This window comes from Oryctolagus cuniculus, chromosome 17 (genome assembly GCF_964237555.1).
Source record: "Oryctolagus cuniculus chromosome 17, mOryCun1.1, whole genome shotgun sequence".
NCBI classification, from domain to species: domain Eukaryota; kingdom Metazoa; phylum Chordata; class Mammalia; order Lagomorpha; family Leporidae; genus Oryctolagus; species Oryctolagus cuniculus.
In genome coordinates this window covers 37,157,135-37,437,218 of record NC_091448.1, presented here as the reverse complement: position 1 = coordinate 37,437,218, position 280,084 = coordinate 37,157,135, and the positions used below count along the sequence as shown (strand labels likewise).

Here is a 280,084-nt window from a genome sequence, read left to right as displayed (position 1 = left end):
ACACTTCACTGCCCAGCAGAGGAGTTAGTATCCCCACTTCACAGAGGAGAAAGCCGAGTGTCAGGTTCGACACACCAGAGTCCTGCTCTGTGGCGGGAACCGACTCAGGCCACGGGGAATCGGAGACGCAGCTCCCGCCCCCGCGGTGCCTGCATCTCGAGGGAGACACAGGCGGTGACCAAGCGGATGAGAAAAGGGGCATCCTTCCAGAGAGCACAGGTCATGATGAGGGCTGGGAGGAAGTGCAGGGGCCGATCAGAGAGCGCTGGGGGTCTACTGCAGAGAATAAAGCCTTCGGGGGTACCCAGGGCCCCTCAGCTAGAAACTGAGTCATTTCATCTCTGGATCCACAGCCCCAGGCAGAGGAGGAGGGTGGGACAGAGAGAGGGAAGCTGTCCACCTGCGCCTATCCCGCTATGATGACGGAAATCCAGACAGAAGAGTTGCAGGAAAAGCAACTTTTTTTTTTTTTTTTTTTTTTTGACAGGCAGAGTGGACAGCGAGAGAGAGAGACAGAGAGAAAGGTCTTCCTTTTTCCATTGGTTCACCCTCCAATGGCCGCTGCGGCCGGCACACCGCACTGATCCAAAGCCAGGAGCCAGGTGCTTCTCCTGGTCTCCCATGCGGGTGCAGGGCCCAAGCACTTGGGCCATCCTCCACTGCACTCCCGGGCCACAGCAGAGAGCTGGCCTGGAAGAAGGGCAACAAGGACAGAATCCGGCGCCCCGACTGGGACTAGAACCTGGTGTGCCGGCGCCACAGGCGGAGGATTAGCCTAGTGAGCCATGGCGCCAGCCAAAAAGCAACATTTATAAGACCCCTGGACTCCAGAGAAAAAAAACTCCTGAGAAAACAGGAATCTGATCTCACCCAGCTTGGTGGGAAAAGCGGAGCAGGGCATCCCGGAGCTGTGGGTGAGTGAAGGCCACAGGCTCGCACAAGTGGCGCTTGGTGAGCGGTTAGGAGCCAGGTGGTCCGGGTTTGGCCTCAGCTCAGCTATCGTAGGGCACAGAGCTTCAGAAGGGCCCTTCAACTCTTTGTCAGTTTCCCCACCTATAAAATGGGGATGATGGCACCCAACCCGATGGCTGTGGGGAGGACCATGTGAATCAACACCCGTGCTGCACTCCTGACATCCAGCGAGCCGTGGAAGGGCATCAGCACTGAGCACCGGCTCGGGTGGGAGGCGGGGGTCCACGCAACTCTGGGGATGCAGCAGGGACAGGCAGGAGAGAGGTGGAGGGAAGCGACAGCGAGCGTGCAGTTACAAGGTTCCCCTTCAACTTCCCCAAAGCTTAATAGATTTCTAAATGGGCTTATTATCACCACCTATGCATTCTCTTAAAGGACCTAATTATAAAACACCAAACTAGCTAATTAGGTTTCCTGAGCTCGCCGTGACACAGGTGCAAACAGGCTCTCTGGATGGTGCCCCTGGCAGAGCCCGCACAGCCAGCGCCCATTGGTGGGGGGCGGGGCCTGCCTGTAGCCACTTAATGAGGCCTGTGGCCGTGGGCCCCTGCTGCCGCTGCCCAGCTGCGAGGTCTCACTCACCGTGTCCTCTCTCGCCAGGGGACGTGGGAGCGGGAGACCCGCAGAACAAGCAGCCCAGGTTCCTGAGGGCTCCTCTGGGCTTGGGGCTGTGGATGCTGCAAGTGGATGCTTGCAGCCTCCCGCTCCGGAGGGGCTGCCTCTGGGCACGGTGGCCCAGGAGTCAGGTTGCTGGCCCTGCCCCAACCATCTCTGCAGGTCAAATGCCCAGGGCCGGGGGCTATCGACCTGCTGAGAACACGCACGTGTCTCACACAGCACCGGACGCAGGATGCGCTTGTCCACAGTGAGCAGCAGAGACGGAAGGCTGTGCTCCCCACCCCCAGCCCCCACACAGAGGATGTGGCGGGTGGGTAAGGGACAAGGGCTGGGATGGGGGCCACCTGCAACCTGCTCTTTCCTACTTGATTTCCCCAAGCCGGTAGCATCAGCAGCACCTGGGTGCTTGTTAGAAATGCTAATGACTGGGCAGCACCCAAGGATGGGGTCTTGCCAACCCAGTTTAAAGAAGCCTTCCAGATGGTTCCACCAAAAGCTCCAGGTTAAGGAGCCTTGCTCTCCCCTGGCCAGGAGGAGGCCGTTAATCACTGCAGCTGCCCCTGGCGGTGCGGCTGGCTGAGGGTGGGGTGCAGAAGGGCCTGTTTCTTAAATTAAACTAGACGATGGCCATTAAGGGGGCAGCCCCTGCACATGATGAATTCTCCTTGGGCTCAAAGGGGCAGGCAGGACTTGGACAGCAAATGGTGATCCCCGCGTGCCCGCCCTCCTTCCTCCACCACCCTGGCTGTCTCCAGGTCCCCACCCCCCTTATGGGCCCCACCGCAGTCTGTCTCTTTGCAGCCACCAGTGCCCTGAGCTCCACACCACCATCCCCTTCCCCAAGCATCGTTCCAGCTCTGTCCTTGACCCCCGCTCCTCTGCAGCCACCCCAGGCCTCCATGCCAAACTCAGTGCAGAGCCCTGAAGAGCCCTCGCCGTGTTGGGGTCTGCAGCAGCGACGCCACAGCGGCACCTGGGAACCTCCTGCATGGAAGCCAAGCTGGGATGCAAACCCGATCTCTCTTCCCAGCACACCCCCTCCCCCGGGGCAGCCCAATCTGGCTCCCCTTCACAGCCCATCCCCAAGGCGGGGACTCTTATTTTCCACGGTCATTGGCCACTGCGCCCCATGCTCCATGGCTGTTGCCTCCTATCCAGCCGTGTGTCTCTGCTGGGCAGATTCCACGGGATTTTCTCAGGCACTGTTGTAACAGCACCAGCTGCACAGAAATCAGACAGCAGGAGAAACTGCTCCTGTGACACAGCCAGATAACTGCCCAGACGAGGTCGCCAGCTCTGTGTCAGCTGCTTTGGGAAACTGAGGCCCCAGCCGCTGTGTCACTTCCAGGCCCTCTTGGCTATAGTGTCATCAGAAATAACTTTTCTGAGCCGGCGCCGCGGCTCACTAGGCTAATCCTCCGCCTAGAGGCGCCGGCACACCAGGTTCTAGTCCCGGTCAGGGCGCCGGATTCTGTCCCGGTTGCCCCTCTTCCAGGCCAGCTCTCTGCTGTGGCCCGGGAGTGCAGTGGAGGATGGCCCAAGTGCTTGGGCCCTGCACCCCATGGGAGACCAGGAGAAGCACCTGGCTCCTGCCATCGGATCAGCGCGGTGCGCCGGCCGCAGCGTGCCGGCCGCGGCGGCCATTGGAGGGTGAACCAACGGCAAAGGAAGACCTTTCTCTCTGTCTCTCTCTCTCTCTCACTGTCCACTCTGCCTGTCAAAAAAAAAAAAAAAAAAAAAAAAAAAAAAGAAAGAAATAACTTTTCAAGGCGTAAGTCCAGGAAGAAACCATGCGTCCTCTTGTTAAGCAACATGAATTAGAAAGCCGCCATTTTTCCCTCTTTGCTTCGGCTGCTAGAGAGCTCAGAGCTCAAGTTTGCATTGAATTGTAGACATTGATGGATCTGATTTTTTTTTTTAAATGAGCGGATAGTTTGGTTTTTGTCTTCTGTCCTGTTCACAATTGCAGACACGCGCAGGAGACCAGAAGGGCCGAGGGGCAGGTCAAGAGTTGACGTCAGGAAAGGGCATGTTTCCATCCCCCCCCCCCCCCCGGTCTCGGCACAGACACTGGTGGTGCGATGGAAGGGGATGAGCGAGGAGGCTGCCCCGCTGGCCAGAACCCCGCCCCGGGGCTGCTGGGGGCTGAGACTCAAGCTAACCACAGTGGAAGAGAGAAGAGGGCCAGGGGTGGGGCTGGGGCCCCGCTGGCCTCCTCATCCTCCACTCCCACCCCCGCCCCTCAGCGCCTCGCTCAAGGGTCTCCAGGGCTCCTGCTTTAGACTTAGGTCTCAGAAGGTGGAAAATGAAGTAAGCGAAGATTCAGACGTTTGGAAATATAAACCAGGCCATCGCCGAGGGCCGAGGCCCCACGGGACACTCCCTGTGTAGCTCACACAGCAGAGACTTCCAGGCCAGCCCACGTGCTGTGTGGCTCAGAGACAAATCGCTGACCTCTCTGGGCCCTGGCTTCCTTCCTCAAATAAAAACCAAAAGTGGGGGCAGCAAGGGTCGCCACATCGGTGCTGTCAGATCCAGTCCTGCAGAGCCCCGGGGTTCCCGGGAGCCCCTCAAAGAGCTGCTCAGGCCAGGAAGCCGGGCAGGGTCCCGACGCCCCTGCTTTGCCTGAGCCCTGCTACTTCTGCCAGCTCAATATGTGACATCCGTGGACAGGACTTTCTTTTATACCTAAGCCGCAGGTGCCATGGCCTTGAGAGGTCTGGAAGCACACACCCAGGCCTTGCCAGCTCTCACCGACTGAAGCAAACCAGAGTGCTAGGGCAGTGGAGTGTGCCGGGCGGGCCCAGCTGAGGCCGCTCTGCACTCTGCACCTCGTTCCACACCTCTCAGACATGGGTGAGCCTGCCTGTCTCTAGGGTCAATGAGGAGAGACACTACACCTGCAAACACCCAGATGGCCCCTGTCATCCCGCAGGGCCCACACGCGCGCCCACAGGACCCATTCTCACCAATCCACACTGGCCGGCCCCCTCCTTCCACCGATAGATCCTGAGTCCGGGGGCTGGGCCAAGGCGAACGCAGCTCAACAAAGCCTTCGGTGGCTAAAGAAGCAGAGGCGAAACGGGAAAGGACCGCGCGTTCTGGAAGCTCGGATGGCCCGGGGAGACCCACTGATGACAGGGAGGGAACATGGCAATGCCAGAAAACAGGGGGAGCCGAGGGGACAGACCTGGGTTCAAGACAAACCTTGCACAAATCGCTCTACCTCTCTGAACCGCCTCTCCTCTCTCACAATAGGAACGTGAAGCTCCCAGAAGCTGTGTGTCCGCCCCCGGCACAGAGGCGCGGGCACGGTGTCACGGTTGTTACCCCGGCCAGAGGCTTCCTCGCCTCTGCAGGGTGGGGGCCTGGCCAGTGCTGGTGGCCCTGGGCTTTGGGGTTAACCAGAGGATCCTTTAACATACAAAGAAACTCCAAACCGCTTCAGCTCAGCCGAGGCACACAGGACCCAGCGCCCGGCGAACGCTGGCCCCAAATCCTGGGCTCCATTATTGCGTCTGGAAATCCGTTAAAATTTCACACAATTTCCTGCACAGCAGTGTGCTTCCTAATGCTGGGAGCCAAGCCGGCCCAGTAATTGGGACTGGAGTGGGGTAGAGTCCAAAGCAATTAATCCAGCCTCCTTCCTTGTTTGCGCCAGGATAAGCCTGACGGGGTGGAGAGTAATTGGAAAGGAGCGGCCTCCATCCCCAACTCCAAATTAATATTTTCCTGCCCTGATTTAATTCCGCCCGGGAACAGTGACACAGAGACACGCCGTGTCACGCGCTAAGTAATCCGCCACAAGGCACGGGAGGAGGAGGAGGACAGGACTGCTTTTCTCTGCAGTCGGGGAGCTGGGGAGGGGGCGGAGGGTGGCTCACAAGGCAGACCCTCAGAACGGGAGAGCCTTCCAAGGACGTCTGTAGTCTAGCCCCGCGCCCAGTGCAGGAACACGCCACTAGGAGGGGGAAAGCAGACAGGAGTTCAAATCCTGGCTCTGCCACTCGGGAAGTGTATGACAACCTCCCCCTCGCCCCGCACTGAGTCATTCCACCGCACTGAGCCTCAGCTTCCTCATCTGTAAAATGGACATGCTGACACCCTCGGGAGAGACTGCTGGAAGGGCAGCAGGGGAGCGGGACAGCGGCCTCTCCTCTGAGATCCTAGGTCGTACAGCCAGGAGCCGAGCGCAGCGCTAAATGTCTAAAGGTAAATCAAATACGGCCCTGGTCGTGGCCAGCTTGCACTTTAGCCCCACACAACCCAAGGTTGGAGGTACCTGCAGGTGTTTCACGTGAGCTGGCTCCCGCCTCCGCCGCTGGCAGCTGTGTGGCCTCCCCTCCAGCTTCCGCTTGCCCCCAGAACCTCACCCCTGCCTCTGGCGCAGCACTAGAGCCAGCTGGGGAAAGAGGTCTGGGCGCTGCACATTTCTGCGGAAGCTCCCAGCAGTGCCCTGGGCCCTCCTCAGTAGGCTCCGACATCCTTTAGTGGGGAGGAGGGGGCCCCACTTGATCCTTTCTCAGCCCCGGGGTTCGTGCCTTGACCGAGGCAGGACTGAGCAAACCACCCACCTTCACGCCCTCACTGCCCATCCCTGCCAGATAAGCCATTTCCACTGAGGCCTGGCTCTTGGCCTCTGAGGGGCAGCAAACAGAGACAGGGATCCCGCATGCCCTGAAGCCTGAGCGGCTTTCTGGGGGACCCCTGTAACAAAAGGCACAGCAAGGGACAGAGGGGGCAGACACCACCGCCTCGGCACTCGGCACTCGGGCACTCGCACCTGCAGGACTTCGAGGCCCTGCCATAGGAGCCTGGGGGGAGGGGCAGAGGTGCCCCAGAAGGGGTTGGGTGCACTTTCCCCTGAGCACATCGGGACTCCACCCACCCACTTCAAGGGCCACCAGGCAGTAGGAACCCCACAGGCTCACAGAGGGCCAGGAGCCCCCGGGGAAGGGGTGAACAGGAAGTCCAGGATGGGGAGGAGGAAGATGCCTCCACTGGCTCCAAACGCCCAGGCAGCAAACCCAGGGGCCAGAGCAGGGAGTTCCGGGGAAACCTGGCGTTCAGCAAAACTGCAGGGAAGCGCTATGCAAATGTCGGCCTGGGGAGGAGGGGGAGGAATGGGAGTAAAGCAGACATTAAATCAAACCAGTAGGAGAATAATAGCTAAACTCCTTCTTACTTGTAGCACTCAATTCTGCAGTCGATACGGTCAGGAATGAACGGATGGCCCGCTAAGAGCCACATCTACATACAGCGTGGGCTGCACCCCAAACTCCATGAGGGGCACCAGCCGCACCCTGCATCTTCCACCCACAGGGGCAAAGGGGCAGGGGGAGCAGGGACCAAATCTAGACCCTCCGCCAGACCAGGGCATGGCCGGAGGAGCCCTCCTGGGGGCTGAAACGAGGGCCAAGACACCACCCCTGGAACATGCCCCAGAGTCTGGACAAGGAGCACAGCTTGATGGAGTCCTTGGGCGCGATTCTGCGGTTGGCCATCGTGCAAAGATCGGGGAGAAGCAGGGGGAACGTGGCCTGGGGGAGCACGGGGCAGGCAGTCTGTGTCCCACCAAGCCCTATGCTGCTGTGTAAGGGAAGCGGAATGAAAAACCTCCACCACCTGGGATCGGGGAGGGAGGGAAACCAGGGAGGCGCGGGGTCCCCGTGGGGTGTGATGTTCCCCGCCCGTCTCCCAGGAAAACTATGAAGTCCAAATGCTCCCCCACGCTCGGGGAACCGCACAGCCGTGCACAACGCAAGGCTCAGGGTGCGCGCAGGGGTGGAGCAGAGAGGAAGGGGACCCAGAGTGCAGCCACATTGCTTGCGGGATCCTCACAGGCCACCGCCAGTGCCTCCATCCCACAGCCGATCAGCGACCCAGTGAGCACGCTGCGGGGCAGCTGCAGACCTGACCTGTTCCCACCCTTGGCCAAACACCAGCGGGGCGCACACGGGGCGCACACAGCAGACGTGTCAGTTCAGAGCAGGGCCTAAACTCTGCGAGCCAGGCAGGCTCCAGGGCCAGAGGGCAAAGGTGCATCTTGCCCGAGCTGGGCCAGTACCTCACACTTCCTCACACGTCCTCAGACCTCAGCTCAGAGAGGTTAGGAGAAGGCTCTGGGACACACAGCTGGGAGGGAGAGATGTGAACCCATGCCTGTAACTTTATTATTTTTTTAGGTTATTTTCATCTACTTGATAGGCAGAGTGTGGAGGGGGGGAATCTTTCATCTTTCATCATCAAATGTTCAGGCCGGCGCCGCGGCTCACTAGGCTAATCCTCCGCCTAGCGGCGCCGGCACACCGGGTTCTAGTCCCGGTTGGGGCGCCGGATTCTGTCCCGGTTGCCCCTCTTCCAGCCCAGCTCTCTGCTGTGGCCAGGGAGGGCAGTGGAGGATGGCCCAGGTGCTTGGGCCCTGCACCCCATGGGAGACCAGGATAAGTACCTGGCTCCTGGCTCCTGCCATCGGATCAGCGCGGTGCGCCGGCCGCGGCGGCCATTGGAGGGTGAACCAACGGCTAAAGGAAGACCTTTCTCTCTGTCTCTCTCTCTCACTGTCCACTCTGCCTGTCAAAAAAAAAAAATGTTCATAATGGTCAAAGCTGGGCCAGGCCAAAGCTAGGAGCCAGCAACTCCATCCAGGTCTCCCACGCGGATGCAGGGGCCCAAGCACTTGGACCATCTTCTGCTGCTTTCCCAGGCCCATTAGCAAAGAGCTGGATGGGAAGCAGAGCACTCGAACCAGTGCTCAGATACAAGATGTGGGTGTCCTGCGCAGCAGCCTAACCCATGGGGCCACGACACCCGCCCCCTCCCCTGTCTGTAGCTTTAGAGACCAGCTCTGCTCAGACTCCCTGGGGGACACTCCTCAGGTGTCCCACTTACCTAGAAATGGGGACGGGGATGCTGGTGGTGGACGTGCAGCGGCTCTTTCCCTCAGTCTACACTGAGCAGCCTCAGTCTACACTGTTGCCTCCAAGCTCCTCCCCAACGTGTGACAGACCCTCCCCTTTAGCCTTGGGCTGCACCCCAAGCCTACCCAGTGTCCCACCGCTAACCTCAGGGACTCCAGGACATCTCCCTCGGAGCCCGCATCTCTCTCCTGCTATCACCCCCCGGGCTCTTTGGGAGCACAGCCTACGCCCTGGCCAGAGGGCCCCGTACATGGGGTTCTCCCTCTGCCTCCTGCTGTAGTGATTGGTGCATGACAGGACATCTGACCTAAGCAGAACCAGTGAAATTCAGTCCTGGGAATTTGCCTACCACTGCTGGGAAGGAATATTTCCTTTCTCCAGGTTATTAAACCACACGGATGTGAGCCTATCACTATTGGCAGCCTTCTTGTCACCATGAGGCGAGGTCCTGCCGAAAAGAGCTGAGAGACGAAGACAGACGTCTGGTACTTCCAAATCCCACTGTAGCCGAAGACGCCCCTGGCTTCCTCACTAATCAGTATTCCTGCCCTCTGCTCAGCCAATTTGCCTTTGGGTTTCTATCAGCAGTGTTCCCCAAGCTGAACCAAGCTGGGATGACAGAGGCGTGGGCATCTCGTGGGAATTGTTCTGATTCCCTTGAAGGGATCACAGATGAATTGAGTCACATTTTATCTTTACAGCAGAAGACACCGAGTGCCAGGTAAATGAAGTCACTGACCCAGGACCACACAGCCAGTACGGACAGAACCGAGACTCCCATGCAACCCCTGAGACCCTTACTCCTGGGGGAGGCATTTGGCCTAGCAGCTACGATGCCGATTAAGATGCCCGCGCCCTACACTGGAGTGCCTGGGCTTGGCACCTGGCTCTGGCTCCCGAGTCCAGCTTCCTGCTAACGAGGGTCCTGGGAGACAGCGGTGATGGCTCAGTAACCGGGTCCCTGCCGCCCACGTGGGGCTGGAGTGCGCAGTTCCCAGCTTTGTCCTGAGCCCAGCCCCAGCCATTGTGGGCATTTGGGGAGTGAACCAATAATGAGAATGATTTTCTCTCTCTCTCTCTCTCTCCTTCTCTCTTTCCCTCTCCCTCTCTCTCTACACCCCTTCCCGTCTCTGCTTCCCAAATAAATAAAATTTTTAAAACTTTTTATTGATTTATTTGAAACGCAGAGTGGCAGAGAGACAGGGGGAGGCAGAGGGGGAGAGAGAGAGACAAGGAGAGCGATATATACATATATATATATATATATCATATATATATGAGAGTGCGCTCTTCTGTCATTCCCTGAATGGCCTCCACAGCCAAGTCAGGGTGACCAGATGGCGCCCACTGGCAAATGGACTGGGAGAAGGGGTGACAGACGCACGTTTGTCCAAGCACAGACGTCAGGAGCCCCACATCCCCACCATCCTGCCTGCCCCTTCCCCATCATGAGAGTTACATAGCTCAGAGCAGGGCTGCTGTTTTCCGCCTGGACCCTGGAAGGAAGCCACGCGGAGCAGAGTCCCAGACGACCCGCAGCAGATAGGCACCCAGAGCAACTCAGCGGCTGCAGACCGCCGAGATCTGGAGACTGCTGTTTCTGACCGTGCACCAGCTCAAGCCGACAAACAACAAGGCAGCGTTCGCAGCGCCAAGGCCGCCTCTGATAGCCCAACGGGATAAGCAGCTCAGATGCGTTTCTTCCGGGCACAGGAGTCACACGGGGAACACAGAGAAATGCAGGTGCCAGGGCTGGCACTGTGGTTAAGAGGCCGCCTGCATCCTGGAGCAGAGTGCCAGTTCTAGTCCCAGCTGCTCCACTTCCAATCCAGCTCCGCGCTAATGCGCCTGGGAAAGCAGTGGATGATGGCCCAAGGGCTTGGACCCCGCCACCCATGCAGGAGGCATGGATGGAGTTCCTGACTCCTGGTTTCAGCCTGGCCCAGCCCTGGCCTTTGAGGCTATTTGCATAGTGAACCAGCAAATGGAACACTTCTCCCCTTCTGTCACTCTGTCATTCAAATAAATAAAATGAGTCTTAACAATAAAATGCAGATTCGCAGATCTTTGTTCCCTGAGATTTGGGAACAGATCAGTCAAGGAGGCACCCACAACCCTGTATTAACACTCTCAGGATACCGTGTGGGCTGTCAACAAACCACACTCTGAAAAAGCCAGACCTAATGAGTCCCATCTTTTTATTGTCCAGAACAATGCCCAGAGAGGCACAGCAACTCACCAGAGGTCACACAGCAAGGCGCTAACCACAAATCGCCTCTTTTCCCTGAGGCAGTGTCCTTGGCCAGAAAAAACTCACAGACTGAAAACGAAGTTGCGGAGAGAAACCAGCGAGGAAGGCCAAGGAATCCAGGCTGAGCCAGGAGCCGGGGTTCAAGCTGAACAGGGGGCTACCTCGTGGGGGCAGATGAACAGGGGGCTTCCTGGGGTCTTTCCTGGAAAGGAGCTGGTGAGGGGAAGGGAGTGAGATTACAGAGCAGGGGGCAAGAGGAGAGAGCGAGAGAGAAGGGGGGCAAGCTGTACAGCCGCGGCGAGCCCCGGCACCCCAGCAGGTCTGCAGGAGCCGCCCCAGCCCTCTTCGATTTTGATGTACAGTTTGAAACAAATCAATAGCAGTATAATAATACTCAGCACGCTGTGTAATTTTTATATCATTAGTTTTCATTTTCCGCTCCCCATGCATCAAAAAACTTACAACGGGCTCGTAAAGTTTATTTAGTATTCCATGAATTCCTAATCAGTTTCATTTCATAATGATTCAGGAGCCGCCCGCTGCCTAGGCCCCCGTGTCAAAAAATCGATAAAACCAACACAGTTTTCCTGATGGCGGCTGCAAAAGGATCTATTGTCGGAGAATTATGATTTATGCCCTGGCCTGAACCGCGAGCAGCAGCCTCCGCCCGGTGGCTCAGGGCTGAGGTCTCGGCCAATAATGATTTATGCACCTTCAGATGGCCCCGCCCTGGCACCCCCTCCCTAGGCCCCAGCTGGCCCCTGACACTGGGGGAGGGGAGGGGGAAGGAGAAGGCATGGGGAGAGGCCCGCGCGTCCTCAGAGCAGGCCTGCACGGGCTCAGCATCTGCCTCTATGTCCCCTCACCGCCTGGGGAGCCCCACCTGACCCCAAGGAGCTGCAGAGGAGGCAGGACTGGCAGGTGTGGGCAGGTGGAGCAGGGCACACTGGCCCCCCGCTGTCGCTCTCGCAGCAGTCCAGCGTTCTGGTGCCCTCACTGGGGAGCCCCTGGCTGCCGCCTCCTGTCCCCTGCAGCTGCTTCCATCCGTCCTTGACCTGCCCCAGAGGCTCCAGGGAGAGCCGTCCCACAGTCAGGCCAAGGTGTCCCAAAGGCCTCAGCTGGACCCCAGGGGCACAGACAGCAGCAGCTGGGGATCCGGAGGCTGGGAGACGGTTTTTGAGACTCCTGAGGTGGAACGGGGCCGGGCTGGAACCTCACTGCCCCCTCCCATCCCCACAAGGGTTTCAGGACCCTCCGCCCCCATGGAGGCCCCAGCCCCTTGTGCCCCTGCTTGGTGATTAACGGGCCTAGGAGACATGTTAATGGGATGGGCATCAAGTCCCACAATTGGTTTAATTAACAGCAACTAACCTGGCTGGGATAGAGAGATCCCAGGGTGACTTCTCAGGGGAGAAGGGGCCAAGTGGGGCCACAGCAGGTGCACGCCCCACCCCCATTGGCAGATTTCCCGGTTCCCCGGCTAGACACATCAGGGATGGCTGGGGGGGTTCCCTGGGGTGAGCTGAGCGGGGCAGAGATTTGGGGTCCACACCCCCACAGAGACTTCTAGCACCGTAGCCCCCGACTCTAGTGAGAATAATGGGCTTGTTCCCCATACCTATATCCTGTCCATCATTCACTCGCCAAACACCCTGGGACACCACCCAGCCACTGGCTTTACACGTGGTCAGAGAGGAAGAGCAGGGGCCTGCTCTCCACCACGCAGCTAGTGAGGGACAAAGCTGGGCCCCACCAGGGCTGAGGGCACGGGCACCTGCCCACCCCGCCCTCTGCACCCCCGCAGCCCCCTCCCCTGCCCTGGGTTGCTCTGTCCCTCTGCTTCCACCCCTCCCCACAGCTGCACAGCAGCACGGAAGAGCCCAGACTTTGAAGCCAGACCGGGATTCAAGTCCTGGTTTCTTTCTGAGCCATCCCAGACAATTGAATCAATTTTCCCAAACCTGGTTTTCCTCAGATGTAAAACGAGTAACTGGGGCCAGTGTTGTGGTACACGGGGTTAAGCTGCCACTGCGATGCCATCGAGTCCCAGCTGCTCCACTTCTGCTCCAGCTCCCTGCTAATGGCCTGGGAAGGCATCAGAGGATGGCCTAAGTGCTTGGGCCCTTGCATCTATGTGGGAAACCTGGATGAAGTCCTGGATGCAGCCTGGCCTTTGCAGCCATTTGGGGAGTGAAGCAACAGATGGAAAATCTATGTATCTACCTCTCTCTCTCTCTCTCTCCCTTTCTCTGTGTAACTCTGCCTTCTCAATAAATAAGTCTTTAAAACAAACAAGCTGGAGTCATCGTTCCTGCCCAACAGACAAGTTTGAGTCAAAAGAGCCGGGAGATCTTGCCCTGCTCGCCCGCAGCCTACGAACCACACTGGTCTCCTGGGAGTCACCTGCATGGCCCTGGCTCTGCTCCCTCCCTTCCCAGGGCCATCAGGCACAGGCACCACCCAGGCTCGGTCCACCATTGGTGATGGCACCAGGATGGAGGGGGCTGAACCCTGCCCTCCCCACGTGAACCTGAGCCGAAGCCCCACCTGCACCTCAGCTTCCCCGGACAAAGGTTTCATGTTCCAGGGACCAGCAGCTTCTCCCAGGCCAGGGTCAGAGGGTGGGAAGGGCTGGGTGAGGAGGGAGGACCCCTGTGCTGGGATGGGAGGCGGGGAGGGGCCCAGGCCTGGAGCAGCCCCAGAGGAACGGAGAAGCCGGGCCTCTCCTCTCCTTCCCTCTGCTGCCGCCCCACCCCCCACCCCCGAGCACAGTGACCAGAAGCCCCACTCCCCTCTCCGCACCATTCCCAGATCCCTGCAAACACACAGGGGCTCCCCGACCTCATGCACAACATTGGGGTTCCAGCTGTCTTTCCTCCACTCCCTCTTTCTGCCAGAGACCAGAGCCAGCCAGGCTCACTGGGCCGTGTCAGAGACTTTGTCTCAGCTGCCCCTTGACCGAACGGAAAGGGACTAACTCAAGCTCTCTGAGCCTCAGCTGCTCCACCTGTGAAATGGGCTCAGTTGGTGTTTACTTGTCAAAGTGAGGGCCAGGGCTGATCACCACGCACTGGGGACTCCTTAATTCAACGGTCCTCCGACTACATCACAGAAACTTCAGTCCCAGGACCCTGGGCCGAAGCAAGGACCCCCCAGCAGCAATGCTACAACTGACAGAGCTTTCCACCGACAAGCCCCGGGGACCACATCTAGGGGACACCGAACGGCACAAAGCAAAGGGGAAAACAGGGACGGACCCGGAGCCTCCGTGTCGCATGGAACCGAGGGCGTCACAGGGCAGGAAGGAGCACGCTCTGGTGCCACTGGGGCCTGGTTTTGGAGAGGAAGCTGGCCACCCGCGGGGGGCCGGGAACCCCGGCTGCTCCTGTGTAACAGCCCCGAGCTCATAGGAGTGCCCTGTGGACTCAACAGGAATCGACAGAAAAGGGACCTTGGTGGCAGGAACGGGGATCTGCGGCTCCCACAGCGGCCAGGTGACTTCTGTATGACCTTCAGCAAGTGACTCAGCAGCTCGAAGCCACAGCACCGCCACCCGCACGGGGAAAGCCGTCGCGTCTCTCCCTCCCTCCAGGTGCACACGGCCCTGTGCCACTTAGCACAGCCCAGCAGGTGCTCCCTGTCACTCTGCACTGCCGGCATGGTGCCTGGCCTATGCAAAGGGGGTTCGATAACTGGGGAGCAGGCAGGCACCGTGGAGCCACATCGCACGTCAGAGCACCTGGGATGGACTCCACCCCTGCCTGGGAGACAGGCGATGGTGGCCCAAAGACCTGGGCCCCTGCTACCCACAGCGGAGACCCAGGTGGAGTTTCAGGCCACTGAGGGCGTGTTGTGAGTGAACCAGCCGATGGAACAAATCTCTGTCTTTGAAATCAATCAATGCTTTTTAAAAAAGAAATACTGCTTCCAATTTATTATGCAGGAACAGGGACCCTAATGGGGGGAGCGCCTGTCGCGCCTGCACCATCTGTAGCACGCTCCTAGCTGCTGACAGTCTCCTTGGCCCGGACAAGCTCAGGGACTAGGGCCCCACCTGGCAATGAGAGAAACAGAGGTCTTGTGAGGTTTGCTGGGTTTCTCCCCAAGGTCTCCCAGGAAGACGCAGGGCTAAGACAAGCACTCAGAGCCGCCCAGGCAGGACTCCGGCTAAGGCGTGTGGGTTCCTCCCGCCTTCTGGGACAGTTCATGGGTGTGGTCACCAGCAGCCAGGTGAGTCTACCTGCCTGGGGCTCACACCTCCTGGGAAACAGGTCTTTCTGCTCATCCTTTTAAATAAGGACACTGAGGCATGGGGTGGGGGTCCTGTGGCTTGTGCAGAGCCCCTCAACTCACAAGTGCCAGGGCTGGAATATAAGCTCTGATGTCTGGAGTCTGTGAACTTGACCAGCAGCTGCACTGGCAGAATCCAGGATGGATCTGTCCATCCAAACACCGGCTGCTGAGTCCCTACGAAGGTCAACCTGACAACTCCCCTGCCTCCCTGAAGCGTCAATTCCCATCCTTCCCAGGCTGGGATGGTCTGCAGTAGGGCAGGGCCAGAGCTCCCTAGCAGCCCTGAGCGTCCTGGGGGGAGCCCTGGGCACTCAGGATCCACACTCTCCCCGCAAGTCTCCCTGAGTCCTTCAGCTGCCAGCACCCTTGAGCGCCTCTGCCATCACTGCCACCCAACCCCTCTCGCCTGGTGACGGCTTCCAGACTGAGCTACAATCGGGAGGCCCCCTCGGAGGCAGGCAGGGCCCAGCACCTGGACGTCCCCCAGCCCAAGCCCCACAGGAAAGCCCAGGCTTTATAAGCACTGGCCCTGGGCTCCGGCCCCAGCTCTGCACCCCTTAGCTGTGTGACACTGAGCGAGGGCGTCCCTTAACTTTCCTGAGCCTCAGTCTGCTCCTACCCAAAATGGGACCAAGCACCTTTATTATGCCCCGTGCTCCTGGGGCACACGATGGGCTCACAGAGCCCTTTCCTCCTCCTCCTCTTCCTCCCAGGGACTGAAGACATTTCATCCCACCTGCCAAGAAAGCCCAATCACATCGACCTCCTCCTCCATTCAGCCCTCCATGATTGCTTCCTGCTGGGGATGGTAAAGGTATGTGACAACCCCTTCCCTCCTTCTCGCCTTCCCAGGAGGGTGAAGTTGGTTCTGACGGAGCAGGGAGGAGCGAGGCGGCTCAGTCACGGGTGGGGCTGTGTCTGGGGTCAGAGGGTCCAGCCCCCAAGGCTACCCAGTGGCCTGCCTGGAGCTGTGGAGGGGAGATGCACTGTGCCACACCCAGGAGGTGGTATATCCTTTGTGCCTCTATTTTCCAGATGGGAAAACCAAGGCCCAGCAAAAGCAAGCGGCTCAAAGACCCAGAGCGGGGAGGAGTCAAGACTCACCTGGAACACCAGCTACCGCACGTAAGAGAAACCTAACTCAGGGTGGGGAGGCTGCTCCCCATGCTGCCAGCCCCACACCGCTGCTGTGCAGGCGGCCACGACTACCGGCCTCAAACCCCACGCCCCGGGCAGCCGTGACTAAAGCCGTCCCCTGGGCCGCACCTTCTCGCACAGGGGCCACCCGTTTGATGGTTTTCTCGTCTGCTCAGCTGCAGGTGAGATCACCAGCAGCCATTACAACAAGATTGCCAGTGCTGCCGAAATGGCCAAAAGCAGCCCAGGAGGCAGGCGGCTCAGATACCGCACAACAGGGAAGAGCAAAGCTCTGAGAGAGCCCACGTGGGCCCGGCCACCGGCCACCTGGCCTCTGGGCCACCCAGCCTTTCTCTGTGCCCCCGACCCCTTTGAGCCAGGCCCGGACGCATGCACTAACTCACTCAGAAAAAGGACACATATCAGGGGATGCTCGTGACTTACGCACCCTGGCCAGTGTAGTGACACGATGTCCCCCAACACACACGCACGTGGCACAGACACACGCCCAGTGCACGTGCACACGACAGTCACACACTCACCCCACCCTTAGGGCTGTGGTTCTCCACCCCACACGCCCACCAGAGTCACCCTGGAAGCTTTTTTTTTGGGGGGGGGCACAGAAAAGAGCTCCCACCCACTGGTTCACTCCTCGAATGCCTGCGACATCCGGGGCGGCACCTGCTGAAGCTGGAAGGCAGGAACTCCATCATGTGGGCAGCAGGGGCCCAAGGACTGGAGCCATCACGGCCGCCTCCCGGAGTCTGCACTGGCGGCGAGCCAGAGGATCAGGCCAGGTACTGCGATGTGGGATGCAGGTGTCGCGAGCATCGGCTTACCCGCTGCACCAAAGTCTGCCTCTGTATTCGTTATCTGTTGCAACATAAGTAACTCCCCCTCACAATACAGCACCGTCAACGCGAAACTTATCCTCTCACCTGGCTGCTGAGGACAGACATGGGTGCAGCTTGGCCAGGGGTATGACCCAGAGCTCTCAGGGGCTGTGGCTCAAGGGCCAGCCAGGGCTGCAGGATCCATAGGGAGTCGAGTCCCTCGCACAAGGCTACGGGCAGACAGCTCTGTTTCTTGCCACCCAGGCCTCGCCCCAGGGCTGCCTGAGTGTCCTCATGACACTGCAGCTGGCTTCCCTCTGAGCAAGCATGATCCCCAAAAGCTCAAGCGGGGAGCCCCAGCGCCTCACCTGCCCTAACCCCCGAAATCATGCACAGTTGCTTCTGCTCGTTAGAGGGGGCCCACACTCCAGGGGAAGGAACACACTCTGTCTTCAGAAGAGAGCATTATCAGAGACTCCGTGAGTGGGCAGGCACTTGGTCTAGCAGTTGGTGTGGGTTAAGGGGCCGGTGCTGTGGTGCAGTAGGTCAAGCTGCTGTCTGCAATGCTAACATCCCATGTGGGCACTGGTTCAAGTTCCGGCTCCTCCACTTCCAATCCAGCTCCCTGCTAATGCTCCTGAGAAAGCGGCAGAGGATGGCCCAAGTGCTTGGGCCCCTACACCCACATGGAAGACCTGGAGGAAGCTCCTGGCTTCAGGCTGGCCAAGCTCCAGCCATGGCAGCCATTTAGAGGAGAGCGAACCAGCACCCTGGGAGGCAGCAGTAATGGCTCGAGTAGTAGGGCCCCTGCCATCCACAGAGGAGACTTGAATTGAGTTCCTGGTTCCGGGCTTCAGCCTGGCCTAGTCCCAGCCATGTGGGTATTTGGGGATTAAATCAGCAGATGGGAGCTCTGCCTATTTGCTTCTTTAAGTAACTTTTTCAAGGAGAATTTGTGGGTATGTTAAGCCACCACAGGATGTGAAACGAGGCCAGATGGGGATCTCTAAATCCTCTCCACCAGCTCCCATGTCACCGCAGCCCAGGCCCCGGGTACCTGTCTTCTGTGCTGCCCTGGCCCTTCCGGCTCGGCTCCCCTAGACGCTCCAGACCTGGCCCCGCCCAGCCTCCCCTGTACCAGCTGCTGCCGTGCATGGTTTCCGGCGGGCACCTGTGTGAGCACACACGCACGCCCCAATCTTTCCCCGCACGCCTCCCGTCTCCCTCCCTCTCTTCCCCACTCTCCCTCTCCTGTCTCTTCCCCTCCCAGCCCTCTCAGATCTCTCCCTCCCTCTTGGGTCCGGAGGCCGGACGGCTCATGGTGGATATTTTCTCATCCTCCCAGGCAGGCAGAGGGTCGGTGCAGAGGGGTGGCGTCTGGCGTCGGGAGACAGGGCCGGGCCTCGGCCATCTCCGGTCCCCTCTGCCACGGGCCTGAGCTGCTGGCTTCCTCCCACACCTTCACTCTGCGTCCCCTTTGCTTTCTCTCGGGGAGGAGCAGACAGAGCCCAGGAGGCCGCAGCCCCTCACGAGGGGAGCAGCGCTGGCCCTGGCCCGGTGATGAGGAGGAAAGAGAATTCTTCTCAGGATTAATGAGACCACCAAGAACAAAAGAGACGACCAGCAGAGGCCGGAGAGGCGGGGCCACGCGCCAGCAATAACAGACTGAGGAAAAATGGAGCCAAGATCCCTGTGGTAAAAACTATTAGAGGAGGCGAATTATAAAACTATTAACCAGAATGTAACTCCCAATTAAAAGATGATTTAACACTGGAACCTGATGGATGAATTTTGATTAAATGGAGAACTATTAGGAGCCCAGGGATGAGGCTGCTCCTGCCAGTTCTAAAAGTTAAAAGGCAGTTTGATATAAAAATTTATAAATTAAGGTTAATTACTTTAAATAACATGGCTGGAAGCTAGGAAAAGAAATTTGTCAGACTCTCCAGAGTTTGGGGCAAGACGGAGACAGACACCTGGGCTGGCGCTGGGCACCTGGAGGTCAAGGCAGGACACCCAAGGCCAGCAGGGGAACGGGGTTGTCCAGGCTCCTGCCAGACGCCACCAAGAAGTGAGGGCGAGCGGGGCACCTTGTGAGGACGCACCTGGCACTGCCCCACCCACTCTGCAGGGCGTTCCCACCCCTGACCCATGCCCACTGGGCACTCAGCCGAGGGACCGGCAGGTGCAGCCAGGCGTCTGGAGGCCCCGCAGAAATTCTCAGAACGTTTGGCCAGCGCTTGGGAGCCCAGGCACGCCAGCCACGGTCCCGGGTTCCAGCTCCAGCTCTGACACGGACCAAGCCCATTTGACAGCCACCTCCCCTCACAGCAAAGCCCTGGGTGCAGCAGGGCCCTGCCAGTGGCCCAGAGTCTCACATCCTGGCCTGGCCAGCCTCCATTGGTCCTGACAGCTTCCCAGGCACAGGCGACACTGTGGGCAGCCTGACTCTCTTCCCCAGGCCTCTGAAGTCACCCATGCTGTGGAGAAACTGAGGCAACCGACAGGTGCCGTCACAAGCCCCGGGCCTCACAAGTCAGGCCCGTGCACCGCCTCTCACCGCCTCCAGGCACTGTTGGAACGGCTTTTGCATTCACTCTCACTGTGCATGCCGCTCACTAGGATGATATCGGGAACCGCAGGAGAGAAAGGAGGGGTGAGGGGAAGCAAGGACAGAAGGGGGCGAGATTGGAAGGAGGGAGGCAAAGAGAAGGCGTGTTGGTTTGTGCTTTGTTTCTGAGAAGTCTCTGTGGGGTTGACAACAGAGGAGTGCTTGCGCCTGGGGTGAGCGGCCGGGGAAGTCTGTGCCAGGTGGGCGCTGAACACACAGGTGTTAGCCCCCGTGTGTACGCCAGTGTGCTCTGGTCTTCATGTAAGAAATTGGTCATAATAAAGAATTCTCAAATACAGCAGGTGAATTTTATGGGATAAAATTTACACCTCGGCCGGCGCCGCGGCTCACTAGGCTAATCCTCTGCCTTGCGGCGCCAGCACACCGGGTTCTAGTCCTGGTCGGGGCGCTGGATTCTGTCCCGGTTGCCCCTCTTCCAGGCCAGCTCTCTGCTATGGCCAGGGAGGGCAGTGGAGGATGGCCCAAGTCCTTGGGCCCTGCACCCCATGGGAGACCAGGAGAAGTACCTGGCTCCTACCATCGGATCAGCGTGGTGCGCCGGCTGCAGCGTGCCGGCCGTAGCGGCCATTGGAGGGTGAACCAACGGCAAAGGAAGACCTTTCTCTCTGTCTCTCTCTCTCACTGTCCACTCTGCCTGTCAAAAAAATTTTTTTACACCTCAATAAAGTTTTTTGAGTTGTTTGTTTGTTTAGGAAATTAGAATGAAGGTCTGGCACTGAGGTGCAGTGCCTTGAGTCACTTGTGATACCAGTTCCCGTATCGGAGCCATGGTTCGAGTCCCGGCTCCTCCATTTCCTGTCCAGCTCCCCATTAATGCATCTGGGAAGGCAGCAGAAGACGGCCCAAGTGCTTTGGCCCCTGCTACCCATGTGGGAGACCCGGATGGAGTTTCTGGCTCTTGGCTTTGGCCAGGCTCAGCCTGAGCTATTTCAGGCACTTGGGCAGTGAACCAGCAGATGGAAGATCTCTCTCCCTCTCCCTCTTCCTGCTCCCTCTCCTTCTCTTTCACTCTGCCTTTCAAATAAGTAGTCTTTTAAAAAAATCTTTCCAAAAAATGAGTATGGAACACCACACACAGTACATGACACACCCAATGTCACAAGGCTGCCCGAGCAGCTGGGTGGGGGCCCTGGGATGAGGTCCCTGGGGTTCTGTTGGTGGGGGCAGGCACTGTAGGAGACATGGGCACTGCCCAGCCCCATCCCTATCACTGCCCCTCACCAAGCCACTCTCACCTTCCTTGGCAGAGTGGGGAGATGTGGGTCAGCCAAAGGGCACAGCCCCAGCACAGGCTTGGAGTTGACGGCAGAGCTCAGGGGTGAGACACGGGGAGCCCTATAGGCTCCAACCACCCTGAGCTCCAGGCAGGAACTAGACAGCCCAGGCATTTGGCACACAGCAGCCCAGACACTGGGCTTCCCTTGCATCCCATGTTCCGGCCCCAGCTCCACTGCCAGCCTGTGATGGCTGAGACAGTTGGATCCCTGATTGATGGCTCAAGATTGAGGTCCAGGCTCCTGCCTTTGACCTTGTTCAACTCTGGTTGTTGTAGGCATCTGGAGAAAGAACCAGCAGATGGAAGATCTCTCTGCCTATCTCTTTGGCTTTCAAATAATTTTTGTTTTTACTTTTAAGAATAAGATTTGGGGCTGTGGTGCAGCAGGTTAAAGCCCTGGCCTGAAGTGCCAGCAGCCCACAGGGGTACCGGTTCTAGTCCAGCTGCTCCTCTTCTGATCCAGCTCTCTGCTATGGCCTGGGAAAGCAGTAGAAGATGGCCCAAGTCCTTGGGCCCCTGCACCCACATGGGAGACCTGGAAAAAGCTCCTGGCTCATGACTTCGGATTGGCTCAGCTCTGGCCATTGCAGCCATTTGGAGAGTGAACCAGTGGATGGAAGACCCTCTCTCTGTCTCTGCCTCTCTCTGTAACTCTTTCAAATAAATAAAAATAAATCTTTTAAAAAAAGGATTCAGGGCACTTAGATTGGGGGAAAATGGGAAAAACAATTTCCTTGGGACACCCATGTTCCGTATCAAAGTGCGGTTTGAGTCCCAGCTCCTCCACTTCCAATCCAGCTTCCTACTAACACATCCTGGGAGGCAGCTGGTGATGGTCCAGGTAGCTGGGTCCCCCCACCCATGTGCGAGAGCCGCATTGAGTTCTGGACTCTTGGTTCTGCACAGGCCCAGCCCTGGCTGTCGCATGCACTTTGGGAGTAAAACAGCGAGTGGAAAATCAATCAATATCTCTTCCTCCCCTCTCTCTGCCTTTCAAGTAAATAAGAATAAATAAATGCATTTAAAAATAGGTAGGGAAGGCCGGCGCTGTGGCATAGCAGGTAAAGCCACTGCCTCCAGTGTTGGCATCCCATATGGGCGCCGGTTCAAGTCCTGGCTACTCTACTTCCGATCTAGCTCTGCTATGGCCTGGGAGTGGAGGATGGCCCAAGTGCTTGGGCCCCTGCACCTGTGTGGGAGACCTGGAAGAAGCTCCTGGCTCCTGGCTTCGGATTAGCACATCTCCAGCCATTTCAGCCACCTGGGGAGTGACCCAATGGATGGCAGAGCTCTCTTTCTCTCTCTTTCTCCCTGTGCGTAACTCTGATTTTCAAATAAATAAAATAAAAATGGGTAGGGAAGCAATATTGCAGTGGAGACAAAGCTTCTCTCGATCTCCATGGTGATGATCCCCGCCGTCTTTGCTGTTGTTGCCGTCAAGAAAACAGGAGGAAGCAGAGCGTTTCCCAAAGTGGGTTCCAGGGGACGCTTCCCCTCCAGAGCGTCCTGGGCACTCCTTGCAGGGGAGCCTTGGGGAATGCGAACGCTGCTCCTAGGTGGGAACACGCAGCCCACGCCAGGACCACAGAGGCCCTGCTCCACTGCGGGGAACTCGGCCGTCCCTAGACGTGCTGCGTCCCCAGTCCTTTTCAGTCTCCATGTAATGCTTAATAACACCCCGGAACAAGCACACACCAGCAGGCAGCAATGGCCAGGACTGGAATTCAAACTCCTGTTCATGGGAAGGAGAGGCCTCACCGGGGCCTGGGGCCTGCGCAGCAACTGAGGGCCTCCCGCCGGGGAGTCATCTCAGAAGGACTCGGGGTCACTCCCTGGGCCATCTCCATGTCAGACTGTGTGGCAACTTAAAAACTGCCCTCTATAGAAGTGTTGACGTTCAGGTCCCACCTGCAGATGCCTTGGCAGGGCCAAACCCAGTGACTGTGCGGGCCTCACACGGCTGCTCCACTTCCCAACCAGCTCTGCTATGGCCTGGGAAAGCAGAGGAAGATGGCCAAGTCCTTGTGCGTGGAGTTGCTCTGAGGCAGAGATGAATCCACGCCAAGGGCTTAGCACAGGGCCGGGCACACAGTGAGCCCTCGGTACGTGGGAGTGGCTGTTTTCATTACTGGTACCGTTTGCTCCCCACCCCGGCCAGGGTGCTCACAGGCATCACCCACCCTGACAGGTCTGCCCGGGCCAAGGGCACTGAAGGGTTCCTGACCCACCCTCACCCCCAGTCCCATCTGAACACTGGACTTGACTGCCATCCTCAGGGGTTGCCCTGACAACTGATGGCTGCAGAGAATGAGGGACGGCTAAGAGACTCCCTCACAGTCACGTGGGCCCGGAGCCCAAGCCCAGGCTGCTCCTCCTATGCGTGGCTGAGCTGTGCCCACCCTCTCTCAGCTGCAAGGTCATCCTGGTACCTCAAGGTCACATGTGCCACCGGCTGAAGCTCACGGACACAGTGAGCTGTGGCCTTGAGTGCACCCTGGTCGCGAGGCCTCACACTGGGCAGGTCCTGGCCAGCACCAGGCCTCACAGAAGGGCTTGCCCGGGCAGCCCAACCAAACCATCGCCAGGACTCTGATGGCTCCAGAGGCCTCGGCTCGGCCACCCCAGCCTCCACGGACACAGGTGAGTGGGCAGACTCGTGTTCTAGCCCAGTGAGGCTTCTACAGCTCCCACACGTGAGGCTCAGTGCCCACGGCGGCCCCATTCTAACATACAACTCTAGGGTTGTAACTCAAGGGTTAAAGGCTAAGCCAGGGCCACATACACCCCTTTCTCTCCCCTTCTCTCCCCCAAGTGACTGCCTAGGCTGTGTTAATTCTGGCATGGACACTCCCAAGACAAAGCCCCCACTCCTTCTCCTCCTGTCTCCCACAAGCACGCCCTTGGTGCCTCAGTCTCCCCAACAGCCTCCCCGAAGCTGGCCGGCTCTCGCCTGGCTCTCCCCGCCCCTCCCCCTGCCTCTCGCCCTCCGCTATGCTTTGCCACAGTCCTTGCTGAAATTAACCTGAGATTTGGGGTTTCTTTCAATTTTCCTCCTTGTCCACTACCCCTGCCAGAGTAAACCCAACACAGAAGCTTGCCTGGAGGTGGAGGAGGGCTAAAGGCTGGGACCCTGGGATCTAAGGGGCTGGTGGGCGCTGTACTAGGTGGCTGCAGTCCTCGGGTGTATCAACCCACATTTTTTCGCCACCCAGAATCCGCCCCGGAGGAGCTGACAGTCGAGCTGCGGAAATAACCTAAGACAAGGACACCCGGGGTCTGAGCTGCATGTGACAGGCGCACTTCCGGGAGCGGCCAGCGAGAGTGGTCTGGAGCCGGAAACCTGGAGCTGGCGAGGATGAAGGGCAGAACAGCACACCGGAGACAGAGCTCAATGGGTCTGCAAAGGTGCAGCTAAGGAGACAGAGCAGTCTGGCACAGCGGTTAAGGCGGCGCTGGGGACACCCGCACCCCACATCGGAGTGCCCGGCGTCCAGTACCGGCTCTGCTCCCACTGCCAGCTTCCTGTGCACACACACCTGGGGATGCAGCAGTGACAGCTCAAGGACCTGGGTCTCTGCCCGCCCCCCCGCCCCAGTATGGGAGGCCTGGATGGAGTTCCCAGCTCCTGGCTTTGGCCTGGCCCAGCCCCAGCTGTTGCAGTATTTGGAGAGTGAACCAGGAGATGGAAGATGTTTCTGTCTGTCTCTGTCTCTCCTTCTGTGTCTCTCTTTTAAATAAATAAAACTTTTAAAAGGACACCAAGAACTGCCTAGTGTGGAGTAGGAAGATGTGAGACAGGCAAGGGCAGAGAGGCTGCCGGGAGTCAGAGCAGGCGGGGGTCAGAGCAGGCGGGGGGGGTCAGAGCAGGCATGAGGGTCAGAGCAGGCGGGGGTCAGAGCAGGTGTGGGTCAAAGCAGGCGGGGTCAGAGCAGGTGGGGTCAGAGCAGGCGGGGTCAGAGCGGGGGGGGGGGGGAGGGGTCAGAGCAGGTGGGGGGTCAGAGCAGGCGGGGGGGGGGTCAGAGCAGGCGGGGGGGGGAGTCAGAGCAGGCATGAGGGTCAGAGCAGGTGGGGGTCAGAGCAGGCAGGGGTCAGAGCACGTGGGGGTCAGAGCAGGCGGGGGGGAGTCAGAGCAGGCGGGGGTCAGAGCAGGCGGGGGGGGAGTCAGAGCAGGCGGGGGGTCAGAGCAGGCGGGGGGGAGTCAGAGCAGGCGGGGGTCAGAGCAGGCGGGGGGGAGTCAGAGCAGGCGGGGGGTCAGAGCAGGCGGGGGGGGGAGTCAGAGCAGGCGGGGGGTCAGAGCAGGCGGGGGGGGGTCAGAGCAGGCGGGGGGGAGTCAGAGCAGGCGGGGGGGGAGTCAGAGCAGGCGGGGGGTCAGAGCAGGCGGGGGGGGGAGTCAGAGCAGGCGGGGGGTCAGAGCAGGCGGTGGGGGGTGTCAGAGCAGGCAGGAGGGTCAGAGCACGCAGGGTCAGAGCAGACGGGGGTCAGAGCACACGGGGTCAGAGCAGGCGGGGTCAGAGCAGGCAGGGGTCAGAGCATGTCAGGGTCAAAGCAGGCTTGCGAGCAGGCGAGGGACCTGTGCTTCTACCGGGCTTTGAGGAGGCAGGAGGGTTTTGGAGCAGGAGTAACACGGTCAGATCTGCTACTGGAGCGTGTCTGGTGGCCAGGAAGACAGGAGGAGGAGAGACTGGAGGTGCAGGTGAGAAAGACCCCACAGCAGCCCCAGGCCAGGCCCAGGCACGGGTGCTGAAGGTCAGCGGAGGGCAGGACCCCTAGGGCTGCCAGTGCCGAGCAGGACCGGGACAAAGGAGCGAGAGGGAAGGAGTTGGTTCTAGGCTGGGGGGGAGGGGTCCAGTCCATGGCAGCTGCAGGCGGGACTCTGAATTCCACAGACCTAGAGCCGGGTAACTTCTAAGTGAGTAAGTCTATACAGCCTGTGAGTGACGTCATAAATATCCCAATGGCCTTGGCAGAAAAGGCTCCACACCCATTGCAGGCATCAGCCAGACCTCGCACTGTCCCTGCCCACCCTGCCGTGCTGACCACAGCCAGCCTGTCCCAGCCTTGACCGGCGAAGTCTCTCCCTGCGTGTCTCTCCCCACGCTACCCCTCCCTTGGGGGCCTTGCACATGTCTGTGGCTTCCCCCCTCACCAGACCCTCACACTCCTTCTTTGCTTGGAAAGCACCTGACAGTTTTCCCAAAGCCACAGGCCCTGGGCAGTTGGAGCTGGCCCAGTCCCACCCTGGAATCCATAGGGGAAGCAGAGCCATTGAACCCACGCGTGAAGTCCACTCACAAGAGCTCAGGGTTCCATGGGCTTCAGAGTCACTCTGCCTGTGTCTGGGTCCTGCCCCTGTCCCTTGCTGCTTGTGTGGCCTCGGACAAGTCAATTAACCTCCGAGGCCCTCAGTTTCCCCGTCTGTAAAATGGGGAAAGGACTGAAGGGGTTCATCATCTAGAAAGCATTTAGCACAGTGCCAGGCACTCAGCAAGCACTCCCTAGACACTGACTGCAGAGGTACGAGGCAGAGCCCTGACTTCACAGAGCCTACAAGATTTGCAAAGAAATAAATGCACTGATTAAAGAAAAGGCTAAAGAAATAAGACACCAACCGACCCTCAGAGACCCCCGATCTGGGAAGGGGGTGGCACATAAGTGCTCAGTCGCTGTCTCTCACAAACCTGGTTTAGCCCACCCAGCCCCCAGGGAGCAGCTGCCAGCCTGCTGCAGGAGAGTGGAGATTTGCATACTGAGGTCTCTCCTCTGCTGCTGCCCTGGAACCTGGAGAACTCCTGTCTTCAACCATCACCTCCTCTTCCGAGCAGACTTCCTTGATCTCCACCAGACCCAGGGAGTCTCTGTCCTCAATAATCCCTGAGTGCTCTGTTCTCAGCTCCCTCAGAGCACTCCACACTCAGCACTGAGGGAGACAGCGCGCATGTGTCTGTCTCCAGCCCTGCTACCCAACAAACCTGCCCCGGTGAAGGGGGACATGGGGTCAGGCTCTGCACTGAGGGTCTGGGCACATAGCAGGTGCTCAAGGGAGGGATGGATGGGCCCTGGAGGAGAGCGCCAGGCTGGAGCCACTGCTCGTGTCGGGAAGATGGACACTGGAGTGGGCTGATGGCAGCCTACCGGGAACAGAAAGATCAACGGAGCTTCCAGGGAAGGGCCCTGCCTGCTGGTCCCATACAGTGCCAGGGGCCCTGCAGGACTGTCTCCAAAGAACCAGCAGCAGCGCCCTTCTCCCCAGGCCAGGCCGTCACCCCTGCCCAGGCAGCGTGCCCCAGACCACCACCACAAATGTGGCCCAACACTGTTACCCAACAGCATGGACAACCGAAGTGCAGGCACGCAGCCACACACTCACAGAGCTGTCCTACAGCCCCGCAGCAGCTGCCCGGGGCCTCTCTGCCCAGCCTTCGCACAGTGCACCCTGGCCCGAGCCAACAGCAAAGCAAGCACCTGAAACACGCTTGGACTGAGAGAGGTCCAAGTTCTCGGAGGATGCAGAGCTGCCCACTCCCGAAAGCCCAAAGGGCAGCTTTGGAAGGGTTGGGTCACGCCATGATCCTGGACATCTGTCCTCTTTAAGCCTCAGCTTCCTCGTCTAGAAAATGGGTACGATCCCCACTAGGCAAAAGGCTACAGGAGTAACAAAATATGAACGTGCATTTGGAGGAGCTTCGCCGAGCATAAAAGAGACGTGGACCCCTGGAACCGTTTTACCACTGCTGTTACTGGGGCAGAGACTCAACCCGTAGAGCCCCAGCCAGGGCTGTGACCGCCCAAGGGGTCCCCAGCATCTGCTCGGAGCTGCACCTTCAGATGCCAAGTCCAACTGAGGCAGGGAGCACCTGGGGCGAGGACTCGAGACAGGCACGGATGTGTGTGTGCATCTACCTGTGTGTACATGTGGGTCCGTGTGCACATCGGCACAGTGTCTGTGGGTGTGTGGGTGTGTGCATCTGTGTCTGTCCCAGGGTAGGGATTTGGGGGGAGAGGAGAGGAGAAAAGCAGAATTGAGAAGAAAAGCACGGGAGAGGAGGACCGAGGTATTCGGTTACATGATCTAAATTCTAATCAAACATCATTTAAAGCGTGTTTTATTTCAGCCTCGGGAGAGCCGGTCCCTCCTGGCTGCTCACCATGGCAACGGGCCGCTCATTTCAGAAGTGTCATGCCACATTATCGTCCTGCCGCCTCACACGCTCCCGCCGCCTGACAACTTCGCTCTGCCCCTTGCGACAACCATCCCCGCTCTGCCGGTTTATTTTTGGTGTCAGCCAGCCCCCTTCCCTGCCCCCTCCCCGTCATCAGCGGATTGAAAGACACCCTCGGCCCTCCAGCCGGCGCGCGCCACAGCCTGCGTGGTGATAAGAGATCATTTCAGAAGATATTTGCTTACATGTGTATGAACAATTTGCTGCATTAAGACAATTCCGCCTGATGCGTGAGGTTGGAGGGGGGTGGCCAGTGCTCAAGCTGACAACACCCCAGGAAAGAGGAGGGGGGCACCCCTCACTTCTTGCCGGCTGCCTTCCCCCGCAGCATCAGGGGACAACAAGCCGCCACTCACTGCTGTGTGACCTTGGGCAAGTCACTCTCCTTCTCTGGGACTCCCTCTCCTCATCTGTCAAAAGACAGGGCTGGACCAGGTGGGAGCCGTGTGCCCGCCGCGGGTGGTCCTGGGTGAATCAGTGATTCAGAAAACGCTGGAGGAGGCAGCAGAGGGCAGGAGACTCAGAGAGGAGACTGCCCGGTCTTGTCACCATGCTGAAGGCAAGGGAAGGAAAAGAGGTGAGTGGGAACAGCCCGCCTCTCTGGTCGCTGCGACTGTCCCAGCTCAGGAGCTGTGGCCACTGTGGGGCGGTGAGTTCAGCAGCTGCTTGAGACGCCCACAATCCACATTGGAAACGTCTATGGCTTCACCCCTAGCCAGACCCTGTCTTTGAGGGTCACTTGGAGTCCCAGTTGCTCCATTTCCATTCCAGCTTCTTGCTAACGCACATAGCGAAGGTAATGGATGATGGTTCAAGTGCTTGGGCCCCTGCTACCCACCCACATGGGAGATTTGGATAGAGTTCCTGGCTCCTGGCTTCTGCCTGGCCCAGCCCCTGGTTGTCACAGCATTTAGGGAACAAGCCAGTGAATGGAAGTTCTTTCTATCTATCTCTATCTCCCTCTTCCCCTATCCTTCTGCCTTTTAAACAAATCTTTTTTTTAGAAACAAGGGAGTTGGGGTCAGTGCTGTGGCATGGCGGGTGAAGCCACCACCAGCAGTGCCAGCATCCCATATGGGCGCTGGTTCAAGTTCCGACAGCTGCTCCACTTCCAATTCAGCTCTCTGCTATGGCCTGGGAAAGCAGCAGAAGATGGCCCAAGTCCTTGGGCCCTTGCACCTGCGTGGGAGACCTGGAGGAAGCTCCTGGCTTCGGATCGGCACAGCTCCAGCCATTGTGGCCAACTGGGGAGTGAACCAGTGGATGGAAGACCTCTCTCTCTCTCTCTCTTTCTCTGCTTGTTTCTCTGTGTAAATCTTTCAGATAAATAAATAAATATTTTAAAAAAAAACTAGTTGAAACAGAGGAAGGACTTTAAACATGTCCATTCAATTATTTGTTTAAAAGGGGGGGGTAGGCCCTGAAGCCCCCCGCTCTGGTAGAGGCTGGGAAGATCCTGGATGTAGGATCCGACCCTGCTCTGGGAGGGGATCGTTCCTGGGAGACCCTCCCTCGCTGTCTGCCTTCTCCATCAAAGACATGAGCGTCTCTGCAGCTCTGCAGCCGCCCACTCCCCTTGGCCATGTTCCCAGGAACACAGGTTCTCCACATGTGTCTCTCTCAGGTCAAGGGCACAAAGGCAGAAGGGATGGAGGTGTGGGCTGAGACCCCAGGTGGGAACACAGGGCCCCTGGCTCTCAGAAGAGATAATGTGTGGGAGGGCCTGGCGGCCCCAGCCTGAAGCTTCCACCCACTATAAGCCAAGAACAACTGTGAGCCCCCAGCTGCAGAAGGCCCTGAGCTGAGATGAACAGTGTCTGCTCCCCTTCCCCGCCCCGTGCCAGAAAGCAGGCCCAGGGGAGTCTCAGCTAAGGGCTGCCTGTGCCTCTGTTTATCCACCTGTCAAATGGGAGCTAACAGTAGTCCCTACAGCACGTGGTGGCAGCCAGGAGTAAGAGAAGGCTTAGCGCTGCTTTAAGCGCACAGTAAGCACTCAACAAACATCACCTGTTAGAAACCATCAAGGTAATTGGGGTCTCTGAGGTTATGGAGCCTTACTCCCCCAGCACCCGAGCCTGCTGTGCACCTCGGTCGGCTCTCGTCCGGCTCCCTCCCAGGCAGAACGGACCCCCTAAGGTGTCCGCACCTGCCTTTCACTCCCGCGGGACCCCTCCAGGAGGGCTTCAAATGGTGCTGTGTCCCCCAGGCCCCATGCTGGAGCTCTCCCTCCACCACCCTGGGCGCCCAGGCCCCTCTTCTGTCCACTCTGCCCCGTTTGCTAGGGCTGGGAGAGCCCAAGAAGTCCCTAAGACCATCGGGCCAGGCAAGAACTCTCCAGGACCTGGAGCCCAGGCAGGCTCCCTGGGAGAAGCGTCCCACAGGGGACTGCGCCACGGCGCTCCCAGCAGACACAGGCGGTGCAGTGGGGGGGGCACTGGGCAAGACTCTTCAGTGGCACTGAAACCTGCACTCAGCCCCAGCTCCATCACTGCGCAGCGACCGGGAGGCCTGGGAGCCTCGCCTCAGTGTTGTTTCCTGTAAAATGGAGATAGCAACATGCTTCACGGGGCTGCGGCCGACTGAAGATCTGCCTGGCAAGCAGCAGGGACCAATATGAAGCAGCTGCTGTGAGCGCCGGCTGGTGCAGCCGGGAGCTCTGCCTCGTGCCCCGCACAGGGGCTCCTCGTGCAGTGGCAGGGGCTGGAGGCTTCCCTGCCAGACCCTGTGCCCTGGGCCTGTGCCTTTCACCTGCTCCCTACCCTGCTCGCCCTACAGCCCTGCAGCAGGCCAGCTGATGCCCAACTCCCACCACCGCTGCGCCCTGCAGGCTCTGTTCCTCCCTGTTTTCAGCAAAACGGCACACCCACATTTCCTGTCCTTACAAGCACCCCACCCCACGTCTCCCCCAGATCCCAAAGCTCTTGGGTGTAAAACAGCAGAAGGTTCAGGGACCTGGGCACCCAGCCTCTGTCACCCCTTCCAAGCCACGTGGCCTCTGGTGGGCCGGGAACCTCTGCCTTGGTTTCTACCCCTGGCACGTGGAGGTGCCAGGAGGTGACTGAGGGCCTCGCCCACTGGCTCCAGCCAGCAGAACACCGCCCAGGACCCGCGGAGGGACGCTGTCGCAAGGGGGCAATGGGGAGTGGCACACGCAGCTGGGCGCCCCTCATGTAGAGAGCCGGCAACTCCGGGAGGGCGCGGCCAACGCCCCCCGCCAGCCCCCGGGGACTTCGGGGAGGCCAGGCGGGCGCCTCGGGCTCACCTCCTGCCGCTGAAATGTGGCCATTTACCTTCACGCTCCAGTGCCAGCACCTACATCACTGTCGCCGCGCCCGAGCTCAAGGTTGCGCCTCGAGCTGCCGCCAACAAAGCGCCACCACTGGGGACCGGGGACCGTGAGCTCCGCAGCCAACCCCGCCCCCGCGGCGCCCCTCCGCAGTCCACGACCACCACCACCACCACCACCCCGTCTTCCCTCCATTCTCTTCCTCATTTGAATCCAGGACTTTCCCAGGGAGCAGGTGAGCGCCGGCCCTCCCCAGGGGACTCCCCCCGCGGAATTTCGTGAGGACAACACGGGGAGGGAAGGCGCCTTCACATCCGGCTTCAAATATGGGTGCGTCCCTTCCCCCCCGCCCCGCCCCCTCCGCGGGCCTGGCTATAGTTAGGGACACTCTGCAGCCCAGTGACCTTCTAGTCACTGCCTCCTGGGAGCACGTGTGTTGGGAGGCAGGGAGAGCTGGGGGCAGGCACAGGGCCCAACAGCTAAGAGGGCTGGGACCATCCCCCATCCGGGCGCTGGCTTCCAGTCCCAGCTCCACTCCCGACTGCAGCTCCCTGCTAATGCACACCCCAGAGGCAGCTCGCCATGGCTTGGGTCCCTGCCACCCTCTTGGGAGACCTGGATTGACTTCTGGACTTCAGGGCATTTGGGGGGGCGGGCAGGGTGGGCGACTAAGCTCAAGCCCTCTGTCTGCCCTGTCCCCGCCTCTCAAATAGAAACACACCAGTGCTGAGAGCAGAAGCTGAGCCCCCAGGCCCTGCGTGGGCCTGCCCTCCCCAGCCCACTCCTTTCTTTCACCTCCTTTCCCCTCCCCCATCTTCTCCTCCCTCCAGGATTCCCACTTTTCCACGCAGAGAAGGAAACACAGGAAGGGCCCGAGGCACCGGTCCCGCAGGCCACTGTGGGGAGGGGGTCTTCAGAAAAGGGTAGCAGGACAAGGACGCAGGCCCCAAGAGCCGGAACCTCGGTGAGGAGCAGGCCTCCATCCCCGGCCGGGCCTGCTGCAAGCGAGACAGCAGCCCGGGAAGTAGGGGGCGTCACGCCTGGCCCCGGTATCTGGGCAGGCGGGGCCCCGTGTGTCCTCACGCTCCCAGCACCTGGCAGGGTGCATTCGCTCCGCATCACCTTGGCGGTTTGCACCTTAGTTCTGTGTCCTGTGGTTGTCAGCGTCTCCTCCACCTGACTGTCTCTCCCAGGACAGAAACTATGTTTGCTGCATCCAACAAGGGACCTCCCCCCACCCCGAGGACAAAGGCTGTGCTGCCCCCATCAGATTGGGTGGTCCCCAGAACAGGGACAACATCCTCTACTTTCTTTTTTTAATTTTTTGACAGAGTTAGACAGTGAGAGAGAGACAGAGAGAAAGGTCTTCCTTCCGTTAGTGTACTCCCCAAATGGCCACTACGGCCAGCACGCTGTGCGGATCCAAAGCCAAGAGCCAGGAGCTTCCTCCTAGTCTCCCCTGCAGGTGCAGGGCCCAAGGACTTGGGCCATCCTCCACTGCCTTCCCGGGCAGCTGGACTGGAAGAGAAGTGACTTGGACAAAATCCAGGGTGCCGGCGCCACAGGCGGAGGATTAGCCTAGTGAGCCGCGGCGCCAGCCAACACCCCCCCACTTTCAAGAGCTGCCCCTGTACAGAACATCTGTGCCCTCTCCAGACGGGGGCCCCACATCAGAGAGTCTTGTATGTCCCCCATCAGACTGGCAATGCCCCCGGAGTAAAGGCCAGGTCTCTCCCCTCCAGACCAGGAACCCGCCTTCCACCTTGCTGACCACACGTGACCTATGTTCAAAGCCGCAGGTCCCTGGGAAGCAGTGTTTCTTGAAAGAGCCCCTTAGGTTGGCCGGCGCTGCAGCTCACTAGGCTAATCCTCCACCTTGTGGCACCGGCACACCGGGTTCTAGTCCCGCTCGGGGTGCCGGATTCTGTCTCGGTTGCCCCTCTTCCAGGCCAGCTCTCTGCTGTGGCCATGGAGTGCAGTGGAGGATGGCCCAGGTGCTTGGGCCCTGCACCCCATGGGAGACCAGGAGAAGTACCTGGCTCCTGCCATCGGATCAGGGCGGTGCGCCGGCAGTGGCGGCCATTGGAGGGTGAACCAAAGGCAAAGGAAGACCTTTCTCTCTGTCTCTCTCTCACTGTCCACTCTACCTGTCAAAAGAAAAGAAAAGAAAGAAAGAGCCCCTTAGGGCCGCTGCCCTCAGTGCTGGCATCCCATATGGGCGCCGGTTCGAGTTTTGGCTGTTCCACTTCTGATCCAGCCCTGTGCTGTGGCCTGGGAAAGCAGTAGAAGATGGCCCAAGTCCTTGGGTCCCTGCACCCACGTGGGAGACCTGGAAGAAGCTCCTGGCTTTGGATCAGCTCAGCTCTGGATGTTGTGGTCATTTGGGGAGTGAACCAGCAGATGGAAGACCTCTCGCTCTCGCTCTCTCTCGCGTTCTCGCTCTACTTCTGTAACTCCTCTTTCAAAATAAATAAAATAATTCTTAAAAAAAAAAAAGGCCTCAGGTCCTGCAGGCCCCTGGGAAGCAGTGTTTCTTGAAAGAGCCTCACCCAGGGCCTGGCACGCAGTAGCTGTTCAGTAAACGCTCATCTGATTCCCTTGCCTTCATTAGACTGAGAAGTGGCTTCCAGGCTGGCTCTTCTGGCTTGGGCCAGGGAGACAGAGGGGAACCCGAGTCGGGAAGGAGCACCCACGAAACAACTCCCACTGCCACTCACTCCCACTCAGCAGCTTCGTTAGGGAAAGGGGCGGTGGCAAGGAGTTAAGTGTATTAAGCAATTTACAATTAATATAGAAGTCATTCCAGAGATAGCTACTAGAAAGAGTACAACAGGGCAATTAACCCACTAATACACTAGGCTATTACATCGCTATGTCTCTTATTTTAGCCTGAGGTGATTTGAAACGCATTGGATTAGAGGATATTACAGGAGATAGCATGAAAAATAGCTTAATGTAATGAGCCATCCCGTGATGTCTGCTATTAAAGATGATTTGCAGTTGAAAACTACAACATACAGTAGTTCAGCTATCCGAGGGCCCCGGGGGTGGGGGCTGGGGTGGCACTGTTAACCCTTCCCTCCTTCCCGCCGCCCCGCCCCCACGAGGCCCTGCTCTGCCTTCATGCCAAGATTATCGAGTGCATCTTATTAGGCGACAATGGTTTCGTTGGGAGATTGGAGATTGGGGCCTGAGGTTGATAAAGAACCAATAATCTGCTAATAACCTTTAAAAAATAGATTCCCCCAGGGAGCTGTACTAATGGGCTGAGGCCGGGGAGGGAACCTGATTGGCAACTGGGCGGCTGATGTGGAACAGGGTGTGGGATGAGGGCGCGGGGAGGCTTCCCTGGACTCGGGCCTGTGTGCCGCACCCCTGCTCCCCCAAGGGAGAAGCCAGGAAGATGTGCCGGGTCCTGGACTGCGAGGGAGGGGGTGGGCCTCGGCGTGGACAGGAGTAAGTAGAGCCCACAGAAGCTCTGCCTGACGCACCAGAGCTGAGCAAGGGCCTTTCCCAAGTGCGAGTCCTCTGGATCTCACAGGCAGCCAGAGAGGCAGGTGGAGCCCACCGCACGCCAGCGACCCACCTGAGGTTGTTTAGTAAGACCGAATCAGAGAGCAAGTCTCTCACTTCCAAGCCTGTGGCAACCATGAGGCAGCTCCAGCTGACAGTGTCTGCCTTAGAAATCACAAAATCCACGCTGGCAAAGCCACCGCCTACAAAGGCAGCATCCCACTTGGGCACTGGTTCAAGTCCCAGCTGCTCCTCTTCGGATCCAGCTCCCTGCAGATGCACCAGGGAAAGCAGCAGAGGGTGGCCCAAGTGTTTGGCCACTGCACCCACGTGGGAGACCCAGGTGAAGCCCCTGGGTCCTGGCTTCTGTCTGGCCCAGCCCTGGCCATTGCATATATTTGGGGAGCAAACCAGTAGGATAGAAGACCTCTCACTGCCTCTGCCTCTAACTCTCCTTCTCTGTAAAGCCACCTTTCAAACAAATAAATCAATCTATTTAAATAAATAAATTTTTTAAAAGAAACAAATCCATGCCCATGGGCCGGCACTATGGCATAGATGGGCTAAGCCTCCACCTGCAGTGCCAGCATCCCACTTGCTCCACTTCCGATCCAGCGCTCTGCCATGACCTAGGAAAGCAGTGGAAGATGGCCCAAGTTGCTTGGGCCCCTGCACCCTTGTGGTAGGACCCAGAGGAAGCTCCTGGCTCCTGGCTTAGGATCAGCCCAACTCTGGCTGTTTTGGCCATTTGGGGAGTGAACCAGAGGATGGAAGACCTTTCTGTCTCTCCCTGTAACTCTGCCTCTCAAATACATACATACATTCATACCCAGAAACCTACATCCAGCCCAAGGTCCAGTAGTTGCTCTCGCATCTCACAGCTGGGTCTGCAATCTCACGTTCATTTCTCTGTGTGTGTGGTGAAGTCAGGTTTGCTGCATTTTTTTCCCAGTTGGACTATGCATGTGTGCATCCACGTGTTCAGGTACCTGTGTGGGGGATGGAGTGCATACATGTGTGGTGGCTGCCACACAGAATAGCCCAATGCAGGGGCACACACACAAGGGCTAAGAAAGGCGCAAGCACGCAGAGGCACACTGGCACTGGAGGCCCCATGGGGACAATGGGCCTGGCAGCAGTGAGCATCCGTGGCAGGCCCTGGCGAGTGTGCATGTTATGTCACGGGTACATACTGGTGTGTGTGTCAGAGCACATGCGTGTTTTTTTTTTTTTAAGATTTATTTGAAGGTCAGAGTTACAGAGAGAGGAAATACAAAGAGAGAAAGAGTGAGATCTTATTCTGCTGGTTTCCTCCCCAAAAGGCCACAGTGGCCAAGGCTGGGTCAGGCCGAAGCCAGGAGTTTCATGTGGGTCTCCCATGCAGATAGCAAGGGCCCAGACACTTGGGCCATCTTCGGATGCTTTTCCCAGGCCATTAGCAGGGAGCTGGATTGGAAGTGGAGCAGCTGGGACTCAAAACAGTACCCATATAGGACACAAACCCACTACCTGCTATGCCGCAGCGCAAGCCCCACTGCGGGTCGTGTTGGGTAGGTGTCAGGCTGTGAATGCTCATGGCCTTGGGCATCAGTGGGCATGTGTTTGTGGCCGTGCCATTGTTGTGGCTGGATATGAATGTGTCACGTCACCACGTCACCGTGTGTGTGTGTCTGGGTGTGCCTGTTGTGCACGGGTGTCGGTGTGCCTGCCTGGGCTCGTCACCATGCCCATGGGCCGCTGTGTGTCTGCACCACCCCTGGTGCTGCCGCCTCTGACAGCTGCAGGGCCAGCCAGGAACAGCCCCGCGCCCCCCTCGCTGCTGTCTTTTATCATCATTTGCCGTGAAGGGAGCCCAGGAGGACGCGATAAATAAGGGCCACTTACAATACGAGACGGCCACTCTGGCTGCGGGGAATATTTCCTCTGGGCAGCAGCTGGCGCCGCCTCTGTCCTTGTGCAAAGGGCTCCCAGGGGCCGCCAGCCCCCGCCCGGCTCCCCCGGCCCCTCCCCCAGCCCTGCCCTCCCAGCTCCACTCTGGGAGGCCCAAGGGGGGAAAGAGGAGGGCTTGTGCCCCAGGTCTGCCTTTTTCGGTGCCCTGTGGAAGATGGTGTCAAAGAGGTGACTGGCGGTCTGGGACCTCAGCCCTGTGGGGTTCTGTTCCTAACTCCCTGTGCCTTCTAAGCTCAGGTCAGGGACTGCCTGGGGAGCCCTGGGGAGCTGAGACACACAGACACACACCCTGGTCACACAGTTGGGAGCAGCACCAGAGACACAAAACACCCACCCCACGGGGCGAAGATTATGCACACACACACGAAGAAAAACTTGAGTATAACACTTGTAACAGTGATGGGTGGGAGGAGAAAAGAGAAAGGAATTGAAGAGGGAGCAGGGAACAGAGGGGAGATAGATAGAAGATGTGGACATGAAGGACACTCAGGATATAGGTAGCTTCTAAGTGGGAGATAGGAAAGGGCTGGAGGACAGTCCTGTATGGATGTGCAGGCTGTTCACTGCACAAGAGGGCAGTGGGAGCTAAAGGCCAGCCTCTGCTCCCCTGGCTGAGCCAGGCTCTGGACTGAGGCTGTGCCCACCGGGAGGAGGGGCGGCTTTTGTTGTTCATAGAAAACCCCATCAGGCAGCCACAGCCCTCACCCACAGGGCAGGGTCCTCTTCCAGTTCTCAGAGGCACCTTATGATCCAGCCGGGTCACGATGCCTCCATAAGACATTACTTCCTGAGAAGCCAAGAAAGCAAAGAGGAAAGGAAGCAGAAAGTGGTACAGAGGTGGAGGAGGATGGGAACGAGGAAGAGAGAGGGGAGGACAGGAGGAGTCCGGGGCCAGAGGTGTGGGCATAGCTGCCACTTGTGACCCACTTCCAGTCCAGCTCCCTGCAAACGCGCCTGGGAAGACAACGGAAGATAGCCCAAGTACATGGGCCCCTGCCACCCACCTGGGAGACCCCAGTGGAGCTGTGGGCTCCTGGCTTCCGCCTGGCCCTGGCCCAGCCGTTGCAGCCATCTGGGGAGTAGATAAAAGATCTCTCTCCCTCTCCTGTGTCACTTTGCCTTTTAAATAAATCAACAAATATTTTAAAAGTAAGGAGTGTAAGGAGGAAAGAAGCCAGGACTGCTGCGGGCCCGCCAGCAGGGGGCGCTGGGATGAACAAGCGTGCCTGTGCGTGTCCCCCCACCCCCACCCCGCCCCCCCAGGGCCCGGCCAGTTTCCCTTCAGGCCCACCCCAAGTGGCCAGGGCCCCTGCCAAGACTCATTTCCTGCTCCCAGTACTAGTGACGTGGCCCCAGGGGAGAGGGGGGTGGGACAGCTTCTTCCGGAATCTACCTTCTCTCTTCCCACACCTCTTCCAGGCTCCTCAGCCAGCAGCCACACGAAGCTGCACAACACTGTTCCCACGAGTCGGCAGCACACACGAGGCCTCGTCCCAGCCATCAGGCTGTCCTGGGCAGGAGGGGCGTAGGGCAGGGGGCCCCCTTTCTGTGGAGGGCTCCCAGCCCCCCAAGATGCTGGCCCTAAGGATGCCCACCGCCCGACACCATCACCATCCCCATTCCACAGAGGCTCAGAGAGGGTGAATGACCCATCCAGGGCTACAAGCCCGAGCAGGGCAGAGCCAGGAACAACACCTTACACCCCGAACCCTGCCACCCAGTGCCGGCACTGCCTGCCCAAGCTTGGCACAGAGAGGTGACAGAAGCCAAGGGTGAGGTGCTAGGGCCACCTGCAGACAAGGGGAAGGAGTCCTCAGGTCGAGCAGCTCGGTCCCTGTCCTCCCAGGAGCGCCAGCCCCATTGTCCCCACAAGTGCCCTCAAGCCGGCGGAGCCAGGGCCTCATCTGGCCCTCGCACAACAGGACGATGGTGGGGGGAGGAGCATGCGGGGAAGGCGCCACACAGCCCTCAGAAGGAAACTTAATAGTCTGGGGGCTCCCTTGGGCCCTTCTCATTAAAAAAAAAAAATCTCTATTTAAATGCAAATGCGTGTGGAGCTGCAATGGGTTGACAGAAGTAGAGGAGCATCCAAAAGCTGATGGCGGAGACCCCGCCTCCCCTAGTAACCTGGGATCCCGCGTCCTGAAGTTGGCTCCTTCCTCCAGGACCACGCCCTGGCCGTGCGCTGGAAGCCCCCGGACGCTTGACCACTCACACCGCGCTCCCTCTCTGCGCACCCCCTCCCGCTCCCTGCAGCCACGCTGCTGTCCCCCTGCGGCGGGGAGGGCCTGACTGCATACCCCACAGCCCTGGCTCCACGAAGAAATGAAGTTGGAAGAGGACGGACGGACAAGCAGGCCCTAGGCAGCGCGCGCCTAGCTGTGCGTTTCCCTCCCAGCAGCCGCGCAAGCGCGGGCACTGAGGCTCAAATCAGACAACAGGAAGCAAACCCGGCCTCCAAACCCAGTCCTTGAAAGAAGTCAGGCCCCAGCGAGGAAATCTGGGCGAGCACACTGCAGAAAGCTCACGGAAAACAGAGTGCAGTGCTTGGTTTATTTTGGCACAAAAATATTTTGAAATCCATGCATAGTGTTTTCCTAACACGCATTTTTCCATCAATGTTTTGAAGACCTCCCCCCTTGTGTGCGTGGATTTCAAAGTGGTTTTGCACCAAACTTATCTTTTAATTCCATTTTCCACGTACCCTCCTCCTGTCACTGCAGACTTCCCCGCCCGCCCCTGCCCTCCCCAGGTCAGCAGGTCAGTGTCATTGTGCAAAAAGCAAGTGGGAGGATCGCAGCTGAGACCCACCCTGCCCGGCCCCACACCCTGTCCTGCTCCCCCAGCCTCAACAAGCCCCTGGCCCTGCACTCCCCGGCCCACCCCCACCTCTCCAATCCCATTACCTCCAGGGATAATTATGTGGTGATTCGCTGGCCCTGGAGAGCTCTTCAGGGGCATTAACTGGGGATGAGGGAGAGAGGAGGGTTGCCCTGGTTACCACCCTGCTCCGTCCACACCACTGAGGGTGTCAATTTAGGGGCAGGAAGGATGAGATGGAGGTAAATCCAGCTAGGACCCGGATACCAACACCTGCCTCCAGACTTTGTCTTATGCTTTTGTTTCTCCCTTTGCCGGAGACACAGAGTCAAGAACCTCACCCCATGGGAGGCACACAGCTCATCTCGGTCCCCGGTAGTGGGCCCGGCATCATGGCATAGCAGGTAAAGGCACTCGTATCCCAGCTACTCCACTCTCGATCCAGCTCCCTACTAATGGCCTGGGCAAAGCAGCAGAAGATGCCCCAAGTGCTTGGGCACCAGTACCCATGTGGGAGACCTGAAAGAAGCTCCTGGCTCCTGGCTTTGCCCTTGCCCAAGCCTGGCTGTTGTGGCTGGGAAGAAACAACTGGTCAACCTATGTGGAGCTCTACAGGGAAAGGATGTGCAGGACTGAGACTGGGGAGACACCCAGGAGACTGCTTAAGCTTCCCAGCCAAACCCCAGTTCCAGGCTTCCTGGGCATAGTCATGGCCGTTGTTAAGAGGGAAGGGCCGAAGGGGCTCACCCACCACTCACGGGCCGCACTGTGCCCTGCTCCAGAGAGCACGGGGCCCTGGGCATTGTGCGGAAGACTGCCGGGGACCAAGGTCAGAGGACGCATGGGGACCTTGCGTGCCACAAGGCGAGGCAGAGGCTGGAGGTCAGGGACGTGCCTCCCTCTGAGAAGGCCCGAGGCAGGGAGGGGCCAGCAAGTCAGAGGCAGGGCCAGCAGACCCCCTCCACTGGAGAGCTGGGACCCCGAGCCCTGGAAGCAACGGAGCTGTGTCCGGTCACAGATTCACAGCAGGGGGAGAAGGCTGGGCCCCGCCACAGGCTGCCTTCAATTTGAGGGACCCTGAAACAGAGGTCTTGGTTCAGGCCCCACTGGCCAGGTGTTCCACCGACGCGAGGCACGGAAGTCACAGGGCCTGCTCTGAGCACAGACAAGGGTGGTTGGAAAGGGGGGACAGGGGGCAGCAGGGAAACACGGGCTGCCCCGGTTTGACTTCAGTACTGATTATATCCTCAGACTGCCAAACTATGGGGTAAAAGTGACATCACGATGTGCACGGTAGGCCCGTGTCAGGAGGTGTCTGAACGTGGCAGCTTGTCAGCCTGCAAGTTCGGGGTGTTTGTGGGTGCAGGCATGGATGGGCAGGGCCTGGGTGGCACCTATAGGCGCAGGCGTGCCGAAGGGCAGGGCTCAGGCTGCTGAGCAGCAGGGGCACCAGTGGTCAGGCCTGAAGGGGGTCCCTGAGTCCAGACAATCTCCCAGGCCTGGGCCAGACCCCCACCCTCAGCTCAGACAAGTCCCGCCCTCTGCCAAGACCAGCTTCCTTCCAGAGAATCCAGGGAGCTGAAGCAGATGTGGGGATGGAAACCATGACCTAGGAGAGGCGGTGAAAAGCCAGAGGAGAGCATTTCCAGACAGCACAGCACAGCCCCGCCACAATGTCTGGTCACGCCCATTTTCTTGTCCCGTACTTATATGAGCTGTGGCTTTTCAAACGTGGTAGGGAAAGGGTGGGGCTGAGATGTTTCAGTAAATGTGCTCCCTGGTCACCTGGGGAAAACATGGCTAGGGGAGGCTGGGGACAGGTCAGGCTTCCTGCCTGCAAGCCCTCCAAAAAACACAACCACAGTGGAGGCAGCTTGGAGAAGCAATAGGCAAGAGAACTGGATGGGGAGACCACAGGCCAAGTGCATTACCTGCTTGGTAGACAGCAGAGATCCAGGCCTTCCTGGAGTGATCCACCTCACCCGTGGCATCTGGCCGTGGCATACACCCACTGCCCTCCGCCTGCCGTATGTATATACACACAGATGCACAGTCACACAGATTCACACAGCATGGAATGGCCACACAGGTCACGTGACACCTGGAAGTTAGACCCAACTTTTTTTTTTTTTAAGATTTTTTATTTATTTATTTGACAGGTAGAGTTAGAGAATGAGAGAGAGAAAGAGAGGTCTTCCTTCCGTTGGTTCACCCTCTAAATGGCCGCTACAGCTGGTGCGCTGCGCCAATCCGAAGCCAGGAGCCAGGTGCTTCTCCTGGTCTCCCATGCGGGTGCAGGGCCCAAGCACTTGGGCCATCCTCCACTGCCTTCCGGGGCCACACAGAGAGCTGGTCTGGAAGAGGAGCAGCCGGGACTAGAACCTGGCGCCCATATGGGATGCCAGTGCTGCAGGCGGAGGATTAGCCAAATAAGCCACGGCGCCAGGCCCAACCTCAACCTTCTAAGCAGCCCTGGGCAAAGAAGGCTCCTCCACTTAACCACCAGTTGCCTAGCCTGGGGCAGGTCCTCAGTTTCCCCAGCGGGTCAGCTTCAAAGACATTCAGGTCTTAGCTTTCAACTCCTCTTCCTCAAGTCACTCTCCCCGGTCCCTGCCTGCTCCTCTCCTGTCATTCCTGGTCTCCAGCATGCTCTTAAGTCCCCGGGGCAGACCCTGCAAGGCCTATGAGTGCTCCCAAGGATGAACCAGGCAGTGGGTGGGCAAAAGCTGGCAGGAAGCCGACCCCGAAAGGGGTCCTCCACTGGGGGCGGGGGTGCGCCATCCTCTCCTCCGCTCTCAGGCTCTCAGGCCCGTGGCCACCAAGCTTTCCCGCAGGGCCAGCTTTCCTCCATTAGGTCCCCCTCTGCAGGTCTCTGGCTGGGGGTGGGGAGTGGGGGACCACAAGGGCCACCGCAGGCACCACAGTGCCCATTCCTAGCCCAAAGCACCCAATGCTGCCCAGACAGGGTGGTGGTCCCCGGCACCCGGCCAGCTGCAGCCCAGCAAACCTCCGTAGGTGAGTGCTAACGCAGCGAGTCCTATCAGGACACGAGGAAACAGGGCGTAATTTTTACGGAAAACAATGTGGGTGATGTATGCCGGCAACCGGCACACAATAAAACTGTAGTGGAACGCAGGAAAAAAATGCACCCAGTCAATACAATAAAATCAGCACAAATACACTCGTGTAAAGCAAATAAATCTCCCAATCCAAATATTTCATGGCATGCACACAAAGAGGAGGTGGAGAAGTGTGTGTCTGCACCGTTCAAGTTTTCTCCCAGAAATCTCTAGGGGAAATAAACAAAACGGCTAACACACGAACCCTCCCACCCAACAAATAAATAAATAAATTTGAAGGACGTGGGGGCTGCTTTGCATCCCTGGCCTCCGATTTCATCTGGCAAGGCGACTGGGGGCTGGAGGCCCCCAAATTACCATTCATCTGGCCTTGTTGTGGAAATTTTCAAGGGATTTGCAGTAATTATATGACAAAATGCTTGCAAATCTCACTCATTGCTGAACAGAAACAGGCGGGTCAGGGATTGAACACTTTCAGCTGGGTAATTTGTAAATGTCAATCAGGCAACAGGGCAGAGAGAAGTGTTGGGGGGGAGGGAAGCCAGAAAAGGACTCTGTGGCAACCTCAGAACCCAGGGGCAGAGCTGGCCAGGCCCCGGGGAAGGAGGGGGAAGAGGAGGAAGAGAAGGGGAAGGGAGAGGGGAGAGGGGAGAGGGGAAGGAAGGCACAGCCTCAGACAGACACAGAGAACGGGGTGCGGTAAGAGGGGAGGGGCAGGGATGGGGAGACATGGGGAGGGAGGGTTGCAGATGGAGAACTGAGGAGAGTGAATCAGGAAAAACAGTTAAATAAAACCAGGGGAGATTAAATTAACTGATACATACATTCCAAGAGGTAGGTCGTGGAACAGCCATAAATACCATCTCCCTATCTCCCCTGCTCAAGACAGCGGGGAAAGCAAAATAAAATTAAAAGATATAACAATAAAAATTACAAATGCATCTTGAGGGTCCTGCACTCCAGGTCTGTAGCAGGGGCTCCAGGCCCAGGAAGCTGGAGCAGGGCCCAGGGGCTGGCAGGCCAGGGGACCGAGGCTGGGCCTTAAGGCAGAGGCTATGGAGTTGGCAGGGTTAGCCCAGGAAGAGGGAAGCAGCAGACCCCGAGATGGGTGGGGTGCACCAAAGCAGGGACTAGAGCCGGGAAGCCAGGGACGCAGGTTGGCCACAGCCTCCTGGCCTCACAGACCCGGAAGGCGCTCTGTTGGTCAGCTTTTGGTTGCTGTAACAAGACACATGGCTTATCTCAGCTCACCATTTGGGAGGTTCATAGTCTAAGACTGGGTGGCCCAGTCGGCTCAGCTGCCTGGTGGGGCTTAGGACAGCAGTGGCAGGGCATGTGCGGGGGAGGGAGCCCACAGTGAGCCAGGAAGCAGAGAGAAGGGCCTGACTCAGCTCTTACAAGCACCACCTTCCAAGAACACACCCCCAGCGACCTAAGGACCTCCCACGGGCCCACCTCCTGGACACAACTGATTAAGTCTCCACCTTCTTAGCACCAGTAACAGGAGACTTTGGGGGTTACCATCTGGGTGAGTTTGGAGCCAGATCCTGTTCAGATCCTAGCAGGCTCCGAATTACACTTTTGTCACAGTCTCCAAATGAGGGTTGCTGACCACCACAGGGACACCCCAAGGGGCTCAAAGGTGTTTCGCCTACAGGTTTCAAAGGCAGCCTTCCTTACTTCCTAGAGTTGGCCACCTCTCAGAGGAGCAGCAACAGTCAGTGAGCACCTACTGTGTGCCAGGCACCACAGCAACAGCTGGGAGCAAAACACCTGCTTTCATGAAGCCTCTTAATATTCGTCATTTTGGTTTTTTTCTTGATTTTATTTTATTTGGAAGGCAGAGCTACAGAGAGAGAGAGAGGCAAAGACAGAGGTCTTCCATCTGCTGGTTCACTCCCCAGATGACCACATTGGCCAGGGATGGGCCAGGCTGAAACCAGGAACCAGGAACTCCATCTGGGTTTCCCACGTGGGTGGCAGGGGCCCAAGTACTTGAACATCACCCACTGCTTTCCTAGGTGCATTAGCAGGGAGCTGGACTGGAAGTGTAGCAGCCAGGGGGCTGGCATGTGGCACAGTGGGTTAAGCCACCATTTGGGCACTGGTTTGATTCTCGGCTGTTCCACTTCCAATACAGCTCCTGGTTAATGTGTCTGGGAACAGTGGAAGGTGACCCAAAAGTTTGGCTCCCTGCATCCACATGGAAGACTCGGATGGAGTTCCAGGCTCCGAGCTTCTTCAGCCTGGTCCATCCCTGGCTGTTGTAGCCATTTAGGGTGTGAACTAGCAGATCTAAGAGATCTCTCTTTCTCTCCCTTTCTCCTCTCCCTCTCTCCCTCCCTCCCTTTCTGCAACTCTTTCAAATAAAATAAATCTTTATGAATAAAAAATGAAGTAGAACAGCTGGGACTTGAACCAGTGCTCATATGGGATGCCGGTGACACAGGTGGCAGCTTAATCCTCTGAGCCCCAACACCGGCCTGACATCATTTTTAATCCCTGAAGTGACTGTGAGCAGTCAATTTGAGGTGTTGCCTTTTGTGAATTAAAAGTGTTACTGGCCGGCGCCGCGGCTCACTAGGCTAATCCTCCGCCTAGCGGCACCGGCACACCAGGTTCTAGTCCCAGCTGGGGCGCCGGATTCTGTCCCGGTTGCCCCTCTTCCAGGACAGCTCTCTGCTGTGGCCAGGGAGTGCAGTGGAGGATGGCCCAGGTGCTTGGGCCCTGCACCCCATGGGAGACCAGGAGAAGTACCTGGCTCCTGCCATCGGATCAGTGCAGTGCGCCGGCCGCAACGTGCTGGCCGCGGCGGCCATTGGAGGGTGAACCAACGGCAAAGGAAGACCTTTCTCTCTGTCTCTCTCTCTCACTGTCCACTCTGCCTGTCAAAAAAAAAAAAAGTGTTACTTTGGGTGGGCATTTGACGTGGCAGTTAAGTTACATGCGACCCATATCAGAGTACCTGAGGTTCAAGTCCCGCCTCTGCTTCTGATCCAGCTTCCTGCTAATGCACACCCTGGGAGGCAGCAGATGGTGGCTCAAGGACTGGAGCCCATGCCACCCACATGGGAGACCCAGATGGAGTTCCCAGCTCCTGGCTTTAGCCTGGCCCAGCCCCAGATGTTGCAGGCCTTTGGAGAGTGAGCCAGTGGATGGAAAATCTGTCTCCATTTGTCTCTTTATCTTTCTGCCTTCCAAAGAAAATAATAATCATTAAAAATTTAACAAGAAAAAAAGTGTTAACTTGTGGAAGTGGAATGTACATCAGATAACACTTTCCTAGTGCTGTTTGGCATTTCTTTATTTTTAAATGTATTGGAGACTAAGAAATAGAAGAGCTGCACAGGCCCCTGGGAGGCTCTGAGCAGGACGGGGACCAGCATGGGATCCAAGCCATCAGCCTAGAGCAGCTGCCTCCAGAGGTGCAAGCACAGGGAAGGACGGGCACCGGCACCCACCACCCAGCCAGCCCAGCCACCCCTCCCCTCACCACGGTCACAGCTCTGGAATTCCAAACCCCTGCTCTGATTGGTTTGTCCTCCGTACAACTCCTTCTTCCTACCCACCTCCTCCCAGCAAAAATGAATTCCTGGACAAAGAAATCATTAGGACAGTTTGCAAATCACCCATCCGGATTTGAGTGCAAGGGTACAGTCAAGGCCACGTCCAGAAGCTCAGAGTCCCTCCACCCCAGCACTGTCGCTTACTGGGCACCCGGTGTCCCCCCCCCCCCCCCCCCCGCCTCTATTGCCTCCTTTGTAAAATGGAGCCAAGTACGAGGCGCTCCCCTAGCAGGGCTCTTGTGAAGATCAGAGCACGAAACACACGTGCCTGTAAATATCCACCTTCTGGCTCAAGACCGTGAAGCTGTTGCTGGCGGTCAGCAGAGAGCAGTAGAAAGAGCACTGGGCTGCAGGTACCGAGAAGGGGGTCTGCCTGCCCCTGGCTGTTTAACCGCATTTTGCCGAGCCTCAGTTTCCCCATCTGTAAAGTGGGGAGGGTAGCCTGGGTCATCTGGAAGAGTCTCTGGTTCTAGGAATGTGTGCTGGAGGTCAGGCATCAGACCTGCTTCACCACCAAAGGGCACCTGCTTCTGCCTGGGACACCGCCAGGACTTCCCAGCCCGGGAAGAGATCACCAGCAGAGACTCAGCAGCAGCAACAGCCGTCACTGGAAGACAAAACGTCCCAGGAGGAGCCACGGGCTGGGGTGGCGGGTGGCACCCCACCTGCTACCTGCCATCCTGGCATCCGGGCCTGCTCCCCTCATTAGCTCCACCCTCAGCTGAATTTAATGAATCTGAGAAAAATTATGAAGTCCCATAAAGCCACAAGTATCATAAAAAGTATAATAAAATTGAGAAAAGCTATTAAGTTATAAATACAACCAATGCACGCAACATCACTCAGTCGGGGAGGAAGTCGCTATAAAATCAAGTCATTCCACAAGTGACTAAACCTCTTAATTCACAAGGCGCACGCATGCTCCCCGACGGCTCCCGACCCCGTCGTCCTCCCGCCCACCCCACCCCCCAGCAGCCTGGACAGCAGGCCCTCCCCACGGCGCAGAACGATGGCTGGGGGCACCCAGAGGGGTCAGAGATGCCCCAGATGCAGAGACGACACCAAGTGCCAGGTGGAGCAGCGAGCGCCGCGGGGCCCAGGAAAGGAAAATGAGAAGCAGCAGCAGCCGGGGGTTTGCCGTGTGGACTCCGAGACATCGATGCGGGCCGCGAAGCTGGCACAGTCGGCTTGGAAGCCCGCGCCTCCCAGAGGCGCCGGAGCCCGGCGCCCCGTGGGCGTCTCCCGCGCCCGCCGCCCCAGTCTGGTGAATATTCATCCGCACCATGGGCGCGCCCCGCGGCCCTCTCGGTGACCGACCGTGCGTCCGACAAAAACAAAAAACAAAAAAAAACCGCGAGCGGGAATGCGGGGCACACGGCTGGGCGCGCTGCCCAGGCGGCCCCGAGAGGCGATGGAGAGAGGGGACCGGACCAGGAGAAAAGGAAGAGGAGCAATCACCAGACGGGGCCGGGGCCAGGGCCGGGGTCGAGGCCGCCCGGCTGCGGAGCGCGTGGAGGGGGGCGCGCCGGTACCCTCGGTGTCGCGCGGAGGGGGCGTGGTGCCCAGCGGGCGGGATGCGGCTGGCTGCCGCGGGGAGAGAGCTCGCGAAGCTAGCGCTCCAGGAGGAGAGCCAGGGCGCCTGCAAACACCGGGGAGTGGACTGTGCAGGCCCCATCCCAGGCTGGGAAACGGTCTGCGCGGCTCTGCCCTGCACGACCTGGCTGCTCCAAAAGCCCTGGCATTTTCACGGACTCGCAGGAATGCCCTTGGCCTGCCACTCCGCAGGCCTGGCCCCGCTCTGGTTGGGGACACAGCGGTGTTGGGGTGGCGTGGAAGGGAGCGAATGGGCCCAGGGACACAGGTGGCGATTGGAGAGTGTCGGTGTGTGTGTGTGGGGGGGGTAGAATTAGAAGAGCAGCAAGGCAGGGAGCCGCAGTAAGGGCGGAAATGTGCTGACCACGCAGTGCTGCATGAGTTACCACACCCTCTTTACCGGAGGAGAAAACCGAGGCACCCAGAGGTTAAGGAACTGCCTCCAAGTAAGCTCCAGCAAGGAGGTGAGGACCAGGTGTGTGAGGGCCTGCAGGCCTGCTGAGCTTATCCAGGGAGCCGTTAATCAGTGGATTCCCACGAGAGCCTGGGGCCCAGGCGAAGCTCTCACAGGTGTTTGCAATGAGTGACAGGTGGCAGGCAGAGGCTCGCTCTGCAGGAAGCACCAGGACGCTGTCCTCCCCTGCCGGGCCTGTGCCCACCCTAACCTGTGCCCAGCACACACGGTGAGTGCTACATGAACCTTTGCTAAGGGACCGGTGGGGGAGACTTGATGGGAGGAAACGTGGGGAACAGGGAGTGATTGTCAAGGTTGTTATTTTCAGATTAAAATGCAGGTTCTCTGATGTGAATGCTAAGGCTTGTAAGGCATTTTCCTAGCAGCACTGCCCATAATGGCCAAAGAGTGGGAACAACCCAATGCCCATCAGGTGTGAACAGGGAAACAAAGGGTGGCATATCCCCACTCCTGCTGGTTTCGGTTTTGGTTTCATTGCTCCCCTAAATGGGCAAATCTCTAGAGACAGAGAGTAGATTAGTGATTGACTAGGGCTGGGGCAAGACAAGGGAATTTGGAGACCACGGCTGAGAAGTGCAGGGTTCTTTCTTTTTTTTTAAGAATTATTTTATTTATTTGAAAGGCAGTGACATGAGAGAAAATGGAGAGGCAGAGGGAGAGAGCTTCCATTTGCTGGTCCCTCCTCAAATGCCCACAATAGCTGGAGCCGCACCAAGCCCAAAGCCAGGAGCCCAGAACTCCATCTGGGTCTCCCATGTAAGTGGCAGGAACCCAACTACTTGAGCCATCACCTGCCACCTCCCAGGGTGTGCATCAGCAGGAAGCTGGATCAGAAGCAGAAGCAGGAGCAGGACTCAACAGCAGGCGCTCTGGTGTGTGATGCTGGCATCCCAAGCATTGGCTTAACCCACTGCACTGCCTGTTTTGGGGCTATTGAAAGTGTTCTGAAATTGATTGTGATGGGGGTGGGTGCTTGGCTGAATGTTGCTGCTTCCTGGAACACCTGTGTCCCATATGGGAACGAATGGGTTCCAGCCCTAGCCCCGTGCCTGATTCCTGCTTCCTCTTGATGTGGCCCCTCAGAGGCAGCAGGTGATGGCTCAAGCCTGGGTCCCTGCCACCCATGTGGGAGACCCAGGTGGAGTTCCTGGTGTCCAGGTTTTCAGGCTCAGTCCTGAATGCTGGGAGCATTTGGGGAGAGAACCAGCAGATGAAAGATCGCTCTCTCAAATAATTTTTAAAAACCATATTGTGGTGATGGTTGCACAGCTCAGCAAATTTACTAAAAGCCACTGAATTGTACTTTCAAATGGTTACATTGGATCCAGCATTGTGGCATTCGTTTTAGACAGGTACATATGGGTGCCGGTTAGACTCCTGGCTGCTCCACTTCTGATCCAGCTCCCTGCTCGTGTGCCTGTGAAAGCAGTGGAAGATGGCCCAAGAGCTTGGGGTCCTGCACCCACAGTGGAGATGGGATGAAGCTGCAGGCTCCTGGCTTCTGCCTGTCCCAGCCCCAGCCACTGCAACCATTTGGGGAGTGGACCAGCAGATGGAAGATTCTCTTCCTTTCAAATAGACCAATCTTTTAAAAAGTGATACATTGTATTGTATGTGAATTACATCTCAATAAACCTGTTCACAAAATGAAACAAAACTTTGTGCTAAGTGAAAGAAGCCAGATCTTCCCAGAAGACAGCTCTCTTAGGGCTGGGGCAGGGGAGAGACCGACGGCAGACCCCAGCGATCTTACTAGGGTTACACGGCTGTTCCACAACTGAGTGCTGATGTTTGGACAGCTCCACCCCTATGCTAAAAATCATTGAATGATAAGGTTTGCAGAGGCAGAATTGTATATAGGTAAACTAGACCTCAACAAACTTGTCTAAACACACACACACACACACACACACACACACACACACACAGATTGGTGGGTCCTACTCCCAGAGGTTCTGATTCAGTCAATCAGAGGTGGTTGGAGAACTTGAATTTCTACCAAGACCCGGGATACTGCAGATGCTGCTGGCCCTGGGACCACAATCCCAGCACCGCAGTCCATAGAGGTGAAAGGTCAAAGCAAGGGGAGAGGGGAGGGGCCTGTTTGGGAAGAAAAACAAGCTTCAGGGATCAGCTCTGCACTCCCCCGCACCCGCCATCCTCTCCTCCGGAGAGGCTGGGAGCCAGCAGGGAGCTGCGGGAGCAGTGGCACGCGCGCCCACAGCAGCGAGTTCATCTCGGCGCAGCCTCTCCACCCGCAACCGCAATTGGCTGCCACTTACCTCTGTCTTGTTCCGCTTAAATACGGTGGGAAACCGGAGCCATTAGGGTCAGGAGAAAATTACAAACACCCAGCGTCGCCGTGGGTGGGCGAAAATGATATTAGAGATGGGGGCGGGGCAGCGGCAGAAAAATAAACAGAGGCAGAAAGGAGGGGGCTGGGGAAAAGGGGAGAGTGCCGTGTGCCAACAGAGCATGAAGTAAAATAAAATTAAATAAAGATCTGTTGGCTGGCTGGGGACTCTTCAGCCCGGGAAGAGGGGTGGAGTCTGGGGGAGGGGCGAGCTCCGGACCGGTGGGGTGGGAATCCGATTTCTATGTTCGGGCCTGATGCGTTTGACCCAGTCCCGTTTCCTCAGTCCCCCGGGAGCAGGGCCAGGAAGAGGCCAGAACCACAAGTCCCCAGCATCCCCACTCTGGGGAGGGAGCTCAGCTGGGGGGGGGGGTTGCCCCAGGGCAGCCCCCTCCTCTCCGCCCGCACCCCCCCCCCCCCAGCCCTGGGCAGAATTAATTGGAGGCAGGAGGAGTTTATTACCTCCCCTCCTGCTCCACACTAAATCTTGTGGCAATGCTTCTAAAAGTCAATAAAACGAGAAGGAAGATGCGATAAAATTAAGGTGGAAAGTGCCATGGGGAGAGGAAATGGGAATCTTCTTTTTAATTTAGCTTTAATTTTAATTTTTTTGTCACCTCTCCAAGCAGCCGGCGTGCTGCGGCAGGGGAGGGGTGGGGGAAGGGTTGGCCTGGCTTGGAGAGCCTGGAGGAAGCTGCAGCCTGGGCCAGCTCCGGGGGAGCAGGCGTGGGTGCAGGGGAGTGCCGGCACAGGCCTCCCCACCCAGCAGGGGGCGCTCCCTTCTTCTCTCTCCTCAGTGCCCGGGGGTGTGTCAGGAGTGGGCGCGGCAGTGAAAACGATGCTGAGAGCTAATGATTACGGAGCACTCGCTGTGTTCCAAGAATGGCTCCAAGCACTCCGCTTTTCCTCTTCATCGAGTGCCTCCCATCCACTCCATCCAGGCATCAGGAGAGGCCCATTTTACAGATGAGGACATTGAGGCCAGGGAGGGAAAGCACATCACCCGTGGTCACAGAGCTGGTGGGGGGTAGGGCTGCTATTCACGAAACAGATGGTGGATAACTCCACTTATTCACCAAATAGGTAAATAAACAAATGGATGGAAATTCATAAAAGGGGTGGGCATTGTGTCATGGGGTAGGGGAGGGGGATTAAGCCACTGCTTGGGATGCCCTAATCCCGTATCAGAGTGCCTGGGATCCAGTTACACCTCTACTCCCAATCCAGCTTCCTGGGAGGCAGCAGATGATGGCTCAAGTACCTGAGTCCCTGCCACCCATGTAGGAGACCCAGATGGAGTCCCTGGCTCCTGGCTTAGGACTGATCCAGTCCTGACTGTTGCAGGCATTTGGGGAATGAACAGTGGATGGTAGGTACTTTATTTTTAGATTTTTATTAATTTGAAAGGCAAAGTTACAGAGAGAGGAGGAGAAACAGAATCTTCCATCCACTGGGTCACTCCCCAAATGCCCGTAGCTGCTAGGGCTGGGCCAGCTTCTTCTGGGTCTCCCGTGTGGGTGGCAGGGGCCCAAGCACTTGGGCCATCTTCTGCTGCTTGCCCAGGCACATTAGCAGGGAGCTGGATTGGAAGTGGAGCAACCAGGACTCAAACCAGTGCCCATATGGGATGCTGGCATGGCCCACGAAGGTTTAACCTGCTACGCCACAATGCCGGCCCCCAGGTCTCTCTCTCCTTTACTGTCACTCTGCCTTTCAAATAAATAAACTTTTAAAAAATTGTGTAAGAGACAAAGTGACAAGTGTGCAAGTGCCAGGCCTCCTCATAGCCCCACCCCCCATGGATGCATGAAGGCTGGGGGTGCTGAGCAGCTGGCCTCAGCCCAAGGCAGTCTGGGGCTCCCGGGAAAGCCCTTGGGGCCAGGCTGGCATCCCCTGTCCTGTGATTTCTGTCCCAATTTCTAGAAGGATAAAAGAATATTCAACCCCTCATCGCTCTCCAGAGCAGCCACCCTGGGACCCAGGGTCTGTGGCTCCAGTTGTCACCCAGGAGGCTGTCCAGAAGCACAGGGCTGTTAGGACAAGGTCAGAGCCGGAAGCTCTGAGGACAGTAGAGAAGCGAGGCCCAGCAGGAGGACAACGTCCCGGGTCACACAGGCGGTCACGGGGGAGCCGGCCTCCGGGCCCCTCCCACTTGATAGAAGTCCACCAGCCAGGGTTTTGCAGCTTCCTGAGTGGGTGTGTGTCTCGGGGCCGGGTGACAGCCCTCCGAGAGGGGACCGAGCCCCAGCTGCTGTTTCTTCTGCAACCCACGGGGGCAGTGAGGCCCAGGAAGGCTCGGAGATGCCCCCAGGCCCAGGGACTGACTCTGGCACGGGCCCTGATTGTGCCCCGTGAGCGATTCCGGCTGCTGTCTGCCCTCAACCAACTGTGAGAAAAACAGCTGCTCTGTGTCTTTTAAAGTATTTACGCCACTTTATTTGACAGGATTTTTTTTAAAAAAAGATGTTTTATTTAGTTGAAAGGCAGAGTCAGAGAGGGAGGGAGGGAGGGAGAGACAGAGGGAGAGACAAAGAAAAAGAAATATTGCATCCACTTGTTTACTTCCCAAATGGCCGCCTGGCCAGGGCTGTATCAGGTCAAAGCCAGGAGGCAGGAGCTTCTTCCAGGTCTCCCACATGGATGAAGGGGTCCGAGCACTTGGGCCATCTTCCACTGCTTTCCCAGGTGCATTAATAGGGAGCTGGATCAGAAGTGGAACAGCTGGGACTCGAACTAGCACCCATATGGGATGCTGTTGTCACAGGTGGTGGCTTGACCCACTATGCCACAATGCTGTCCCTTATATGTTTTTTAAGAAGATACTTTCCTTCTCAAAGACCATTTAATAAATGCCATGGAAAAGTGTACATGAGGGCGGGTGCTGTGGCTCATTGGGTTGCTCCTCTTCCAGGCCAGCTCTCTGCTATGGCCCGGGAAGGCAGTGGAGGATGGCCCAAGTGCTAGGGCCCTGTACCCCATGGGAGACCAGGAGAAGCACCTGGCTCCTGGCTTCGGATCGGCATAGTGCCGGCAGTGGTGGCCATTTGGGGGATGAACCAACGGAAGGAAGACCTTTCTGTCTCTCTCTCTCACTGTCTAACTCTGTCAAAAAAAAAAAAAAAGAAAGAAAGAAAAAGAAAAAGTGTATATGAAGTACCTGTAACTTTAAAAGACAAATTGCCTCATCTGGGAATTTTCTATGGAAAAAGAAAAAAAAAAAAAAACCAAGGTACTAAATACCATTCTGAGTACAATCCTAACTACATTTTACATTCTGTTTTAAATATAGCTGATGGTGATATTTCGGCAAGCATGAAGAAAAGACTAGAATGATACACACTAAAAGGTTGACAGGGCCTTTGTTTTCTTCCTGGTGTATTTCTGTACTTTCCAGACTGTCTGAGGTGAACAAGTTCTTTTTCTAATTGTATCAAAGGAAATCATCAGTGAATTTGAACACTCTGCTTCATTCGGTCTTGTTTTTGAAAGCCCTGAGCCCCCTCTCGCTGGCTGGCCAGGCAGTCACAGCGGCTGAGAACAGTCTGCGTGTGAGCGTGTGTGCGCACACATGGTGTGCTGGGGTCCCAGCTCCCCCACCCTCTCCCAAGGACTGCTGTTCATCATAACCAGGACAATTAACCATCCCCTTATTATTCACACGTCATGGTTACTAATCACCCTTATTAATATCCAGGCTTTGCAAAACCAGGAGGCAGCTTGGCTCCGATGCTTGGAACTCCACGGGAATCCATTCCTGACCCCAGGCACAGCCCTGCCTCCTCTGCACCTCCACGTCCCCGTGGACCAGGAAGGAGAACCCCGTCCCTCCACACTGACTGGTGCCTGCGGCTTTCCTCCTGCACCAGCTCCTGGGAGTCTCACACCCCTAGAGCTGCCACCTGAACCTGAACCTGAACCTGAACCTGAACCTGAACCTCGGGCCTCCCTCCCACTGGACAGATCGAGAGTCTCCTGTCATGGGTCCCTTTCCTCCAATCACTTGGCGTAGAAAACGCGTGCCTTCCACGGAGCAGATACGTTTGTTGCAGCTCAACACTGAGCTCATGGTCACGCTGTTCAATCGCATTTGAACTCCAAATCTGGCTGCTTGTTTCGGAAATGCATTAGCAGGTCTGTGTTAAGCCAGCTGATGCCAGTACTGGCCTTTAGGCTGAGGTGAGATTCCCTGGCTGAGGTTTGATGCAGATTTACGCTGTGGTCACTTCAGGCCTGGTCTCAGCGGTGGCGGCCCTGACTCCTGCTGAGAAGAGCTGTCCGGGGAGCAGTCCAGACTCTGTCACGTGGGCACAGGCAAAATTTATAGTGGGTCCCTGTGCCAGCGCCCCCCGCCCAGGGGTCCTGTAACCTCTTATGGCTGGGGGTGAGTCCAAACCAGCCACAAGAGGCAGCTGCCATCCACCCATACAGTGGCCACACTCTGGGTCAAGATCGCAGGTACTGACCCCACGACGTAGGGGCAGAACCGCGGCTCCATGCCTGAACCTGCGCAGGGAACACACCAGGGGTGAGTGATGATGGAAGTCATTTGTACAAAACACACACGTTTATGACAGCAAGAAATGAGCCACCTCCACCTACCCAACGACGAGGGAGTGACCCAGCAAAACCACCATCCATCAGGCCTAGGGAACACTGCGGGGCCACTCACACGATGGGACAGGGGCCCTGCCACCCTGGAATGCCGTGTGTGTAGGGTGGAAGGCCAGGGCCCCCTGAGACACAGAGCCCAGGGGAAAAGACCAGGTTCAAAAGCCAGCTCAGCTGATGAGCCTCAGTTGTCCCATTTGCTATTCATTCATTCATTCATTCGAGCAGCAGAGATAGAGGTCACCCATCTGCTGGTTTACTCCCCAAATGCCTGCAGCAGCCAGCGCTGGGCCAGCCTGAGGCCAGGAGCCCAGAGCTCCATCTGGCCCAGGGCACACATTAGTAGGAATGCTTACAGTGGGAGTGAAGCCAGCACTCAAACCCAGACTCCGATATGGGCTGCAGGCATCCCAAGCAGCCTCTTAACCACTGCACCAAACACCCACCCCTGGCTGTCTCACTTGTTTGTTTTAAGATTTGTTTGTGGGGCTGGCACTGTGGCATAGCGGGTAAAACCGCCACCTGCAGTGCCGGCATCCCATATGGGCACCGGTTCAAGTCCCGGCTGCTCCACTTCTGATCCAGCTCTCTGCTATGGCCTGGGAAAGCAGTAGAAGATGGCCCGAGTCCTTGGGCCCCTGCACCCATGTGGGAGAACCAGAAGAAACTCCTGGCTCCTGGCTTCAGATTGGCGCAGCTCCGGCCATTGTGGCCAATTGGGGAGTGAATCAGTGGATGGAAGACCTCTCTCTGTCTCTCTGCCTCTCTTTCTCTCTATGTGTAACTCTTTCAAATAAAGATTAAAAAAAAAAAAAAAAGATGTTTGTTTATTTTGAAAGGCAGAGCGATAGAGAGAAACAAAGATGTTCCATCCACTGGTTCATTTCCCAAATAGCCGCAATGTCCAGGGCAGGTCCAGGCCAAAACCAGGAGCCCAGAACTCCATCTTGGTCTTTCAGGTGCCTGGCCGTGGCCATTTTCCATTGCTTTCCCAGGCACATTAGCAGGAAGCTGAATAGGAAGTGGAGCAGCTGGGACTGAAATTGGTGCCCTAGTGTGAGAGGCCCGCATCACAGGCAGTGGCTTAACCTGCTGTGCCACCGCGCCAGCCCCGTTGTCCCACTTGTACCAGGGGACCAGTACCCTGTGTCCAGTGTTGTGGGGGCTGAGCCAGGCCATAGCTGTGCAAGGTGGTGCACGGCACTCTGGACCTTTCCAGGGCTTGGTGACAGAAAAGCCCCTGCCAGCAGTGAAGACCAGGAAGAACTGACCGAACGTGAGTATCTGGAGAGGGCAGTTCTCTGGAGCAGGTCCTCACCGAGAAAAGGAAAGGGAGTGTCTGGAAGGAAGGAGGGGGCCTGGGGCTCCGAAGGTTCCCCGGGGAGCAGGGAAAGTTGGAGAGGGGGACACGGGCCTCCACAGCCCCCCAGGGGGCCAGCTGCTCAGTGCCCCGCACAGGAACGCCCAAGCTCAGGGGTGGCCACGTGGCCTGGTGATCAAGAGGCCACTCAAAATGCCTGGGGCCCATCCTGGAGAGCTGGGTTCAGATCTCTGATTCCAGAGGGTCTGTCTCCACTTCTGACTCCAGCCTCCTGCTGTGCACCCTGGGAGGCAACAGTGAAGGCTCAAGTACTTGGGTCCCTGCCACTTGGGAGACCCGGATGGAATCCCTGGCTCCCGGCTTTGACCTGGCCTAGTCCTAGCCCACTGTGGGTGTTTTGGAAATGAACCAGCAGACAGAAAATCTTTCTTCTCCCACCCTCACCTCAAATAAATGACAATATATTCAAAACAGTAATAAAGTGCCTGTTTTTAGAAAAAGAAAGGGAAGGAAGGAGGGAGGGAAAGAGGGAGGAGGGGGGAGAGAGAGAGAGAGCACGCGAGCGAGCCAGAGAGACCAAGGCGAGGCAGAGCAAACAGCACCTGCATGCTGTGTGGCACCCGGTAGGGCCCAAGGAGTCTCTGGGATTTGCCTCATCCAGGCGGAGACCACAAAAGAGACAGAGGGAGAGTGGCCAGGGCAGGGAGGGAGTCAGGTCCAAATAGTCTCCTTCTCCCCCATTCTGTTCTCCCCTCCCACAGCTGTGGGCCAGGGCAGCTCCTCCTCCCTCTCCGTATCCCCTGCTTCCTCCCCACTCCCTGCTCTCCCCTCCTCCTCCTCCTCCACTGTGCCCTTTCTCCTCTTTGTCCGCTTCCTCTCCCCCTCCCCACTCCCTCCTCATCCCTGCTGCCCAGGCACCACCTCCTGGTGCCATTCAAAGGAGGATGAGGGCGGGAGCCCAATGTCACGGCCACCACTTGGCCTGCGTGTATCTGGCAGGCCCTCGTCCCCCAGGGTGTCAAGGACGAAACGTGGCCCCAGACACCTGCACTGGACACCACCCCCCTTTCTACGGGGACAGTGCGGGGACCCCGTCTCCCTCCCATCTTCCTCCAGCAGCCCCTTTTCTTCTTTCTTCAAGGGGGGGAATGGGGTTGAGAAGCCCCCTAAGAAGCTGGGAGGGGAGGGGAGGAGGAAGGGAAGGAATCTGGGAGGGACCATACGAGGGAGCAGAACAAATCCAGAAATTCAACCTCCTCCTCTCATCCCACTTCTGCTCGCACAGTCCAGGAACTGGGACGGCTGCCTTTCGACTGGATCCACCCTCCACTTTAGGAAAGCAGCCTCCTTGCAGCTCCGGGGCTATGTCCCAGGCTGCCCGCCTCAGGGCTTTTGCTCATGCCGTTCCTGCCCCAGGCGGCCCTTTCCCTCCCCCACTCGTGCGTCTCAGGCCCCCGGAAAAACCTCGATCAACGCCACTCCCTGCTTCCCGAGGATCTCCTGGGTTCACCCACCCAGAAAAGCTCCTCATCTTCTCTGCTATCCCGGGAAGAAAATATACTCTGGGATTCGTCAAACCTCGTGCCCTGACTGGATGGCATCTTGCCCATCTCCCAGGATGCCTTTCACCTAATCCATCAATCCGTGACCCGAGGGAGTGGGCCTGCGGCCTGGCGGTGAAGGCGCCTGGGTGCCACACCGGAGGGCCTGGGTGTGTCTTGGAGCTGACTCCAGCTTCCTGCCAACGCAGGCCCTGGGAGGCAGCAGGGATGGCTCAGGTCACTGGGCTCCTGCCACGCATGCAGGAGGCCGGGGCTCAGTTCCCAGCGCCCAGGTTTGGCCTCAGCCCAGCCAGGGCCACATCGGGCACTTGGAAAGTGAACCAGCTCTGTCTGTCTGCGCTCTCTCTGCGTCTCTCTCCCTCTCAAATCAACACATATATAATTTTAAAAGGAAACTAATGAGGTTTAAAGAACAGGTGGGATGGAGATATGGGACGCCCCCAAACTGCCCAAACCCCTGTTCACTGACCTTGTAGACTAGGTAGGCTTGGAGCTGCAGGTTGAGGGAGACACTGGCAAGCTTGACCCCCCAAGGGCTGCTCCTGTCCCCTGTGCCCTGCCCGGGACACCCCCCCCCCCCCGCTAGTGGAGGATCTGAACCCACACTGCCACCTACTGCTCCTTCCTGGAGAGAAGACCGTGGAACAGGTGCCCACCTCTGCCACTCACCCCGGCCCTCCCAAGGACCTGGATGGAGCTCCTGGCTGCAGGCTGGCCCATGCATTCGGGGAAACAGCAGAAACATACATATCTTTCTCTCTCTCTCTCTCTCTCTCTCTCCCCCTCCCTCCCTCCCTCCCTCCCTCCCTCTCTCCCTCCCTCTCTGTAACTCTTTCACATAAATAAATATTTTAAGAAAATGGATACCACACCCCATGTCCACTGTAGGTGTACAGGCCTATTCTCAACAGCCAATAAAGGCAAACAACCTGTGTGTCTGTCACTGGACAAACAGAAAAGGAAACAGCGGTGGACACACAGACAATGGGATCCACTGCGCTTGTAAAGGGGAATTCTGCCACCTGCCACATTCTGGGTGAACCTGGAGGACACAATGCTGTGTGCAATAAGCCAGACACAGGAAGACGCGCATCGCACGAGCTCACGTAAACGTGGACTCTAAAGGGGAAAGAGACAAAGAAACAGAAATAGAGACTAGAGCAGCGGGGACGAGGGTGAAGGAGGAGACGGAGCAGCAGACAAGTAGAGTGGCAAAGGCTGGAAGTCCGGGGCCGGGGTGTGGCACAGCAGGTTTGTCACATGAGGCGAACACCCACATCCCATATCGGAGCGCCTGGCTCCTCTCCTGGCTCCTCCCCTCCTGGTCCTGCCTTCTGCCACACATGTCCTGGGAGGCAGCAGCAAGTGACAGCCCCGGTATTTGGGTCCCTGCTACCCACGTGGGAGACCCAGATGGAGTTCTGGGCTCCTGGCTTCAGCATGACTCAACTCTGCCTGTTGCAGGCATTTGGGGAGTGAACCTATGGGTGGAAGATAGGTCTCTTCCCCTCCCTTTCAAATTAAAAAAAAAAAAAAGGCAAATAAAACATATTAATAAAAGTCTATAAATCAAATGCACAATATCTAGTGAATCTGGGATTTCCACCAAGTTAGTAGGTTTCAGCAGCTCTTGCAAAAAAAAAAAAAAAAAAAAAAAAACAGGGCACAGTAACTGTGTGACATTCACTCGCCTCGCTAGAGTGACCATCACGCCGTCTACACATCCCGGGACCTCGGCTGGGTGCCTTACACATATGCACCGTCTACGCACCCATCCCCTCAGCTGTGCCTTGCACATCTGCAATGCAATCATTTTTAGAGCAAACAAAACCCCTGGGACAGAGCCCAGCCCTATTACTGTTCTTCTGTAGCTTGGTAGAAGGAATTAGGCCTGGCCGGGGCGGATCTGGTGCAGGGCAGTGCATGGGGAAGATGATACAGATGGGGGCGTGAGACCCCTGGCCCCTGTGGTGGGCAACCCTGCCCAGCCCCCAGCTCGGAGGCGGAGGTGGGGGAAGGGTCTGTCCGATCTCGGCCTCCAAGGAAGATTTATTTCCTGACTTCCCGAAGGCCTTCTCTTTGGAGAGAAGCAGTTCTCAGCAGGAACCTGGCCTTCTCCACACCTCCACCAGAGCCACAGTGCCTGCCATGAAGTGCCAGGGGCCCGCACAGCCGCCTGGTGGCTCCCCTGGGCTCAGGGGGGCCGTGAGGGATGGCGCACAGACACAGGGCTCTTTCACGCCAGCACAGGCACAGCACTTGGGCACAGCCGTCTCTCCCCAGGCACTCCACATGGGTGTGACCTCCACGACAGGGCCCAGTGGAGGGGGCCGGGGCAGGTGTGAAGGAGCCACTGTCAGCCCGGGAGCCCTAGACTGCAGGAAGGGGCGCGGATCTGCGCAGGACAGCACAGCGGCACCCACACAGCGCACAGCTCCTTAGACGCCAGGTGTGGGTGCAGCTTCCCAGCAGTCCCAGGAGGGAGCCGTGGCTACGACGCCTGGTTTACAGATGGCAAAGCAGGGAGCTGGCGATGCCAGGAGACTCTCGGAATCAAGCGGCAGCTGCAGACTCCAAGGAAGCTCCTGCCTCCCAGGCCTCACTGTCGCCTCTCCTGACCCCCGCACCCCTCAAGCCAGCCCTGGGAACCTCAGCTCCCCCCCAGGGGGCTGGGAACACAATTCCCCCCTACTCCCCGTGCTCCAGGATCTGGCCTCAGTCTCCCTACCTGTACCAGACAGGAGGGAAGGCGGCAACAGACAGATGGAAAAAAAGCCCTGGAGCAAGGGTGCCCCTCGACCTCCCCCTCCCCCAGGGGTGCTGGGGACCCCCAGCCCAGGAGCAAGCCCTAGGGTGCATGGGCTCTGGGGCTCGGCTCTCAGCTCTGGGCACTCATGACCAACATTACTGAGTGTCTGCTGGGCCCGCAGGCAGGCTGGCCAGAAGGGCAGGGGGCCTCCCGGCTGGTGCCAGCATTCTAGGGTCCTTGCTCCTCTGAGAGCAGAGCAGGCACTCCCTGCCTCACAGAGAAGGAATCAGCGTCTGAGGGACCCCTAGGTCCTGGGGCTAAGACACAGCTAAAAATAAGGCCAAAAGCCTGAGGCCAGGGCTGCGGGCTGCGGGCTGCGGGCTTGTGCCCGGCCAGCATCCCCACGGCCTTCTGCAGGCCTAGCTGGAGGCGTCACAATCCCCCAAGGTCTCATCTGTGTAGGGCTCTCTCGGGAGGGTCCAGCCTTCCCTCGGCATCACTACTCCCCTCCCCTCTGGCGCCCCTCCCCCTTCCCTGCCCTCACCCCCACTGCCACAGGGGCCCCGGGAAGGACTAGGAGTCGGGGGTGAGTGGGAGGAGCGAGGCTGAGCTGCCCACATCCCAGCTCCCCCATGTAGCCCCGGGGGTCAGATCCCAGGAGCCACTCCCGCCCTGCCCTCTGGCCGCGGGGCTGCCGGGCGCTCAGGGGGCTTGGCCGGTGTCCGAGCGCCACCTAGTGTGCCTTCTGGGCAGCGCAGCCTCTGCCGCCACGCCGTCCGAGGGCAGCTCCTTGCAGCGCTGTGGAACGTCACTGGGGCTGGCCCTGCCAAGACGACTCCCAGGGGGGACTCGAAATTCAATGAATCCATAGCGAGCTGATTTTTAAGTCGATAATTTCGTATGGCCCGGGAATGATGCTATAAATACCCAAATGGCCCTTGGCATAAAGAAGATTCCCCAGCCGGGCCTGGGAGAGGCAGGAGCTGGAGAGGAGGGGTCTGCAGCCTGGGCCTCACCTCTAGGAAGAACTCTCAGTCACACTAACACGTGACATCTCATCACAGAGACCCCAGAATCCAGCGAGGGGAAGCCGGGCCCTCACTCGGAAAGCTCGGCTGGGTCACAGCATGAGAGCGCCCAGGGCCCCGGCTCAGCCACCATCAACAAGAGCTTCGACTCCCAGCAGGGGCTGGGGCACCCCTAGACCCGGCAGAGGCCCCATGCCAGGTCTGAAGCCTGCACCTTGCTCTTGCTCAGCCGGGCTCATGGCTCACTGGCTCGCTGTCTCCTTCCCTCCTGTCACACACACACACACAGGCACACCCATAGTCCCAGCAGGGAGGTCAGGCCAACCTTGGTTTGACTCCTGGCTCCACCCAGCTGTGTGGCCCCGGGCAATCCTCCTGAAGTGTGCGACCTGACTTGACCGTTTTGCCCAGGTTTGTGTGAAGTGTGCAATGCACAGTGAGCCCTCAACAAACAGAGCGTAGGATAAGAGCTGGGGAGGCCCAGCTGGCCGAGGTGCAAACACGCATCCAAGGAAGAAGGGTGAGTGATGTTATTGGCTGCAGAGCAAGAGGCGAGGGCTGACCGGGGCAGGGGTGGGCACCGGCGCAGCAGTGAAGACGGCCACACCCCACGGGGGAGCCCCTGGGTTTGAGTTGCAGCTCCTCTACTAATGCTCACCCTGGGAGGCAGCAGGTGGTGGCCCAAGGATTGGGGTCCCCGCCACTGGCTTCAGATCAGCCCAGCTCCAGCCATTGCACCCCTTTAGGGAGTGAACCAGTGGATGGAAGACCTCTCTCCCTCTCTCTCTGCCTCCCTGTAACTCTGCCTTTCAAATAAATAAATCTTAAAAAAAAAAAAAAAAAGGCAGCAGCAGCCATGGTCAGTCAACAACTTACTACAGAGTGAGGGGTCCCGCGGACCAGGGGTGACTGGGGGGACTTGGGGGTGAGAACGAACAGCCTCGCTAGTAACACAATTATTTTATTTGCGGAAGGTAATCATCCTAAGTGAGGTCACAGGCCCAGCCCTGCAGGTGGCGGGTCCGTGTTGCCATGGCGACGGCGCCATGGCTCCCAGCAGTTGCAAAGGTTGGAGGCGCTGGGGAAGGAGACCCTAGACCTCTATCTGGGGTTGGGGGAGAGCTGCAGGTGTTTGGATTCCACCTCCAAGCCCCCATAGGGCAGACCAAGAGTGCCAGGTTGGCAGGGGGTCCATCCCTGGGGAGGGCTCTGGTAACCCAAGGAGAAATGGAGGAGTGTGGCTTGTGCGGAAATAGAAAGCTGGGGCTCAGAAGGGCACGTGGGGCATCGGGGTGGGACACAGGGACTGTGACAACGGCAGGGGCAGAGCAGACCACGACCTGGGATGCCCAGGAAAATTGGTGCGGAGGAGAAGACACCAGCCCAGAGGTCATGGAGGTCAGGGTTCAGGTCCCAGCCCCCCCCCCCCGCCCCCGCCCCTTCGCCCTCAGCAAACCTGTGAGCGCGGATCCTCCCATGCCCTCCGCCTCTGTGACCTGCCAGTCTCTGAGACTCAGCCGCGGTCAAAGTGTGCTCCCTGCTCTGCAAACGCGGGATGCCGCAGCTGCTCGGGGGACTGGCAGGCTCGGCGCCCCGCACACTGTCCCCCACACCTCCTGGGTGTCGGCTCTGCAGATCAGGGAACGAAACACGCCCTCTCCCACACATTCTGCAACCACGAAGTCCCGCAGTAAGGACACCAGGCCGGGGGACAGCGTGGCACAGGCGGCCGCAGAGGGAAGCCGCTGGAGGCTGGCTGCCAGCTCTGGGGTCCTTTCGCCGGCGCCCGCAGTGTCGGGCGCCCTCTGGCGGAGGAGGTTGGCACAGACGCAAGGGCCCAAGAGGGACATCAGGGGGCTGGAACTTTGGAAGGAGGCGACACAGACCACAGACGGGAGCTGGGCCTCCCGAAAGGTGATGTGTGGATGGGAGTGGAAGGGAAGCCACTGTGGGTCCCAATGGAAGCCTGCAGACTGTGGGGGCTAGGAGAGTTTGTGGGGCACCAGGTACAGGAGACTGCACACAGCTCTGCTCATGAGGCCAAGACGTCAGTACTTTATCCTGGAGGCAACACGGAGGCAACCATCGAAGGTCTCTGAGCAGAGACAGGACACGACCACATTCCCACCTTAAGCATACTGTTCGCTGTCAGGGAGACAGGTGGAGGCACTGCCTGTCAGCACGCCGTCGCTCATTAATGACAGCAACACCTCCAGCCTCGCCATGGACTTACCACAGCACATCATGCCTCAAGCTGCTGGGTCTCCCTGAGTGCGGATGGGGGTGGGGCAGTGGAAACCCTGAGCTCTGGCTCCTCCCACAGGCTCCTCTGTCAGAGTCCTGGCATTCCAAGAAGGTAGGCAAGGGGCAGGCGCTGGGCCCCCGGTTAAGCTGCAGTTTGGGACGCCTGCGTCTGTATCAGAGCACCTAGGTTCGAATCCTGGCTTGGCTCCTGATGCCAGCTTCCTGCTAATGTGCACCATGGGAGGCAGCAGGTGAGGGCCCAACAGGTTGGGTCCTTGCCACCATGTGGGAGCTCAGATGGAATTCTGGGCTGCTGGTTTCAGCCTGGTCCAGCCCTGGCTGTGCGGGGAGTGAACCCGCAGATGGGAGCTCTCTGCCTGTCTCTTAATCTGTGTCTCTGCCTTCCAAATCAATAAAATAAACCTTTTTTTTAAATTTGACAGGCAGAGTTAGACAGTGAGGGAGAGAGAGACAGAGAGAAAGGTCTTCCTTCCGTTGGTTCACCCCCCAAATGGCCGCTATGCCTGCCGTGCTGCGCCAATCCAAAGCCAGGAGCCAGGTGCCCCCTCCTGGTCTCCCATGCAGGTGCAGGGCCCAAGCACTTGGGCCAGCCTCCACTGCCTTCCCGGGCCACAGCAGAGAGCTGGACTGGAAGAGGAGCAACCGGGACTAGAACCCGGCACCCATATGGATGCCAGTGCCACAGGCGGAGGATTAACCAAGTCACCCACAGCATTAGCCCCAATAAACCATTTAAAAAAAAAAATTGGCCAGCACCGCGGCTCACTAGGCTAATCCTCCACCTTGCGGCACCGGCACACCGGGTTCTAGTCCCGGTCGGGGTGCCGGATTCTGTCCTGGTTGCTCCTCTTCCAGGCCAGCTCTCTCGTGGCCAGGGAGTGCAGTGGAGGATGGCCCAAGTGCTTGTGCCCTGCACCCCATGGGAGACCAGGAGAAGTACCTGGCTCCTGCCATCAGATCAGCGCGGTGCGCCGGCTGCAGCACGCTGGCCGCAATGGCCATTGGAGGGTGAACCAACGGCAAAGGAAGACCTTTCTCTCTGTCTCTCTCTCTCACTGTCCACTCTGCCTGTCAAAAAATAATAAAAAATATATATATAAGAAAGGAAAAGGAGAGCTGGTGTGGTGAGGAAGCCCTCGCCCTGCGGCCGGCCCGGCCCCCTGCTCTTGACCTAAAGGGAGATAGTCACACAGAGGTGGTGATGTCCCCGACACAGGAGCAAACAAGACCACTCCCAATCGGGAGCAGCTCTGCATACTGAGAGAAACCACCCCCCTCCCCCCAGGAGGAGGCTGCGAGGCCTGGAAGCCAAGGGCGGCACCTGAGGGCCCGTGCTCTCTGCCCGCCGCAGCCCTGCCCCATCCTCAGCAGCCCCTCTGCTGTCTCCTCCGAGGGAGATCTGAGCCCTGATTGGCAGCCCCGAGATGAGGCTGGCAGAAGACCCCACCATGTGCCCCCAAGGACCCCCGCAGGAGAAGTGCTGAGGAAGAGGGGCCTGGCGGAAGGAGGCCCCTCCCAGGCTGGGCGCCAGGGAAGGGACAGGATGGCAGAGACAGACAGAGGGGGTGGACGCTGGCCACACTACAGCTGGGTCAGGGTTCCAGCCATGGAATTGTGGCTTGGCCACAGTCACCAGCAATGAAGATCGCAGAGGCCTGGCTGGAGAGGCCTGGCTGGAGAGGCCTGGGCTGGCCAAGCGGGAAGGGGAGGCAGGGTCAAGACTAAGCTACTTCCTAGCAAAGGAACCAAGGTGACCCACGGAGGCACAGCGAGACCCCCAAACCTCAGCTTCCATCCTGTCTCCCCCAGTCCCAGCAAGCCTCAAGTGAGACACCAAGTAGAACTTACCAACCAGTGAGAACCCAGGATGCCTGAGCAGGGATGGCACCACGTGTCCACACGGTCCCCAGCTGAAGAGGGGGGCTCTTGACATAGGGGTGTGGCGCCCCCAGGCTCCCCTGTAGCCCAGGCTATACAGAGAGACCAGCTGGATGGGTCACATTCTCATCCCCGAGTGCTCTCCAGAGGGGTGGGAAGGAGGCGGGCGCCAACCCAGTCCCATCTGCCCCACATAACTTATTAGCATCCAGGCAAGATTAATCAAGCCCAGAAACCTCGAGCAGACCCCTAATTAGTTGCTGCTGATAACTGTATTTGTCATGCTCTCCAATTATTCCACTGTAAATTTCAGAGTTTAATTGCACCTTGTTCTTCATTGAAGTGTCACTGTTTGCACACGCTCCCCTAATTCTTTAGCAAATTTGACAAAATTCAGCATTAAATATAGATTATCTTTAGATTTCCATAATTAACACAACCAAACTGTCTCAGGCCTAAATATTTCTCCCAGCACCATAAATCTGGCCTGTCCCTGGAACCCGGAGAGCCGCTTCCAGGTCCCCAGCAGGAAGAACACGCGTGCCTATGCGTGAACTCACATGATAACCCTGTGCAAGGCTGTGGCAGGGGGCCACAGGGAGGCCTCAGCCAGGGCACACCTCTGGGGATGCACCTCACCCCTCAGGTCTGCACCAAGATGGCCTCCAGGGCGGGCGTGGTGGCGCCACGCATGAAGCCGCTGCTTAGAACACGTGCATCCCATACTGGGCTGCCACTTCCAGTCCCAGCTGCTCTGCTTCCGATCCAGCTCCCTGCTGAAGTGCCTCGAAAGGCAGCGGAACACAGGGCGAGTACTGGGGCCACTGTCACCAAGGTCCTGGCTTCTGCCTGGCCCAGCCCTGGCCATTGTAGACATCTGGGGAATGAACCAGTGGATGGGGGATCTCTCTCCTCCCCTCTCTGTAGATGAAAATATAATTTTAAAAACATACAATACAGGCCGGCACCACGGCTCACTTGGCTAATCCTCCGCCTGTGGCGCTGGTACTCCAGGTTCTAGTCCTGGTTGGGGCGCCAGTTCTGTCCCGGCTGCTCCTCTTCTAGGCCAGCTCTCTGCTGTGGCCCGGGAAAGCAGTGGAGGATGGCCCAAGTGCTTGGGCTCTGCACTTGCATGGGAGACCAGGAGGAAGCACCTGGCTCCTGGCTTCGGATCGGCACAGCACACCAGCCGTAGCGGCCATTTGGGGGGTGAACCAACGGAAGGAAGACCTTTCTCTCCGTCTCTCTCTCTAACTCTGCCTGTCCAAAAAAAAAAAAAAAAAAAATACACTTCCCAGGTAGGGGTGTGTTCAGCATTGGATGGGGCATCTCAGCTCTGTCCCCTGGCTTAGAAACCACTCCCACACCCAGCTGACCTCGACGCCAGCAGCTGGGCCCAGGGACGTCATTAGCCCCTAGCCAGACCCCAGGCTGCCCACCTCATGAAGACCAAAGGGCCTCTGTTTGTGATTTTGTCCCCTGTTAAAGCTAACCTCAACATTTAAACATCACCCCAGAAACATGACCCGGGCAGACACAAATGTCCCCCATTCCAGGCCCACCTTTGGGGCCCCCGCACTGATCCAGCTCACTGCCAATGCCACTGGGAAGCGAAAGATGGCCCAAGTGTGGGAGACCTGGCTCCTGGCTTTAGCCTGACCCAGCCCTGGTCATTGCAGCCATTTGGGGAGTAAACCAGAAAATGGAAGACCTCTCTCTCTCTCTCTCTTTTTCACTCTTCTCTCTCTGTTACTCTGCCTTTCAAATAAATGTCATAAAAATTAAGTCGAATAAAGAATTCATATCCTCCCATGAGGTTTATAATCTTCTACCAACACCCCAAATTCCAAATCTAATGCCCCCATTAACATCAGCAGGGGGTCTCATTTCCAAGATGCCACAGAGATGGGGTGGAGGGGAGGGGCCAGAGAAACCTGCACCCCCTTCAGAGAGCAGCAGCCCTGCACCCCCAGGGGCCTGTCCCATATCAAGCCCCATCTCCAGGCTCACTGGCTCCCAGGCACGGAATTCAACATCAAGGCCAGCTGCCTTGTGTGTGTGGAGACACACACACAGCCCAAAGACTCCACGGGCAGACACAGGCACACAGCCCTCTGCCCCAGCCCTGCAGGAAGACGGGCCAGCCACACAGGTCTCTCCCCAGACCTGCGGCCCAACTGCTCTCCGTACCACCTGCTACCCCAGCCCCGCTCTGCTTCCCGGCTGAGGCTAGGGGGATAGTGCAGGGGCTGAAGGTGGGAGCGAGCAGAGATACCAGGAGCCCCAAAGTGTCCTCGCAGCAAATTTGGAAGAAAATCAATAGCCTTTAATGAATGAAATTTCATTTTTTTTTCCTCCATGGTGGGCTGGGCCGGCAGTTACGTGGGGAATCTCTGGGTGCAACACAGAAGGAAATGAGCCAGGGCCCTGGGGACGCAGCTGGGAAACTGGGAGTGAGGAAACCCCCAGCTCCGCCGCTGCAGGAACGCAGACAGGACTGACAGCCAGAAAAGGCGTCCAGCTGCCCTCCAGCCGTGCCCACCACGCCCAGAGCGGGACCCTGCGCTGGCTTGGCTGTCTCCCATGGCCCAACTAGCTCTGGACCCAGGAGTCTGCATTCCCCGCTCTCAGAAGGAGATAAGGGTTGGCAGGGGACAGGAGCAGTAGGAAGCAGGCACCCGGTGCCCGGCGCCCAATGCGGGCCATTGTGTTCCCAGGGTGGTGAGGCACGATTTTCAGGAGGTTCATTTGCAGTTTCCCGAGCACCTGCCAGGCTCTTCGCCTGATACTGCCATTCTGCAGAAAGCCTGGAAAGAGAGGCAATGGCTCCTTGATCAGTTGAAAACATTTAGGATCTGAGAAGTCAAAGAAACTGCCAGCATTGCGGCGTAGCAGGTAAAGCTGTGGCCTGTGATGCTGGTATCCAAAGCAGGTGCCAGTTCGAGTCCTGGCTACTCCACTTTTGATTCAGTTCCCTGCTAACGGCCTAGGAAAAGCAGCAGAGACCGGTCCAAGTGCTTGGGTCCCTGCTACTCACACGGGAGACCTGGGAGAAGCTCCCAGCTCCTGGCTTTGGTCTGGCCCAGCCCTGGCTGTTGTAGCCATCTGGGGAATGAATCTGCAGACAGAAGATCTCTCTCTGTAATTCTGAGAAGGAAGGGAGGGAGGGACTGTCCAAAGCCACACAGCCAAGTGGCTGAGGCAGAGCCTGAACCAAGGCATGCCAGGCTGCGAAGTCCATGCTTCCTTTGTTCCGCCCACAGCAGCACCTGGCCAGCGGTGAAGGAGCCACGCCTTCACCTGTCTTCCCCTCTCCCAGCCCAGGTCTCCAAGACCCAGGGGCTGGCTGCACCAGGACTTGGGTTCAGGCTCCAGGATGATTGGAAACATAGGGAAACACCTGCAGAGCCAGACCCCAAAGCACAAGACTTGCCCCAGCACCAATGGGGCGGCACCTTGCAGCTGCACTCCTGTCCACCCCACCCCACTGGCTGGACCTCTGAGCTCCCTCCTCTTTTACAGAGTAACAGCGGGGATCAGAAACCATCAACCCAACCTTAACATCCTCTGCAGGCAACCCCTGTGCAGCAGCCTATCTAAGCAGCCAACTGAGTGCTTGCATTCCTGCCGTGACAGGGAGCTCACTACCTCTCAGGGGCCCTGTTCCACCTCTGAGGTCCTGTTAAAATGAGCTATCTGCTATCTGCCTGGGTCTCCCACTGGTCGCATTCCTGCTTCTGGTCACTTCTCTGTTCCAGGATTTGAATCACATAATCATCGCCGCAACTCCCACCACCTGGGGGCTTCCATGCTCCTGGCTAAATGTCTCTGCACCTGTTGCAACAGCCCTCCACCCCGCTCCCTCCCACCCACACGTGTGCAGAAGTATGGACAGCACAGAGGAGTGGGTAATCACAATGCTTTTGCATGGATTTGCCAATGATTTCCTGGACACGACACACAGAAAACAAAGGCAAAAGTAAATAAATGGTGTTACATCAACATTTAAAACGTCTGTGCATTAAGGGGTACAATTAACAATGAAAGGGCAACCTATGGAAAGGGAGAAAGCACTAGCAAGTATCTACTAAGGGGTTAATAACCAGGATACATGAGGAGGGCCTTGTGGCGCCTACAGGCTAAGCAGCGGCTTTGGACACCCGCATCTCCCATGAGAGTGCCAGGTTCAAGTTCCGGCTGCTCCGCTTCTGATCCAGCTTCCTGCTGGTGCTCGGCCTGGGAGGCAGCAGGTGAGGGCTCAAGTACCTGGGTCCCTGCCACCCACGTGGGAGACAGGGATGGAGTTCCAGGAGGCCTGGCCCAACCCTGGCTGTTGTGGCCAACTGGGGTGGTGGGGGGAACCTGTGGGTGAAAGATCTCTCTGTCTCTCCCTCTCCCTAGCGCTGCCTTTCAAATAAATAAATACTTTTTAAAAAGCATGTAGAGAAATCAGAACGCTGTGCACCGTTGGTGGGAAGAAACACAGTATGGCAGTTCTTCAAAAAACTAGAAACAACTACCACGTGACGCGGTAATTCCCCTTCTGGGTGTAGCGCTAAAAGACCTGGAAGCAGGACCTTGAGATGGTCTGCACGGACCTACATTCACGACAGCATTAGTCACGGCGACAGCCCTCACGTCCACGGACGTCTGTGCCGTCAGACACAGCCGCGGAACGCGACTCGGCCTGGAAAGGGAGGGGGTGCACGCGGATGAGCCCTTCGAGCAGCGAGCTCAGCGACACAAGCCAGTCACAGAAGGACAAGTCCTGTGGGTGCCAGTGCACCAGGCTCGTGATGCTGCGCGATCCAGAGACACAGAACAGCGCAGGCTGCGGGAGAGCGCTGCGCAGCGGCTCAGCGTGGGGAAGGCGACGCCTCCCAGCAGCCGTGTGAATCCGCGTGGCACGACTGCCCTGGGCACTTACAAATGGTTGGCATGGTGACATCAAGAAAAGGAGCGATTGGCGGGGGGCGGCCGTTCAGCACAGCAGCTGGGACGGCGGCTTCTCATGGCAGAGTGTCCAGCCCGAGGCCTGCCTCTTCCGCTCCCAGCCCAGCTTCTGCGGTGTGCACCCTCAGAGCCTGCAGGGGCCGTGGTTCAAGTACATGGGTGCTTGCTGCCCAGGTGGGAGACCCAGATTGAGCTCTGGGCTCCTGGCTTTGGCCTGGCCCAGACCCATCTGTTGTGGGCATTTGAGGAGTGAACCAATGGATGGAAAATCTCTCTGCCATTCAAATAAAATGAAAATAAAACAAATGTTTTTTAAAGCAATGATTTTGGCCGTGGGTTTAGGCCTTAGGTCTGCCATTTCCTAGCCTCATGCTCTGGGGTGTCTTGAGCCTCGGACCCCCCCCCCCCCCGGCCTTGCTCTCCGTAGGGTGAGGGCAGAGCCCAGCCCACAGGGCTGCTGTGAGCATGACCTCATTGACAAAGCAAGTGAAGCGCGTGGGACGCGAGCACCAGGCGTGGTTGGTGAAATCCAGGCATGGCTGGAGCAGCAGAACTGTGTATGCAGGCTGCCCAGGTTGGAGCCCGGGGCGGGGCCCCTGCCAGATCTCCCACCCAGGCCCAGCCATGCCCAGCCTGTACCCTGGTCACCTCTGCCCATTGCCCCCGTCCTCCCTGCTCCTCCATGCACTTGAGCCCCACCAGGCTCCCGGCTGAGCTAGGGCAGGCCAGGCGCACCCCACCAGAGCATGCCCCACTGGGGACGCGTTCAGAGGGCCATTCCCTCCCTCTCTCCAGGTCTCTGCCTGGAGGTCAGCTTCAGGCAGGGCCTGGCCTAAGCCTCCTGTTGAGAATCACACCCGCCCTAGCCCTGGTGCCTGATGTCCCCTCTCCTGCTCTATTTCTGGGTAATGCGCTGGGTTTTTGGTTTTTACTGACTTGCTCACCGCTGTGCCCCCGGCTGGCACACAGTAGGTGCTCAATAAATACCTAGTAAGTGGCAACCTTCCGTCCTGGACCCCCACTGCCCTCTGCCCTCCTGGGGTCTGCAGGTTTCAGGATTCCCAGAGAGCTGGGGGCCTCACATCCCCTGCGGCCCCAGGCTCCCCAGCTGCTGCTCGGCACGGACTCTGTCCGTCAATACCTGCCTCCGGCAGCCACACTTGGTCGCCCACCCCAATCGATAACCAGCGGCTGCCATCGATCTGCCCCTGGGGTATCGGGAGCCCCAGGGGACGCAGGGAGCAGGGCAGGCAGAGTGCACAGACACAGCCCCAGGAAGGAGCCTCCAAGTGACCCAGCACACAGGACAGTCAGAAGCTGGAGGGCACAGAGGCAGGCAGAGGGAGGTCCCTGGAAGGGAAGAGGCACGCAAGGAAAGGCTGCTGCAGGCCTACTGTGCGCCCAGGGCTGCTTCTCTCCAGTCCCAGCACAACTGCGGGAGAAAGCGATCGGTTCCTGGCTCCATCCTACAGGAAGGAGGCTGAGCGGCCAGGCCAGAGCCTTTATTCTGATGAGCGGAGTCAGGATCTGAACCCGAGCCCAGGGTCTCTGGGAGACAAGGCTCTCTAGCACCCTGAGTTGTCCCTGCTGGTCACCTAGCCTGACCACCACCCACAGCCCCAGGGGAGCTGAGGGGAGGAGCCCCCCAGGCCCTCCCGTGATGCCACACTTAGAGCTTGTCAGGAGCTGGGGTGGGCAGCACTGCAGGGGGGTGGCTGGAGGCAGGCAGGGGAGTGCCGGGGAGGGGAAGGAGGTGGTGAGCAGACCCTGCCTGGCCTCCCAGCTGGTGCAGGGCTTCAGATTCCCTCCTGGTAGAGTGCAGCTCTCTGCCCTCCTGGCCTCCCTCCCAAACCTTCCTGACCACTGGGGCACAGCCTCAGGCAAGCTCCTCAACCCTTCCAAGCCTGCTTCATGTCTGTAAGCAAAGGGTAGTAACAGCGCCTACTCCCAAGAACCGTCAGGAGTAAATGAGATGAGGCGTGGAAAACTGACAGCACATGGTGAGTGCATAATGCTAACAATACTAGGGGCTGGCATTGTAGTGCAGCAGGTAAAGCTGCCGCCTGTGGTGCCGGCTCCCATATGGGCGCCAGTTCGAGTCCTGACGCTCCACTTCTGATGCAGCTCCCTGTTAATAGCCTGGGAAAGCAGCAGCAGATGCCCCAAGTCCTTGGGCTCCGGCACCCACGTGGGAGACCTGGAAGAAGCTCCTGGCTCCTGGCTCCTGGCTTTGGATGGGTCCAGCTCTGGCCATTTGGGGAGTGAACCAGCAGATGGAAGACCTCTCTCTCTCTCTCTCTCTCTCTCTCTCTGCCTTTCTGTAACTCTGCCTTTCAAATAAATAAATAAATCTTTTTAAAAAATACTAACAATACTAACAGTAATAATAAACGTTAGTACTGTTGCCACCACCATCATCACACATCTTCCTGCTCCTAACACACAGCTCCCAGGCCCCCCTACCCAAGGGGAGACTGCTGAGGGCTCTGATTTAAACAAGACCCAGCCCCCTGCACAGCGCCTGCCCCACACTGGGGTCCTCGGCCGTGAGAGGGGCCATCATACAAGGGCCGGATGCAGACGGTCCCAGCAAAGTATGGGGGTGGAGGGGTCCACACGGCCTCCTCTCAGCCCTCAGGGAGTCCCCAAGAATCCGGAGCAGCTGCAGCTTCAGGATGGTTGGTGATCTGTCTCTTCCCGTGCCATCGGAACGCAGAAGGTCACGGACGGCTGGAAGCACGCGGAGGCACATAGTCTTCAACCTCAGGTCTTGGTTGCTCGTCCACACATCACGCTGAGACAAGAACATGTGCCTGGCGCCGTGCAGAGTGAGCAACGCTGCCTCCTGCCTTGATGGTCTGGGGAGCAGGGCATTTGCAGAGGCTTGTGGGGGCTGATGGAGGGAGCGGAGGGACCCGTAAGGCCGCTTGCCCCACGATTTCCCCCTTCTAAGGGAAACTGATCAGCACACTCACAGCGTCCTTTGCAGAGTGCAGATAAACCACAAGCCTCAGCAAAAACCGCGGGGCCTGAGGGGCCAGGAGAGAGCCCAGCCCCTCCCGGCCACTGGTGGCAGCTGGTGGAGGGTGGCCTCTGAAATGGAATCTTGTGCCGGAGGGCAGGGGCCAAGGACAGGCATTTCCATAAACCCTCCTCTGAGCGTGGCCGAGAGGAGGCTCGTTTAGCAGCGGCCCTTGGAGAGCTCAGGAATAAATCTCCCGCTCCTGAGTCCCTGTGTGCGGAGACGCTGCCGCAGTGAAGTGGGGGCACGGCACGCCTGGCCTACTCCCCCCCCGCAGAGGCACCGGCTAAGGGGGGCCAGGCCTGGAGCCCTGGACCCAGCTGTATTCACAGGCTTGTGTAGGGTTCCTAGGGAAGGGGAGGTGGAGGGATGGACACCCACCAGGGCAGAGGTTGGTGGGGGAGGCTGAGGGGTGCAGGCCCCTGACCAGGGCATACAGCCCCTCCCGGTGCCTCTGGAGTGGAGGCCTGGAAGCCAGGGGCCCTGGGCTGGGTGGGAGGCAGAACTTTCTGGAGCCCCTCCCCCAGCAGGATGAGCTGGAGACCACCAGGGAGGTGTTAATGAAACAGGGAAGCTGCGAATAGACCCAGGAGTGATTCCAATCTGACACCTCCACCCCAGCCCCACCAGTAATGAGCTGGGACCTGCCCTTCTCCCTAGAGAGCGGGTGGGGGTGGGGAGGCAGTCCGTGGGCATCTTTGTAGCTTTGAAGCCTCCCTTCATTCTGTTATTTTCTTGGCAATAAAAAGCTCACAGTTATTGAGCACCTACTGTGCCCAGCATTGTGTTGGCTCTTTTGCATACATCCCATCATTAATCCTCCCCTACAGATCTTAAGCTAAAGCCTAAGTCCTATTTGTGTCTCCATCTTACGGATGGGGAAACTGAGGCTCAATCGAGTTACACAGCTTGCCCAAAGCAGAGCCCACACTCGGACCCAGGAGTGACTCAGAAGTTCTTCGTGCACTGAGGCTGGCAGGGGCGTGGTGAGTGTGGCCAGCACGCCCAGTGACCACTGAGTGTCCCCTGAAGTTCTAGAGGACAGAAGGAGGAGCCAGCCGGACCCTAGCCTACCCTCTAGCCCCCTTGGCTCCCTGTCTGTTCACTGGGTCTTCCTTCCACGTGTGCACGATAATTGGGCCAGGGAGCTCAGAAGAGGAAGGCAGGCACCTCCAGCTCTGCCCACTGCCACAGGGAGGGAAAGGAGTGGGAGGGGTTGCCAGGAAGCCCTCTGCCTCCCTCCTCTGGGAGGGAGAGGGGCTGAGCAGCCCGTGGAGCCCCGTGTTTGTAAACATCGTTAATCAGGGATTAGCAGATGGGCATGCTAATTGCACCTGTGGAAGTGAGAGACCTCAAGGTTGATTACATTTACAAACTGTGGGGATCCCTGGCGCCTGGCTCTGCAGGAGTGGAGGGGGCTAGTTTAGAGCCCCAGCCTGGGGGTGGGGAAGCTGACAATTTAACTTCCTGCCAAAAAAAAAGAATTCCAGTCCTATAGGGAGAAAGTGCAGGTGCTGGCCTCCGCTCCACTGCTGTGGGAACAGAGGCCCCTCTGCAATCGTCAGTTCAGTCCACTGTGTGCTGCAGGTGAGAGGGGCCAGGTGCATAGCAGGGCCCAGCCCAGTGCTCTGAACACTAGGTGCGCCCCAGGTGCTGCTGGGAAAAGCCACCACGCTCCTCCCGGAACTGAGGGCTTTCTGCAGGGCAGGTGATCTCTCCATCTGTACCACAGCCTCTGGAGTGGATACTATTCTTATGCCCGTGGAGGAAACTCGGGCTGGAAATTCAAGGGGTGTGTCCACATGTATCCTGCTGGAACCAAGCAAGCACTGTTAACAGCCAGGGTCTGCTCTCAGCTATGCTGTTCCCCTCTCTGGCTCTATCCCAGCCCCGCCCTGCAGGGGAGAGGGATGGACCCCCACCCAGCCCCTGCATACCCTCAGCTCCAGCCACTCCCATGTGTCCTTAACCTACCCTTGCTGGGCCAGAACTGCACTAGCACTGAGACCACAGAGGGAATCCAATCTCACCCTCCTGTTGTCTTCCTGTCCTGGGACTGCCTGTGTGTGCCCTTAATCTACAGCCTCAGTCCCCTTTGGTCTAACTGAGCCCGCTGCGCAGGGAGGGAGCAGGGAGGGCCCCATGCCCAGCTCTCCCCCAGCCCAGGGAGGGGGCCTTCTGAGCCACCAACCCACTGGGCACAGAAAGCCACTGAATGTCATGCCCAAAGCAGCTCAGATAGGTTCCAGGCACCACACAGGGGTTCACGGGCAGGAGAGGGGTCCTGAACCCCCAGTATCTGCTCTCCCAACTTTCAGTTCCAGGCTGGGCTGGACTGTAGAGAGCAGAGCTTAGTTCTGGAACCACCCCACCCCCACCCCTGCTCAGAGGTGGCCCTGGGACACCTGCCTTAGTTCCCATCCAGTGCATCAGGGCTCTCCAGAGAAACAAGGCGTGTGAGAAGAGATCTATTACGAGCACCTGGCCCACACAATGATAGAGGTGGGCATGTTAGGTAGGAAGTCAGTTATGAGCTTACGTGTGTGTGACATAAGGCCTAAAGAGAAGACATCTATGTCCAGCATATGCATCTGCTGACAATGTTTCAGGGGCAGCCCGGTATTCACATTCTGCCCTACCCCCTTCTACTTGATAACCTGCCAGGTGGGGGTCCCCGCCCCTTCTGCCTGACAAATCTTCCACAGTCTCCCAGATGCAGCCCAGTATCTGCATTTCAAACACCCTGCTCGGGATCCCCATTCTCCAGGGGGTCCTGCTCACCCTTCCTCTGAACCCAGGATGGCGCCAGCTGGGTTTCCTCCTGTCTGATACCTTCAAGGGAAAACTCAGATAGGAACTTCTTAATATTTACAGCCATAAAATCCTTTGTTTCAGGAGGAGATGTGTGAAGACAAAGACCCATCTCCTTAAACCCCCCCCCCCCCCCCCCCCGCCTCAACCGGACTGCGCGCTCAGCCCTCTGCCTCTCTGCTGAGCCGCCCGCCTGGTCTGGCCAGGTGTACTCTCTCCACTCAACCATGTAACCTCGCTCCTTCCCCCACCCCCCGAGTCCAAGCGATTGCACTCTTTCCCAGGTCCTGTCTGGAGAGGTGCCCATCCATCCTTACGGATGTCCCTTCCCTAATAAACCTTGCTATTTTACCTCCCACTACTCTCTGTATCACACCTGAATTCTTTCTTGCGCGAAGACAAGAACTCTGCATTTTCTCCGGTAACAGGCACATCCCAAGACATGAGCATGGGGTGGGCGGGCCAGCTGCAGAGCAGGTGGGCCTGTGGTTCTGTTCCAGCCCGAGGGCCAGGGTGCAGACGGCGCCCTTCTCCTCTGAAGGCAGAAGGCTCAAGACCCAGGAGGAGTCCACAATGCACTTGACCTGAAGGCAGGAAGAACTCCTTCCTGGGAGAGGGTCAGCCTTTGGCTCCATGCAGGCCCTCCCCTGGCTGCATCAGAACCACTCACTGTTTACTCAAGTCTACAATTTTCTAAATTTGAGAGGCAGAGAGACATACAGACAGCTCCCATTCACTGGTTCACTCCCCAGATGCCCACAATGGCCAGGGATGGGCCAGTCTGCAGCTGAGATCTGGGAACACCATCTGCGTCTCCCACGTGGATGGCAGGGACCCTACTTCTTGAGCCGTCACCGCTGTTTCCCAGGGTCTACACTAGCAGGAAGCTGGAGCCAGGTATCAAACTCAGGTTGTGGGTATTTCAACTAGCATCTTGACTGCTAAGCCAACACCTACCCCAGTCTACCAGTTCAAATCTTCATCTCATTCAGAAACACCCTCGAAGAATCTTACCCAGAGGGGCCGTCACGTAGGTGGACCTGTGGAGATTGTGGAAGATTTGTCAGGCAGAAGGGGCAGGGACCCCCACCTGGCAGGTTATCAGGTAGAAGGGGGCAGGGCAGAATGTGAATACCGGGCTGCCCCTGAAACATTGTCAGCAGATGCATACGCTGCTGCCTGCAGTGCCCCCATCACACACGGGCACCGGTTCGAGTCCTGGATGCTCCACTTCCAATCCAACTCCCTGCTAATGTGCCTGGGAAAGCAGCAGAAGATGGTCCAAGTGCTTGGGCTCTGCACCCACATGGGACACCCAGAAGAGGCTCCTGGCTCTTGGCTCCGGATTGGCCCAGCTCCAGCCATTGTGGTCATTTGGAGAGTGAACCAGCAGATGGAAGACTTTTCTCTCTGCCTCTCTGTGACTCTGCTTTCAAATAAATAAAATAATAAATCTAAAGAAAACAAAGACAGAAACTTACCCAGAATAATATTTGATCCAACATCCACACACACTATGGCCTAGTCAAGTTGCTACCTGAAATTCCCAATCAGAGCAAGGTTTGCATTCTCATGTGCTAGTCCTGGGCTGCACAGTTCTTTACAGAACACTGCCGGGGCTCGCTCTCTGTCCCCAACTCTGCCTTTCAAATAAATAAATCTTTTTAAAAATTGAATAAAAAGAACCTTCTCATATTCTCTCATTTTTAAAAAATATTTTATTTATTTATTTGAGAGGTAGAGTTATAGACAGTGAGAGGGAGAGAGAGAAAGGTCTTGCTTCCATTGGTTCACTCCCCAAATGGCCACAACAGCCAGAGCTGCGCCGATCCGAAGCCAGGAGCTAGGAGCTTCTTCCTGATCTTCCACACGGATGCAGGAGCCCAAGCACTTGGGCCATCTTCTACTGCTTTCCCAGGCCATAGCAGAGAGCTGGATGGGAAGTGGAGCAGCTGGGACTAGAACCAGTGTCCATATGGGATGCTGGTGCCACAGGCAGAGGATTAACCTACTGCCAGCCCCGTATTTTCTCATTTTTATAACTCCCTTTTTGAAAAAGGAGTGAATGGAGCCAGCATTATAATGGCACTCTCCCCATTTCACAGACGTGGAGACCGAGAAGCCATCGTGAAAGCCACACAAAGACCCTCGGGGCTGGAAGGGAGCTCATCCTGGCATGCACTCAGGAGCAGGTGGCACGGACAGTAACAGTTGAACCCGGCCGCAGTGGTCAGCTGGGGCACTGACCGCTGCGGCAGGGGCATCGGAGAAACGATGACCACAGTGCCTCCGGGCACTGCACCATTAAGTGACCCCCTCCCCCAGCCACGGCTCCTCAGGTGCCGCCCAACTGAAAAAACCCGAGCAGAGGCCAGAGCCAGGCCAGAGCCAGGGCAGAGCCAGGGACGCGTATCCCACGGGGACACACGCTAGGGATCAGTGGATTTGATGGGAGCTTTTGTCTTTCTTCAAAGTGCAAACTTGGACTGTAAAGAGACATCTGAAGCCCTTTTTAAACAGATGTTGCTGTCAGCTGGCATCACCACTAGAATTCCAAAAGAAATGCATTCCAGACAGATCCCAGGGGGGCTGGTGTGTGTGTATTACTTATTGAGCACCTGCTGTATGCACGGCACTGAGTATCTAGGGAGGGGACTGAGGCTTGAGGGCAGGGAGCTTACCCAAGGTCACACAGCAATCAGGATTACAACTGAGGGCTTGCTGTCCCCTAAACCCACACGCAGTTCTCAGCCAGGAGTGGTTTTGTCCCGTGGGGCACACGTGGCAAGGCATGGGGACATTTCTAGGGGAGGGTGCTATTGGCATCTGGTGGATAAAAGCCAGCCGTACCGCAAAATGTCCTACAACACACAGCACGGTGCTTTCCCATAAAGAATTACCAGCACCAAGTGCCCAGGGTGCAGAGGGTGAGGAACGCTGCCCTGGCGGTTGTCTTGGCCACACACCCGACGCGGGCCAGGCGTCTGGCACAGCGGTTACAGCGCCTCCCGAGAGCCCACATCCTGTGGCAGAGGGCCTGGTGCGAGTCCTGCCTCCATTTCTGACCCAGCTTCCTGAGGCAGCAGGTGGCTCAGTACTTGGGTCTCTGCCACCCACGTGGGAGACCCAGATTGGGTTTCGGGACTCCTGGCTTCGGCCTGGTCTTTCTCTTTCTCTCTTTGTTTCTTTGATAGGCAGAGTGGACAGAGAGAAAGGTCTTCCTTTGCCGTTGGTTCACCCTCCAATGGCGGCTGCGGCCGGCGCACCGCGCTGATCCGAAGCCAGGAGCCAGGTGCTTCTCCTGGTCTCCCATGGGGTGCAGGGCCCAAGCACTTGGGCCATCCTCCACTGCACTCCCTGGCCACAGCAGAGAGCTGGCCTGGAAGAGGGACAACCAGGACAGAATCTGGCGCCCCGACCGGGACTAGAACCCGGTGTGCCGGCGCCGCAGGCGGAGGATTAGCCTATTGAGCCGCGGCGCCGGTTCTCGCTGCCTTTCAACTAAAGCGAAAGGAAAAAAAATTTTTGTGATGCCCAGGTGTCACCCAGACCTATCACTTCACACTCTCTGGGGTTGGTGCTGGCCCGCCCGGCAGCCCTGCTGACCCGGGAGGGGGACCACCCTGTCTGGGTACAAGACAGCCAGCAATCCAGTCCTCAGGGCCTCCAAGGGCAGGGCTCTGGCTGTGGGCTGGCTCCTTCCACTAGGACGGAATGGCCCACACGTTCGCCTCTTACACGCCCCACCCCCACCTGAGGCCGCCTTGGCCTGAGGTTTCGGGAAGACTGCGGGCCACAGAGCGAGGCTGCCACCTAATGGGCGAACCGGACAGACGCTCCCATTTGCAGAGCTGCCCACTGGATACCAGGCCATGTTTTATTGGCTCCTCACAACAGCCCTGTGAGGTAGGTGCAGCCAAGGCCCCCCGGTAGGCCCACGCATTCGCCACTTGGCGGGGAATCCGACCCCTGCACTGGGCCGCCCGCTCCCCTGACGTCCAGGCAGGGAGGACACTCACCCCACCCCGTCCTGGGCAGAGCTGGAAATGAGCGAAATGCCACCCGCAACTGCAAGTCCAACAGCGAAGCAGGAGTCTGAACTTCCTCTCGAGGCGCCCTGCCCCGGAGACGATGGGTCAACATCCAGGCGTGGGACAGGCCGAGACTCGGCCCCTGGAGGCCGCGGGTGTACGTGCCGACTCGGACACACGCACGTCTCGGACCGTCCATGTCAGCCGCCATCTTGGTTTCCTGAGCCGGGGGCCGCCCCGGGGCCGGGGCTGAGAGGTCCTGTGGGGTCTTGGAGAAGCCGCCCTCCGTCCCCGTCTGCGGGGAGGGCCTTCCTCTGGCTGCAGATGGCGTGGAGAAGAATCCCTGCAGGCCAAGGGGAAGAGAGGGCGGGAGAGGAGGGAGCACGCAGCACCCCCTCCCCTCATTCAGCCTTGAAACAATGCATTCTCCGGGACAGGAGAGGAGCTGCACCTGTGTGGTGGGCGGGGCGCGCAGCGGGAAGGGAGGCAGGCTCACCTGCAGCCACGGAGACATTCAACGACTCCAGTCCGGGGGGTAGCTGGCGTCCGGGCAGGATGGTGAGGAGGCGGCGGCAGGAGGCCTGCACCTCCTGGGACAGACCAGAGCCCTCGTTCCCTGCAGGGCACAGGGCAGAGGGTGAGGGTGCCCCGGCTGGCTACCCAGATGTTGAGCACAGAAAGGTGGGGACATCCACCTACCCAGCACAAGCAGAGTCGGCCGGTCCCACAGGAAGTCCAGGCAACTGGTGACGGGGACCTCGGACGACTGGGCAGTCTCAGGCCCTGGGGGGCCCACGGCGCCGGCCACGAGCCAGCCCTGCCGTGCTCTGGCCTGCAGGGGGCAAGGAGGCACGTTCCAGCTCACCAAATCTTCCCCCGAGCCAGGGCCGGGGGCAGCCCGGCCTTCCCTTCACTCCTGGCCCATCCGTTGAGGTCAGCCAAGACCCCAAGATCCGGGTCAGGCCGGGCTCTGCTCTGGGCCCTGGAGATAAGCCAGTGAACTAAGCAAAACTCCAGCCCACGGAAGAGTGGCTGGGGGAGACCTCAATGAAGGGACACTTGGATGCAGATGTGACGGCAACACATCCCGGGGGAGAACATTCCAGATACCAGAGGCACGAGAGACATTCCAGAGGCCAGCAGGCACCAAGGCCCGTCCGAGGCAGAGTCAGGGCACCAGTGGCAGGGGCAAAGCAATGGGGTGGGCGATGCAGAAGCTTTGAAAGGCTCCAAGCAGGTCCAGCTTTGTTCAGTAAGTCTCTCTCTGCTGGCCGTGCCGGGAGCCCACAGCAGGAGGCCGCCAGTGAGGAGGTGCCAGGGGCTTGGGCCAGACCGGTAGCAGTATGGATGGTGGGAATAAGGGCCTAAGCTCCAGGTAAAGCTGAAAGGGCATGGGTGTGAGAGCAGGGAGGGCCGCGGACAAAGCCAAGGTCTGGCCCAAACGACTGCAGGGAGGGAGCCACCACTGACTGAGGCAGCTGGGGCCCAGGAAGAACCAGTGCTCAGGAAACGTCAAGTCTGAAACGCCCATGAGACGGCAAAGGGCGAGCTGGGGGGTGGGGCAGGCCACTGGATGAGCGACCCAGGCTGGGAGGTGCACGTGGGCGGTAGCGGAAGACAGGCGACGTTTCGTGTCTTCAGACGAGTGGACACTCCCAGAAATGAGTCTGTCCAGACGTCGAAGGGCTGAGACCTGGGGCCCGCTGATGTTTGGCGGTCAAGGGGTTCAGGAGGAACCACCGAAGGCAACTCCAAGGGAGTGCAGAGCAAGGCAGGCGGAAGCCCAGGTGACCAGCGTTTCAAGGAGGGAGGCACGGTCATCTGTGCAGACACTGTGGACAGCGCGAGTCAGAGAGGACCGAGAAGGCACACTTGGCTGTAGCAACAAGGGGGGCACTGGGGACCTGGACAAGGCTTGGGCTCAGTATGTGATGGGGGGGCACGTATGCCTGCCGGCCACTGAGAGAGAGGGCGGCTGCGACAGGGGCGGACCCTGACAGCAGCGGGGCCAGCACCGGCCCCTCCGGCCCCTCCGAGCAGGTCTTCCCCAGCAGCGGGAGGGCGGACCGAGTCCTGGCCCGGATGCTGGCAGGAAGAGGTCGGGGTGCCGTCTGGGGCTCACAGGAGGGCTCTGCCAAGTGTCTCCCGTCTTTTCAGGGGCTACTTGTTCAGGGGCTGGAAGTGAGGCCAGCGAACACCGCTTCCGACCAGGCTTGGCCAGAGCTCCTCCAAAGGAGGCTCCTATAAGAAGGTAAAGCCAGGAGACGCCTCCAGACACACTCGCGGTTCTGCATTAAGCAGCCTCGAGCTACACGTGGTGATGAGGCACCTGCAACGTGGCTAGTCCAAACTGACATGTGCTGCATGTTGAATTTGATACATATAACTACAAAGTACTCTAATAATATTTACAATGATTATACGTTAAAATTATAATCTAATACTGGATGGATATTAATTTTAATGCTGGATAATTCTGGAAGAAACACATTATAAGATTATTTTCACCTTTTTTTATTTTTCAACATAGTTACCAGAAAATCTTAAATTACGTATGCGGTTAGTTATTGAACACCCTTGTGCCACACACACACACACACACACACACACACACACACGCCAAGCTCGCCAGAGGGGCTGCCAAGTGTGGAGCAATACTGCCCCCTGGTGCCCAGCCAGAGAAGTACAGCTAAAGACAGGTGCACGGACACCCCCCCTCCACACACACACACCACGGCCAAGAGTTTCTTTAGATGTGGTCCCTTCCTGGGTATCAAAGGCTAAAGCTCCCTTTGTTCACAGATCCTTTCGGGTAGTGCCCCTACTCCAGGGGCCCAGCCTTCCTGTCCACTTGCTGCCCACGGCTGAATAACAAGCACTTGCTAAGATCTGCTAGGTAGGGGATGAGACGCCGCAGTAGGCTTACAGAGGAGGCAGAGCTGTAAGCCTAGGGAAGCAGTGCAGGAGGCAATAACGCGCCAAGCCCCCACCTTCAGACAGGGCTCGCTCTGTGCCTGAAATACTCCGGGACGCTTCCCTTCCGAAAGGGGACTACGAGGCCTTAGCAAGCAAAGCCAACAGGTCCCCTGCTCTGTCCCTTCCCCCGTTATCTGCTGGCAGAACGCCCTGGAAGAGGCTCGGCTGGCCTCACTTCCACACCTTCCCCTCTCGCCATTACCTGTAGAAAACCGGCCAGGTCATCCGTAGAGAACACGTCCATCACCTCCATTGCCCCTGCGCTGGCCTTGCTGACTACCGGGGTGAGCGGGCAGCTGCAAGGTGCCCCAATCCCCGCATTAGGCTGGGCAGTCTCGGGCCGGCGCCCTTCCCGTCCCGGGCGCTTCCCACTGCACACGGGGAGTAAGGGACATCGTGCCTGCTTCTCCGGCTGGTGATGACCTTATCCACTCCAAGGAAGTGAGCGGAGCGCAGCACGGCCCCAAGATTCCGGGGATCCTGGAGCCCGTCGAGAACGAGCCACAGCTGCTGGGGGTCGGCACCTGGGCCCGCCCCCATGGTCTCAGTCCAGGGCTGGGGCTGCAGAGGGCTCACCTCCATGCAGACGCCCTGGTGGACCTGCTGGCGGCACAGGGCGTCCAGCTTTTGCCGTCTGGGCCGCAGAACCGGGATGCCCCGCGCCTCGGCTGCCCGGAGCAGCTCCGCGCGCTCCCCCTGCAGCCCGGCCCTCCCGGCCTGGAGCAGAAGCCGCGCCACGCGGCGGCGGGCGGCCCGCAGGGCCAGGAGACACGGGGACAGGCCAAACAGCAGCTCTAGCCGCGGAGCCGGCGCCAGGTCATCCAGCCGCAGGCGGCCGAGCTCCTCCCCACCCGGCCGCACCCCACGCCGCGCCTCCTGGGAGACAGCGCGGGTCACGAGGCGACCAGAGCAGCCCCGGGTCGCGCCCCGGACGGCCGGGAGCAATCCCATGGCCCCGCTGCGGTTACCCGCTCCCTGGGGCTCACTCTTGGGCACTGGGAAGCAGGGGAGGCGACGGCTGCCCCAGCCGGAACCCAGCTCCGAGACTACCCAGAGCCGCTCCGCAGAGCCACAAGCCCGGCTCCATGCCTCCCGAGCTTCCGCGTTCGGGCGGCCCCGCCCCCGGCCTGGCGGCGTCTCGCGCATGCCCGGCCCCCAGGGCGTCCCCACAGCGCCCTCTGCGGGGCTGGCTGAGCGGCGCTCCAAGGTGTGGCTCACTCTGCTGTGACCTTCGAGGTCCCAGGAGGTTTGGGGCGAGGGGGCCGGGGGCTGCATTTACCACACACCAGCAAGAGACACCTCAAGAGGATGAGATGATCGTCCCGTTCGACGGAGCCAGTCTCGGCGCCTCCCTCCCCGCTTCAGGGGCTGGTGGCTTCCCCCAGGCTTTTTGTCACACCTCCTGTTCCTTGGCCACTGATTGTCTTCCAGCGTGGCAGCTCTGGGCCTGTGACTGCCTGCTGACAAGCTAGCTGGTGCCCTTGGCCTACCCCCAGGGATCCAGACAGGAGCCACCCTTTCCAGCCCGCCCCGTACTGCACCTACTCCTGTGTCTGCACAGTGCTGGTGCTCTTCTGCCTCCAGCCTTGCACACCCGGCTGCCTTCTCTGTGTCTTTGGCAAATTCCTGCCCATTGTGAAGATGCAGCAGGAACACCCTCCCCCCCAATCTTGAGCCCACCTGAGACCATCCACACTCAGGGGGAAGGCAGGACCTTCCTTAACCACAGAGCCGCAGAACGGAGACACACTTCTGAAGCCGAGGCTGGTTGGTGTGATTTTTCTTTAATGATCACAGTGAGATCCTCTGGGAGCTGGGCCTGACACTGCTGCCACAGGCAGAGGTGGTGATGACCCCAGCAGCAGCCCAGATGCCAACACTGGAGGGAGAGCGGGGGCAGGGAGAGGAGGAAGCCTGGGGCCCAGGATAACCACTCAGATAGAAAGTGAGGGCCTCCCTCCACCACCAGCACCCTGAGGGCCAGGGGCTGGCGGACAAGAAGACAGGAGCAGTCCCGCTTTGGGCCACAGCCCCGTTCCCAGATCAAAGGGAAGAGACTGAGGACAGCAAAGGCGAAGGAGCCAAGGTGAGGGGCGAGGGGCGAGAACAAGCCCAACAAGCCCGACAAGCCCGACAGAGAAATGACCTGGGCACCACCTCCCCGCCCCAGCCCATCACCTTTGCTATGGAAACAATTTGACAAAGTGATACAAAAACCTCCAACAAATGTTCTAGCCCTTGGGGGAGTGGGGGCAGGAACGGGACCCAGGGTGCAGCAATCAGAATCTGAAATCCAGAGGCAGGAGCCAAGCCTCGCGGGGTGGGGAGGGAGGAGCTCCCTGCGGGCTCTAGGACATCTGCTCCGTGGGTCTCATCTGGATGTCTCCGATCTGTGGAAGGCACAGGCGGGGGGCAGCCCAGACACTCTCCCCGCGCCCGTCCGACCTCCCGGCTCCCCTCCTCCGGGGACGCCTGGGCTCCTCCAAGGTGCGGACACCCGAAGACACTCACCTGGACATGCGGAGGGGTGCTGAGGACGTAGATGACAGCCTCGGCCACATCCTCGGCTTTGAGACACTGAGAGCACCGGGGGGGGGGGGGGGAGGGGGGTTGAGACAAGGACAGAGTGGACCCCACCCCACCACCCCCGCCCCGTTCCCCTCCACCACCAGGGTTCCTCCCGACACTCGCTCCCGCTCCGGCCCTCAGGGAAGGGTGACAAGCTGGCTAGGAGGATTCCCTCTGCCTTCACTTAGGGACCGAGCAGGGCCCCACCTTGATTTGCTCATAGGTGGCAGCTGCTTTCTCAGGGTCCTTGTCGTAGAGTCTGAAGGCGAACTGTGTCTCCACCAAGCCTGGAGAGATACACTGGGCCAGCAGAGAGGGCTGCTCAGGACGGAGCTTGGCCGGGCCACAGGGAGAGTGGGGGAAAGCAGGAGACCACAGGCTGGCCCAGTGCCCCGCCACTGCCGCCAACAGTGACCGTGATGTGCGCTAGCTGTGCCCATCCTATGTGGCAAGTCAATGTTTTACAGAATCGTGTCCCCACTAAATAGAGCAGTTCCATTTGACAAATGAGAAGACGAAGGCTCGGAGAGGTTCGGGACTTGCCCAAGGTCATGCGGTCTTCAAGGGGCCTGGTGTCCGGCCGCTGTGCACCTGATGTTCCGGTCCCCTGCTTCTGCTAGGCTCCTCCCACCATGTTCCCCTCAAGCCAGCCCCCCACCCGCTGGCTCCTGAGTGAGTGACATGAGGACACTCGAGGAGCGCAGAGCCCAGGAGCTCCGCACTTGTCTGCTTCCAGGGGCTGGAAGCGGTGCACCCTGGGCATGGGGTGGGGCGGGCGTCTCTGCCCACCCATCCCCACCAGGGCTAGGCCACACCCTCACCGTGGCACGGATGTGGGTCTGGGCCTCCCGCAGCTCTTGCCTCAGTCCTTCTGTCAGCGCGGTGACGGCGTACTTGGTGGCACTATAGAAGTGCCCCGTGGACTGGGGTACCACTCGGTGGCCAGACATGCTGGGTAGAAGGAGGGGAGGGGAAAGCCAAGTGAAGCCCCAGGGAGACCGCAGTGCCCCTGCTGTCCCCCTGCAGCCAAGTCCATCAGCCAGACGCCGACAGGGAAGCCATCTAGAGGGCACCTCTGGTGCCAGCTCCAGCCCACTGCTCTAGCTCATTATTCATGCAGCTCCCGACAACCTCCTCCTCCCGGAAGTCATCCTGTACTGACCACAGAATGCAGGAAGCCAGAATCCCTCAGCCTCATCTGGGTGCTCACTGATGTGGCTCAGGCACAGGCCCTGTCCGCCCTCCCTCTGAGCCCCCGATGGCAGAGGCAACACAGCCTTTCTCCAGGCCACGGCCAGAGCTCAGCCAGGGCCTGCAGAGCGGAGCTGCTCCGCCCCGGGACAACCAGCAGGCCACACTCAGAGGGAAGGCCGAGCTGCCTCCCCCAGCGAGCCAGGGGATAGCGCATGACCACGTCGTGCCTTCCCTCGCCGTGACATTTCCACGTGGGTGTTGGCTCCCAGGCGAGCAGCAGCGGTGACCCAGGCTGGCGAGCGCTCACCTGTTGATGTTAATGATGTGGCCGTCGTCCACGCCGCGCTCCTTCATGGACTGGTAGGCTTCCCGGGTGCAGATGCTGAGGGCCAGCACATTGACCTACAGGCCAGGGAGGGCAGAGGGGCGTCTCCAGCCCAGGGCCACAGCAGCAGGGAGAGGTGGTGGGGCCGTCCCAGAGACTGATGACAGCCCCGCCCCCGCCCCCGGCAGCAGCAGCTCCTCTCCTGGCTGATGCCCCAGGCTTCCTGGACCCAGGACACTCCGGGCTGGCTCCTGTGCCTCAGGGAGTCAACTCAGTCCCTTCCCCAAACCCCTACTCTTCGCTTCTGAGGGACAGCGGCCTGGCCCCGCTCCTTCCTCAAAAGCCAAAAGCTTGCCTACGGTGGCCGAGAAGTCTCCCTGTGCAGGCGCAGACCCCGGCCCTTTCCATCGCTTCCGCTCCCACCCCACCCTCCTCGTGACTATAAGCCGGGGAGAGCAGGCCCAGCGCTCTGTGAGCCCGCGTTCCGCCCATGTCACGAGGCACAGACTCTTCAGGAGGTGGGGTGACGAGCTGCTCTCACCCCTGCTGGCAGAGGTGACCCGGTCCCGCCCGGGCTGGAATGGAGGCCTGCACAAGTGCCTGCTGGATGCTGCCTGGCCGGCCCCACCCTCTGGCCTCACCCACGAGGACAGGCAGAGATAAAGCTGTCAGCGGGGCCTTGGGTCTCTCCTCCCGGGAAGACAGGGGGCTGGCTGGGGAGTAGAGGCGCCCCTTTATCAGGTGTCAGAGCGGCGTGTGAGGAACAGGTCACCCTCAGTGTCAACGGAAGAGACGGGCACTGGGACAGGGGAGGTGTTCAGCCCAGTTACTTATCCTCTTAGCAGTGTGGGCTCGCAGGGCAGCAAACTCATTTCTGGGGGCAGTGGGAGGATAAATGAATGCCTTGGGACCATATCGGGGAGTCTCCGGGGTCTAGAGGCTGGGGCTGGGGTGGGGCTTCTAAGAGGATCCTAAGAGCCTCAGGTAGTATTCATGCTGGCACACACGGCCAGAGGCGACCCAGGTTACAGATGCTCCTGCTACAAGTAAGGACTAGGACTGCCATTCCCCAGAGGTCCTCCCAGAAGAGGGCTGCACTTCCAGGCCCCAGCATCTATCAGGTGAAGAGGATTCTAGGAGAAAAGAGGCCTGGCCAGGCCGGCGCTGCGGCTCACTAGGCTAATCCTCCGCCTGCAGTGCCGGCACACCGGGTTCTAGTCCCGGTCGGGGCGCCGGATTCTGTCCCGGTTGCCCCTCTTCCAGGCCAGCTCTCTGCTGTGGCCAGGGAGTGCAGTGGAGGATGGCCCAAGTGCTTGGGTCCCTGCACCCGCATGAGAGACCAGGAGGAGCACCTGGCTCCTGGATTCGGATCAGCGCAGTGCGCCGGCCACAGTGGCCATTGGGGAGTGAACCAACGGAAAAAGGAAGACCGTTCTCTCTGTCTCTTTCACTATCCACTCTGCCTGTCAAAAAAAAAAAAAAAAAAGAGGCCTGGTGTCAAGTTCTCAGAACACTTTCTGCCCTAGTATCACTGACCACAGGCAGCTAAAAACCTGCATCCTAGAGGCTGTGCCTGCCTGGACACGAATTCTAAGCATTTTAATACCTTTCCAACATGCACTAAAGAGTTTCCTTCATTTAAAAATACAGGCCTTCTGGAAATATCATTGTAGTGAATGGGAGAGGTGCGGTGTCATAAAAATACAATGGTCCACTCCTCTCAAAGCAATGTTACGATCTGCCTGGCCGCACTGCCGTGGAGCGGCTGTCCTAGCCTCACGCGGGGACTGTGTGCTCGCCCACACCCTACGGACCTTCTGCCATCAGGGACCTGCCTGACCTCACGGCACACTGGAGTTTGTGATCCCAGATATAGATGACATAGGTGTGTTCATCCCAAATAAGTTACGATGACGGCTAAGCTGCCCGAAGCCACAGATGCCGGTGCTGCTCTGTTTCTGGTCTTCCCATAAAGCTTGTTCTCAAATACCCACAACGCTGGCACGTGGGGATACTCAAGAAACAGCACTCTCTCCCGCATGGAGCCTTCTCCACACACAAGGAAACTGGCCTAGACTGTAAGAACTACTCCCAGGAGGGGAGCAGCTGAAGAAAGAGGCCATTCGGGGCAAGCGGCAGGAGCAGCCAGGACGGCCCGGGGTCCTCCTCCCCACCCCGGGCCCGGGCCTGGAGCCCTTACATTGAACATGTCCTTCCAGCCGCTGGTGCTGCCGTCCAGCAGCGTGTCCGGCCGGGCGAAGCCGGCGTTGTTGATGCAGATGTCCACCCCGCCGTGCTGAGAGCGGATCGCCGAGAACATGGACAGGATGTCCTCCTCATTGGACAGGTCACATCGGAAGGGGACCAGCGTCCCGGGATAGCCTGCACTTTTGCATTCAGCGGCCAGCTCCTGTGAAACCCAACAGGGGTCTAACTGGGTGAGCTGCTCTCTCCCACACCTCCCCGCCCTCCCCCACTCCTAGCAGCTGCCTTGCAGCCACACAGCACTTGTCCTGTTTGGTCAAAGTCCAGGCCAGGAGAGCTGGCCCAGAGTACAGGAGGGGAAAGGTGAGCGCTCGCGGCGACCCGGCGGAGGGACGCGAGGCCTCAGTTCTCAGAAGCAGCCTGGCCTTGCTATAGGCACACAGCCCTCTGCTGCCTCTCCCACGGCACAAGCACCTCCTCTGCCCACGGGGAAGGAGGCACCTGCCACCTGATCTCATGCTTCCCCGACCTGTGCCAGGTCAGCCAATCCTTCCCAGAAGGGCTCACCTCTGAACCGCTGCCCTCCCTCCCAGGCTACACCCAGTGTCCCCTCCCGCCGGCTGGCCGCCAGCCTCCGGACTCCCTGCCCCTGCCCTGACCTTTCTCCCTTTAAGCCCTGGCACACCACCCTCTACCCCAAGGTCTTCTGGAGATGCAGAACAAGTGGCAGGTGCCATGGAGCTGCCCGTGCGCATGTCCAGGGCCTGGGGTGCATGGAGGAGCCTGAGAGCAGAAGCCCTGACAGATGGCCATGGGGGGAGCTGGCATTCAGCAGCGGGAAGAAAACAGGCTGGCTGGCCTAGGAGTCCAGTGACTGGGCACTCGGGCCCACGAAGGGGAGGGGTACAGTGTGGGAGCGGGTAGTGCCTGGTGCCCTAGAGGGAGGCCAGCTTGGCCAGCCGCCCCAGGCACAGCCCCTTCCAGCTCCCAAACCAAGCTAGGAGGAGAGGTGACCTAGGAGCGCTCTCTCTGCTTTAACTCCATCCATCCATAAGCTCAGAGACCCCGCTTCACCTCATTGTAACTCCTCACAACCACCTCTGGGGCCAAGAACACCATCTGCCCTCTCTCTGCCTTCTTACTGTCCCCTGTGCCACCTGACCCATCGCCCCCCGCCTCACGGGCCCTACGTCAGAGACATTCTCCCTCCAGCCGTGGAGTCATGGGGCGGAGTGATCAGGGCTCCCAGCCAGCTGGGGGTCGGGAGGTAGGAAGAGAAGGCAAGAGTGGCTTCACAACTGGGGAACCCCGCGATCCTATCCCAGGTCTGATCCTCTAGGCTCCAAGGCTGGGGCTGAGAGCTGAGCTCCTAGAATACGAGACGGGAGCGGCAGAGTGGGGCACTGGTGGAGCCAGGTGACCTTGGGATTATCTGGGAGGTTATAAAGCGTACCTTTGGCCAGCAGCATGGGAGGGGACAGTCCTCCTTCCTGCCCCCACGCAAGGCGTCCTCACCCTTTTCCTGCCTGGGGACTTTGAGCTGTGGCAGAGACACAGCCCTGCAGCTAAGCACTGGCCTGAACCCTCAGGGCAAACCCAAACTTAGGACAGAGATTTCTCTCCTCTCTTTCCTCTTTGCTCCAAAAGAGCCCATTTCATGTCATTTTTCTCTGAGCTCTTGTTGCTTATCATCCTAGGGGCCCCCAACCCCATGTGAAGGAAAAAAACCAAGAGTCCCGGGTCCACCGCTTTGTTCCCTCAGGCTTACATGTTCAATGTCCTATTTCGCCTACCCAGTGCCACCTGGGAAAGTGAATTTGAGGGGCTGGCTCTGTGGCATAGCGGGTAAAGCCCCAGCCTGCAGTGCTGGCATCCCATATGGGCACTGGTTCATATCCCAGCTGCTCCACTTCTGATCCGACTCTCTGTTGTGGCCTGGGAAAGCAGCAGAAGATGGCCCAAATCCTTGGGCCCCTGCACCTTCGTGGGAGACCAGGAGGAAGCCTCTGGCTCCTGGCTTTGGATCAGCTCAGCTCTGGCCTTTGCGGCCATTTGGGGAGTGCGCCAGCGGATGAAGACCTCCCTCTTTCTCTCTGCCTCTGCCTCTCTATAACTCTGCTTTTAAATAAAATAAATATTTTTTTTAAAGTGAAATGTCATAAAATGAAGTCACTTTAAGTAAATGAATTTGAGAAAGGTCTGCCAATGAATATTCCACATATCCCTTAGGCCCACTGGTTAGCCCTCTGACACGGGAATTTGGAGAGGGGACCTGAGAAAAGCTCCAGCCCCACTCCAACCTGGGTCCAAACTCAAAACTCAAAACCTCAGCTCCTGCTCATCTGGTGTTGGGGGAGCTCCTGGGACGAGCAATCCAGTGACCACAGCCACTGAGGACGGAGAGCTTTCTTCCCTGCTCCCCTGCTGCCTAGCAAGGCCGTGGTCTCCTCAGGCCAATATCCCGGGCAGAAGCACGGGGGTGGGGGTGGGGGTGCGCCAGGGGTCAGGGGTCAGGAATCAGGTACCCAGCAGTAGGGGCAGACTGCGAACGCAGAAGGCTTGCCCTATGGAATCCAAGAGGCCTTTTCCCTGCTAGACATCCTTCCCTCCTTGCCATGAGCCCGTCGCAGCTGGCCCTGGGGTGGCAAGCGAGTGAAGGCAGGGTCACAGCCTGGCTCCGGCCACCCACCCCCTCCCCCACCACCCATGGCCGGACCCCGCGGAAACGTCTACGGGGCGTCCCGGCTCCCAGGCCGGGTCTTACCTCGATGTTGCCCACGGTGCGGGCACAACCCACCACCTTCAAGCCCTGTTGGACAAGGGCCCGGGCCACTGCCGCGCCGATGCCCACCGAGGCTCCGGTCACCAGTGCCAGCCGGTCACGCCACCTCTCCATGCCGGCCCTGGCCATGGTCCCGAGCCGCCCGCCCACCTCGTTCGGCGAGCCGAGCACTTGGACCGCGGAGCTCCGCCCAGGGTCACCGAGGCTCGGCCGCTCCCTGGTCGCCGCCAACCTGCTCGCTTCCGAGCCGCGATCCGCTCCGCCTTCATGCTGGCCGGCCTCCGGCCGCAGCTCCGCCCTCCCGCCCTCGGCGCTCGGCCACATCCCGCCCGAGGCCGGCGCCCCGCCCCTTCCGGCCCGGGGGAAACCGGTCCCGGCAGTTTGCGGTCCAGCTTTCCTGTGAGCACTTCCTCTTGCGGCCCTAGCGGGGGCTGGCTGCACCCCTAGGCACGCACACACTCGGGCTTCCTACGCCGTCTCTTCTGTTCCTGACTCCTAAGGTCGGGATGAGGAATTAACTAAGGAGAATTAAGGTGACTCCAGCTGGTGCCCAGGAAAGACTGAATGCCATGGTTGCTGGGTGACCTTGCAAAGGACTCTTACCCTACCCGATCCTTTTGCCTGAGTGGCCGACAAGAACCGAATAGTTAAAAACGGAAACGTGTGTATTGGGGAATTCTGTCCCTAAAATGGCTCAGCTGTCTCAGGATATGCAGAACTAACATTTACTGCTTACTCTGTATGGCACTTTTAAGCACCTTAACCACATGAACTAATCTGCACAGCCACCCTATGAGACGGAAACAGTACCTTCATTTGAAAGATAGGATACTAGACAGAAGGATGAAACACGGACCCAGGACGGTCCAGTCTCAGGCCAAGGATGTGCTCCTAAGAGTCTTCATTCCTCCCTCCCTTCTTGGGTTTTACTCAAGTACAGCTCACTTTGCTCTCACTTGAGATAGTTTATCACAGTACTGAAAACTTACTAACAGGAGGGTTCTTCAAAAAATTCATGGCAGGGGCTGGCACTGTGGCGCAGCGGGTTAATGCCTTGCATGGAAGTGCCAACATCCCATATGGGCACTGGTTCAAATCCTGGCTGCTCCACTTCGGATCCAGCTCTCTGCTATGGCCTGGGAAAGCTGTAGAAGATGGCCCAAGTCCTTGGGCCTCTGAATTCACATGGGAGACCAGGAAGAAGCTCCTGGCTCCTGACCGGCGCAGCTCTGGCCATTGCGGCCATTTGAGGAGTGAACTACTTGGGGATGGAAGACCTCTCTCTCTCTCTGCCTTTCAAATAGATAAATAGAGTTACAGAGAAAGGGTAGGGTGTAGAGATAGAATCTTCTATTTGCTGGTTCACTCCCCAAATGGCCACAATGGCAGAAGTTGGGCTAAGATGAAGCCAGGAACCCGGAGTTCCATCAGTTTCCCGTGAGGATGGCAGGGACTCAAGTACTTGAGCCATCACCTGCTGCCTCCCAAGCATGAGCAGGAAGCTGGATCATAAGTGGAGTAGGCTGGCACCATGGCTCACTTGGCTAATCCTCTGCCTGTGGCACTGGCACCCTAGGTTCTAGTCCCGGTAGCTCCTCTTCCAAGCCAGCTCTCTGCTGTGGCCCCGGGAAGGCAGTGGAAGCTATGGCCTGGGAGAGCAATAGATGGCCCAAGTTCTTGGAATTTGGAAGAAGCTGCTGGCTTCAGATCAGCCCAGCTTCGATTGTTGTGGCCATTTAGGGAGCGAACCAGTGGATGGAAGCCCTTTCTGTCTCTGTCTGTAACTCTCTCAAGTAAACAAATAAATCTTAAAGTAGATGCGACTGGTGTCGTGGTATAGTGGGTAAAGCTGCCGCCTGCATCCTATATGGGCTGCTCCACTTCCAATCCAGCTCCCTCCTAATGTACCTGGGAAAGCAGTGGAGGATGGTCCTACACCTACGTGGACTCCAGCCATTGCAGCCACTTGGGTAGTGAACCAGCAGATGGAAGATTCTCTCTCTGCCTTTCAAATAAATCTTAAAAAAAAGGGAGGGGGCTGGCGCTGTGGCTCAGCAGGTTCAAGCCCTGGCCTGAAGCACCGGCATCCCATATGGGCTCCGGTTCTAGTCTTGCTGCTCCTCTTCCAATCCAGCTCTCTGCTATGGCTGCCACGTGAGACCCAGAGGAAGCTCCTGGCTCCTGGTTTTGGATCAGCACAGCTCCGGCCGTTGCGGCCTTCTGGTGAGTGAACCAGCAGATGGAAGACCTCTCTGTTTCTACTTCTCTAACACTTTCAAATACATAAATCTAAAAAAAAAAAAAAAAAAAAATCAACCTATCTGCGAAGTCATTGTCCCATATGGGTGCCAGTTTGAGTTCCAACTGCTCCACTTCTAACCTAGCAGCTCCCTGTTAATACACAGGAAGATAGTCCAAGTACTTGGGCTGCGTGCACCCACGTTGGAGACCAGAATGAAGCTCCTGGCTCATGGCTTTGGTCCAACCCAGCCCTGGCCATTTCAGCTACTTAGGGAGTCAACCTGTAGATTAAATATGTCACTCTGTTGCTCCCTCTATGACTTTTCAAGTAAGACATTTTTAAAAAAATTGAAATCTGATTAAATGGTAGAAAGCTCTTGAAATTCACTTTGTCCCCACTGCACTGAGGCTTCCCTGTCCCACCACCTGTCACCAAACATAAAACTCTAAGCACATGTTTACTGACTTAACCTTGTAAATGGTAGCAAGCCTCTCCTAGTGGAATCTCCCTCCTTCTGTACCCACAAAGAGCTTGTGACAGCAGTAAACCACCAGGCCATAAGGACTTGACTGCTGGAAACAGGGTAAGGCTGAACCTGTGCTTACACAGACCGCAGTGTGGTTAATTCTCAGTGCAACTTACTGACTGCAGTCTAAATACACTGGGTAACTACCTATCAGACAACCCTTGGTTCAAATTCTGTTGTTTTCATTCCTCTAGGACAATGTGAACCTCTAAATTTAATAGGTGCTTTGCGGTACATGATTAGGCTCACTTGGCTAATCCTCCACCTGCAGCACCAACACCCCGGGTTCTAGTCCCGGTTGGGGCGCCGGATTCTGTCCCAGTTGCTCCTCTTCCAGGCCAGCTCTCTGCTGTGGCCCGGGAAGGCAGTGGAGGATGGCCCAAGTGCTTGGGCCCTGCACCCGCATGGGAGACCAGGAGGAAGCACCTGGCTCCTGGCTTTGGATCGGCGCAGTGCGCCAGCTGCAGCATGCCAGCTGTAGCGGCCATTTGGGGAGTGAACCAACGGAAAGAAGACCCTTCTCTCGGTCTGTCTCTCTCCCACTGTCTTAACTCTGCCTGTCCAAAAAAAAAAAAAAAAGAGAGAGAGAGAGAGAAAAGCAATTAAAGTTCCATTACAAAGATTATGCTAGCATGTATTTAAAGATACCCCAACAAATTTATTCTTTCAAAAGAACAGAAACCACTTCTCTTGGTTGTTGATTCTAATCAAGGGGGAACTTTGTCTTCAACAATCTTCATCTCTATGTTCATTTGTTCTTTACCTTAACATCAACTTCAGTCAAGTAAGTACCAAGTCCACAAAAGGCAAATACTAAAGTATTGCCACATATTAAACATGTACACCAACTTCTACTATGAGTATTAATAAATATTCTTTATTTTAAATTTTGCACATTGCGCTTTAACATTACATCCAAACATTTCTCAAGTGGATGTCTACTTTGTAAAACCATATATTCAGCTCATTGTCATTTCTGTACAGAAGTATAAGTACAACATTACTTTTTGCCACTAAGTTGCTTTAGTAAGTCTCACAGGAAGAGAAACATTGAATGAAAAGAGATGGCTTAAATCATATGGCAGGCCTGTGCAGCCACGCAACTAAAGACACAAGCCTGAAGAAAGAACAAACTAATGAGGATACCTCCACCGTCTCCCAAAACAAGAAAGAATCACATTGATTTAAGATAAAATTTTGCCATAAGTCACTAAATTAAGTTTTTTGAAAGAGAAGGCGCAGTAGTCATCTTGAGTGTTTCAATGAAAGACAGAGCTATTTTATTTATTTAATTTGCTCCAGCCGTTGTCAACCAGCCACTACAAATGGGCCTTTTGTGATCATTTAAGCGGCAGTATTTATTAAATTTCTCCTTCAGATGCTGTCGGTATTGTTCTCTATTGCTGTAGAACGACTGGTTATTAGCCATAAATGACTGTATTTCATCTTGTGAGATAAAGATTTCCTCATCTGAAGTACATTCAGATTCATCCTGCAAATTAAAGTAACAGTAGTTAAGACTAAGTCTTAAATTAAGAATGCAAAAATGCTATACTTAGGGAGAAGGACAGCTAAAAAGTGAAGCACTTGAGCTTTTCAGTTTAAATTTAATCACAAAAAGCCTTTAATTGAATAAGCATCATGTCATTCATCTACAAAGTACTGAAAGTAACGCTCAACTCAAATTGGGTTTGAAACTCTGAATCTAGAATTTATGCTAGAAGCCTGAGCCTAGCAGAGTATTCCCATACCTTTGCCCTTAAAACATGATTGATTAACGATGGTTATAATGGGTTACTATTTTAAGCAGACTTACCTCTAATACCACTTTTTTCTCTACCCTTTCTTACAAGGGCTACACACACACTACGCACTGTGTTACTTTAGATAATTCATTTAAATCCTAGGAATTGCAGTCATTATAAAAGGTTCTCTTGAGGCCGGTGCTGTGGTGCAGCAGATAATGCCCTGGCCTGAACCACCGGCATCCCATATGGGCACTTGTTCGAGTCCCGGCTGTTCCACTTCCGATCCAGCTCTCTGCTATGGCCTGGGAAAGCAGTGGAAGATGGCTCAAGGCCTTGGGCCCCTGCATCCACGTGGGAGACCTGGAGGAGGCTCCTGGCTCTTGGATTTGGATCAGTGCAACTCTAGTCGTTGCGGCCAACTGGGGAGTGAACCTCTCTCTGTCTCTCTGCCTCGCCTCTCTCTGTGTAACTCTTTAAAATAAAATAAATATTTAAAAAAAAAAAGGTTCTCCAAGCTCAGTTGTGCTTTATCCTATACCACACTAAAAGGAAGTAACCTAGAAAAGCAGGCTAGAGTTCAGATTCCATATTCTTTCCTGGTCTCAAGGGGTGACTACCATAAATCACCACTCAGAAAGGCCAAGTTTGCTTCAAGGAAGCAGATTCCTAGACATAATGCTACCTCTTATCATTTCTCCCAACTAGTCTCTTCTGTCTTGGTAACAAGAGAGGCCAGGGAAATGTGCTCAGCAGTTGCTTCTGAGTGGACCATGAATGGAAGGGCAGAAATGAAGTCACCAAATAATGAAATACTACTTCACTTTTTATTCTCTTCTATTCTATGTGTAAACAATTATCTACAATAAGACATCAAAGACTACTTACAAGGAGTTCAACCAAACTCTTGGCACCTTTTCCAGAATCAGGACCAAATGACGTTTCTGCAGGTTCTGCAAACTGGGGTACATTTTTCCTATGCTCAAACCAAGGCAGTGGCTGCCCACCCTTTTCGGAGCTGCAGCAGCTTTCAGGATGTGCATCTTTGGTCTTGTCACGGTGAAACACTGTGTGCACAGTATTTCCTGAGCTCTCTCGATTACCAGGATCTGTAATACAGCTTCCAAGCTTTTGGATCTGAAACCATAGCAAAAGATTTCCCAGTGAAAATGTGATTATTCTTTAAAGAAAGCTCTGACAGAACACAACTTGAAATCTTTAGAAGGAATACTAAATAGCAGCAGCCGAGACATCCTAGGCACTCACTACATGCGTGACACTATGCTAACCTACAATGCCAACGGACTGCATCTCCACACTCTCGTGGAGGGACTATTATCCCAGTTTACAAACAGGAAAAGATTAAACAAATTCCCAAAGTTACATAATAAATTTAAAAATACTGTGAAAAGAACTGGATTTCTGACTTACACGGACTGTTCTTCTTCTTCCTCTCCCTCTTCACTGTCCCTCCCACCCCACACACAATTACAAGATAAGCAACCAATGGAACCACACAGACTATTCATTCCAAAAAATAAACCCTAGCAGCTTAAGCTACACATGTGCCACTTGAAGGAAAACAGGCTGGCCTCACATAAAGAGCAAAGGTTTAAAACCACAAGTTAGGACACTTACATGTTCCTCACATTTCAACATCTTGCTTTTCTTTTTCTTTTTTTTATTTTTTCCTTTTGTGTTGTTCTCTTCAGAATTTGCCCAACATTCAACACAACTGTCACCGTCATCCTCTTTGTCTTCACAGTGATGGACACAGGAGTCATCACCTGCAGAAATCAATAATCCTTATCTACATGTTTAGATCAGCCACACAACAGAAATCACTGGGATACTTAATCTGAACCTACCATGTTCATCATGATTACAAATGCCTTCAGTGCAGGCAACATCTGAACCCTCTCGAGAACCTGTTTCACTTCCTTCCATGCTAGATGAATATCCACAATCACTACCATTACAGTGTGGAGATAAGCCTGAGAATAAATCAGGTAAGAGTATAAATTAATATACCAACAGATACATTAGGACAAAGAGTGAACCAACTGGAGACCACAGAAAATTTTCAAAATTAGTGACAGAGTAGAAAGTAATTTGAACAACAAAAATATTAGGGATTTATAGTTTATTGTTTCTGTCAAATAATAAATCAAAGAACATACATTAAGCATCTGATTAAATTACATAGTATTTGGGGGGCTACAAAGCAGTTTTCAAATTATAGATTCCAGAATCCCTATAAGTTCTTAGATTTAAAAGAGAACGGACTAAGAAATTATTTACATACCTTTCTTTATTTTAGGGGACCCCAAAAGATTGCCACTGCTGGGACAGGTACATGATGTATTTTCATTGGTAACAATTACTTCTACGCAACTATTACCATCCTCAGTGCTGCCACAGGCTTTGCAGCTACTTTCTATGAAGTCTGTTTCCTTTAAGGACCAATATCAAGAGAGAGTAAAAGTTTTACATACACCTCCACAGCGACTACATTTCCTTAATATTAATTAGACAGAAATTATGCAGTTAACAATTTAAAAGACTAGTCTCATGAAAAATCATTAAGCCACTTCAAGACTGTGAGGTAACTAAAAGTGAGTTAAAAGTTTATTATATCAAGCAGGTTTAGGATAGCAGTTCCCAAAGTATGGTCTATTCATCCGAGAGAGAGGCATTCCCTATGTCAAAACTGTTTCTTTGTTAGCATGAGAGTCAAAGAAAAGGAGAGACAGATGGACAGAGTTCTCATCTGCCAGTTCATTCCTCTAATACCCACAATAGCTGAAGCCAGGGTCCAGGACCTCAATCCAGGTCTCCCACATGGCTGGCAGGGACTCAACTATTTGAGTCATCACCTGTTGTCCACCCAGGGTGTGCATTACAGGGAAGCTAGAGGGGCTGGTGCTGTGGTGCAATGGGTTAAAGCCCTGGTATGCAGTGCCGGCATCCCATATGGGTGCCGGTTTGAGACCTGGCTGTTCCACTTCTGATACAGCTCTCTGCTATGGCCTGGGAAAGCAGTAGAAGATGGCCCAAGTCCTTGGGCACCAGCATCCATGGTAGGAGACCCAAAAGAAGCTCCTGGCCTCAGATCAGCCCACCTCTAGCCATTGCGGCCAATGGGGAGTGAACCAGCAGATTGAAGATCTCTCTCTCTCTCTCTCTGCAACTCTTTCAAATAAATAAATAAATAAATTTTTTTAAAAATTCATGATATTAAAATGGTATTTTGAGGGGCTGGTGCCATGGCTCACTTGATTAATCCTCCACCTGCAGCACCAGCATCCCATATGGGCACTGGGTTCTAGTCCCAGTTGCTTCTCTTCCAGTCTAGCTCTCTGCTGTGGCCTGGGAGTGCAGTGGAAGATGGCCCAGGTGCTTGGGCTCCTGCACCCACATGGGAGATCAGGACAAAGCACCTGGCTCCTGGCTTCGGATTCACGCAGTGCTGGCTGTAGCGGCCATTTGAGGGATGAACCAACGGAAGGAAGACCTTTCTGTCTCTCTCTTTCTCACTATCTATATCTCTACCTGTCAAATTAAAAAAAAAAAAAAAAGTATTTGGGGACCAGGGCTGTGGCATAGCAGGTAAAGCCACCACCTGCACTGTGAGCATCCTATGTGCATTCAAGTCTCAGCTGCTCCTCTTCCAATCCAGGTTCCCTGATATGGCCTGAGAAAGCAGCAAAAGATGGCCCAAGTCCTTGGGCCTCTGCACCTACGTGGGAGATCTCGAAGAAGCTCCTGGCTCCTGGCTTTGGATCGGCCCAGCTCCAGCTATCTGGGGAGGGAACCAGTGGATGGAAGAGCTCTCTCTCTCTCCCTCCCTCCCTCCCTTCCTCTCTCTATCTATCTCTCTGTACTTCTCTCTGCCTTCAAATAAATAAATAAATCTTTAAAAAAATAAAAAAAGATGGTATTTGCCCTTTCACTGTAGTATCCCTTAGGCTGATAGTAAAAAAGCAATGGTGAGTAAAGCTGATGATGCCTTGGCACAAATCAAAGTAGTAGGAACCAAAGAGTACCAATAATCATTGTATTCTTCACTTAGAGCACTTCTAGCAAAAATAAATAAAAGGATATTTTACTTAGGAATGCCTCTAACTGTAAAAATATTAATTTTGTTAGGTATCAATCATGAATAGACATCTTTTCACTTAAAGCACTTCTGTATTCCACAGTACAACAGCTCTCTCACAGAAAAGTACTTGCATAACTGAGCTGCAAGCCGAACTAGCTGCTTTGTTTTTGTACTATCAATTTCACTTGTAAGAATGACTGAGAAACAAACTATGATTACTCCAACATGGATACCTACATAGTATTTTATGAAAAATGAATTAAGTCAGTCTGTCACTTTAAGGAAAACAATGAACAATTCTTGATGTCAATGATAAAATTTCAACTGTGAAACAATCAGAATTCTGAAAACCTGCGGTGCTTCTCACGGAGCCGCAGTGCATGTGTTTTTGTGGAGGTGGCCTGCAATGCCACACAGTCCCCAGCTGAGCAGGACAGGTTTATCTGCATCTACCCTGCGTACTTAAACAGTAAGACCATCGCGGAGGGTTACCCATGGGTAAGGCTGTTGAAATCCTACAGCTACAGAGATTCAAGATGTATGCTCAGCTGTTGGATTTAATGTATTTCTTGAGAAAAATAAAATGTACTCTAGAGAATGGAATCGTGACGTTCAATTCAGAGGCAGAGTCTGGGTCCAGCTCAAACAGGAAGATGGCAGCCTCTCTGTTGTGCAGTTCCCACCACTAAGTCCGTAATGCTGTATGCAGCAGAAATGATACCTAAACTGAAAACAAGGATTCAAAAAGCAGGAGCTGGGGATCCAAGTCTTCAACAAGGAGACAGAGTGAAAAAGGAAAAGGAAAGAAGTGACCTGGTCTGAGTTTGAGTATGTGATGCCACTGCAGGGACCATGAGTGGGAGCTTCTAATGTGTACTGCAGGGAACAAGTTTTTTGCCTGCCTCATTGAACTGAACTGTGAACATCAGTGCCTCCACCTTCATCATCAGACATGATGGTGAAATAAACATACATCGTTAAGTCTGTACCTAGTTTTTACACAGTATACAAGAAAGAATTTGTTTTGTCCTTCAGTGAAGATTTTTTGTAGAAAAAAGAACAGTTTTAAATGGATAATGGACTACACTATAAGTTACTTGAAATCCTATTTTTTTTTTTCTTTTTTTTTTTTTTTTTTTGACAGGCAGAGTGGACAGTGAGAGAGAGAGACAGAGAGAAAGGTCTTCCTTTGCCGTTGGTTCACCCTCCAATGGCCGCCACGGCCGGCGTGCTGCGGCCGGCGCACCGCGCTGATCCGATGGCAGGAGCCAGGAGCCAGGTGCTTTTCCTGGTCTCCCACGGGGTGCAGGGCCCAAGCACCTGGGCCATCCTCCACTGCACTCCCTGGCCACAGCAGAGGGCTGGCCTGGAAGAGGGGCAACCGGGACAGAATCCGGCGCCCCGACCGGGACTAGAACCCGGTGTGCCGGCGCCGCTAGGCGGAGGATTAGCCTAGTGAGCCGCGGCGCCGGCCTGAAATCCTATTTTCCTTTGTCCTCTATGTAAACATGTTTCAAACAGGTTTAGTAAGATTTGAAATAGACATTGTGTTCATCTTTCAAGTTAATGAATTAAAATTTTAAACTGGGGGAAAAAAAGCTGCATATGGCATGTGGAACCCAGAGCTTCCTAATCACTTCCAATCACTACTGATTAACAGTGATTATCTGATATTACATAATGAAGGTCAACATCTGAAAGACCTACATAATTCAGTGAGCCAGTATTTTTCAAACAAATTCCAATGCATGGTGTTACAAAATCATGCATGAGTAAAACATCTATTCAACACGCAATATAGTCCAATGGATTCTAACTTAACAAAATATGAAAAGGCCACCAATAAGTCTCAGATTTGACACTGAAATTAACCTTTCAGAAACTACCACTTGCTGTGGTATTAGAGAATATCCATACTATCTGAAAAGGTTTATGTTAAAATACTCCTGGGGTTAGCACTATGGCGTAGCAGGTAAAGCTGCTGCCTGTAGTGCCGGCATCCATATGGGTGCCGATTTGAGTCCTGGCTGCTCCACTTCCAATCCAGCTCTATGCTATGGCCTGAGAAAGCAGTAGAAGATGGCCCCAAGTCCTTGGGCCCCTGCACCTTCGTGGGAGACCCAGAATAAGCTCCTGGTTTCTGACTTCGGACCAGCGCAGCTCCACTGATTACAGCCATCTGGGCAGTGAACTAGCAGAACTAGAGAAAGGACCTCTTTCTCTCTCTCTCTCTAACTCTGACTTTAAAATAAATAAACCTTAAAAAAATACTCCTTCCTTCTTCCATGTATGTGTGAGAACAAACTCTTCATATGCTTCAGTCAAGCTAATAAACAGAAAGCAACTGAATGCAGAAACAGATTTTTTTTTTTTTTTTTTTTTTTTTTTTGGACAGGCAGAGTGGACAGTGAGAGAGAAAGACAGAGAGAAAGGTCTTCCTTTTGCCGTTGGTTCACCCTCCAATGGCCGCCGCGGCTGGTGCACCGCGCTGATCCGAAGCCAGGAGCCAGGTGCTTCTCCTGGTCTCCCATGGGGTGCAGGGCCCAAACACTTGGGCCATTCTCCACTGCACTCCCTGGCCACGAGAGAGCTGGCCTGGAAGAGGGGCAACCGGGACAGAATCCAGTGCCACGACCAGGACTAGAACCCGGTGTGCCAGCGCTGCAAGGCGGAGGATTAGCCTAGTGAGCCGCGGCACGAGCCAGAAACAGATTTAAGAAACCAATGATAAGGTTACTGTTAGAAGAAATCTGACTCCTTTTAAATCATGTATTAGATATTTGCAAAAGCACAGAATATTACCATTCTAACTTTTTAAAAATTACCTTTCAAAAAATGCTTACTCATATGGCTTTATTTTTCCAAAGTTTCTTCAGGGCCCACACTGTGGCATATCAGGTAAAGCCACCACCCGAGACATCAGTATCCCATATGAGAGCCAGTTCAAGTCCTGGCCGCTCCACTTCTTATCCAGCTCCCTGCTAAAGCCTAGGAAAGCAGTAGACCATGGCCCAGGTGCTTGGCCCCCTGCACCCATGTGGAAGACCTGGAAGAAACTCCTGGCTTCAGTATAGCCCAACCCTAGATGTTACAGCCATTTTAGGAGTGAACCGGCACAGAACACTCTTTGTCTCTCCTTCTCCTTCTCTGTAACTTTGCCTTTCAAGAAAATAAAATCTTTTTTAAAAAACATTTCTTGAAGTCAGCATTGTGTTGTAGCAGGTAAAGCCACCACCTGTGATGCTGGCATATATGGGTGCCAGTTTGAGACCCAGCTGTTCTACTTCTGATCCAGCTCTCTGCTAATGTGCTTGGGACAGCAGCAGAAGATGACTCAGCTGTTTGGGTCCTTGAACCCACATGGGAGACCCAGAAGAAGCTCCTGAATCCTGGCTTCAGCCTGGCCCAGGCCCAGCCATTGCAGTTATTTGGGGAGTGAACCAGCGGATGGAAGATCTCTCTCTCTGTCTCTTCCTCTCTCTGTGTATCTGTCTCAAATAAATAATCTTAAAAAAAATTCTCCATCTTAATTGATCTTTTCTTTTTAAAGATTTATTTTATTTATTTGAAAGACAGAGTTACAGAGAGGTAGAGACAGAGAGAGAGGTCTTTTATCCGCTAGTTCACTAACTAGATGGCCGCAACGGCCAGAGTTGCACTGATCCGAAGCCAGAAGCCAGGAGATTCTTTCTGATCTCCCATGCGGGTGCAGGGGCCCAAGCACCTGGGCCATCTTCTACTGCTTTCCCAGGCCACAGCAGAGAGCTGGATCAGAAGAGGAGCAGCTGGGACTAGAACCGGAGCCCATGTGGGATGCCAGCGCTTCAGGCCAGGGCTATAACCCACTGCACCACAGTGCTGGCCCCTCCATCTTAATTTGTAATATAATACTTATTAGGAAGTATAACCCAAATAAAAGTTCATTGGACACTGTAATTTTTAGGAACATAAAGAAATCCTGATGCAAATGTTTAGGTCACACACAGAACTTAACTTTCCACATTTTGACTTTGATCTAATAGTAGGTCAGATAACTACCCAGCATGTCCTTTACTAAAGCAAATACATAACATTAAAAATCCTGGCTTATGCAATTTATAGTGGGAAAAAAGCCAATATATAAACAGTAGAAGTTCATATCTGGAAAAGCAAAGTAAAAACATCCAAATGTAGCAAAAAGAAATATTTCCATCTAAAGCAACACATTTATGAGTTGTTATTAAGGAATACTACCTTCTCTTGGCTTACTTCCTTTTCATCTGCTGTTTGTAAGGGAGTAGGAATATCACACACACACTTATTTTTCCGTCTGTTCTTTCGTTTCTGGCGTTTCTTCTCTTGCTTGAGTTCTCTTACTCGTTCCTCCTCTGAAAATTCTTCACAAAGTTGTTCCAGTCGGCTAATACCCTGTACTTTTTCCACAGTCATCTATAAAAAAAACCCAGAGTGACTACTCATCCAAACTTAATTAATTTTTCCATAGAAATGCTCATTTGTCAAACTTACAATTTTGTCAGAGAAGCCAGAGTTTAAGTTTTAATATATTAAATGATACAGTATTAAAAATATACCAGAAAGTCAATATATATTGAGTACAACTAATCTCTATAGGACACACATACTTATATGTGCCCCTAATCCAAACTAGCAACATTCTAGTTTTAAAATTAGAATTTTAGGCCAGCACCGTGGCTCACTTGGCTAATCCTCCACCTGCGGCACCGGCACCCCGGGTTCTAGTCCCAGTTGGGGTGCCAGGTACTAGTTCCGGTTACTCCTCATCCAGTCCAGCTCTCTGCTGTGGCCTGGGAGGACAGTGGAGGATGGCCCAAAGTGCTTGGGTCCCTGCACCCGCATGGGAGACCAGAAGGAAGTACCCGGTTCCTGGCTTCAGAGTGGCGTAGCGTCGGCTGTAGCAGCCACTAAGGGAGTGAACCAACGGAAGGAAGACCTTTCTGTCTCTCTCTCACTGTCTGTAACAACTCTCTCTCTTTCTAATTCTGCCTTGCAAAAAAAACAAACAAAACAAAACAAAACAAAACAAAACAAAAACCCTAGAATTTAAAATAAACATTCATTCAGTAGCCGGCGCCGCGGCTCACTAGGCTAATCCTCTACCTAGCGGCGCCGGCACACCGGGTTCTAGTCCCGGTCGGGGCGCCGGATTCTGTCCCGGTTGCCCCTCTTCCAGGCCAGCTCTCTGCTGTGGCCAGGGAGTGCAGTGGAGGATGGCCCAGGTGCTTGGGCCCTGCACCCTGTGGGAGACCAGGAGAAGCACCTGGCTCCTGCCTTTGGATCAGCGTGGTGGTGCGCTGGCCACAGCACGCCAGCTGTGGCGGCCACTGGAGGGTGAACCAACAGCAAAAGGAAGACTTTTCTCTCTGTCTCTCTCACTGTCCACTCTGCCTATCAAAAAAAAAAAAAATTCATTCATCATATAATGATGAAGAATATTTAACCTGATTAGGTGACCTAATCTTTGAAGGCACAAAGAGAAAAGGAGATACCCGTTCATGAAGAACTAATACAAATCTCCTCAGACTCCCTACAACGGTGAGCTCAAAGTTCATTGATGAGGTTATAGAAACAGCTTTCAATCCATTCTCAAATGGAGGCCAATTAAAGGTATACAATCATGCCTTGTTATATAGAAAATATTCTCTAGCCAAATATCTATACAATATAACACAAGCACTAAAACCAGCATTAGCATTATAAACAGCCTTCAATGTGCTTCTTAAAAAGGTTTATTTTGAAAGAGTCAGAGACCGAAAGAGAGATGTTCCATCTGCTAGTTTATTACCTAGATGGCCACAATGGCCAACACCGGGCCAGGCAGAAGCCAGGCACTTTATCCACGTCTCCCAAGTAGGTGACAGGGGACCAGATTCTTGGCTGCTTTTTCCAGGCCATTAACAGGGAATTGGATTGGAAGTGGAGCAGCCAGGATACAACCAAGTGCCCATATGGGATGCTGGCATCCCAGGCAGCAGCTTAAACTACTATGCCACAACACCGGCCCCTTCAATGTGCTTCTAAAAACCTGTTCTATGGCATACAAAGAGCATTTACTTCATACTACTGGATATTGGCAGATAAAGAATCATTAAAGTCTTCTAATTTTGAGGCTTATTTTCTGGTTGTTTTTAACTGTCATGAAATATGTTTCATGAAGCATATTTCTCCTTTTTTCCATTTTATGTGAAAGGCAGACAGAAAGACACAGACGCACACACACACAAACCAGAGTGATCTTCCAGCCACTGGTTCAATCCCCAAATGTGTCTAACAGCCAGGGCTGCATCAGGCCAAGACCAGGAACTTGGAGCTTAATCTGAGTCTTCCATGTGGGTGGAAGGGAAGGGATCTAAGTACTTGAGCAATTAATTACCTGATGCCTATGAAGGTGAACATCAGCAAGAAGCTGGATTGGAAATGGAGGAGCCGAGACTCAAACCAGGCACTCCAATATTTGGCATGTAGGCATCCCAAGTAGCGACTCAACCACTGTGCTAAAATGCCTGCCATGAGCAGCATCTTTTTAATCAACAACTTGCTTTCTACTCTGAAAATCTCTAAAAACCAAGGCTGGAGAATAACAAGATTTAAACAAAAAATAAATAAATAAATAAAATAAAAAAAAATCCACAAACTTCTAAATCTCTGTTTCCTGTAACTCTATACAAAGTCATGAATCTACATTAATAGATCACAGCCTACTCAGGAACTCATGGCTTATATTAAGACTTGGTCCTGGGGCCGGCGCTTTGGTGCAGTGGGTTAACCCTCTGGCCTGAAGCGCTGGCATCCCATATGGGCACTAGTTTGAGACTCAGCCGCTCCACTTCCAATCCAGCTCTCTGCTATGGCCTGGGAAAGCAGTAGAAGATGGCCCAGGTCCTTGAGCCCCTGCACCTGCGTGGGAGACCCAGAAGAAGCTGCTGGCTTCGGATTGGCGTAGCTCCGGCCGTTGCAGCCATCTGGGGAGTGAACTAGCGGACAGAAGACCTCTCTCTCTGCCTCTCCTCTCTCTCTGTGTAACTTTGACTTTCAAATAAATATATACATCTTAAAAAAAAAAAAAAAAAAAAGACTCAGTCCAGGGATGTCCCCCTCCACGTCACTCTGGCTGAAGGTCCTTGATTCTAATAAATACTTTTAAATCTCAAATAAAAAAAAAACATTCAGTCCAATAACTTAACCAAGCAATCTACACATTTATTTATTTTCATTTTTAGTTGAGAAGTATAGGGACCAGCACTGTGGTGCAGTGGATAAAGTCACTGCCTGCAAAGTGGGCATCCCACATGAGTGCTGGTTCATGTCCCAGCTGCTCCACTTCTGATCCAGCTCTCTGCTATGGCGTGGGAAAGCAGTAGGAGATGACCCAAGTCTTTGGGCCCCTGCACCTGCGTGGAGACCAGGAAGAAGCTCTTGGCTCCTGGCTTTGGATTGGCGCAGCTCCAGCCATTACAGCCAATTGGGGAGTGAACTAGCAGATGGAAGACTCCTCTCTGTCTCTGGCTCTCCTCCTCTTTGTGTAACTCTAAGATTTTCAAATAAATCTTTAAAAAAAAAAAGAAAAGTATAGACAGACAGAGATTTTCCATCTGCTGGTTCATTCCTCCAATACCTCAACAGCCAGGTCTGGGCTAGCTAAAACCAGGGACCCAGAACACAACCCAATTCTCCCTTGTGGGTGACAGGGACTCAAGTACTTGTGCCTTCCAGGGCACACATCTGAGAATAATTTTTATTTTTAAAGATTTATTTACACACACACACACATCTTTCATATGCCAGTTCATTCCTCAGATGGCTCCAACAGCCAAGGGTGGCCCAGGCTGAAACCAGGAGCCAGGAATTTCTTCTGTGTCTCCCACATGGGCATAGGGGCCCAAGCACTTGTGCTATCTTCTGCCGCTCTCCCAGGCCATTGGCAGGGAGCTGGATGGGAAGTAGAGCTGCCGAGAACCAAATTTGCACCCATATGGGATTCTGGCATCACAGATGAGGTTTTACCCACTACATCACAACACTGGCCCCTGAGAGGCAATCTTGATAACTAAAACAGTCCAGCGCTCCTACCTCAAAACTCTTGCGTAAAGCATCAACACCAAGATAGAAAAGCATCTGCCATGTCTGCTCTTCTGCCCGTAGCTTTTGCCAGATTCGATGCAGTCTTTCATAAAGATGAATTCCCAAGCAGGTCAGAACTTCTTCTTGAGCTATATCTATTGTCTTAGCATGCCTTTCTCTTCGCCTTTAAGGAGAATAAATCACACATTAATTCCTAATATCCTTAAGTGAAAACAGTAAAAGATGTGCAACACATCTATCTATAAGTTCCGATTTTAAATATTCTCATCACCTATAGTAACTTCATGACAGTTACTACACTGACACCCAATTTAAACATAATATATATTATATATATATATATATATGCGCCATGCACACACATATATAACCAATGAGGAATACACATGCAAGTAGAATTTAGACCTAATACTGCTAAAAATAAGTAATTCAGGAACTGGGTCTAAAAAGATTAGCTTTAGGGCACAGAGAATGAACTCCTGTATGGGTCCAGCTCCTAGTAATTTCTTTCATCTTCCAGTTATCGCAAAATGCCTATTTAATTTCTTGTTTGGTTTGTTTGTTTTGACAGGAAATGGAAAAAGGCAAAGCCAAAATGATTCCGTCACAGACAAAAGCTTTCAGGCCAGTCTTTGCAAAGTGTTCACAGAACTCCAATAAGGGAAGTGGTTTTTGTATTTTAAAATGCTGGTCAGAAAGCAGGTACTCAAATGCAAGGTAACAGGGTGTTTTATTCTGTGAACAACTTTTTCTGATTTTATTTTCACAACCATGCCACAGGTGACATTTTAGGTTCTTTCATAATTTACAGTTCATGAATTACAATAAATAAAGCATTTCTAAATCCCATGCTGTGAAAACCTAACTTCTATGCAAAAAACACTGGTGTGAATAAAATGTAAATAAGGCACAGATAGATGGAAAAAAGCCCTTTTAATCATTTTCAAGTGAAAATGATAATCTGTAATAATGAATGCCAAAAAAAGCTTGCCTCCCTTCAAGCAAGAAGGAACAGAGGACTAAACCAAACACCCAAAAATAGTTGCTTCTTATTTTCACTCAATTAAATGCTTATCTTAAAATAAAAGCAAAATATTTACCAGCATACCTTAATTTATATGTATGTCAAATGTAGTGATGCAGGTGGTAATGGAAATAAACTTTCAGTAATAAAATGAAGCAAAGCGCTAGATAGCCCATTCTAGCAAACTACATACTCATACCCTCCTGCGAACTCTGGCTCGGCCCGACCCAGAAGATGTGCAATGAAGTCTGTTTCGCAGCAAACATGTATGTGTCGCTCATGTGGACAGCACCGCAAGCCTTCATAAAGTGCAGCACAGTAGCCCTTTTCCTTGCTGCAATCAAGTTCACCAATAAGGATATTGTATGCTCGGAGAACTTTATTTTTGCAGTCAGTGCAAAACCTGTTGAAAAGAAAAACCTGAAAATTAAAGAACTGGCTATATACAACAGTGCTTTAGATGACGGCATGCCCCTCCCACCTATGGCATTTTTTAAAAACCTCCATATACACATTAAAAACATATAAATTTAACATAAATACAAATTTAGGCAGTATGTGAATACAGATACACGTACATTTGCAAATGCTTTTTAAACCACAGAAGCACACTGACTGAAAGAGAGCTGCTGGTTCCAGACTTCAGCCTGGCCCAGCCACTGCGGCCGTTTGGGAAGTGAACCAAAGGATGGAAAATCTCTCTCTCCTTCTCACGCTCTCTCTCTCTCTTTAACTGCCTTTCAAGTGAATAAAAATAAATCTTTAAAAAAAAATATGTCTGGAGGCCAGTGCTGTGGCATAGTAGGTTAAGCCTCACCTGTAGCATTGGCATACCATATGGGCACCAGTTCGAGTCCCAGCTGCTCCACTTCCCATCTAGCTCTCTGTTAACTACCTGGGAAAGGAGTGGAAAATGGCTCAAGTGCCTGGGCCCCTGCACCAGTGCGGGAGACTGAGAAGAAGCTCTTGGCTCTAGATCGGCCCAACTCTGGCCACTGCTGACATTTGGAGTGAACCAGTGGAAGACCTCTCTCTCTCTCTCTCTCTCTCTCTAACTCTGCCTCTCAAATAAATAAATCTTTGGGGAAAAAAAAAAGTCTGCCTGCTTTTAAAAACAAATTTCATCACACCACTTTCCTCTTGTGCTTAGAATTTAAAAAATATATATTTTTAAATTTACTGATAATTCCCAAAACATGAAAGTCTTCCAAAACATTTTTCTATTTCTCAACACACAAACAAAATATAGGTAACACACAGAGAAATAGATATAAAGTAAACTGTATATCTTGAGGCAAAAATAGAGAGCATGTGAATGCACAAGAAGAAAAAATGTTCTTTTAGAAACCAAAAATTAACCACAAAGAAAAAAAATACAGTTTCAGTATCTTTGAACTCCTGAAACAAGGAAGAACTTGATCTGGTGAAATACCAGACTCACAACGTAGGTTAAACATTCCTACTATGAAAATATGAAATCCAAAGTGCTCCAAAACCCCAAACTTTTTGAGTGTTCAACACCACAGGCAGGAAACTGCACATCTGACCTTTAAGGGACAGGAGTACTACAAGAGTTGTGCAAAATTACCATCAAGCTCTGACTCCAATTCAAACTCCCTGCTCATGTGTACCCTGGAAGCAACAGATCATGGCCCAATACTGGATCCCAGCCACCCACATTGCAGACCCAGACTGAGTTTCTAGCTTCCGATTCAACCTGATCCATCCCAGCTATCGTGGGCATCTTGGAAGTGAACCAGCAAATCTGAATTTTCTTTCTCTGCCTCTAAATATAAAAAACTAATATACACAGAAATAAAAATTAACTCGAAATCAACTAAAGACCTAAATGTTAATACATGAAACTATAGGACTCCTAGAGGAAAACTTTATGATATAGAAAATAGGCAACAAACATATGAAAAGATGCTCAACATCAGTAATCACAGAAACACACATCAAAACCACGAGACATCACCTCCTCTCTGTTAGGACAGCCACTATCAAAACAGAAAATAACAAGCATTGGCAAAGATGTAGAGAAATTAGAACATTCCACACTGCTGGTGGGAATGTCAAATGGTACAGCTATAGAAACTGGTATGGAAGATTCTCACAGCAAAAATAAAACTACCAGGAAATGTGATATACAAACACATAACAGGACATTTTTCAGCTTTAAAAAACAGAAATCCTGTTGTATGTTACATCATAAATGAACCTTGGGTTACATCTTGCCAAACAAAATAAGCCACTGCAAAAATTCCAATACTATATCCACCAATATGATGTATCTAAAATAATCATGGGGTTAATGTTTTGGTTCACTGGGTTAAGCAAACACTTGGGACACCTGCATCTCATATCAAAGTGCCTGGGATGGAGTCCACTTCTGATCCAGCTCCCTATTAATGGATCTAAGAAGCCGCAGGTGATAGCCTAAGTCCTTGGGTTCCTGCCACCCATGTGGGAGACCTAGATGGAGTTCCTGACTCCTGTTTTCAGTCTGGCCCAGACTTGGCTGTTGTGGCCATTTGGGGAGTGAACTAGCACATGACAGATCTGATTCTCCTTCTTGCTCTGCCTTTCAAATAAATATTTTTTAAAAATTAAGGGGCAGGGGTTTGGTGTAGGAATTAAAATGCTGCTTAAGATGCCAATTCCCCTTCTGGAATGCCTGGGTTTGAGTGCTAGCCTTGCTCCCTATTCCAGCTTCCTGGGAATGCACACCCTGTGAGGCAGCAAGTGATGGCTCAAATACTTGAGTTCCTACGAACCACATGGGAAACCTAGGTTGAGTTACCAGCTCCTGGCATGGGACTGGCTCAGCTCAGCCCTGGCTATAGGGGGCATTTGGAAAGCTAAACAAACACGTAAGAAACTTCTGTCTCACCCTCTTTCAAATAAATAATTAAAAAAAGAGGGCAAAGGTATACTTTTTGTTCTTTTATCACAACAAAAAATAATACTAAGGAAAAGTCTCTCTTTTAGGGGAAGAAAAAATGGGCACTAGAAATAACAGGAAAGCACTGTTGCACAGCAGGTTAAATGGCTGCCTGCAGTGCTGGCATCCCATATGAGAATTGGTTTGAGTCTCAGTTGCTCCATTTCTGATCTAGCTCGCTGCTAATGTGCCTTGGAAAGCAGCAAACAATGGCTCAAGAGCTTGGGTCCCTGCATTCATGTGGGAGACACGGATGAAGCTCTTGGCTCCAGGCTTCAGTCTGGTCCAGTCCCAGCTCATACAGCCAGCCATCTGGGGAGTGAATCAGCAGACAAAGATCTTGCGTTTTCTCTCTCCCTTTCTCTCTGTAACTCTCAGCTTTCCAAATAATTTTTTTTTTTTTTAAAAGGAAAGTCTGGGGCCAGAAATGTGGCATAGCCAGTAAAGCCACTGCCTTTAAAGCTGGCATCCCATATGGACGCTGGTTTGAGTCCCAGGTGTTCCATTTCTGATCCAGCTCTCTGCTATGGCCAGCTTCAAGAACTGGCTGCTCCACTTCCAAATTAACTCCCTACTAATGTGTCTGGGAAAGCAGCAGAGGATGACTCAAGTGCTGGGGCCCCTCCACCCATGTGGGAGACCTGGAAGAAGCTTCTGGCTCCTGACCCAGTTCTGACCGTTGGAACCGTCTGGGGAGTGAACCAGCAGATGGAAGACCTCCCTCTCTCTGTGTAACTCTGCCTTTCAAATAAATAAAATAAATCTTTAGGGGCCAGGGCTGTGGCACAGTGGTTAAAGCCACGGCCTGCAGTGCTGGCATCCCATATGGATGCTGGTTTGAGTCCCAGGTGTTCCATTTCTTATCCAGCTCTCTGCTATGGCCTGTGAAAACAGTAGAAGATGGCCCAAGTCCTTGGGTCCCTGAACCCACGTGGAAGACCCAAACAGAGTTCCAGGATCCTGACTTTGGCCTGGCTCAGCCCCAGCTATTGTGGCCATTTGGGGAGTAAACCAGAGGATGCAATATCTCTTTGTCTTTCTCTCTAATACAGCCTTTCAAATAAATAAATCAAATCTTTAAAAAAATATGTAAAACACTGTCCTGAAACATAATATCTATAACCATTACAAAACATAGCAAAACATTAGCTTTGATTAGTATTAACATCACTCCTAAAACTTCAAATAACTGACATATTCTCTACTATCAACCAAAAAGGCAAATGAAGTTTGTAACTGAAAAATGAAAAACACCTAATAGTTATAAGTTATCAGCTCATTGCCATATAAAATGAATACCAATATTGGTAACAATAGTTTTTATCATTCTCCTAAGTTTTTGAGAAATGTCCCCAAAGTAAAACTGTACCAAGGTCAAAGAACACATAATCACAAACCCAACATGTGACATACTTATAACAGAACTCCCCCCAAGAATGCCATCTCTAGATGGCTCCCTTACCAGTTTCCTTTCCTACTGCACTCTCCCTCCCTACGAATTTCCAAATGTTAATGACAATTAGAAAATTCCTTTGTAAAAGTAGTATTCTAAAAAGAAAAATCTGAAGTTACTTTTATAGTATATGAAGCACATACATTCCAACTCTACAGATCTTGACAATTATAAAAGAATACTTCAAAATACTAAGTGAAAAACTGCTATTTTAACTTTAACTTTGAGAACACCATCATCAAATGATTCTATCAAAAAAACAAGGAGTACCAGAGTTTCCAAAGTGATGAAATACACTTTATTCAATTCAGTCACTCCGTTTCTTGAAATGATAGTCTGTAACCATCAGGTAAAAACTACAAAAAAAAGGAGATGCTGGCTTAACCCAAGAAAATTAATACTGAGAGTCATTCCATGAAGGAACAGCCTATGCTAACATTAAGCTCTGCCTAGTAACAGGTAATAATGGAGAGGTTAGAATACTGTTACGTAAAGGAGATCAGAAACAGGCCACTCTGGATGACTGACAGCTAAACCAACTTCCACACTATACTGTAATGGCATTTAGACTTACCTGTGTTTCCGCAGATATGTTTCTAGAGTTTCTAGAAGACAACTAGAGTCAATTAAAACTACTTCATCTCTGCATTCCTGGGACATTAGTTCCCACACATCCATCCAACAACCTCTGTAGGAAGAGTAAGTATTAGTGAAAAGGAGAAATATAAAAGAATAAAACATTTAAAAAAGCAAGAATAAAGGATTGCTTGATTTTACCTGGCCGTTCCCTGGAAAGGTCCATAATGGAAAATGATCCTACACTTGCTGTCCTTCCTGTGGTCTTCACTACTTCTCTTATCTGTACTTAACTTCTCTGAACTGACACTGCTACTGCTCCCTTCACTGTAGCACAGTATGGTACAAAACTTAGTGACACTGAGATAATCTGAAGGAATAATTTCTACAATCTAAATTAAAATAATCAATTCTTTAATACATTAAGATAGCAGTAAGATTAGTGTACAAAAATTTAATTATTACATAATATTAAAATGTTATTTACACATGTGCTACATCTTTACATAAAAATTTTACTTAACTATCAAATTTACCTGATAAAACTTAATAACATTTATAGTTATCTAGATAGCAATAAGCTAATATACTATAAGCATTTTATGAATAAATACAGTTGGCATGTTGTTCTAAAGTCAAAACACTAAAAAAAGTTACAAAGTATTTTCACCTATAAACACAATCTTAAACATACCAAAATTCTAAGAGGTTTTGATTGACTTAGTATGATCATTAAGTTTTTTTTTAAAAAATCACTCTGATTACAGCTAGTCCAAGGCAACAAAATTATCTACCTTCAGATTTATAAGTAGCTGAGAAAATAACAGATTAATCTAGTTATAGTAAATCACATTTACATATACTAAAATGAAGACAGCACACTACTATGAATACTTTACATAGCCTACGTTAATAATTAAGTACTATACAAATAACTTTTTTTAAACTTACTAAAAATTTCCCCGACTCTCCCTCCCCTACAGGTTTCAGTGTGGTTCTGGTCATACATTTTGTTCTGTTGCAGTTGTGCATTCCAAGAGAAATGTGTGTCCATATTCCTTTCAATGAGTCATCTTGATTTTTCATGATTCTCAACAACTGGCTCCTGCCTCATCTTCTGCAGGTCTCACTACAGTCCTAGAAATTCATTATCTCGGATGGCTTAAGATGAAAAAAATCTGCAAATCTTTACTTAACCTACCCTGTATAGCCCAGTAGGTACATTATCAATCTCCTGCTCAACATACAAGGTCACACATACAATTCAGCACCCTATTCTCTCTCAAAACAGCTTGGCTCAAGCTTTAACTTCCCTTATTTTTGACAACGAAAACCTCTACTCCTGCTCTACCTTCCATTTTATAGCCTTCTCCTCTCAACTTGCATATTTCCTGTTTCTAGTAATGCTCAATTAACTAGTAGAGCTAGTATTCGGCTCTCCTCTTATTTCTAATAGAGCTGAATTAACTCTCAAACTCAAGTTCTTATAACTAAGGAAAAGGTTCCTAACGAGAAATCAGAACGGAGGAATGATTATCATTCAAATATCAATGTATTATTGTAAAAATAAGCTGTATAAGCAAGTTTTACAGCTCAAATCAGTCTTTTATCCATTACCCTTCTAAACCCTATGATTTTGTGAAACTCCTATGAAATCAAGCATTGGGAAAAAGTAGCCTTTCTATTTCCTTGTTCTATTCCAGTACTTTCCTTTCACAGCTTAACCCATTACAACGTTACAACGCATACTTTCCGATCCACACCAATCAGGATTCTGTTTTAACTCAACCACTAGCTCTGCTCATGGAGATAACCAAGTATCACAGTGTTGCCAAACCCAATGTTCACTTTTGAGTCCTCAATGACTCAGCAACATCAACATTGCTGATCAGACCACCTCGGAACACAACTGTACTTCTGCTTCTTCCTACCTACCTGGCCTCTCTTTCTCAAGTGTCTTTCCTGGCTTCTTTTCCACCATTAATTTGAACACTCCTCTTTTTACTCTTTCTCTTTAGCTGATCTTATATATTATTCTCTAAAACAATCCGGTATTATCAGCTCCAATCCTACAACCTTGGTGTAGACCTTTCCGTTGGACCTCAAATTTACTCCCAGACAAGACAATAACCTCGTTTTACAGGTGGATATGAGAAAACTCCCAAAAAGGGTGACCTGGACTGCTGGTATTTATTAGGCAGAAAACTAATCTACTGTATCATACTTTACCTGAAGAAAACTTAAACAAAAAAGGGCAGAGATGAGGAGTTAACAGTGGAAAGAGCAGCCAAGTTGGAGGAATCCTGATTATGTAAACTGGCCTGCTATCCATATAGCAAGTGGGAATAACTGAAGCTACCTTCGTCAAGCAACACTGCTTAAAATAAACTAATAACTTCATTCATACTGATTCCATACTCAGCAATCTTCTAAAACATTTGACTACCCTTGTAGTGGGACTGTAGATGTAGGAAGAGTCTGTGAAATCTATGAAGGTTTGCTGCCTTTTTTAAGTTGAAAGATACGAAAACACAGCCAGCCATCAATTTAATAGGTAACTATGGACAAGGCAAAATCACTGAAGACAAAACAAAAAATGGACTTAAGAGCCAAGGTGGAAGGGCAGGCAGCAATAGTACAAATATGTAAGACGTTTGGGTACCCACTGTGTTCTACCTCCTCAATGAAGAACTCACATAACAAGCACAAGGCAGGCTCTCACTACACCATACTACTATTCTGTGCCTTCAGTAAATAGGCTGTTCTCTAACAAGAAAATCACACTGAACTTTGCATTGAAACAGTCAAAAATTCTCTGAATATATTGATAAATCAGGTATGTAAATAACAACTATCCTCAGAAAACTACTTTAGACTATATAGAGCTTTACTGGCTTCAGAATACTTCTACAGTTAGAAATCATGTAATGTGTGGTTCTTCTCTGAATCCTGATTCAAACCAATCAATGTAAAAAGACACTAAAGAGACAAGGGAAATGTGAATATGAACAGGGTGTTAGAGTATTACAGTTAAACTTGTTATGTGTTATAATGACAGTGAGGTTATAAAAGAAAATGTCCCTGTATTTAGAGATGTGGACAAATGTAGAATATATGACATTTCAGATTTGCTTTAAAATACTCAAGCAAATAAAAAGGTAGTAAATGAAATCAATGTGGTAAATCGGTAACAGCTAAATCTGGGTGAAGGTACACAGTTCTCCATTTGTATAGTCTTTAGACTTTTCTGTGTTTGACAAATAGTCAAAGCAAAATTTTTATAAGTTTTTTTTTTTGTTTCAGAATACAGGAAAAAAAATAAAACAAGCTTGCTAGGAAATAAACATACCACCACTTAATCATCCAGGTCTTTCTATTAGGGAAGAAAATGTCTATATAACAATGGTGCCACCTGACACCAATGAGTTGCTCAAAAAATTAACTTAAAATTAATTCAGAAGTATCGTTTTATATCATCTCATTCTCTTAGGAAAAAAATGTTACTTCTTAGAAATTCCCTTCAAATTCCATGGTTTCTCCTTACCATCCCCACCCCCAAGCAATTTTGTAGGGCACATTCTGGCACTGGCCTTGGACACTGTAGCACCTAACCAACAAGAAAACTGCAAATTAGTTACATAAAGACACATTGCTATACATGATTCAAGATTTTTAAAATATTCTTGTTAAAGTATTATGGACAGAGATGAGAAAGAAAAATAATTTATACATTATGATACAAGGAATGATATCACTACTTTGAAAATCTTAATATTAGTAACAAACATTCACACAAATATCTCAACCCTCTTACTCTAAAACATATTTAATATAAGGAAAAAAATTAAAACCAAATCTATTTTAAGACCCTCTATGTCTCAATGCAGAAAGGCCTACAGAACAAAGACACAATCATTTGACCCATGTCATAGACAGTAATAAATTAATGAATTAAAACTAGCAATGCATTTTTTAAAACATTATGATCAACATTTATAATCTTAATTATGACAAAGTATCTTGGTATTTAATTCTACTTACCCCAAAGGTTTTGGCTTGTGCGTATCTAAGGAGTGCAACTGACATCTTTTGTTCTTCTTACTTTTTGGAATAGCATCTATCATGTCATTTAGTTTGGACCTAATTAAAAATAAACTGTTAAGAGTTTGATGTATATTCAAGTTTGTACAAAATCTACCTTGAAAATTTCTCACTGAACAAATTCTAAACCCAAAAAGTCTATATTCATCCTTCCTCTCCTTTCCCAGACTGTCAAAATAGTTGACAGGCTTACCTTATACTCTTTTCTGTACTCTTTTCCACACAGCATCTTTCTCACTCATCCCCAGTACACCTAGCACTCTAGTATTTTAGAGCTAACTGCTACATGATTCTCAGTCATCTTCCTTTCCCTAAACATTATCTGAATATATAATATCTTTAGGGCTGGCACTGTACCACAGCAGGTAAAGCCGCCTCCTGCAGTGCCCAAATCCTCCCCCTTTTTTTATTTGACAGGCAGAGTTACAGACAGAGAGAGGGGAAGAGGGGAAGAGGGGGAGAGGGGGAGAGAGGGAGAGGGGGAGAGGGGGAGAGGGGGAGAGGGGGAGAGGGGGAGAGGGGGAGAGGGGGAGAGGGGGAGAGGGGGAGAGGGGGAGAGGGGGAGAGGGGGAGAGGGGGAGAGGGGGAGGGAGAGGGTAGGTCTTCCTTCCGTTGGTTTACTCCCCTAACGGCTGCTACGGCCAGCGCTGCACCGATCTGCAGCCAGCAGCCAGGTGCTTCCTCCTGGTCTCTCAGGTGAGTACAGGCGCCCAAGCACTTGGGCCATCCTCCACCGCCCTCCCGGGCCACAGCAGAGGGCTGGACTGGAAGAGGAGCAACTGGGACTAGAACCCGGTGCCCATATGGGATGCCGGTGCTGCAGGTGGAGGATTAACCAAGTGAGCCACGGCACCAGCCCCCAAAAATCCCTTATGGGCACCAGTTCAAGTCCCGGTTGCTCCACTTCCTACCTAGCTCTCTACTAATGCACCTGGGAAAGCAGCGTAAGATGGTCCAGGTCCTTGGACCCCTGAACTCACGTGGGAGACCCAGAAGCTCGTGGCTCCTGATCAGCCCAGCTCCAGCCATTGAGGCCTTTTTGGAGTGAACCAAAAGTGGGAAGACCCCTCTCACTGCCTCTCAAATAACCCTTTAAAAATAAATAAATAAGGGCTGGCTCCATGGCTCACTTGGTTAATCCTCTGCCTGTGGTGCCAGCATCCCATGTGGGCTCCGGGTTCTAGTCCCGGCTGCTCCTCTTCCAGTCCAGCTCTCTGCTGTGGCCCAGGAAGGCAGTGGAGGATGGCCCAAGTGCTTGGGCGCCTGCACCTGCATGAGACCAGGAGGAGGCACCTGGCTCCTGGCTCCTGGCTTTGGATTGGCACAGTTCCAGCCGTGGCGGCCATTTGGGGAGTGAACCAACGGAAAAGGAAGACCTTTCTCTCTGTCTCTCTCTCTCTCACTGTCTGTGACTCTACCTGTCAAATAAATAAAATGTTTAAAAATAAATACTATTCTTGATAATGAGCCATTAATGAAAGCTTTATACAAATACTAAAATTTTTTAACTTTTTATTTACTTGAAAGTCAGAGTTACACAGAGAGAGAAAGAGAGGCAGGCCAAAGCCATGATCAGGAGTTTCATCCAGGTATCCCACGTGGGTGGAGGGGCCAAGCACTTGGGCCATCCTCTGCTGCGTTCCAAGGCATATTAGCAGGGAACTGGATTGGAAGTAGAGCAGCCAGGACAAGAACCAGTGCTGATATGGAATGAGAGCATTGCAGGCCATGGCTTTACATGCCCCAGAGCCTGCCCCAAGAGAGGGGCTCTCTCAAACACTGATCAGATTATGTGATTCCTCTGGTCAAAAACTTCCAAGGCTTCTTTCTCCAGGCAGAACAAAACTCCAAAGTCCAGGGCCAGCAGTGTGGCACAGAAGATAAAGCTGCAGCCTGTGATGCCAGCATACCATATGGTTGCTGGTTTGTGACCTAGCTGTTCCACTTAGGATCCAGCTCCCTGCTGATGGCCTGGGAAAGTAGTAGGAAGGACCCCAAATTCTTGGTCCCTTGCCATCCACATGGGAAACCTAGATGAATCTCCTGGCATCTGGCTTCAGCTGGGCCCAGCCCTGGCTGTTGCGGCCATCTAGAGAGTGAGCCAGCGGATGGAAGTTCTTTTATGCTCTCTCTTCTTCTCTGTAACTCATGACTTTCAAATAAATAATCAAACAAAACAAAACAACTCCCAGTGCAGGCCCTGTGCTGTGGTAGGTAAAGCCACCACCAGTAATGCCAGCATCCCATATGGGTGCCGGTTCAAGCCTGGCTGCTCCACTTCTGATCCAGCTCTCTGCTATGGCCCGGGAAAGCATTAGAAGACGGTCGAAGTCCTGGGGTCCCTGCAGCAACATGGGAGACCTGGAATAAACTCCTGACTCCTGATCGACCCAGATCCAGCTGTTGTGGTCATTTGGGGAGTGAAACAGCAGATGGAAGACCTCTCTCTCTCTCTCTCTAATAAATAAACAGATCTTAAAAAAAAAAAAAAAAAAAAAAAAAAAAAACTCCCAAAGGGCCCCCCCCCCCATCTCCTCTAAATAGGAAAACCTCTAGGTTTGGTCCCTAGACCACTTCTCCTTTCCTATTTAAACTCATTAAATGACACAAGTTTATAGCTCTAGGCCAGTTTTCTCTGAACTCTTCTTGGATGCCCAACTGGTCTCTCACTCATATAACCAAAAGTGAGCTCTGAAAAATTGCTACCCTCAGTCTTGTCCATTTCAGTACACAGAAATCATGTCTGTCTTACAGACTGCAAATTAACAATCATTCTTCATGCCTTCTCCCGTGACCAATCTATCCAAAAACTTGTTGGCTCATTCCTCAAAATATGTCCAAGATTCTACCCTTTCTCATTGTCCGCATGGCCATTCCTCTGGCCCACTTCCCCATCACCTCCCCCACTGATCATTACAGACCCTGTTTCTGTGCTCCCCGCCCTGCCTGTGCACACTCCTTGCCTCCCCACACTTTACTCTCAGTATAGAAGTCAGAGTAAGCCGAACTTCAAGTCAGATTGCATCACATTCATCTGCTCAGAACTCTCCCAAAGCTTCTAATCTCACTACAAGTAAAAACAGAAGATCTCAGGATCTTCTATTACTGTTTCCTTCATTTATCTGGTTCCAGCCGTAACAGCTTTCTTGCTATTCCTCAGATGTGCCATAACAACAACAACAACAAAAACTCACCACCTCTAACCCATCGCTTGTTTCTCCTCCCCCTTCCTCCAGCTATTTATACATGGCTCCCTACTCTCTTCATTTAAGTAATATTCAAAGTCATTTTATCAAAAAGGCATTCCCTGATTACCCTTCATATTTAATTCTGTCCCTTTTTTCCCCTAACTTATCAGTATGATAAGTACCTAACAAATTACCTGTTACTATCTCCCTCAACACAAGCACAACTTTATATTCACCAACAAATCACAAAATAAAACTGGGACACATCTTTGCCCCAAATTAAAAAAAAAAAAAAAAAAAGACAGCTGCCACTGTCATCAAGCTATTTAAAAACTTAACAAACTCACTTTCTCTTAAATGATTATACCTACCCATGTACATAAAATAACGTATAAAGCTTCTTTGCATCTGTCATGCAACTTCGGGTTACAGATAGGACTCCCTTGGGCCCTACTGTCAGTGGTTCAAGAGCAGGATTTCCAGACTCTACAAGCTGGGAAAAGAGGCGCTCCACACTGCGCCGACAACCAACACACGGGACAAGCTGAGAAAGTGCACTTAAGACTTCACGTGATGTAACCACCATGGCAATACTCAGGTCTTGTTGCTTAAGCATACTATGTCGCTGAGAAAAAGAGAAAGAAAAATTAAGAGACTTTTAAGACATAAAATTTCTTTTCACTACTATTGGTTCCAAGTACAGTCTGAGCAGGGATTGACCCTGTTATTTGCAAGTGAAGCAGAAAATCAAGGCAATACCATCTTGTCCATGCTATACCGAGTTTATTTCATAAAACTCCCTAATTCAGAATCCAGGGTATAAGAAATTCTGCTTAGGATGCCAACACTAAACAGTATGTGCCCCAGCATCACAAAAGGATGCCCTGCATCTGGAAATTCAGGGCTTGTTCACTAAGTATTAAACCTGGCACTCTCAAAATAGATAGACACATAATTCAGCTTTACCATGGTTTTTTTTTTTTTTTTTTTTTAACAACACACTATGAGTCAAGTCAGGACAGTGATCATGTACAACAGCAATTCTCAACCTGAAGGTATGGACAGGTGTATTACGGATTAGTGGGTAAAACAAGGCCTATCTTAACTATGTAGGAGTCTGCAGTGAATAATATATTGTTATCTGTTGGTTATAATAAGGCAGAAAAGTGACTGAGAACCATGGCTGTAGAGAAATGGACAAAACTCCAGTAACTTCTACCTGTGGAGTTACAGTTATACTACATTCGACACTTCCAGATTCACTAAAACATTCAGCATTTATACAAAGAAAAAAAATTCGCCATTTATATATCATTTTTTCTCTAAAGGCAGAAATAGTCTTCAAGTAAATTAACAAGTTACCTTCTATATCTTAAGTGTATTTAAAAAATGTCTCATTTCTCAGGAATGAAATGAAAATTAGTTTACCATACAAGATTAATTTTTTTTTAAACCTAAGCAAAACAATTACTACAGAAGAAAACCTACAAGTTTTTAATGAATAGTTGTGTACCCTATCTGTTAAAAACTGTGAAAGATGGTCTGGTAAAATTAACATTCCTACTGACACACAGAATATTAACATAATACCACAATACCACCAATTTTCTTTCACACAACAGGTCTAGAACTCATAACCATATTCACTGTAGCAACAGTAAAAGAGAAAGCAATGTCAGCACAACCTGAAGATTTAGTGAACTCTAGGTGAAACAAATTATTTGAAGAGGAACTTTAAATGACTCTTCACACACATTTATACACATACGCATACACACACACCACTGAAAGCACTGATTTTTTAAAAGCTATTACCTGAATGAACTGCTTTAGCTGTGCACCATTATTTTGATGCCCGTCGAGATTTAACACATTGTCAGGAAATTCCATCACCATCTTAAAAAGCAAAGAGAACAGAAATCATTTATTTTACCTTCTTCCAACTGATATGGCCTACTTTATGAACTCATAGGTCAAAAACAGACCCCAAATCCCAGATTTGCCCCTTTCCCTTCAAAAACATTCATAAAACTCTAAGTATACAAGTTTCTAAAGTCAGAATGGCATAGTCATTAGGAGCAAGGACAGTGAAGTCAGGCAGGAGTTCAAATCCAAGCTCTGGAGGCCGGCACCATGGCTCACATGGCTAACCCTCCGCCTGCAGCGCTAGCATCCCATATGGGCACCGGGTTCTAGTCCTGGTTGCTCCTCTTCCAGTCCAGCTCTCTGCTGTGGCCTGGGAGGGTGGTGGAGGATGGCCCAAATGCTTGGGCCCTGCACCCACATGGGAAACCAGGAGGAAGCACCTGGCTCCTGGCTTCAGATTGATGCAGTGCCAGCCGTGGTGGCCATTTGGGGAGTGAACCAGCGGAGGGAAGACCTTTCTCTCTGTCTCTCTCTCTCCAACTCTGTCTAATAAAACAAACCAACAAACAAAAATCCAAGCTCTGACAAACAATTTATCGTAATTCTCGGAAAGTAAGTCCATTTCCTTACTTTTAAAAATATTCATTTATTTGAAAGTCAGAATTACAGGGACAGAGACAGAGACGGAGATGGAGAGGGAGAGAGAGAAAGAACATCCATCCTCTGGTTTATTCTCCAAATGGCCACATGGCTGGGGCAGGGCCAGATTGAAGCCAGGAGCTTCTTCCTGGTCTCTCATGTGGGTGCAGGGGCCCAAGCACTTGGACTATCTTCCACTGCTTTCTCAGATACATCAGCAGGGAGCTGGATTGAAAGTGGAACATCTGGGACTTGAACCAGCTCCCATATGGGATGCCGGCATCACAGGCAGAGGTTTAACCAGCTATGCCACAATGCCAGCCCCTCTGTTTCCTTATTTGTGAAACAAGACTATGTAATACTTTCTAACACGTATCTCACAGAACTGTTACAGAATTGTATTTGCAAGTGTTTGTTGCCACTAACATCCTTTTATAAAGGAAAATAATTTTACTTTCAGGTTTTTTTTTTTTTTAAAGATTTATTTATTAGAAAGGCAGAGTTGCAGAGAGAGAGAGAGAGAGAGTCTTCCATCAGCTGGTTCATTCCCCAAATGACTGCAGAAACGGGCTGGGCCAGACAGAAGCCAGGAGCTTCTTCAGAGTCCCCAACATGAGTACAGGGGCCCAAAGACTTAGACCATCCTCTGCTGCTTTTCCAGGTACATTAGCAGGGAGCTGGATCAAAAGTGGAGCAGCCAGGTCTCAAACCAGCGCCCCATGGGATGCTGGCATTGTAGGCAGCAGCTTAAACCACTATCCCACAATGCTGGCCCCACTTTCAGTTATTTTTATTTTTATTTATTTTTTTTTGACAGGCAGAGTGGACAGTGAGAGAGAGAGAGACAGAGAGAAAGGTCTTCCTTTTGCTGTTGGTTCACCCTCCAATGGTTGCCGCGGCCGGCGCACCACGCTGATCCGATGGCAGGAGCCAGGTACTTATCCTGGTCTCCCATGGGGTGCAGGGCCCAAGCACTTGGGCCATCCTCCACTGCACTCCCTGGCCACAGCAGAGAGCTGGCCTGGAAGAGGGGCAACCGGGACAGAATGTGGCGCCCCAACCGGGACTAGAACCCGGTGTGCTGGCGCCACAAGGTGGAGGATTAGCCTAGTGAGCTGCGGCACCGGCCTCAGTTATTCTTTGTAGCTATGGAATACATGTAAATCTTCAAGTGTTTTTTTTTTTTTTTTAATGTACATATGGGACAGGTGTTTGGTCTAGTGGTTTTAGACACCTGTACCCCATATCAAAGTACCTGAGTTTTTCTTGGCTATGGCTTCCTGCTAATGTAGGCCTCAGGGTGCAGTGGTGATAGCTCAAAGGATTGTATTACTGTCACCAATGTGGGAGACCTGGATTGAGTTCTTAGTTCCTGGCTCCAGCCCTGGCCACTATGAGCATTTAGGAAAAACAGAACAGAGGATGGGAGCTCTCTCTCTCAGTCTCATTCTCAAATAATTCTTAAACAACATCTATATTTATCTATATCCAGAACAGGATGGAACACACAGAAAATGTCTGCTCTAATTAGGGACAAAAAGGACACATTGAGGTATTTATTCAACTATCAAAATTCACAGCCAGGGGTTGGCACAGTCGTAAGCAGATGCTTGCATCAGGGCATTCCATATGGAATACCAGCTGGAGTCTTGGCTGTTTCACTTCTAATTCAGCTTCCTGCTAATGTGCCTGGGAAGGCAGTAAATGATGGCACAAGTATTTGGGCTCTGTCACCCATATGGGAGACCTAAATGGAGTTCCTGGCTCCTGGCTTTGGCCTGGCCCAGACCTGGCTGTTGCAGCCATTTGGTGAGTGAGCAAGCAAGTGATCTTTCTGTTGCACTATCCAATTTATAAGCAAATAAATATTTTTTTTAAATGTATTGGGCCAGTGTTGTGAAACAGTGGATTAAGCTGCTGCCTACAATGCTGGCAATTCCCTATGAGCATTTGGTTTGAGTCCTGGCTGCTCCACTTCTGCTCCCTGCTTATGTGACTGGGAAAGCAGCAGAAGATGGCCCAAGTGCCTGGATCCCTACCACCCACATGGGAGACCCCAAAGAAGCTCCTGGCTTTGGCCTGGCCCAGCCCTGGCTATTTCAGCCATTTGCTGAGTGAACCAGAGAATGGAAGACCTCTCTCTGGAACATACTCTCTCTAACTCTGCCTTTCAAATCAACAAATATTTTTTTCAACAAATATATTTTTAAAAATCACTATCAAAGAGGGATTTGAAACTTGAGGATGTTTCAAGATGTCAGATAATGGGAACTGGAAATGAGCATATTCACTTAACTGTGACATCAGATTTTAAGTATCATATATCATAAGTAAAGAGCCATTTTAACAGAAAAATGCTAATAGAGCAACCGAATTTCAGAAATGTTAAAATATATGCCTTTAGAACAATGAAATAAAGCACAATACATGTATCTTAACTGAAACAATTTTAAAGATAGAGAACACACTGTGCTAGAACAAATATTTCCAGATAACAAGGGCCACAAACTCCTACACACCCAAAGAGTAAAATCAGGATAAAGAGACCAATTTGAGGCAAAAACAAAAAAATCCCACTTGGTTGAATGTGGTCTTAGATCCTTTCATCTAAAACCAACAACACTACTTCCTTAAATGAGGTCACCATTCCCTTCCCTCCACATTAGAAATGAGAAATTTGAAATATGCTTGTTCTAACAATAAACTGAGGCTTCATTAACAAATAAATAGGGTCAGGTGTTGTGGCCCAGCGGCTTAAATCAGTTAAGTGGGTTAAGTTGCTGCCTGCAATGCCAGTAGGCTACTGTACTTCCAATCCAGCTTCTTGCTAATGCCCCTGGGAAAGAGGCAAACATGTGTGTCTGTCTCTGCAACTCCGGCTTTCAAATTTCTTTAAATTAACAATGTTAAAATTTACAAACACTCATTTAAAATTATTTCCTTTGGGCTGGTGTTGTGGTGTAGCAGATTAAGCCACTGCCTGCATTGCCAACATCCCATGTGAAGGCCGGTTTGAATCCTGGCTGCTCCACTTCTGATCTAGCTCCTTGCTAATGTGCCTAGGAAAGCAGTGGAAGGTGGCCCAAGTGCTTGGGCCCCTGCCACCCAACGTGAGAGACTAGGATGGAGTTCCGGGCTCCTGGCTTCAGCTTGGAACAGTTCCAGCTACTGTGGCCATTCAAGAAGTGAACCAGAAGATAGAAGTTCTGTCTTTCTCTTCTCCCTGTAACTCTGTCTTTTAAATAAATAAAATTTAAAAAAAAAATTTTTTTTTTAAGATTTATCTATTTGAAAGAGTTACAGAGAGAGGTAGAGACAGAGAGTTAGAGATTTTCCATCTCCTGCTTCACTCCCCAAATGTCTGCAACAGCTGGAGCTGGGCTGATCCAAAGCCAGGAGCTTCTTCCAGGTCTCCCACATGGGTGCAAAGGACCAAGGACTTGGGCCGTCCTCTCTACTGCTTTCCCAGGAACATTAGCAGGGAGCTGGAACAGAAGCAGAGCAGTCAGGGGCTGGCCCTATGGCGCAGTGGGTTAAAGCCCTGGCCTGAAGCGCCGGCATCCCATATGGGCACCTGTTCGAGTCCTGGCTGCTCCACTTCTGATCCAGCTCTCTGCTATGACCTGGGAAAGCAGAAGATGGCCCAGGTCCTTGGGCCCCTACACCCACGTGGGAGACTCAGAAGACGCTCCTGGCTTCAGATCGGCGCAGCTCTGGCCATTGTGGCCATCTGGAGAGTAAACCAGTGGATGGAAGACCTCTCTGTCTCTATCTCTCTCTGTAACTCTTTCAAATAAATAAAATAAATCTTAAAAAAAAAAAAAAAAAGTAGAGCAGCCAGAACTCAAACCAGCACCCATATGGGATTCCAACGCTGCAGTCAGGGGCTTTAACCAAATAAATCTTTAAAAAAAAAATTTCCTTTACTCAAGTAGTATAGATAAATGATTCAATCTATTACTGTCTTTGCTGGGCTTCACTATGTTGATAGTATAACATCTGCTCTTGTACTTAACTCTACAGCACCTAGCTAGAGACTGCACTCACACTAGTTACTCTTCCCCCACCTTTCAAACACTAAGGGGAGGGGTCTTTGCCTTACCATTTCCTGGTGAATCACTGTGTTTTTAATGTTTTCAGAATCGATAATTCAGGGGCTGGCGCTGTGGCACAGCAGGTTAATGCCCTGGCCTGAAGTGCCGGCATCCCATATGGGCGCTGCTTTGAGACGCGGCTGCTCCACTTCATATCCCACTCTCTGCTATGGCCTGGGAAAGCAGCAGAGGATGGCCCAAGTCTTTGGGCCCCTGCACCGGTATGGGAGACGCAGAAGAAGCTCCTGGCTTCAGATCAGTGCTACTCTAGCCATTGCAGCCAACTGGGGAGTGAACCAGTAGATGAAAGACTCTCTCTCTCTCTCTCCTCTGTGTAACTCTGACTTCCAAATAAATCCTTCATTCTTTTTTTTTTTTTTTTTTTTGGACAGGCAGAGTGGACAGTGAGAGAGACAGAAAAAGGTCTTCCTTTGCCATTGGTTTACCCTCCAGTGACTGCCGTGGCTGGCACGCTGTGGCCAGTGCACCGCGCTGATCCGAAGCCAGGAGCCAGGTGCTTTTCCTGGTCTCCCATGGGGTGCAGGGCCCAAGGACATGGGCCATCCTCCACTGCACTCCTGGGCCACAGCAGAGAGCTGGCCTGGAAGAGGGGCAACCGGGACAGAATCCAGCGCCACAATCGGGACTAGAACCCGGTGTGCCGGCGCCGCAAGGCGGAGGATTAGCCTATTGAGCTGCGGCGCCAGCCTTAAATCCCTCATTCTTTAAAACTACTTCCTTGACTAAGTCATCAGACTCCAGGTTACCTAAATGAAGACAGTCTTGTAAGGTATTTCAGGTGAGGTATCACAAAGAATCATTCATGTACAGCTTTATGATGAAGTTACCTGTCCACAGCCAACCAAAAATAGAACGAATCACTGGGCTGCAATTACTGCTTCATAAAGTTTATTGAATTTGTTACCCACATGCCCTCTTAAGTATCTGTCCTGGTTTTTCCCAACTACAAAAAAAATTTGTTTTTAGCCCATTCTCACAAACTCTAACCAATGATATTAAGTTTGTATTTATAAAAATCACTGTCATTTTGGTTTTACTCTTGTATTTCATCTGCAGTTATTTGTAACATCTATGACTCCTGGTAAAATTAAATAAAGAACTGAAAGAAAACATTAAATGCTAAGCTTTTAACAAATGCAACCACCAAATCCCCAAGTGGACAGGTTACCATTCATTATGTTTTATAAAGTCTCAGTTAAAAAAAAGTTACCAGTTTGTAGTTCATTCATAGTAGTATGAATTGCAAGGGTAAACTTTAACCCAGTAATATAGCAATATCGAAGCATATTTCAAGTTTATAAAAGGTTCTTATCCTTTCAACCAAAAACTCTATATCCAAATTTGAGAACAAATTCTAATGTAAAGATTTATGGATTATTTATTCTTCTTATTTTCTTTTTAAAGGTTTATTTTATTTATTTGAAAGACAGAGTTACAGAGAGAGGCAGACACAGAAAAAAAGGCCTTCCATCTGCTGGTTCACTCCCCAAATGGCCACAACGGCCGGAAATAGGCCAATTCAAAGCCAGGAGCTTCTCACGTGGGTGCAGGGGCTCAAGAACTTGGGTCATTCTCCGCTGCTTTCCCAGGCGCATTAGTAGGGAGCCGGATAGGAAATGGAACAGCCAGGACTCAAACTAGGGCTTTAATCCACTGTGCCACAGCACCAGCCCCTAACCTTTTTTTTTTTTTTTTTTAAACTTATTTGACAGGTAGAACTAGACAGTGAGACAGAGAGAAAGGTCTTCCTTCCATTGGTTCACTCCCGAAATGGCTGCTACGGCCGGCACACTGCACCAATCCGAAGCCAGGAGCCAGGTGCTTCCTCCCAGTCTCCCATGCGGGTGCAGGGGCCCAAGCACTTGGGCCATCCTCCACTGCCCTCCTGGGCCACAGCAGAGCTGGACTGGAAGAGGAGCAACCGGGGCTAGAACCAGCACCCATATGGGATGCTGGTGCCTCAGGCCAGGCGTTAACCCGCTGTGCCACAGCGCTGGCCCACAAATTGGTTTTTTTAAAAGACTGATTTATTTACTTGAAGGGGAGAGTGCCAGAAAAGAGAGGGAGAGAAGAAGGGACATACCTTCCACCTACTGGTTCACTCTCCAAATGTCTGCAACAGCTGAGGCTGGGTGGCAGGGACCCAAATACTCCGATCATCACTTGCTGCCTCCCAGGTACATTAGCAGGAAGCTGGATCAGATCTGGCTATAGGGAGCCAGAACTCAAAATCAGGCACTCTGGGGCCAGCGCTGTGGCATAGCGGGTAAAGCTGCCACCTGCAGTGCCAGCATCCCATATGGGCACTTGTTCGAGTCCCGGCTATTCCACTTCCGATCCAGCTCTCCACTATGGCCTGCAAAGGCAGTGGAAGATGGCCCAAGTCCTTGGGCCCCTGCACCCACGTGGGAGATGTGAAAGAAGCTCCCGGCTTTGGCCTAGCCCAGTTCTGGGGGGAGTGAACCAGTGGATGGATGACCTGACTCCCTCCTCTGTAACTCTTTCAAATAAAAAGAAAAACAGGCACTCTGACATGAGAAGTAGGCATCCAGAGCCACAGCTTAACATGCTGCACTACAGGGAAAGCCCCAGGCAATTTCTTGTGAAATTGCTTTTGAAGAGTATAAAAAGTATATATTTTGATTCTTTAAGTAGCTGTTCTACTTCCTGTCCAGTTCCCTATGTGACTGGGAAAGCGATGGAAGACGGCCCAAATGCTTGGGCCCCCTGCCACCCAATGTGGGAGACTAGGATGGCATTCTGGGCTCCTGGCTTCAGTTTGGAACAGCCCTAGCTGTTGTTGCCACTCAAGAATGAACCAGAAAGAGCCGGCGCTGTGGCATAGTGGGTAAAGCCACCACCTGCAGTGCTGGCATCCCATATAGGCACCGGTTCAAGTCCTGGCTGGTCCACTTCTGATCCAGCTCTCTGCTATGGCCTGGAAAAGCAGTAGAAGATGGCTCCCTTGGGCCCTGTTCCTGTGTGGGAGATCCAGAAGAAGCTCCTGGCTCCTGATTGGCGCAGGTCCAGCCATTGTGGCCATCTGGGGAATGAACCAGCAGATGAAGACCTTTCTCTCTCTCTACCTCTCCTTCTCTGAAAGTCTATAACTCAGACTTTCAAATAAATAAATAAATCTTAAAAAAAAAAAAAAAAAAAAAGAACCAGAAGCCAGAAGCTCTCTCTCCCTGTTACTCTGCCTTTAAAATAAATAAATAGGGCCGGCGCCGCGGCTCACTAGGCTAATCCTCCACCTAGCGGCGCCGGCACACCGGGTTCTAGTCCCGGTCGGGGCGCCGGATTCTGTCCCGGTTGCCCCTCTTCCAGGCCAGCTCTCTGCTGTGGCCAGGGAGTGCAGTGGAGGATGGCCCAGGTGCTTGGGCCCTGCACCCCATGGGAGACCAGGAAAAGCACCTGGCTCCTGGCTCCTGCCATCGGATAAGCGTGGTGTGCCGGCCGCAGCGCGCTGGCCGTGGCGGCCATTGGAGGGTGAACCAACGGCAAAAGGAAGACCTTTCTCTCTGTCTCTCTCTCTCACTGTCCACTCTGCCTGTCAAAATAAATAAATAAATAAATAAATAAATAAAAATAAAAATAAAATAAATAAATAAAATCTTTTTAAAGGCAGGGGGGAAGCACTGCAGTACAGTGGGTTAAGCTTCTACTTCTTGATGCCGGCATTTCATATCCGAGCACTTTCTGTCACTCTGCCCTTCCAAATAAATAAATAAATCTGGTGCTGTGGCGCAGGGCATTAAGACATTATCTGCAATGCCAGTATAATGTAAGCGCTGCTTCAAGTCTCAGCTGTTACACTTCCAATCCAGCTTCCTGCTAATGTTCCAGGGAAAGCAACAGAAGTTGGCCCAAGTGCTTAGGCCCCTGCCACCCTTACGGCAGACCCAGATGGAGTTCTAGCTTCCTGGCTTCCACCAGGTCCAGCCTAGGCCAATGCAGCCATCTGGGGAATGAACAACTGGATAGAAGATCTTGTTCTCCGTAATTCTGGCTTGCAGATAAATAAATATTTTATTATAAATAGATTTAAAAATAACTGAATCCTTTAAAAAACTAAAAAGAAGACTACTTGCTTGAAAACTGTAACTCTTGGGCAAAGTGCTTGGTGCTGCAATTAAAATGATGCTTGGGATGGGGCCGGCGCCTCGGCTCACTCGGTTAATCCTCCACCTGCGGCACCGGCATCCCATATGGGCGCCGGGTTCTAATCCCAGCTGCTCCTCTTCTACTCCAGCTCTCTGCTGTGGCCCAGGAGTGCAGTGGAGGATGGCCCAAGTGCTTGGGCCCCTGCACCCGCGTGGGAAACCAGGAGAAGTACCTGGCTCCTGGCTTCAGATCGGCGCAGCACCGGCTGTAGCGGCCATTTGGGGAGTAAACCAATGGAAGGAAGACCTTTCTGTCTCTCTCTGTCTCTGCCTGTCAAATAAAAAAATAAAAATAAATAAATTTAAAAAATGCTGCTTGGGGACACCTGCACCCTATATCAGAGTGCCTGGGTTCAAGTTCCAGTTCTGCTTCCAATCCTGCTTCTTGCTAATGTGCACCCTGAGAAGGTAGAAGGATGATGGTTCAAATACTTAGGTCCCTGGCAACTACAGGGAGACCTGAACTAAGTTCCTGGCTACTAGATTTAGCCTAGCGCAGAACCTGACTGTTGCAGGCATTTAGGGAGTAAGCCAGTGGGGAAGATCTCTGTGTCTCTTTCTGCCTTCAAAGAAAATGAAAAAAAAAATTTTTTTTCAATTCTACCTCTTTAAATATGTCTCTAAAATAAAATCTGTATTAAATCTGCTATTTTATACTTCTAACAACACTGAATAGCATTTTGGTCGCACAGCCTAACACCTTCCTACATAGTCCACCTGTGTACTCATTTGGGATTTTTCAAATACACCTACATCACCACTGCATTCAAGTTTCAAACCGACCACCAGAGCAATCTTTTAAATGTGGATACAACATATTACATAAAAGAGGCTGCTTCTTCTTACACATACTTCTTAATTTCATTTTACAAATCCAATTTACAATTGCCAGGTTAACTACAACTAGAGTTTTCCCCACAACCCATCTGTTACTAAAATGATAAAACTCGTAACTGACTGTAAACTGTAAACATTGTAAATAGACTATAACAGCTAGCTGCAAACAAGCTTCTAAAACTATGTACTTAATACAAACATCACACAATGTCTTCTCAGTGAACTACCTACAGGATCCTAGGAACAAAGCTCAATCCAACTGTATGTAGGCATACACTGCCATCAAACTACCAACAGATCAGCACAAAACACAGACGTCTGCCACCAACCTGCCTTATCCTGTCCCGCCTCCTCCCCCTCTCCCCCCAACAGGTGTTTTGTCTATTCTCTCTTTAAGTGGTATTTGGTAGAATGGTCTTGAAACATGGTCAATCTATGACAAGAATTCTCCTAACATCCAATGACTATGCAGAAGGTCCAAGACAAGTAAAATGTCTCACTCCTTCACTAAAGATTAAAACCCACTCCAAACAAAGAAAAACTGCATTTTCTCAAGTGAAAAACTGTTATTTTGATATAATTAAATTAACTGAGATTTTATTTGCCTAGGTTCCAAGTCCACAATACAATAAATGCAAAATTCAACCACAAGACACAGTGCAAAATAAATTCCACATTAAACCACAGCGCAAGGTTCCAGCTTTGTGGGAAATTTTGAAACGTCACATCACTGTGGTGAGAACAGGGTAAAAAAACACCCGAAATTTGGCCAAATTGGTATGACAGATGTATTAATGTGTTGCAGTCACACTGAAGATGATTATGTGTACGAGGGGACTCAGTAAGTGTCTCTTAACATTTTTTAAGTACTCCAAATAATGTACTGATATTACACACTCAAGAGTAATCTTATACTCAAACTCAAATTTTTCAATAAAAACTTTAAAATCATTCTGGGATAATAAACGTAAGAGGTCTATTTCAATCTATGTGTTTTAGAAAAGTGTTTAGGTTGGAGGGGGAGGAAAGAAAAAAAGCCAAGGAATGACCTCCTCTACAGAGTCTCGAAAGTGAGAAATACATCAATTTGGTCACAGCGCTAGTTTTTGAAATATAAATCTATTAGACTTCTAGTGCAAAAAGTATAGAAACTATAATTTCTAAGGCAGAGACATAAATTCTACTTACTTTACAATCAGACTCTATCTACCTTTTTCCATGAAAAAATTATGCACCAGGATAACTGCAGATGTTTTCGCCTGAAAAGTTCCAACAAATGAAGGCATTCAATAGCCATTCTAGTCCTTCTAGTCCAAAAAGTACTGCAGCTCAATCAAGTCTTCACTGAGACTGGCAAACAGAAAGGCACAGACTGCTATCTCTACAATGACTTGCATTTTATATAAAATTTGAAAAAAAAAAAAAAAACTCAGCAGATATTTGCAAACAATTCAGCAACAAAATTCATCAACTGCCTTTGAATGGCAAAAATGCCAACTGTGATAAGAGAAACCCTTAGCTACACTGTATCAAAACAGGCAGATGTATACGTCAGAGCTCCAGCATCATCAAAATGTAGATTTCAAAAGTATTCAGAAAGGATCATTTCATTTCTCAGTAAGAGTGGCAAGCAACAGCACTCATTTCCTGTTCAGATTCAATTCAAATTTCTGCCATTTCCTTTTAGAGGAAACAGTACAGCAACACAGGGCAAAGAGTCTGTAATGCTGTACTACCACCAACTCTTAGAAAAAAAAAAAAAAAAAGTTCCCTCCAAACCAGAAGGTAACTAATGCCAGGAAGGCCCTTTCTGAAGAGTCATGGCCTGGCCACACAGCCGTTTCAGGAGTTTGAATGCACCAGGCAACAGGGCACGGAGACTACTTACAAGGAAAGCGAATCAGTTCAGTGGAATCTTTACTGTGCAAGAGCATGTCACCCTGTCCTCCGTAATTACGAGTCTGTAGTGAGAGCTACAGCGTTAAAATAGGAAATGTACGGGCAGCAGTGCAGCTGCGACATTTCCAGGTAATTAAGCCTCCCCGAGGGTAGGTGGTTTCTGGAAGGCTTAGGCCCTAAACGCCCAGGAGCCTTCAACCCCTGTCCGAGGCGCGTGCTTGGGCCACAGCAGAGCCTCCCAGGGGGAAAGGGCACGGCACGCGGGTTCGGAGAGGAAGGCGAACCCGGACAGCGGGGCTCACGGTGCATTTGGAGACCTGGGCTGGGGCCGGCAGGGTTACCCAGCAACCCGCCGCGAAGGCGAGTCTGTGGGGCCTGCCGGCGAGCAGGCCTCGCCTCGGAGTTGCAACACACTCTCTCCTGTGCGCAGCGCTCGGCCTGGGGGAGGGGGAGGAGGGCAAACAGCTGCCAGGGGAGCGGCAGGCCCAGCCCGGCCCGGCCCGCTCACCGTGAGGGTGTCGTCTATGTAGAGGGGAATCTGCCTCCTCTCGAAGGGGAACTCCTCCTCCCCGTCCCTGCACACTGCCACCAGTCGCGCCATCGTCCCCGACGCTGCCGTTGCCACCGTCACCACCGCCTCCCAGCCGCCGCTGCCGCCGCTGCTCCTGCCGCTGCCGCCGCCGCCGCCGCCTCCTCCCAGCTCCTGCCTGCAACAGCCAAACCCCGCGAGCGTAAGCACCCGCCGCCGCCGCCGCGCAGCACATTCGCCACGGGGGGGAAGCCGCCGAGCAGGCGGGGACGGGAGAGCCGGGCTGCGTTTCCCATCACCCGATTCCACACGCGCGCAGCCAATCCGCGCCGGGCCGCGCCGGGCCCGCCCCCCGCCCGCCGGCCTCCAGTCAGGGTCCAAAGGAGAGGCGGAAGGGAGCCGCCGGCCCGGGGACGTCCCCGCCCGGCCCGGGCGCCCCGGCCCCAGGACCCCCCAGGCCCCCGGCCCCACCTGCCCGCTTCCCGCCGCCGGGGCGCCCTCGGCCCACCGGCTGCCCCCTTCTCCCCCGTGTCGGCGCGCCCCGCCCAGCCAGTCCCCAGGGCTGCAGTTGCCCAGCGCGACCCCGCCCCTGGGAGGGGTCGACCCCGCCTCAGCGCTGCGGAGTCCCGGGTGGAGGGAGGCTCGGAGCCTTTCCTCACCCTTCTCGGAGGGCTCTCGGGTCTGACCTTCACCGTTTCCGTGGTCGCCTCCCGGACCCCCACCTCTGCTCCCCGTTACCGTCTGACGAGGCCCGCGTCAGGGCCGGCCTGGGCGGGAGCGCGGCTCCGAATGCCGTTTCCTCTCCAGGCTCAGTCAGCCGCTCGCGCCACGGGGAGTGGGGGAGGGAGGGAAGGGGGGGACGTGGGGAGGGCGGGGCAGGGAGGGGTCGAGAACGCCGGGCGGGGCCGCGCCTCCTCTCGCGAGACTCGGCCGCGGCTCTCGGGGCTCGGCTTTCGAAATGCTCGCGGCCGTATCCGGGGTGCTCCCGGGCGGCTGTCTGCGCCCTCTCTCGGGTCTGGCTACCCACCGTCAAATCCGAAGTAGGGCTGGTAGGAGGCGTGCGGAAGTCAACCCCAGTTCCCCAGGGCGTGGGGCTGGGGCCCGCTCCGCCGAGCTTAGGGCCGACCCCGCGCGGTCGAATCCTAGTGAGGACTTGGGTAAATGGGGAGCCGCCGAGGCTGGTGAGAGCGGAAGGACGGCATCTAGGCGCCAAGAGGCGGGCTCGCTCCTTAGTCTCCAGGGCTTGAGGCCTCTCAGTCCTCCTCCCACGACGGGAAGATGGGTGGAAAGGGCCAGGAAACCCTGGTGCACCGGCAGGTGTTCACCTGACTGCTTCCCGATTTGCCACAGCGTCGAGATCCCACGTTTAAGTGTCGACTTGTTACACTAGCGGCAAACGTGTGTGTCTTAGCCAAAGGGACTTCTCGGGGTGGGTTAATATTAACAGGGATTCCCGTGGCAAAGTAACTGGTACTGGCCAAGGGCCCGCCTCTCCCTCTGGCCATCCCCCCAGAAGCAGAGCTGACAAGCCGCTAGGTGCGGGGCTTACCTTGGAGGCTTCAGACGCCTGTTGTAAAGCCAAAATGGTTGTTGAGAAGTGTTTTGCCCATGAAAGTCTTGACGATTTTAAGGATAAATCCATTTACTGTTCTTAAAACTTACTAATCTTAAGGGTAGGTCTATGTTTCCCGGTAGAGTAGGCCAGAGCTGTGACATTGACCTTTGTAAAGTGTTCCGGTCATCACAGGAAATCACTAGTTCACAACAGAAAACCCCATAGTGCAATCTTAGCCATGTTGACCGAGGACATTGTGTGGTCACTGTTGGGGCAAGTGACATAATAAACTGGAAGAACCATTGTTCAGTCCCAAAGCTGTGATTATCCTGTCAGTATTTATGCCTTTGGGCCGTGTGGGGATGGCAGAACAGTGTGATCGTTAGCCCAAGTCCATCAGGCCCATAGCTTGTGCACGCAGCTCCTGGCAGGTCAGAGTACAGTCAACATATTGGCCTTTTTCAGAATATCGTGTTTTATGTAAAAAACACTCAAGAACAGAGGATGCGGTGGCTTCAAAGGTCGAGAGGTTTGTGAAAGAACATTGAGAATGATAAGTTCAATATGTTATGTATAGGCGCTAATTTTATTACTGAACACACACCAGGTGACAGCGAGGAAGATTGTGCTCACCCTGGGGACTGAAATTGAAAGTTAACAAACCCATTAAAACCCAAATGTCAAATATAAGAGGAAACCTTAACAGTCTATTGCCATCTGAGCCTGCTTTGCCTGAGTTGGGTTTCTCTTAGATCCTCAGCACTTTAGAGTATCTTCAATGATTCACATGCTATAGGCATTCAGCGAATACATAGTATAAGGCTAAAAGGTGGGTAATTTGCTAGGTAAATTTCTTTTCCTGAAGGAGGTAGTCTGGGTGCTACAGATATGATAATACTGAAGGGGAAATGTTTAGAAAATCACTATATTGCAAAACAATTTTTAGAAGTTTTGACTCCATCTTCCTAGTTCACTACTGGCCCACCTTTAGTTATAACCACTAGTGCTACAACAAATATTTCTTGAGTATTCTCCTATGTACTTTTTTTTTGGGGGGGGGGGAGGGGGGAAGGCAGGATCTTCCACGTGGGTACAGAGGCACAAGTACCTCAGCCATCTTCTGTTGCTTTCCCAGGCACATTAGCAGGAAACTGGATCAGAAGTGAAGCAGCCAGGACTCAACCCCCTGTGCCATAACACCAGCCCCACTCTCCTGTATACTTTAAAATGAAAAGTATCTGCTTTCAGAGACCTTACCGCTAACAGACAAAAAGTCAACATAAGAAAGCTAGTTGTTGCCCATTTTTAAATTTTTTTAAAGAATTATTTTATTTATTTGAAAGACAGTTACAGAGAGGGGTAGAGCCAGAAAGAGAGAGAGGTCTTCCATTCCGCTGGTTCACTCCCCAAATGACCACAATGGCCAGAGCTGAGCTGATCCGAAGCCAGGAGCCAGGAACCTCCTCCAGGTCTCCCACGCGGGTGCAGGGGCCCAAGGATGTGGGCCATCCTCCACTGCTTTCCCAGGCCACAGCAGAGAGCTGGATGGGAAGAGGAGCAGCTGGGACTAGAGCGCCCTATGGGATGCTGGTGCCATGGGCTGGGGCTTTAACCCACTGTGCCAAAGTGCCGCCCCCATTTTTAAATCTTGATATTAGCATTGTGAAAGGCAAAGTTGAAAGACTAGGAGATGGTAACAGCAGAGCACATTTTGTTGGTACTTAAGAACAGATGGAGCTACATTGAATCTCTGTATTAGTATCACTTTAACATGGGAATTGATGAGAAGTGTGTTGTAATTAAGCATTGCTGTGACCTTGAGAATACAATGTCTTAATAAATTCATACCAAAAAAAAAAAAAAAAAAGTGGGACCAGCATTGTGGCATCGCAGGTTAAGCTGCCACCTGCAACACCAGCATCCCATATGGGCTGGTTCCTGTCCCAGCTGCTCCACTTCCAATCTAGCTCCCTGCTAATGCTCCTGGGAAAAGCAGTGGAAGATGGCCCAACCGCTTGGGCCCCCGAACCTATGGGAGAACCAGATGAAGCTTCAGGCTCCTGGCTTCAACCTGGCCCAAGCTCTGGCCATTGCAGCCATTTGAGGAATGAACCAGCAGGTGGAAGATCTGTGTGTGTCTGTGTGTGTCTTTCCCTCTCTCTAACTCTGCCTTTCAAATACATTTTTAAAAAACCTGATAAAAAAGTTTTACCAGATAATATTTTTAAAGAATCAAATGATGGAGATGTGGAAGATTATCAGCAAAATACCGTTCTTTTTCTTCTTAGGGCCTACAAAACTCAGGCTTGAATTTTATATGATTATTTCCCATACCACCTACATTTAAAAGAAAGAGGACAGATTTATTTTTTTGTTCTTATGACTATAGGTGAACCTACAGGAGCAAATTGTGTTTTTGTGTGATTCATATAACACATACTGGCCATTGATGCTCTATAAAAATAAAATTGGTTGTCATCTTCTGACACTCATATGTGGTAGCTAATCCCGAATTTATAGTTATATAAAATTAAAATGAGTAAGTCATATTCTAAAGGGCTAAGGTCCTAGATCAGTCTTCCTAACTCAATCCTGACTTTGTCCTCAAAAGTTGATGGCTGCAAAGGAAATAATTATAGAGTGCCGTCTCTTTTCACTAAAATAACCACACTGTTTTATGTAGTAGTAAAATCAACAGCAGCATGCTATTTAAGTTGCCACAGTTATCTAAACCTGAGGATCTGTAGGTTGGATTTTATTTTTCATGAGGTGACAGTGGGAAGCTTCACTCTATCTGTCAAAAATGGAGTTACATTTCCCCTACTCAATAATGTCTACACACGATTAAACTAAATGAAAATGTAAGCTCCTTGAAGGTGGAAACTTTGTCTTTTGTCCCTTACACTTGTCTTGTCCCTGACACTTGTATCTGGTGCACTGAAACTCAGTAAATCTTTGTTGAATGATCTCTGTCTCTTCTATAAACAAGAATCAAGTCAGGCCTGTGCACAGTAATTCTTCTGGTTCTACAAATAGGATTTCATTTGCTTTCTCTTACTGATTTTTGTGACTAGAGGTGGAAAAAAATGCACACAGAGTACACTTGGCCCTTTATGATTCAATATCTGTAATTGCCAATAAATAAATTTACTGAGAGACACTTAATACCAAGAAAAGGACAGAGTAGTGACAAAAATCAACAAACCAGTTATACAAGATGTTTGTTAAGTCATCAGATAACACTTTACATTACTTTTCTAAATAGAATGACAATATAGTTGAGCCTGCTGCCCTCTTAATCCTTAAACAGAGATAAACCATGGAGTATAGCCACTGTGACAAGTTTAGACGTAAAACGAATTCTCTTTCCTAATCATGCTTAATTTACACACTATAATCTTATTGGTTAAACTTCCAAGTATTTTTTTTTTAAGATTTATTTTATTTATTTGAAAGGCAGGGTTGGAGAGAGACAGAGAGAGAGAGATCTTCCATCCCACTGGTTTACTCCCCAAATGGCCACAAGGGCCAGGGCTGGGCCAGGCTGAAGTAAGAAGCCAGGAGCCTCCTCCAAGTCTCCCACGTGAGTGCAGGGGCCCAGGCAGTTGGGCCATCTTCCACTGCTTTCCCAGGCACATTAGCAGGGAGCTGGATCAGAAGTGGAGCAGCTGGGACTCGAACTGGCACCACATGGGATGCCGGCACTGCAGGCAGAAGCTCAACCTGATATACTGCAACACCAGCCCCATCTTCAAGTCTTTAATTGAAAATAAAATCTAATTTTTATTTTAAGTTACATAACATACTTATTTCTTTAGTGGAAATATTTCTTCAAATAATAAAATTGAGGCCGGTGCTATGATGGGATTAGGCCAGGGGCTGTGGCACTAGCATCTCATCTGGGCTCCAGTTAGAGTCCTGGCTGCTCCACTTCTGATCCAGCTCCCTGCTGATGGCCTGGAAAAGCAGTGGAGGATGGCCCAAGTGCTTGATTTCCTGTACACACTTGGAAGACCAGGAGGATGCTCCTGACTCCTGGCTTTGCATCAGCCCAGCTTCTGCTGTTGTGGCCATTTGGAGAGTGAATCAGCGGATGGAAGATCGATCTCTGTAACTCTGCCTCCCAAATAGATAAATAAAATCTTTTTGAAAAATAGTCAAATTTGGCTGGCGCCGCGGCTCACTAGGCTAATCCTCCACCTGCGGCGCCGGCACACCGGGTTCTAGTCCCGGTTGGGGCACCGGTTCTGTTGCGGTTGCTCCTCTTCCAGGCCAGCTCTCTGCTGTGGCCCGGGAAGGCAGTGGAGGATGGCCCAAGTGCTTGGGTCTGCACCCACATGGGAGACCAGGAGGAAGCACCTGGCTCCTGGCTTCGGATCAGCGCAGTGCTCCAGCCATAGCAACCATTTGGGGAGTGAACCAACGGAAAAAGGAAGACCTTTCTTTCTCTCTCTCTCTCTTTCTCTCTCTCACTGTCTAACTCTGCCTGTCAAAATAAAGAGTCAAATTTAACAATTAGAGAATAAAATAAATTTTGCAAAACTACAATTTACTATCAGAGGCACTACCTGCTCTGTACTACACAATCTAGTTTGCTTCCTAAATACCAGAATAATCTAAACACTCTGACCCGCAGCCATTTCTGCAATAACCAATTTTTTTTTTTTTTTTTGTTGACAGGCAGAGTGGACAGTGAGAGAGAGACAGAGAGAAAGGTCTTCCTTTGCTGTTGGTTCACCCTCCAATGGCCACTGCAGCTGGTGCATGGCGCTGATCCGATGGCAGGAGCCAGGTACTTCTCCTGGTCTCCCATGGGGTGCAGGGCCCAAGCACCTGGGCCATCCTCCACTGCACTCCCTGGCCACAGCAGAGAGCTGGCCTGGAAGAGGGGCAACCGGGACAGAATCCGGCGCCCCAACCAGGACTAGAACCCGGTGTGCCGGCGCCGCTAGGCGGAGGATTAGCCTAGTGAGCCGCAGCCTGGCAATAACCAATTTTTTAAATTTATTTTTTAAAGACTTATTTATTATTCATTTGAAAGGCAAAGTTAAAAGAGGCAGAAGGAGAGAGAGGTCTTCCATCCACTGGTTCACTCCCCAGAAGGCTGCAGTGGCTGGAGCTGAGCCAGGAGCTAGGAGCTTCTTCCGGGTCTCCCAAGCAAGTGCAGGGACTCAAGGATTTGGGCCATCTGTTGCTGCTTCCTCAGGCCATAGCAGAAAGCTGGATTGGAAGTGGAGCAGCCAGGACTCGAACTGGCACCCGTATGGGATGACGGCACTGCTGGTAACTGCTTTACCCACTATACCACTGAGCCAGCCCCTCTTTTTGTTTATTTTTATTTGGAACTCAAATTGGCACTGGTATGGGATGCCGGTGTTGCAGGCAGCAACTTGACCTACTATACAACACCAGCCCCAGTAACTAGATTTCTTCTTGAAAACAGAACTAAATGCAAACAAAAAATATTAAGATTTGAAAGAGAGATCTTTAATCTGCTGGTTTACCCCCCAGATGGCCACAACAACCAGAGGTGGGCCAGGCTGAAGCCAGGAGCCTAGAACTTCATGTGCACTTCCCACATGGGTGTGAATGGCCCAAGTATTTGGGCCATCACCCACTGCCTTCCCAGGTGAATTAACAGGAAACTGGATATGAAGTAGAACCACTGGAACTCAAACTAGTACTGTGACACGGGATGCTGGTGTCGCAAGCACATGTGGCTTAATAACCTGCTCTCTAATGCTGGCTCCTAAACACAAATGTTATTTTGCCCACTTTGAGTGATACACACTGAACATTATAATTGGAAACGGGATTTTGTAGGTTTTAAAATTTTAGATTTTGGGGCTGGAGCCCTGGAGCAGGTTAATCCTCTGACTGTAGTTCTGGCATCCCATATGGACACTGGTTCTAGTTCCAGCTGCTCTTCTTCCAATCCAGCTCTCTGCTGTGGCCTGGGAGGGCAGTGGAGGATGGCCCAACTACTTGGGCTCCTGCACCCACATGGGAGAACAGGAAGAAGCACCTGGCTCCTGGCTTTAGATCAGCGCAGCTCCAGCTGTTGTGGCCATCTGGGGAGTGAACCAACGGACGGAAGACCTTTCTGTCTCTCCCTCTCACTGACTGTAACTCTACCTCGCAAATAATTTTTTTTTTTTTTAGATTTTAACAGCAGGTTCATAGATTTGCTGTTTTTAATTGACTGAAACTCTCAGTAAGATACTGAACCTTGCTATAGCCACAATTTTATTAAATTGGATTGGGCACTTGACAACTTTCACTATCTCACTGTTCCGTTGTATGGTTGATAAGGCATGCTCAATATGGCTCCTGCCTATCTTTTCAGCTTACTGCCCATGCTGTCCCTTAAAAATTTTTTTTTGTTTGAGACATTTTCTCATCTGCTGGTTCACTCCCCCAAATGCTCACAATGGCCTAGACCAGGCTAAAGCCAAGAACTCAATCCAGATGACCAATGTGGGTGGGTGGCAGAAACCATTACTTGAGCCCTCACCTGATGCCTACTGGGATTGGCATTACCAGGAAGCCAAAATTAGAGCTGATACTCAACCATAGGTGCTCACGTCTCCCTCCTTTCAGTCCCAAATGTGCCAATTTCCTCCCAACTTAGGACGTTTGCCGAGGGGCTCATCCTACCTAGAAGTGCTCTTTTTGCTTACTGGCTCCCACTCCCTAAGATAAATTCTTCACCTCATCCATTAGGTCCAGCCCCAAAATAAAATACCATCTGGAGGAATACTGTGACTTCTTACTAGGTTAGCTGACTTGACACTCTGGGGAACATCGTGATTAGTTTATAACAGTTGCCTATTGTCCGTTCCCTCACTAGACTGAAAGCTCTAAGACAGCAGGAAACTTGCTATTCATTGCAGGAAAACTGCTTCTCATTGATGGCTAAGCAGAGTATGCAAACTACATTATACAATTCAGTTTATTCTGTTTTCTGACTTTGAAGAATGTATTTGATTTCAAACACTTCCTTCTTATTCATAGACTTTTTAAAAAAATTTATTTATTTATTTGAAAGGCAGAGTTACAGAGAGGAGACAGAGATCTTCCATCCACTGGTTCACTCCCCCAAATGGCCGCAACAGTCAGTGGTGGGCCAGTCTGAAGCCAGGAGCCAGGAAATTCTTCCCAGTTTCTCACATAGCTACAGGGACCCAAGCACTTGGGCCATCTTCTTCTGCTTTCCTATGCACATTAGCAAGCAGCTGGATCAGATGTGGAGCAGCAGGGACTTGAACCAGCAACACAGACAGCAGCTTCACCCACTATGTCATAATGCCGGCCCCCCTAGGGTTTTTAAAAGATTAAAATCGAGCAGCAAAGAAATATTGACAATACACAATTCACATTGAAATGGTCTTAATATAAACACTTCATTTAATGTGAACATTGTAAAAAAAAAAAACAGTAAAAGAAATGGCACAAGGTGATATTAAGATGGAAAGTTAAAACTCCTCCTTGGCATCCTCCAATCTTCCACGCTGTAAACAGATTAATAAATCTTAACACGTCACAAGGTTGTGTTTCTTCTTTATTGGTTTGATTTGTATGCTGTGGAAATACATTGAAAACATTAAGCCTCACTGCAGTAAAGAGAGGGGCTGAAACTAATTTTATAATAAAATATGTCTGAGACTGGGTTGCCAAAAGTACATTTTCTTTACACTTATTCTTTCCCAATAAAATACTGCTCAAATACAGATAGATCCTGTTGATCACGAGAACTTTATAGTCTTATCTTGCAAATAAAGTACATATATATGATCAAACAGTTGGTAAACATATACAAGCTGAGTACCAATAAAGCCTCTAAGGTGCTGCTGTGTAACGTGTCCACCATGAGATTGACCAGGCCAGTTGTCAGATTTGAGAGCAAGAAAAAAACTAGCTGGTTTCTGTTCAGAGCTGTGATTAAACAGAGACTGGATTCTTTTCTGTCAGCTTCAGGGACTACCGATTCCAAATGCTTTTTATTTGTAGCAGGTGATTGGTTAAGTTTCCAAGAACATGGTACTAGAGCTCCTTTAATTAGAAATTTGGCAAAACTCAAAATCATATCACTCAGAAATAAACCACCAAGAAGGATCAGGCTAGAAGCAACTATCCAAATACAAAAGGCTAAATTGGCCATTCTTCTAGAGACCACTTCTACATGTACCTGAACTATATAAAGAGCTATAAAGAGGCCAACAGCTGCCAGAAGAAGACAGCATCCTACTTTGACCCACTCTTTGGCATCTGATCTGTTCTTCAGCACATACAACCCCGTCTGCACACCGGCCATGTGTATTGCCACGTACCCCAAGGTCGAAATTACTCCTTCTCGGTTGGCATTAAATAAACCAACTCTTGTGCCACTGCCATCAGTGCCATACAGAATTAACCTCTTCATTGGGGTAAAGTCAAGCGCTAACTGATACAATACAGTAACGCTAATGGCTACAATCCAGGACTTATTTAGCGGGAAAACCATCAAAAGCAATGATGTTAACAATTTCACAACTATTAAGGTGAAGAAAAAGTTCCAGTGAACTCCATACTCAGTTAAATGTTCCTGATAGCCTATGGATTTTATGATGACTAATCGTCCTACTCCAAGGAAGATTAACGGCCAAACAGAGTACAATGACTTCATAAAATAATAAAATTTGGACCCATCCATGTATTTTCTCTTTCTGATCTCTGGACAAACCATTGCAGTCCCAAAAACAAAAGCGCCTACTCCAAAATCCATTGCTCCTGTCCCATAGAGCTCAGCTTTAGCAAATCTTCTGGGGAAAAGTGGGAAGTCCACAGCCAAAATGGCGATAGCAGTAAATATACTGTTAACTACACGGAAACAAGAGATGGCTGGAATGTATTCTGATTCTAGGCTAATTTTCCAGAATTTTTCAAGGATTTTCTGGATAGGCAATCTGGCATGGGAAGTCCTCCTTCGGTATATTTGATAGAACAGCCCCGCCCCAAAGAGAATCACAGTGAGGTTCTCAATGAGGATAAATGAAGACAAAATGGTCAAAGTGGCCACCAGGGGAACTACTAGGACAAAGAAGTCAATGAAAAACCTCCAGGCATGTGAAGAATACAGGTGCTGTGAGACAATGATCAGGAGCCCTCTGCACAGGACACAGAGTGCGGGAAAGCACAAGCCCTGGGTGACTTCTAGCACGGTGGTTCCATTGAGGTTACTGACAAAAGCCTCCTTCATCTGCTTTTGAGACATGTTTTTTCCTCCTGTAAACACAAGAGCACAGGAATGAATTGGAGGAAAACCACATTCTTGTGGAAGTGGCACGTCTGTACCTGACTTGACTGTCCTGTCATTCCTGGGTTTCAGAGCAGAACCTTAGATCCTAAGGATTTCATGTCATGGGCAGAACCCATAGACTGTGATTCCCTTTCCAAGGATTGTGGGATGAAATCTAACACTGATGCATTAGGATACTCATGTCATACTACCACATGGCTAGAAGGCTCTGGGTAGTCTCAGCGTGGGGTATAGTCACAAAGGTGATTTTGGGATATAAACTTGAGAATGGCACCACAGCCAGGAACTCCTACTACACAGCATAGTACTGTATATGCTATTAAGATTATCTAAAGAAAACAACACACTGTATCAATGCCTTTAAATTGTAGGCAGGGGGAAGAGAGCAGCAGTTTTAAGCACACTTTGGACTTGGGAGCCTTGGCTTCTCGTTAGAGCCTCTGCACTCACTGTATCTGGTACAAAACACAAGCCCTTCAGTGCTCTGAATCCCAGGCTTTTCCAGCTCTGGTTCACAGCCAGCCACAGGTTCCGGTGTAGGCGCAGGTGCACAGAATGGACGCCTAACACAGCACTTACTAGTGTCAGCTGCTTTTTTTTTTTTTTTTCCTTAACAGCGATCTAAAACACCTCTCTGAAAAGTGCCACACTGGAACGTGTTACTCAAACACGAACCGCAGCGAATAAACAAACGAATGAATGCATACACGCGTTTGGGCCCTGCAAGGCCAGCTCACCGTAACCGGCTCGAGTCGGCCGACCTTTAAAAATAAAAGCCCCGTTCGCCCGCCACTGGTCCACCCGGCCCTCACACCTCACGTGCTCCAGGTGGTCGTCCAGGTGGCTCTCGAAGCCAGGTTCCCACCGCACCCGCCCGACCACCCGGAAGCAAGCGGCTTCCTCCTTGGAGAGCGGCGCTTCCGGCCGGCGCGGGCCAGGCTGCTCTTCCGGGCCGGCAGATTCCGCGTAAAGGGGGCGCCCCCATGATTGTCTTCTGTTTAGGGTTTACAAAGCCTAGACCCTCCCGGGTCCAGGCTGTGGGCTGGCCCGAGAGAAAAGGCCCCGGAGCGGAAAGGGTGCGTCTCGCGCTTCACGGAGCTCACGAGACCCTGTCAGGGTAATGGGGCTTGAGGAACACGACCAAGACTCGCTCTCTACTGAAAGACCTCACGGCCCAAGAAACAGCACGTCTCCCCAAACAACACAGGAGGCTGCCGTTCCACGCTTCCTCTTACCCCCGAGAAACTGCCTCCTCCTGGACGCAGCCCGCAAGCCGGCTCCGGGCGTCCCGGGTGGGCCACGTGCGCCCGGCTCCGCGTGCGCGCGCCCCGCCCCGGGGGAGGAGCCGGCCTCCCGCCGGCCACTGGGTCGGAGCGGCGGCCGCAGGCGGGCTGCGGTCCGGCGGTCCCGGCTCTCTCCTCCCAGCCGCTCCCGCCCCTCCCCTGCGCTGCCCAGGCTCTTCCCGCCGCCTCACGCGGCCCGCCTTTCTAGTCGGGCCGGGCGTGGGCTGTACGCTCGGCTGCCCGGGCCGCGGGACCGGTGAGTGCCACCTCCAGCCCAGAACCGAAGCCCTTCGCGACAGGGAAGGCTGGTTTGTCCCGCAGAGCTGAGGAAACCCCTTCCCCAAACGCCGATTCCCTTCCCTCTTTCCTTTTGGCCCTGCCGTGCCCCCAGGAGTAGGTAGCTCAGCTCCTGGCTCTTGTCCGGAGCAAGGACCTTTCCAGCTTGCGGGCAGAGGGCGGCCCGCGCGCGGCGGGGAAGGGTCGCGGCAGGCGGACTGGGGCCGGGCGTCTGCTCCCGACCTCTCCCCACAGGGATCAGGGAGGGGGCGGCCGACTCCGCCAGGCATCTGGACTGCCATGCCCTTGGCTGGGGTCATAGCCACCTTCCCGAGAAGGTCGCGGGTTCCTTGTACCAGGTGCTTCCGGAGCGGCATCCCTGTGGGCGGCTCGCCCGGACCGGGGAATCCCGGCTTCGCGCCAGAAACCGGGACCCTTCCCAAACGTCCGCCTCTGCCCTCCCACTGACCTGGTCCAAGCCGAGAAAGAAACTGAGGCTGGGTAGGAGGGGGAGCTGGTGATCAGGTTGGCACTTGCCCTGACTGCGTTCCGCCCGTTCATTACCGAATCCTTTCTGCCCACTGTGGGCACACCCTTTCCAGAAATGCTTGGCTGGTAACCGCAAAGCAGACAGGAGCTGGAGCTGGGAGAACTGGAGAAAACCACTCTAATCTGACTTGACTCCTGCTGGGAACCGCCGCTGCATGGTCATCACGAACGTTTGCAAAGTGCTTTCACAGGTACTAGCCCATTTGAGCCTTAATTTAGCACCTGCAGTCAGTATGATCCTATTTTGACAAACAAGGAAGCATTAAGGCTGGCGAGCTCTCAGGGTCTACCTTAGCAGAGCTCAGAGCTTCGCCCTGTGCCCCTCTTGCGGTCCCTGGTAAGATGAATTTGCCATGCCGTTGAGGGAACTTTTTCTTGAGTTTACAGAGCCCTCTTCGTGGCTGTCACTTGGACAGGGTGAATGTGCGAGAAGTCTTGATCCCCTTTCTGCTCCAAGTGCCCTTTTCCAGGTTTCCATGGAAGCCCCTCTCCCTAGGTTCTTTGAAGATTAGATGTATTGAGAACCTTGGGGAAAGTCACCAGGGTGAACATTTCAGCTACCCCTCGTCTTCCTCCTTGCTGGAGGAGACATGAGCATCACCGTTGTTCAAAGACAGGCCTAGGCCCAGCCTGACAACACCCGGCCCCCCCAGACTCCAGTGAAGTTAACACTGGACTGGTAGACCCGATTAGCATCGCCAAGTGATTCTCAGCTCTTAGTCGTAGTGCTAACTGTTCACCCTTTGAATGAATTCGGATTTGCAGTCTGTCCTGTGCTTTCAAGCCCTGATCTCATTGACCTTCACAGCCATTCCTCGTGAAGTTGATTTAACAGTCTCCGTTTTCCAGGTGAGGAATCGCGGTAGGTGATGTGTCTTACCCAAGTCACATGCCTTAGGACCCAGCTGTGATTTCTCTCCCACACAACAGCCTTTTTTGGAGCATCAGGCATTGACTCCAGCTTCTGCTCCCCACCAACTGCTGGCTACAGTGAAAAAGGACATTATTGTCTGGTGGAGAGAATGAGGCATGAGGCCTATCTGTTTTCTCAGTGTGTTCTTGATGCCCCACAGCATGCTGACCCAGAAGACTTGCAGTCCATGACAGCCCTAAACCTGTAATAAAACTGGCCCTTAGCTTTGACTATAAGGGAAACGTCAAGTAGCCCAGGGATCCTCTGGAGGCTCTCATCAAACTTTCCCTGGATCTCTAATTGGCAGGGACGACTCTCACTCTCTGCCCAGGCCTGCCCTAGTTCTCATTTCAGTTCTGCGTGGTGGGAGGAGCAGGGGTGAGTCATCCAGAAGTCCTCAGCTCTGTGTGGCCCTTGTCTTCTCTCCCATGCCGTAGGCTCTGGGATGACTCCTCTCAGATTTCTCCAGACCTGAGCCCTGGACTGGAGCCATGCTGCAGCCCCCAGTCCCGTGACCAGGTGGACAGCAGTTCTTGTGCCTGCACCCCAGAACCCTGGCTGACCACACTGAAGCACAATGCTCCAGCAGGTAAAGCCTCAGCCACACAGAACCCAGGCCCTCACACACCTGAGCTTGCTTCCCATGAACAAAGGTCCCATTGCCCTTACCTGGAAGGTCTCTGTTCTTTTCTGTCTCCAGATAGTCACTCCAGTACCTTTCATCCATCAGCAAGAAGCTTTTCCTGATATCTAATTTGAATCCCTCTTGTGGTTTTTAGCACTTTTCCCTTGGATTGGGTAAGGATATCCATAGGACACTTTCCAGAGAGGAGTCCCAACGCATGTCCCTGCCAACTGGAATTGTTGAGGCACAGTGGAAACCTCAGGATTCCAAAAGAAGTGTCTCATAAAGCTGAGTCTTAAAAGAGTAAAAAGGAGGAGCCACATGGCTCACTTGGCTAATCCTCTGCCTGCGGCGCCAGCATCCCATATGGGCGTTGGGTTCTAGTCCCAGTTGCTCCTCTTCCAGTCCAGCTCTCTGCTGTGGCCGGGGAAGGCAGTGGAGGATGGCACAAGTGCTTGGGCCCTGCACCCGCGGAAGCACCTGGCTGCTGGCTTCGGATCGGCGCAGCACCAGCTGTGGCAGCCATTTGGGGGGTGAACCAGCGGAAGGAAGGCCTTTCTCTCTGTCTCTCTCTCACTGTCTATAACTCTACCTGTCAAATAAATATTAAAGAAGAGTAAAAAGGAATAAATAGCCCAGGCAAACAGATCAGTCTGTACAAAAGTGCCAGAGAAGATGACCTGTGTGGAAGTCCAGAGGTCGGTGAATGGATCATGTTCCCTTACTCCAGGCCTTTCCCTCTAAAGTGGCTGCTGTAGCCCCGGACCTGTAGGGTTCCCAGTCGCCTTCGCTGCGGAGTTCCAGCTCCTCCTTGCTACCTTCGCAACCTGCAAGTGCAGCTCCTTCTCCACAGAAAATGCCAGCACATTTTTGCTGGATTTCTTTCTTTTTTGACTAATTGATTAATTGATTTGAAAGACAAAATTATAGATAGGCAGAGAGAGAGAGAGAGATCTTCCATATGCTGGTTCACTCCCCAAATGGATGCAATGGCCAGAGGTGGTCTGATCTGAAGCCAGGAACTTCTTCCAGGTGTCACGTAGGTGCAGGGGCCCAAGACTTGGCCTCCTCCTACTGCTTTCCCAGGCTATTAGCAGGGAGCTGGATTAGAAGCAGAGCAGCTGGGTCCCAAACCTGCACAAACATGGGATCCTACTATGCCACGGTGCCAGCCCCACTGGATTTCTTTTTAAAGATTATTTATGGGGCTAGCACCCTGGTGTAGCAGGTAAAGCCACTGCCTGCAGTGCTGGCATGCCTTATGGGCACTGGTTCAAGTCCTGGCTGCTCCACTTCCAATTCAGCTCTCTGCTATGGCCTGGGAAAGCAGTAGAAGGTGCTCCAAATCCTTGGGCCCCTACACCTGCGTGGGAGACCCAGAAGACGCTCCTGGCTTCAGATGCGGTCATCTGGGGAGTGAACCAGCAGATGGAAGACCTCTATTTCTACTTCTCCCTCTGCCTTTCAAAGAAATAAATCTTTTAAAAATTTTTTTTTAATTTAAAAATCTTTTTAAAAAGATTTACTTATTTGAAAGGCAGAGTTACAGAGAGGCAGAGAGAGAGAGAGAGAGCTTTCATCCAATGGTTCACTCCCCAATTGACTGCAACGGCCAGAGCTGCGCTGATCCGAAGCCAGGAGCCAGGAGCTTCTTCCAGGTGTCCCACGCAGGTGCAAGGGCCCAAGGACTTGGGCCATCTTCTACTGCTTTCCCAGACCATAGCAGAGAGCTAGATTGGAAGTGGAGCAGAGCGGGGTCTCGAACCATCACTCATACGGGATGTCAGCGCTTCAGGCCAGGGCATTAACCCACTGCGCCACAGTGCTGGCCCCTAAATAAATTTTTTTTAAAAAAAAAAGTTACTTATAGGGGCCGATGTTGTGACCTAGTGGGTTAAGCTGCAACCTGCGATGCCAGTATCCCATATGGGTGCCCGTTTGAGTCCCGGCTGCTCCATTTCCCATCCAAATCCCTGCTAATAGGCCTGGGAAAACAGCAGAGGATAACCCAAGTGTTGGCCCCCTGCACCCACATGGGATACTTAGAAGAAGCTCCTGACTCCTGGTTGCAGCCATTTAGGAACTGAACCAGTGGATGGAAGACTCTTCTCTGTCTTTATCTCTCTCTGTAACTCTGCCTTTCAAATAAATCTTTAAAAATTAAGAAAATTGAAGAGTTACTTATATATTTGAAAGGCAGAGTTAGAGATATTTTCCATCCTCTGATTCACTCCCCAAATGGCTTTAACAGCCAGGGCTGGGCCAGGCTGAAGCCAGAAACCAGGAACTCCATCTGGGTTTCCCATGTGGATGGCAGGGGCCCAAGTACTTGGGGTATCTGCTGAATTCCCAGGCATATTAGCAGGGAGCTGAAGCAGAAGTGGAGCAGTTAGAACTCGAACCAGCAGTCTCTTATGGGATTTAGGTGTTCCAAATTGTGGCTTAACCCAGTGAGCAGAACACCCACCCTTATTTGCTGAGTCTTTGCCTTCTCAGTGTTGGCAGACACTGGGCTGAGGCAGATGTTTAAAGATGGTGTCTGCTTCTAAGGAACTGACAGTCTAGTGGAGTCCTGGGTAGACAAGTGCCTGAGAATCGGCAGGATAGCCAGGTGTGGGGCTGGCCGGCCTCAAGGGAGCCATGGTATATACACTGCCACTGGACCTCTAGCCACTTGGTTCATGCAACTGGTTGAAGCCTAGAAAAAAACAGCCTGTACAGTCATCTGTCTGGTCTTTATAACGTGTTTTATTTATTTTTTATTAAAGTAGTGATTATTACCATAAGCACACTAGTAGTTGCTCTGTGTGGCCCTTATTATACAGTAGGCCATATGCTAAGCATTTTTTACATGTAATTTTGTTTCATCTTCATAACATCTCCATGAGAAAGTTACAGTATTATATGTACAAAGCTATTATATCCCCGTTTTGGAGATCAGGCTCAGAGAAGTTAAGTGGTTTACTCAAGGGCACATTCATTATTAAATTCTGGGGCTGGTGTTGTAGCATAGCAGATGGAGTCGCCACCTGTGACACCAACATCCCATGTGGGTGCCAGTTCACATCCTAGCTGCTCTACTTCTGATCCAGCTCCCTGCCAATGTTTCTGGGAAGGCTGCCAAGGATGACCCAAGTGTTTGGGACCCTGCTACCCATGTGGGAGACCCAGAAGTTCCTGGCTCCAGACTTCAGCCAGGCTTAGCCCTGGCTGTTACCACCATCTGGGGAGTGAAGCAACAGAAGGAAGATCTCTCTTCCCTGTCTATCTGATTGTCTGTCCCTCCCTTCCTGCCTCCCTCCCTCGCTCCCTCCTTCCCTCTGTCATCCTCTCTGTAACTCTGCCTTTCAAATAAGTAAATAAATAAATCTTAAAGAAATTTGGAAGATACAGATAAACAGAACATTAAGATTATCTACAGTCACAGCAGGCATTTGACTAGGGCTTAAGATGGCCACATCCCATACCCAAGTGCCTGGGTTTGATCCTCAACTGTGTTTCCTGATTGCAGCTTCCTGCTGATGGCAGGCTCTGGGAGGAGCAGTGATGACTCAATTAAATGGGTTCCTGTCACCCATGTGGGAGACCTGTGTTTAGTTCCTAGCTCCTGGCTTCCACCTCAGTGAGAGGCTGTTGTAGGAGTTTAGGAAATGAACTAGTGGGTAGGGGCTCACCCACTCTATGTTTGCCTCTCAAATTTTTTTTAAAGATTTATTTATTGATTTGAAAGACAAAGTACAGAGAGGCAGAGAGAGAGAAAAGTCTTCCACCTGCTGGTTTACTCCCCAAATGGCTGTAACAACCAGAGCCGGGCCGATCCCAGGCCAAGAGCTTCTTCTGTGTCTTCCACACGGGTGCAGGGGCCCAAGGTCCTGGACCATCTTTTGCTCTTCCAGGCCATAGCAGAGAGCTGGATCAGAAGTGGAGCAGTCCGGCCGGCGCCGCGGCTCACTAGGCTAATCCTCCACCTTGCGGCGCTAGCACACCGGGTTCTAGTCCCGGTCGGGGTGCCAGATTCTGTCCCGGTTGCCCCTCTTCCAGGCAAGCTCTCTGCTGTGGCCTGGGAGGGCAGTGGAGGATGGCCCAACTCCTTGGGCCCTGCACCCCATGGGAGACCAGGATAAGTACCTGGCTCCTGCCATCGGATCAGCGCGGTGCGCCGGCCGCAGCGCACCAGCCGTGGTGGCCATTGGAGGGTGAACCAACGGCAAAAAGGAAGACCTTTCTCTCTGTCTCTCTCTCTCACTGTCCACTCTGCCTGTCAAAAAAAAAAAAAAAAAAAAAAAAAAGTGGAGCAGTCAGGACTTGAACCAGCATCTATATGGGATGCCAGCACCGCAGGCAGAGGCTTTACCCATTACACCACAGCGCTGGCCCATCTCAAATAATTTTTAAAATTTTTGTTTGAAAGGCATAAATACAGAGAGAGATCTTACATCTGGATCACTTATCAGATGCCTGCAACAGCCAGGGCTAGACCAGGCCAAAGCCAGGAACCTGGAACTCCATCCCAATCTCCTACATGAGTGGCAGGAACCCAAGGACTAGAGCCATCATCTGCTGCCTCCCACAGTACACATTGGCATGAAGCTGTAATCTGAAGCATAGTCAGGACTCAAACCCAGCCCTCCATTACGGTAGCATTTCTTTTCTTTTTTTTTTTAATTTTTTTTTTTAATTTTTTGACAGGCAGAGTGGACAGTGAGAGAGAGACAGAAAGGTCTTCCTTTTGCCATTGGTTCACCCTCCAATGGCCACTGCAGCCAGCTCACTGCGGCCGGTGCATTGCGCTGATCCGAAGCCAGGAGCCAGGTGCTTCTCCTGGTCTCCCATGTGAGTTCAGGGCACAAGCACTTGGGCCATCCTCCACTGCACCCCCGGGCCACAGCAGAGAGCTGGCCTGGAAGAGGGGCAACTGGGACAGAATCCGGCGCCCCGACTGGGACTAGAACCCGGTGTGCCGGCGCCGCAAGGTGGAGGATTAGCCTATTGAGCCGCGGTGCCGGCCAGGGCAGCATTTCAACCACTGCACCAAATGCCTGCCCCATATTTATTTTCATTTGAGAGACAGAACTCCTATCTACTGATTGACTCCCCAGATGCCTGCAATGGCCAGGAGAGGACCTGGCCCAAGCCTGGAGCTGGCAGGTCTACCTTATAGGTGGCAGGGACCCAAATATTTCAGCCATCACTTGCTGCCTCCTAGGGTTTGTACTGGTGGGAACCAGTACTGAGAGCCAAGAATTAAATCCAGGCACTCTGACTGGGGCACCGGCATCTTAACCACAAGGCCAAATACCTGCCCCGATGTGTATTTTAAAACACTTAAAGGCATACTTTTTTGAAAATTTTATTTATTGAAAATCAGAGTTAGAAGCCCACCCTCTGCTGATTCATTCCCCAAATGGCTGCAGACACCAAGAGCCTGGAACTTCATCTGGGTGTCGCACGTGAGTGCAGGGGCTGAAGCACTTTGGTCATCTTCTGCTTTCCCAGGTGCATTAGGAGGGAGCTGAACTGGAAGTGGAGTAACTGGGACTTGAATCGGTGCCCATGGGGCATGCCAGCATTGCAGGCAGCAGTTTAACCTAGCATGCCACAATGCCAGCCTCAAAGGCATGCTTTTTGGTAACTTGTTTTATTCCATTGTATGGATGTAGTATAAGTAATCTACTATTGGTAAGATTCTACGGGTAGTAAGTGGTGGAACCAGGAGTCAAACCCAGGCCATCCAGCTTTTAAGGCCAGGCTCTTGATCGCTGTACTCGGCTGGTTCGGATTGGATTAGAGTTGATGATAAATTTTGGCTGTGTAATGATAAATTGATACTGTGTGGGGCAGTATCTTTTCACTGTGTTTTTTCACTGGAAGAGAGGGATTTACATGGAGCCAGCCTTGTTAGAATCTTAGCACTTATCTGGGAAGACAAGAGCCAGTCTAGTGTATGTGGTGGGCCCGAAGTTCAGAGAACTGACAACATCTTCAGAAGAAGCTTGCTGCTGGGCCTCTCAGATGGCATTTGCCACTTGGCTTGTTTTCCCGGAGGTGTTTGAATATTTAGGCTCACCAGTCTCATTGGATACTCTTCCTTCAAAGTGGATTTCAGCTAGATGCCTCTCTTCCACTCCCCATCCCCAGGGGAAGTCAGAGAAGAAATGGGACTGTTGCAGAAAAGTAAAGAAACGCAACATGGAAAGTGTTGGCATCGAAATAGTGAGAGGCAGGTATTATGGCATAGCTGGTTAAGCTGCTGCTTGGGACACTCACATACCATATCGGAGTACCTGGCATCAAATCCTGCCACCACTTCCTATCCAACTTCCTGCTAGTGATGGCTCAAGTAATTGAGTCCATACCATCTATATGAGAGACCTGGATAAAGTTCCTGGCTTTTGACTTTGGTCTGGCCCAGCCTGGGCTCCTGCAAACTTTTGGGGAATGAATCAACAGATGGAAGATTGAACTCACACACACACACACACACACACACACTCTCTCTCTCTCTCTCTGCTTTTCAATTGAAAATGAACAAACGGGGAGCCAGTGTTGTGGTCCTGTGGGCTAAGCCGTTGCCTGTGATGCTGGCATCTTGTTTGGGTGTTGATATGAGTCCTGAGTGCTCCAATGCCAATCCAGCTCCCTGCTAATGCGCCTGGGAGAACAGCAGAAGATGGCCTGAGTGCTTGGGCCGCTGCCACTCCATGGGAAACCCAGATGGAGTTCCTGGCTCCTGGCTGTGGCCTGGCCCAGTCCTGGCCATTGCAGCCATTTTGGGAGTGAAGCAGTGATTGGAAGATTCTCTCTGTCTTTGCTTCTCTCTCCTTAACTCTCTCTTTCAAATAAGTGCTAAATCTTTCCGAGGTCAGACGAGACTGGGTGCGTTCAGAGTGGTGTGGACGTAGACAAGTGCTAAATCTTTAAAAAAAATTTTTTTAAACATGAATAAACATTAAAAATAGGCAAGGGAGATAAGGGACTTATTCCCCTTGGTGCTAGTACTTGCCCACTTGTAGGCTTCTGAGCTAGGCTTCCTCTCAAGTTCATTCGCCAGGCTGAAGTTAAGCCCTGAGAGGCAGCTGATGGAGGCATGGTGCTACCTCTCTGGAAAGATAAGGCTGTTTTTCATCGCTAGCTGAGTGGTCTCTTTGGAAAGGGGCCCAGCTCTTGGTTCTTTTCCTTGCAGTACTTTCATAGCAACACTCCCTGTGGTCCTACTCCTGCCAGGCCCAGTAACTGGAAGACATGGCTGGAGCAGTTCACAGAGGAGATGGGATAGCACTTACTGAGTTCATACCGTGTGTGAGACACTGATTAAATGCTCTGTGTAGCCCTACTTTCTTCCCAATAGCCATGTGAGCTGAGTTTATTTTCCTTTATTTGCAAATCAAAAAGCTGTGGCTCATAGAAAGTAAATAGGCTCACAGGGCTAAGCAGTTGTGGAACTGAGATTTGAACCCTCAGCCAGACTGGGACTGTAGAAACCTGCTCTCTCTCTCTACTGTAGAGGGTCCCACCCTTGGGTAACTGCTCACTGGTCTGAGCTCTCATGTTATTCCCTTCCAGGTTAATGGCCGTAGTCCAGGATTTGGTGCCCGAGGTGGAGAATCACTTAGCGAAGACCTGCGGGAGTTCCTGGTTGGGGAGGCCCCGCTGCACCAGCTGGATGACCTCACTAAGGTGAATCCTGTGACACTGGAGACAGGTATGGGCCTCCCTCCACTCCAGAGCGCCATCTTCAGGAGGGTGGCGTTGCGATGCGGGTGTTGAGTACAGCTTCCCCAGCTTAGACTGAGGCAGGCAAGATCTTGACCTGGAGCCAGGTGGCCTGCTCCAGACCGCTACCCCTGGGAGCCTGGCAGCTGCACCTGGGCTCCCCAGGGCAAGCTTTGCTTGACATTTGGGGCACATCTTAATTAGATCTTGTATCTATTCATCAGGGAGCTGCTAGGATCTGCTGGCACTTGGTTAATTGCAGAGGGAGGGCTGTTAGGCAGATGCATGTCTGTGGTTTTGTCTGTGTTTGAGCCAAAGCTTTCTAACAGTGTCTCTGCCTCAGTCCTGAGGTGCCTGCAGGCCCGGTACATGGCAGACACGTTCTACACCAATGCCGGCTGCACCCTGGTGGCTCTGAACCCCTTCAAGCCTGTGCCTGAGCTCTACACGCCAGAGCTGATGCGAGAGTACCACACTGCCCCGCAGCCCCAGGTAAGGCTCAGCCTCACTGCTCCCCAGCCTCCCCCAGCCTCCCCCAGCTCCTGCAACCTCCTGCAACCTCCCATCCTTCCCATCTGCTCCCCAGCCATGAAGTCATTCCGTCGGCTTGGAATTTGGGGCACACAAAGAACTGACGACAGGGCAGAAGTTGTAAAATGAGGGCTAAATATTGATTTAACTGAGTTTGAAACCTAAAATAGGGACATAAGGGAAAGGATTTATTTTTCTTCTTGATAGGTTTATTAATAGAAAAGGATTTACAAAGGTATATTTGTATTTAACAAACTGACTGCCTACAAATTTAGCACACGTTCCTCTCTACTGAAAAGCAAAATTCTTTAGGAAAGGGAGTGGGGTTGGTGGTGCAGCCAGAGCATGAGGCTGTCAGTGTTAAAGTGTATGACCCCGGTAGGGGTGATGTTGGCAAGAGGTAGAAGATGAGGGCGGTGGGTGTGACCACTGGGCCATTTGTGAAGGCTCTGAAGCACCAGTACAGCTGACAAGGCCATCAGGCTGCTTCACGCAGGTGGCAGTGGGACTGAACAGAGAGCCCTCTGGGGTTGGGTTCAGAAAGGTGAGGCAGGAGGCAGAGCAGTGGGAGGCTTTGTAACGGCCCAGGTGATAGTGACTGGGGCAAGGGCAGTTAGAGGGAACCTGTTCCTCAGGAGGGTTCAGGGACGGGATCACAGCTGACTAGGCAAGGTGCCGCTGGCCTGGCCCTCAGGAGTTCCTGCAGGGGGAAGTCAGAATCCAAGTGCAATCCAGGCAGGTCTGTCTTGAGGGCCTGTATCTCCCGGATGGTCTGCTCTGCAGATGCCAGGTCATGGTCACTGCTGCTTCCCCAACATGTTGTCCAGCATGCGGAGGACAGGTACTATTGGTGGAAGGTGAGGGCAGTGGATTTAGTATTGAAATCCCATGGAATTATTTACTTACTGCGTGGCCTTGGAAAGTTATTTAACTCCTTTGAACCTCAGGTCCCTCATATATAAAATACTGTTAGCTGTACAGCAGACAGACATCTTAGTAATTTCTAAGAAAGGTTTTCACAAACTTCAAAATAGCATAACAAACTAACAGCAGAATGAGACTACTAAAGTGAGAGAATGTGGGCGCAGGAAGAGTTAATGTCATGGTAGACTAGTCAGAAGCCAGCCCTGCTTCCGGACTGAGAGAAGAAGAGTAGGAAAACCACCCAAGGAGTTCCACAGTTGGACCTAACAGCATCTTACATGGGAAATTCCTTGGACCATTAAGTTTAGTGCAGCTGATGTGAGGGAAAACAAAAACAACAGAAAAGATTGTGAATCAGGACCCTCCCAATTCTGGTATTGCTTAAGACCAGAGAAGTTCTGAGAATTTCCACCAATGAGGTGCTTCAGACACCATTTCTAGAATAACAAGAGTGTGCTATAGACAACTTAACTAGCTACAGCCCAGTCTGCCGACCAATCAGTTGGTTACAGCTTAACTAGATAGTTGTTTATGCTTTGTTAATGGCTATAGATCCTTCTGCAACCAACCGAAGCTCAGTTACTGTAACTAAACTCTATTGGTTAGGGCTGTTGGGCCCAATGCAGGTGCCCTGTCCAAATACGTGGCCTCCTACAATTTTTATTTAGCAATTATTGTATCCAGAAAATTTTTCTGGAGGAAGCTTCTGGCACTGCTTTTGATAGTCTCCCATCTCAGCCATCATTGTTCCAACAACTCCTTGAAAGCAGGCATTTCCTCACATGACCTTTCACCCCTTGATGTTTCAGAAACTGAAGCCTCACATCTTCACTGTGGGTGAACAGACCTACAGGAATGTCAAGAGCCTGTCCGAACCCATCAACCAGTCAATTATTGTCAGTGGAGAGAGTGGTGCTGGAAAGGTAGGAGGGCCTTTTTCTATCCATGTCAACTAAGAACTGGCTGGGAAGGCAGAGAGCTCATTCCTTGTGGAGTCATTTCCTTCCTAGTCATTCCCAGATCACTGGCTGAGACAGGAATCCAGATGCAATGATGGGCAAGCACTAGGCTGGAAGTCAAGAGGCAGGGTTCTGGTCCAGGCTCTACCGCTGTCTCTGTTACCACCTGTATGAGAGATACTGTCTTCCCTGGGCCTTCATTTATTTGCTTTTCAAAGGTCTATTCCAGCTGACACCACGACAGAAAAGTCAACTGTTGGAGTTGCAGCATAGTCACTAAGAACAGGGCTGAGAGGGACTTAGCTTATTTATTTATTTTTTTTTTAAGATTTATTTATCTATTTGAAAGTCAGAGTTACACAAAGAGAGAAGGAGAGGCAGAGAGAGAGAGGTCTTACACCTGCCAGTTCACTTCCTAGTTGGCCGCAACAGCCAGAGCTGCACCTATCTGAAGCCAAGAGCCTTGAGCTTATTCCAGGTATCCCACGCAGGTGCAGGGGTCCAAGGACTTGGGCCATATTCTACTGCTTTACCAGGCCATAGCAGAGCTGGACCAGAAGAAGAGCAGCCGGGAGTTGAACCGGCACCCATACGGGATGCTGGCACTACTTTACTTGCTATGCCACAGCACTGGCCCTGGTACTTAGCTTTTGCAAAGCTCATTTCTCTCACTTGTGAAGTTAGGGGAAGGAAGACCAACACCTGGCTTACAGGATTTCTGTAAGGGTTCAGTGAGTGACTGCACATAAAGCACTTGGTAGCATGCTTGGCACAGGGCAGTGTTACTGTGGGAAAAGGTTTATTGGAGTAGCCCATCTGAACCCTTTGGGTTGCCCATGGTGGCAAGGCCAGTGCATTGGGCATGCTGTGGTGGACAGACGCTCCTGGTGTGGCAGTACAGCCTCCCAGATGGCAAGACTACAGCTAGTAAGACAGAATGCACAGGTTGAGGAGTTGCAGGAATGGTCAAAGGAGGCTGCCTCCCCAGACCTAGCCTTTCCACAGCACTTTCACCTTTAGTAGGGCTTCTCTGGACCATAAACTCAGCATGCGAGAGAACTGCTGAACCCTGCACCCCTGCCACATTCTAGGCCCTGGGCACTGAGGGGTAGCAGAGAGAGGAGCAGATAGAAAAACACAACATCCAATGCTCTGGGACTCTGAGTCCCCTGGGAGACAGATAAGAAGACAGAAAGTTGGGCCAGCGCCGTGGCCCAATAGGCTAATCTTCCGCCTACGGCGCTGGCACACCAGGTTCTAGCCCTGGTCAGGGTGCCGGATTCTGTCCCGGTTGCTCCTCTTCCAGTCCAGTTCTCTGCTGTGGCCCGGGAAGGCAGTGGAAGATGGCCCAAGTGCTTGGGCCCTGCACCCGCAAGGGAGACCAGGAGAAACACCTGGCTCCTGGCTACGGATCAGTGCGGTGCGCCAGCCGCAGTGGCCATTGGGGGATGAACCAACGGCAAAAGGAAGACCTTTCTGTCTCTCTCTCTCTCTTACTGTCTACTCTGCCTGTCAAAAAAATAAATAAAAATAAAAAAAAAAGAAGACAGTTGGAGGAATAAGCTTGAGCTTTGGTGAGTGGGGGATGTCTGGGTGCTAATTAAAGATGGCCGACATCCAGCTCCTAGATGAAGCTCATTGTCCTCCAGAATTGTATAGGGAACTGAGGCTGAACCTCACTCAGGACCCGTGCAACCAGAGCTTGGTAGTGCCTTCCTGAGCAGCCCTTATGGCCATGGACTGAGCCTGGTGTGTGTGTGTGTGTGTGTGTGTGTGTGTATATTAAGATTCATTGATTTATTTGTAAGTCAGTGTTACAGAGAGAGAGAGAGACCTTCCATCCGCTGGTTCAGTCCCCAGATGGCTGCCACAGCTATGGCTGGTTCAGACTGAAGCTAGTGTCTTCTTCCAGGTCTCCCACATTCGTAGCAGGGGCCCAACGAAGTGCTTGGGCCATCTGCTTTTTCCAGGCTAGCAGGAACCTAGGTCAGAAATAAAACAGCCAGGACGCAAACTGTTGCCCATGTGGGATGCTGGTATTCCAGGCAGCAGCTTTACCGACTGTGCCACAGTGCCAGCCTCTGGGCCCAGTATACTTTTAAAATTTAATTAGTTTTGGCAGGTGCTGTGGCTTGCTTGGCTAATCCTCTGCCTGTGGTGCCGGCACCCCGGGTTCTAGTCCCGGTTGGGGTGACAGATTCTGTCCCGGTTGCTCCTCTTCCAGTCCAGCTGTCTGCTGTGGCCCGTGAAGGCAGTGGAGGATGGCCCAGGTCCTTGGGCCCTGCACCTGCATGGGAGACCAGGAGGAAGCACCTGGCTCCTGGCTTTGGATCAGCGCAGCGCACTGGCCATAGCAGCCATTTGGGGGGCGAGCCAACAGAAGGAAGACCTTTCTCTCTGTCTCTCTCTCTCTCTAACTCTGCCTGTCCAAAAAAAAAAAAAAAAAAGCTTAAGTTTTAATAGTAATGTTATTTTTTTAAAAAAGATTTTATTTCTTTTTTTTTTTTTTGGACGGGCAGAGTGGACAGTGAGAGAGAGACAGAGAAAGGTCTTCCTTTGCCGTTGGTTCACCCTCCAATGGCCGCCGTGGCCGGGGCATTGCGCTGATCCGAAGGCAGGAGCCAGGTGCTTCTCCTAGTCTCCCATGGGGTGCAGGGCCCAAGCACTTGGGCCATCCTCCACTGCACTCTGGGCCATAGCAGAGAGCTGGCTTGGAAGAGGGGCAACCGGGACAGAATCCAGTGCCCCAACCGGGACTAGAACCCGGTGTGCCGGTGCCGCAAGGCGGAGGATTAGCCTGTTGAGCCACGGCGCTGGCCTTTATTTCTTTTTAAAGATTATTTAAAGGGCAGAGTTAGAGGCAGAGAGAGACAGAGAGGTCTTCCATCTGTTGGTTCACTTCCCAAATGGCCACAACAGCCAGAGCTGGGCCAATCCGAAGCCAGGAGCCTGGAGCTTCTTCCAAGTCTCCCACGTGGATGCAGGGGCCCAAGAACTTGGACCATCTTCTGCTTTCCCAGGCCATAGCAGAGAGGAAGTAGAGCAGCCAGGACTCAAACCGGTGTCTATATTGGATGCCAGCACTGCAGACAGCAACTTTACCAACTACACCATAGTACTGGCCCCTTATTCGTTTATTTGAGAGGCAGAGAAAGAGAAGCTCTTCCATCCACTAGTTCACTCCCCAAATGGCCGCAGTGGCTGGAGCTGGGCAGATCTGAAGCCAGGATCAAAGAGCTTCTTCCAGGTCTACACTGGCACAGGGGCCCAAGCACTTAGACCATCCTTTGCTGCCCTCCCAGGCCACAGCAGAGAGCTGAACTGGAAGAGCATCAGCTGGGACACAACCGGCACCCATATGGGATGCCAGAGCTGCAGGTAGAGACTTAACCTATTACACCATAGCGCAGGCCCCATCATGTTATTTTGTATTTTAAAACATCAGGTGGTACTGATACTGGGGTGTAGTAGGTTGTGCTGCCACCTGCGATGCCAGCATCCCATATGTGCACTGGTTCCAGTCTGGATGCTCCACTTTTGATCCAGCTCCCTGCTAATGTACCTGAAAACCAGCGGAGGATGACCCAAGTTCTTGGGCCCCTTCACTCACGTGGGAGGCTTGGAACAAGCTCCTGGCTCCTGGCTTTCTGCCTGGCCCAGCTCTGGCAACTGCAGCCATTTGGGAAGTGGTCTAGCAGTTGGAAGACATTTCTCTCGCTCTTTGTTTCTCTCTAAATCTGTGTTTCAATTAAATAAGTTTTAAGGAAAAAAAAAGAAATACTGGAAAGCTTAGAAACACAGTAAACCGACCCTTTATCTCTCAACTCTAGTCCTTCTCTTCTAAGGCAATTACTTTCACATCTTCTGTTGGTTTATTTGGGTGTTTCCATTTTTTTAAAAGATTTATTTATTTATTTGAAAGGCAGAGTTACACAGAGAGAGGAGAGGCAGAGAGAGAGAGAGGTCTTTTATCCACTGGTTCACTCCCCAATTGGCCACAACGGCCAGCGCTGTGCTGATCCAAAGCCAGGAGCCAGGAGCTCCTTCCAGGTCTCCCACACGGGTGCAGGGGCCCAAGGACTTGGGCCATCTTCCTCTGCTTTCCCAGGCCACAGCAGAGAGCTGGATTGGAAGTGGAGCAGCTGGGACTGGCACCAGATGGGCTGCGGGCATCTCAGGCGGAAGCTTTACCTGCTGTGCCACATGCCGGTCCTGCCACTCGTTTAGTTTTTATAATCCTGCAGTTACTTCATTGCCAGACATGTCGCCCAAACTGGAAAACACCTATCATACTGGCAAGCAAACCGCGACCTTCTTTTCTTGGAGATGCCCTTCCCAGGGCGCTCAGATCTCTTGCTGACCTCCGGACTGTGCGGCTGAGGGCTGCTGCCGCACAGCTGACGCGTGGAGGCCTCCTGACCTCACTCAGGGTCCCAGATTCACATCTGTCCTAGGATAATCCCACTGCTGGGGTGCCTGGTTTCCTCATTGTTTTCTTGCCTTATTTTATGGAGTGTGATCTTTAGTATTTTCTTGAATAGAGTATGTAGAGGGAAAATTTTTGAATTGTTGTACATCTGAAATGTACAACATTCTATCCTGCCTTATTTTGGCTGGTTTTATAATTTTTATTGGGAATATAAGTTTTTTTTCTTGTATATTACTGTAGAGAGTCCCTGTTCATAATGTTTTTTCTTTCCAGAAGCTTTTAAGTATTAAGAATCACAGTGCTGTGTCATAATATAGTCTCTCTCTTTTTTTTTTTTCTTTTTAACTGATGGTGGGATACCTTGTGAGTCTTTTTAACCTAGAATCATTTGTCCTTTTGTTCATGGAAGCACATTTGTGTTATGTCTAACAATTTCCTCCTCTCTATTTTCTCTTTGTGGAACCATTAGTAGGAAATTTGATTAATTGTCTAATACTCTTCTCATCTGTTCTGTGTCATATTTATTGTGTCTTTGGGATACTCTTCATCTTCTATCCTTCCAACTTTTGAGTTTTGATATTTAGTTACAAGAGTACTAGTTCCTTTTCTTCACTTTGTTGTGCTGTTTGGCATTCAGGTAAAAGATGTTCATCAAACAGTTAATGCTCTTGTCTATAATTTTTTTATAGACTTATTTTTTATTTATTGAAAGACAGTTACAGAGAGAGGTAGGGACACAGAGAGAGGTCTTCCATCTTCTGGGTCTCCCACGCGGGACCTGGGCCATCTTCCACTGCTTTCCCAGGCCTTAGCAGAGAGCTGGATCGGAAGAGGAGCAGCTGGGACTAGAACTAGCACCCATATGGGATGCCGGTGCTTCAGGCCAGGGCTTTAACCTGCTGCACCACAGCGCCGGCCCCATCTCTCCATATTCTAAACTGAGTTATTAAACAGTTGATAAGAGTCTCTGTCTTTAGACAAGGTCGTCAACCAGGGTCCTCACTTGAAGTAGCTTTTTAAACTTAGGAGCCTTGAATGTCCAGTTTTCATGAGCTGCTCAGTATCTCTAAAAGATTCTTCCAATTTCTTACCCAGAAATATAGAAAATGTAAAGATTTAAAGGGAAATGGTAACATTAATAACATGAGAAAAATTGCTTTGGGCTTATTAGCAGATTTGACATTAACAAATTTAACAAAATGTCAGTATGAATGATCCACACATTGAAAACAAAGAGAAGAGGCCAGCGCTGTGGTGCAGTGGGTTAAGCTGCCATGTACGGTGCTCACATCCCATATGGGTGTCGGTTCTGAGTCTTAGCTGCTCTGCTTCTGATCCAGCTACCTGCTATAATGTGCCTGGGAAAGCAGTGGAAGATGGTCAAGTACTTGGGCTCCTGCACCCATGTGGGATACCAGGTGAAGCTCCTGGCCCAGCCCTGGCTGTTGTGGCCATCTGGGGAGTGAACAAGCAGATGGAAGATCTCTCTCTGTCTGCCTCTGCCTCTCTCTGTGTGTAATTCTGCCTTTCAAATAATTAAGTAAATCTTTTTGTTTGTTTGTTTGTTTTGTTTTGGACAGGCAGAGTGGACAGTGAGAGAGAGAGACAGAGAGAAAGGTCTTCCTTTTGCTGTTGGTTCACCCTCCAATGGCCGCCGCAGCCGGCGCGCTGCAGCGGGCGCACCGCGCTGATCCAATGGCAGGAGCCAGGTGCTTCTCCTGGTCTCCCATGGGGTGCAGGGCCCAAGCACCTGGGCCATCCTCCACTGCACTCCCTGGCCACAGCAGAGGGCTGGCCTGGAAGAGGGGCAACCAGGACAGAATCAGGCGCCCTGTCAAAAAAAAAAAAAGTATATATAAAAAAAAAAATTAAAATGAAGCTGGCCGCGGCTCACTAGGCTAATCCTCTGCCTGTGGCGCCGGCACCCCGGGTTCTAGTCTTGGTTGGGGTGCCAGATTCTGTCCCGGTTGCCCCTCTTCCCGTCCAGCTCTCTGCTGTGGCCTGGAAAGGCAGTGGAGGATGGCCCAAGTGCTAGGGCCCTGCACCCCATGGGAGACCAGGAGGATGCACCTGGCTCCTGGCTTCGGATCGGTGTAGTTCCAGCCGTAGCGGCCAGTTGGGGGGTGAACCAATGGAAGGAAGATCTTTCTCTCTGTCTCTCTCTCACTGTCTAACTCTGCCTATAAAAAAAAATAAATAAAATGAAGTAGATGGTTTCAGACAAATACAAGTTGAGGGAATTCATTGCTAACAGAACTGGTTCACTCTAAAAAGTGTTAAAGTTCTTTAGGACAAAGGAGTATGAAACTAGGTGAATATTTGAATCTATAAAAAGAAACAAAGAGGGGCTGGTGCTGTGGCATAGCGGGTAAAGCCGTCACCTGCAGTGCTGGCATCCCATATGGGCGCTGGTTCAAGTCCCAATTGCTCCACTTCTGATCCAGCTCTCTGCTGTGGTCTGGGAAAGCAGTAGAAGATGGCCCAAGTGCTTGGGTCCCTGCACCTGCGTAGGAGACCCGTAGGAAGCTCCTGGCTTTGGATCGAACAAAAACAGCAATGCAGATCTAAAATATATTTTGTTTCTTGAAGATAATTCACTGTAAGGTAAAAATGATAACACATTATATGATCAGTGGAATCAGAAAGGTACTAAATTTGGTCAAAGCATAGATGATGTCTTTGGAGCTGGTAGCAGGTGTTCGTATTCTGTAAGTCTGCTCTACAGTAATGTAAAGCTTGACACTCTATAGAATGAACAGGGCTTTTTTTGTACCAGAATAAAAAGTGGATCTTCATAGCTACCCCACCCCCAATAGAGGAAGTAAAAACTGATAGAATTGAAGGGAAAATGGATAAATCACAATTACAGTTACAATTCCAGTACTCTTTTAAGTACATCTGAACATCTTTTGAGCTATGAGACACCTCCATTTAAAAAGATTAAGGTCTGCCAGCGCTGCGGCTCACTAGGCTAATCCTCCGCCTTGCGGCGCTGGCACACCGGATTCTTGTCCCGGTCGGGGCACCGGATTCTGTCCCGGTTGCCCCTCTTCCAGGCGAGCTCTCTGCTGTGGCCAGGGAGTGCAGTGGAGGATGACCCAAGTGCTTGGGCCCTGCACCCCATGGGAGACCAGGAGAAGCACCTGGCTCCTGCCAACGGATCAGTACGGTGCGCCGGCTGCAGTGCGCCAGCCTCGGTGGCCATTGGGGGGTGAACCAACGGCAAAGGAAGACCTTTCTCTCTCTCTCTCTCACTGTCCACTCTGTCCGTCTAAAAAAAAAAAAAAATTAAGGTCATACAAACTTCTCTTTATTAAGTGAACTGGAAATAACAGACACCTGAAAATCCTAAAGCATTTGAAAACTAAACAGTGTACTTTCACATATCCTATGGATCAAAGTTGAAATCACATGAGATATCAGAAAATACTTTGAAGTGAAAGAAAATGGAAGCACAATGTATCAAAATGTGTGCTTTAAAAAATAGTGCTTGGGGCCGGCGCCGTGGCTGAATAGGCTAATCCTCCGTGTTGCAGCGCTGGCACACCGGGTTCTAGTCCTGGTCGGGGCGCCAGATTCTGTCCCGGTTGCCCCTCTTCCAGGCCAGCTCTCTGCTGTGGCCCGGGAGTGCAGTGGAGGATGACCCAAGTACTTGGGCCCTGCACCCCATGGGAGACCAGGAAGAAGCACGTGGCTCCTGGCTTCAGATCAGCGCGGTGCGTCGGCCGCAGCGCGCCGGTCGCGGTGGCCATTGGAGGGTGAACCAACGGCAAAGGAAGACCTTTCTCTCTGTCTCTCTCTCTCTCTCACTGTCCACTCTGCCTGTCCAAAAAAAAAAAAGTGCTTGGAGGAAATGCATAGCATTAAGTGATTAAGTGCTTGCTTGCTTTGTTTGCTTTTAAGAGAAGAGTTAGGGACTCAAATCAGTGATCTGAGCTTCCAGCTGTGTTTTAGCCAAGTTGGCTGCTATAACAGAGTACCACAGACTTGGTGGCTTACGCATCAGAAGTTTATTTTCTCTCATTTTTGGAGGCTGGAATTCCAGCATAAGTGTGTCAAGGTGAAGACTTGTTGTGCCTTGCAAACTGTCACCTTCTCCCTGTGTCCTCACATGGCAAGGAAGAAGGAAAAGCAGGAGAGATCACTTCTTATAAGGCAACATTCCAATTAGATCAAGACCACCCTCCCTTAAATAACGTCATTTAACCTGAATTACCTTCTAAAATACCTTAACTCTAGATAGAAGGGGTCTTTAAAAAATCCTTGGAAAAATGTACCTTATGAAAAACCTATACTTGAATTTCAGTTTTGTTTTGTTTGTTGTTTATTTGGAAGCCAGAGTTAGAGGAGAGATCTTCCGTCCACTGGTTCACTCCCCAAAAGGCCACAGTGGCCAGGGCTGAGCCAGGTCAAAGCCAGGAGCCAGGAGCTTCTTCGGAGCCTCCCACATGGATGGCAGGGCCCCAAGGTCTTGGGACACCCTCCACTGCATTCCCAGGCATGTCAAGGAGCTGGAAGGGAAGTGGAGCAGCTGGGACTTGAACTGGCATCCATACTGGATGTCAGCACTTCCGGTGGCAGTTTAACCTGTGCCATATTGCCAGTCCCTTATTTTGCACTTTTTATACCTCTGTAAATTTGTTATAACCTGTGTGAACAGGATCTAACTTGAGGGATTAAGATGAGATGTCAGTTTTAAATGAGTCCCCGTCAGAACAAGAGGATTCTACTAAGAGGGATGCAGAAGCAAACATCTAATTTATGAAATTTAGGTGTAAGAATGCTGAAATCATTGGTGCTTTATGAAAAGCTTTTGAGGACAGTAACCACCCCCGACCTCCAAACGAGCAGTTTGCAAATGAATAAATTATCTTAAGAAGGGATGAGACAGTGTTGAAGATGAAAACTACAGAGGCAGACCATCGACATCAATTTGCAAGGAAAAAATTAATCTTGTTCATTCCCTAAATTGAAGAGGACCATTGAATAACAGCACAGACAGTAGCCAGCACCCTGCACATCTCAGACAATCTGACTTAGATATAATTCTGATTAAAGCATGCTGAACTTTCTACTTATTCTGTGCTAGAATTACTGTGCCCAGTTAAGCTGGAGACAACTTTTGCTAGAAATTTTAAGCAAGTGGGATCAAGATCCTACAACATTTCTTCAAAGAATTGGCCCAGGAGGTGAAACATGACTTCACCAGTATGTTCCTGTGTAGACAAAGTACAATCAAAGTAATGGCTACCAAGAGGAGGAAGTGGTCTGTTCAAAGCAAAGTGGACGGACTGACTTTTCAAAATCTAAGATTGTGGTAACAAGTTTTTAGGTTGCTCAAGACATTTTGCTGGCTGCCTTCCTAGGAGGCTAAAGAATGACAGCATCTACTTAACAAGAAAGCGTTTGAAGAAGCTCTTTGTCCACGGTGACAGTGCTGGTGCTCATGCCTCTCATCAGTTTTGCAAGAGTTTCGATGGCAAATCATTAGACAGCCACCTTAGACTCTTGATTTGATCGCTTCTGAATTGTTTTTGTTGCCTAATTGTAAATCCTTGTAAAGGGCATCCATATTTTTCTCCAGTTCGTGAAGTAAAAAGCATGGCATTGACATGGTTAGGTTCTATGCCTTCGTTTTAGCATTTTAGAAACTGATGTATGGTTAGACCTGTATCCCTGAGGTTTGTGAGAAAATGCATAGAAATCCTCCACAGTCCAGTGCCTCCAGTGAGGCCTGAGACACACAGTAGCCTGCTCAGGTCAGGGGGGCATCCTCTCCGTACCCCCGGCCCCTTGTTTCTTGTGAAACCTCTGCAGCTGGGAGAAGCAAAGAAGAGTACCCCTGTTTCCCAGTGAGCAAAGCGCCTTGTCCAGGGCCACAGTTGGATTCCATAAGGACCCATTTGGTCAGCAACATGTGTGGTAGAGAGGTTCTCTCTGCTGAACTGCCTTCCCTTTACAGCCCTGTCTAAAGCCACTGCCTATGACACTGGCATCCCATATAGGTACCAGTTCATGTCCCAGCTGCTCCACTTCCCATCCAGCTCCCCGCTAATGTGCCTAGGAAAGCAGCAGAGGACGGCCCTAGTGCTTGGGCCCCTGCCACCCACGTGGGAAACCTGGATGAAGCTCCTGGCTCCTGGCTCTGGCCTGGCCCAGTTCCAGCCATTGCAGCCATCTGGGGGAGTGACCCAAGGGATGAAAGATCTGTTTTTAGCTCTGCCTTTCTCTGTAACTCGACTTTGAAATAAAAAAAATAAAAAAATAAAAAAGGCAAGGCAGGTGACCTCAGCTCCCACAGGGCTGTTTCTGCCACAGACGTGGACGTCCCGCTGCCTGATGAAGTTCTATGCCACGGTGGCTGCCTCACCCACGTCCTGGGAGAGCCACAAGGTTGCAGAGAGGATCGAACAGCGGATCCTGAACTCCAACCCCGTCATGGAAGCTTTTGGTGAGCTCAGTACCTTAGTCCCATGTCCCCCTGGGATTTGCCACCTTCCACGGGGAGGCAGGGCTCGGAGACCCTCTCAGGGTGGAGGATGAATGTGCCCCATTGCTCCGTGGCCTCAGACCCCTCAGCCTCTTCTAACACACGTCATTTGGTCATCTCCCTCCCAGCCTAGGCACACGTAAGAATGGTGCTGGACGGGACCTTGTGGCGCACGTGCTGTAAATGCTATCTTGCTGTCCAGTTTCTCGATGGTTCAGAGAACCAGGAGACCTCTGTGGTGCAAAGCTGTCAGTGTCTGTGTGGGGACAGCAGCCCCGGTGTTGCCCCACAGTGATATCTTACTGTTTCTGACCCTTTCCTTCAGAGGAGAAAGCCCCCGGCTCCCTAGGCTTAGTCATTCCCATTCTCAGCCAGGAAGTTGACTGCTGCATCCCACTTGGTGAAGCCTGAGTGCCCATCCCCTGGTCCTGTCCTTTGTGACATGGAAACAAACACAGGGGCCTTTAGCTGACTTGAGGATAAGGACATGGCTTCCAGCAGACCTGTGGCCACGAGAACGCTAACCCTTGGGGAGCAGCATAAACACCTGTGTGATCTCTAGGGAACGCGTGCACACTGAGGAATAACAACAGCAGTCGCTTTGGGAAGTTCATCCAGCTCCAGCTGAACAGGTAATCAGTCATTGCTGCCTCCTGGCCTGTGGGAGGTGGGGGGAACGGGGGAGCTGAAAGTGCCCGGGTGCTCTTCAGCCTGAACCTCCTCTATGGGCAGAAGCCTGCCCCTTGCAATGTGTACATGGGATTCTCTGGGATCATTGAACCCTGACGATGGTCTTCTAACGAGGGTGGACATAGGGACCCTGGGACAGAGTTCCTGTTACTGCCCGTGTGTTCCTCCTGGCTGTTACCCTTGTTCTGGCTAAATGGCCTCCTCTTTGGGTCATGCCGCTAAGCTTGAAGCTGGGATCTGTGCTCCTACCTTGGGGTGGGGTGAAAGTGATGTATGTCCAGAGGACTTGGCCCTGACCGCCTGAGCGGGGTGCCGGAGGATGTCCCAGAGGCCTCCAGGATGTCCTGAGGGGACCCTAGCCCTCATGACTCCCACTGGCTCAGGCTCAGAGGATTCACACTGGGTGCAGAGTTGCTAAATGGCAGCCTGGTACACAGTGCCAAATAAATGCCTACGGAACGAATTGGCAGCCAATGGGTTCTGGCCCACATGTGCCCAGGGCCCAGCAGATGACCGGAGCTGCAGTCCATACCTACCTCCTAGAGAAAACTCGAGTGGCCTGCCAGGCTTCCAGCGAGAGGAACTTCCACATCTTCTACCAGGTTCGTGCCAGGCAGGACCCACAGCCACCCAGGTACAGGGCAGGGATGGGTCTGTGGCTCCACCCCAGCCCCTGAGGGTGCTCCACGCTTGGCCTTTTCACCTGACTTTGGTGCTGCTCCTGATTATTTCCAACTTTCTGTGCAGCACTTTGGTGGTTTTTTTTAAAAATTAGTATTTATTTGATAGGCAGAGGGAGAGATAGTCCATCCACTGATCCATTCCCCTTATGGCCACAGTGGCCAGGGGTGGCTAGTCTGAAGCCAGGAGGCTGAAACTCCACCAGGTCTCCCATGTGGGTGGCAAGGGTCCAGGGACTCAGGCCATCTGCTGCTGCTTTCTCAGGCACATAAGCAGGGAGCTGAGTGTGAAGCAGAGCAGCTGGGACTAGAACCAGCGCTCACACAGGATACCAGTGTCACAGGTGGCCACTTAACCTGCTGTGCCACAATCCAGCCCCACACTAGACCTTGCTCCCAGCCTGCCATCGAGGTTGGGGACAATGGAGAAGCTGCGTCACCATCATCAGACTGAGGACTTCCCCGTAATGGCCAGTGTCTCTAGCAGAATGATGGCTTCCGCCCTTCCTGTGAGCCTGGGGCTCGGTGGCTCAGGCTGGGAGCATGCTTAGGCAGGGGTCCACCAGGCGCGGGCTGAGCCGGAGCTGCGCTTGCTTCACCTGAAGGCTTTCCTGGAGCAGGGTTTTTTTTTTTTTTTTTTTGACAGGCAGAGTGGACAGTGAGAGAGAGAGAGACAGAGAGAAAGGTCTTCCTTTGCCGTTGGTTCACCCTCCAATGGCCGCCGCGGCCGGCGCGCTGCGGCCGGCACACCGCGCTGATCCGATGGCAGGAGCCAGGAGCCAGGTGCTTTTCCTGGTCTCCCATGCGGGTGCAGGGCCCAAGCACCTGGGCCATCCTCCACTGCACTCCCTGGCCACAGCAGAGGGCTGGCCTGGAAGAGGGGCAACCGGGACAGAATCCGGCACCCCGACCGGGACTAGAACCCGGTGTGCCGGCGCCGCTAGGCGGAGGATTAGCCTAGTGAGCCGCGGCGCCGGCTTGGAGCAGGGTTTTTTGCACTGGGTTAGAGAAGTTCAGAACGGTTTGTTCTGCCCTGTGCCTGCCGAGGCTTTCTCTGGGGACCTCAGCCTTAGGACCTAGTTGCCATTTCTCACTCTTCTTATCCACCTCCAGGCCTATGCAGGCCTGAGCTCTCCTTGCACCCCCAGCTCAGTCACCTGCCCACCCCCTCCCCTCAGATCTGCAAAGGCGCAAGCAAGGACGAGAGGCTGCACTGGCACCTCCCCGAGGGGGCTGCCTTCTCCTGGCTGCCCAACCCAGACAGGACCTTGGAAGGTAGGTCGCCCAAGCCAGTGAGACCCACCGGCTCTGCACAGGGCCTACCTCCCTCACCCGCTGCAGCCCCTGCTGACCTCTGGGCTGTGTGGGCTTCTCTTTCAGAGGACTGTTTCGAGGTGACCAGAGAAGCCATGCTGCATTTGGGCATCGACACCCCCACCCAGAACAACATCTTTAAGGTCAGAAGAAATCTCACCTACATCACCTCCATCTGGCAGAGGTGACAGGCGGCTCCTTGCATAGGGGCCTTCCCTGGACTTGTGACCCCTCTGTCACTGAGCATCCAGGTCTTAGGGCCATGCAGTGCAGTGTCCAAGGAGGCAGCCACCTCTTTGTGATACTGAGCCTGAGTCGGGGTGGAGAGAGCATAGAGGACAGCGATCCAGTGCATCGTGCTGTCTGGGTTACAGGTCACAGGACAGCAACACACGATGGCCAGACAGCAACGGGATGTCAGACACTCTGGAGTCAGACAGTTTGTGGCGGACGTACTAACTCCAGATTCCCACCATTTGTTGTAAGATTTATTTATTTGAAAGGCAGAGCAATAAAAAGAGAAGCAGAGGAGAGCGATCATTCATCCATTTGTTCATTCCCCAAATGGCCACAAGTCAGGCCTGGATCAGGCTGAAGCCAAGAGCCAGGAACTCTATTCTGGTCTCCCAAATGGCTGGCAGGGACCCAAAGCCATCTTCCACTGCTTTCTCAGGCACATTAGCAGGAAGCTGGCTCAGGAGTGGAACAACCAGGACTCAAACCAACTCTTCAGTATGGGATCCTGGCATCACAAGTCACAGCTTAACCTGCCGGCCCACAGTGCTAGCCCCTAGATTCCCCTCTTCTGTATGTTCCTTCCTCCTCAAGGTCCATCTCTCTTTGTTGGACATGGTATTGACCCAGGGGGCTGGACCACTTTTTTTTTTTTTTTTTTTTTTTTAGATATATTTGTTTGCTTGAAAGAGTTACACATAGAAGGAGAGGCAGAGAGAGAGAGCGGTCTTCCATCTGCTGGTTCATTCCCCAATTGGCCGCAATGGCTGGAGCTGTGTCTATCCTAAGTTAAGCCAAGAGCTTCTTCTGGGTCTCCCACGTGGGTGCAGGGGCACAAGGACTTAGGCCATCTTCTGCTTTCCCAGGCCAAAGCAGAGAGCTAGACCAGAAGTGGAGCAGCTGGGACTCGAAACAGTGCGTGTGTGGGATGCCGGCACTGCAGGCAGCAGCTTTACCCGCCATGCCACAGTGCCTGCCCCATGGGCCTCTCTCATTTCCCTTTGGTCTTTGCAGCTACAACTGACTGCCTCCCTCTCCCCACCTCTCTTCCTAACCCAGAGCAGTGGGAGGAAATAGCACTGGTTAGCAGCAGAGACAGCAAAGCCAGTGCAGGGAGAGGGTAGTGCAGGGGAAAGTGACCTCTACCTCCTGATGGGGGTTGCTCCCGCAGCAAGTCACACCCCCTGTGGGTACTGCTAGGTTAGTGCCTGTCCAGAAGGGGGACAGGCCCAGGGAGTGCTGGTTTAGGGGTGACTTTAACCTCTGCCATAGCCACACTGGACACAGCAGTCCTCTCCTGATGTAGGTTATAGCCAGAAAGCCAGTAGCATGTGGAGGTGTCCTGCCAGGCGCCAGACAGGGTAGCAGGAGGGGTCCTGCTCACCCAGTGTCAAGTCTAAGTGTTTCCAGTTTGCTGGGCCTGAGGGTTCCCCTTGTGGATCACTGAGTGCACAGGCAAAGGGGCACCCCAGTACAGGGACTGAGAACATAGCTCCTCTGGACTGGGCTGTCTGAGCCCAGGAGTGCTGAGGATGGGCCCAGGGAGCCCGCCGTAGAGGTAACCCTGGCCCACAGCTAATGGTGCTGCTCCCACATAGTCTGGTCCTGGAGAGTGGTGCAGAGGGACAGTTGGTGGTGGGCCTGGGAGGCATCTGAGGCTAGACTGCCTGGCGCTAATCCTGCCTTTCTCCTCAGGCTTGGGGTTTAACCCCTTCCAGTCACGTCTCTGTTATGGGCGTCATCGTGGCATAGGCCTCCTCCTTGTTGAAAAGATTGAATGAGATGATGCCCATAGAACTGGAATAGAACTGCACCCGGCAGTGCTGGGGGCTCTTCTTCTTCTGTTGTCCTCAGGAAGTTCAGCAGGGGAGCTGCCCTTGCTGGCTCACCCGTGTCCTGTCCTCTCCTGCTCCTGACCACCCTTTTCTGCCCCCAGGTCCTGGCTGGGTTGCTGCACCTTGGCAATACCTTGTTTGCTGACTCCGAGGATGAAGCCCAGCCCTGCCACCTGATGGACAGTGCCAAGTGTGAGGGACGGGGCTGGGGGGTGGGGCAGGCCTTGCCAGGAAAGCAGCCAGCCTGCTGGGATTAGGTAGGAGGCAGACAGTCAAAAGTTTGAATCCGCTTCCCTTGATCAGACTATTCGCGGTAGGGCCTGCCCTGGGTGACTGACTCCTCACCCCGTCTTGGTGAGACAGACCATTTCATTGCATTTTACACATGAGAAATGAGACTTGGAGGGTTTATGAAGTGACTGGTCCCGTGGGTGGCGGTCTTTGCCTCTGGCCTTTATGGAGGCCTCCTGCGGGTCTCTGCCTGTCAGAACCTAGATGTCCTCTGTCTGGCTTCACCAGTCACGGCTCTACCATGATGAGCTCACAGTGCCTTGTCAAGAGGACTGATGGGCTGGAGGGTGATTGCCTAAGGAGGATTCACCCCTCCCAGGTGCCCTCAGGACATCAGCCTCGCTACTGCAGCTCCCAGAAGACACGCTGCTGGAGACGCTGCGGATTAGAACCATCAGGGCGGGCAGGCAGAAGCAGGTGTTCCGGAAGCCCTGCTCCCGCGCCGAGTGTGACACCCGCAGAGACTGTCTGGCCAAGCTGGTCTACTCACGGTGAGCAGTGGGGCCCTGTCCTCCCCCAAGTTCTCCCTCCCTCTGGGACTGGAACAGATGCCACCAGGCAACAGGCAGAAGCCCAGGATGGGGAATGCCAGATGAAGTATACCTCAGGGCCTGGGGACAGCAGGGCACGGCGAGCAGGTTTTCCCCGAGCAGTGCCCTTGGCCTCTGTTCCTGAGTGTTGCACAGAGGAGCTGTCAGATCCCTGGCTGAGATTCAGATCATTACTCAAATACAGGAGCCTGCTTTGACCTTGACAATAGGTGAGGAAAGCCTGCTCAGCTTTTGACTCATAAAATAGGCCCCAGAGGTGATCTGGGGCCCTCCCAGTGCAGACCCGTAGGTGCGTTCCTCCTGTGTCTCCCTGCACCCCTGTACTTCGGGCCCTACACAGTCGCCTGCACAGTGGGGAAGGTGGAGCTCCGGGCCTTTCCTGTAGGTTGCATCGGTGATTCCACCCTCTGGCCATGTTTAGGGATTGCCTCTCACCTTGGGACCTGCAGGGTGCCTTGCAAGGGCTTCAAGTGGTGTAGAATGCTCTGCAGTGATAGCAGAAAGTGTGTGTGCATGTGGGACCCAGGACAGACTTCGGGGGAGGGTGTGCCCTGCTTTTGTGAACGTGTCAAAGAGCCAAGCATCTGAGAAGTGCTGCTAGGGAAACAGCCCCTAAGTTGAAAACGGCCCATGGCAACTGGGAGCAGACTAACTACATGTTAGCCTCAAAGCTAACTTCCTGTCAAAGGTTTTTAAAGTCTGCCTATAAGTGAGTGGGTAGAGTGACAAAGCACAGGCAGAGAAAGCTGTAACCATAGAATGTTTTACACACACAAACCATCAAGTCATTGTAACACTAAAGTAATTTTCTTTTTAAGATTTACTTATTTATTTGAAAGCCAGAGCATCAGAGAGATGGAGAAAGAGTTCTTCCATCTGCTAATGCACTCCCCTCGGCTGCAACAGCCAGGCCAAAGCCAGGAGCTGGGACTCCTGGGTCTTACACATGGTTGGCAGGGGCCCAGACGCTTGGGCCATCTGCTGCCTTCCCAGGCATATTAGCAGGGAGCTGGGTTGGAAGTAGAGCAGCTGGGACTTAAACTGGCATTCATATGGAATGTGGCATTGCAAGGGGCAGCTTAACCTGCTGTGCCACAACGCCAGCCCCAAAACTTGGTCATTTTCAGTAACTCAAATGGACACTTAAGTCTTTTACAAAAAGAGGAGCCATTATCTTTATAAAATCCAAAAAGTTGCAATTACTTTGAGGAAAATTGTAAGGAAGAACCCCCTGAATGGTGTTGCATCCCTCACCCTTTGTGGGCTGGAGTGGTTCCAGAGTGGAGGATACCATAGTTGACCTCGAGAGACTTGGGGCTACAGGGAACGTGGCAGAGCCTTGAGCTGTGGGCTCCAGGCTGGAGTGTCCAAGGGCATTTGGTGAACTCGGTTCTTTAGAAGCCACACCCATGTCTGCCTATCAGCCGAGACACCAGCCAGTGTTGGGCCATGTTCCTGATGCCGACCTAGTGCCTGCCTGGCCCACAGGCCAGCCGGGTTTGTGTGCACCTGGGAACGTGCATGCCCACAGCCTGCATCTCTATTACTCAGACAAGGGAGGCAGGAAGAGAAGAGGATTTCATCTTTTACCTGCCAAGCACAGAACGCAGGGCCCTGCAGAGCATCGCACGCTGGCCGAGGGAGCAGTTGTGCGTCCCTTCACCTCAGCCCGCCGTCCCTCACCAGCATCCCTGCTCTTTGCTCCACAGCCTCTTCGACTGGCTGGTGTCGGTGATCAACAGCAGCATCTGTGCAGACCCTGACTCCTGGACCACTTTCATAGGTAGCAGGCGCTCACCCTGCTGGGATCACTCCCAAAGGGGCAGAGGCCCAGGCAGACACAGGACCTCTGGGCCACTGTGTGTCTCTGGGCAGCTCCTTTCCCGTCTCCTCTATCTGTCCACCAGTGTTTGGGCAAGATCTCTGCGCTCCAGGGCCCACATCCGACCCGTCCACAGCTGTCTAGACTCATCTTAAGGGCTCCTTTTCTCCTCAGAGACCCAGCTGCAGTCACAGGAGAGTTGCTGGGGAGAGGGTCAGAGAGCTAGATGAGCGGGGACGTGGAGACATGACTGAGGTCGCAATGGTCGTGAGCCTGGTGTGAGGGTCAGGTAGGGAAGGGAGGAAAGCTGAGAGGCTCCCTGCACTCGGCTGATGGGATGGTGGACCTGTAGACACCGCCTAGGTTGGAGACCCCCAGGCCTCCCGGCTGGAGGACACAGAAAATGTTCCCTGGGACCTGGTTTCCTCCCAGGACAGGCCTGTCGGGTCAGAATTCAGACTCAGACATGGGCCCTGGCGTTTCTCCCTGCTTGGAGCTCTGGGGAAAGGGGTAGAGATGAGAAGCGCCCTGGACGGGAGGCAGGATGGGGGACGTCTGCTCTGCTTGCTGCTGGTAGCTCGCTCACTCAGCCTCATCCCCAGGCTGCCAAGTGTGAGGTGCCCTGGCTCCTGCGGCCCCCCAACCCCCAGCCTCCTGAGCGGTCCCATAGGTTCTCCCCTGTCCTCCCAGGCCTGCTGGATGTGTACGGGTTTGAGTCGTTCCCTGACAACAGTCTGGAACAGCTGTGCATCAATTACGCCAACGAGAAGCTGCAACAGCACTTTGTGGCCCACTACCTAAGGGCTCAGCAGGTGAGGGACAGACAAGGCCAGAAGGGCTGCCCCTTCTCCTGGCCCTCCAGCCTTAGCCCAGTTTCTGACTAGGAGCCTTTTGATTGATTTTACTTTTAATTGACCAATAATTGTACATGTGGGATACCATCTGGCACTCTGATAGACCATTCCGGACAGTGCTGTGGGGGCCAGCTATGGGTGGCCTATCGGGGCCTCAGGCCATAGCAGCCTTCTCCCGGCCCACCCCTACGTCTGACCCTAGGAAGAATACGCGATGGAGGGCCTGGAGTGGTCATTTGTGAACTACCGGGACAACCAGATGTGTTTGGATCTCATCGAGGGAAGCCCCATCAGCATCTGCTCCCTCATAAATGAGGTGGGCGGGTCAGCAGGAAGCTTTCCTGGCGTCCTGATGACTATGCTTTGCCCTCTCTGGGCCTCTCTCTCTCCCATCTGCCTGACTGGCTTGCTGATCCCTATATTCCCTCCCTCTCGGGGTCACTCTGATGCCTCAGTGGGAGGGGGCAGGGAGGGCTGTGCTGAGACCTTCTCAGACCACCCACTCCCATCACAGGAGTGCCGCCTTAATCGGCCAAGCAGTGCGGCCCAGCTCCAGACACGCATCGAGGGTGCCCTGGCGGGCAGCCCCTGCCTGGGCCACAGTAGGCTCAGCCGGGAGCCCAGCTTCATCGTGGTGCATTACGCCGGGCCTGTGCGGTACCACACAGCAGGCCTGGTGGAGAAGAACAAGGTGAGGCCTGGGCTGTCACTGCTGCACACACTGTCCCCCATCCTGAACCTCCTCCCAGAATGCAGGTCACCAACGTGGGCCCCTGGGCCTGAGGCCTCTGCTAATCAAGCTCAACCTGGCAGTGACTTGTTAGAGCGGGCCCAGGTCCTTGCTTGTGCGGTGCACTGGCTCCCCTCTTGTCTCAGGACTGGCTGTCCCTGAAAGCTGTCTTCTGGGGCTGGGTGGGCCAATGGGGTCTCTGGGAGCAGCTCTTCCTGTCCCCTTTATCCCTTCTCACTAGGACCCTGTCCCCCCTGAGCTGACCAGACTCCTGCAGCAGTCCCAGGATCCCCTGCTGCTGGCACTGTTTCCTGCTGACCCCGAAGAAAAGACTCAGGAGGAGCCTTCGGGCCAGAGCAGGGCCCCTGCATTGACTGTGGTGTCCAAATTCAAGGTGGGTCTGGTGGTGCTGACACGAGGTCCTGTTTTACTCACGAATCTCATAAATGTTGATCAAGCACCTCCCAGGGTTGGTGCTGGTAGCTGGGCAGCAGTGAGTAAATAGGCCCCTGGTCCCCATGAGGTTTATCCCTCAGTGTAGAAGGCAGACAGGAGGGGACAGTCTGTTGGGTGTAATGAAATGATGGAAAGCCTAGGCCCTCTCACCCTCTGCTTGACGAGGTGTTCACAGAGCAGTGTCACCTGAACCTCTGTGACCTGGCCCACTCCCGTCTCTGGGTTAGCTTCCCACTTTACCCCTAACCTTGGCTGCAGCAGTCTTCCTTCTCTCCAGATCGGCTGCTTTCTACCCTGGCTCACCTTCCTGGGGTGCTCTTGACTCCTGCCCCTTTCGCTTTCCCCACTCCCACCCTCCTGTCAGTCACGCTTCAGCTTCAGCATCACGTCTGCGGGGAGCACCCTGGGGAACCAGGTTTGATGAGCACATCCATCGCCCAGCCTCAGACACTAGATAGGACAGCCTCAGGGACAGCTGTTGCCTGAATGAGCGGCGGGGGGTTGAGGCTCTTCTGGGAAGGGGGCGGAGATGAGATGCGTGGAGGCCAGTCCACTGAGGGTCACACATCCAGAAAGACCCTGGAGGCAGGGAAAAGAGCGAGGAGAGGTCAGCTGAGGTGCGTGCTTTGCACGTGTCTCCTGTAGTTTGCCCAAGGCGCATGAGGATCCTAGTGGCATTTGATGCAGTCCCTAACCAGGGCCTAGCTGTGGCTCTGGGCATCCCCAGTACCTGGCTGACCTCTTGTCTTCTACGTCTGCAGGCCTCCCTGGAGCAGCTCCTGCAAGTCCTGCACAGCACCACACCCCACTACATTCGCTGCATCAAGCCCAACAGCCAGGGCCAGGCACAGACCTTCCTCCAGGAAGAGGTAACTCACATGTGGGCCAAAGTGACTTTGCACTGAGCCCTTCTGGCCAAGGCCTTGGGGGCACGAAGGTCAGGACATCTCCGAGTGGGATGACCAAGGGGGATCTCTCAGGCTGAACCTGATGACCTGATGTATCTTTCCTGTCTGGGAGGGCAGAGCCGTGTGGTTGTATGGTCTGCACCCTGCACAGGGGCTAGCTCAGGAGGCCTCCGATGCATCTTGTTTACTCACTAAGCCATGTGCCCTACAAGAGATTGAGGCAGCCCTGAGGAATAGGTGTTCTTCATGGTGATCTCGTAGTCTCACCTTATAGTCCATACACAGTGCCTACTTCTGATTTTCCTAATGTGCACAAAAGCGCTGTGGCTAGCAGCAGCTCTCTGCTTGGAACACCAAGCTCTGAGGGGTATGGAGGAGGTGTGCGTGCCAGACAGAGTCACCAGGTAGATGTGGCCCTGGTGTTCACAGCCAGAACCACTTGTCAGTATAGTGAAGACCTCGGTTCAGGTCCCGTCAGAATCTTCACAACGTGAGCTCCCCTGCTCCTCAGACAGATCCACAGTATTGCTGGCCAAAAATAAAAACACTCAAAACTGGAGGCTGGACGGCTGCACTGTGAGGTGGAGCCTAAACTGGGAGTAATGACAGAGCCAGGATCATCGCTGGCTTCAGCCGTGTCAAAAGCCATGCGTCAGAGGGGCTTAGGACCCAGAGGCTCCTTCTACAGGAGCTTTTCTCAAGGTCCCTTAATTTCTCACTGCTTCCCAAAACACCCCCCCCCCCCCCCCATCTGCCCAGCCTCCAGAGAGAGCCTTCAGCTCCATGCTGGTGTGGGCCTGAGAGCGCAGAAGGAATGGTATTTCTGGCCTGCTGGTCCCACACTGCTGCATCCTACCCTGCCTCGCCATCCTTGCAGGTCCTGAGCCAGCTGGAGGCCTGTGGCCTGGTGGAGACCATCCACATCAGTGCAGCCGGCTTCCCCATTCGGTGAGTGCGATGGGTCACAGCAGGGCCAGGACCAGTGCCAGGGAACAGCCTGCAACAGTCCTGCCTGGCTGTTAGATCTCTGTCTCTCTTTCATATATATATATATATATATACACACACACACACACACACACACATATATTTATATGATTTATTTATTTGAAAGGCAGAATGAGGCAGAGATTATCTCCCCAAATGGCTGCAATTGCCAGAAATAGGCCGATTCAAAGCCAAGAGCCAGGGGCTTCCTCCAGGTCTCCCACATGGGTGCAGGGGCCTAAAGCACTTGGGCCATTGTCCACTGCTTTCCCAGTTGCATTAGCAGGGAGCTGGATCAGAAGTGGAGCAGCCGGGACTTGAACCTGTGTCCATATGGGGTGCCAATGCCACAGGGGGTGGCTTTACCCACTACACGACAATGTTGGCCCCTCAAATCTATTTATTTTTTTTTTTTTTGACAGGCAGAGTGGACAGTGAGAGAGAGAGAGACAGAGAGAAAGGTCTTCCTTTTGCCGTTGGTTCACCCTCCAATGGCCACCGCGGCCAGCGCGCTGCGGCCGGCGCACCGCGCTGATCCGATGGCAGGAGCCAAGAGCCAGGTGCTTTTCTTGGTCTCCCATGGGGTGCAGGGCCCAAGCACCTGGGCCATCCTCCACTGCACTCCCTGGCCACAGCAGAGGGCTGGCCTGGAAGAGGGGCAACCGGGACAGAATCCGGCGCCCCGACTGGGACTAGAACCTGGTGTGCCGGCGCCGCTAGGCAGAGGATTAGCCTAGTGAGCCGCGGCGCCGGCCTCAAATCTATTTTTTTAAAGATTTCTTTTACTTACTTGAAAGAGTGCCAGAGAGAGAGAGTGAGTCGCAGAAAGAGATCTTCCATCCACTGGTTTTCTTCTCAAATGGCCACAAGGGCTAAGACTGGGCCATACAGAATCCAGGAGCCTGGACTTCCATCCATCCACATGGGTGGCAAGGGCCCAGTACTTGAACCATCTTCCGCTGTCTTCCCATGTGCATTAGCAGGAAGCTGGATCAGAACCAGAGCAGCTGGGACTCGAACGGACACTCTAATATGGGGTGCTGGTGTTGCGGGCAGCTGCATAACCTGCTGGGCCACAATGCCAGACCCTCAATATTTTGTTTTTGTTTTAAAGAAAATGCTCTGTCTATAAGGGACGGGGTCAGCTTCTGCCCAGAGGCCCGGAATGAGGGAGGCCAAGCCTGACCCCTGGATTTGGCTGCATGGTATCTGATGGTGGCTGTGGATGGCTGTGGCACTGAGTCACGTCAGTGCAGTTAGGGACAGAACCTGTCTTGGAAGAGCTGAGGAGTGATTGGGAGGGGGAAGTGCAGACATCTGTTATCATCAGCTGTTGCCATGATGGGGAGCAGAGAAATCAGGAGGACATGGAGGAAGCTGTGGGGTCAGAAAATGAGTGGGAAATGTGCCAAGCATGTGTGCATCATAGGAGTGCTCCACTTGGTTCACGCCTGTCAGCTACTTTGGAAGACGGCAGGATGCAAAAAAAGAGCAAGAAGCCCCAGTTGTGGTCACCCTGTCACTCTGCCTTTCAAATATCTTTTTTTTTTTTTTTTAATTAAAAATGAAACAGGGCTGGTGCCGTGGCATAATGGGTAAAGCCACTGCCTGCAGTGCCAGCATTCTACATGGGCACTGGTTCAAATCCCCAGCTATTCCACTTCCAATCCAGCTCCCTGCTAATGTGCCTGGGAAGGCAGCAGAGGATGGCCCAGATGGCCCAGTGGGATACTCGGATATGAAGCTCCTGGCTTCGGCCTGGCCAAGTCCAGCCCAGGCCCTTGGGGCCATTTGGGGACTGAACCAATGGATGGAAGATCTCTCCCTCCTCAACCTCTGCCTCTCCCTCTCTAACTCTACCTTTCAAGTAAATAAATAAATAAATCTCTCTTTTTTTTCTTTTTTTTTTTTTTTTAAGATTTATTTATTTATTTGAGAGTTACACAGAGAGAGAAGGAGAGGCAGAGAAATAAGTCTTCTATCTGTTGGTTCACTCCCCAGTTGGCTGCAACAGCCGCAGCTGCGCCGATCCGAAGCCAGGAGCTTCTTCCGGGTCTCCCACACGGGCGCAGGGGCCCAAGGACTTGGGCCATCTTCTGCTTTCCCAGGCCATAGCAGAGAGCTAGATCATAAGTGGAGCAGCTCAGTCTTGAACCAGCGGCGCCCATATGGGATGCTAAACTGCAGGCGGTGGCTTTACCCACTATACCACAGCGGTGGCCCCCATCTTTAAGAAATTAAAGTTTCCACATGCTTCCCTTTAAGTGAGCCTAGTCACCTCTCTAGAAGGTGGTCTCGTCCATTTGGTGGGAATGGAGGTAGGGCAGCCCCTGACTGGTTGCTGTTCACCTCAGAGCCATGTACCTGCAAACAGGTGAAGTCATTTTCTTCTTGCTTTGGTTCCAGGCTCTCTCACCAGAACTTTGTGGAACGGTATGAGTTACTGAGAAGGCTCCATCCTCATAAGTCCTCTGGTCTCTGCAGTCCATATCGTGCCAAGGGGCGCTCCGGTGAGTGGGGCTCACACGTTAGCCATTTGTTCAACCACACCGTACTCTCAGAGCTTGGGGCTGTTGTTCAGAGATGAACAAGACAGCCCTGCCCTTGGGGTTCTGGGTTCAGTGGGAAAATTGCGAACACTGTGGAAAGGTAGGGAGGTGTGACTGGGGAATGGCTTCCTGGAGGAGGCAGTATCTGAGGGTAAACTGGATTAGCTGGGTGAAGCGCATTCCACCTGGCACAGGTAACCTGACAGAGGCCCGGAGGCCGGAGACAGCAGTGCAGCCTTGAGGAACTCTGTGCCATTCTGTGTGCTGGCTCCTCGGGGCAGAGAGAGGTGGGAGGTGAGGCTGGGTGATGATGCAGGGAGCGGGCAGAGGAGGAGGCACTCCGGGGAGGGACTGAGTCAGCCTCAGGCTTTCTGGAGACCAGAGTGACGCTGAAAGCTGCTGGAGTGGAGAAGCCAGGGATATGGGCACAGTTTGGGACTGCTTGGGAGAAACTGGCCAGTGTTGGTAGGTGCCTAGTAAGATAGGGAGAGGAAAATAAATTGGCCCTGCTGGTCAGGGAAAGCAAGAGGAGGGCAGGTTTCCAGTGCTGATGAGCCTCACCGTGGCCAGCTGAGCTCCAGGAGTTGTTAGGTGACGTCTGCAAGGCACCTACCTGGGCGACCTTCAGTTTTGGGGAAAGGTATGGATGGTGACCTGATTTGGAGGTTGCTGACTGCATATGCACGTAACTGACAGGCAGAGCGGGGAGGAAGCTGAGGGTGGTGGAAGGCCCCCCTCGGCAGGACCCCAGCCCAGCCACAGCTGCTCCCCACACCCACACAGCCTTCTCCAGGACCATCAGACCCCGCTGGGACAGCTCTGCTGTGGTTTTCTCCTTTCCTTTCACTTTTTCCTTTCTCTCTCCTCTCCATGGTTGGCTCTCCTGTCTCTTACCCAAGCCGCTCTGGCCCCTGGTTCATTCTGCTGCTCTTCCTCATCTCCAGCCTCTTCTTTGGCGGCCAAAGAGGCACAGAGCACTAAAAGTGGTCAAAGCCCTCAGGTAACACATCCCTCTGCAGGAGTCAGCACTGTAGGATGCGGGAGAGCAGGCAGTGGGACCCGCTGGGCCTTTACTGGGCTGAGATTTGTTCTTCCTTCTCCCATGCATGATGGGGAGTGAGGGGGTGGGGGCTGGGAAACATGCTGGCCAGGCAGTGGGAGATCCCAGGATGGAAGGAGTTGCTCTTCCAGCATCCAGTACCCTCCGCCAGCCTGCCCAAAGGGACCCTCTGCAATGGACACTGCGGGGCACTCCACCATGCCTTAGGACAGCCAGAGCCATGAAGGACAATACAGGGGCCTCTTGGCTGGAGGCAAGAATAGCAGTAAAGAAGCCTGCAGGATGCTGGGGAGGCCAGAGCCAGGTTGTTTTGTTTTTAAAGATAGATTTATTTATTTGAAAGGCAGAGTTAGAGGAGGAGAGAGATCGTTCATTTGCTGGTTCACTTCCCAGATGGCCACAACAGCCAGGGCTGGGCTGAAGCCTAGAGCTTCTTCCAGGTCTCCCACACAGGTGCAGGGGCCCAAGGACTTGGGCTATCCTCTGCTGTGTTCCCAAGTGCATTAGGGAGCTGGATTGAAGTGGAGCAGCCAGGACTTGAACTGGTGCCCACATGGGATGCAAGTGCCACGGGCCACAGCTTAACCCACTATGCCATAGTGCTGGCCCCCAAAGCCAGTTTCTTAGGACCATAGTAGCTTGTGATGACAAAGCACTGATGGGGCCACTTCTCATCCCCAGAATGGACCCCACATGTGGAGGCGGCCATGCTGCTGCCTCTCCTCCAGGACATCCTCCACACTCTGACAGCAACCACATGTGCTGAGCCCCCTGAGGCCATGGCCGCTTCAGTGCACTGTGGCAAGACTAAGGTGTTCATGACTGACTCTATGGTAAGCTGGTCTGGGGATGGGGAGCTTACAGATGGCAGCTGCACACGCCCCTCAGCAGGATAGGGTCTGCTGCTCCTGGGCCAGGGAGGAGGCTGAGAACCTCAGCAGATGCCCTTTCTCCCAGCTGGAGCTCCTGGAACACAGGCGTGCCCAGGTACTGGAGCAGTGCGCCCGCTGCATCCAGCGTGGCTGGAGGCGTCACCAGCACCGAAAGCAGGAGCGGCGAAGGCAGGCTGCCGTGCTCATTCAGGCAGGTGAGTGGGGCTGCTGTCAGCGGTCGCACAGGGACCCCTATGTGATGTCAGCTGCACTATCAAGTCCCCATCTACTGAAGTGGCCCTTGTCCCAGCCTCCCACGGTGGGTGGCACATGCTCATGGTGCCCCTGGGATTCCAATTCCCTGTCCAGAGAGGATCTCTAGCTCTCTGGCAACCAAGGCACACCCACGTAAGGCCTCTCCACAGGCAATGGGCTGAAAGCTGGCCTTCAGTCCCCCTTTGTGACACATCTTGTTTCACTGCCTGCTGGGGCCAGGGGTTTGGGAGGAAGTAAAAACTGATGTGATTTGATTGATTGAATTAGGAAATGTATGAGCCATTTATGTGAAAAATAAACATATCAGAAACAACCCAAATACCTGAGAGTGGTAGAGCTGTGGCTAGGTAATGGGACATCCCGATGCAGACTGACAAATGGAAAAGTCCTTCCAATACGATGTTCAAACGTAGATCTCTCTGTTGAAGGTGGTGCCACCTCTTTTTAAGATACCCTCCACCCAGTAGTTATTTTGTTAGTAAGAAATCTGAGCATTTTAAGAAAGACAAATTTCTCCTTCAAGGAGAAAGAGGGAGAGACAGAGAAATCTTAAGATTGGTTGGTTCACTCCTCACGTGGCCACAACAGCCAGGGCTAGACTGAAGCCAGGAGCTTCTTCTGGGTCTCCCACATGGGTAGCAGGGGCCCAAGCACTTGATCCACCCTCCACTGCTTTCCCAGGCTTATTAGCAGGGAGTTGGATTGGAAGTGGAGCAGCCAGGACTCAAACTGGCGCCCACATGGGATGCCACCATCACAGGCAGTGGCTTTACCTGCTACACCACAGCACCGGCCCATCAGGCCCATGGGCATTGTTCCTGATGAGCTTGAGGTAGGAGACCCCAGTGGCCTGCGGCCAGCCAAAACTCCAGATGCCCGTCTGTGTCCAGCTATCTGTGAGTGTGTGGGAGTGTGAGAAATGTCCTTAGAAACCAAATTTGCTTTACATGTTGAATTCAGAACCTTACTTGGGGATTCAGAAACATTTTTCTGCCAAGGGCCATTTAACATTGTTTACAGATAATACAAAATGAACAACTTAGAAATTAACCCGCTATCGATGTATTAAATTTTGAGTCAGGCCTGCGGTTTGCCTTGACAGGGCCAGATCACATGATTTTGTGGGCCTTTTGTATGGCATGGGCTTGGATGTTCCCCACCCATGCAGTCCAAGGTGGCCATTCACTGAAATAACTTATTTCATGCTTCACAGCAGTGCCGGCACCGCTCCAGAGCCAGCTAACTAATGCCTACTCTCTTTCCTACTTCTGGGGAACCCTCTTAGCTGCTCGTTCCTGGTTAACTCGGAAACACATCCAGAGACTGCACAGAGCGGCCACAGTCATTAAGCAGGCATGGCAGCGGTGGAGAGTAAGTATGACAAAGCGGGAGGGGGGCGGGGCAGGATGGGACAGAGTTTGGGCCCAGACAGGCTTGGGTGAGAGCGCTGGTTTGGCGCTGTAATACCAGTGCCTCAGACACACCATTCACCTCTCTGGGCCTCACGTTCCTCATGAACGAAAAGGGTGTAACTAGCAACACTATGAAGCGGTTTTGTTTTATTTTTAAAGATATATTTATTTGAAAGGCAGAATGAGAGAAAAAGGAGAGACTGAGAAAAAAAGAGATCTTCTATCTGCTGGTTCACACCCCAAATGGCTGCAGAAGCCAGGGCTGGGCCAGGCCAAAACAAGGAGCTAGGAAATCCATAAAGGTCTCCCATTTGGGTGATCTTTGCTGCTCTCCCAGGCACATTAGCAGGGAGCTCAGTTGGCAGCAGAGCAGCACAGACTGGAACCGGTGTCCTGATTTGGGATGTCAGCATTGCAAGTGACAGCTTAGCCCACTGCACCACAACGCTGCCTCTTGTAAGGCAGTTTAGTTTTACATTAGACCATGGATTGTATGTTTTAAAAGAGCAAATTTGGGTTAGGTAAATTTAACCTAGTGGTTAAGGCACCCAAGTCAAATATTAGTGCCTGGGTTCAGTGCCTGGCTGCAGCTTACTGGAAATGATGACCTTGGGAGACAGCGGTGATGACACAAATAATTTGGTTCCTACCACCCATTTCTGAACTCTCAGCTTCTGCTTAAACATAGCAGGCATTTCGAGAGTGGAAAATTGCCTCTCAAATATTTTTTTAATGGCCAGATTTTATAGTACAGCAGTTATTTCTCAATAAGGCTATTAATATAAACAAGGCCTAAACACAGCTGTCTCAGGTGTATACAAGGGGTCTTCATAAATTGATGGAAAGCGCCTATTATGAAAAAATTATGCATGGATCTCCAAATTTCTTGCACCAAAACAAGCTGCTTTTAATTCCATTTTCCATGAACTTATGACGCCCCTTGCAAGGACGTGTTGCTGCATGGCCCTAGTTCAGGGCACCCAGCTGTTGACAGCCAGATTGTTTCAGTTTACTTTGTCAGGCTGATCTCTAAGAAATAGCTTTGGTTTCCATTAAGAGTGAGATTAGGGGCCATTGTTACGGTGTAGCAGGTAAGCTACTGCCTGCATCCCTCAAGGGTGCCGTTTTGTGTTCTGACTGCTCCACTCCCAGTCCAGCTCCCTGCTAATGGCCTGAGAAAAGCAGCAGAAGATGGCCGAAGTGTTTTGGGTCCCTGCCAGCCACATGGGAGACCTGGAAGAAGCTCCTGGCTCTTGGCGTCAGCCTGACCCAGTGCTGGCTGTTGTGGCCATCTGGAGAGTGAACCAGCAGATGGAAAATTGCTCTCTTGCTCTCTCGTGTGAAATAAACCGAGAACCACGAAGGGATGTTTTCTTTTTAAGATGAGAATGGCCTTCCTCGTGGCTGAAGAACTGGATGGTGTGGAAGAAAACTACACTGCTCTAGCGCCGCAGCCCCTGAGCTCCTCCCCACTGCAACCAGAGCAGACCAGGCTCCAAGGGGCAATAATCCGCCTCTGGCCCCTCGGACTGGTCCTGGCTAATGCGTGTGTGGGTGTGCGTGGCCTTCAGAGGAAGCTGGTGATCTGCGCCTGCCTTCAGCTTCCCACAGGCAGCCCCCGTAGTTACACCATCCAGACTGCACAAGACCAGGCTGGGGTCACGTCCATCCGAGCACTGCCTCAGGTAAGCTGCGCGACAAAGGGACCACCCTTCCTGGACAGCTCCGGCTTCCTCATACCTCACTGAAAATGGCAGGAGACCAAGGCTCAGCATCCTACTTGCTGGGTAAACCAGAAGCCTGTGCTTCCCAGCCAGCAGCAGAAAAGCAGGTTATTTTTTGTTTCAAATGGGACTATTCCAGAGCCCTTCACTTTTTAAAAACGGCCCCTAAGCATTACAGCCCTCTTGGCCACTTGTCTTACAAGAGTGTAATAGCTAAGAGTCAGCCAGCATACTCAGCTTTCTGTGTCATCCCTGCAAGCCAGGCCTCTCAAAGTGCCTAAGAAAAGATGACAAGTATGTTAAACTTGGGGGTAGAAGCCCAGGGACTGGGTTCTGGCTCCGCCCCATTCACTGGTGACCTTGCCCAAGGCACACTCTCTCTCAGCCATCTCATTTTTTTAATTCAGCCTATACCTGGAGACAGGGTGAGGAAGAAGTGAAGGAAACAATTGCCATCCCAGAGGGATCAGGACAGGCCCTAGCTGCTGTCTCCCCAGAGAACTTGCAGCTAGCAAGAGTAAACTGCTGGGTGAACAGGCAATACTCCTGGTAATGCAGAGACCCTCCTGGTGCTTCCTCATAATGCATGGGATACTTCATGTTTAACACTGCTTTGGAGTTCTAGAATAAGGATAAAAAAGAATGTTAATCTTACTACTGTTACTGCTCTCACACTTGTCCACACCTCCCTGCATTTCTAGCATTCACTAGAGCTGGGGTTAAGCACTTGCTCTCAGGCGCTCTCTCTCCCTACCGCCAGGGCCCGATAAAGTTTCACTGCAGGAAGTCTCCACTGCGCCACGCTGACATCTGCCCTGAACCTTCGCCCTACAGTGTTACTGGCTTTAATCAGATTCTGCTGGAGAAACACAGGCTGATCCACAAGTGACCTCCTCATCCTCTACCCTCACCTGGCCAGGTGATCCTTGTTTCCTTTGTTTCTACAGAGCCATTTCCTGCCAACTGCCTTGCCAAAGATATTTAATCCACATGCAGTTGCCAAACTATTCACACATGCAAGCGGCAGCTCCAGCCTGCAAGCCAGGGGCCTGGCTGACCATAGGCTACAGCTCAGGCAGTGGCAGGGAGTCAGGCTGGTGGTTACCTGGTTACAGGACTAGGGCCACAGCCAACCTCACGTTTCACTACCTTCAGAAATCAAACTCGGCCATGGCCGTCACTACACAGGGGCACTTCATTCTCTACGGGCACTTTTGAAGAAAACTAAGCCAGCCTCAAGTGGGCAGGGGACAATTTTGCATTTCTGTTCCTTTTAAAAAGGAATGAAATCTTAGTATTTAATAAGATCACTTATTTAATTTCAAACACATTAAAAATCAAGGACAATGAACGTAACACGTAAGAATCACCATATCATGTTATTTAATGCTCAAGTTTTTCACCTCAGTGGGTGTATCAATGATACCACTGATGTCCGACACAACTGTACACCAAAAATAAAACATTTTAAAACCACCATTTGGATGTTGAGTTTTCCCTTTATAAATTTAAAGGATCTGCCACTCGTCATACACACCATGTGCCTGAAGCATGAGCCCAGGCAGCTTCGTAGCCCACCTCAGCCATCTGGGTCCTGCCGGTCCCTGCCTTGTTTAGAGCCCCTCACTCGCTGGTTGCTTGGCAGTCACACAGCATTTAAATCCATTTTAAGAATCTTCTTTGAGGGATGGCTCCACAATTCCTAAACAGCAGTCGGCAAACTCCACAAACAGGGGCTCCTGCATGTAGTCTCTCATGAGCTTGGCTTTGTCGTCCCCCTGATCAAGGCTGATGATCAGCTGTCTCAGGTGTGGGTTCAGCAGTAAGCTTCTTAACGTAGCAGATTCCCCTTAACAACAAAAAAAGCCAATCTGAATTGAAGTGGGAACTGGTGGAGACAGCTCTAAGTCTAATGTTGCATCCCCTTTATACTCACAAACTAACCCTAATGCTTCACATGTAACCAAGGTGAGTATAGCATAGTAAATGATTTCCAAGTTAAATGCAGTAACAGGTTCCTGTTACCCTGGAATCTCTATAAACATTGTAACTTCATGCCATTTCAACTACATGCAGAGAAACTTGGTATAAAGGTTCTGGGTGGTGAGCACAGTTACACCACATACTGATGTCTAAGCATGGATACAGCAGGGCCAGAACACCACCTGCCGGTACTTTATAGGTGATGAAATTGTTCACAGCTCAGCTGTGAACCTCAGCCGAACTAGTCACTGCCAAGGGACTATGTGCAAGCAACTTTCAACCAAATTCTGTGAAATTTTTTGGACAATAATGCCCACTTTTAGGAACTGCATTATTCCACTAACTATATACATAACTACTAAAAGTACTGACCAAATGATGCTACCACAAGGTGCATTTATACCTGTGTCTTCCTAACAAAGCAAATCTTAGTCTATCTGCAGTAAGGACTGGACTGCACACTGAGCTCAGAATACAAGTCCCTGCCCTGGTTCAGGGTCTAAAAGATACATTACCTTAAAATTTGAGTGGGGCCAGCACTGTGGCATAGCAGGCAAAGCTGCCATTTGTGGCACCAACGTCCACATAGGTGCTGGTTTGCATCCCAGCTGCTCCACTTCCAATCCAGCTCCCTGCTAATGTGCCTGGGAAAGCAGTGCTTAGGCCCCTGCATCCACATGGGAAACCCAGAAGATGCGCCTGGCTTTGGAATGGGCCAGCTCCAGCCATTGTGACCATTTGGGGAGTGAACCAGCAGATGGAATCTCTCTCTCTCCCTGCCTCTATCTCTAACTCGGCCTTTCAAATACATAAATCTTTAAAAAAGAAAACATGGCACCCTGGGAAGCCAAAAATCCTTTAGAAGGGTCCTCCACTTTGTAACTTTTGAAAAATCATACTGCATACAACAGAGGAAATGTATCTCAATGCTTGACAAAGAAATAAACATGGCACAGACTTACCTAAATTCCTTAAATTCTGCAAAGAAACTCTGTCTTCCTCTTCATCACTATTCAGAAAATCAGCTACGGAGTCGTCATTATCTAAGGAATACAGAACATAATCAACTAATTATGATGTATCAGATTTGACCAACTGCCAACAGGTAAAAACACAGGGGCTTGCATTTTGGCACAGCAGGTTAAGCTGTCATTTATGACACCAGGTTCAAGTCCCATTGGCTCCACTGTTCCAACTTCTTGCTAATGTGCCTACGGAAGCAGCAGATGATGGCCCAATTACTTAGGCACTTGTCACCCATAAGGCAGACCAGGATGGAGCTCTTGGCTTCAGCCTAGCCTAGCCCACCCCACCCCTAGCTGTTGCTATTTGGCAATGAAGCAGCAGGTAGATCTGTCTCTCCCTCTCTCTTTGATGTGCCTTTCAAACAAGTATTTAACAAAACTTTCCCACAAAAAATGTTCAGGAACACTGTGACATGAAAGGGGGATACAAGTAGCTACACAAGGGGCTTCAGAAAGCTCATGGAGGGGCAGGCACCTGGCACAGCACTCAAGACACCGCGTGGATGCCTGCCTCTCTTACTGGAGTGCCTCCGTTCAAGTCCTGGCTCTGTTCCTGATTCCAGCTTCCTGCCGATGCACACCTGGGAAGAAGGTGACGGCTCACGTAGTTGGGTCCCTGCCATGTATATGGGAGACTTGGATTAAGTCCCTGGCTCCTGGTTTTGGCCTGGCCCAGAACCAGCTGTTGTGGTCCTCTGGAGAATGAACCAGTACAAGGGCTCTCTCTCCTTTCAAATGAATAATTCTTTTAAAAAGAAAAGCAAGGGGCCAGTGTTGTGTTTCAGCAAATTAAGCCACTGCCTGCAACACCAGCATCTCATACGGGCACCACTTCAAGTCCTGGCTGTTCTGATTCTGAGAAAAGCAGCAGAGGATGGCTCAAGTGTTTGGTCCCCTGCACCCTTGTGGGAGATCCAAGTTAAGCTGCTGACTCCTGGCTCCGGCCTGGCCCAGCCCTATCATCTCAGCCTTCTAGGGAATGAACCAGCAGATGGAAGATCCATCACTCTTTCAAATAAATAATGGTTTTTTAAAATTTTTGAGCATTATGGAAATACTATGCATGCATTTCAGAATTTTCTTTGCACCAAAATAAATATCTTTTAATTTCACTGTTCCACAAACTTTGAAATTAGTATTTTGTTTTTACTTGACAGGTAGAGTTATAGAGAGACAGACAGAAAGGTCTTATTTCCATTGGTTCACTCCCCAAATGGCCGCTATGGCCAGTGCTGCGCTGATCCGAAGCCAGGAGCCAGGTGCTTCCTCCTGGTCTCCCATGCGGGTGCAGGGGCCCAAGCACTTGGGCCATCCTCCACTGCCCTCCCGGGCCACAGCAGAGAGCTGGACTGGAAGAGGAGCAATCAGGACTAGAACCCAGCGCTCATATGGGGTGCCGGCGCCGCAGGCGGAGGATTAACCAAGCGAGCCACGGTGCCAGCCCTAAATACCCTCACAATCAAAAAATCTTCTCAAATTCATAATAATATTAACACTACCTTTTTATAAAATTAGTGAAAAAACTGATTTTTTAAAAAAGATTTTTATTTATTTGAAAGGCAGAGATACAGAGGGACAGGCAGGGAGAGACAGAGATCTTCCACCTTCTGGTTCACTTCCCAAACGGCTGCAATGGCTAGAGCTGGGCCAGGCTGAAGCCAGAAGCTTCCTCCAGGTTTCCCACATAGACTCAACTAGCACCCATATGGGATGCTGGTGTTGCAGGTGGCGGTTTTACAAGCTCCTCACCCCTTCTCCCCCCTTTTAAAATTTATTTATTTGAAAGGAGAGCAACAGAGACAGATCTTCCATCTGTTGATTCACTCCCCAAATGGCCCTAACAGCCACATCTGGGCCAGGCAGACAGAATTCCCTCCAGGTCCCCCATGAGGGTGGCGGGAACCCAAGCACCTGGGCCACTTCTGCTTCCCACGTGCACTGGCAGGGAACCGAAGTGAAAGCACAGCCACCAGGACTGGAACTGGTGCTCCAACATGGGATCCTGCATCACAAGCAGCGGCTTAACCCACTCCACCACAGTACCTGCCCTGCTTGGTGTTTTTTAACTTATGTGCATCTTAATATTCACACACTTCCTCTAGATGTTTCCCTGTGGTCTTTGGGCTTAGAGCCTGGTTTCCCAATTCTCAGCAAACCACCTCTCCGGTACTGTGACGGGCCAGTAAATAAACTATTCAGCATTGCTGAACAGGATCCTCTGTGCTTTGAGCATGGACAGAAATGGCCGGCACTGCCTGAACTCAACCTGTAAGTTTCTTCAAGGACAGAAATGGACTATCCCTGCACTGAATGTTCAGTACCTCTTTGGCAGAACCAGAGGGGCTGCTTTCAGAGGCTGGTACAATGCCAGACTCTCAGGAAGCATTAAACACTGCCGGGGTTGGCATTGTGGCACAGAGGGTTAAGCAGCCACCTGTGACACTGGCATCCTATAGCTCTACTTCCGATCCAGCTCCCTGCTGATGTGCCTGGGAAAGAAGCAGAAGATAGCCCCAGTGCTTGGGCCCCTGCACCCATGTGTGGGAGACCCAGATGAAGTTCTGGGCTCCTGATTTCAGCATGCAACAGCCCTAGCTGCTGTGGTCATCTAGGAAGTAAACCAGCAGATGAAAGATATCTCTCTCCCTTTTTATTAACTCTGCCTTTCAAATAAATAAAAAATAAAAAACCACAAACACTGGCTGGATGGGTTGATGGTTTGCGTATGCTGTAAGCTCTGGGAAGCCCCCAGCAGTAATGAGCTGACCCAGGCCCAAGGACGCCTCCTGCTGTGGACCTAACTCAGGTGAACTGACAGCCCCTGCCAGGCTCGGGGAGGGAGACCCAGAGCAGTGACTAAAGGTTCCTGGGACTGGCACTGTGGCACAGCAGGTTAAGCTATCACCTGCAAAGCCATTAACGGATCCACTTCCAATCCAGCTCCTTGCTAATCCATTCGGGAAAGCAGTGCCCTGCCACCCACGTGGAGGACCCAGATGGGAGTTCCAGGCTACTGACTTCAGCCAGTCCAGCCTCGGCCTCTGCAGCCACTTTGGGAGTAAACCAGCAGGTGGAAGATCTCTCTCTCTCTCCATCTCCCTGTCAATCTGCATTTCAAATAAACAAAAATAAGTTTTTTTTTTTTTAAAGGTTCCTGCCACCAGGGCCCACCCCACACCCCAAACCAATGCACTGCCCTTGGTTTTGTAAATGATTCTTGGCTGCTCTCCCAATGCCACCTGTGACAACACACCCTATTGCTGCTTTCCCAGGCACATCAGCAGGAAGTTGGATTCTCCCAAGGATGCTGGTACTACGTAATGAAGCCACCCTTCTCCACTCCCCCTGCCCAGCCTCATCCCCTCTTTGTGTTCCACTTATCCTAGGTGAAACCCTGCCTGGTTGGTCTGAAGTCAACCAACCCACCTTGGTTTTCCACCGGCTTCGTAGTTTTGGCAGAGACAGCTGATCTTTTTTTCTCAACAGGACGAGTTTCAGGGTTGCACTGCTCTGAAAGAGAAAGATCTCAGCCACACAGCCCCTCCACTTCAGTGAGAAGCCTGCACCTTGCCACCAAGCCAGCTGCTAGGTGGGAAGCATGCATCTGAGAAAGAGATGCAGAGGAAGCGGCGCTCACCGCGCGCGGCAGGGTAAGGAGGCTCATGAGCGACCTAAGCCTGGGAGAAGCACAGAGGACGCAGGGCTCCTACACTCCAAGAGCCTGGCCCCACCCCATCCCTGCCTAATTTGCAGGGCTTTCACCCGAGGGAGTGGCACACTGACTTCAACCAGCATCAACTGATTGTCTCTGCAGTTCCAGACATACCTGTGCCACTGGGAAAACAGACAAAAGTCACTGCTCCCAGCTGAGATGACCACTAGAGACACACATAGAGGAAGGGGTTGGTCCAGGGCCCCCAAGAAAGCCAGGACACAAGACCAAGAGCACTCCAGGAGGAGGGAAAACAAGCATTCCTGGCAGTGGGAAAGGGCTATGCCTTGGCAGGAAGCTTGAAAGCAGTGGGTCGGATACGAGGACGTGGTGATGAGCAACTGCCAGCTGGCTACTGGGGCGGCAGAGGGGAAGCCAGTGAAATGCCAGACACAGAAGTGCCTCTCCAAACCATACCAGTAGTGTCCTTGCTAAGGACTACTGGTATTCAGGGCCACATCTGTAGTGGTCTGGGACAGTCTCACAGGGCAGAATAAACATCTGAGCCCAATACCAGCTACCAGCAGTACTACCAGGTACCCTAAGTCGGCCACTGTGACAACAAACATAAGGAAATATCATTTTTTCTTGTAAAGATTCACTCATTTATTTGAAAGGTACACCAAAAGAAGAGGGAGACACTGGTTCACTCCCCAAATGGCTGTGATGGCCGGGCTGGTTCAGGCTGAAGCCAGGAGCCTAGAACTCCACCTGAGTCTCCCATGAGTGGCAGGGGCCCACTGTTTTCCCAGGCACATTGGCAAGGAGCCAGATTGCAAACAGAACATCCAGGACTCAAGCCAGTACTCATGTATGAGATGCCGGCTTGCAAGCAGTGGCTTAACCTGCTGCACCACAACACCAGCCCCAACACCAAACTTTTAACCATAATTTTTTATTGGGGGGTAGAATTCTCTAAAACTCATTAGGCCTAATGAGTTTTACTTTCTAAAACACTTGAAACTTTTAAAAATTAAATGTATAGGGTTCTAGCTACTCTACTTCCGATGCAGCTTCCTGAAATGTGCCTGGGAAAGTCCAGAAGATGGCCCGAGTATTTAGGCCTTGCCTCCCACATGGAAAACCAAGATGCAATTCCTGGCTCCTGGCTTCAGCCTGCCCAGCACTGGCTGTTGTGGCCATCTGGGGAGTGAACCAAGAGTTGGAAGACCTCTTTCTCGCTGTTTCTCCTGTAATGTTGCCTTTCAAATAAATGATTTTTTAATTAAATATATAATAGTACCTTCAGAAAACATATAACTAATGTTAAAAGAGGAAAATCAGGGGCCGGCGTTGTGGTATTGCCTCCACATGCAACGCCAGCATCCCATGTGGGCGCCGGGTTCCAGGCCCTGCTGTTCCACTTCCAATCCAGCTCCCTGCTAATACGCCTGGGAAAGCAGTAAAAATGTTCCAAGTGTTGGGCCCTTGCACCCACGTGGGACACCCAGAAGCAGCTCCGGGCTCCTGGCTTCGACATGGCCCAGCCCTGGTCATTGCAGCCATCTGGGGAGTGAACCAGTGGATGGAAGCTGTCTCTCTCTCTCCCTCTCCTTCTCTGTCTCTCCTCCTCTCTTGCTAACCCTTTCTAATAAAAAATTAAATAAAAAGAGAGAAAAATCATTCAACTATAAAACAGCAGCCAGCAACAATAGTTATTTTCTGGCACACACCTGTTTCATAGTCACACATTTTAAAGATACAGTATTTACAGATCTGTTAAGCGCATATCTAAATGTATTTGAGAATTTATACATACAGGTAAACACTTTTCAACTGTCCAAAAAAAAAAAAAAATGCTCAGATAATATACAGGTCTTGAGGTTTTTTTTACTCTTGACAGGCTTAGGGCTTTCTGTATACTGTAAACAGGCCTCCGCCATTGTTGCTAACATTTAAAAGAGAAAGCGGTGAGGAGCCGCCCCAGAACGCTGAGCCCACGAAGTAGCGAGGGGAACTGGCAGCGCAAGGAGTCGCCTACTTTTAAAGAAAAAGGAGGAGAGAGAGAGACGGCAAGCGCGAGAGAGAGGCAGGGTAGCAGGTTTTTGGTGGTTCGGGACCCCGGGGAGACAATTACAAGCGGCAGTCCCGCACCCAGCGAGGCGGCCAGGACACGAGCGTCCCCAGGGTCCCCGCCACACTGCGGGAGAAAGCCCGAGGACGCCAGGGACCCGCGACGAGCCGGCAGGACTCGGACGGCAGGCGGGCGCGGGGGCTTACCTTTGTGGGTTCGGAAGCAGGTCAGGGAGCAGCTGTGACAGAGACACAGGGGCATCAGCAACAGGGCCGCGCCCCCCAGCGGCCCTCCCGCCGACGCCTGAACGCGCGCTCCCCCGGCCCCACCCTCACCGCCTCCCTGCTCACTAGGGCACGCGACAGGACGGGCAGCGGTATTTGGGCTTCTCCAGACAGATCACGCAGACCACGGTGCTACACCTCAGCGACGCCATGGCCTCCCCTAGACTGGTTCTGCCTCCGCGGGCCCCTCGCGCACGCTCTTTTCCGCTTCCTAAACCAGGACCAATCAGCGCTCAGCACACACAGGCAAAAGCAATGGATTGCTTCTGCTCGCGGATCCAGCCCGGTTACACGAGCGCCGATACACTCGATGTGTGTCCGGAAGCTGATTCTCAGGTTGTCCTGATCAGGTTGGGTTTTCTTCCTTCCTTCCTTCCTTCCTTCTTTTCTTTTCTTTTCTTTTCTTTTCTTTTCTTTTCTTTTCTTTTCTTTTCTTTTCTTTTTTTAAGATTTATTTATTTGAAAGAGTTACAAAGAGAGGAGGAGAGGCAGAGAGAGAAAGAGGTTTTACATCTGCTGGTTCACTCTCCAATTGGCCAAAAAAGCCAGAGCTGTGCTGATCTAAAGCCAGGAGCCAGGAGCTTCCTCCAGGTCTCCCACGCGGGTGCAGGGGCCCATGCACTTGGGCCATCTTCTACTGCTTTCCCAGGCATAGCAGAGCGCTGGATTGGAAGTGCAGCAGCCGGGACTCAAACCGGCATCCATATGGGATGGCTGCACTGCAGGCTGCGGCTTTACCCGCTAAGCCACAGGGCCACTGCCAGGTCACAGTTTCAAACAACTTGGGGTGAAGTCCGGTCTCTGTGGCTGTGCGACATGGAACAAGTGCGCCACCTTCCAGATCTGTTCCGCAAGTGGGCAGAATCCAAGAGATCAAGCTTCCTTTACCTTCCAGCTGGAGCTTTCTGAATCTTTTTTTTTTTTTTTTTTTTTTTTTTTTGGACAGGCAGAGTGGACAATGAGAGAGAGACAAAGGTCTTCGCGCTGATCCGAAGCCAGGAGCCAGGTGCTTCTCCTGGTCTCCCATGGGGTGCAGGGCCCAAGCACTTGGGCCATCTTCCACTGCACTCCCGGGCCACAGCAGAGAGCTGGCCTGGAAGAGGGGCAACCGGGACAGAATCCGGCACCCCAACCGGGACTAAAACACAGTGTGCCAGAGCCGCAGGCAGAGGATTAGCCTTGGCCCAATGGTTTTTAAGTTAATCTATTTGAAAGAGTGACGGAGAGAGAGGTTTCCCACCCACTGGTTCACTTCCCAGATGCCTACAACAGGCAGGGCTGGGCCAGGCTGGAGCCGGGAGCTGCACCCAGGGTGCAGCTTACACATGGGTGGCAGGGGCCCAAGTGTAAGGCCACACAAAACACACCGAACACCTAGGTTAGAGGAAAGGTTTATTGTTGGGTGGGGGAAGCTAGAGGGAAGGGGAAGGGGGGGGGGAGGAGAGGGGGGAGGGGAGGGAGAGATAACAGGAGAGAGGGCATATGTGCAGGAGGCAGGGAACTAGGACCATCTGTGGTTGGGCCATGGGGTCACCTGGCTTCTAGCAATGGGGGCGGGGGCTAGAGCCGAGGATGGTGTCTAGAGTGTAGATTGTGCCACAGCTAAGACTGTGCCATTTTACTAAGATTCCACCCTTTTGTTTTTTATCAAGCAAGTGTTGTATGGGATTACATCAGACCCAAAAGTCCAGGAGGGGTGGAGGGATGATGATCTGTCTTTAGAGCTACCTCCTGCTGACATGAGGCAGTGTCTTAAGCCACAGTCTCCTGGGTGGGGAGCTGAGTATATCCGTGGAGCAGCATTTGGTTGACTGGTTGGTGAAGGCTTTAGTTTGTTCTGTTATCGCCTCTTGTAAACACTTAAACGGACAAGATAGTAGAAAAGACAGGGTGAGAATAGCAGCCAATGGTCCTAAGAGTGACATCAACCAAGTAATGAGAGGATTTCACAGAGGAGAGGAGATGGAGGGAGGGGAGGTCTCTGGACCCTGGTGTAGACTGTCAGACGGATGTGGTTTTACCTGGCCTCATTGGTTAACATAACAACAACACTGTCAAGGCCCGTCTGTTCCACAGCAATATGGCTTTGGAGACCTCGATGGCATCAGCTGAGGTCTCGATGGACCTAGTGACCTCCTCTTGTAACTGTTGGAGTTGTTTGGAGTCAGCTGGTTGAGATCACCCTGCAGCCCAAAGCTGCTCCTGAGATCACTACTGAGGAGAGGGAGGCTGTGAGGCTGATCCCAGCCACGACTGGGAGAAAGGCCGCTCGTCTGTTGTGGGTAGGGGGTTTGTCTGTAGCAAAAATTATGAACAAGCAGATGATGTTAAGTGGGGGAGGGGACCATCAATACACACATGTTGGGAGTAGAGCCATTGGTGTAAGAGTAGAGGCTATGATTACAAAAGTATGAGACCCCAATGGGCTAGACAGGGTCTACAGCAAAGGACAGAGTCATTAGTCAAGGACCTAAGCGAGCTGCTGTCTACATCAGGAATAAGTTTTCTGATTAAGAGGCAAACAGAAACTGGCAGAAGGGGCCTGATGATAATCAGGTGGGCCTTAAGGCCTTGCCAGTTATGAGGCCCAGGCCTAGCTGTCTTTCCACAAGGGGTACATCCTTTTTTTATTTTTTATTTTTATTTATTTATTTTTTGACAGGCAGAGTTAAAGAGAGAGAGACAGAGAGAAAGATCTTCCTTTTCCATTGGTTCACCCTCCAAATGGCTGCTACGGCCAGCGTGCTGCGCCGATCCGAAGCCAGGAGCCAGGTGCTTCTCCTGGTCTCCCATGCGGGTACAGGGACCCAAGCACTTGGGCCACAGCAGAGAGCTGGACTGGAAGAGGAGCAACCGGGACTAGAACCCGGGGTACCGGCGCCGCAGGCGGAGGATTAGCCAAGTGAGCCGCAGCACCAGCCGAAGGGGTACATCCTAAGGAAAGTGTGAACCTCCTTGGGGAAGGCACTCTGTTGACTTCCAGCTATGGCCTGGGAGGAGAGCTGGCCAGGTAAAAGCAGGTGGCAGTTATAGTTCTGTCTGCAATGTTGCTGACCCTACTTGGCCATCCCTGCAGCAGCCAAAGGGCTCTTCAGCTCTTCAGCTTAGAGGGCAGATCACTGTGTAAAGCAGCCATTAGTTGGCCTGCCACCTATCTTTGGTTTTGGTTTTTTTTTTTTTTTTGGACAGGCAGAGTGGACAGTGAGAGAGAGAGACAGAGAGAGAAAGGTCTTCCTTTTGCCATTGGTTCACCCTCCAATGGCCGCCGCTGCAGCCGGCGCACCGCGCTGATCCGATGGCAGGAGCCAGGAGCCAGGTGCTTTTTTTCCTGGTCTCCCATGGGGTGCAGGGCCCAAGCACCTGGGCCATCCTCCACTGCACTCCCTGGCTATAGCAGAGAGCTGGCCTGGAAGAGGGGCAACCGGGACAGAATCCGGCGCCCCAACCGGGACTAGAACCCGGTGTGCCGGCGCCGCAAGGTGGAGGATTAGCCTAGTGAGCCACGGCGCCGGCTCTATCTTTGAATTGCTTCTGATGCCTAGCTTTCTCTTCCTCCTGGTTTTGTTAAAGCAGACCAGAGGAAACCTTTAAGAGGATGTAAGTCAAGAGGGTGCTGGCCAGCGCCGCGGCTCACTAGGCTAATCCTCCGCCTTGCGGCGCCGGCACACCGGGTTCTAGTCCTGGTCGGGGCGCCGGATTCTGTCCCGGTTGCCCCTCTTCCAGGCCAGCTCTCTGCTGTGGCCCGGGAGTGCAGTGGAGGATGGCCCAAGTACTTGGGCCCTGCACCCCATGGGAGACCAGGATAAGTACCTGGCTCCTGCCTTCGGATCAGCGTGGTGCGCGGGCCGCAGCACGCTGCCCACGGCGGCCATTGGAGGGTGAACCAACGGCAAAAGGAAGACCTTTCTCTCTGTCTCTCTCACTGTCCACTCTGCCTGTCAAAAAAAAAAAAAAAAAAAAAAAAGAGGGTGCTCAAGTCCCATGGTGGCCTAAACTAGAAGTCTCTAGTCACGGACATGATCTGATAGTGGTTTTTCTGTGAGGTGGACGATGCCCACGGGGAAAGCTTTCTCTCCCTTTGTTTGGCCTGAAAGGGAGGTTTTGCCTGTTTGCTGTGCCCATGGTGAAGTAAATCTAGCTGTGAAATCATAATTTAAGCTCTCATCTTGGCTCAGCTATTAGTACAGAAAAATGTTAGCCATCCCTTTTATAAAGCCTAAAGATGAAACTGTATATCCTGGAGAGTCCTTCAGTATAGAGTCAGTTTCCCACATCGAAGAGGATAGAGAAATGAGGGAGCAAGTCAGGCTTCCCAGATTGCTTACTGACAACAGCAAATGAAAACATAGCAAGCGGGGCTGGTGCCATGGCACAGTAGGTTAATCCTCCACCTGCAGTACCAGCATCCCATATGGGCTCCGGTTCTAGTCCCGGCTGCTCCTCTTCCAATCCAGCTCTCTGCTATGGCCTGGGAAAGCAGTAGAAGAAGGCTCAACTCCTTGGGCCCCTGTACCTACATGGGAGACTGAGAAGAAGCACCTGTGTCCTGGCAGAGAGGGAGAGGGAGGAGGGAACGGAAGGGAGGGAGGGAGGGGAGAGAGATATCAAGAGAGAGGGTATGTGTGCAGGAAGCAGGTCCTATTATACCTTTGCAGGAGGCAGGGAACTAGGAGCAGCAAAGTCCATTAGGGTGGGGGTGGGGCTGACTTGTGGTTGGGCCATGTGGCCACCTGGCTTCCAGTAACAGTGGCTTGGGCTAGAGCCAAGGATGGTATCTGGAGCATAGATCACGCCACAGATAAGACTGCACCATTTTACTACCACCAAGCACTTGGGCCATCATCTGCTGTCTTCCCAGACACATTGGCAGACAGCCAGATTGGAAGCAGAATAGCAGGAACTTGAACCAGCACCCGGTATGGGCTGCCAACATCTCAAGCCTCAGCTTAACCTGCTGTGCCACAACGCTGACTGACAAATGGGTGCTGAGCACCAGCTTTGAGTCCTGCATTGCCCAGGCTCTAGGGACCCCTGAGATTTGAAGTCTCAATCTCTGTCCTCTGGAGCTTCATGCTTGGAGTGAAGGCAGGACAGGGAAGGGGAGGAGGGTCACAGCAGTGCTAGCTTGCACGTTTCAACCCTAAGAGCAGTGCTCCTTGAGTGTTGTGCCCTAGGGTCCTCACTCACCTCACTCCGGCCCTGATGAACATTGACAAAGGATGTGTGGCCCAAAGGAGGGGATCCCCAGCAGGTGAATCTGAACAGATGGGCAATAATGGGCTTTGAATGCACAAACCTTAGAGAAAAATCATGCCTTGTAGGGGCCTATTCCTCTTCACAGACCTGGGACCAGCCCACTTGTCCACAGCTCCCGCCTGACCTGCACGCGGCTGTCTCGGGGCCTCCAGTATGCCCTCACCTGCAAGAACTGCTTCTGTGTTGGCCGTTCAGCCTCTGGGATCCCACTACAATAAGGGCACCTGACCACTGTCCCTGTCTGCAGTGGGTGGAGTCTGGCTCAACCCCCTCCCTGCCTGTTTGACATGGAGAGGCCAGTTAACCCCTTTGGACTCCTTCACCTACTAGCAAGAATGCGTGGGCCCACTGGTCTCAGCTGTGGTAAGGCAGAGAGGAGACCATGGGCAAAGTGTTTAATAATCTGAAGCACTACAGAAGGTTATTTAAAATATCTAGAAAGATCCTGACTTCTGGGTCTCCGTCTTGATCCCATGGTGGCAGATCTTAGGACCCAGGCCACTGGAAGCCTGTGTTCTGAAGCGCAGTCATTTCTAGAGCATTCTGCCATCTGCCTGTGTGTGCTGGGCTCAGGTGGGAAGACCTTACAGCATCCTGGAACTGCCCCAGGGACGCTGTCCAGCCCCTGGTGCTGAAGCGGCAGGACCCTTCTCTCTGCCTATTACTCTCAGCTTGCAGAAGCTCCCTCTTCCAGCCTCCACCCAGCACCCTGCTCGGAGTCCAAGATAGACTCACGTTGACCCAGTAACCCTGAGCATCCCTTTTGTTCCTCAATAGCTGTAGCAGGGGCTGGCGCTGTGGCACAGCGGGTTAAGTGGCTGCATGTAACACTGCTGGCATCCCCTATGAGTGCCCGTTCTTGGCTGCTCCACTTCCAATCCAGCTCCTGAAGCACCTGGGAAAGAAGCAGAAGCTGACGCAAGTGCTTGTACTCCTGTCACTGGTGTGGAGGTCTGGACGGACTTACTGGCTCCTGCCACCAGTTCCTCTTATCTAGGGTCTCTTGTTTGGTCACACCCTGTCACTTTTGTTAATTAGAAGCTGAAAAGAGCAAGGTGCATGCCCACCCCACCCCAACCCCGCCCCTGTTGCGAATGTGCAGCTAGTTCCAAGGTTAGAGAGGAGGAAAGAGGAGTGTAACATGGTGACACACTCAGACTGGGGTTCATGAGGGCGTGGGGGCTGCTTCTTCCTTCCCCCTCTCCTTACCCAGCCCTCTTCTGACAAAGCACTTCCTGGGGTGAAATTCCTCCTAAGGTTTAGTTACCCAATGTTATCTGCCTGGGCGGCAGATAACAGCACAGTGCCCACCCCAAGCACCTGGCCCAGCCCCATCCATTGTGAGGAAGTGAACCAGTGGTTCAAAGTCTCTTCTTCCCTCTCTAACTCTGCCTTTCCAATACATAAAAATAAATCTCTGGGGCCATCACTGTAACTTTCAAATAAATAAAATAAATCAGCTGGTGCTGTGGCTCACTAGGCTAATCCTCCGCCTGTGGCACCAGTACTCCGGGTTCTAGTCCCAGTTGGGGCACCAGTTCTGTCCCGGTTGCCCCTCTTCCAGGCCAGCTCTCTGCTGTGGCCTGGGAGTGCAGTGGAGGATGGCCCAAGTGCTTGGGCCCTGCACCCCATGGGAGACCAGGAGGAAGCACCTGGCTCCTGGCTTTGGATCAGCACAGTGCTGGCCGTGGTGGCTATTTGGGGAGTGAACCAACGGAAGGAAGATCTTTCTCTCTCTCTCTCTCTAACTCTGCCTGTCAAAAATATTTTTTTAATAAAAATTTAAAATCAATCTTTTTGTTTGTTTTTGTTTGAAGCAGTTGTAACAGTGCTGGTTTGGGCCAGAGCATCCCAGAAGGGCCACGCTTACCTGGGTAGGCCAGTGACCTGTCCCATGCCCTGGCTGGCACCAAATTTGCTCCCAGTGGAGGCCCTGGTCACTACCTACTGCAGGCTTCTCCTGTGACTGGTGTGAGAAGAAAGAGGCCAGGGACTGTCCCAGCAACCTTCGGCAGCTCCTCTCTGCCACACCCACATCCAAACCATTTGCCTGTCAGTGCAGCAAGAAAAGAAAGAGAGAAAGGGAGTTCCTGGAGTCCTGCCTATGCACAGCTCACACAGTGAAGGCGCCCGGCCCGCATCCACCGCGACACCACTCCGTTCCTCCTCCAATGCCCAGGAAGGGAGGTGGGCCCGGTTGTGGTGGCAATGAGGTTGGGGGATCCCCAAGAAGCCCCGTCACTTTCTTTGCGACCACGTGGCGGCCCCTGGCTCTCTTCGGACCTCTGCCACTCCTCGAAGCTGCCTGGTCCTGAAGAGGAGCGTGCGGGCTGTCGCGGTTTCTGCGGCTCTACAGTGGGACAGCGCAAGCCCTCCGGCCGACAACCACTCCCGATGACAAAGCAGAGCGGGCCCGACACGCGCCCAGTGCCACCAGAGGGCGCTGCGGTCCGCGACTGGCCCTGGTGTCTCAGCCGCCCAAGCACCGCCCGGCGAGGCGAGTCCGGATGCCGGCTTGCACCTAGTACACGACTCCGTGGCGGAGGCGTCAGGATGGGCAGTCTCCCCTGCGCCACCCCAGGGCTCCAAATGTGAAAGGCTGCCGTGTCGGGAGAGTGGACCTTTAGCGGGAAGCTGCCACTCGCGTGAACCTGATGGAAGGGAACTTCAGGGTTACTGATCAGGCTGTAACAAGACAGAGTTCCCATCCCTCGGTTCACTCCCCACAAGCCCACAACGGCTGGGGCTGGGCCAGGACGAAGCCAGGGGCCGGGAGCTCAATCAGGTCCTCCATACGAGCAGGAACCCAAGTATTGGAGCCATCACCTGTGCCTCAGTAGCAGGGAACTGGAGTCAGGAGCCAGAGCCAGGTATCAAATCCAGGCGCTCAAATGGGGGATACATGTGTCTTAACCAGTAGATGGAATTCCTGCCCCCCAAAATGTCCCTGGATGAAAGGTCAAAATGTGCGGGACGCACTGGAGGTCATAGCCTTGAGTGAACAATGTAGCAGTGGCTCTCACACCCAGGACGGCCGGCCAGGTCTGGAGACACTGGGCGCTGTCACAGCTAGGGGGGCGGTTCTACTGAAATCCAGGGAGCAGGGGCCGAGGCCACTGCGGAGCAATCTGCAGGCTCAGCACAGCCGCACAGCAGGGGGTCACCTGCACCTAACATCCACCTGCTGTGACAGAGAAGTGATTTCAGTTCCTTGTTAAGAGGCTAGAGAAAGACTAATTAAACTTGAAGGAAGCAGAAGGAAGGGAAAAATGCAACTAAGAGTAGAAATCGATGGCACAGAAAATGAATGAAACCCAAAACTGGGTATTTAAGAAAAAGTAAAATTGATAAATCTCTAAGCAGACTGACGATGATGAAAATGAGAAAGGAGGGTAGGAGACAGGAAGGGAGGGGAGGAGGGCGTCTGGTACGTATGTGTTAGGCAGGAAGTTAGCAATTAACCCGTGTTTATGTGTGTGTGTGTGTGTGTTATGGGGGAGGGGGCGTGTGCAAAGCCTCAGGAGAACAAAGCACCCTTGGAAACTCAGAAGCATGCCTTGGAAGTACCCCTTGTGTTACACTCTGGGGGTCCTGCCAAGACCCCTATAACCTTACAGGTGGTCATGCCTTCCCCCCAAGGAAGGCCCCTCCGGGAATCTCCCCTGCCAGGCTTCTGATGGCACTGAGCAAACTGAACCCATTTCATGCCCGGAAACCCTTTGTCCAGGAGAAGGGGGAGGAGATGAGGGAGAGAGGCAGGAAGACCCGGACCCCAGATGTCTCAGTCTGAATGCAGACCGTGCTCTCGCTCTCTTGATTTCGGCTCTCACCTCTCTCTCTTTGCCTGTCAGGTGCGATCTTCCCTTAAACTATGTAACCTTGCTTTCTGCAACCTGAATGGCTGGGCACTCTCTGATTCCGTCTGGAGTGGTGCCCATCTGTCTGCCGGATGCCTTACCCCCATTAAACCCTGCTACCTTGCTTACTGCTCCTCTGTGTCTCACACCTGCATTCTTCCTTGTGTGAAGACAAGAACCTACTCCACTCATCTCTGCCCACATACAGATTATTCAATAAAGTGAAGATATCAGTTTTCCCAAAATGATCTATATGATAATGCAATGGTTTTTAAAAATGCTTATTCACTTCCATTTATTTTATTTATGGGAAAGGCAACGTGACAGAGAGAGGGAGGGAAGGAGAGACAGAAATATCTTCATCTACTGGCTCTCTCACCAGTGGTGCTAACAGCTGGGACTGGATAAAGCAAAGCCAGGAGCCAGCATGTCTCCTACGTGGGTGGCAGGGACCCAAGTACTTGAGCATCACTTGCTGCCTCCCAGGGTGCACACTAATTTAGGAAGCCGAGGCAGGACTCAGTGCCAGGCTTCCCAAGAGGTGGCTTAACCCACTGCAGCACAGTGCCCACCCCAAATAAGGCAACCTTCATCAAACTATTAGAAGGCTTCGGGGATGAAACTAGCAATGTTAGCAGAGATGGCTTGGAACAGAGGTCCTTGTCTTTTCATAAGAAAAAGGATTTTAGGGGGCTTGGCACTGTGGTATAGTGGGTAAAGCCACCACATCCCATATGGGTGCCAGTCCTGGCTGCTGTACTTCCGTCCAGCTCCCTCCTAATGCACCTGGGAAAGCAGAGGAAAATGGCCCAAGCACTTGGGCCCCTGCATCCATGAAGGAGACCTGGATGAAGCTCCTGGCTCCTGGCTTTGGTCTGGCTCAGCCCTGGCTGTTGCAGCCATTTGAGGAGTGTACCAGAGGCTGGAAGATCTCTCCCTCTCTGTCTCTTCCCTCTCTCTCCGTAACTCTGCCTTTCAAAAACATAAGATAAATATTTTTCAAAAAGAAAAAGGATTTCAGATGTTAGAGAGTTACTGCAACCACATTAGCCGAGTGGGTGGGCACTTTTTCAGTGGAATCTGAGACGTGTGCCCAGTCTACATTTGCTGTTGCACCAAAATTAGGCCCTGGTGGCTGGTGCTGGACAGTACAGCAGGGAGCTGATGCAGAGGGACAGTGCACTCCTTAGAGGGGCCACCTGGAGGAAGGGAATCTGAGGTCCCCTTGCGAGTTACCTGGGGAACAGGGCAGCTGGGAAAGGCGTAAACAGGTTTCCGGGAGATTTCTTGGATGTGAAATCAGGTGAACGCCCAGTGGTTTGCCACCAGTTCCTCTTATCTAGGGTCTCTTGTTTGGTCACACCCTGTCACTTTTGTTAATTAGAAGCTGAAAAGAGCAAGGTGCATGCCCCCCCAACCCCCCCACCCCGCCCCAGTTGCGAATGTGCAGCTAATTCCAAGGTTAGAGGGGAGGAAAGAGGAGTGTAACATGATGACACACTCAGACTGGGGGTCATGAGGGCGTGGGGTCTGCTTCTTCCTTCCCCCTCTCCTTACCCAACCCTCTTCTGACAAAGCACTTCCTGGGGTGAAATTCCTGCTAAGGTTTAGTTACCCGATGTTATCTGCCTAGGCGGCTGGCTGGGCGCCAGGAGGAGGCTTCTCCTGGAGTGTTCTCTGGCTGGGACCACCTGGAAAGTCAGGAGGAGGGGCAGGGCAGGTGCTCTGTTTTCCTTCCGCCCCTTTCACACACTTAGGCTAATCTCGATCTTCCTACCCCAAAACAAGGCTACAGAAAAACTAAAAGGAAACACACAGGACCCAGGACAGTCAAGTGTTCAAAAAAGAAAAAGTTGGAGAATTCATATTGCCTGATTTCAGGACTTCCCACGGAGGGCAGTGAACAGATAGAAAGACACTGATTAGAACAGTCAGGTAGCCAGGAAGCAGGGCAGGGGCCAGGAGGAGGCAGACCCACATCTGCTGGCCAATTGTTTTCAACAAAGAAGCCAGAGTAATTCAGTAGTCACTGCAACAAAAAAAGTTTGAAAAATTGGACTTCTATATACCATAATAATACAATAACTTGAAATGGTTCATAGTTATAATATGATATATACAAATATAAAAGCTATAACTTTCTAAGAAAAGAGAAAATCCTTGAGACTTTAAGTATGGCAAGTATTTCTTAGAAAAGACATCCACCCACCCACCCACACGCGCACACACATAGAAAAAACACAAAGCAGGGTAGGCACGTGGCCTAGCAGTGAAGACACCTGAACCCCTGATCAGGGCGCCTGCTTCCCAGTCCAGGGTCCACTTCAGATTCCAGCTTCCTGATAATGCAGACCCTGGGAGGAGCAGGTGATGGCTCAAGCACCTGGGTTCCCACAAACCACAGGGGAGACCTGGACTAAATTCCCAGCTCTTAGCTCAGCCTGGCCTAGCCCTGGCTGTTGCAGGCACTTAGGGAGTGGATCAGTGAAGAGTGTTCCCTCTCCTTCCCCCTCCCCCTAGCTCCCCCCCCCCTGCTCTCTCTTCCTCTGCCTCTGAAATGAACTAATTAAAAATTCTCAAAAGTCACTGGTGCCACGGCTCACTAGGCTAATCCTCTGCCTAGCGGCGTCGGCACACTGGGTTCTAGTCCCGGTCGGGGCACCGGATTCTGTCCCGGTTGCCCCTCTTCCAGGCCAGCTCTCTGCTGTGGCCAGGGAGTGCAGTGGAGGATGGCCCAGGTGCTTGGGCCCTGCACCCCATGGGAGACCAGGAGAAGCACCTGGCTCCTGGCTCCTGCCATCGGATCAGCGCGGTGCGTCGGTCGCAGCGCGCCGGCCGCGGTGGCCATTGGAGGGTGAACCAACGGCAAAGGAAGACCTTTCTCTCTGTCTCTCTCTCTCACTGTCCACTCTGCCTGTCAAAAAAATAAATAAATAAATAAAAAATAAAAAAATAAAAAAAAAGAATGTAACAAAATTTCAAAAAAAATTCTCAAAAGTCATTAAAAAACGATAAATTGGGGCTGGCGCTGTGGCACAACAGGTTAATGCCCTGGCCTGAAGCACTGGCATCCCATATGGGTGCCAGTTCTAGTCCCAGCTGCTCCACTTCCAATCCAGCTCTCTGCTATGGCCTGGAAAAGCAGTAGAAGATGGCCCAAGTCCTTGGGCCCCTGCACCTGCATGGGAGACCCGGAGGAAACTCCTGGCTCCTGGCTTCAGATCGGCACAGCCCCGGCTGTTGTGGCCAATTGGGGAGTGAACCAACAGATGGAATACCTCTCTCTCTGCCTCTCCTCTCTCTGTGTAACTCTTTCAAATAAATAAATAAATATTTTTAAATGATAAATCAGAGTTCATCTAAAGAAAAAAAACAAATTTCTGTTTATTCAGACAGTATTAAAAAAAAAGAGACACAGACTAGGAAAAAATATTTGCAAAAGATATCTGTTGTTACAGAAGACCCCCAAAACTACCTGGAGAAATCGATATAGAACCCCAAAACTGGGTGAGCTCCCCCAATGTGCAGCAAGACAATCACTGACGGGGAGGGTGGCGGGGGGAGTGGAAGAGAATGGCTGGGCTGGGATTAGCCGTTGAGCAGGGAGTGGGGCAGCTACTGCCCGATTCCTGACCTCGGTGAGCATGCAGGGCCTGAGTCTTACAGATTACAATGGGAGTCAGTAGTGGGCACTCAGCTCTCTGGTCAGACACTGATGGTTGGCCACAGGGGCCAGCATGTTTCCTGTGTGATGCCCAAGTGGGCTGTGATCCCTATGGGGCCTTTGGATGGACAGAGTGTATGATGTTGTCTGATCAGGGCCTGAGAGCTCAACAAGTGAAGACAGAGGAATTGCAAGCTTAGAGAGGGAGAAATTAGGGCCTGATAAAGTCTTCCTCAAAGGCATTAGGGATGGGGCCTAGGCTTCAAGATAAGGAACTTTTATCTTTTGTCACCAAAGATACCATAGATATCTGTCACCAGAGATACCATAATCAGTCACTAGGGAAAAGCAATTTAAAACCACAATACAATCCCAGGACTCACTTACTGGAATGACTAAACAGGAAGGACTTTTCAAGGCAGGTGGAGCTCCCTGATACCGGACACCCTGGGCCAGGTGATTGAGTTACTGCCACCCACGGGGAGACCTAGATGGAGTTCCAGGCAGCCCAGCCCTGGCCACTGAGGGCATTTGGGGAGCGAGCCAGGAGATGGGGGCATTCCAACGCTTCTCTCTCACGCTACCCCCTGTCCCTAGATAAACACAGTTTTATTTTCTTAAATATTTATTTATCTGAAAGGCAGAGTTACAGAGAGAGGGAGAAGGAGTGGGAGAGATAGAGAGTGATCTTCATCCATGGGTTTACTCCTCAAATGGCTGCAACAGTTGGGGCTGGGCCAGGCTGAAGCCAGGGAGCCAGGAGCTGCATCCATCCCCCGTGGGTGCAGGGGCCCAAGGACTTGGGCCATCCTCTGCTGCTTTCCCAGGTACATTAACAGGGAGATCAGAAGTGGAGCAGCCAGGACCTGGCAGTGGCTTAAGCCATTATGCCACAATACTGGCTGCTTGATAAATAAATTTTTAAGAAGTTGAAAAGACAGGGGCCCAGGCTGTGACATAGTGGGTAAAGCCGCTGCCTGCAGAGTCTACATCCCATATGGGCGCCAGCTCAAATCCCAGCTGCTCCACTTCCAATCCAGCTCCCTGCTATGCCCAGGAAAGGCAGCAGAGATGGTCCAGGTCCTTGGGCCTCCGTACCCGCGTTGCGGACTTGGAAGAAGCTCCTGGCTTTGGATCAGCCCAGCTCTGACCATTGTGGCCATTTGGGGAATGGACCAGCAAATTGAAGACCTCTCCCCAACCCCCTGCCTCTCTGTAACTCTGCCTTTCAAATACATTAATAAATCTTTAAAAAAAAAAAAAGCTGAAAAGACTGACAATACCAAATGCTGGCAAAAAGGCAGAACAATTAGGTACCTCATGTATTGCTCCTAAAAATTCAAAAACAATGAAGCAACTTTGGAAAACAGTTTGGGGGCCGGTGCTGTGGCATCGTAGGTTAATCCTTCGCCTGCAGTGCCGGCATCCCATATGGGCATCAGTTCAAATCCTGGCTGCTCCACTTCCGATCCAGCTCTCTGCTATGGCCTGGGAAAGCAATAGAAGATGGCCCAAGTTCTTGGACCCCTGCACCCATGTGAGAGACCTGGAAGAAGCTCCTGGCTCCTAGCTTTGGATTGGTTCAGCTCCAACCATTACGACCATTTGGGGAGTGAACCAGGAAAGATATTTCTGTCTCTCCCTCTCACTGTCTGTAACTCTCTCTTTCAAATAAATAAATAAAATATTTTTTTAAAAAAAGGAAAGAAAACAGCTTGGCAGTTTCTTGTACAGTATAACAAACATTTACACAACCCTGACTCAGAGAAGCTCTGTATCAGGAAACCTCCACCTGGCTGACACCCTGGATTTCCTAGATGATCACCAGAAAACCTGCTAATTCTCAACTGACTGCACTTACTGTGGTGGTGTTTTGTTTGTTTTACCTCCCCCAGCAGCTATGCCCTTTCCCTTTAAAAGTCAGTCTTGCTGGCTTGTTGGGTGGACCCTTAGGTCTCTCTTTCCCCAAGTCTGCCCGCTTTCTGGAATGAACCTTTCCTCCTACCAGCTCTGCTCTCTGGCACGTGCAGCAAGGGCCTGGTGATGGTGGCAGGGTACCTGCATCCCACACCCGAGGGCCCAGTCGGATCCCCACTACTGTGTTTCCAATCCAGCTCCCAGCTAAGGCCCCCTGGGAGTGAGTGGCTGATGGCCCAAGTGCTCGAGCCCTCTACTCACATGGGAGACTTGGAGTTCTGGCCTCCTGCTGTCCAAGCAGCTGGGCAGACATTGGCCCGTGTGTGTGTATGAGGGGCTGAAGGAAATGACAATGGTTAAAGAAAATGAATGTCTGTACAACGGAACAAGGAAGAAGTCCTGAAAGCAGCCCAGAAGTCCCATCTGAAGTCCCGCTCGTGTTCAGTGCCCCTGCTGGGTGGGATTCAGGCCGCTCCTGGGTTCAGTGCCCCTGCTGGGTGGGATTCAGGCCACTCCTGGGGGGCAGCTCAGGGGAAACCCCTACACCCTGCACCAAGAGGGCTGTTAGTTAGGTCCCAGAACCCATGCTGATCAGGTCCTGGGAGGATTTTCGGGAACTCCACATCCAGAAAACCCCCACCCACAATTTCCCAGGAGAGGGAGGAGGGCGGGAGAAGCAGGGGACCCATGCTCACATTCATAAAAACCCCGATCCCGGGACAGCACTGTGGCACAGTAAGTTAAGCCTCCACCTGTGGCAATAACATCCCATTTGGGCACCGGTTTGAGTCCCGGCTGCTCCTCTTCCAATCCAGCTCTCTGCTACGGCCTGGGAAAGCAGTGGAAGATGGCCCAAGTCCTTGGGCCCCTGCACCCACATGGGAGACCCAGAAAAAGCTCCTGGCTTCAGACTGGCCCAGCTCCAGCAGTTGAGGCCATCTGCGGGTGGTCTAGTGCATGGAAAACCTCTGTCTGTAACTCTGCCTCTCAAATAAATAATACAACAAATTAAAAAAAAAAAAACCTCCAATATCAGCTCAGACAGGGTCCAGTCCTTGCCCGAGACTCCCGCCTGGTCTCTCAGGCTTATTTCTGCTCATTAAACATTGCTGCCTTGCTCACCACTACTTTCTGTTAGAACCTGTTAGGCCACTGAGGCCTAAATCCCCAAAGCAGATGAAACGGGTACAGATAGAGAATCTAAAGATTAGTGGGATGTTTACCACTTAGGAAAGCCTGCACCTGGCACCTGGGACATTCCAAACTGCTGAGACCACGTACTGTGTACTTAACCAAGGAGCCCCATCCACCTGAGCAGGGTCCCCATGGCACTCTGCACCTTCCTCAACAAGCCTCTAAAGAAGGGGCTCTGCCTGGGCCTGCGCTGTGGCATAGTGGTTAAAGCCTCCACCTGCAGTGCCAGCATCCCATGTGGGTGCTGGTTCGAGTCCTGGCTGCTCCGATTCCAATCCAGCTCTCTGCTATGGCCTGGGAAAGCAGCGGAAACTGACCAAAGTCCTTGGGCCCCTGCACCTGTGTGGGAGACCCAGAAGGAGCTCCTGGCTTTAGATCAGCTCAGCTTTAGCCATTGTGGCCAGCTGGGGAGTGAACCAGAGGATGGAAGACCTCTGTCTGTCTGTCTCTCTCTCTCTCTCTCTCTCTCTGTCTCTCTCCCTCTATCTCCATCTCTGTCTTTCAAGTAGGTAAAAACAAACATTGAAAATATTGGCTGGCGCTGCGGCTCACTAGGCTAATCCTCTGCCTGCGGTGCCAACACCCCGGGGTTCTAGTCCTGGTTGGGGCGCCAGATTCTGTCCCGGTTGCTCCTCTTCCAATCCAGCTCTCTGCTGTGGCCCGGGAAGGCAGTGGAGGATGGCCTAAGTGCTTGGGCCCTGCACCCGCATGAGAGACCAGGAGGAAGCACCTGGCTCTGGATTGGCGCAGTGCCGGCCATAGCAGCCATTTTGGGAGTGAACCAACGGAAGGAGGACCTTTCTCTCTGTCTCTGTCTCTCTCTAACTCTGCCTGTCAAAAAAAAAAAAAAAAAAAAAGAAGAAGAAGAAGAAGAAGAAGAAGAAGAAGAAGAAGAAGAAGAAGAAGAAAGAAAGAAAGAAAAAAAAATATCCTGGCAGATACATAATGAAATAATGCTTAGCGATCAGAAGAAGCAGAGTGTGGAGGTCATCCAGGTCCCTGGCAGTAGGGCAGTCGCTGGTGCCCCGGGGAGCAGCAGCCTGCCTCAGAACTGTGTCTCCGATTATCATCGGCGCTGCAGCAGCACTCAGCCAACAGGTGGCCTGCTCGCCCACTGCTCACTTGCCATGTATTTTTTTTTTTTTTTTGACAGGCAGAGTGGACAGTGAGAGAGAGAGAGACAGAGAGAAAGGTCTTCCTTTGCCGTTGGTTCACCCTCCAATGGCCGCCGCGGCCAGCGCGATGCGACCGGCGCACCGCGCTGATCCGATGGCAGGAGTCAGGAGCCAGGTGCTTCTCCTGGTCTCCCATGGGGTGCAGGGCCCAAGCACCTGGGCCATCCTCCACTGCACTCCCGGGCCACAGCAGAGGGCTGGCCTGGAAGAGGGGCAACCGGGACAGAATCCAGTGCCCTGACCGGGACTAGAACCCGGTGTGCCGGCGCCGTAAGGCGGAGGATTAGCCTAGTGAGCCACAGCACCAGCCACTTGCCATGTATTCTAATAAATCTCCCCTCCTCCCTCCTCTGTGTGTGTTCTGTTGCTGGTGAAGTCTCACCACTTGCGAGGCGGGCCTCAGCTGGTCGCTGTCCGTGACACACTACAGATAACACAAAATTACGGATTAATTCACAGCATTGTATTAAGACAGACATATCGTATCATTGCATTTATGTGATGTTTCTCCAGCAAAAGCAGACCAGGACAATGACAGAAGCCAAGGAGAGGGGAAGTGGGAGGAGGAAAGTTTCAGGGTGCAGGAAATGTTCTTTACTGTGGCTCCGTGTGATGGCCAGCTGAAGCCCTGGACCCAACAAGGATACTCCTCGCTCCAACAGTTTAAGGACCCCTAACACAAGAGCTGATGGTGCCAAAGTAGGCAGAGCCAGCAAGTGTATCGAACAGAAACAAAAGACTCATGGTCCCCTCCACACACATTTTTTTTTTCAAAGGCAGAGAGATGTAGAGATCTCCCACCCATGGGTTCCCTTCCCAAATGCCTGCATCAGCGGGCCGGGCCAGTCCCAAGCCAAGAGCTCAGAACCCAGCTCAGGTCTCCTGCGTGAGTGCCTCCCAGGGTGCACATTAGCAGGAAGTGGGATCAGAAGTACATGTTTGCTTTGCTTAATGGTTATCCAGAGCTACATGACTTTAATCTCTTTATGAGGCCTCTCCAGGCCACCGCTCTAGCCTAGAACACTCCTTCCCAGCCCCAGAACCCCAGGACTGTGTTCACAGCTGTCCACGCCCCCCCATGCTCTCACGGTCAGCACTGCCTTCCAGTGAGACCTTCCGGCTGTGGAGCTTCTGGAAGTTTCTGCCTTCTCGGAAGCCTTGGTCTCCTCCTCCGCAAGTGAGAAGGTGCATCCGTGCATCACAGGTGAAGCGAGACGCTCTACGTGAGCCCACGGCTAGCACAGAGCCCAGCGCTTGGTGAATTTTCAATCACTGGTGGCTCTCATCACCACGGCCTCCCAGGTGCCTGCTTACTAAACTTTGTCAAGACTGTTTTCCTTTAACCCGACCTTTCCTCCGTGCTCTCAGGGGTTCTTCCCAGGCCCTCTGGCTACTGGATCTGGATCTTGCTACACCTCTTCCTTGAATTTTTGTTGCTTCTGGTGTTACCCACTCCCATCGTTATTTTTAAAGCAGTCACTTTCAACCTTTTCTTCTTCTTCTTTTTTTTTTTTTTTTTTTTTTTTTTGACAGGCAGAGTAGACAGAGAGAGAGAGAGAAAGGTCTTCCTTTTGCCGTTGGTTTACCCTCCAATGGCCGCTGCGGCTGGTGCACTGCGCTGATCCGATGGCAGGAGCCAGGTGCTTTTCCTGGTCTCCCATGGGGTGCAGGGCCCAAGTACTTGGGCCATCCTCTATTGCACTCCCAGGCCACAGCAGAGAGCTGACCTGGAAGAGGGGCAACCAGGACAAAATCCAGTGCCCCGACCGGCGCCACAAGGCGGAGGATTAGCCTATTGAGCCGCGGCGCCGGCCTTCTTTTTTTTTTTTTTTTTTTTTAATTGCGCAGAAGAAAGAGCTCTTCTGGAATCAGAGATGGACTATGGGGCCCCAGTCACCTCCCTTCTCCTCCCTGTCTCACTGCAGCCCTGTGAAACCCCTCAAGAATCCCCTTGCAGGGGCGGGGACTGACTGGACCATAGTCCATAGGAGGCCCACGTAATCACTGGGACTGGCCCTGCCAAGGGAGCTGGAGATGGGACATCCAATCCTATATGCCTATTGCAGGCTAATTTTTAGAAAAAATTTTTGAGAGGTGGAGTTACAGACACAGAAAGGGAGAGAGAGGTCTTCCACCCACTGGTTCATCACCCAAATGGCTGCAATGGCAGGAGCTAGGCTGATCCAAAGCCAGGAGCCAGGAACTTTTTCCTGGTCTCCTGCGCAGGTGCAGGGGCCCAAGCACTTGGGCCATCTTCTACTGCTTTCATAGGACATAACAGAGAGCTGGATTGGAAGAAAAGCAGCCAGGACATATGGGATGTCAGCGCCACTGGCAGAGGCTTAACCTACTATGCCACAGTGCCGGCCCCTAATTTTTAAGTTGATAATTTTGCATGGCCTGCAGGGGATGTTATAAATATCCAACTGGCCCTCAGCAGAAAGTTCCCCACCCCTATGGCTTTGAGCAACTCATTTATGTGTGGCCCTGTGATGTTTCATAATATGCAGAGCTGACTCTTCATAGCTTCCTAACCTGGGCACTGCTCTCCTTCACATGAACTTGTCAATATTTTTCTTTGTTAAAATTTTATTTTATTTATTTGAAAGAGTTACAGAGAGTGGGAGAGAGAGAGTGGGAGAGAGTGGGGGGAAAGAGAGAGAGAGAGAGAAATATCTTCTATTCCGCTAGTTCACTCCCCAAATGACCACAACGACCAGAGCTGAGCTGATCTGAAGCCAGGAGCCAGAAGCTTCCTCCAGGTCTCCCACACTGATGCAGGGGCCCAAGGACTTGGGCCATCTGCTGCTGCTATCCCAGGCCACAGTAGAGAGCTGGATTGGAAGTGGAGCAGCTGGGACTAGAACCTGCGCCCATATGGGATGCTGGTACTGTGGGCTGGGGCTTTAACCTGCTGCACCACAGTGCTGGCCCCCTTGTCAGCATTTTTAAAAACATGGTCCTGGGAGTTGGTGTTGTGGCATAGAAGGTAAAGCCTCTGCCTGCAGTGCCAGCATCCTATTTGGGCACCAGTTTGAGTCCTGGCTGCTCCGTTTCCAATCCAGCTCCTTGCTAATGGCCAGGGAAAAGCAGTGGAAGATGACCCAAGTTCTCAAGTCCTTGCCACCCACATGGAGAGACCTGGATGAATCTCCTGGCTTCGGCCTGGCTCAGTCCTGGCCACTGTGGCTATCTAGAGAGTGAACCAGTGAATAGAAGATCTCTGTCTCTCTCTCCCTCTCTCCCTCTTTCAAATAAATAAATAAATCCGAAAAACAAAAACAAAACCATGGCCCTGACCATGGGGTGCACAGCTCACCAGAGAAGTGGTTGGTCTCACTTCTCCTGCGAGGCACCTCCATGTACCCCAGGCCAGACCCAGACCTGGCACTCAGCTTCCCCTGCCTTCTGCCTGCAGCCTTTCCTATGGCTTTGCATCCCTCTTTGCTTGGTGAAATTCTGTATCAGAGGAATTCCACTGGAAGCTTCCCAGTTCCACAAGCGAATCTTGCTAAAGTCCAGACTGGCATTTCTAGATGAAAGTGATGGAGAATTGGTCGGCACTGTGGCTCAATTGGCTAATTCTCTGCCTGCGGCACCGGTACTCCAGGTTCTAGTCCCGGTTGTGGTGCCGAATTCTGTCCTGGTTGCCCCTCTTCCAGTCCAGCTCTCTGCTGTGGCCCAGGAGGGCAGTGGAGGATGGCCCAAGTGCTTGGGCCCTGCACCCGCATGGGAGACCAGGAGGAAGCACCCAGCTCCTGGCTTTGGATCGGCACAGCGCGCCAGCCTTGGTGGCCATTAGGGGAGTGAACCAACGGAAGGAAGGCCCTTCTGTCTCTCTCTCGCTGTCTGTAACTCTACCTGTCAAAAACAAACAAACAAACAAACAAACAACGATGGTAAATTAACATCTATCTGTGGCTGGAGTTGTGGCACCATGGGTTAAATTGCTGCTTGCAACACCAGCACCCCATACCAGAGTGCTGGTTCAAGCTCCAGCTGCTCCACTTCTGATCCAGTTCCCTGCCAATGCACCTGGGAAAGCAGCAGCAGATGCCCCAAGTATTTGGGCCCCTGACACCATGTGGGAGATCTAGAGGGAGCTCCTGGCTCCTGGCTTCTGCATGGTTGTGACCATCTGGGGAGTGAACCAGCAATCGGAGATTTCTTGTTCTCTCTTTCTCTCTGTCACTATGACTTTCAAATAAAGAAATTAATAAATCTTTAAAAAACTTGTTTCTAGGAACATAATGTATCTTTGCATTATTCAGGTTTTCTTCCACATCTGTCAGCTTTATGGTCTCCTTAAAATTGCTGCCCAGTTCCTGGTAGACATCTCTGCAGGAAGCCTTTCTCAGCCTCCAGGTCCAGCTCAGAGAGGAGTCACCTGGAAGGTCTGTCTTCACTTTCCTGGAGTTGTTTTCTTCTTCCTGGTACTATGTAACCCAGACTGTGTCCCAGCAGGTGCCTCCCTGATAGGATGTGGTCTCCTTGGGATTTCTCTCTGGTATCAGGCACCATGTACCACCCAGGAGCTTTGTCAACACTTAAGGCAGAGGACATGGTCCCTGCAGCCACACTGGCTTAAAGAGACAGAAACTCTGGGGGTTCATTAGCTCTGTCATCTTTGGCCTGCTGCCTAGCCCAGATTTCCCGATTTCCCTGATAATGACCTTGCTTTTGATCCTCAGCATTCCCCCCCCCCCCCCAGCCCTGAGCCCAAGCACGTGCTTCCCACTTGGCAGCCGGCTTGGTGGCAAGGGTTCTGTGAGCCTGTGATCTGTTTCTTTCAAAGCAGTGCAACCTGAAACTCGTCCTACTGAGAAAAAAAGATCACGTGTCCCCGCCAAAACAACAAAGCCCATGGAAAACCAAGGTGGGTTAGTTGATTTCAGACAAACCAACCCAGGGGCCAGCGCTGTGGCACAACAGGTTAAACTGCTGCCTGTGACACTGGCATCCCATATGGACACCCATCTGAGTCCCAGTTGCTCCACTTCTGATCTACCTCCCTGCTAATGCACCTAGGAAGGAAGTAGATGAGGGCCCGAGTGCTTGGGCTCCTGCCACCCATGTGGGAGACTCAGATGAAGCTCCTAGCTCCTGGCTTTGGCCTGGTCCAGCCTGGGCCAGTGCAGTCATTTGGGGAGTGATTCAGTGGTTGAAAGATTCTCTTTCTCTGTGTGTCCCTAACTCTACCGTTCAAGTAAATAAATAAATATTTTGAACATTTTTTTCTTACAGACAGATGGGATGCCAGTGTCAAAAGCAGCAGCTTAGGGACCCGCATTATGGCACATCAGGTACTGTTAGGGTCCGAAAACGCCCACCACCCGAGGAACGACTCCAAGAGACTTTTCTCTCATGCAACCAGCAAAGGGTAAAGATTTATTGATCTCACATGTTGGGGCTCTCTGTACATACAAGAACAGAGGAGCCTCGAGGAACTAAAGTATAGGGTTTATAAAGGCAAAAACCACAAAATCGGGATGGGGGAGAGAACACACGGTTGCTAAGCGGTTGCTAAAATCTTACAATCAGCAATTATGATCTTAAGACATAGATAAATTGGCTGGCGCTGCGCCTCACTAGGCTAATCCTCCACCTAGCGGCGCCGGCACACCGGGTTCTAGTCCTGGTTGGGGCGCCAGATTCTGTCCCGGTTGCCCCTCTTCCAGGCCAGCTCTCTGCTGTGGCCAGAGAGTGCAGTGGAGGATGGCCCAGGTGCTTGGGCCCTGCACCCCATGGGAGACCAGGAGAAGCACCTGGCTCCTGGCTCCTGCCATCGGATCAGCACGGTGCGCTGGCCGCAGCGCGCCAGCCGCGGCGGCCATTGGAGGGTGAACCAACGGCAAAGGAAGACCTTTCTCTCTGTCTCTCTCTCTCACTGTCCACTCTGCCTGTCAAAAAAAAAAAAAAAAAAAAAAAAAAAGACATAGACAAATCACATCTTCATTATTAGCCCAGGTAACCCAGGTGCAACCTTTCTACTTTTAAGCTTGAGCAATCATGCTAGGGGGGTTTTGTGCTCTGCCAAGGGTGATGTAGTGCACTGCTATTGTCCGACTATTTGAGATCATAGTTTCAGACCAGAGTCTCACGGTGGGGGGGGTTGCTTTCCCAGAATGGAGTCTCAAGTGCCCCAAAATGGAGTCCCTACTGTCAAGGTGCTACTTCACTTTGTCTTATTTTCACAGCTGCACCAGGAAGGTTTAAACCTGTAAGCTTATGCTTAACTTTTTACACCCACACATATACAATTTTAACTCTTCATTCCCCACTCCTTGTTGTGAGGATCTCTAATCTTAGAGATCATTCATTTTTGTCTCTTTTAATGTGACATATTGTTGTCTTATGACCATGAGTTTAACATTTCCAACTTGTTCCCACACAAAGGTGATGAGTCTATTTAACACACAAGGTCCTATGGTTACAATTAGAAGTAGAACAATTAAGGGTCCAGCTAGGGCTGACAGTAGGGTAGTAAGCCATGGGGACCGGCCGAACCATGACTCAAACCATTCCTGTTGAGTTTCCCTCTCCTGTTGCTGTTTTTCCAGTAATTTCTTGAGTTTCACCATGGAGTTTCTAACCACCCCGGTTCAGTCGGCATAAAAACAACATTTTTCCTTTAGGGCCGCGCATAACTGCCCCCCCTCCCCCCATGAAAATGAGATTCAACCCCTGCCTGTTCTGTAATACTGAAATGCAGAAACTGGGCTGCATCTGGGAGATTGTGGAAGATTTGTCAGGCAGAAGGGGCGGGGATCTCCACCTGGCAGGTTATCAGGTAGTATCAGGTAGAAGGGGGCAGGGCAGGATGCAAAGGCGGGGCTGTCCGTGAAACATTGCCAGGATGACTGAGATGTAGATGCATATGCTGGACACATTAAGCCTTTATGTCACACACACATAAGCTCATAACTGACTTTCTGCCTAATATTTTCCCCTCAAGAGGTAATACCCAAAATTCTTCTTTGGGATTACAGATGGAGTTCCATTTTCTGTAACTTCTTTGAAGCTGGCATGTGGGTGTCGAGGGGGATTTGGGTATTTCCTCTTGCTACCTGTCTTATGGTGTGCAACAGTGGCCTTGGAAAGACTGTGCTGCTCGGTCCAGAGGGCTGCTCAGGTCGTCCAGTGGAATGGGGTGGAAGTCTTGCCTGATGACCATTTGGAGTTCAACAGCTTTTAGTCTGTTAGAGACAAAACGAACAAGGGCATTAAAAACACACGGTGCAAAGAGAAGCATCAAGATTGCAGAAGTTAATGGGCCAAGGAGAGGAAATAGCCAGGATTTTTATGATCAGATGTTAGGCCAGAAATCCCAGCCCTGCTTGGCCTGGTCCTGGAGCTGTTTGGCTTTTTCCAGAAAAAGTACAAATTTGGGTTTGTGCCTGTCCAGTCTGATTGATTCAGAGACAATATTTTTTTTTTCCTTTGGATATCTAGTAGCCAGTTTTGCTAGGAAGTTAAGCCAATGTACAAGACTAGAGTCTCAGGCTGAGAAAGAAGACAGACTAATGAATTATTTACATTTAACCATTTATATTATGGATTATTGTGCACCCCCCTCAAGAGATAGGCCCTTTAAGTCCTCAGTGAGGACCTGTCCAAATAGGTGTAGGGCTATCTGAGTTAGCTGTTACTGAAAGCCCTGTTTTAAGGAACTGGCAGGAAGGGCTTTCTAAGCTTAATGTTATTGATAGACTTTTAAGGCCTGGCTGTGTGTGTGAGGCCCAGACCTATCCAGGGGTGCTGGAAGAAGATTGAAAGAGATGCAAATCTCCTTTAAGGGAGGCACCCTGTTGACTTGCATTACATGGCTGGACTAGGAGGAGAGCTGAATAGGAGGGTGATAGAAATAGGCAACTTGCGTTTCACTGACCCTAGGCCATCCCCTCAATAGCAGTGGCTGGAGCTGGAAGCTGGGCAGAGGCTGGGCAGAGCCAAAGGCTTTTTAGCTCGGGGCCACAGGGTCAGTGGTTCTGAACCAGGAGTCCTTCGACACCCAGGGCAGTTCCGTGTCCAGTGACCGTGCTCTTGGCAGAGTTGACAGAAGGCATTTGCTGTCACGACAGCTGCTTGCCCAATGCCCTGGCTCCTTATATCAGCAACAGGTGCAGTTTGGGGTGCATTGGCCTTGCTGGGTCTCCTTGATAGCAGATCACCGTGTAAAGCAGCCATTGATTGGCCTGTTGCCTATCTTCTGCTGCTTGCTTGCTCCTCGTTCTCCTGGTCTCTAATAAAGTAGACCAAAGAGGCAGCCTCTATGATGTCAGTCAAGCGGGTTCTCAACCCAACCCTGATTTTTGGAGATTTTTTTAATATCAGGGTGAGCTAGAAAAACTATGGTCATGGGCAAATTCTGACACTTAGTATTTTCCTGTGAGTTAAGACCGTGTCCATGAGGAGAACTATGACCCTTTAGGTAAGGTCAACTGTGGTGACCTGCTTGCATACTTTGAGGTCATCAGTGTAACTTTTTATCTATTTTTTTAGTTTGGTTTAAAAGGGGAGTTCTGCCCATTTATCGCGTACACCGAAAAATTGATCTAGTTGTCACATTATTTTATAGTTTAACCTTTTTTTTTATGTTGTTTGGGGCCCTATACTGTGGCCAGGCATTATTACAGAAAAGGTCAGTCATCCCTTACATAAGGTCTGGGGATCAAACCGAATGTCACAGTGGAGAGTCCTGCAGAACAGTAGTAACTTCCCTTCTGGAAGAGAAAAGAAGAGAAGTGAGGCACCGAGTTGGGTCTCTAGCCTGACTTTCTGGGCTAGATTTAACTGGCAGTTTAACCAGTGTTTACTGCATAGCCTGACTTAGAGGAGAAATTGTGGCAGAGGTCTCTGCCATTCTTTGGATTCCAGGTATTTACCGTGTAGCCTGTGGACACTAGAGCTTTCTTGGTTTTTTGGAACCCAGTTTTCTAGCATCTGCCGCATAACCATAACTTAACAGAGACAGTAGAGTACACAATGGATTAACATGAATTTTATGTCTCTTGTTGTCGAATAAACCAGAAATAAAAAAAAACCTTGTATATAAGAGTTTACATAATTTAGAATTATTTAACAGAGTCAAAAAGAGCTTACAGGACCTAACTCTAGAAATGGCAGAGTAATCGATTAAGCAGACACTGTTAAAATAGACGTTACAGTTTTTGCAAAAACAGATTCCAAGATTTATGATTTAGATCATTTTTAGATATTTACTAACATTAGTACACATTTTAAAAAAAAAACCATTGTTATAACAGAAGATCAGACTTCAACTTTAGGTCAGTGTAATTTTGGCATTAGCACTCAACTCTGTAAACAATATTTTAAAATCATAAACATTTTAAAACTTTTTATGACTTGTTTACACCTTTTGAAACTTTATACCTGTAGTTACTTTTACATAGCCTTGAATTGTCATGTATGGACAACCTATGAGAATACATGTTAACAAACTCAAAACAGTTTTTTTTATTGAATTTGAGATGTTAAAAGTATATATAATATATTTTCCCAAGTTTTACTTAGCACTGATGCCTAGATGACTTAAGACACTGAGTTATTAATGAATACCACACCATTATTTGAAATAAAAGTTAAAATTACATTTTCATGTTTTTAAGTAACATGAGGATAACACCTCCTAGACAGCAAACACTAGTGCATGTTTACAACTTTGAAAAGATCTTCGTCATTAAGAGAAACAAGTTTAAAGCATATCAAAGACATGTAAAACTGAGCAAGCAAGCCACTGAGCAAACCAAAGGGTGTTTGCATTACCTCAATTCTCAGAACCAATTTGCATTGGCTTACTTTAGTTAACAACATAAAGGCTTGTATACACAGAATTTACTTTTATTTTTATAAGACCACTTTAGCTGGAAAGCAAAAACATAAATACAGCATAGGTCTGACACCATTTACAACATTTTAATACATTTTATATAATCTGAATTGACCCAAGCAGCTGTTACTTTAACAAATTTAGAGTCTCATCCTTTGAGAGTTCCAGGGATCCGACTGGAAGCCCAAAGTTGGAAGACTCGGTTTAGAATTTAAGCTGTCAGAGAGTCAAACCACTTAGCCAAAATTAGTACATTTCTGATCAGTTGGGTAATCACTCAGACATTAAAAACAGATAAACAATGTAAACAACTTTGCATTGTAGTTTTCCCAATCAAGACTCTAATGGCAATAGAAAAACGGGAAACCTTCAAGACAGGTGAATGCTCTCAGATGAGTCAGGGACAGGAGCACAGAAAAGAGCTGATTATCAGCATATGAACCCATTGTTTAGGTTTTCATTAGCTGCAAAGAGAAAAACCCATCAGGTTGGAAAGGGTTAATGGCTTAAGGTTCTGGCTCCCTTAGGTAAGGCCAGCAGTAGTATTGAATTGGAAATTCCTCCAGGAGAGGAGAAGAAAAAAAAAAAAAACAGCCCTGGGGTGGGGGCTCTGCCTAGAGATATTTGGCTATGCCTGCCTGGGTGCGGCAGGCCACATGGACTAGAATAGAGTGCAGAGAAAGGCTGTGGTCCCCCATTTACAGGGAAGACTGCACACACCCACCGGGGCCTGGCAGGACTAACCGTGGGGTTGGGAAGGTGCGCCATTTCACCAAGAGTGTTGGGAACCTCCTAGAATTTAACAAAAGCCAGATCAATTAGGACTACTGCAGACACTCAGTCAATTACAACAGATAGTTAACTTTAGCTCTTTTCCAGATTTAGTCTTCAGGCAATCAAAGCTTAGCAACAGTAATAGTTCACAAAAAACTTTAAGACGCACCAGAACTACCATAAGCTGCAAAGACGGAAAACTTTCTACCAGGTTGGAAAGGTGTTAACAGGTAACAGGTAACAGCTTTTCCCTAGGTGGAGAGACTTATGGAATTTCCCTCTCCCTTTCTCCTGGCCAGTGGTATAGGAATGGAGATGAGGAGAGCAAAAGAGTGGGGGAGGGAGCCCCCGGGAGGAGGAGGAAGGCAGAAAGCAATGAAGCTCCTCATGTCTGGGGGCTGAGTGGGATTTGAAATCTCCTATCGCTCAAGGTTACCCACTACCTAGTTGTCCGAGTTTACCTGGAGGGCCAATATTAGCCTCGACCGAAGCTAAGGCCTGCTCACGTAGCAGTAGGCAGCGTGACCAGGCGTCCCTCCGAGAGAGAGACCTGGTCCTCAGGTTGCAGTCTGGCCACCGGGAAGCCGAAGCGAGCTCAGGGGATCTCCAGGCTCTCAGCCAACTGCCCTTCCTAATTTCCCTCCCGTTCCTTACAATCCCTCTGGAGTTTCGGCCGTAGCTAAGCCGTGGCTGGGGGGGACTCCGCGTTCTCAGAGAGCTGTGGGGTGCCGGACACTCAACGGTCACTTCCACAGATCCGGTCCCGCTTGAGGGAAGGAATACTGACCTCCGATGTCTTCTTGAAATCCCGGTCCGGGTGCCCATGACTGCCAGGCTGGAGAACGGCCTCTTTCACTCGGCAAATGAGTGGTAAATGGAATGAGCCCTCCGGGGGCCAATTCACTCCTAGAGCAGGCCATTCAGAGGCACAGAAAGACTGCCACTTTACCTTCTTGACTGACAAAGAAAGGTTATGCGCCCGGTCACTTACCTCTGACCAATGATTCAAAGTTAGAGACAAAGGTGTAGACACAGTCTGGCCCATGTTAGCAGACAACACAATGTACACAAGCAGACAAACAGCGTAGAGAAGCAGCACACAACGACCACACAAAGTGTCTACCAAATGGGAGCCCTCACATACAAATGCTAAATGACAAGAGAATACAATCAACAAACAACAAGACAGCCAACAAAGCACCTTAATGAATACAAAAGACTAACGAGCTCGATCAAATACCAAAATTTCGGCAGTACAAACAAAATGTGAGTCTCTGCAGTCTATTTCCCTACTGCAGGCAGCCCACCAAACAGGAAACACTGGGTGTCCCCAGTTTTCCCTTTTTCCCGGGGCGTCCCCTGGGATGTGGTCTGTGGCTCTGGAGCACGTCTGTCCGCTCGAGCCCGACAACCACGCTGCCAATTACAAACAAATAACAAACCTCACCAAACAACAAATCAAAGTGTACACGTTCAATCAAAACAATAGGCACCGTACTCACCCCGAGAGATACCCATTGGAGGCGTCTGCAGGCAGCAGTCAGGTCTCGGTGGGACCTCCAAATGTTAGGGTCTGAAAACTCCCACCACCCGAGGAACGACTCCAAGAGACTTTTCTCTCATGCAACCAGCAAAGGGTTAAAGATTTATTGATCCCACATGTTGGGGCTCTCTGTACATACAAGAACAGAGGAGCCTTGAGGAACTGAAGTATAGGGTTTATAAAGGCAAAAACCACAAAATCGGGATGGGGGAGAGAACACACGGTTGCTAAGTGGTTGCTAAAATCTTACAATCAGCAATTATGATCTTAAGACATAGACAAATCACATCTTCATTATTAGCCCAGGTAACCCAGGTGCAACCTTTCTACTTTTAAGCTTGAGCAATCATGCTAGGGGGTTTTTGTGCTCTGCCAAGGGTGATGTAGTGCACTGCTATTGTCCGACTATTTGAGATCATAGTTTCAGACCAGAGTCTCACGGTGGGGGGGGGGTGCTTTCCCAGAATGGAGTCTCAAGTGCCCCAAAATGGAGTCCCTACTGTCAAGGTGCTACTTCACTCTGTCTTATTTTCACAGCTGCACCAGGAAGGTTTAAACCTGTAAGCTTAAGCTTAACTTTTTACACCCACACATATACAATTTTAACTCTTCAGTACAGCTACTGCCTGCAGCACTGGCATCCCATATTGCCGCTGTTTCAAGTCCAAGCTGCTCCACTTCCAATCCAGCGCCTTGCTAATGTGCCTGGGAAAGCAGTGGAAGATGATGGGCCCCTGCACCAACACAGGAGACCCAGAAGAAGCTCCTGGCTTTAGCCTGGCCCAGTTCTGGCCGTTGTGGCCATTTGGAGAGTGAACCAGCAAAGGGATGATTCATTCATTCTCTCTCTCTCTCTCTCTCTCTCTCTTTCCTCCTTCCCCCTTTCTCTGTAACTCTGCCTTCCAAGAAAATAAAATTAAAAAAAAAAAAAGCTCAGCCGCTGCTCCACACCACCAGCCCCCAGTGTTTGATGCCCCCTAGCGTCACGCACTGGCCAGGCTCTGAAAGCAGCCCCTCCCATGCCGCACAGAGGCCCTGTGCATTCGCAGTGCAGGGATGGCCCGTTCTGCCCTTGGAGAACCTTGTGGGTCAGTGCAGGAAGTGCCAGCAGTTTCTGCCCATGCTCGAGGCGCAGGGGGTTCCATCCGCAGTGCTTCCCGTGGACCCCGTTTGCCGGCCAGTCACAGCCCTGGACACCCGCGAGCGGTCAAGAGAAGCGCCAAGAAGGGAGTGCTCCAAGCCCCGCGGCTCAGAGTGGCCAAACAGTGGGGCAGGCGGTAAAATGAAGTCACCAAATCAACTCTCACATCCCTTCCCTTTCCAGATTGCAGGGCGCAGAGAGCGCTTTTTGTCTGTCCTTCCTTGCACAGCTCCCGTCACCATCGCACACATGCGCACTGCACACTGACCTTTAGCCTGGGCTGGGAAAGCTGCAGCCCGGGCCCTTCCCCATCACAAGCAGTAGGCTTAGCGCTGTTCTTGCTGTCAGACTCTTCTTTCGGAGCAGTTTGGAGTTCACAGGACATGGACCAGAGCACAGACCCCTTATATATCCCCACTCACATACAAGCAAAGTCTCCCCGCTCTCAACAGCCCCTAGATTGGTCCATTTGTCACGGTCAGGGAACCCACATCAGCACACCATTACCACCCAGCGTCCACGGTTGACAATTGTGCTCACTTTTAAATTTTTTATTCACTTTGTTTTTTCTTTTCTAATTTCCAGACAGAGAGGCAGAGAGAGATCTTCCATCTACTAGTTTATTCCTAAATGCCTGCAACAGGCAGGCCTGGGCCAGGCTGAACCACAGCCGGGTCTCCCACTTGGTGGCAGGACTCAAGTACTTGAGCCATCCCCTGCTGCCTCCCAGGGGACACACTAGCCGGCATGCTGGAATTGGAAATGGAGCCCAGACTCCAGCCCAGGCAGGATACAGACACAGCTTTCCTAAGTGGCATCTTCACTACCACGCCAGATGCCTCGCATTTGGGATGCATCCCAAGTCCCTCTGCTCCACAGTGACTGATTCCCCACTGAGCTGCAACTCGTGTCCAAAGACCCAGCTCCTTCAAAAAGACTCACGGATAAGAACTGAGCAACTAATTTACAAATGGTGACAAACGATAGTGATAATAACAGTCTTGTGCATGTGTACACTACAGAGTCAGAAAGACTAGAAAGAGTGATGATGGAAGTGGAGAAAAGGGGCTGGCGCTGTGGCACAGCTAGTAAGGCCGCTGCCTGCAGTGCTGGCATCCATATGGGCGCCAGTTTGGGTCCTGGCTGCTCTACTTCCAATCCACTCTCTGCTAATGCACCTGGGAAAGCAGCAGAAGCTGCCCTAAGTGCTTAGGCCCCTGCACACATGTGGGAGACCCAAAAAAAGCCCTTGGCTCCTGGCTTTGGCCTGGCTCAGCCCTGGCTGAAGCAGCCATTTGGGGAGTGAACCAGTAGAAGGAAGACCTCTCTCTGTTTCTCTCTCTCTCTCTCTCTGACACTACCTTTCAAATAAATAAATAAATCTTTAAATGAAAAAAACTATGCTCATTTTAAAACTTCTTATTTTGAAAAAAATTCCAAATTTACAGAAGATGACAGAAAGTCTAATAACCCATTATTCTTACTCAATTATGTCTTGTTAATATTTAGCCAAACTGTTGCTTTTCTCCACATTTTCAAAAAATTTTATTTAAAAAACAGAACTATGAAGGGATGGGGGACACATAGAATGAGGGGGGGAAGGAGACGGAGAGAGAGGGAGAGGGAGGGGGGGAGAGAGAGAGAGAGAGAGAGAGATCTTCCATCCACAGGTTCACTCCCCAGATGGCTGCAATGGCTGGAGTTTAGCCAAACCAAATCCAGGAGCCAGGAGCGTCCTCTGGGTCTCCCACGCAGGTGCAGGGACCCAAGCAATTGAGCCGTCCTCTGCTGCTTTTCCAGGTGCATAGCAGAGAGCTGGATCAGAAGTGGAGCAGCTAGGACTTTAACCAGTGCCCACATGAAATGCTAGAGCAGCAGGCGGCAGCTTAACTCTCAATGCCACAGGTTTTTGTTTTTGTTTTTGTTTTTGACAGAGTTATAGACAGTGAGAGAGAGACAGAGAGAAAGGTCTTCCTTCCATTGGTTCACTCCCCAAATGGCTGCCACAGCTGGCACTGAGCTGATCCAAAGCCAAGCCAGGAGCCAGGTGCTTCTCCTGGTCTCCCATGCAGGTGCAGGGCCCAAGCACTTGGGCCATCCTCCACTGCCCTTCCAGGCCACAGCAGAGAGCTGGACTGGAGGAGGAGCAACTGGGACTAGAACCCTGCACCCATATAGGATGCCAGTGCCACAGGCGGAGGATTAACCAAGTGAGCCACTGAGCCAGCCCAGTTGTGTTTTTTTTTTTTTTAAAGTACCCTCTCCTAGGGGCCCAGTGAGTTAAGCTGCTGTCTGTAATGCCAGCATCTCATTTGAAAGTCAGTTCCAGTCCCAGCTGCTCCTCTTCCCATTCATCTCCCTGCTCATGCCCCTGGGAAAGCAGTGGAAGATGGTCAGAGTGCTTAGGCACCTTCATCCACATGGGAAACCTGGATGAAATTCTGGGCTTCTAGCTTTTGCCTGGCTCATCCCTGGTTGTCATGGCCATCTGGGGAGTGAACCATGGAATGGAAGATTGATCTCTCTCTCTCTCTCTCTCTCTCTCTCTCTGCTTTCTTGCTTTCTCTCCTTCAAACTCTGCTTTGTCAAATAAATAAAAATATGTCTTTAAAAAAAGCATCCTGGAGCCAGCGCTGTGATGTAACAGGTAAAGCTGCCACCTGCAGTGCCGGCATCCTATATGGGTGCCGGTTCATGTTCTGGCTACTCCACTTCCCATCCAGCTCTCTGTTATGGCCTGGGAAAGCAGTAGAAGATGGCCCAAGTCCTTGGGCCCCTGCACTGGTGTGGGAGACCTGGAGGAAGTTCCTGGCTTGGGATCAGCACAGCTCTAGCAGCTGCGGCCATTTGGGGGAGTGAACAAGTGGATGGAAGGCCTCTCTCTCTCTTTCTGCCTCTGCCTCTCTGTAACTTTGCCTTTCAAATAAATAAATAAATTTTTTTTTAAACATCCTTTCTCATGCCAAGTTCTCCCCTGGGTCCCTCCAGTCACTCAAACATGCTGGAACCGCGGCCCCTCCCCCCAAGTTCACTTCTGGTGGTGCTGTCCCATCTGCCTCCACCTGATTTTTCTGCTCTTCTCCAGGGGAGCAATTGGAGGCAGCTGATAGCTGCTCCTCTTCCCCCTAGTTAGATCCAGCAGTCCTGGGTGTCCCGGTAGCTGACACGTTTCCTCCCCAGGCCATCAATACATTCTCCATTTATGAGGACTGGTGGGGGCAGCTATGGCCTAAGGACCAGACCCACCATGGCTGGTGTCATGGCCAGAGCAAACTCCAAAAAAAAAAAAAAAAAAAAAAAGAAAAGAAAAAACAACCCAGAGACAGGTTCAGCACAGAGATTAGCACACCCCTTAAATATCTGCATCCCAAATAGAAATACCTGGGTTCAAGTGCAGGGTCTACTCCCCATTCCAGGGCTAATGCAAACCCTGGGAGGTAGGAATGATGGCTCAAGTAGTTGGGTCCCTGCCACCTATGTGGGAAATTTTGGGGAGTGAACCAGTAGATGGGAGATCTCTCTCTTTCTCTGCCTTTTAAATAAATAAAAAGCAAAAAAGAACACAAGGCTGCCAAGACCTTGTTAAACAAAAACTTATGAGAGGCCATTGTTTTGGACTATGCTCGGGCACTAGGCCCCAACAAACCAGACCAAACCAGAATGGAGTCACTGTGCTAAGGACCAGGATCCGGTAATCAGACTGAACTTTGAAACAGGCCAGTTTTACACACATACACCAGAGATTCACAGCAGCTCATAAGAAGGGGCCCCATTTACTTGGGCCAGCATGGTAGGGGAGCCCCTCTATCGTAACCTCAGAAAAGGGCCTTTGGAATGATCAGCCCACTTTTTGTTCCTTATTTCTGAGCTCTTCATCCCCATTCAGCACATAAAGCCAGCCCCTTCTGCTCAGCTCATGGGAGGACCTTTCCTATATTGTTAGATGCTACCCGATCCACAGACAGCTAATAAAGTCACTTGTATCTTTAATTTATTTTTAAAAAATATTTGAAAGTCAGAATTCAGGGTGGGGGAGAGACAGAGGGAGAGGGATATCTTCCGTCTGCTGGCTCACTCCCCAGATGGTCATAATGGCCATCTCTGTGCCAGGAAGAAGCCAGGAGCCTCATCTGGATCTCCCACATGGATGCAGGGGCCCAAGCACTTGGGCCATCCACTGCTGCTTTCCCAAGCACATTAGCAAGAAGCTGGGTTGGAAGTGGAGCAGCTGGGACATGAACTGTCATTACAGATGGCGGCTTTGCCTGCTAGGCCACAACACCAACCCCAAAAGTCACTTCAATCATTAAATTTGTTATGATTTTTTTTGCACCCTTGAGAGATTGTTTGGAGGTTCTAGCTCAGCCACTTGTACTCTTATAACCTTGGCCAACGGTGGGAAGTGGAGACAGACCAGAGCCCTGTGGCAGGAGGGAAGGGCTAGGCTGAGATCACGGCTGCTCGTCTCTGGGTTTCCTCAAGGCGGGAGGTGTGTGGTGAGGGGTGGGTCGCAGGCCTTCTTGGCGGGTACCTCTTCCCTCCTGGGCAAAGGTGGTGTTCTCCCTAACCACATCATTTGCATATAGCCTGCTTGACGCAGGTTCCGGCACGACCCGAGCTAACCCCTGGGTCTCAGGGCAGGAACCTCACTTTGCCCCAGAATCCGCCCTCCAGCCTTGCTTCTGGCTGTCCTTGTCACTTTCACCACGTGCCTGGCACTGTGAAGATGTGGAGGCCTTTGGCATGCAGCAGGGCACAGACCATACCTGCTGTGTGCCCTCTGCACTGAGGAATGCGAGCCAGGCATGGTGGGTCCCAGGAAGACAGACCCAGCCCAGGAGCTGTGGGGTCTTGTAGCCTTAGAGCCTGATTGGCCCCAGCTGAGAGCTGAAAGTCAGTGGACCCCCCACTTAGGCACAGCAGGTGTGGGATCACATGTTCACTGGAGCCCCTGTGCCTGCTCCCAACCTCCAGGGAACCCAGCTTGTTGTAGTTCCAGGGTCAGGTACACTCCTCTCCCACAGCTGCAAATCGCACGACCTCCAGGCCTCTCCCCATCTTTGTCCACATAGTCCCAGTGCTGCACTCAACAGGGCACCCTGAATCCCTCCCAATCCCTTAGATTCAGGGTGCCCCCTGGCAACAGTCCATCCCCTCATGCCACATATGGGTAAGGGGGAGCCAGCTGCCATCGCCTGTCCAGGGGCGCTGTCCATCCTGTGGTGCTGAAGCACTTGGGACCCAGCTGGCTTGCAGCAGCCACTCCAGTCTCCGAGCACCCCAGGCTGGGTCTTCACGGGGCTAATAGTTCCCAGGGATGTTTGCCTGCCCTAGCAGGCTTGAACTGGGATTGCTTCAGAGGTTGGAGCTTCCCTGAGGCGGCACAGGGAGAGCCAGTGCTGTCCAGAGAGCAGGCAGTGGGAAGAATGAGCAGAATTTGATACCTGTATTCCATCCTGGAACCCTTAGGCACTTGTGGGTCTGGAGAGCTGAACGTGGGCTCCATGCCCCTCCTGCCAGTTGTGCCACTACACTAAGCTCCAGGAACATTGTCTCACCTTCCAGGAACTCAGTTCTTTCCACAGAAATCCAAACCTAGCAGGCTTTGCTATTTATGGGGATAAGGGAGACAATTCCTAGAATCCCAGAGAATGATATCCTAGGGGCAAGCGTTGGGCAAAGCCTTCTTTGTCCTGCTTGGGACACCTGTATCCCATATCAGAATGCCTGGGTTGGAGTCCTGGCTCCCCTGCTTCTAATCCAGCCTCTTGCTAATGTGCCTGGGAGGCTCAAGGTCTTGGGTCCCTGCTGCCCGTGTGGGAGACCCAGATTCAGTCCCTGGCTCTTGGTTTCCACTTGGCGCAGCCCTGGCCTGTTGTAAACATCTGAGAACTGAACCAGTTGATGAAGGATCTCACTCTGCCTAAAAATGAATAAAATTAATTAAAATAAAGTTATGCCATGGGGCCAGCACTGTGGCGTAGTGAGTAAAGCCACTGCCTGCAGTGCCAGCATCCCATATGGACACTGATTTGAGTCCTGGCTGTTCCACTTCCGATCCAGCTCTCTGTTATGACGTGGAAAAGCAGTAGAAGATGGCCCAAGTCTTTGGGCCTCTGCGCCTGTGTGGGTGATCTAGAAGAAGGTCCTGGTCCCTGGCTTCGGATTGGTACAGCTCTGGCTGTTGTGGCCAGTTGGGGAGTGAACCAGTGGGTGGAAGACATCTTTCTCTCTTTCTCTCTCTCTGCCTCTCCTCCTTTCTCTGTGTAACTGTGATTTGCAAATAAATCTTTTTTAAAAAATAAAATAAGATAAAGCTATTCCAAGGCCATGCTTGCATATGGAGAGGCCTCGAAACCAAACACCAGATCCCTCAGATGCCCCCTCATTCTCTCCCAGACCCGACCCCAGAGCAGGGGGAAGCTCTCTGGGAAGGACTCTTATCTGTTTAAATTCCGGCCCTGCCAGTCACCACTGGTCCCTTCCCGAGCTTTCTTTAACCACACTCATTCTATCAGAAGAAAAACTCAAGTGTTAATACACCTGTACAGACTTCTGTCACATACCATTGTCCTCTGTTTTGTTACCAAATAGAATCACTCACAAACCACTGTTGATTCTGCAGGCTGGACAGACTTTGTTCCAGGCCATTGTACATTCTCCAGACCTATTGAGGCTCCTTAAAAATCATTTACAACCTGTCTACACTTACATCTGTCTGCATTCCCCATTCTCTCCTTCCCCCGGGACAAAGGCATACACACATTTCTGAATCATTTTAGGCTAGTGCAATATTGCACGCCTGTGATTTTTTTCCTCATGCTGTGATATTTCCCCTTTTGCACATTAAATAAATTTTCTTAGTTTTCTCTTATTTAATCTTCATCAGTTTATCCCAGCAAGACTTAGGAGGGTGAAGGGACATTTTCCCTTTGCCCCTGCACCTCCTATTCAGATGCCATGTCTTCCCTCCTGACTGGGTACCCCTGCCCCCAGTTACCACAGATGCTCACAACCCAATTCCTCACCACCAAGTCCAAGATGGAAGGGAAGATCAGGTGTTCCCAGCACAGGGCTACAACTTGAACCTGCCCTGGAAAGAGTTAATGACACAGTTTTCCAGAAAATTGAGCATCACTCTGGTGGCAGTAATGTTGGCAGCATAACGAAGGTGGATATAGCTCCTGGGGCAGAGGCCTGTCCAGAAAGCAGGGGCCAGCAGGACACCAGAAGTAGCAGATAGATGGCACACTGGTACCCAGGACCACAACCTGAGTCACGGGTGCCTCCTGAGGGTCAGCCAGGGCTCGGAGAGAGATGAGGTAATGGTCAAGAGAGAAGGGTTTAGACAGGATGCTCCAGAGATGCTAAGCCTGAGGCCACCACTCATTGTTGCATACAAATGCCATGTCTTGATCTCGGGCGATGCAGTCAGGGACCCGAACAGCACCTCAGCCCTAGGCAGCTCCAAATGCATTCTGGCTAGACCTGGAGTGCAGGGTCCTGGGAGACTGTGCAGCAAGGCGGGCTGAGCTCATACCGCAGCGACATGCTGGCAATGGCTTCAGGGTTGTTGAGCTTTCCCAAAAAGGTGATTCTTTTTTTTTAAAAGATTTTATTTATTTATTTGAGAGGTAGAGTTACAGACAGTGAGAGAGAGAGAAACGAGAGAAAGGTCTTCCTTTTTCCATTGGTTCACCCCCCCAAATGGCCACCACGGCTGGAACTACACCATTCCGAAGCCAGGAGCCAGGTGCTTCCTCCTGGTCTCCCATGCGGGTGCAGGCGCCCAACCACTTGGGCCATCCTCCACTGCCCTCCAGGGCCACAGCAGAGAGCTGGACTGGAAGAGGAGCAGCCGGGACTAGAACCTGGTGCCCATATGGATGCCGGTGCCACAGGCGGAGGATTAGCCAAGTGAGCCACGATGCCGGCCCCATTTCTTAAAACAGTTGTGCTGCATACTGAATTGTGTGCTTGATGCTTTATCCAGGGTGCCTGCTGTGCTCCACGGATGCATGTCTCAGACAGGTGACTGCTCGGCCCACGTGTGGAACAGGAGCAGACAGTCAGCTGTGGGGTAGGAAGGGCTAAACCCTTCTAAGGACCCCACACTGTGGGCCCCATGGCCATGGATTAATAAAAAGTCTCACCTGTAGCATCATAGTCACCCTGAGAGACAGACAAAGCCAATGTCAGCCTTCCTCAAGGGAAGATGGGCAGAGTGGGCATGGCACAGTCAACAAAGCCCATGAGAAAGGCCAGTGACCAACTCCAGGTGCTCAGTACCCTGCAACGTCCTCCTCCTGTCCCTGCCCACCACCCCTTCCACACAGGTACAGACTCCACCCCTAGGACAGATGCAATCCGCTATGGCTGCCATGGGAGTCACAAGCAGCCATTGCAGGCTCTTAGCAACGTGCTCCTTCTGGAGGGATGGGAGGGGACTCCCATGACCCGACAACCACCGTGTGACCCTGTGGCTGGTGAGGGCATGAACAGCGTTCAGGGATGGAAGCAGGCTGCTGGGCATGCCCTGGGAAAGGAAAGTGCAGGTGTCATTGGGATTTGGCTACCTCCTGCACCTGCCGGCCCTCAGCCATGAGCCTCCGCATGCTGCCTCAGCCTCTCATTGGAGTAGCTGATCCAAGGCTGTCACAAACTGTTGCTAGGAAACAGCATGAATCTGAACATGCCCAGCAGGCCTTGTAGAAGGAGAGAAACCCAGGAACCACTGCAGGGGCCGGTGGGAGTGGGCTTCCCTAAAGATAGAGGTGACAAGGCTCCGGCCAAACGGAATGACAGGGTGTCCACGTGGCAGAGCTGGAGAGCAGCACGCCGGGCGGTGTGCAGAGCAGTGCACGCCAGAGTGGCGCCCGTCACCCTCTGTGCTCCCTTGGTGAGCTTAAGACAGGGAGAAAGTCCCCAGGAAGGATGAGGGGCTGCGTGGGGCACTAAGTTCTACTCTCACACCTGTGTTTTCTTGTCCTGTCTCTCTCGGGAGGTGCCTCTTCTGCCAGGACTTCTGAGCAGCTTTTTTTAAAGATTCACTCCTAGACATGAAAAACGATCATTCAAATCTTCATGAATCCTTGTAATGAGAGACTTCAATAGATGGGGGAAGGGTGGGAAGAACTTGGAAGACATAACATTAAAGCAAGGTGAAGACTCCATTTAGAAAATGGGAATTAGTGTTCTCTGTAATAAAAGGACCACACTCACAAGTCGAGAATAAGATGAGGAGCCAGCACTGTGGTGCAGCGTGCAAAGCTGTTGCCTACAGTGCCAGCATCCAGTATGGGCGCTGGTTCAAGTCCCGGCTGCTCTACTTCTGATCTAGCACTCTGCTATGGCCTAGGAAAAGCAGTAGAAGATGGCCCAAGTGTATAGGCTCCTGAATCTGGGTGGGAGACTCAGAAGAAGCTCCTGGCTCCTGGCTTTGGATTAGCCCAATTCCTGCTGTTGCGGCCATTTGGGGAGTGAATCAGTGGATGGAAGACCTCTCTCTCTACCTCTACCTCTGCCTCTCTGTAACTCTGCCTTTCAAATAAATAAATACAAATCTTTTTTAAAAATGAGTGAAGAAAAGAACTGTTCAGAGAAAAATAAATAATTTAAGCTTTGTAATAGAAACACAAGAAGACTGGAGGATTGAAATAAATCTCCCCAGAAATTGGGGAGAGGAAAGAGATCTGAAGATTAGGTGAAAAAATATCAGAGCATACTGTGGGGAGCAATCCGGACTGGACTGGGTTACTGAAATTAAGACTTATTCTATGCATCTGCTCTCCCACAACATGGCGTTGGGAGAGAAGTAAACAGCTTCCGCACAGCTGCCTCCAGTTCAACTAATAAACTGTAGGACTTGCTCCTGATTGGAGAGCAGCGTACACGGCGTGTGGGCAGCCGAGTTGGGATTGGCGGAGGAGGACTATAAAGGAGGAGAGAGACGGCATGCACCAGGAACATCTATGGGGAACATCTAAGGGAACCCGTGCAGCCCCCGAGAAAGCCGGCCGGCGGTGTGCCGCTCCCCTGCGGAAGTGGGGAATGTGGCCAGGGGGAACTGCCCTTCCACGGAGGTGGAAGGGACAGTAGCCAACCCGGGAAGAACCAGCAGCAAACCCGGGGAGGGCCGAGCAGATGAAAGAACAGCGCAGGGTCCTGTGTTGCTCCTCCACGAAGAGGGGGAGCAACATAATGGTGCCGTGACTCGGATATGAAGCCTAGGCAGGGCTTAGTGTCGTTCCTCCACGAAGAGGGGGAGCGACATAATGGTGCCGTGACTCGGATATGAAGCCTAGGCAGGGTTTAGTGTCGTTCCTCCATGAAGAGGGGGAGCGACACATACGTTTAGCCTAGCAGTTAAGAAAACTGCGTCCCACACTGGGGCACCGGAGTCCATTTCCTGACTGTTACTCCTGACTCCAGCTTCCTGCCGGGGCAGACGTAAGAGGCAGCAGTGACGACTCAAGTAACTGATTTCTTGCTGCTCACATGAGACACTTGGATTGAGTTCCTGGCTTCCACCCTAGCCATTGTGGGCATTTGGGGAGTGAACCAGCAGGCAGGAACTCACTCTGTCCTTCATATGAATAAATACATGATTTTTAAAAATTGCTGACTCTTGGGGCATTGTGGAGTAGAGGGTTAAGCTGCTACCTGCAGTGCTGGCATCCCCTATGGGTGCTGGTTCAAGTCTCGGCTGCTCCATTTCCAATTCAGCTCCCTGTAAATGCAGCCGGGAAAGCAGTGGAAGATGGCCCAAGTCCTTGGGACCCTGCACTCACATGGGAGACCTGGAAGAAGCTCCTGACTCCTGGCTTTGGATTGGCCCAGCTCTGGCCATTGCAGCCATTTGGGGAGTGAATCAGTAGATGAAGACCTTTCTCTTTGTCTCTCCCTCTGTCTGTCTATAACTCTCTTTCTCAAGTGAATAAATAAAATCTTAGAAAGAAAAGACCCTAAGAGGTGATCCCAATAGATATTTAAAGAAATACTGACTCCTGCTATATATAGTTCTTCCAAACAGTAAAAGAAGAAAGGTGAGAAAATTGATTTAGTAACTCTGTATGAGTAGTTCTAAGAAGAGAAAACAGTGAGGGAGGAAATTAACAGAAGTGTATTTATTTGGATCCATGGAGTGGAAGAGCACTGAGCTTCCAGGTTGAAGGGACCACGGATGAAAAGGCACACACAGTGCAGCACTCTTCACTAAGCATGAAGAGAAAATCCTAAAAATTCACCCACCAGGGATGAGAAACAGCTACAACACTAGAAGGAGCCACAGGAAAACTTCAAACTGTCTCCACAAAGAATTACAAATCCAGTGTAAATGTGGATCAAATGTGAGGGTAGAAAAAGCCATCATTAGATATTCAAAGTCTCAACATTTTACCTTCCATGTACCAGGAAATTTTTTTCTTTTTCCTTAAGATTTATGTATTTGAATGTCAAAGTTAGAGAGAGAGAAACACACACACACACACACACACACAGAGAGAGAGAGAGAGAGAGAGAGAGAGAGAGAGAGAGAGGCAGGCAGGGAGGGAGGGAGGGAGGGAGAGGTGTCTTCCATCTGCTTGTTCACTCCCCACATGGCTGGAATGGCCAGGGCTGGGCCAGGTTTAAGCTCCGAGTCAGGAGCTTCATTCGGGTCTCTCACATGGGTGCAGGGGCCCAAACACTTGGGCAACCCTCTGCTGCTTCCCCAGGTGCATTAGTGGGGAGCTAGTTTGGAAGTGGAGCAGCCAGGACACAAACCAGCCCCCACACGTGAGGCCAGTGTTGCAGGTGGTAGCTTTACCTGCTGTGCCACAGCACCCACCCTACCAGGAAACTTCTGGAGAATGTTTCCCATAAACACAGGGGATAAATGGTACCCAGGAAAACAGAGTGTCATGGGTGGAGGGGTACCTGAGCATCACCAGACGAGGGGGCAAAGACTCTTTTGGGGACAGTCCCATTGTACCACCACAGGGCAGCCAGTCTCAAGAGGAGCAGGAGACCTGAGAGAATAGAGATATGAGAGACCCAATGTGTTTGCTGGTTACCCGTGGGTGGTCAGGCTGGGAAAGACATACACAGAGTAGAGGGTTCAGAAATACACAAGCACTCGTACGGTCAGTTAAGAATGGTATCTATTCATCTTCAATTTATTTGAAAGGCAGAGAAACAGAGAGGGAGATCTTGTTATCTGCTGACTCACTTCCTAAATGCTTTCAACCGCTAAGGCTGCGCTCGCTCGGCTGAAAACAAAACTGGGAACTCAATCCAGGTCTCCCAGGTGGGTGGCAGGGACCCAAGTACTTGAGCCATTGCTTGCCGCCTCCCAGGGCATTTTTTTTTTTTTTTACAGGCAGAGTGGACAGTGAGAGACAGACAGAGAGAAAGGTCTTCCTTTTGCCGTTGGTTGGTTCACCCTCCAATGGCCGCCGCTGCCGGCCCGCTGCGGCTGGTGCACCGCACTGATCCAATGGCAGGAGCCAGGTACTTATCCTGGTCTCCCATGGGGTGCAGGGCCCAAGCACTTGGGTCATCCTCCACTGCACTCCCTGGCCACAGCAGAGAGCTGGCCTGGAAGAGGGGCAACCGGGACAGAATCTGGCGCCCCGACCGGGACTAGAACCCGGGGTGTGGGCACCGCAAGGCGGAGGATTAGCCTAGTGAGCCATGGCGCTGGCCCCAGGACATCTTTTATAGCAGGCGGGGATGGAAGTGGAGGAGCCATGACCCAACAAGGGATGCAGGCATCCCAAACAGTATCTTAGTCATGGTGCCGAAAGCCCACCCCTAGTCAACTGTTTTTTAATAAACGTGTCAGGAAATTCAAGGAGAGAGGGGTTGGCACTATGACGCAGCAGGTAAAGCCACAGCCTGCAATGCCAGCATCCCCTGTGGGCGCCAGTCCTGGCTGCTCCACTTTCAATCCAGCTCCCTGCTAATGTGCCTGGGAAATAGTGGAAAATGGCCCAAGTCCTTGGGTCCCTGTACCCACGTGGGAGAATTGGAAGAAGCTCCCGGCTCCTGGCTTCAGCCTGGCACAGCCCTGGCCATTGCAGTAATTTGGGAGGTGAACCAGCGGATGGAAGATACCTGTCTGTCTCTCTCTCTCTGGCTTTGACATAAATAAATAAATTTGTTAAGCAAAATGCTGACTCTTGCTACATATAGTTCTTCCAAAAAGTAAAAGAAGAAAGATAAGAAAATTGGTTTAGTGACTTGGTATTAGTAGAAGTTCTAAGAAGAGAAAACAGTGAGGGAGGAAATGAACAGAAATACGAACTCAAAATATATCATGAACCTAAATATAAGAAATAAACTATAAAATTCTAGAAGAAAACAGGAGTGACAATGAACTTGTGAAGCATTTCTCAGCTACGACACAAAATGTGTGGACTATGAAAGAAACTAAGCAAATGAAAAATAATTTAACTATGAACTAGAGGAATAAGAAAATATTTTACAAAACAGGAAATCTAGTCCCCTTGCACTATAAGGCTATCCTGTGAATATACCACATAGTGGTCAAAACAGCAGAGAGAGTAGATATTAACCTAATCAGAAATTGCAAAAAAATTGTGTCAAAAGGATAACTGAAGGAAGTGACAACTAAAATCTCCAGAAACTAGGAAGTGACTAGATAATCTCTACGGTTTTAAACCCAGTAAGTGACAACGGAAGCAGAGGATCTAAACACATGGACGTAAACACTCCATAAACAGCAGGGAGATCTGAAAGCAGCAGCCCCCGGAGGGACGGAGCAGGTGGGGCACTTGGGACAGCGATGCAGTTTTGCGGTAAGCCTCAGAATGCTGCTTCTTTTCACCTGTTGACTGCATTGTTTGGATAGAAATAAATTCTATTTAAAAACCACACATGGAGGGGGCTGGCACTGTGGTGTAGTGGGCTAAGCCTCCACCGGCGGTGCTGGCATCCCATATGGGCACCAGTTCTAGTCCCAGCTTCTCCTCTTCCCATCCAGCTCTCTGCTAATGGCCTGGGAAAGCAGTGGAAGATGGCCCAAGTGCTTATGCTCCTGCACCTGTGTGGGAGACCTGAAAAAAGCTCTTAGCTCCTGGCTTTAGATTGGCCAACTTCAGCTGTTGTGGCCATTTAGGGAGTGAACCAGTAGATGGAAGACCCTTTTCTCTGTCTCTCCTAACTCTACCTCTCAAATAAATAGAAGCTTTTTTAAAACACACACACACACACACACACACACACACACACGGCAGGTGTAACAGAGCAGAGGATTAAGCAGCCTCTTGGGATGCCTGCATCCCGTATCAGAGCACCAGTTCCAGTCCTGGCTAATGTGCCCGGGAGACCGTGGGATGACGGCGAAGTGATTGGGCCCTGCCACACAAACGGGATATCCAGATGGAGTCCTAGGTCCTGGTTTCTGCCTGGCCCAGCCCTGGCTGTTGTGAGCATTTTGGGGAGTGAACGAGAAGATGGAACATTCCTCTCTCCCTCTCCCTCTCTCTCTGTCAACTGAAGTAGATGAAAACAAACTTTTTTTTAAATAAAAAATGAAATCACATCAGGCACAGCCCACGGCCCCAGAAGTTGCTCAAGGGAGGCCAGTGTGGGTGACTTTGTGGCCTCAGGCCAAGGCAGCCCCAGACAGGTGAGCAATCCTGGGAGGTGGTACCAGGGGCTGTGCACTCCAGGGAAGTGTGGTTCTGTCCTGGAGCTGAGGGCTGTCTGGCTTGACAGAGGTCTCGGAGCCATCTTTCCCTCACTGAGGTCTAAGCTCTCGTCTCCTCTCCCCCTGCCTTCGAGCACCGCCCTTGGTGTCAGCATTCCACACCCCATGGTCTTATTTTTTTAAAACCTTTTTTTAAAGATTTATTTTACTTGAAAGTCAAAGTTAGAGAGAGAGGAGAGGCAGAGAGAGAGAGAGAGGTCTTCCATCCACTGGTTCACTCCCCAATTGGCCGCAACGGCCGGAGCTGGGCTGATCCGAAGCCAGGAGCCAGGAGCTTCTTCTGGGTCTCCCACGTGGGTGCAGGGGCCCAAGGACTTGGGCCATCTTCTACTGCTTTCCCAGGCCAGAGAAGAGAGCTGGATGGGAAGTGGGGCAGCCGGGACTCGAACCAGCACCCATATGGGATGCCGGCACTGCAGGCGGCAGCATTACCTGCTACGCCACATCGCCGGCCCCACCCCGTGGTCTTCATCTGTTTCCTTGGCGGTCTGCACTGAAAGCCCCTAGGGAGCCCGGAAGATGCCCCATGCACTACCCTCCCCTGCCTCAGCCTCTGAAGCTTCACCCAGGGCTGCGCCACAGCAGGACTCGTACACTGGGATTTGGTGGAAGGAGTACACAGCACTTGACTTGAACTAGAGCTTCTTGCACCAGCGGGGCACTGTCACCCAGGGGCCCCGTGGCCACCCCGGGAGCCTCTGTCCTCCCCCTCCCAGTCCTCTGCATTGGAACAGGTACAAGTGGGACACCAACTACAGCCTGGCAGGTCAGCCCAATAACCCCCTTCCCATAAGATGCCCAGGTGACTCTGGGGGTGCCCCGAGCAATGCACTGACCTCTTAACCCACTCAGGGGCAATTTTACAGAGAGGGCACTAGGAATTTGAAAGGAAGGGTGAGGGAGGAGGGGGGAGGGGGAAGGGGAGGGGGAGGGGGAGAGACTGACTGACTTTCATCCACTGATTTACTCCCCAAATGGCTGCAACTGCCAGGGCTGGGCCATTCCAAAGCTGGGAGCCTGGAACTCTATTTGAGTTTCCCATGTGGGTGCAGGGGCCCAAGTACTTGGGACATTTTCCTTTGCTTTCCTGGATGTATTAACAGGGAGCTGCACTGGAAGTGGTGCAGCCAGGACTCGAACCAGTGTTCATCTGGGATGCTGGCATCAAACCCTCTGTGACACAATGCTAGCCCTCCTCCTTTTAATTTTTTTTTTAAAGAAAGCACTAGAAGCAAAGAAGTGGGTGGTCAGGGCATTTATAGCTGCAGCGCCTGCTTAGGAGAAATACTGTTTCCTGTTAACTCTGCAGCTGGCCTTATCTGTGCCTGCTTTCTCAGCGGCATCAAAGGGAGGCCAGACAAATGTTTGTTTACACTGAGTTCTGTCCCTTGAGGATTCAAGGAGCTGATGCTGTAGGAAGGGCTGGGGACAGGGGCAAGCTGTGAACAGGGCTCAGTACACTTCAGCTGTAAATATCAGCTGCGCTGGGGGTAGCCATACGCCCAGATAGTACAGCAGTGCTTAATACAGCCAGCGGGCATGAGACTGGGCACAACTTCCTGGAAAGCTTCCTGGAGGAGGTGAGGAGATGCTGACTCGAGGAGGAGTGGAGGGCAATCCAAGCCCAGAGAACAGACCGGGAAGGGCAGGAGCCACCGGAGAGGGGCAGGAGTGTCCCGAGATGAGACAGCTGTGGAGCCAGAGGGGCACTTACTGATCCTTCCACAGTGAGTGTGAGGCTCTGATCCTACAGGGGATGTAGCCGTCACAGCGTGGGCCCCATGTCTTTCCACAAAGGAGCTGCAGGAAGAGAGCTGCGGCCCAGGCCAGGCAGTGACTCGCCAGCGGTCCTGCGGTGGTCCCAGGATTCCAACCCTGGGCTCCCAGGCCACGCCTCTGCCCTCCTCATCCTCTCCTGGGCTTTGTCCTCTGCATCCTCAGGGAGAGAGCTGTGAGCACCAGGGTGTGGGCTCAGGTGCAGCTCAGTGCAGAGGAAAGACGGGCAGGCCCCCTTCCTCCCCTTTCACCCCCACTCCATAAGCTCTCCCTGCCCTGTGGAGGGAATGCTAGGAGGTCGACAGAGGATGGGGAGCGTGGGAGGCAGCCCTGGGGGTGTGCGAGGGCCTCCCTGGCAGAGGAGGTGGGGACTCCTCCAGCTTGCTATTTTAAAAAGAGCAACAGATATAAGAAGCACAAGCAGCCCTGGCAAAGCATGTGGCACAGGCTCTCTTCCAGCAGGGCCCCCATCTCCCAGAGTGCGCCCCGCCCCTCCAGGAGCTCAGGCTCACACCAGCAGGAGGCTGGGACCACGGCTTCTGTATTGCCCCAGGGCTCTGCTGCACTTTCCAGTCCCAGAGAAAGAAAGGAGGAGAGAAAAGCAGCTCCCGACACCCAGAACCACTCTGACACCACAGCTGGACCTCAGCCACAGCCGCACTGCGCCATCCTCCCCCCGACACAAACAGCCTCATCGTGCACCAACCTCTCACAGGGTTCCTCAGGGACCAGGAGAGGGCGAAACCAAACATCACTTCAAACTCCTTACAGGTGGCACTGTGCTGACATGACCCTCTCTTGGCTAAAACCAGTGACTGCTATTTTCAGCATTTCTTAAGGTCCTATTATTTCTGCTGTATTTTCTTCTATTTTTTAAAAAGCTTTAAAAAGATTTATTTATTTATTTTAAAGAGTTACACAGAGAGAAGGAGAGGCAGAGAGAGAGAGAGAGAGAGAGAGAGAGAGAGAGAGAGAGAGGTCTTCCTTCTGCTGGTTCACTCCCCAGTTGGCTGCAACAGCCCAAGCTGTGCCCATCTGAAGCCAGGAGTTTCTTCCGGGTCTCCCACGTGGGTGCAGGGGCCCAAGGACTTGGGCTATCTGCTGTTGCTTTCCCAGGCCATAGCAGAGAGCTGGATGGGAAGTGGAGCAGCTGGGACTCGAACCGGTGCCCATATGGGATGCCTGCACCACAGGTGGCGGCTTAACCTTCTAAGCCACTACGCCAGCCCCTTTGTTGTATTTTACTTTATTTTATTTTTTGGACAGGCAGAGTTAGTGAGATAGAGACAGAGAGAAAGGTCTTCCTTCCATTGGTTCACCCCCCAAATGGCCGCTATGGCCAGCGCTGCGCCGATCCGAAGCCAGGAGCCAGGTGCTTCCTCCTGGTCTCCCATGCGGGTGCAGGACCCAAGCACTTGGGCCATCCTCCACTGCCTTCCCAGGCCACAGCAGAGAGCTGGACTGGAAGAGGAGAAACCGGGACAGAATCCGGCGCCCCAACCAGGACTAGAACCCAGAGTGCCGGCACCGCAGGCGGAGGATTAGCCAAGTGAGTCCTCTATTGGTTCACACCCCAAATTTCCACAACAGCCAGGACTGGACCAGCTGAAGCTGGGAACTGACCCAGGTATCGGACACGGAGACAGTAGCCCAACTTGAGCCATCACCTGCTGCCTTCCCGAGTGCTCAGTGGCAGGAAGCGGGAATTGGAAGTGGAGCTCAAACCCAGGCGCTCCGTTATGGGGTGTAGGTGTCTTAACCACTCTGCCAAATCCTGCCCCTCAGCCTCCTGCAATTTCAGATCCCAACTGCCAGGATCAGCCCTCCTCTCCCTTCCCGATCAAGCTTCAGAGGCAGCTGGTACAACCTCTACCAACTGAAAATCTCTTGTCCCCATACTTCCCAACGGCCAGCTCTCCTCGCCGCTCCCTTCCCCTCTTCCCAAGCTCAGGGCCTCCCGGCACATGTCACCTGGGAAGGTTCACGTCTCCATCTTGCTCCCTCTCTCCTACCCCAGTGCCTCCTGACCAGGCTGAATTAAGGTGCAGGGCTCCCAGAAAGCCTGGCTCATCTGCAGCGACTGCCCAGCTACTGCCCAGCTCCTGAACCTGCCCGCTCAGGGCCAGTCACGCCCTAGCCAGGCTTGTCTGCAGCCCAGCCATCAGCCCAGGGACCCCCTGCTCCCAGGTCCCGCCGCCTCGCTATCTGGGCCGCCCGCCTGGCAATCCCTCATCAGGCAGGGCGGCCACAGGCTCCTCACCACAGCCCTGCTCTCCAGTAACAAGTCTCCTGCCTCCATGACACAGGTCATTCATCCAAGGGCTGGCCCCCTCCCCCACCCAGAGCCAGACCTCTCAGCTTCCCAAGGACAAAGACCAAGAAACCCTCAGCTTCCTCCTGCGGAATCAGGGCTGCAAAGAGCCCGCAACACAGCGAGAACTGAAAAACCGGGCTCACTGAGAGAGCCTCGCTCTCCGCTGCTGGTGCCCCAGTACCCCCGAGGACGCAGCCTCCGGCTACAGCCGCTCTGGGACTTTCTTGCAGAAGAACACCTGGTAAGACTGTTCTCTCACACAGCGCCGCCTCTGTCCCCAGGCCCCTTCCTCTGTAATCGCATTGCTAAAGCTGAGGTTTGGACTTTGCTTATGGATTTTTGGTTGTTGGTTGGTTGGGGTTTTTGTTTTCTCTTTTTAATGCCTCTATTTTTATTCCCTCCAGTCTCTGTACTTTGCTTTTTTTCTAGGTATTTCTGGAGCATTCTTAAAGGAAATCTTACAGCCCTATAAGGAAATAAACCCGTGGAGCACCACAGTTGGAAGCAGGGCTATTTAAGTCAGAAAGAAAAGTTACTGTATTTGCATTACAGATGATGCTTTCAAAGCAAGTAAAGGCCCCCACAATCTCTCTGCCCAATGCTTTTGCCTTATCTTGCTTCAGAGTTTTCTTTAAACTTTATATTTCATTAGACTTGAAAGGCAGAGAGGAAGAGAGATCTTCTATCCTCTAGTTCACTGCCCAAATGCCCATAACGGCGAGAGTCTGCCAAAGCCGGGAGCTTGGAACTCCTTCTGGGTCTCCCACAGGGACTCAGGTACTGGAGCCATCACGTACTGCGTTCCAGGAAGCTGGGTCAGGAGCAGAGAAGCCAGGATTCCAACCACGCATCCCCAAGCCATGACTCAAATGCGTCACCAAATGGCCGCTCCAGAATTCTTGCTTTTCTTTTTTAAAAAGGACCGTTTATTTGAAAGACAGTGTGACAGAGAGGGAGAGAGAGAGCGATCTAGCTGCTGGTTCACTCCCCCAAATGGCCACAATAGCTAGGGCTGGACCAGACTGAAACCAGGAGCCTGGAACTCCATCCGGGTCTTACATGTGGGTAGCAGGGCCCACTGTTCTCCCAGGCACACCAGCAGGGAGCCAGAACAGAAGCAGAGCAGCTGGGACTCGAACCAGCACTCTGATGCAGGATGCTGGCATCACAGGCAGCGGCTTAACCTTAACACCAGCCGCCAATAGCTTTTCTTTGTATACACACAGCCACACTTGGGTGTAATTTACCCATCACTCCAGCCCTGCTCTGGGAATCTCAGCGCGATTCGTTTGGGCTTTGAGCCCAGACACAAGCTGCCAGCCCTGCCTGAGCCCATCCTGCAGGTTCCTCCAGGGCCTGGCACAGGGTGTGCCATGTTGACAGAACTCAAACAGGCTCTGCAGAAGTAAAGCAAAGGAAGTGAAATGAATTCAGGGAACAGCATGAGTGATCAGGCCCAGGGAACACGAGCCCAGGGCCATCCAGTGAGTCTTGGAAAGCAGCCAGAGTCTAGGCAGAATGTATGTATTCCAGGAAAGCCCACACGGGGAGACAGCCTGGGAGGGCAGGCTTTGGGGAAGTGGGGTGCATCTCCCCGGCTGGGGCCTGCTTCCTTCAGAACCAGACTGGTCAGAGCCGCTAGAATGAAGGCTGCCCGCTCAGTTTAAGAAGACACTTCCCAGGCCGGCGCCGCGGCTCACTAGGCTAATCCTCTGCCTAGCGGCGCCGGCACATCGGGTTCTAGTCCCGGTCAGGGCGCCGGATTCTGTTCCGGTTGCCCCTCTTCCAGGCCAGCTCTCTGCTGTGGCCAGGGAGTGCAGTGGAGGATGGCCCAGGTGCTTGGGCCCTGCACCCCATGGGAGACCAGGAAAAGCACCTGGCTCCTGGCTCCTGCCATCGGATCAGCACGGTGCGCCGGCCGCAGCGCACTGGCTGCAGTGGCCATTGGAGGGTGAACCAACGGCAAAGGAAGACCTTTCTCTCTGCCTCTCTCTCTCACTGTCCACTCTGCCTGTCAAAAAAAAAAAAAAAAAAAAAAAAAAAAAAAAAAAAGAAGAAGAAGAAGAAGACACTTCCCGCAGTAAATAAGAATGCATGGAGCAGAGAGAGGGCTGCTGGGCGCTGCTTCTGATGGCTGAGGGAAAAGATGCCTGTGCCCCATGCCCAGGCCACGTCCACAGCAGCAGAGATCACAGCTCTGCATCACACAGCTCACGCGGACCTCGGCGGTGGTTTCTCCTGGATGCGTTGCAGATCGTGTTAGCGGCAGCTTGTTCCCAGCTGTGAGCACTCAATCCCCTTCCGTGGCATCCCAGGGGCTGCCTCAGAGCCTGGCATGGATTCCAGGTTAGACATGCGAGGGACCAGCAGGTAGGGTCCACAGGAAGTCACAAGGAGCCCCCAGATGCCAGCAGGTAAGAGCTACCTGGACCCGGCTCAGCGGAATGGACTGCCCGGGCGGGACCAAGGAGGGAGACCCAAGGTCAGCACCAGGGCAGGCTGCTGCCACAGGGACCCACTGCCCCCCTCAAACTCCACCCGAGCCTTCCCCACTCTTCCCCCCGCCCCCATGTCTCTTTCCCTGAATGGGGCTCCTCTGTCGCCGGCACCCAGCTCACCCATGCCCCATACCTGCTGCCCCGGGGTGAGGAAGCTGCCACCCTGGATCTGGGCCCACCCGAGACACCTTCCTTTCCAGTTTTTCCACCTGACCCCCTCCTCCAGAGTTTCTTAGTCACCCGGCCCACCCTTGCTGGAATTCTCTCTTTCTTGGCAGGAATCAGGCTACTGCTCAAGCGGCACAGTCCCAGAGACACCTGGGCTTTGACGCCAGTGCTGCTCACAGCCCCAGCCAGGCCGGCCTCGCACAGGAAAGGGTACGTGCAGGCTAAGGGACGGGTACACCGAGTTAGAGCACCCCTGGAGCTGCAGCAGGACAGGAGCTGGGTGAGATCTGCATTTCCTGTCAGGAGCAGCGCCCCCCTGGGAAAAAGTGGCTCATGGCGCTAAACTTTCCACCTCCAGGCCTCACAGGGGTGCATGGTGGCCGAACAAGGCACTCGCAGGCCATGAGCGCCCCCTCTGCCAGCCCCAACGCCTGTGCTGAGCCCACCACTCCCACGAAGCCCTTCCCCAGTGCTCTCCACCTGCCAGTCTTTTCTGCCCAATCCATGCCCAGCAGGGCCTGAGAGGGAGATCAGTTGGCTGAGCCTGCTCTGTACCCAAGACCTAGAAGTAGAGCATCGTGCGTTTGCTTGGTGGAAGGTCGAGGGTCCAGGGCGAAGTGGGGGAACCATGCGTGCTGGAAGATCCTATTCCCTTGGGGTACAAACAGCACGACTTTGACTAGTCCAAGTCCAAGAAGAACAATTTCCTTGGGCTGCCTCCTAGTCCACAGCGCAACTTTGACCAGGTCATCCGGTCCCTCTGGGTCTGTCACTCCACCTATGCAATGACAAATCTGGCCCTGCTGTACCTGTGCTGCAGGCGTCAGGCTGTCAGTGCTCTCCCAGTCTCCCTCAAAGTTTTCTGGTCCTGTTTCTATGTTACTAAATTAACTCACTAGCCTGGGTTCAAAAGTTCTGACTCCTCCCCTCAATTACAGCTTCATGCTAATGTTCGCCCTGGGAGGCAGCAGATGACAACTCAAATACTTGGTTTCTTGCCACTCATGTGGGAGGCCCAGACTGAGCTCTGGGCTCCTGGCTTTGGTATGGCCCAGCCTCAGCTATTGCTGGCATTTGGGGAGCATATAGGAGATTGATCTCTGTCTCCTTGCCTTTCAAATAAATAAAAATAGCTTTTAAAACTTTTTTTATAAAGAGTTGTTAATTTTATTTGAAGGCAGAATTATAGAGAGAGAGAGGGAGAAAGATAAAGGTCTTTCATCCACCAGTTCACTCCCCAAATGGCTGCAATAGCCAAAGCTGGGCTGATCCAAACCAGGAGTCAGGAGCTTCCTCAGGGTCTCCCATGAGGGTGCCGGGGCCCAAGCACTTGGGCCATCTTCTACTGCTTTCCCAGACCATAGCAGAGAGCTGGATCGAAAGTGGAGCAGCCAGGACTTGAACCAGTCACACATAGGATGCCGGCACTGCAGACAGCAGCTCTACCCGCTATGATGCAGTACTGGCCCCACAGATTTTATAGCTTTTAAAAAATAAAATTGAATCAAGAAATTGAGGTAGTGGTGAGGCCAGCCCACAGACTCGCCCAGATCACAAGACTCGAAGCTCATTTATCTCTGTAGGTAACATCTTTTTCTTTTTTTTTTTTTTTTTTTTTTTGACAGGCAGAGTGGACAGTGAGAGAGAGAGACAGAGAGAAAGGTCTTCCTTTGCCGTTGGTTCACCCTCCAATGGCCGCCGCGGCCGGCGCACCGCGCTGATCCGATGGCAGGAGCCAGAATCCAGGTGCTTTTCCTGGTCTCCCATGGGGTGCAGGGCCCAAGCACCTGGGCCATCCTCCACTGCACTCCCTGGCCATAGCAGAGAGCTGGCCTGGAAGAGGGGCAACCGGGACAGAATCCGGCGCCCCGACCGGGGGTAGAACCCGGTGTGCCGGCGCCGCAAGGTGGAGGATTAGCCTATTGAGCCACGGCGCCGGCCTTTTTTTTTTTTTTTTTTTTTTGACAAGCAGAGTTAGTGAGAGAGAGAGAGAGACAGAGAGAAAGGTCTTCCTTTTTCTGTTGGTTCACCCCCTAAATGGCTGCCATGGCCAGCGCACTGCGCCAATCCAAAGCCAGGAGCCAGGAGCCAGGTGCTTTCTCCTGGTCTCCCATGTGGATGCAGGGACCCACGCATTTGGGCCATCCTCCACTGCCCTCCAGGGCCACAGCAGAGAGCTGGACTGGAAGAGGAGAAACAGGGACAGAATCTGGTGCCCTGACTGGGACTAGAACCCAGGGTGCTGGCGCCACAGGCAGAGGATTAGACAAGTGAGCCGCAGCGCTGGCCCTGTAGGTAACATCTTGCATTCAGTCTTAGCCTGACATTTTTTTCCAGGAATTATAGTTCCTTAGCAAACAGTAAGTACCACCTGCACATAGCCCATAGACTAACTGGAGCCCACTCTGTCATCATCAAAACTCCGAAAAGGACAGATATCACTGACCAATCAGAGGAGACCCCCGGCACTGTGGGCCAATCAGAGGCCAACACATGATCTGATAATGTACTTCTCCACCTCAGCTTCCATCTATAAAATCCTTTACCCTCTTACACAGCCTGGGAAGCAAGTAGTAACTGCCCATGTCCTTGCTCCGCACTTGGCAGATAGATACCTACCCCTTCCTCCACCAGGCATCAGTGACGGGGTTGCTGCATGTCAGGCAAGTGCATCCAGGTTTAGGGGCTCAACAAGAGTGGGACGGGGGCCGGTGCTGTGTAGTGAACCCACACAAGGAATTGCACTCTCTCTCTTCCTTTTGTATCTGAAGATCTATTTATTTGAGGGCTGGCGCCGCGGCTCAATAGCTAGTCCTCCACCTTGCGGCGCCAGCACACCGGGTTCTAGTCCCGGTCGGGGCGCCGGATTCTGTCCCTGTTGCCCCTCTTCCAGGCCAGCTCTCTGCTGTGGCCTGAGAGTGCAGTGGAGGATGGCCCAAGTGCTTGGGCCCTGCACCCCATGGGAGACCAGGAGAAGCACCTGGCTCCTGCCTTCGGTTCAGTGCGGTGCGCTGGCCGCAGCGCACTGGCCGTGGCGGCCATTGGAGGGTGAACCAATGGCAAAGGAAGACCTTTCTCTCTCTCTCTCTCTCTCTCTCTCTCTCTCTCTCTCTTACTGTCCACTCTGCCTGTCAAAAAAATAAAAAATAATAAAAAAAAGAAATAGAGGCTTTTCCATCAACTGGTTTACTTCTCATATGCTCACAACATTTGGGGCTGGGCCATGCCAAAGCCAAGAGCCAGAAACTCCATCTGGGTCTCCCAGGTGGGTGGCAGGAATCCAAGACCTTGGGCCATCATTTGCTACCTCCCAGGTGCATTAGCAGGAAGTGGGGTCATAAGCTGAGGTGGGACTCCATGCAGGTGCTCCCATATTGGGTTGTGGACATCCCAAGTGGCTGCTTAACCCACAGCACCACAATGCCAGCATCTCTCTGCCTTACACATAATAAAAAGTTGATAGAGAAGATAAATTAATAGATAAATCTATATTTTTAAATATTTCATTTGAGAGGCAGAGTTATAGATAGAGAGGGAGAGACAAGAGAGAAAGATCTTCCTTCTGCTGGTTCACTCCCCAAATAGCTGCAACAGCCAGAACTGCGCCGATCCGAAGCCAGGAGCCAGGAGCTTCCTCTGGGTCTCCCATGTAGGTGCAGGGGCCCAAGCACTTGGGCCATCTAATACTGCTTTCCCAGGCCATAGCAGAGAGCTGGACTGGAAGAAGAGCAGCCGGGACTAGAACCGGCGCCCATATGGGATGCTGGTGCCGCTGGTGGAGGACTAACCTACTGTGCCACAGCACCGGCCCTAACATAAATTTATTAAAAAAAAAAAAAAAGATAGAAGGGGCTGGTGCTGTGGTGCAGCGGTTAAGCCACGGCTTGCAGCACTGGCATCCTGTATGGGCACTGATTCGAGTCCTAGCTGCTCCATTTCTGATCCAGTCCCCTGTTGATCCCCCTGGGGAAGCAGCAGAGGATGGCCCAAGTGCTTGGGCCCCTGTACCCATGGGAAGCCCAGATGAAGCTCCTGGCTCCTGGTTTTGGCTTATCCCAGCCCCTAGTTGTTGAGGCCATTTGGAGAGTGAACCACAGTACAGAAGATCTATCTCTCCCTTTCTCTTAAATCTACTTTTCAAATAAATAAATAAATAAATATTAAAAGGAGGAGGAGGAGGAAAACAGACTGTTAAAAATGGAATCCGCTGTTCCCAATCAAGCTGTCAGGTCCTGCCCTGAATCAGTCACTCCTGCCCCATCCCGGGGCCATGAGAGCCAGCAGGCAGCAGCAGGTGTTCGAGCCCCATTCTGGGCAGGCCCGCGCCGTCCCCACAGTGACCAGCACTCACCCTCCCACCACGTGCCAGCTGTGCCTCGCCCAGGCAGGAGGAAGTGCCGGGGCCTTGGCCCAGAGCTCCACAGGTGGAGTTTTCCAGGGGAGTCCAGTGAACTTTACTCTGTACAAAATCCCTGACAGACTGCTTGTGAAGCAAAGAGATTTATTCTCGTAATTGCAGAACCAGCTCAAACTGGCGCTGCTCCGCCAGCTACAAGTGGAGTGGGGCTCTCTCAGCCAATAAAGACCAGCTCAGGCTGAGCCCTTGGGGGCTCTGGATTAAAGAAGGAGGGGGAGGGAAGGAGAAAGAAAGAGAGCGAGCGAGAGCGAGAGCGCTCTAGATCTGAAAGCCTGGTATGTACTCTATGCAGGCGGAGGATTCCCAGACTGAGATCTGGCATAGGAACCCAAAAGCTACGCATTTATTTTTCTGTTTAAGATTTTTGTCAGTGTTTTATTTGAAAGGCAGAATGACAGAGAGAGAAAGAGGTCCTTCCATTCCACTGGTTCACTCTGTAAATGGCTGCTACAGCCAGGGCTGGACCAGACCAAAGCCAGGAGCCAGAAACTCCAAGTTTTCCACCGGATGGCAGGGGCCCAAGGACTCTGGCCATGTTCCACTGCCTCCCCAGGCTCATTAGCGGGGAGCGGGACTGGAATTGGAGCAGCCGGGGACACCAGCCGGCTCTCCGATATGGGATGCTGATGTTGCGTCAGCCTAACCCACTGCACCACAATGCTGGCTACACATTTCAGGGCAAAGCACTTCTGTCTGGTTCTGACCGGAGCCAGAGAGCCTAACAGATGAAGCACAATCACTGTGGATTGGAAAGATCTGGGCATGGGGAACGGCTGGCAAAAACGCGAACGCAGTGGTTGGCTTGCTGCCAACACATACAACAGAGCGCACACTGCTGGTCACGCCGCCTGGGCTCGTGCAGAGAAAGCCGACACCCACAGCCAGTGTTTCCTCCCAGACACCGGGGCCCTGTCAGAAGCCAGGGTTCTACTGACCGGGAAACTCTGGTGCTAACCCCCCTCACCAGAGCCTGCCCGGCCAGCCCGCCGCACACCAGCTTGTCCACGCTCACCTGACCCCAGAGCAGAGAAGCGGATTGGCACCTGGCCTCCTATCTCCTTGCTGGCTGACCTTGCAACAAAGTCTTTCTTTTCTCAAGACCTGGTGCCCTGGTGCTGGCTCCCACGTGGGTGTCGGTCACGTTGCGGCTCTTGGTGCTGGAGGTTCAGGTCCAGGCCTGGTGGTCCTGTCGGCTGTGCGTCTGGTGAAGCTGCAGGACAGCAGTGGCAGCGTCTGTCAGAGCAGGGGGCACAGGGCGAGCAGGGCAGCATGGAGGACCCGGGCCCACTCAGGCTCTCTCCCCAGCTTTCTCGCAAGAACCGCTGTCATCAGGCACCACCCAGCGGTCTTAGGCCCTCCCACTCGATCCACCTCCAAAACACTTAATTGATTGAGTCTTCTCTAGGGGCTGCTCATTAGCTAACAGGTGCTCTCCCTGCCTCCCGCTCTGGGCTCCAGTCCAAGAAGGGGTTCCTGGACTGTGGCTTCCCTTTAAAGAATAAAAGAGCCCTGGATGGAAGGGCAGGAGCGCTGTGTCCAGAGTGTGACCCTGGCCAGCCCCAGGTCCTCATCCAAGCAGACTAGATGCCACCTGATGTGTAAGGGCTGCCTCGCCAGCTAGAGTTCCAACCTCAACCTCGGGAGGAGGGGCTGAGATGGGAAAGGGGCTGGGTGGGAGGCGCGGCTGAGTTCAAGCCAGGCAGGGCCGTTAGGTAGGATAGGGAAGGGAAGGAAAGCAGAAGGAATTCCTCCCTGGGCGTCAGGAAAACCCTCTCCCTATGGCCCCCTACAGTGACCCCTGGGGGGGGGGGTCCCCGCCTTGTCACAGCTGTGGGTCAGCTGCTGTGATGAGAAGCAGCTCTTGGAGGCTCAGTGCCTGAGGGCCAGCAGGTGCAACAGGTATCTGTGCTTCACCCAGTCCCCCGCCTTTCTCTGGGGTCTGACTGGCAGCCCCTTCCCTTACTGGGTGCTGTGTACGCACTTGCAGTGGCTGTTAGGCGTTGGAGTGTTGGTCCTGAGGCCACGGCGGCCCCCGTCTCTCCAGGAGGAGCTGGGTGCTGAGAGCCTGCAGCAGCTGTTTGCTGACTGTTTGCCCTGGCAACCAGAGCAGGTTGCATCTGACCCAGGGCCAGAATGAGCTCCTTCATGGAGGAGGTGGAGGGCAGGGGGCAGGAGGAGGACACTACAGAGAGCTGAGCACCTGCAGCTGGCCGCTGGGCTGTCTTTAGGGTTTCACAACTATGCTATGCCCTCTCTGCCCCTCTGCCTCCCCATCTGCCTAAGGGGTTTGCTAGCATCCACTCTGCCTCTCAGAGTCACTGTGATGCCCAGGGTGACACTTGTCATGAGTCTAGAGCCATAGGGACCACAGAGTGGAACCCACGAGGACGGGGTGTGGTTAGGACTTCCGGCCCTGCAGTGGGCTTGTCCTGCACAGGAGCGTCCCTTCAGTGGGCTGGGCAGCACCCCATCTCCAGACACACATCCAGGGCGGACCCACAGGCAGCCCCTCTCTGGACCAGAACAAGCTTCACCATGACCCTGGCTCCATCGTGGTGCCCACCTTGGGATCCAGGCAGGTCCACACTGTAGTCCCAGTAGTGACGAGTGGGCAAAGGTGGCCCTGGAGCGCCTCTGAGAGAGCCCCGTGGGTGCTGAGTCACAGGCTGTCCTGACCACCAGGGCAACCGTGGCACACGGCTGCCGCCTTGCCCTGCCCCAGTTCTTCGAGTGAGTTGATCTGTGTGTCCTGGGCAAGCTGCCTCTTGCCAGGCCCCAGCTTCTGCCTCTGTAAAGTGGGGGACAGAGGGCAGTGAAATGGCCTTATTTGGCACTCACACTGAGTGCCACCTCCCACCAAGTGTCCTCTTGTGCCTTCTGTGCCCAGAGTCCAGGCAGCAGCCCGACTGAGGCCTCTGTTGGCTCTGGACCAGAAACAGCTCTTGTAGACCTGATCTTGGGGTTTCTATTTTCATGAGGGGTCTACACTCGCCATGCCTGCAGGTCCCTGTCCTTGGCACCTAGGCATTCTGAGAAGTGGGCCTGCTGGCAGCCTGTCACTGCTCTCACACACTGGAGCTCATCCCAGCCAATGAGATGCAGCTCCCACAGCCTCCAGGGAACCCCTGCACCCGATGCTGGTGGGCCAGTCCCTAAGATGACTCACAGGAGGAACCTTCTGTCCAGAGCAGGGTGACTCAGCGACAGCTGAGATGCCAAAGCCCCCCACCTCTCAGGCGCCTCCCTTAAACTCCATCTAGAGCTGAAATAGATGTATGGCTTCCCCCAGTATCCCGTGCTCTCCCCTTTATCTGTTCACAAGTGCTCTTCCCCTTCTGGAATGCTCTTCAACCACTGCCCTCTCAACCCCACCCTCGGTCCTGCCATCCACACCGTGTCCTTAGTTTATTCTTTCTCCTTCTCTGAACCTCTGCTTTATCGTCAACCCCCACAGAAGGACCTCTCAAGACCATGAGGATTAATTAGCACCCTGTGCCTGGGTACCAGCCTCACCCACAGCGGTCCATCAGACTCCGAGCTTTGAAAGCCAACACAGCTCCTATTGTAGCCTCTGACACACAGGAGGCATTTAATAAAATCACTGGTGCCTGAAGGAATGACAAGGGCATTTTGACACTGTTCCCTCCTGGGAAGATTGCTCTGGCGTGGCGGGTGGGTGGGGAAGGACACAAGACCAGAGGAAAGGGCACAGGTCACGTGGAGGACCCATGCGTCACAAGAGCCACGTGGAGGAGTCAGGAAGTTGAAAACCCTTTGTACTCATCAAATGAGGAATCCCAAGGGCACATGAGGATCCTGGGGTTGTCGCTGCAGCTGTCTGATGCAACCAACAAGCCCCCAGTTGGTCTGAATGCCCTCCTGAGCTTGGAGCTTGGACCACCTGCAGCATGCCCTGCACAGCACGACATCCTTTTATGAAGTCCAGCAGCAAGACAGGCACGGACCAGGCACCGGTCCTGTTGGGCTCAGCCTCTCTGACAGCTATAGCTTGGCCATGGCCCTGGGCTAATGGGACCACCAGAGGTGGGCTCTCAGGTAGGCCTGGAATGGTGCAGGGCTTTTGTCACCTGCTCTGGGAGAGGTCCCGGGTATGTGGTGCAGTCTGTGCATTGCCCAAGAGCATAGCCAATGAAGTGAGACTGACCACGGCAGAGGTGACACTTGCCAGGAGCAGGGAGCCTCACTGAGGGGCCTCCAACAGAGGGGTCATCACCTGGTTAGAGCCAATGTGCCAGCTGGGTCTGAAGCTTGGCCAGGAAGGAAAAGGAAGGCTGTTCTGGCAGGCAGGATCAGAGATTCCTGGAGACTGAAACAGCTAGGAGGTGGGACTTAGACCTGGCCCAGGAACTGCCTGTGGAGGGGACTCGGAGCCTGGGCATTAGGAGCAGATGAGTCTGCTTAATGGGCACCCTATGCTTTGTTCCGGCTGGGTCAGGAGGCCACTTCTGTACCCACCTCATCCTCACCCTCCCAGGACCCTTTTTTGGCACGGTGTCCCCAAGTGCCTCCGGCTCTGTCCTATACCCCTGGGGCCAGCCCACTGCCTTGCTCAGACTGGGGTGCCCCAGGACTCAGCCCCCAGCGTTGGTAGCAATGAGGACCCGCCAAGCATCTACACTGGAATTCTTACCTAACCAGATAGAGGCTGCTGGTGCTGGTGGTGACCAGGGCTGCCTGCCCTGCTCTACAGCTTGCCTCCCTCCCTCCTGTACCTTTTCCACCATCGCTGACCCACAGTCTGGGTACCGATCCCCTGAGTCCAGGCTCCAGACCCCACGCAGCCTCTGGTCTTGGAGGCTCGGCCGAGAAGTCGACCTCGCCCGTGTTCCCAGAGTACACAGACTGCGGCGCAGGGCAAGGGAGAAGTGAGGCTGCTACCGCGGCTCCAGGGCTCTGGCCGCTGCTCCGAGGGCGCTGTCCACACCGTGGTGCTGAATCGCGCCGCGGAGCCACCCATGAGAGGACGCTCCCAGGCTGCAGGATCCGACCAGGACTCCAGGACGCGACCACACTGGTGCCATAGCCGTCACAGTTCTCACCCCCGTAGGTTAACCAAGAAGCAGAGGGGAAGTCCAATCTTGCCTATGGAGGCTCAGCGCAGGCACCAGGCTGGCCCAAGAGAAGCAGGCAAACTCCACTCCCCTGCTCTTTCCAGGCACCAGCGGGAGTCCACCCGTCTTAGACGTAGTCCCTGCACATTCCAGACCTATTTTACGGATTGTGGGCAGTAGGCTGGGCACAGGGAAGGCTCGCCTCAGTTTCCTGGGACTCAACCCATGTATGGCGTCCAAGCCGCGCAAACGCACAGGGAGAAACTCCCCAGAGATCCTTCCGTGTGCCTCCCACACTGTGAATGCGCCCTTCTTTGGCTCGGACACCCCCGTCCTTTGCCTCCCAGAGTCCCTAGAAGGGTGGGGGCTGGCTGTTCCCAGCGAAGAGTATAGCAGCTGCGGAACCAGGTTTTGCTCATGAGCGTGGGGACGGCTAGGCTGCTGGAGAAGTTGTGCTCATATGGACTGTGCTACTAGGAAGCCAGAAGAGGCGGGCGCGACTCTGCGCACCAGGCTCAGAAAAATAGAACCGAAAAGTACCACGAGCATCCAGAAAGCCGTGTCCCTGGGCCCCTCATCGGTCCCGCCGCGCCGCTGCCCAAGGTCTGCTTCCTGATCAACCGGAAGCGCGGTTCGAGTCCGAATAGTGGAGGCAGACTTCGGGCAGGCAGGTGCTGTCCAGCGCTCTCCAGTGGAGCCGAGCCCGCGGCAAGCGCCCGCTCTGCGCCGCCAGACCGCGCGCCAGGCAGAGGCTGGCGCGGGAGACGGAGACGCCCAGCGCCGAGCTGCCAGGGACCTCGCGTCCTGACCCCTCGCTGTCCCGCGGCGCCGCCAGCAGCAGGCCGCACCCTGCAGGCACCGCCAGGCAGCGGGGTGCGGCAGGGAGAGCCAGCAGGCACGGAGCCTTCCCAGAGAGAAAGCGGAACATGCCCCAGCCGGGCGTTCCCCACTGGGCTGCTGGGCTGCGGGCTGATCCCTGAGGTGTGCAGTTGTTCACAGCCAGCCCTGGGAGGGTGGAAATGCAGGCAGAAGACAGACCTCTCCCTCTTACCAGCCTTTTATGCTACAAAATGAAAATGCGGGGCTCATTGTTCATGAAGTAAGGATTTCAAGTCGGGAGCAGCAGAGCGTTAAACCAAGCGCAGAGCTCTTCCAGGAGCACCCCCTGTCACTATGCAAGCCCCACACCCACGAAGCCAGCTCTGCCCCTACGCAGCCCACACATTTTGGAGGACCTTGGGACTACTTACTATTGCACCCCCCAGTCAGCTGCCCCAGTGCCGTAGTAAGGGAGGAGGCAGGGTCGGAGGCTTTATGAGCGCCCCGAGGGTGCTGGCAGCCAGCCCTTGTCAGAGGTAGTAGGGCCTTGCCAACCCTTGGCTTCTTTCTGCAGCCCCAATACCTCCATCACACCCCAGGGTGTGGCGCGGCCAGGGCCACACCAGGGGGAGGAACCGGCTCTTAGGGACCTGCTGCCTTGTTCTCAACTGTTCCCTCCCGGTATCTAAGCAGGCGGACTCCTGAAGTTAGTGAGGCCGACCGTGGCAGTGGTGTCTGGGAAGCCTCTGGAAGGAAGAACAGAGTCTTAGATCCCAGGTCTGGAGGGGACCTAAACGGTGGGTCCTCAATGGTCCAAACATTGCTCCATTGTTATTAAATGATGCCTTCCCTAACCCGGGAAAGAGGCGCTAAGGAAGGAGAGACCTATCCTTAGGCAGGGATAAGAACTTCCAAACCATAGAAGGCCCTGATGGTTGGAAGAGCAGGGACAGCAGAGGGCGCCCTTGTTGTGCAGACACGGGGAGGCAGCACCCACAAGCACACACATTTTATCACACCTGCCCAGAGCCCCTCACCCTCACCCTCACCCGTGCACATATACATGCCCGGCCTCACAGGCATCTGAGAGGCCAGAGTTAGGACGCAAAAGACTCTCAGAAACCCTTCACCTTAACCCCCACGCCCCAACTCTCCATTTCCATGAACTTGTGGCCCGGCTCAACCAGCTGGGAAGAGGAACTGGGACCCGCGGATTCCTTCCCCACCCTGTGGCCCTGTGTATCTGTCCGGTGGGAAGATGTTCACTGCAGTGTTATTTTCAGTGGGGAGTAAGCTGATAACACCATCTGGGTGTGTTGCAGAGGCACAAAATGACAGCTGTGAAGGCTGTGAGCCATAAAGATAGAAAAGCAGGACACCAAGTTATTCCCATGTCAACAGTGCATTTGCATATGGAAATGAAACCTGGACTGAGCTGGGATGGACGATGGTTCTCATTTTGATTTTCCTAAGGATGTGTCAAACAGTCCCCTCTGGGAGAGAGAGGTTCCTGGTGATTGTTTTTCCCTTGTTTCTGACATGTTCCACAATGAGCAGGTATGAGTGGGATAATCAAGGGCAAAGAAGCAAACACACACACACACACACACACATACACACGTCCCTGAAAGAGCCTGTTCTGTTAACACTGCCACAGTGGTATTAATCCGGGAGGGCATTCTCTGCCCCAGGCCGCCTTGGGGGATGGGGGCTCTTCCTTTTCCTCCCCACAGATTTCCCCCTCTTGACCCTTTTAACCTTCTTTAGGGGTCCCTGGACCACCCAAACAGGATGCAAATGAACACACTTGGAAGATCCAAAGGCCTCTGGTCCCAGCTTCCTGCTGTGTGAGCCTGGGCTCCTGGGTCGGGACACTGGGGGAGGGGGGACACCCATGGGGGTTATTCCTAAGCTTTCTGCGTGGCAGGAACCAAACACAAGCCCTCCCCACTGCCTGGCTGCCGGTTCTACTGCGAAAGGTTCCGAGGGAGGGAGGAAGCTTCTGGCGGCTCCTCTGCCAGGAGGCCCTTGTCCTGCTCCAGGGACAGTCTGCGGCTAGCTCTCTCTCTCCCGGCCCCTCTTCCCGCTTCCCGGGATTCTCCCCGCAGCCCAGAGAAACGGGGCAGGCACGAAGAGGAGGGAACGGGGGCTGCCGCTCTCACAGGTGTTGGCAGAGAAGCGGCTGTCTTGTTTTTATTGAGAAATGGCAGAGATCCAGGCTGGGGAGTGGTGGAGCCAGGCTACGGATTAAACCTTGTTCTGTGTGGGATTTAATCTCAACATCAGGGTCACAAAAGCTGGAACCTCTGCAAACTCTTCCCTGAATCATCTGCTAATCAGTGGAAAGTCAGAGGGTGCGGGGAGCAAGGGCAGGAGGAGGCCGGGGCTCCCCGTGGGAGGTGTGTGTGGGCACCGGGTGCGGGGAAGGTAGCACGGAAGTGCACTGGGAAGCAGTGGCAGGGTTCAAATCTCACCTCTGCTCTCTCCTCACTGGGCAATCTGGGCAAGTCACTGGCTTCTCCGGGCCTCAGCTTCCGCTCCTGTAACTCGGCACAGTACTGAGGACCCTGTTCCCACCTGGGAGCAAGTGACCCTCTCAGAGGGTGTCTCCCTGACAATACAATCAGGATCCTGCTGTACACCCTCCACCAAAAGAAATTCCAGCCCACCCCTCGAATCCCAACAGAAAAGTCCTGCCAGCTAGCCCCCAAAACACTCACTTCCTGGTCTCTGCTCTCAGCGTCTCCCCTCTCTCCTGAACACCCACCTCCCTGCCTGCCCTCATCCGCTTCCTTGCTTGCATTTCTCTTCCCTTCCATGTCCTGTTTTGAATGTTAATTTATTTATTGATTCATGGACTTGAAAGGCAGGGCAACAGAGAGGGAGAGATATAGACAGAGACATCCTCCATCTGCTGGGTCACTCCCAGATGGCCCCAACAGCCAGGGTTGGGCCAGGCTGAAGCCAGGAGCCAGGAATTCCTTCGGGGTCTCCCATGTGGGTGGCAGGGGCCCAAGTACTTGAGCCATCCTCTGTTGCCTCCCAGGAAGCTGGACTGGCAGCAGAGGCAGGACTTGATCCCAGGTACTCCAACAAGGAATGTGGGAGGTCCAAGGGTTGGCTTAACCCCCTGCACCCCAAGGCCTGCCCCTCCCTTCCCTTTCTTGGTTAGCGCCCACTTCTCTTTTAAGGCTTAGCTCTGGTCTCACCTACAACTCCTTCTCCAGGCCACTCCTCTGGACTCTGGTAACATTCTGTGCCTAAAGCCATTGTCATCCTCAGGGCAGGAATCCGGGTGAGGTTTATTGAGCACTCACTAAGGGCCTGCCCCTCCACCGTGCCCAGCACTGTCCCGTTGAGTTGTAGCCGTACCCACGTGAGAGAAGCGCCATCCTTGTCCCCTTTCTCTTCATCAGGACGCTGAGCCCGAGGGGTGGAGGGCACGTTTCGGCTTGGGCTGTGAACCCAGGGCAGTGCGCTCCCAAGCCTGTTGTGCCTTTCCCTTCAGACTGTGCCTGCCTCGCATTCTCAGGATCGGGCATGGTAGCTGTGCATCTAGGGAGTTGTATTTGACCCGCCCCCGGGCTATGAAAACCAGAACCGAAGCTCTCCTGTGCCTTTGTCCCTTGCCTAGCGGCGATCCCAGGAGGGCTAAGTCAGAATCTCCCAAGTCCAGGCCCCTGCCACTCAGGTTCCCTTCCCAGCCCCCGCAGTACAGGGAAAGCCCTGAGGTCCAGGGCCCCGCCCACCCAATTTCACCCTAAAGCTGCCTTGGGTCAGGTTTGATTTCACATCTACACCTGCCAAGGGTCAGCTTGGATCCAGGTAGGTAGTCTCTGCTTAGAGACTATGGTCACATGTGCCGCTGTGCCAAGCCCCGGGCCAGCCTTCCTCAGACTCCAGCTCACTGAATCCTTGTGGCAGAGAGATGACAGTATGACTTCCATCTGCTGATAAGAGGAACTGAGGGTCCACCGGACAGTGCAGAACAAGTGGGCGGAGCTAGAAGAGGGTGGTCCTCAAAGCCCTTCAGCTTCCCCACTGCCCCCCTTCAGCTCTGGACAGGGCTCTGGGAGTGCAAATCCCCCGAGGACAAGAACTGTGATTCACCCTCGAATCTGCCCCGGGTACACCCGCAGCCACCAGGAAGCCGGTTGTGAAAGTCTGGGCTGGGCACGCTCTGCTCTCAGGTTCCCAATAACTGTTTATTGGCAGGGGCCAAGCAGGGCAGAGATCATCATCCCCGCTTTATGAATGAGGAAGTCGCAATCAGAGAGGAATAGCGAAGTTGCCTAAGGTCAACCCGAGTCAGAGGAAGAACAAAGACTTGAACTCAGGACCCCATATTCAGGATACTGGAGACGGAGTGCCGAGGAAGAGAAAGGAGGCTGCAGCGATAGGGCTGCTGGACAGGCAGCTTTCCAGGCATCAAGAAGCCCCCCGCCATGTGTTAGCATCCATCTCTGCCCTGATGACCCCAGAGCAGGCCTTGCCTCCTGCAGGGAAGCTGGGCCCCAGGCAGCCTGGACAGTGTGACAGGTGACTGGTTTATGGCAAGCCAGCTCTGGGGTTGTGGCAGGGAGATAAGCCTGGGAATGCTGAGACCAGAAGTGGGAGGGATAGGACAACCCAACCTGTGTGACCCTTACACCAGAGATAGCAGAGCCATCCCCCTGCCCCCCAGGACCCCTGGGCAGCCTCCTTGGTGCCTCCATGCATCCCAGCCTCCGCCCACATATGTCAGAGGGGACACCCGCAGGGCCCACTCCTCCTTCCTTATCTCCCTCCACACACCAGGATCCTCCTCCACTCTCCTACCCCCTCCCCCCATTTCTGATCACTCCCCTTTCTGGTCAGGGGCTGGCTTGGGGTCAGAGATTGGCATCCCCCCACCCCATCCCCCAGGCCTAAAAGAGCCATTTTTACAGCCATGGGAACAAAAACACTGCCCAGGAAAATCTCCCTAGAAAGGGGTGGGAAACAGTGGAGAAGCTCTTCCCACTCCATCATGGTCTCAGGCCAGCTGGAGGTTAAAATCTAAGGCAGGGCTGGCGCCGCGGCTCAATAGGCTAATCCTCCGCCTAGCGGCGCCGGCACACCGGGTTCTAGTCCCGGTCGGGGCGCCGGAGTCTGTCCCGGTTGCCCCTCTTCCAGGCCAGCCCTCTGCTGTGGCCAGGGAGTGCAGTGGAGGATGGCCCAGGTGCTTGGGCCCTGCACCCCATGGGAGACCAGGAAAAGCACCTGGCTCCTGGCTCCTGCCATCGGATCAGCGCGGTGCGCCGGCCGCGGCAGCCATTGGAGGGTGAACCAAGGGCAAAAGGAAGACCTTTCTCTCTGTCTCTCTCTCTCACTGTCCACTCTGCCTGTAAAAAAAAAAAAAAAAAAAAAAAAAAAATCTAAGGCAGTGTAGACAGTGGGTTAAATTCCAAAGCAGTGTAGATAGTGGGCCCAAGGCTGATGTGCACCCCCCGACACACACAACCTGCCTTTATAGGATCAAAGCTGCTCGCAGAGGCTGTGTGATCCGCGGCCAGAAGCTGGGAGCAGACCACCAGTCTGACCGAGGAGGAAGCCCCTTGGCCTGGGTGGTTCTGGGGGAGGCCATCCCCTTCAGAGGTCCCTCACCCAGGTTCAAAGGCCGGTAGGAGCCGAGAGGTTGGCAGCGGATGGGGAAGTGGCTGAACCAGAAAACCGGGGCTTCCTGTTGAGGGTGGGGGTCCCGGTCCTTGGCTTGGATCCTCCTCTCTCCCCCACCCCAGTCTGGGCTTCCCAAATTCCTGGGAAGGTCCCCTCCTCCATGCGGGACACACAGAACCTGCAGAAGAAGGGGACCCCAGGCAAGAGAGGAGACAAGAAAGGCAGCTTCCCTTATGCCATCGGCCAGTGTTCCCAAACGCTGGGACTTTTCCTTTCCCCCGACGCCTCTGCAGACCCTTTGCAGGTGGGAGAACTGAGTGTCTATTCAGATCCCGGGCGCTTCTCAGCTCTCCGGTCCAGGGAGGCCTCGGGAGGACCCAGCCCCTGGCCTCCGACCCCTCGGTTCCTCCCCCACTGAGCCCCCTGGCAGTCTGCGTCAGGGTCGCTCCCTCGGCACTTCCCAGACACAACCGCTCTGGGCAGTTTTGTTCCGTGTTGAAAGAGGGTCTTTGGTCATTTTGGAAATTAGCTTTGGAGCAGCCTGGGAGGAAACAGCAGGGAAAAAAAAAAAAAAAGATGAGCCCCAGGGAACGGGCGATCGTGGCCAGAGCTCTCCCCGGGGCCGCCGACGCGACACTCAGCAGCGCGCACGCCCCCACGCCCTCCTCCACAGCACCAAACCCGCGCGGTTGCAAGGACCCATTTCAAGATCCTTGCGCAGTGGCTGGCGCCAAAATGATGATGGAAACCAGGAATCTGGGGCACTCGCCCCCGTGGAAGTAAAGCGCTTTGTGCTGCCACTGCCTTGGTCCCCAACCAGCAGCCAGGGCGCGAAAGGCACTCTTTAGGGCAGAGGGGATGCTGACGGAGTGAGGGGGCCTCACGCCCCAAGCCAAGGGGGGCAGGGCGGGGCGGGGGATGGGGGAGAGCGATGATTTCAGATCGGGGACTGGACGCGGGGAGGGAGAGGAGGCCCCGCCAGGGGGAGGAGCCGCCTCCCGCGACCGCTGTCGGGGCTCGCTCCCGTCGCGGCTCCGCTATAAAACCCCGGCCAGCATGCTCGCCGCAGCCCCCGCGGCTTCCTTGGCGCGCGACCCCCGCTTGGACGCCTTCTTCGCTCCGGAACACCATGCAGCTACTGTTTGCACTCCTGGCCCTCGGCGCGCTCCGGCCCCTGGCCGGCGAAGGTGAGCGCCTGGGTTTCCGCCCCAGGTGCACCTCGGAGGCGCCCTCTACGCCCCCGGCCTCGCGCCCCTGCTGAGGCTCGGCTGCGGGCGGTTGCGCGCGGTACGGAGGTGACAGGGGCGCGGGGGGCGGGCGGCCGGGCCCGGGGACGCGCGAGCTCCGGGGCGCACACGCGCTGTAGCCGGCGGGTGCGGGCCAGGGTGTGTGCGCCGCCGCACGGTGTGCTCGTGGCCCGCGGCCGGGGGCGTGAGTCGGTGGCAGGGCTGGGCCTCTGACCCGCCTCGGCGCACGCCTCTTTTTCTCACCCTGCTGCGGCTCCGTCCGTCTGCGGGTGGCCGTCGGTCCCGCCGCGGCTCAGTGCTGCGTGCTGCCCCCGGCCCAGAACAAGGGCAGTAGTGGGGTGCGGTAGGGTCCTGGCCCTCTCCAGGTGTTTGCAGGCTCCCCTCGCCGTCCCAGCCCCCCGCGCTGGATTAGGAGCCTGGCGGGGGGCACTGGAGACCCGAGGTCCCGGCTGAGCCGGTCTTTCCGGACGGGGTGATTTTCGTTTAAAGATTAATGGTGAGGCCGAGCTCTTAATTATTCGACTAGGTGGGAGGTGGCAGGAGAGACGTGTTAATATTTGATAAGGAGCTGAAGGCGCTCACGGAGGCCGGGCCCCATCTCCACGGCCCCGCGGCGCTTCCAGGAGGGCCCCATCTGCCTGCCGGTCTCCAGCCCAGCTGTCCTCCTTGGCTCTGGGGTCTCCCCACCCCGGCTAGACCTCCCCTTCAAAGTTAGGTGCTCTGTCCTTGCAGGCGGCGGTGAGGGCTGAGGGTGCCCGAGGCTACAGGAGGGACTTAGCTGGGCTTGGAGCTTCCCAAGGAAGGAGGACCGAGAAAAGGCAGAATTTCTGTAAAAAAAACAAAAACGCACAGGGACATTTAAAACCTAAGTATCTGGGAACACCTGTGCTGTATAGCCACCAGGCAGGCTGAGCCACTAATCTGTTTTCTTATCTACAAAAAGGAATAGTGATTGCAGGTGTTGGGTTAGAGATTGGAATGAGATAAAGACTGTCAGTGCTCCCAAGGTGCCTACCTGTGCGGCTCAGCCCAGTGCTGGGGACCAGATGGTCAGGAATTCAGCTGGACTGGCTGCCTCACACAAGCTGGGCTTTCCTTGGTGCCAGGATTTTCTGACCAGGACCCGCCTTGCTCATCCCCAGAGGGACCAGGTTGCATAAAGAAGCCCAGACCCCCCAGCATCTGCTCCCACCGAGAGAGGGAGAGGGGAGGGGATCTGGCCCCTCCGGAGCCCCAGACCCCTGGCCAGGACGCACAGAGACTTTGCCCAGCACACACTGGGTTTTGCTGAGCTGGCTTTCAGGATCCCCCTTCCCTCCAGGCGGGCGGGGTGAGCAAGGTCCATGGGGGGAGAGAGCTGCTTCTGCCATCTCTAAAGAAGGGGGGGGGCGGTGAGGTTGCAGTGGGGACAGTGGCTGGGTGACTGGCAGTGGATTTTAGGGTTCTTTGGAGCTTGGAGCTAAGATACATGGGTAGCCCCTCTCCCTCTGCAGCCTTCTTGGCCGTGGCTGGAGACAGTGGGCCAAGACAGGGGAACCTGGGCACCAATGAGTACAGGGGTGGAACTGGTAGGGGCCCCTGCCGGTTCCTGACTGCCAGCCAGCACTCCACCCTCACAACACGGACACAGACCTCAGCCCTGGCCTTGGCCTCATCATCGCTGTGTTCTCCTGACTCCTGAAGGGGTAGTTACAAGCGCATTCAGCCAAGCAGGTCAAAAATCTCCGTGATTAAGACTGTGGATCAGAGGTCACCACTACAGACCCAGGAGCTGCAGCGAGAGCCAGGGACAGGGTGAATTCCTGAGAAACGCTCACCCTGGACCAGATGGGCCCCGGGGAGCTGCTCCGAGAGCTGGCTCCCGCAGCTCTGCAGCTCCGGCTTGAGCAGGGGAGTTCAGGGAGAGCTTCCCCCCACTCGCCCCAGGAGGAGGGGGGCTCCAGGCCAAAGGAGGGGCCTGCTAGACCACAGAGACCTTGCTGAGGGAAGGGGCCCTGGGCCACCACAGCAGGGATGCTCTCCCCAGCCAGTGACCTCTGATCCCGGTGGGCGGCAGCACCTTCTGCCTGAAGGGGAATGCAGGGCAGAGCCAGAGCCCGCAGCCAGGTGGACAGAGCGCTGCCCCCTGCAGGAAGGGGTCGCAGCGGGCCTCGGGGAGGGGTTTCCAGAGACAGCAGAGCGCTGTGCAGGCCAGGAGATGAACCGTCCCTGAAATAGGCTACACAGCAGGGGAGGCACAGCATGGATCCCCGCTGGGGGCGGGGCTTGCTCTCCAGGCCCAGAGCCCTCCCCCAGGGCACTAGCAGGGGCTCCAGCTTCTCAGGGCTCTCTCCCCAACCTGTCCCCGTTCCAGCACCCCCTCCCCTGGCCCAGACCCCAGAGATGGGCTGGGCAGCACGCAGGCAAGGAGGGGGCCGTGCTTAGGCGTGGCGGTCTTGGCTGCGGCTGCGCTTGGGAGTGGGAATTTTCTTAGGAAATTTCCTCATCCCTGAGTTCTTTCCAGCTCATTTCATGCTGCTCCTCTCTGCCCCTGCTTGGCCGGGGCCATCTGCTCCCCGACAGGAGGCCGCCAGAGGGAGGGAGGCAGCGGGACGGAAGGCTGCATCCCAGGGAACTTTCTGAGCCCCAGCCTCCCGGAACACCCTCTGCCACCCCTCGTTTACTCCTCCTCACAGCCCCGTGAGGTGGGTGCGTGTAGACCCCATTTTAGAGATGATGAAACCGAGGCCCAGGGAGATTGGGGGACGTGTCTGCTTCCTAAGTGGCTCAGCAGAATTTTAGCCCCAGATAAAATGCTTTATTCACCCTGCTGGCGCAACCACTTAGTCTTTGTTGTTAAGGTAGTTGTTTTTTTAATTAACAGACTATTTTTGGAGCAGTTTTGAGTTTACAGGAAAGGGGAGCAGGAAGCACAGGGGTCCCCTGCGGCCCTCTGCCCTGCACGGTTTCCCTTCGAGTGCCTGGCACTGGTGGGGAACATTTGTGGTGCGGCCTTTTTCCCCAGATGCCCGGTTCTGCCATCCCAAGGCAGAGGATGGAGTTTAGCCAAGAATGGGACTTCCCATGGTGGGGGCTGGCACTTGGGGGAAGGGCAGCCTCATCTCCTCTGCCCTCTCCCATCAGCCCTTGGAAGGCTGGGAAGGCAGCCAGGCTGACCCTGGCTCCCAGGTCCAGGGATAATCCTCCTCCTCCCCTCTCCAGGTTTGGGGTGGGGATTGGAGGGAGGAGGGGGAGGCAGGTGACCAAGGGATGGAGAATGTCCAGGCCAGCTGCACAGTTGGAGCTATTGGGCCCAGGGGGGTCTAGGGGGTTGGCCGAGGGGGGACAGCCCTAGGTTTTCTTATTCAGTCCCCTTTGCCTGGGTTCTCACCCCACCCCAGGGGCTCTGACCCTAAGAGTGTCCCCGTGGGTGCAGGTGCATGTGCGCATGCACACACACAGAGTTCCCACGTGCACAGCTCATCGGGCGCTTAGACAGTCTGTGCTCACAGCGCCTCTGACCAGCACCCCCCAGGCTCACACCCTTCTCCTGTCTGCCGTAGAGTTACACTGGTGCTACGAGATTCAAGCGTCTAACTACTCCTGCCTGGGTGAGTACAGCCAGTCTGCGGGTGGGCCCTCCTGCGTGGTGGGGAACCCCTCAGGGGGTGGGAGGCAGCCCCTCAACACCCACACAAACTCCTAATGCTCAGGGAACACAAGCTGACCGAAGTCCTCGAAGTCCAGCAGGTCAGCACTGAAAGGGAGATGCGTTTGACTTCCTTTAAAAAAAAGTGCATTCATTTGAAAGGCAGAGAGAGGAGAGAAGGTCTCTGCTCACGAAGTGGAGAGTTGGGTTTACCCCAGTGCCTCCCCCTGCAGAGGGGAGTGGTCCCTTGCAGTTTTATCCAGATGCAGCCCTTTCTTCCTGGCCCTGCTGTGTGTCAGTAGCTTATTGGCCTGCCCCATCCCCTGCCCAGCTGAGCTCTGAGGGTGAGGAACCAGGCCTCCTCCCCTCCCCCCATTCCTCAGATAATGCTTGGTGTCTCTGGAGCAGCCCTTGGGGGGCAGGGCGGTCCCATGCCACAGCTCTCAAACCCACTCCTATTCAGCTCCTTTGAATTTCAGAATGTCCCACTTCTCAGTTGACAAAACCAGGGCTCAGAGAGCTGGTGTCCCTACCCAGAGCTCACAGCCACCCGCTGGCCACCTCCTTCCCGCCCTCTCCCCACCCCTCTCACCCCCCCCCCACCTCCGCCACAACTGCCACTGGAGGACAAGGAGGCAGGCCAGGGGCCGGTGAGGGCCGGCTTGTGAGCGGAGTGTCCCAGCAATGTGGCCTCCCAACCATCCCCAGACCTTGCATCCAGCGAGCTGGGTACCTGACTCCCAGCACCCGCTGTGCTCAGGGCCAGACAAGTGGCAGGAGGACTGCCAGAAAAGCCGCCAGTCCCCCATCAACATCGTCACCACCAAGGCAGAGGTGGACCACAGCCTGGGACGCTTCCACTTCTCCGGCTACGACCAGAGGGAAGCACGACTCGTGGAGAACAACGGGCACTCAGGTGGGCCTCGGGTGGCCTTAGTAGAGGACCTGGGCAGGACCAGGAGGCAGGGGCTCCCTCTACTAGAGGGGCTGCAAACCTCATGGTAGGGGAGGGGCGGGGAAGCACAGGCTCCAGCGAGGAGGGAACACTTGAGGTGCGACCGGTGAGGGCGGTGTTCCAGGAAGAAGGCTCGACCTCTGCAAAGGCACAGAGGCGTGAAGCAGCCTGCCAGGGACCTGCCAGGAGGAGTAGTTCCATGTGGATGGAGGGCGGAGAGAAGAGCTGGGAGGGGCTGGAGCGAGGCCCAGGGACAGGTCACCGTCACCGAGGAGTCTGGCCATGACCCTGGGGACAGCAAGGCACTGCCAAGGGGCTATAGCAGAAGAGGGACCAGCGCAGTTGCCACCTGGGGGCTGTGGGCGTTGTACAGGAGAAAGGGAAGCACTGAGGAGGCTCAGCCGTACTGCCCCATCCCATCCCTGGGGGCCCAGGACTGGAGCCTCTAGGGGCGGGAGCAGGGGGGAGGGGCTGGGGAGGCTGGTGCAAGGGTCTCTGGTCCTGTGCCCCCAGTGATGGTGTCGCTGGGGGATGAGATCTCCATCAGTGGAGGAGGACTGCCTGCCCGGTACCGAGCCACGCAGCTGCACCTGCACTGGTCCCAGGAGCTGGACAGGGGCTCGGAGCACAGCCTTGACGGGGAGCGCTCTGCCATGGAGGTGAGGGTCCCCTTCCCGACTATGGCCTTGGCTGGGCTCGGGCTCTACCTGCCTTGGGCAAGAAGGGTGGCCTGGATGCTCACAGGTCCTCTCTCTCCCTCATGCCCCCACCAGATGCACATAGTCCACCAGAAGGAGACGGGGACCTCAGGGAACGAGGTCCAGGACTCTGACGACTCGATAGCAGTGCTGGCCTTCCTGGTGGAGGTGGGCTTCCCACTCCTGGTCCCCGGCCAGCCGGGGTGCAAGGAGCTGTTGCTTAGGACCCAAGGCCTGGGGCTCCAGCAGGGCAGGAGGTGTTGGTTGGGGGAGGCCCCAACGTCCCCACTGTTTCTGGGTAGCTGTGTATCCCAAGGCTGGGGGGTGCCTGGAGCCTCATTCCCAGAAGCTTCCTGCTGCCCCCTCCCCGGGTCAGGAGAATGACCTGAGGGTCCCCATCAGCTCCCTCAGTGCCCTCTCAAGCCCCCTTCCCTCCCATTCTAGGCCGGACCCACGATGAATGAGGGCTTCCAACCCCTGGTGACGGCTCTGTCTGCTATCTCCATCCCTGGTGAGTCAGGTGGGGACAGACGGGGAGGGGGCTTCTTCCTGCAAAGGAAGAGGCCGGGTGTGGGGCCCAGGGCTCCTGGAGAGAGGTGATGAGGGGCTCTCTCCCTGTTCCTGACCCCCCACCCCGACACCACCCTCCCCATCCCCACGGCAGGCACGAATACCACGATGGCCCTGAGCAGCCTGTGGGACCTGCTGCCCGCGGAGGAGGAGCTCAGGCACTACTTCCGCTACATGGGCTCCCTCACCACACCGGCCTGCAGCGAGACGGTTGTCTGGACTGTGTTCCAGGAGCCCATTCGGCTCCACAGAGACCAGGTACACAGAGCCTTCCCGCTGCCTGGCTCCCCAGAAATCATCCTTCTGTGTGCCGCCAGGGGTCCCTGGGGTGGGGTAGGGAGCCCCAGAGCCATTCCGTGCAAGAAGGATCTGGGCTGTTTCATGTCCCGGCAGAGAAAGGGGCTGAAACCAGGTACGGCCAGCGAGCCAGTGTCCTGGGGAGAAGGCAGCTGGCCACGGCAGCAGGAGGAAATAGCCACTCATTCAGCAAGCTCTGGGCTCTTGGGAGACCACAGTGAGCCCGAAGAGCCCAACTCCCAGTTCTTCCCCCTCTCTAACAGCAATTCTCAAAGCGTGGTCCCTCGACCAATGCGTCAACCTCATCAGCAGTGCGACTTTGCTGGAAAATGCTCAGTCTCAGGCCTCACCCCAGACCCACTGAACCTGTCACCCTGGGGTGAGGCCTCCCAGCGGCTCCTGCTTGAGCCCTGCTGTGTGTGACGCTGCAGATCAGTGAGAACAGAGTACCGGAGCGGCCACGGGCCCTCAGCACTCTGAGTTAGGGAAGGCCTTTTACATCTTCCTAACACCCCGGAGAGGTTGGCGTCTTGAGCCAGTCTTCCCCTTGAGGGCTCAGAGAGGTGAGCTGCCTGCCTGAGGCCACACAGCAGGGAGTGTAGCTGCACCTGCTGGCGCCTGCTGAGCCCTGTCCATCCCGCAGATCCTGGAGTTCTCGAGCAAGCTCTACTATGACCAGGAGCGGAAGATGAACATGAAGGACAACGTCAGGCCGCTGCAGCGCCTGGGGGACCGCTCGGTGTTTAAGTCACAGGCCGCAGGCCAGCTGCTACCCTTGCCCCTGCCTACTCTGCTGGTCCCCACACTCGCCTGCGTGATGGCCGGCCTCCTCCGATGATGGCTCGCTCGCTTCTGCATGGCTGATCTCTGACCTCTGATGGTGTGGCTTCCCGCACTGGGCTTGAGTGAATGATTAAAATATGGATATATTTTTGGAGAAACTTTCTGAAGTTTTGTTTTCTAGCTCTCCACAATTACCGCTGTCCTGCTGAACCTCACCCCCCCCCCCCCCCACTGCCCAGGGCAGAGGCCTTAAAGCCTGAGGCTTCTTGCAGGTACCACCAGGTGCCCCCATGTCCCGCCTTTGTGGATTCCCTGTTTATACCCCAGCTCTATTCTCTCCTGACCTTGGAGCTCCAACATAGCCAAAGCCAGAGGATCCAAACTAACTTCTTCCATCGCCAGGGAACTGAGGCTCTGAAGGGAAAAGAGGCTGGCCAGAGGCTGCATGTAGGGGCTAGAGCGGAGCCCACCAAGGCCCCCGCGTCCTAGGGATGGACAGTCGATTGTGTGTGGGTGCAGCCTTAGCAAGGTGGGCAGCAGGGAGCTCCTTTGTTGGCGCCAATATTTCTCAGGCATGTCTACTGCAGGCCCTGGGGATATAGCTGGGAGTAAAACAGGAGAAAACACCTGCCTTCCTGGAATTCTTACAGAAATGGACACGGGTGGCTGGCCCAGTGATTAACACAGCCGTATCCCACATCGGAGGGCCTGGGTTCAACTCCTGGCTCCGGTTCCTGATTCCTGCCACTGCAGACCCTGGGAGGCAGTCATTGGATTCCTGCCATAAGGGAGACCTGGATTGAGATCCTGCCTTCAGGCTCTGGCCCTAACCCAGGCATTCTGGGAATGAAACAGCACTTGGGAGCTCTGTGTGGCTGTCTCTGCTTCTCAAATACATTTAAAAAAAAATAAATGGACACATTGTCTAGGATATAAGAAGGCAGTAAGTGCTAAGGGGAAAGACAAGTGGGAGAAGAGTGGCTGCAGATTCCGTGGGTGGACAGGGAGGAGGAAGAGGCACCCGGCGGCTGGAAGGGCAGCCATCTGGAGGCAGCAAATGTTCTGACTCTGAGCGGGGGGCCCTGGGAGAAACAGCAGGGGCTGCAGAGGTGGGGAAGCAGAGGGCATGGGAGAGGGTGGGTGGGGTGAGAGACACAAGGGCTGAGGCCCTTGCAGGATCCCCTATGGACATGGTTTGGAGCCACCAGAGCACATGGGCAGAGGGATGTGATCTGGCTGTGTTGTGCAGCAGGGGTGGAGAGCAGAGGGCAGGGTGTGGGGGAATAGTGCAGAGGCTACAGGATTTGCTGGCAGGTCAGCCCAGGGAGGTGGGAGGAAGGGGGGGTCACAGGTGAGACCTGGGGGAGGAAAAGTGATGCTCCCCCTCCTCCACCCCTCCCCAGTTGCTGGCCAAGAATAAGCAACCCCACCCTTTGCCAGTGACCACACAGCTGGGGGTGCTGGCATTGCCATTACCATGGCAACAGCTGGCAGCCTGTGTCAGCAGAGAGTGTGTGGACACTGAGTCTGTTCTGTGGTTCCCACACAGCCTGTGGCGGGGGGGAGGGGGGTCTAAGCCGCTTCCTCCACCCCCACCAGAGGCTCAGGGTTCTGAGGTCAGAACTGTTTCTCCCTACTCCCTACCAATACCCTAACACCTCTCCACCTTGTCCCTGCCCTCAAGGCCATGTTCGGTGAGTAACATGGCAGCAGAACCAGGGAGTCCCAGTTTTTTGCAAGACAGGAGGGCAGCTCTGCTTCTCCACCCCCAGGCAAGAGACACATGACCCTCCCACCTCCTGCCTGTCGCCTAGTAATAAGCCTAGCCAGTGGGAGTCAGAATGGGCACAGCTTGTCCAGGGCCCAGGGCTCAGGCCAGTCCCCCACATCCCACCTGCCCTCCCTGCGGCCTGGACTCCCAGCAAAGTCACTCCCTGCCAGGCCGCGCCAAGGGTGAGGCCACACCCGGAGGCCAAGGCTGCTGGGCATTGCTGTTTGTGTGTGTTCCTGAAGAGCTTCCTCTTCTGAGCAAGTTCATTCCCTCGTGTCTGCGTGGGCAGACCCCCACCCTGGAAAACGTGGGTGGCTCTAAGTTCCCTGTGCCCAGCCTGGCCCCTGAGCCCGCCTTTCATTCATTTCTGAGCACCCTGGTGACCGTGACCGCACTGGGTACACGCGCACACACACTTTCACTGCCTGTTCTAGAGAAGGCTCCTGGCTCACCGTTTCGGCCACAGCATGACTTCCCTGAGGCTCGCCGGCTCTTTTCAGTTCCCCACGCGGAGCAGGAGGCACATTGGTTGAATGCCTACTACAGCTGGGCATGGGCCCCACAACCTTCCTATCAGGGTGGTATTCTCTCTCCCATTGCATGGATGAGGAAACTGAGGCACCGAGAGGTGTCATGGACCCTCAGAGCCTGGGGTCATTTCTCTGCACCTCCTCGGCCCCCACAGCCAGCACTGTCCTTGGGCAGAGTCACAGCAACAGGGGACAGACATCTGTGACAGGGGCAGGGTGGAGTGAGCAGCACCCCCTCCCACCCTGCCTCCTCTGTTTTCTATCCCCAACGGGACGCCTTGCTGGCCTCGATTAGAGTTGGCATCCGGGTGGGAGCTGGTGGCTAAAAATACTCCCCATGTGTTTAGACCATTCTTGGAAAATAAACTTCCCCATCTTGGCTCCTGGTTTGCATACTCACTGGCCCTGCTTCCTGCGGCTCTGATCTGTGTGCTGGGGGGAGGAAGGGGAGAGCAGACAGGTCCATGAGGGCCTGGGGTTGCAGGGGTGAGGGTGGCGTGTGAGCATACCTGAGTGTAAGCTGCTGCGTCACACAGAACTCCAGGGGGCGCCTGTGCCGAGCCCACGTGGAGAGCTGTCCCTGGCCTGAGCCCTGGGGTGGAAGCAGGGCCTTCTGCGCTGGGCCTTGATGAATCCACCTGCAGAGGGGGTAACTTGGCTCTCCCATCTGACCAGGCTGAGCTGTCCCCAGGTTCCTGCCAGTGACCTCGGGAGGAAGGCCAGGCCTATCTCTCTGGGTGGGGCACGGCTCCTGCATCCCGAATCACACATGTCCCAGAGGCTCTGTTTGTTTATCTGTGTGGGGACAAAGGCACTGCCTCCTCTACAGATGAAGAGTGATGTCCCAGGCCCAGGCAGGCCCAGGGAGGGGCTTCCTCTGGAGGAGAGCAGCGGGAC

At 53.1% G+C, this 280,084-nt stretch overlaps 7 protein-coding genes, 2 long non-coding RNA genes and 1 pseudogene across 47 annotated transcripts; 4 read left to right on the top strand and 6 right to left on the bottom strand.

Moving 5' to 3' along the window:
- Positions 1 to 80,827: 80,827 nt before the first annotated feature.
- On the bottom strand, positions 80,828 to 85,313 carry MRM1 (mitochondrial rRNA methyltransferase 1). Its single transcript, XM_002719251.5, has 5 exons — positions 84,393 to 85,313; positions 84,195 to 84,288; positions 81,716 to 81,848; positions 81,513 to 81,632; positions 80,828 to 81,359 (listed from the first exon to the last, which is right to left on the bottom strand). Exons 1-5 carry the CDS (start codon positions 85,265 to 85,267, stop codon positions 81,217 to 81,219), a joined length of 1,365 nt encoding a protein of 454 aa, XP_002719297.5. The 5' UTR covers positions 85,268 to 85,313; the 3' UTR covers positions 80,828 to 81,216.
- Positions 85,314 to 85,757: 444 nt separating this feature from the next.
- On the bottom strand, positions 85,758 to 93,512 carry DHRS11 (dehydrogenase/reductase 11). Its single transcript, XM_008271169.4, has 7 exons — positions 93,049 to 93,512; positions 90,280 to 90,489; positions 88,062 to 88,156; positions 87,382 to 87,511; positions 86,768 to 86,860; positions 86,504 to 86,569; positions 85,758 to 86,382 (listed from the first exon to the last, which is right to left on the bottom strand). Exons 1-7 carry the CDS (start codon positions 93,388 to 93,390, stop codon positions 86,341 to 86,343), a joined length of 978 nt encoding a protein of 325 aa, XP_008269391.4. The 5' UTR covers positions 93,391 to 93,512; the 3' UTR covers positions 85,758 to 86,340.
- LOC127484373 (uncharacterized) lies at positions 93,404 to 101,512 on the top strand. 3 transcript variants are annotated; one of them, XR_007911282.2, is made up of 3 exons: positions 93,404 to 93,599; positions 95,201 to 95,289; positions 97,742 to 98,086. It is a non-coding gene; the product is annotated as an uncharacterized lncRNA (long non-coding RNA). The 3 variants fall into 3 exon arrangements; XR_011383559.1 differs by lacking the exon at positions 97,742 to 98,086 and adding an exon at positions 101,259 to 101,512 and having other exon boundaries at positions 93,415 to 93,599; XR_011383560.1 differs by having other exon boundaries at positions 93,426 to 93,727.
- Positions 96,692 to 138,788, bottom strand: GGNBP2 (gametogenetin binding protein 2). Of its 29 annotated transcripts, none has more exons than XM_051824691.2 (16): positions 138,665 to 138,788; positions 137,095 to 137,293; positions 124,883 to 124,963; positions 123,439 to 123,692; positions 119,820 to 119,918; positions 119,323 to 119,385; positions 115,980 to 116,105; positions 115,777 to 115,890; positions 110,999 to 111,208; positions 109,770 to 109,944; positions 105,915 to 106,109; positions 99,885 to 100,032; positions 99,448 to 99,573; positions 99,218 to 99,366; positions 98,468 to 98,716; positions 96,692 to 97,326 (listed from the first exon to the last, which is right to left on the bottom strand). In XM_051824691.2, exons 2-16 carry the CDS (start codon positions 137,185 to 137,187, stop codon positions 97,123 to 97,125), a joined length of 2,286 nt encoding a protein of 761 aa, XP_051680651.1. In that variant the 5' UTR covers positions 137,188 to 137,293; positions 138,665 to 138,788; the 3' UTR covers positions 96,692 to 97,122. The 29 variants fall into 29 exon arrangements, with proteins under 29 accessions (XP_051680651.1, XP_051680652.1, XP_051680649.1 ...); XM_051824692.2 differs by lacking the exon at positions 138,665 to 138,788 and adding an exon at positions 138,143 to 138,160; XM_051824689.2 differs by lacking the exon at positions 138,665 to 138,788 and adding an exon at positions 137,854 to 137,979.
- On the top strand, positions 101,907 to 102,412 carry LOC103351613 (signal recognition particle 19 kDa protein-like; annotated as a pseudogene).
- Positions 138,789 to 146,213: 7,425 nt separating the features above from the next.
- PIGW (phosphatidylinositol glycan anchor biosynthesis class W) lies at positions 146,214 to 148,950 on the bottom strand. Its single transcript, XM_008271177.4, is given in 3 exon segments — positions 146,214 to 146,460; positions 146,463 to 147,934; positions 148,706 to 148,950. Coding segments are annotated over 2 exon segments (1,506 nt in total). The 5' UTR covers positions 147,924 to 147,934; positions 148,706 to 148,950; the 3' UTR covers positions 146,214 to 146,415.
- Positions 148,951 to 149,309: 359 nt separating this feature from the next.
- MYO19 (myosin XIX) lies at positions 149,310 to 193,381 on the top strand. Of its 6 annotated transcripts, XR_011383558.1 has the most exons (28): positions 149,310 to 149,507; positions 150,130 to 150,267; positions 150,842 to 150,925; positions 151,427 to 151,578; positions 159,178 to 159,316; positions 159,671 to 159,819; positions 161,592 to 161,705; positions 172,489 to 172,621; positions 173,223 to 173,292; positions 173,850 to 173,952; positions 175,209 to 175,305; positions 175,411 to 175,487; positions 177,515 to 177,605; positions 178,024 to 178,195; positions 179,965 to 180,038; positions 180,768 to 180,889; positions 181,134 to 181,247; positions 181,446 to 181,622; positions 181,903 to 182,055; positions 182,879 to 182,986; positions 183,903 to 183,973; positions 186,419 to 186,522; positions 187,461 to 187,561; positions 188,303 to 188,454; positions 188,579 to 188,708; positions 190,055 to 190,140; positions 191,564 to 191,866; positions 192,666 to 193,381. XR_011383558.1 is itself a non-coding variant. In XM_008271170.4 (27 exons), exons 4-27 carry the CDS (start codon positions 151,567 to 151,569, stop codon positions 192,792 to 192,794), a joined length of 2,880 nt encoding a protein of 959 aa, XP_008269392.3. In that variant the 5' UTR covers positions 149,316 to 149,507; positions 150,130 to 150,267; positions 150,842 to 150,925; positions 151,427 to 151,566; the 3' UTR covers positions 192,795 to 193,381. The 6 variants fall into 6 exon arrangements, 5 of the variants coding, with proteins under 5 accessions (XP_008269392.3, XP_002719126.3, XP_008269394.3 ...); XM_008271170.4 differs by lacking the exon at positions 187,461 to 187,561 and having other exon boundaries at positions 149,316 to 149,507; XM_008271172.4 differs by lacking the exon at positions 187,461 to 187,561 and having other exon boundaries at positions 149,368 to 149,507; positions 150,885 to 150,925.
- Positions 193,275 to 201,147, bottom strand: ZNHIT3 (zinc finger HIT-type containing 3). Of its 2 annotated transcripts, NM_001199228.2 has the most exon segments (5): positions 193,275 to 193,754; positions 194,851 to 194,931; positions 198,340 to 198,423; positions 200,846 to 200,877; positions 200,990 to 201,090. In NM_001199228.2, coding segments are annotated over 5 exon segments (465 nt in total). In that variant the 5' UTR covers positions 201,076 to 201,090; the 3' UTR covers positions 193,275 to 193,572.
- A 22,782-nt stretch (positions 201,148 to 223,929) lies between these two features.
- On the bottom strand, positions 223,930 to 272,364 carry LOC103351528 (uncharacterized). Of its 3 annotated transcripts, none has more exons than XR_011383556.1 (4): positions 270,199 to 272,364; positions 259,744 to 259,968; positions 258,193 to 258,390; positions 223,930 to 225,182 (listed from the first exon to the last, which is right to left on the bottom strand). It is a non-coding gene; the product is annotated as an uncharacterized lncRNA (long non-coding RNA). The 3 variants fall into 3 exon arrangements; XR_007911472.2 differs by lacking the exon at positions 223,930 to 225,182 and adding an exon at positions 239,204 to 240,347; XR_011383557.1 differs by lacking the exon at positions 259,744 to 259,968.
- On the top strand, positions 269,806 to 277,039 carry CA4 (carbonic anhydrase 4). The gene is given in 8 exon segments (NM_001082372.1): positions 269,806 to 269,895; positions 273,498 to 273,545; positions 274,344 to 274,499; positions 275,052 to 275,197; positions 275,312 to 275,404; positions 275,681 to 275,747; positions 275,901 to 276,064; positions 276,747 to 277,039. Coding segments are annotated over 8 exon segments (927 nt in total). The 5' UTR covers positions 269,806 to 269,837; the 3' UTR covers positions 276,942 to 277,039.
- The last annotated feature ends 3,045 nt before the right edge of the window (positions 277,040 to 280,084 follow it).

What these genes read in the sequence shown, in the direction of transcription:
- GGNBP2 (XM_051824691.2), bottom strand. Translation starts at nt 137,187, where the DNA reads ATGGCGCGACTGGTGGCAGTGTGCAGGGACGGGGAGGAGGAGTTCCCC. An exon ending in ACGTTATTTTATGTACATGG is followed by an intron (nt 119,919 to 123,438) that starts GTAGGTATAATC and finishes ATTTTTAATTAG; the next exon opens with GTCCAAACTAAATGACATGA. An exon ending in ATTGCTTGGGGGTGGGGATG is followed by an intron (nt 116,106 to 119,322) that starts GTAAGGAGAAAC and finishes ACTGTGCTACAG; the next exon opens with TGAAGGGAGCAGTAGCAGTG.
- ZNHIT3 (XM_051824411.2), bottom strand. Translation starts at nt 201,075, where the DNA reads ATGGCGTCGCTGAGGTGTAGCACCGTGGTCTGCGTGATCTGTCTGGAG. An exon ending in CTGCTTCCGAACCCACAAAG is followed by an intron (nt 198,424 to 200,845) that starts GTAAGCCCCCGC and finishes TTTCTCTTTCAG; the next exon opens with AGCAGTGCAACCCTGAAACT. An exon ending in GAAGCCGGTGGAAAACCAAG is followed by an intron (nt 193,755 to 198,339) that starts GTGGGTTGGTTG and finishes TTTGTTGTTAAG; the next exon opens with GGGAATCTGCTACGTTAAGA.
- DHRS11 (XM_008271169.4), bottom strand. Translation starts at nt 93,390, where the DNA reads ATGTGGCCGAGCGCCGAGGGCGGGAGGGCGGAGCTGCGGCCGGAGGCC. An exon ending in AGACCCACATCCGTGCCACG is followed by an intron (nt 86,861 to 87,381) that starts GTGAGGGTGTGG and finishes CTGCTGGCCCAG; the next exon opens with TGTATCTCTCCAGGCTTGGT. An exon ending in CCACCTATGAGCAAATCAAG is followed by an intron (nt 86,570 to 86,767) that starts GTGGGGCCCTGC and finishes CGGTGCTCTCAG; the next exon opens with TGTCTCAAAGCCGAGGATGT.
- MRM1 (XM_002719251.5), bottom strand. Translation starts at nt 85,267, where the DNA reads ATGCAGCCCCCGGCCCCCTCGCCCCAAACCTCCTGGGACCTCGAAGGT. An exon ending in ATCACCAGCCGGAGAAGCAG is followed by an intron (nt 84,289 to 84,392) that starts GCACGATGTCCC and finishes GGCACCTTGCAG; the next exon opens with CTGCCCGCTCACCCCGGTAG. An exon ending in GCCGACTCTGCTTGTGCTGG is followed by an intron (nt 81,633 to 81,715) that starts GTAGGTGGATGT and finishes TGTGCCCTGCAG; the next exon opens with GGAACGAGGGCTCTGGTCTG.
- MYO19 (XM_008271170.4), top strand. An exon ending in CTCCTGGACCACTTTCATAG is followed by an intron (nt 180,039 to 180,767) that starts GTAGCAGGCGCT and finishes CTGTCCTCCCAG; the next exon opens with GCCTGCTGGATGTGTACGGG. An exon ending in TCGTGCCAAGGGGCGCTCCG is followed by an intron (nt 186,523 to 188,302) that starts GTGAGTGGGGCT and finishes TCTCATCCCCAG; the next exon opens with AATGGACCCCACATGTGGAG.